At 43.7% G+C, this 249047-nt stretch overlaps 2 protein-coding genes across 7 annotated transcripts; one reads left to right on the top strand and one right to left on the bottom strand.

Annotated features, from left to right (window-relative positions):
• Positions 1-5588: 5588 nt before the first annotated feature.
• On the top strand, positions 5589-140340 carry KANK2 (KN motif and ankyrin repeat domains 2). 6 transcript variants are annotated; one of them, XM_077470289.1, is made up of 16 exons: positions 5589-5681; positions 78528-78594; positions 92567-92711; positions 97096-97163; positions 106074-106169; positions 106754-107003; positions 107582-108744; positions 109936-110037; positions 114619-114700; positions 114813-115025; positions 117480-117567; positions 118647-118866; positions 125465-125607; positions 131517-131717; positions 135887-135979; positions 137110-140340. In XM_077470289.1, exons 5-16 carry the CDS (start codon positions 106130-106132, stop codon positions 137164-137166), a joined length of 2652 nt encoding a protein of 883 aa, XP_077326415.1. In that variant the 5' UTR covers positions 5589-5681; positions 78528-78594; positions 92567-92711; positions 97096-97163; positions 106074-106129; the 3' UTR covers positions 137167-140340. The 6 variants fall into 6 exon arrangements, with proteins under 6 accessions (XP_077326415.1, XP_077326416.1, XP_077326414.1 ...); XM_077470290.1 differs by lacking the exon at positions 92567-92711; XM_077470288.1 differs by lacking the exon at positions 97096-97163.
• A 26739-nt stretch (positions 140341-167079) lies between these two features.
• LOC143961116 (low-density lipoprotein receptor 1-like) lies at positions 167080-197810 on the bottom strand. The gene is made up of 18 exons (XM_077470285.1): positions 197571-197810; positions 183499-183621; positions 183261-183383; positions 181739-182116; positions 181514-181636; positions 180083-180205; positions 179849-179968; positions 179261-179386; positions 178963-179134; positions 178625-178852; positions 177781-177899; positions 177528-177667; positions 176817-176958; positions 176052-176204; positions 175675-175944; positions 174642-174722; positions 173268-173431; positions 167080-171796 (listed from the first exon to the last, which is right to left on the bottom strand). The coding sequence occupies exons 1-18, from the start codon at positions 197635-197637 to the stop codon at positions 171761-171763; spliced, it is 2688 nt and encodes an 895-aa protein (XP_077326411.1). The 5' UTR covers positions 197638-197810; the 3' UTR covers positions 167080-171760.
• Positions 197811-249047: the final 51237 nt, after the last annotated feature.

Here is a 249047-nt window from a genome sequence, read left to right as displayed (position 1 = left end):
GGGTTAGGGTTAGGGTTAGGGTTAGGGGTTAGGGTTAGGGTTAGGGTTAGGGTTAGGGTTAGGGTTAGGGTTAGGGTTAGGGTTAGGGTTAGGGTTAGGGTTAGGGTTAGGGTTAGGGTTAGGGTTAGGGTTAGGGTTAGGGTTAGGGTTAGGGTTAGGGTTAGGGTTAGGGTTAGGGTTAGGGTTAGGGTTAGGGTTAGGGTTAGGGTTAGGGTTAGGGTTAGGGTTAGGGTTAGGGTGGTGGTTGGTGGGGAGATGTAGGGTGGTGGTTGGTGGGGAGATGTAGGGTGGTGGTTGGTGGGGAGATGTAGGGTGGTGGTTGGTGGGGAGATGTAGGGTGGTGGTTGGTGGGGAGATGTAGGGTGGTGGTTGGTGGGGAGATGTAGGGTGGTGGTTGGTGGGGAGATGTAGGGTGGCGGTTGGTGGGGAGATGTAGGGTGGCGGTTGGTGGGGAGATGTAGGGTGGCGGTTGGTGGGGAGATGTAGGGTGGCGGTTGGTGGGGAGATGTAGGGTGGCGGTTGGTGGGGAGATGTAGGGTGGCGGTTGGTGGGGAGATGTAGGGTGGCGGTTGGTGGGGAGATGTAGGGTGGTGGTTGGTGGGGAGATGTAGGGTGGTGGTTGGTGGGGAGATGTAGGGTGGTGGTTGGTGGGTTAGATGTAGGGTGGTGGTTGGTGGGGAGATGTAGGGTGGTGGTTGGTGGGAGATGTAGGGTGGGGTTGGTGGGGAGATGTAGGGTGGTGGTTGGTGGGGAGATGTAGGGGTGGTGGTTGGTGGGGAGATGTAGGGTGGTGGTTGGTGGGTAGATGTAGGGTGGTGGTTGGTGGGGAGATGTAGGGTGGTGGTTGGTGGGGAGATGTAGGGTGGCGGTTGGTGGGGAGATGTAGGGTGGTGGTTGGTGGGGTAGATGTAGGGTGGTGGTTGGTGGGTAGATGTAGGGTGGTGGTTGGTGGGGAGATGTAGGGTGGTGGTTGGTGGGGAGATGTAGGGTGGTGGGTTAATGGGGAGATGTAGGGTGGCGGTTGGTGGGGAGATGTAGGGTGGTGGTTAATGGGGAGATGTAGGGTGGTGGTTGGTGGGGAGATGTAGGGTGGTGGTTGGTGGGGAGATGTAGGTTGGTGGTTGGTGGGTTAGATGTAGGGTGGTGGTTGGTGGGAAGATGTAGGGTGGTGGTTGGTGGGGAGATGTAGGGTGGTGGTTGGTGGGGAGATGTAGGGTGGTGGTTGGTGGGGAGATGTAGGGTGGTGGTGGTGGGGAGATGTAGGGTGGTGGTTGGTGGGGAGATGTAGGGTGGTGGTTGGTGGGTTAGATGTAGGGTGGTGGTTGGTGGGGAGATGTAGGGTGGTGGTTGGTGGGGAGATGTAGGGTGGTGGTTGGTGGGGAGATGTAGGGTGGTGGTTAATGGGGAGATGTAGGGTGGTGGTTAATGGGGAGATGTAGGGTGGTGGTTAATGGGGAGATGTAGGGTGGTGGTTGGTGGGGAGATGTAGGGTGGTGGTTGGTGGGGAGATGTAGGGTGGTGGTTGGTGGGGAGATGTAGGGTGGTTGGTGGGGAGATGTAGGGTGGTGGTTGGTGGGGAGATGTAGGGTGGTGGTTGGTGGGGAGATGTAGGGTGGTGGTTGGTGGGGAGATGTAGGGTGGTGGTTGGTGGGGAGATGTAGGGTGGTTGATGGGGAGATGTAGGGTGGTGGTTGGTGGGGAGATGTAGGGTGGTGGTTGGTGGGGAGATGTAGGGTGGTGGTTGGTGGGGAGATGTAGGGTGGTGGTTGGTGGGGAGATGTAGGGTGGTTGGTGGGGAGATGTAGGGTGGTGGTTGGTGGGGAGATGTAGGGTGGTGGTTGGTGGGGAGATGTAGGGTGGTGGTTGGTGGGGAGATGTAGGGTGGTGGTTGGTGGGGAGATGTAGGGTGGTGGTTGGTGGGGAGATGTAGGGTGGTGGTTGGTGGGGAGATGTAGGGTGGTGGTTGGTGGGTTAGATGTAGGGTGGTGGTTGGTGGGGAGATGTAGGGTGGTGGTTGGTGGGGAGATGTAGGGTGGTGGTTGGTGGGGAGATGTAGGGTGGTGGTTGGTGGGTTAGATGTAGGGTGGTGGTTGGTGGGGAGATGTAGGGTGGTGGTTGGTGGGGAGATGTAGGGTGGTGGTTGGTGGGGAGATGTAGGGTGGTGGTTGGTGGGAGATGTAGGGTGGTGGTTAATGGGGAGATGTAGGGTGGTTGGTGGGGAGATGTAGGGTGGTGGTTGGTGGGGAGATGTAGGGTGGTGGTTGGTGGGGAGATGTAGGGTGGTGGTTGGTGGGGAGATGTAGGGTGGTGGTTGGTGGGTTAGATGTAGGGTGGTGGTTGGTGGGGAGATGTAGGGTGGTGGTTGGTGGGGAGATGTAGGGTGGTGGTTGGTGGGGAGATGTAGGGTGGTGGTTAATGGGGAGATGTAGGGTGGTGGTTAATGGGGAGATGTAGGGTGGTGGTTGGTGGGGAGATGTAGGGTAGTGGTTGATGGGGAGATGTAGGGTGGTGGTTGGTGGGGAGATGTAGGGTAGTGGTTGGTGGGGAGATGTAGGGTGGTGGTTGGTGGGGAGATGTAGGGTGGTGGTTGGTGGGTTAGATGTAGGGTGGTGGTTGGTGGGGAGATGTAGGGTGGTGGTTGGTGGGAGATGTAGGGTGGTGGTTGGTGGGGAGATGTAGGGTGGTGGTTAATGGGGAGATGTAGGGTGGTGGTTAATGGGGAGATGTAGGGTGGTGGTTGGTGGGGAGATGTAGGGTAGTGGTTGGTGGGGAGATGTAGGGTGGTGGTTGGTGGGGAGATGTAGGGTGGTGGTTGGTGGGGAGATGTAGGGTGGTGGTTGGTGGGTTAGATGTAGGGTGGTGGTTGGTGGGGAGATGTAGGGTGGTGGTTGGTGGGGAGATGTAGGGTGGTGGTTGGTGGGTTAGATGTAGGGTGGTGGTTGGTGGGGGAGATGTTAGGGTGGTGGTTGGTGGTTAGATGTAGGGTGGTGGTTGGTGGGGAGATGTAGGGTGGTGGTTGGTGGGGAGATGTAGGGTGGTGGTTGGTGGGTTAGATGTAGGGTGGTGGTTGGTGGGTTAGATGTAGGGTGGTGGTTGGTGGGTTAGATGTAGGGTGGTGGTTGGTGGGTTAGATGTAGGGTGGTGGTTGGTGGGGAGATGTAGGGTGGTGGTTGGTGGGGAGATGTAGGGTGGTGGTTGGTGGGGAGATGTAGGGTGGTGGTTGGTGGGGAGATGTAGGGTGGTGGTTGGTGGGGAGATGTAGGGTGGTGGTTGGTGGGGAGATGTAGGGTGGCGGTTGGTGGGGAGATGTAGGGTGGCGGTTGGTGGGGAGATGTAGGGTGGCGGTTGGTGGGGAGATGTAGGGTGGCGGTTGGTGGGGAGATGTAGGGTGGCGGTTGGTGGGGAGATGTAGGGTGGCGGTTGGTGGGGAGATGTAGGGTGGCGGTTGGTGGGGAGATGTAGGGTGGCGGTTGGTGGGGAGATGTAGGGTGGCGGTTGGTGGGGAGATGTAGGGTGGTGGTTGGTGGGGAGATGTAGGGTGGTGGTTGGTGGGTTAGATGTAGGGTGGTGGTTGGTGGGGAGATGTAGGGTGGTGGTTGGTGGGGAGATGTAGGGTGGCGGTTGGTGGGGAGATGTAGGGTGGTGGTTGGTGGGGAGATGTAGGGTGGTGGTTGGTGGGGAGATGTAGGGTGGTGGTTGGTGGGTTAGATGTAGGGTGGTGGTTGGTGGGGAGATGTAGGGTGGTGGTTGGTGGGGAGATGTAGGGTGGCGGTTGGTGGGGAGATGTAGGGTGGTGGTTGGTGGGGAGATGTAGGGTGGTGGTTGGTGGGTTAGATGTAGGGTGGTGGTTGGTGGGGAGATGTAGGGTGGTGGTTGGTGGGGAGATGTAGGGTGGTGGTTGGTGGGGAGATGTAGGGTGGTGGTTGGTGGGGAGATGTAGGGTGGTGGTTGGTGGGGAGATGTAGGGTGGTGGTTGGTGGGGAGATGTAGGGTGGTGGTTGGTGGGGAGATGTAGGGTGGTGGTTGGTGGGGAGATGTAGGGTGGTGGTTGGTGGGGAGATGTAGGGTGGCGGTTGGTGGGGAGATGTAGGGTGGCGGTTGGTGGGGAGATGTAGGGTGGCGGTTGGTGGGGAGATGTAGGGTGGCGGTTGGTGGGGAGATGTAGGGTGGCGGTTGGTGGGGAGATGTAGGGTGGCGGTTGGTGGGGAGATGTAGGGTGGCGGTTGGTGGGGAGATGTAGGGTGGCGGTTGGTGGGGAGATGTAGGGTGGCGGTTGGTGGGGAGATGTAGGGTGGCGGTTGGTGGGGAGATGTAGGGTGGTGGTTGGTGGGGAGATGTAGGGTGGTGGTTGGTGGGTTAGATGTAGGGTGGTGGTTGGTGGGGAGATGTAGGGTGGTGGTTGGTGGGGAGATGTAGGGTGGCGGTTGGTGGGGAGATGTAGGGTGGTGGTTGGTGGGGAGATGTAGGGTGGTGGTTGGTGGGGAGATGTAGGGTGGTGGTTGGTGGGTTAGATGTAGGGTGGTGGTTGGTGGGGAGATGTAGGGTGGTGGTTGGTGGGGAGATGTAGGGTGGCGGTTGGTGGGGAGATGTAGGGTGGTGGTTGGTGGGGAGATGTAGGGTGGTGGTTGGTGGGTTAGATGTAGGGTGGTGGTTGGTGGGGAGATGTAGGGTGGTGGTTGGTGGGGAGATGTAGGGTGGTGGTTGGTGGGGAGATGTAGGGTGGTGGTTGGTGGGGAGATGTAGGGTGGTGGTTGGTGGGTTAGATGTAGGGTGGTGGTTGGTGGGGAGATGTAGGGTGGCGGTTGGTGGGGAGATGTAGGGTGGTGGTTGGTGGGAAGATGTAGGGTGGTGGTTGGTGGGGAGATGCAGGTTGGTGGGAAGATGTAGGGTGGTGGTTGGTGGGGAGATGTAGGGTGGTGGTTGGTGGGGAGATGTAGGGTGGTGGTTGGTGGGGAGATGTAGGGTGGTGGTTGGTGGGTTAGATGTAGGGTGGTGGTTGGTGGGGAGATGTAGGGTGGCGGTTGGTGGGGAGATGTAGGGTGGTGGTTGGTGGGAAGATGTAGGGTGGTGGTTGGTGGGGAGATGCAGGTTGGTGGGAAGATGTAGGGTGGTGGTTGGTGGGGAGATGTAGGGTGGTGGTTGGTGGGGAGATGTAGGGTGGTGGTTGGTGGGTTAGATGTAGGGTGGTGGTTGGTGGGGAGATGTAGGGTGGTGATTGGTGGGGAGATGTAGGGTGGTGGTTGGTGGGGAGATGTAGGGTGGTGGTTGGTGGGTTAGATGTAGGGTGGTGGTTGGTGGGGAGATGTAGGGTGGTGGTTGGTGTTTTCAGTGGTTTAGTATCTCTATCATCCATACATCATATGACTTGTGGCTCATAGAGCCTCTCCTCCTCCTCCTCATCACACCATGTCCTCTGATAAGAGCTCTGCACATCTCTCATCTCACATCCAATCTATCATTACATAACATTGTATACAGAGCCCCCTCCTTCCCACCATAGGGATCCTCTATCCAGGAATAATGTTCTTTTTTCTATACGGTCCAGGCAGCTCTGTGACTTTAAGAGGGGGAGGGGTGGGTTTGGTGGAGGGGGGGTCTCGGTTAGAGGCTGACTTTTAGAAGAGGCTGAGAGAGGAGATAGACCGAGACACTGTGCTGGAATGCAGAGCTGACACTTTGGGGTGAGTTTCCAATGATGGGGAGTGAGCTCTGGATTATGGGGTGAGGGGTGGCATTGGTCCCTATGGGGGGTGGTGATGGGGGTGATATCTGCCAGCGTGGCTTTTCTTGCTCCCCACACCCCAGGACTGGATGGATATTCTGTACAACCGCTAACCAGATCCAGATGTGCAATAAGATCCCTGTGTGTGCCTGTAGCCTGCCACTACATAGCTGTGTATAGGAATATCATAGGACCCCATACTGTGCCATCATCCCATCCTCACTCCTCATTCATATGGTGAGGAGGATCGCAGCCCACATCTAAGGATACATCTGTATCATAAGGACAACTAGGGGGATGCTGATCGATTACAAGTCAGTCAAAAGTTTGATAACTAAATCCTCCTAACTTCTACTGCACACCCTGCACACTTACCACAATGCTGTATAGTACTTGTCTGTGTGTGTGTATGCATATAGATATATAGATATACATAGTATGTATCTGTGTGCATAAATATGTGTATGTGTACGTATACATAGTTATATAATACAGCTGATGCATTGATCTTTAAATCATTAAGTAAGTATATATATATATATATTTATATACACACAGTATTAAAAATATTATAAATACATTTTGGAAAAAAATATATATATATATAGTCAGAATTTGTATAATGCTAAATATAATATATAAATGTGTATATATTTATTTTATTATGTGTGTGTTTGTGTGTGTGTATATATATGTATATATATATATATATATATATATATATATATATATATATATTTTTTTTTTTTTTCCGTCTGTCAACTATCTTATTGATCATAATAAAGAATTTTATATATATATAAAAATTTCTTATTATTATCAATACAATAGTTAATGCATTGAATTTTATAAATATATATATTTTCCATATATATATATATATATATATATATATATATATATATACATTTATATATTTAGCATTATAAAAATTCTGAGTAATGCATTGAATTATTAAGTAAGCTAAAAATGTATTTTATTATGTGTGTATATATCTTTACATCTCTCTCTCTCTCTCTCTCTCTCTATATATATATATATATAAATATTTTTTTTTAATATATATGTTTTTATATACTTAATACAAGTGAACAACTGATGCATTGACTCATTAAGTAACATCATAAGTGTTTGTACCGTGTATACCTAATATTGATACGTTGTGTATATATACTTTATAAAAAAAAAAATCAGACTCTTATTCCTTCTAATTAGTAATGTTATATTGCCCATATAGAAGGTAGATTTCCATTTGGCTGGCAGCTTCTGCTGTTGGGTAACCAAGGAATTGAACATTTAAATGGCACTTGGCTGAAATCTTGTTTCCATCAGATGATTGTCAATGTTGATGAGATGTTTTTCCTGCTGTTGGGATATGGTTGCTGGTGATCAGCGATCAATAACTTACATATTGGGTGGTATGTGGCTTTAGATGGTCTCTCTCTGGCCATGTCCAGGGACTAGGCTACCTATGTGAGCCAGTGTAGCCTAGGAGCTGACAATTGATTGGCGGCCAGGCAGGAGGGGGCTGTAGAAGGAGTGTAGCTGGAATTCTCATTTAGGGAAAAGCTGCATTAGGGATTATGAATTCCAGATTTCAGCGCTGGGCTCAGACGGACCCACCCAGCCGGGGGTTACATGGACACGCCGACTTAGAGGGACATCTTGTGTATTCTGCTATGGAGCGCCCTGCCAATGGCTTGAGATGGAGAGTGCTGGGAGGGAACTTGGGAAGCGTCCAGGTCACATTTGGGTGTGCGTACAGATGTACAGCAATTATACAGTGATATCAGATACAGTGGGGTTGGCCAACGTCACACCCTCCAGCTGGTGTGGAACTAGAAGTCTCAGCATAAGGTGTAAGATTCTAGATAGAGAGAGTGAAAGTTCTGTCAGCAAGTTTCCGAAATCTGATTTTTGGTAACGCAACGTTGATATTGAAACCTTAAGCTAAACAATCTGATTGTACAATGTTTAGATTTACTGTGTAATGTGAGGGTCCATTGATTGGATTGTGTAGGCGTGTCCTCATATTACATCATTTTGGTTGTACAGGGATTGTAGTGTGTATAGGCACCTCTACATCGATTACTTCCTTGACATGATGGTTATTAGAGTATATATATATATATATATATATATATATATATATTTTTTTTTTTTTTTGTTAATTTACAAACCTTTCCTCATTCAATCAGCTTCATAGGCTGGTCCTATATTGCAAGGGCCGGTGCTACCACTAGGCAAACTAGGCAGCCGCTTAGGGTGTACTGCTGCCTAGGGGATGCCCGGCCACTGGCGTTTCTACTCTCTTCTCTTTGCAGCAAGCAACTAAGTCTCAGTATCAGAAGGCAGCCACCGATCCGTTCGCACATAGTGTCAGAGGCGCAGTGGCGGCGGAGGACTGGCCTTGTGTTCCGACTCCCGAATAAATAAAAGCAAGAAAACATTCATTGATGGGCACTGGTAGGCTGCATTTGATGGGCGCTGGTGAGGCTGCATTTGATGGGTGCTGGTGAGGCTGCATTTGATGGGTGCTGGTGAGGCTGCATTTGATGGGTGCTGGTGAGGCTGCATTTGATGGGTGCTGGTGAGGCTGCATTTGATGGGCACTTCATTAAAAATGTAGGGTATACATGGGCAGGGAAAAGGGGGTGGAGCCAGGTGGGATCAGAAAAATGAGGTTTCGCCAAGGGTTTCAAAAATCCTTGCACTAGCCCTGTATTTGGCTGAATATCGGTGAACAATGTCACAAGATCAAATATTACTTGCAGTGCCAAAATACTCTGATCCCAGGCCCATGACATACCTTTAGGGGGCAAGTCAACATGGGCTCACAGGAAGTGGGCTGAATAATGATGGTTGACATCTAGTGCCAGTGATAGAGCCAGGTTGAGGGTACTTCAGCAAAAACTGAATTTCTTTATTCTGCTGTTTTTTTATTTTCCTTTCTATTTTTTTTTTTTTATAAAGCTGAACGTCTGCTGTAACTTCTCCCATCCCTAGCAGCCATGGCCAGGGCAAGGGGTGGGCAGAAGGGATGGCTTCCCTGGGCGCAGCATGTTTTGTAGGGATGGGGGGGCACCGCAAATTCCTCCTACTATGAGGCTGACAGGAGTAGTGACAGCGGCATCACTACTTCTGTAAGCCCAGTGCTGGAAAGAGGCAGGTGGAGGTGCGGGCTGTGCTCTCTTGCCCCCTCCTCTTCATAAGCTCGCACATAATTAAGGGGGGGGCACAATTTGCCATTTTTGCCCTGGGCACTGGGTGATCTTGTCCTGGCATTGCTAGCAGCATTCACCCTTTTCTTACTGCCCTGTCACATCGCTCAGCCACTAGGAGCAAGGAGTGGTTTACCTGCAGACTTGAATTGTTTATAAATGAAAGCAGACCCAGGACAGGCTTATGTATATTTTGAGTGGGGGACCTCACATTAAAGCTGAACTCTAGGATTGGCAAATATCGTCCAACTACATTTGTCATGTATTTTTCCTTGAATCTCGGTGTACTTTGTGTATTTCTTACAGATCTGTGCAGTAATCCAGTGTAAGACTTTCCCTCTGTGTAGGGGCTTCCTGTAATAAAGACCGCTCACTGCTGCTCTCTCGCCTTTTGCAGGGGGACTGGTCTTGTCTCCACCCCCTCCTGTTGTTCTCTGCAGGCAGCCTGTAGAGGGTGGGGTCTATTGTGCCCCTCCCACAGCTCTGCTCTCTGCACAGGCTATTTACAGCACAGTAATGATGTCACTGCTTCCTTTACATGGTAATATCTGGGGTTTTTAAGGCATTTGGTGCACACTAAGCGGACTATTTTCTATTGTGGCTATTGAGAAATATATTTGTATCTACGTTTTTTGGGCCAGGAATTCAACTTTAAAGCGGAGTTCCAGGCTTTTTTTTCATTTATTAAAAGTCAGCAGCTACAAAAAGTGTAGCTCCTGACTTTTAATAAACATACACTCACCTGTCCCATGGTCCAGCCATTTGACCGCATGGAGCCTCGCTCCTCCTCCTCTCCGCAGCGCCTTCATTGAAACTGTGGGTACTCGGCCGTGACAGCTTCCGGCTGCGCTCTCCAAGTGGACAGGCAATCCTCTGGGACCTGTGATGTGTCCCAGAAGATTGCAGAGAGGGAGGAGCCGCCTAGGGGAAGAGGAGGAGTCGCCTAGGCAGCCCGTGGTTGGAAGTGGGACAGGAAGTCCCACTCAAAACTAGTCACCCACCCCCCCCCCCCCCCAAAAAAAATTACATGCTAATTATGGCATATAAGGGGGCGAGGAGTGCTTAAAGAGGAAGTTCCAATTTTGGGTGTAAATCCGCTTTAAACACTCCAATCACATTATTGCCATTCAGATAAATCCTCGTGTTGACCTGTCTGATCGAATATAGGATGTCATCATGCCGACAACAACCAAGGGACGTCTGCCAAATCGGGCGTGTATACTCGCCCAATAATGATGCACAGCTGCACACACCAAAGATTGCCGATCCAAGCATTAGCTCCAAGAATAAAGTTCGCCCTTTTATCTATGCATTGAGATACAAGGAGCGCAGGCTGTCATTATCCATTGCTGAGCCGGTTCTGCGGCCCACAGAGTTAGAAAATTGTTGTTCGATGTTTGTGTTGTGTTGTGGAACAACCACACTGTCGCAGTCTGTTGAACAGAATGGAACGCGAATGTCTAGAACTCTCAATACGTTCCTTTTGAACTGCCTTCCAGCATTCCGCGAGCTGTTTGCGGCCACCTAAAACGAGGCTCTCAGTGGCCCCTAAAACTTCACAGAGGTTAGATCTGGCTCTGCATGAAAGTTATTTAGACTGGGCCGGGCGAGTCCTCCTTATGACAATAAACACACAACGGCTGCTGCGGGGTCCTCGGCTCGTTTCCGCCACAGGAGGGAGAAAACTGAAATCTCTCCTCATTTTCCGCAAGGCTTGCAGAAGGCCTTTTTTCACACTCGGGGATATTTTTAACCGTCGCTTGTTATTACAAATTAAAAATCCGAGGATCTCTCAGCAACAACGGCGGTGAAAGTCTGCTCTTCTGATCGTAATTGTGCATGAGCAGATTCACGCCAGCTTTGGATCCTGGCATAGGTCTTGGTGGATATTCAGATTGCTTCTTTTGGAAATATAGAATTTTCATATGTCTCTGGGAGATTAGGATCAGAATTTGTATGGAGCATGCACCTGGGATTTGCAGCATCAGACAGAATGAAGAGTTTTACAGCAAAGTATTCTTCCAGATATAGTATTTATGGACTTATACTTTTGGTATGGTAATACCTGAAATGATCAATGTATAAGCAGGGGTTTGAAAATGGCGTACCTTTACCCTAAAATGATGGCATTAAAAGAAGTGGGCATATCATATAAGTACATGGTTTAGGCTAACTATAGACATGAGCACTGGTGAATCCTTACACACAATCAGGATATGACCCAGGACCTCTAAACCTCAATCCCATACCCATTGCTCTAGACTTGGTATAATACCCCAAACCCTTGAGCTTCCATCCTGTACCCATTGCTTTAGACTTGGAATATAATCCAGGATCTCTAAGCTTCAATCTCACTGATGTGGGACCCCTGAGCTTCATTGCCATATCCATTGCTCTAGACCTGGAAAATTACCCAAGATTACAAAGCTGCTATTCCAAACCCACATCTTCAGCCTTGGGACATGACCCAGGACGCCTGAGCTTCAATTCAATACACTCTTCTCTAGTCTTGGGAAATGACCCAAGAACTCTGAACTTCAATCCTGTACCCACTGTGCTTGGGATATGACCCAGGACCCCTGAGCTTTAATTCGATACCCACTGTTCCAGCCTTGGAATATACCCCAGGACCCATGAGCTTCAATCCTGTAGTCACTGCTCCAGAATGGAGATATGACCCAGGACCCCTGAGCTTCCATACCGTACTGACTGCTCCAAACTCAGAATAAGACTCAGAAACTATTGAGTTCCAATCAGATACAGACTGCTCCAGCCTTGGAATATGGCCCAGGACCCCTGAGCTTCAATTTTCTACCTGCTGATTGAGATACAGAATGTTACCTAGGATCCATTCCAACCCCACTTCTCCAGCCTTGGGTTATGACCCAGGACCTCTGAGCTTTAACCCCATTACCCACTGCTCCAGACTTCGGATACAACCCAGGACCCCTAAACTTCAATCCCATACCCACTGCTCCAGGCTTGGGATAAGACATCCAAACTTCAATTCTGTACCCACTGCTGCAAACTTCATATCCCCTCTATAACTCCCCATACAGCACATACCCACCTCAAGACCTCCTTTACCGAAACTTCACTATCCTTCATAACTCCTCCTCTATGAATGCCCCTTTCCAAGTCCTATAATCCCCTCCACCATGCAGTCCCCTCTCCTCCCGTAGAAGTGATTAAGTTGCATGTAAACTAAATGTAGAGTATATACAGTTGCAGAGGACAGCATTTATGTGGACCTGCTGCTTTGACCTGCATGTCAAGCGTTTATGTGGACCTGCACCAGCGTTTATGTGGACCTGCATTTAGATACCTACAAATTTAATTTGTTTGGTTATCAGATGGGTGGGATTTACTGTAAAAATAAAAATAAAACTTTCCGACATGTATCCCTAGGCCGCTGTGAGCTGCAGCATGCATGACCATCAGTTACAATCATGACGGGAAGATTTCAGCAGTCATTTTGTTTTGTAATTTGTAAAGCTAGTGATATATTTTCTGCTCCCAGTGATTTCTTACTCACGTGTTTTTGTATCCTGACAGTACATATACTGGTATGGATAAGATCTGGCATGCAGTTATGTTGTTCAGAATCACCCATATCTGGATAATGTTGGTGTCTGAGTTAATGTACAAATAATATATTGTTGTCTTTTATGATGTGACTTCTATGCGCTATATAAGGACTTTTTAGAAATGGGATTTGTAGCTGGCACAAGCAGGAAAATTCCTTTTGATTTGTCACATCATAGCACATGCCGTAGTACTGTACATATTTCTACTATATGTTATTACTGCAGAGTCTCAGCAGTACATTCCATATTACTCATACCTCCCAACTTTTTTAAATGGGAATGAGGGACACCTATCCGCAAAAGTATGCAGGTGTAGGACACACCCTTGCCACGCCCCCTTAAAGGAGAATTGTAGAAAAAAAAGATTGGTAAACCCCACAAGTGCTTTTTTTACCACTATTATTCCTTTATATTGGCGTTTGGAATTTACAAAGGCAGCAGTTTAGAAATCAGATGACAGGTTTAGCACTGGAAAACACTTTTGCGAGGAGGAAAGGGGGACAGAGGGACATTGCTCCAAATCAGGGACAGTCCCTCAAAATCTGGGACAGTTGGGAGCTATGCCATCATTGTGTGCTAATCATCGCATCTGGCCATGCCCCCTACAAGAACGCATGGCCAACAGCCTGTCAATGACTGCCCCACAACCAGCTATCCAACATCATGTGCTAATCATAGCATCTGGCCTTGCCCCTACAAGAACACAAGGCCAACAGCCTGTCAATCACTGCCCCACAACCAGCTACCCAACAATATGTGCTAATCATCGCATCTGGCCACATCCCTATAAGAAAGCATGGCCAACGGCCTGTCAATCACCGCCCTTGACTGCGCCCCTCAACCAGCTACCCAACAACATGTGCTGATCATCTCATCTGGCCACACCCCCTATAAAAACGTATGGCCAACAGCCTGTCAATCACCGTCCTTGACTCTGCCCCTCAACCAGCTACCCAACATCGTGTGCTAATCATCGTCTCTGGCCACACCCCCTATAAGAACGAATGGCCGACAGCCTGTCAATCACCGCCCTTGACTCTGCCCCACAACCAGCTACTCAGCATCGTGTGCTAAACACATACCTCCCAACTTTTTGATATGGGAATGAGGGACACCTATCAGCAAAAGTATGCAGGCATAGGACACACCCCTTGCCACGCCCCCTTAAAGGAGAATTGTACAAAAAAAACAAGATTGGTAAACCCACAAGTGCTTTTTTTTTACCACTACTATTCCTTTATATTGGCGTTTGGAATTTACAAATGCAGCAATTTAGAAATTAGATGAAAGGTTTAGTACTGGAAAAGTGCTTTTTATATACATCTATATAGATCAGACCAAAATGAGGAACAAATAAGGAGGAAAGAAGCAGTAGACATGTGCACTGACAAAAAATTTGTTTGTTTTCATTTCATTCGTTTTTTTGCTTTATTCAGAAATTTGATCATTCAGAATTCGGAAAAAAATAAATTTTAAAATTTTAAAATTTCTGAATTTTCAAATTTTCCATTTTTGAAGTTCCCAATTTTAAATTAGGGTTAGTCCCTCAAAATCAGGGACATTTGGGAGCTATGATAGTACTGTATATATTTCCATTAAACAATGTTACTAGTGCAGATACTACTCACTGTGGCCTTTGTGCAGGCCTGAAGGTATGGGCAGGCTATGTAGGCCTAAGCCTAGGAAGACAGATGCTTAGACTGTACTGGTGAGAACCCAGAATGTCTGACTTTAACCCTGAAGTCATATGTGTCTAATATGGATACCAGTCTAAAAATGCAGCAATCTAAAGACTACACAATGTACTGGTGCCCAGCCTGCAGCCCTGGGGCTCTATGCAGCCATATGGTACTTGTTGAGCAGCTCTCAGACACCAGAAGTTAGTAGTGGGAGTGGAATCACGGATTGGTAAAGGGCATGTAATGTCAATGATCTCTTCCAGTCTCATGTTACATGTTCTCAGTCTCTGACTGTCTCCGACAACATGCCTCCGGTCTCCAACCACCCCTATATCACAGGCCACAGTTAATAATAGTCATAATCTTGAAAGTTGAGGCCCCTTGTACCATATAGCTTCATAACTTGAGGCCACCTTATATCTCATAACCTCATAGGTTGAGGCCCTTTATATCTTATAACCTCATCAGCTGAGGCTCCCTATACTTCATAATCTCATAAAGTGAGGCCTCCTATACGCCGTAATCTCATAAGTCGAGGCCCTCAACATTTCATTACCTTATGAGATGAGGTCCTCTATATCTCATAGCCTCATAGGTTAAGGCCCCTAGTATCTCATAACCTCATAGGTTGAGGCCGCCTATACCTCATAACCTCCTAAATTGAGGCCTGGCCCACTATACATTGTAACCTCATAATTTTAAGCCGTTATACTTTACAACCTCATAAACTGAGGCCCCCCTATTCTTCATAACCTCGTAAGCTGAACCCCCTTATACTTCATTACCTCATAAATTTAGGCCCCTATACTTCATAACCTCAAAAATGAAGGCCCCCTATACTTCATAACCTCAAAAATTAAGGCCCAATACCTCATAAACTGAGGCCCGCCTATACCTTTTAACCTCATAAATTGAGGCCTTGTATATTTCATTACCTCCTAAAATGAGACACTCTATACTTCATAATTTGTGGTCTTCATAAATTGACTATCTCTGATAAAGAGTTTTTGTAAATAAAAAGTGATGCTGACCTACACACCTTGTTAAAGGGAGTTAGTTAGGATTCAAATATTACAGCTTCCATTACTGACTTGTTTTTATATGTGCCCATTTCAGGGCTGCCCTGGCTGTAAAATCACAATCTCAAGACATAAAATCTCAATAAAATACATTCATGTTTTTGGTTGTAACATGACAAAATGAGGACAATTTCAAGGTGTATGAATACATTTTCAAGGCACTGTAGACACATAAAACCAGACAGAATTGTTAATGTTCCCAACGATAGAAAAAAAAATTCTATAAACCACTCCAGGGATTTTTCCACCATTTTTGGACCTTGTGACACCTACAGTGCCTTGAAAAAGTATACACCTTGAAATTGTCAACATTTTGTCATGTTACAACCAAAAACATAAATGTATTTTATTGAGATTTTATGTCTTGAGATTGTATACAGCCAGGGCAGCCCTGGAACGGGCACATATAAAAACAAGTCAGTAATGGAAGCTACAATATTTTAATCCTGATAAACTCCATTTAACGAGGTGTATGAATACTTTTTCAAGGCACTGTAGGTGTGACAAGGACCAGAAATGGTGAAAAAAATCCCTGGAATGGTGGTTACAGACGCATAAAACCAGACAGAATTGTTGATGTTCCCCAAGATATAAAAAAAAAAAAAAAATATATATATATATATATATATATATATATATATTAAAACATTTTGGCTATTATTATGTTTTATGATTATGTTTTTATAGATTTTTTTATATATATATCTTGGGGAACATTAACAATTCTGTCTGGTTTTATGTGTCTGTAACCACCATTCCAGGGATTTTTTCTTAATTTCTGGTCCTTGTGACACCTACAGTGCCTTGAAAAAGCATTCATACACGTTGAAATTGTCAACATTTTGTCATGTTACAAGTAAAAACATAAATGTATTTTATTGAGATTTTATGCGAAAGACCAATTCAAAGTGACACATAATTGTGAAGTGGAAGGAAAATGGTTTTCAATTATTTTTACAAATAAATATCTGAAAAGTGTGGCGTGCATTTGTATTCAGTCCCCTTTACTTTGATACCCCTAACTAAAATCTAGTGGAACCAATTGCCTTCAGAAGTCACCTAATTAGTAAATAGTCCACCTGTGTGTAATTTAATCTCAGTATAAATACAGCTGTTCTGTGAAGGCCTCAGAGGTTTGTTAGAGGACCTTAGTGAACAAAGAGCAGTCAGGAATAAAGTTGTGGAGAAGTTTCAAGCAGAGTTAGATTATAAAAAAATATCCCAAGCTTTTAACATCTCAAGGAGCACTGTTCAATCCATCATCCAAAAATGGAAAGAGTATGGCACAACTGCAAACCTATCAAGATATCGCTGTCCACCTATAATGACAGGCCGGGCAAAGAGAACATTAATCAGAGAAGCAGCCAAGAGGCCCATGGTAACTCTGGAGGAACTGCAGAGATCCACAGCTCATGTGGGAGAATCTGTCCACAGGACAACTATTAGTCGTGCCCTCTACAAATCTGGCCTTTATGGAAGAGTGGCAAGAAGAAAGCCATTGTTGAAAGAAAGCCATAAGAAGTCCCATTTGTAGTTTGGGGAACACATCAAATGTGGAAGAAGGTGCCTCTGATCAGATGAGACCAAAATGGAGCTTTTTGGCCTAAAAGCAAAATGCTATGTGTGGCGGAAAACGAATACTGCACATCGCCCTGAACACCCCATCCCACTGTAAAACATGGTGGTGGCAGCATCATGTTGTGGGGATGCTTTTCTTCAGCAGGGACATGGAAGCCGGTCAGATTTGATCAGAAGATGGATGGAGCCAAATACAGGGTAATCTTAGAAGAAAACCTGTTAGAGTGTGAAAACGGCTTGAGACTGGTGCGGAGGTTCACCTTCCAGCAGGACAACGACCCTAAACATACAGCCAGAGCTACAATGGAATGGTTTAGATCAAAGCATATTCATGTGTTAGAATGGCGCAGTCAAAGTCCAGACCTAAATCCAATTGAGAATCTGTGGAAAGACTTGAAAATTTCTGTTCACAGATGCTCTCCATCCAATCTGAGAGAGCTTGAGCTATTTTGTAAAGAAGGATGGGCAAAAATGTCACTCTCTCACTTCACATTTATGTGCCGCTTTGTGTTGGTCTGTCACATAAAATCCCAATAAAATTAATTTACGTTTTTGGTTGTAACATGACAAAATGTGGAAAATTTCAAGGGGTATCAATACTTTTTCAAGGCACTTATATGAGAATTAGCATCAGCAAAATAGGAGTGCATTAGACAGCAATGAAACATTGTTAGAAGTCCCTAGGCTTACTTTAGCTTGTCATATACAGTGGTGTGAAAAAGTGTTTGCCCCCTTCCTCATTTGCTGTTCCTTTGCATGTTTGTCACACTTAAGTGTTTCGGAACATCAAACCAATTTAAACAATAGTCAAGGACAACACAAGTAAACACAAAATGCAATTTGTAAATGAAGGTGTTTATTATTAAAGGTGAAAAAAAATCCAAACCATCATGGCCCTGTGTGAAAAAGTGATTGCCCCCCTTGTTAAAACGTACTATAACTGTGGTTGTCCACACCTGAGTTCAATTTCTCTAGCCACACCCAGGCCTGATTATTGCCACACCTGTTCACAATCAAGGCATCACTTAAATAGGAGCTGCTTGACACAGTAAGGTCCACCAGAAGATCCTTAAAAGCTACACATCATGCCGAGACCCAAAGAAATTCAGGAACAATTGAGAAAGAAAGTAATTGAGATCTATCAGTCTGGAAAGGGTTATAAAGCCATTTCCAAAGCTTTGGGAATCCAGCGAACCACAGTGAGAGCCATTATCCACAAATGGCGAAGACATGGAACAGTGGTGAACCTTCCCAGGAGTGGCCGGCCGCCCAAAATTACCCCAAGAGCGCAGCGACGACTCATCCAAGAGGTCACAAAAGACCCCACAACAACGTCCAAGGAACTGCAGGCCTCACTTGCCTCAGTTAAGGTCAGCGTTCATGCCTCCACCATCAGGAAAAGACTGGGCAAAAATGGCCTGCATGGCAGAGTTCCAAGGAGAAAACCACTGCTGAGCAAAAAGAACATCAAAGCTCGTCTCAATTTCTCCACAACACATCTTGATGATCCCCAAGACTTTTGGGACAACATTCTGTGGACCGATGAGACAAAAGGGGAACTCTTTGGAAGGTGTGTGTCCAAGTATATCTGGCGTAGAAGGAACACTGCATTTCAGAAAAAGAACATTATACCAACAGTAAAATATGGTGGTGGTAGTGTGATGGTCTGGGGCTGTTTTGCTGCTTCAGGACCTGGAAGACTTGCCGTGATAAAAGGAACTATGAATTCTGCTGTCTACCAAGAGATCCTGAAGGAGAATGTCCGACCATCTGTTCGTGTACTCAAGCTGAAACGAACTTGGGTTCTGCAGCAGGACAATGATCCTAAACACACCAGCAAGTCCACCACCGAATGGCTGAAGAAAAACAAAATGAAGACTTTGGAGTGGCCTAGCCAAAGTCCTAAACTGAATCCTATTGAGATGTTGTGGTATGACCTTAAAAAGGCCGTTCATGCTCGAAAACCCTCTAATGTAACTGAATTAGGACAATTCTGCAAAGATGAGTGGGCCAAAATTCCTCCAGGACGCTGTAAAAGCCTCATTGCACGTTATCGCAAACGCTTGGTTGCAGTTGTTGCTGCCAAGGGTGGCCCAACCAGTTATTAGGTTTAGGGGGCAATCACTTTTTCACACAGGGCCATGATGGTTTGGATTTTTTTCACCTTTAATAATAAACACCTTCATTTACAAATTGCATTTTGTGTTTACTTGCGTTGTCCTTGACTATTGTTTAAATTGGTTTGATGTTCCGAAACACTTAAGTGTGACAAACATGCAAAGGAACAGGAAATGAGGAAGGGGGCAAACACTTTTTCACACCACTGTACTAGTAGATTCATATGGAACTTTTCAGTACATTCAATGACTGGACAAATTTTCAAAAGTACTTCAAACTTTTGCTTATTTTTAACGTTTTCTTTAGGAAAAAATGTAATTTCCCAAATGAAAACCACGTAGACTGTTAGAAATTTGACCGTCTAAGAAATATTTTCCATCCTGTTTCTTCTAATGTTCTCATCACTATAGTCGAAAATAATTGTCAATTTGATTTCACTAACCATTAAAAAATCGAAGAAACGGTATTGAAACTAAAAATTTGGATTGAAATCCTACTACTGTATGGCCAGCTTTACTAACTTACCAATATTGTGTTTCAGTTTTTATGTTTTGAGGAAATTTTCTTCCTGCCCTGAAAGTGGAACCTGCTTACAGATGGCAATAAAAAATAAAAAAAAAGAGGTTTGGGTGGAATTGGGCCTTTTGAGGGCAGTAGAATGGTGGGTTTCTTTCTGACAGCCCTCAGGCACTAGATTTGAGTAGACCAGTCATAGCAACAAATGTCCATGTCAGCCAGATTTTTGCATTTAAACGAAAAGAGGAATAGGGATGGGGGCAGGGGAAGCAAATTGGGCAGCAGCCATGTCAATGGGCAGCTCTAATGAGCTTCTGCCCTGGAGCAGATGTTACAGGTCAGGAATTCCATCTGGCTGTATATGTGTTACTGAAGAAGAATAAAGATGATGGCTCTGGATCATGTATCTTCACAACCTTGTAGGCTTTTGTCCCTTAATTTTTTGCAACCTTCCTGTCTGAAAACTCAAATGCCAGGATAAACATTAGGGCCATTCAGCAGGTAGGTGATAGAGAAGGACACTTGAGGACCGAATCCTGGGCCGCTCTGGCTTGAGAACTTCCCCCACACCTATGAAGTCTCACTGTTGACCATTAATTCGACCTATCACAGCAATGGACCTATAGTAAGACTAATAAGGTAGGGGGCATGGCCATTCACTCTCCCGGGAAATCTGGTCTGAGATTTACACACCAGAGCACCTTTGGCTTGCCTTCGATGTTAAACAGAACTATTGACTGGTGTGCAGGCTCCAGGAGGTGTTTTCTATGTGGTGCCACTGGTGGGTTTGGGACATTTTCCTCACTTCTTGTCCTAGAGTGACAATGCTCTTTCTGTATTTTTGGAAGACCAACTTTGGATTCCTAGGCTGCTCTCCTGATCTGGAATACAGACACCTCCTCCTCTTTACGCTTCCATTACTTTTGGAAGGGTCGTTGTGTAGTTCACAGGAGGAAGCTGATAATATTGGGTTGAGGTATCAGTTCAGTGCAAAGAAAATTATGAAATACACTGCAATCTGGCAAGATTGACAAGTACACTTCTGTACGAATGCAACCACCACATCTAAGGAATAGAAAGCTGCAATCTACTACATTTTTTTATTGGATTTAGATGTACTTTTAAAAGTCAAGTCCACCCCAACTGTTTAATTTTTGAGTGATTCAGCACATTTACCACACTAATGTTTACCTAGACTAAAATGTCTGTTTTGGGTGGAGCAAACTGATAAATGTATATATTGTCTACACCAGCCTTTCTCAACCTTTTCAACACAGAGGAACCCTTGAAATAGTTCTCCGGTCTCGAGGGAACCCACGCTAAAAATATGAAATCTACAACTCATGATACATTAGTGTGATGATCAGTGGGAAGAATGGTCCTTACACTTGTGGTCATTGGGAAGAATTACCTCCTTACAGATAGCTAAAAAGATCAATGATGTCGGTGGGAACTTATCTGAGAGGAAAAAATTGCCCAATGCTGAAGGAACCCCTAGAAACCTTTGGAGGAACCCTGGTTGCTACACACTGCACAGTGCAAATATGGAATCTTCATTTGTTCACCTCAGTCTTTGGACAGCTGTGAGTCATTTTCAAGTGCGAAACTTGTTGTTTTTGGCAGTGTTTAATGCAGAATACCCTTTAAAAAGGAGTTTCCCTTTATACTTTTGTCTTATTCTGTGGTAGCCCAGAGAGAATAAAAATATCAACAGTTGTTCTATAAATGGGGTGTACAATTAAACATAAAAAGTAGTTCAAGCCTAACAAAAGGCGCATAATGGTACATGACACATTATTAGTTTGTATGTGAACAGTATTTCATATACCTAGTTTGGAATTGGGAGATACACTACTGTAGTGCAGTTCAGTTTTGGCCACCAGTTCCCAAGAAGGATATCGGAGGAACGGTAGAAAGTGCAGAGAAAAGCAACCAAACTGATAAGAGGCATGGAGGAGCTCAGCTATGAGGAAAGATTAGAGGAACTGAAGCTATTCCCTTTTGAGAAAAGGAGATTAAGGGGGGATCTGCTCAACATGTACAACTACATAAGTGATCCATATCTTGAACTTGGTGTTGAGTTATCACAGAGGACAAGGGGGCACTCTTTATGTCTATAGAATACGGAAAGGTTTCTTCACAGTAAGAGCTTTAAAAATATTAAATAGACTCCCTCCAGAGGTGGTTCTGGCCAGCTCAGTGGATTGCTTTAAAAAAAAAGCATGGATTATTTCATAAATGTACACAATATAACTGGATATTAACATTTATAGGTAGAGTTGATCCAGGGAAAATCCAATTGCTTCTCGGGGGATCAGGAAGGAATTTTTTTCCGCTGTTGTAGCAAATTGGAGCATGCTTTGCTGGGTTTTTTTTGCCTTCCGCTGGATCAACTGTGGGTCCAAGTTTGTGTATATGAAATTGTATATTTTTTCTTTGGTTGAAGTTGATGGACTTTTTTGGTGTCTTTTTTCAACCCAACTATGTAATAAGATATTACAGGGGCAATAAGATACTCAGGAGCTGAGTTACTCTAATAAGATATTACAGGGGTAATATGACATTTGGGAGCTGGGTTATTGTAATAAGATATTACAGGGTTAATAAGACACTCAGGAGCTGGGTTCCTGTAATAAGATATTACAGGGGTAATAAGACACTCAGGAGCTGGGTTACTGTAATAAGATATTACAGGGGTAATAAGACACTCAGGAGCTGGGTTACTGTAATAAGATATTATGGGGGTAATAAGACACTCAGGAGCTGGGTTACTGTAATAAGATATTACAGGGGTAATAAAACACTCAGGAGCTGGGTTACTGTAATAAGATATTATGGGGGTAATAAGACATTTGGGAGCTGGGTTACTGTAATAAGATTTTTCAAGGGGTAATAAGACACTCAGGAGCTGGATTGCTGTAATAAAATATTACAGGGGTAATAACACTCAGGAGCTGGGTTGCTGTAATAAAATATTACAGGGGTAATAACACTCAGGAGCCGGGTTACTGTAGTAAGATATTATGGGGGGTAGATAGGATGTTCTGGGTTATGGAATGAGCATAGGTAGTAGATGGGTAGTACTCCAGATGTAATTGGGCGATTGAGGCAGATACACTGCCATTCGGGGGAAGCGGGATGATGGAGCACCGTCTGGCAGGTAGGGGGGCACAGCTGGGTGTTGGTACATCTGGAAAACAGATGTGGATTCTCTAATGCAGCCAGAAGTGTTTAGTTACTCTCCACCCTGTCCTGGTGTGAGATCTGAGGAGGGAGAGGGAAGTCTGGGAACCAAGGAAAAGCAGATTAGAAGAAACTGGCTGCAATCAGAAAAGAAAACAGAGAGAGGAAAAGGAAATATGATAGAAAGAAAGTGAGAAAGGAATTCAGAAAGAGAAGAAGGGAATGGTTCTGGAGAGAACGGTTGAAAGAAGGGAGGGGGATTAAAACAGACAATATGGAGAAGGAGAACCATACGTGATGAGGATTAGAACATTGTGCGAATATTTAAATAAACACAATTTTATCTATTTTTTTTATTGTTTAAAAAACATAATTTCTTTTTTATTTTATTTACATTCAACATACAATTGTATTAGAATCTGTAATGCGATTAGCTTCCTTTGTTTTCCTGCACTGTAGCATTACTGGGACTTTGAGGAGAGATTGCACAAAGCCCTTGGGACTACTAGTAGTAGGCCTGCAGTAGATATTATTGTCAGACTGCTCTGAACAGGCAATGGAGTTTGCTTACCCTAATCCACCTAACCTACCATTCAAGTGGAGAATCAAAGCAGCTTATCATGGCGGTGGGCCAAAGGGAATGCCAAAAAGAGAATCAGGGTCTCCAAAGAAGAGAATCAATACTTACCCATACAGATGATCTTCACTCTCTTGGAGAGATACGCTTGCTGCAGAATCTTCATCATCTGACACTTCCAGGAGTGTCAGATGCCTGGTCCCCCTCTGTCCTCTATGGTTCCTTCTGCCAGTCCCTACATCATTATTGTGTCATGTAGGTAGCCTGTGGGTAGAACCACAGCAAGCAGAGGGTCACTAGGCATCTGATAGTGTCAGATTCTGTAGATCTTGCATGGCCCCCCTAGAGCATGGGATCAGGTGACATGCTACATGCTATGATTGATCAGGGGGTCTACCTTTCCGGCCACATCCCACTTTGAATTGTGGCTAGTTCATCAGAAATTCAGCCAGTTGGTGGCCATCCCCGCCACCTCCTGCCTGACATTCCTTGACTGAAAAAGTGAAGGAATGGGCAACAAATTGTCAGGTACCAGGATGAATTAAAGTGGAATTTAGCCACAAACTGGAAAACTTGTATGCAGGAAGCATTTTTATTGCAGAAGAGACATACCGTATATACTCGAGTATAGGCCGACCCGAATATAAGCCGAGGCCCCCAATTTACCCCCAAAAAAACTGGCAAACTTATTGACTCGTGTATAAGCCGAGGGTGAGACATGCCTGTCCATCCCTGTGTGTGTGTCCGTCCATCCCTGTGTGTCCGTCCATCCCTGTGTGTCCGTCCATCCCTGTGTGTCCGTCCATCCATCCCTGTGTGTGTGTGTGTCCATCCATCCATCCATCCCTGTGTGTGTGTGTCTCCATCCATCCATCCATCCATCCCTGTGTGTGTGTGTCTCCATCCATCCATCCATCCCTGTGTGTGTGTGTCTCCATCCCTGTGTGTGTGTGTGTGTGTGTGTGTGTGTGTGTGTGTGTCCAGCCTACCTGTGTCCCGAGCCTTTGTCCCGAGCCTCCGTCCCTTGTCGTGCCTTGCCTTCGTCCCGTCCCGTCCCGTCCCGTGCCGTGCCTTGCCTTGCCTCCGTCCCGTGCCCTCTTCGTCGGCGGCCATTGTAAAATTCAAAAGCCGCGCCTCCTCCTTCGCCTGTGATAGGCGGAACACTGAATTTCCCAGCAGCCTGTGTTCCGCCTATCACGGACGTCGTATCATCCTCGTCCGTAGTACGAGGATGAGCGGATGCCCGTGATAGGCGGAACACAGGCTGCTGGGAAATTCAGTGTTCCGCCTATCACAGGCGAAGGCGGAGCCGGAGGCGCGGCTTTTGAATCATAGAATGGCCGCTGTCTGTCTGCTCGACACGCTGATCGAGCGGGCAGACAGCGATGACTCGAGTATAAGCCGAGGGGGGCACTTTCAGCCTCAAAAAAGAGGCTGAAAATCTCGGCTTATACTCGAGTATATACGGTACTTGGCTTCATAAAATATTGATGATGCTCGAAATACCTGTATATACGGATTTATGAAATGGGACAAATATTTGTTCAAGTTTGAAGGCTTTGATCAAAAAGATACAACTAGTTTGCCAAATGTTAAACAATTCTGAAGTGTGACATATCACATAACAGTATCAAGATCCATGACAAAATAATAATTGTTAAAAAAAATGGTGCCAAGATAATGAAGGCAGTCAAGCTCTAATGGTTAAACACGCTGTGCCAGAATAATTTATGAGAAATGCAATGTGCCACAATCGAATGCTGCCTACCTCTACAAATGCCAATCGTGGCTTTTTGGCCCCGCTAAGTGTCTTCTGAATTAAGGGCTTATTATCTTCCTCCCTACAATATGCTTTGCAACAGGGGTGGCCAACCAGTGGCCCGCGGAGCCCTTTGATGTGGCCCACGATCTCCTGCTCTGGAATGTCGGGTTAGCAAGCCCAGATCGCAGGTTTCAGACCCGGTTGCCGAAGCTGGTGGTAGAGGAAGAAAACTGATGCTTCCTGTACAGCGCTGGCTTTTGCCACAGGTAGAGTCTATGGTAAAAGTTCAGTTAACCCACAGCACTACCCTGCACCCACGGTGTGAGTAATCATCAGTGTGAAAGCAGTTTAGGCCTTTTCACATAATCGGCCCTACCCAATCAGACCCTCAATTCACCTCTACAGAGCAGCAGATGTAATCAGACTTTTGTGCATTTACTCCTGCCTGCCTCCAATCCGGTCCTAAAAATCTGCTAAAAAAATAGAAGGGAGTTCGCCCCCTTCCATCTGGGTGCATCGGATCGGAGGGCCTATAGAGTAGGCGTGACCTGTCATCCACCCGCTCTGCTCATTGTAGCCCGCGGCTGGTTACCAAGTTGCTTAAGTGGCCCTTGCTCTTAAAAAGGTTGGGCACCCCTGCTTTACACTGTACATTGAGTTGTGCGTTTGCAACTCAGTGCACAATCTCGGCACTCCTCGGTGCTGGGATGAATGGACTCCCATGTTCAGGAATTATGTCATACCAGCCCAGTCAATCAAGATGACCAAAGACCTGAACCCAGGAGAAGCTGGGGAGAAGATGATGGTGCTGTAGGGGATGTAAGTGTTAAAAGGTTTAGTTTGTTTTAACTCTCATGTGTAGGAATTACACTATTCTGGCCAGTCAAAATGTCTGAAGATCCCAAACCCAGAAAAAGCTGGTGATGTTGGTGTCAATGAGGGAGCTCACAGATGTTACATAGTTGGAGTAAAGGTAAGTATAGTTCCGCTTTAAAAAGACCGAAGCGCAGCAAAATAGGACAGGAAATAGTATCCTTAAGGTTAGTAAGTACGATCTGAGATATTTATGGGCACCTATAATGTCCTCTTTTATCGTTTCCATGTATGACTGAAATTGCAAGGTTCTGTAAGATTTAGTCCCACCTCGACCTAACGTTCTTCGCTTGTTATATTTTTTTTGTTATTTGTTAACATTAAAATGAGTAAGATTATGAAAAGACATTTTATTAGAAAAAAAAAAAAAAAAAAGACTATTGGCGTTCTGTGAGGCCACAGCCTCCCTGAGCATCTTATACAGTGCTGGAATGGAGAACATGGCTCTGAAGAATTCATGTATGGCTCAGCATGACATAATGCAGGCCATGGACAATGTTGCAGGATAAGGCGATGCAGGCCAGAGATCACAGTCCTGGTTAAAAGTCTGCAGAGGCAGGTGTATAACACACCACTGTTTACTCTCATTATCACACTCTGCAAGATAATTAGTGGAAGGCAGAAATGTGACACTTCCTCCCATGTGTTAAGGTGATGAGACCTCCTTGTCACATTCTAATTACTTGTAACAGCTCCAAATACCTCTCAGACTAGAGAAAGCACATGCCTGGAATTGTAAAGTGAATCTACTGTATCATTTCTGCTTTTTTAAGCTGAAATCTATACAAACATCTAAATATACTGACATTGACATGACTTTACATTTTTAGGGAACCCCTGCTAAAAATGTTATCTATATCTTATGCTACAAATGATGAATAGATTATTGTTATAATATTAAAGGGATAAGAAATGTGGTGTACGCATTTGTATTTGACAGGATTTTTAACAACCATCTACTTTATAAGCCAAGTAAATTGTATTTTCATCAATTATCTTGACATAATAGAAAGGTGGCATCTTACAGTGTTGATCGGTGTAGATGTGCCACCTTTACTTTGGGATCAGAGCAAAAGTACCATCTTACATTATTGGTCAGTATAGCAATGCCACCCTTACTTTGGGGTCAGTGAAAACATATCACCTTACATTGTTGATCATTGTGGAAGTATCACCCGTGGGGTCGGTGGAAGAATACCAGCTTAGTTTTTTTGTCAGTGTAATAGTACCACCCTTATTTTGAGGGTCCACTGAAAAGTACCACCTTACATTGTTTGTCAGTGTAGCAGTGCCACCCTTACTTTGGGATCAGTGAAAAAGTACCATCTCATATTGATGATCAATTTAAAAGTACCCCTTATGCAAAAGTAGTGACTTCTGACTGCTCAAGAAACTCCAAACAACCTCTGAAGCAGTGTTTCTCAAATCCAGTCCTCAGGCCCCCCCAACAGGTCATGTTTTCAGGATTTCCCTCAGATGAAACGGCTGTGGTAATTGCTAAGGCAGTGAAACTGATCAAATTACCTGTGAAAAATAATGGAAAACCTGAAAACATGACCTGTTGGGGGGGCCTGAGGACTGGATTTGAGAAACACTGCTCTGAAGGAACCCTAGGGTTCCACAAAACCCTGACTGAGAGGCTGCAAAACATACATATGAACAGTTGTAACTGCAAACGACGTTGCATGTACAAAAGACATCTAGATCAATAAAAACATATACAGTATATCCTCAAACAGGTTATGCATGGACTTCAACCAGAATTTGAGAGCATGGAGCATAAACTAGAAAAACACCTTAGACCCCCTAGACTGGAGCATGGTATCATGTGGCTACATACTAAGATTGGTTAGGGGCTCTATAACCCAGGCCTAGAAAGGATCCTGCATGAAGGACACTATGTTTCCAGCCAGACCCCACAAGTCCAACACTTTGAATTTCAACTGTTTCAGTCAAATGGTGGCCCTGTCGGCCACCTCCAGCCTCCCTTGAATTAAAAATGGAAGGAGCAGGCAGGAAATTGTTGGCCGATCTTTGGCTGCATCCTGCATGGATGGAGGAATCAGATATTTTTTCATTCCACCAGTAGGCTGTGCATCACCACCTTAAAGTAGAACTAAACCCAATGATTAAATTGTTTCTCAAAATGGTTACCATGAATGATAACCCTCACAGTTACCTTGTGCTTTCAACCAAACCGTTGAACCATCAAATGGCTGTTGCCATAATGACACATGTGCAGCACCAAGGCAGCTACAGATCAGTCAGAGGCTGAAGCCCCATACACACTATCAGTTTTTCTGCTGAGTTTTTCCTTCAGATTTACAAAAAACATATAATAAGAGGTCAAACCTTAGGAGTTTCAATTTGTATGCAATCAGGCAGGCCCTTGCACTACATGGTTTTGGTAAACCTGAAGGAAAAACTCAGCAGAAAAAAAACTGACTGGGGCTTAAGATGGCAGCTTCCTTGGCTGTAGACAATAGGAGGGTTTAGTTAAGCTTTAAAGAAAAGATGGGAACCCAAGCGTCAAAGGTAGAACACAAAGGCATTCAAGCTATTCAACCAATACAGGTATAAATGTGCAATAGGAGCTACAATAAATGGTTACGTTGATTTTAATGTAAGTAATCCTATCAGTGTGCCTTAGTATTTGGAAAACCTTGCTTCTCTGTAGAATTTGTACATGTACATAAGAGCAGCCACATTTTCCTATTATATATACAGGTTCCTCACTTGCCTACTAAAGTCTTCCATTCCAGCTCAACCAAAGGGTGCTCCATTAGACTCATCCTATCCTTAACCATCCAGTTTTATTGGTCTTGTGTCCTCTGTAGAGCTTATCACACAATCAATTTGTCTATCCCCCGTTGGATCTACCAACAATTGTGTAGTACAAGGCCTGACTGATTGGATGCAAAGTAATTTGATATGAAGTAGATACTCATATTAAATAGTTTTGGTAAATCCAATGTTGATTGTACAAAGATTTCTGGAAGTATAAAGAAACCTGTCATTACTGAATGGAAGCTGCCATTTGTGATCTCTTCTCTTCAAAATTGCTATATTCTAGCCCTCTGAATTCCATTTACTAACACAAAACAAGTACGCAGATGAAGACTCTCTTCAGATACTTGTTCCATTATAGAAGGTTATGGAGATAGTAAGCATAGAAGACAGGTAGCTAGCATTTTATGAAGGTAATCAATGGAAGTCTACCATGACAGGTTCACTTTAATAAGGTCTAGCTTTCCTTCTTTGACAAGATGCATCCTCCTCTTTCATTACAAGGCTTTACCCAAAGACCTGCCTCTCACCGTTATTTCTAAACTCCATAGAGTCGCCTCCATTCATTCAGACATTAGTATTTTTTTATCGGTGCTGGTTGAGCTATCTCATGATCACGTTCCCCTTGAAAATTCACAAAATACACATTGCATTAGTCGGGAATAATTTTTTTTTTCCCACATGAATGAACCTTTATTTGTTAAAAACGCTATTATCTCACAGAAGTGTTATTTTATCACCTCCTCATCCAGATCCTTCACAGCTATAACAATGTGTACGCAGCCCATTCATTAGATGCTCACAGTAATACTGCCTATAGTGAATTGAGCGACAAAAACGGAACATTAAAATTAGCAATTAACGAACAGGAATGTGTAATGCTTTGGCTATTTTGGTGCATGAGCATCCCAAGAGGACAGCAGATACTGAGATGCTGCCACCACACCTGGCACCAGCAATCATTCCACCATCAAAGTCTCTTAGATCACACATCCACCCTATTCTAGCGCTTGAGTGAGCAACAGCAGAACCTCATGACCTTGTTTGAATGCTTTATGTATTGTGTTGACTTTGTCTGGGATGTTTCTGACACATATAACCAGCTCTAACCAATAAAATGAATGCTTTCATTTGCTTAGCAATGTGCTGAAAACGCAGTGTAACAGCATGCTTGCGTCCATCACAAGGTCAGTTATTGGTCCAGTCCAGTCCAGTGGACTGAATTAGAAGCCATTTTTATCACGTGGTTACTCCAGTAATGTACTAAACCTTCCATAATTCCTTGGTATATCTTCCAGATCTGTGCAGTAACCCAGTGTACTCAGACTATGTATAGCACAGTGATGATGTCACTGCTACTTTTACAAGGTAATAGTTGAGCTTTAAACTCTGGTTCACGTTGCAGCGATTTGTCAAATCGCATGCCAAATCGGCAGAAGGCCACATATATGCTTTCAGCCGGCATGAAGAGGTTAAGGGATATATTTAAATTAAACTTTTTGAGCATGGAGTTCAACTTTAAAGAGCCCCCCACACCTTACCTTTACAGGACAAAGGGACAAGTTCTCTTCAAAGCCCACACCCAGACCCAGTTATAACAACCTTTATTGAGCTTCCTCGAGGCTCCGCGCTTTGCTTTGGCATTTGCGAAATACTTGGAGCTGCTAGGTATGGTTGGGTATGAGAGCTCCGGCTGTGATGCAGTGAACAGGCCTACTGGAAAACATACTAGGCCTGAACACTGTCACATGACAAAGGGGGTGACGTTATTACTCTTTATAACACCTGCTATATAGCAGGAAGAGGGAACACTGCCTGGGTGAGTATAAATGGGCCAGGGAGGTGACCCTGTCACTTTGCCATGAATGGGAAAGGTAATAGGGTCTTTTTAACTCAATTTGTCTACTGGGTGGACTGACCCTTTAACCACACCAGTGGTAAAATTCACCATAAAGTCTCTGCTACAGCAATGCATAAAGCCAGCTTCCAGAGCAAAGATCACTTTAGTACACCCTTGTACAGACATCTTTGTTTTAGAAAAAATATGCGGTTATCAAACATGTAAGATGTTTTGTTAGAAATATCTCGGCTTTTGAGGACTGCTGGTGGTCATTTCCTGTGAGTTCTGGGGTGAGACTGGACAGATCAGGGTTAAACATTGTACAGTGTGTACTGCATAATATAATCTGATCAAAGATATTAAAGAACACTTGAGCTGGTGAATGAAAAAAAAAAAGCTGTTAGATGAACAGATACAATATAGGCTCCCTCAGTCCAAGCACCATCACTTTCAAGTCTCATGGTGGTCTCCTGGGCCTTGGACAAATATATATATATATATATATATTTTTTTTTTAAATATCCTTTCTTTGGTATAAACAGCCAGTTTAAAAAACTGAAATATGGATGCCCCTATGCCATATATACAGGATATGATGCTCATTTAGTATAGGGGGTCTAAGGATCAAGGGGTTAAATGTGTTCCCTGGGTGGGTTTACTAACTGTATGGGGATGTGCTGCCTGGGACAACACACACATCCGTCTTCCTGCATAGCAGAAAGACAGAATCTTTGTCATCCCGACAGAACAGAGATCTGCCTTGTTTGCTTTGAGGAGTGATTGCGGGCGGCAGGTGGACATCAAATCCACTGGACCCGCTGATTGGCTCCCTCGCTGGCAAATCAGCACGTGCGTGCACCCACATAATACCGTGTACAAGCCCGACGTACACCTACGGCGATTCACGCAGCCAAGCCAACCTGCGGAAGTATAACTGCGGCGGATGGTCAGCCTTCCATTCCCCAACAGTAAAGAAAAGTTTTATACTTGTACAATAAAAGTATCAGAGTTCAAAACAATTGAAGACATGCTGGAAGGCTCTGGAAGGGGTTGGGTGTCACTGTGAGTGGTATGGGGGTTGTAAAGTGGGTTAGGGCACTCTGCGGAATACTTTGTGGCCCTGTAGGGGATGGGTTTTCTGGAGTAAGAGGGGGAGCACTGTAGGAGGTTGGCATACCAGGCTCTGTGGCACGTGGTTGAAGATTGGTGGGTACAGGGGAGAGTTGGAGGTTCTGCAGCAGGCTGGAGGGCATTGTGGGAGGCTGGGTGGCACTTTAAAACCTTGGGGGTACTGTGGGAGGTTGGAGGCTTTCTGGAGGCACTGCAAGAAACTAGGGGAGGTTAGGGGGCACTGTGGGAGGTTAAGGGATCTGTAGCTGGTTTCATTTGGTGACCTAAACCAAGCATGGAGATAAATAAGTGAAGTCATTAATGAAATCTGCTGACATGTTCCAGGTCTGTGGGGTTGATCTAGTAAAGAAGCAGAGGCTGTGAATAAGGGAAAAAAGTGTTCGCTTTGGATGTTAATGTACAATACAACTGTAAAGCGCTGCGTAAATTGACAGCGATATATAATTACCTGAAATAAATAATAGTTTGATAGAAAACTCCTTTTTTTTTCCAATTGTGCATGATTGGGTATTCCAAGTAAATACAAGTTCACCTTATTTGTTAACATTCACTTTCCCAGCTGAACAGCATTTACTCCTTTGGTAAATCAACCCCACAGACTCAGAATATATTGAAGCCTTTGGATCAGTATGATAGCCAGGCAAATAGACAATAGTCAGTAGTGGTAATCTGCAGTATATACTTCTTCGATGCTTGATCCCTTTAAGGACTTGTTCCCACTGGGGCCATTTGCACACGTTTTGAAACTTTTTGCAACAATAGCAAAATGAACATACAAGCAAAAATCCATTGTTTTCTGCACAGCTCATTCCCACTACTGTGTTGTGCTGCAGTATGTTGGGAGACGAATTTAAATGCTGCATTGCCAGCTGAGGTCCATCTCAAGTCTACACCATGGCCTTAGTGTGTTATAGCGTGCATAAGTCCTTAAGAGGAACTATAATCCTTAAAACCCAAATTTAGGACTAATTCTGAGATCATGTTCCCCGGTAGTAATAATAATAAAAAAAAAAAAAGCTGCTCTGGTTGCAATACTCACCACCTCTTTGGTGCTGTCCCTTGCAAGGGCTGTTCCCTGCCACAAAATGTCCTCGGTCTCCTAGGTTTAATAACGTCCAGTGGGAGCACTAGGGGGTCACCCTAGCCTGGATTAAGGCTTTTTTTTTAAAATGTAATGAAGGTACTCTTATGGATCTGTGTTAATTATGAAAATACTCGTTTCTGAATACTTGCACAGTTCTGCTTCCTTCTTAGCAATCTGCTAAGTCTTTGGGACTTGTCAGTCTTCTTATCTCGATATCTAGTACCCACGATCAGAAAAGCGGACATAAAAATACCGCTTTCGAAAGTGATTGTCAGATAATCTGATTGTTAGTACACAGCTTTCGAGAACTGATCACAACAGTTCATGCAAAATTGTCCGAAGGGACAAACACAAACAATTTTCTCATATGATACCAGAACTTTTCATTTAATCAGTACAGTATTTGTCTGAAAAAAAATTGGAAGACTAATGCCCTGTACACATGGTGGGACTTTCCGACAGAAAATGTGCAATCGGACTGTGTTGACGGAAATTCCGATCATGTGTGGACTCCATCTGACTTTTTCCGTCTGAATTTCCGACACACAAAGTTTGAGATCTGGATCTAAAATTTTCCGACAACAAAATCCGATCGTTTAAATTCCGATCGTGTGTAGACAATTCCGACGCACAAAGTGCCACGCATGCTCAGAATAAATTACGAGATGAAAGCTATTGGCTACTGGCCTCTTTATAGTCCCGTCGTATGTGTTTTACGTCACCTCGTTCTGAACGATTGGATTTTCCAACAACTTTGTGCGACAGTGTGTATGCAAGACAAGTTTGGGCCAAAATCAGTCTGAAAAAATCTGACGGATTTTGTCGTTGGAATGTCCGACTATGTGTACAAGGCATAGACCACACATGCTTGGAAATAAAAGAATACTACACATTGCATCTCTTCCGAATATGTATTCTGTCCCACAAGAATTTTTGCAACTTTAGTAATCTCTTAATTTTCGATATGAGACTAGCATGCAAAAAAACCCCAAAAACAGACGATCATTTGCCCAATATTTTCATTGTGTGTACGAGGCTTTACAGTGAGGCTGCCCCTGCACTGCAAAGGTTACATGCTTATTTATCTCCAGGGTACCAGAAAAGGTACTCTATAGACAATCTTTGCCCAATTCTGCCATCTATACTCAGAATGGCTTTTGTTTGTATATTTATAGGACCTTCCACGACCTATGCCCGACACGCCATGTCTGAGGCTATTCGGGGAAGATATTTGATCAGTTAGGTTGGAATGTTCCAGGTCAATTACAATTTTTTCCTCAAAACAGACATTTCCTCCCCTACTTCCTCCACAAATATCAAGGTTCATCAAATGATTATGTAGAACAAGCTTTCCTCATAAAGTCTTAGGTTGTACATGCATGTTTGCCACCCATCTAGTGTTTGTAGCTTTAGGTTGGCCATAAACAGCCTGATATTGTCACATTCTGATTGGACAATGCACTTGGGAAAAAAGTTAAACTGTTTAATGTCAACCTTAGGAGTCGATAATATGTAGTTTGACATCAGATGTACTTGTTATTACCTAGTTATGTACTGTTTCCAACCATCAGGCAGTTTGCCCAGCACCACCAAGAGGCAGGTAGATCTGAACCCCTTGGTCTTAGGAAGAGCTCTGCCCATCCAAGGCTAGGTTTATGTAGCAGTGCACCTGATAACAGTCTTAGCCCTTGTACACACGGTCGGAGATTCCGACTGAATTTGTCCTATCAGACCGTTTTGTCGGATAATCCGACTGTGTGTGGTCTCCATCGGACTGTTTCCGTCGGAGTATCCGACGGACCAAGTTTTCCAACTTGTCCATAAAATTTTCTGACAAAATGCTCTGATCAGACATACTCCGGTCATGTGTAGCCTAATCCGACGGACAAAGTGCCACGCATGCTCAGATCAAATTCCTAGACCAAAGATATTGGCTACTAGCCTGAACGTAGTCCCGTCATAATGAAATAACGTTATCACGTTATGTACAATCGGATTTTCCAACAACTTTGTCCGACCGTGTGTATGCAACAGTTTCGGACAAAATCCGTCGGACAAAATCCAACGGATTTGGTTGTCAGAATGTCCGACCGTGTGTACAAGGGCTTACACAGTCCATCTAAAAGTAACTGAGCACATATAGGTCTTTGTTGAGTGGTTAGCATGGAAAAGCAGGCCTCTTTTTTTTTTTTTTTTTAAGTGCTGAAGTTTAAAGGAGAAGTCCAGCCTGAGCTTGTTTGCCAGGGTTTCTCCAGGCACCGTTCATCACAACAAAAAAGTCTGGACCCACCAGGTGCTTGGAGGAATGCCTGTCTTAGCCTCTCAGCGAACCACTGAGAGCCTGAGACGGATGCTCCCTGCCCCTCCACAGCTCAGCGTTCCAATTTGCGTGGAGGAGCATAGAAGAGAGCTGCTGACTGCCAGGCAGCAGCTCTCTGCTCTAGGAGCTGACAGGACTGAGCCATCGTTGGTGTTCGATGACTCGGTTTTGGTGCAGAGACAGCTGGGGTCTGATGCTGCATCCACCTAGGTGAGTATGATGGGTTAAAAAAAAAATCATACTTTTCTTTTAAGAATTTGAGCAACTTTAACAAGGAGCAAATTGTAATGGCTAGATGACTGGTTCAGAGCAACTCCAAAACTGCAGCTCTTGTGTAATGTTCCTAGTCTGCAATGGTCAGGACCTACCAAAGGTGGTCCAAGGAAGGGAAACCAGTGAACCAGTGATAGGGAAATGGGTGGACAGGGCTCATTTATGTAGGTGGGGACCGAAGGCTGGTCCATGAAGAGAAGCTACTATAGCTTAAATTGCTGAATAAGTTAATGAAGTTTCTGATATAAAAGTGTCAGAACGCACAAGGCAGTGCGGTTTGTTGCGTATGTGGCCACAGACCTATCAGGGTGCCCATGCTGACCCGTATCCACAGCCAAAAGTGCCTACAGTGAGCATCAGAACTGGACCACAGAGAAATGGAAGAAGGTAGAAGGTTTAAAGAATTCAAGAATGGTTTGAGGAACACAATGGGTTTAAGATGTTGATAGGGCCTCCGAATTTTCCAAATCTCAATCCAATCGAGTGTCTGTGGGATGTGCTGGAAAAACAAGTGAAATCCATGGAAGCTCCACCATGCACACAGGATTCAAAGGATCTACTACTGACAGGTTGGTGCCAGATACCACAGAATACCTTCAGAGGTCTTGTTGAATCCATGGCTCCATGGGTTATGATGGGTGGTCACAATGCTATGGCTGATCAGTGTTGTACATTTGGCTGTTACTCATACATCTAGCTACATTCCTGAATCCTGCTTTAAATAAATTGTTCCACCCTAGCTTCACTAATAAAAAATAATAATAATAATGGGCTTGGTGAGGTTTTCGTCACTTTGACAAGGGGGTCTTAATTTTGGGGCGGAGGATACGGTAAATGGGGCTCGCAGGTTTCGGGAAGTAAGTTGAATTAGATAAGGTTACATGTGGTCAAATGTTTTTTTCTCAGAATTTCCCATGAGGGGTATGATATGGGGAAAACATGAGTCATTTCAGGAGGAGTTTTCTGGATGGGGAAAGTGCGCAGAAGAGAGCTGGAGAGATTTGGTGAAGGAATTGGGAGGGAGATGGGAAGAAATAGGAAACAGAAGGGATCTAATGAGTAGTGAGAACCATGCAGCATACATTCCGCCCATCTCTGTGAGCTGCTGCAGAGCAGGAATGTAAACTGAAATGAAACAGGGCGCCAATCTAAGTATAATAGCTCTCCGGAAGGCTGTTTTACATCTACTGAGCCTGATTCCAAACAATGCTATTACGCTTAAATGTTGCTGAACATAATAATATCATGACAAAGGTTCCAGTAAACATTCTCAGGTGTATTGAAAATCGTATTAAGTTTACGCTTTGAAATCCATTTGAACCATAAAAGCCCAAACACAAAGCCGTGCCATATACACAGTTTGTTTTTGGACTACGCGTCGCCTTCTTATCACTTTTATGAGATCTATCCATAATAAGAAGGCCCAAAGACAATACAGCACACGGGGCAAACATTAAAAATGGTCAACCTCATGTAAAACAGTGGTTCTCAACCCTGTCCTCAAGTACCCACAACAGACCACGTTTGCAGGTTTTCCTTTAAATCGGAGTCAATGGCTTGGTATTTTGGACAGCTATTTGATCTCATGCTGCGTACACACGATCGGAATTCCGGCCAGAAAAAGACAGATGAGAGCTTGTCATCGGAAAATACGACCGTGTGTATGCTCCATCGGAATTTAGCTGTCCGAATTTCAACCAGCCAAAATTTGATAGCATGTTCTCAATTTTCCCGATGGAAAAACTTTCTATCGGTAATTCCGATCATGTGTATGCAATTCCGACACGCCAAAAATCACGCATGCTCAGATTCAACTACGAGACAGAAGCTTCTGGCTATTGAACTTCCTTTTTCTAGTCCCGTCGTACGTGTTGTATGTCACCGCGTTATAAATGATCGGAATTTGATGTGACCGTGTGTAGGCAAGACAGCTTGAGCCGAATTTCGTCGGGAAAACCATCAGAGCTTTTTCCGACGAGAATTCCAATCGTGTGTGCGTGGCATAAGAGCAATTCCCAAAATATGACCTGTTGGGGGGTACTTGAGGACAAGGTTGAGAACCACTGATGTAAAAGATCCCCTTTGAAAGCCTGTTTGGCAAGGAAACTATGCTGTTGGATCCTAAGTAAATGTAAATGGAGTAATGAAGGGCAATTGGTCCACAGCTGTTTGCTTTCTTTTCTGCTGCCCTCACTGGAGGTCTCTCCTAAAGGTTTACAAATCTTCAGGAAGCCAGGGCACATTGCTCTACAGAGAGCCCTCCAGTGGTGGCAGCTTTGGCAAGTAAGAGCTACTGTTTTTGGGGATCCGGATACAAGGTCCATTACCATTGCTAGAGCTTGACAAGCCAGGATTTATTTTTTATGTGTTATGTTTTCTGGGTGTGGAAACATTGATTATTTATTGTTGCAGTCATTGATTAGGTTATCTGATGCTGCAAATGTAATAAAGCTGGTTGCAGCCAGTGTGACATTTGGAACGGCTGTCTGCCTTAAAGTGGTTGTACACGGTTTAGGAGATATTTACTAAGAGACAGTCACAACCAGCGGCGCACAGGCGCACTATTGCCATTAGTAGTATGCCGTTAGTGGCGGCTCCTGTGCGCATGCGCGGAGTGACGTCGTCGCTGCTCCGGCGCTGTGAGTGGCCAGAGCAGCGATACCCGGAAGATGGACGCTCCGGACTACAGGGGACAGCGGTGACAGCTGGCTCCTGTGTCAGGTAAGTGACACATAATGGGCTACTATGCGATGCATAGTAGCCCATTATGCTTTACCTTTGCAGGGAGACAAAGAGGAAGTAAACCCATCAGGGTTTACTTCCTCTTTAAGAAGAAGCATGTTTTCTGCCATCACAATTAACACAAAAAAAAACATAAACTGCTGATGAGAAAAAGTATTTATCGGTTTATATTTACTATAATGATTGCATTTCCATGTTCTGTGTACTGTGGGAGACCAGATATAGTGAATGCAGGGTCCTTGGTTTAGTAACACTTTAAGCTGGCCATAGACAGTTTGAATCTCGACTGCCAGTTCTGCAGGGAACAGACGAGATTCAAACCATGTATGGGCAGGCTGAATATACCCAAGTTGATCAATCGATCAACTTGGGAACAACCAGGCTGTCAGATTTTACATGGGTTTATTGCTAGCCGCTAGCAGGAATCATTGTGTTTTCCCCATGAGCAGAGCTCCACCGCCCCCCTCTGGGAGAACACAATGAGGGATTGCCCAATCAGCACTGACTGTGTTGATGGGGGAATCTAACGAATCGCTCCATCTATGGGCAGCTTTAGACCCAGTGCACTCAGTAATGGACCTGGTCCATTACTCTTGAAATAATGTATTAAGCAGAATGGTTTAACCTCTCGCCGCATACATAACGCATATGTGCGGTGGTGTCAAAGAGGCTTTAATGCCTATGTGCCATACATATGCATCCAAGGACAGATGAATTTTTCCACTGTGAATGTGCACTCAACAGCTCCCAGCCTCTAGTAATGATTGAGAGCCAGTGGGTTCAGCTGCGGGAACATGTGATCACTGTGAACGAATGAAAATGGTCATGTGATCAGGCAGTCCTTTCCAGCCCCTGAGCTTCAAAAGACCCAGTTTAATGGAACTCTGGGGGAGGGGTAAATGAATGCATGCAATCCACAGTGGCCTGCTTCGCAACGTGTTGCTCTCATTGGACACTGCAAGACCCTGTGCACAGGTGTATGACCCTTACCCCAGACATCTGTACACAAGTGTGTATTTGTGAAAAGTAATGGCATATAAAGTACCTATGTAAATATACGTATTTCTGTGGCAGCTGTACACAGCACCTGTGACTCCCAGATGGCAAAATATGCACACATTTTATGTAATACGGCCCCAGGCGCTCATGTTCATGAAGCTTAAATATGATTGTACAGTCCAATAGGCACCAGAGTGTTACTAAACCCACAACAGTAAAATCAGTCTGTATATGCAGCAAAGCATGCTTGTTATACTCACTGTGGGACCTAAGGGGTTAATCTTCTGCATTGTGTAAAAATGCTGTTTGATCCTGTATACACAGATCCACCCCTTCTTGCACTCTTACATTTCTAAAACAGGTCCGGATAGGACAGCGCTGGTGGAGTCAGGCTGCACATGCTCAGTTTGGTGTATATTGCTAGAGTTTTTTTTTCTCTTGGGAGAGTGCTTTGATCAGCACAGGGCCAATCAGCACTGTCCATACAGAGGGTCAAGGGCCCTGCATCCTGATAGGTTAGGCAGTGCAGTATAACTCCTCCTACAAGCTTTAACCAGGCACTGATATAGCAGTCTTGTGACTTCTATACTGCTGATGAGAAAAAGTATCAGTTTATATTTATAAAATGATTGCATTTCCATGTTCTATGTACTGTGGGAGACCAGATATAGTGAATGCAGGGTCCTGGGTTTAATAATGCTTTAAGCTAGCCATAGACGGTTCGAGTCTTGACCAGTTCAGCAGGGACCAGCTGAGATTCAAACCATTTATGGGCAGGCTGAATATACCCAAGTTGATCAATCGATCAACTTGGGTACAACCAGGCTGTCAGATTTTACATGTGATTATTGCTAGCCGCTAGCAGGAATCACTGTGTTCTCCCTGTGAGGACAGCTCCACCTCCCCCCTCTGGGAGAACACAATGGCTCCGCGAGAGGGATTGCCCAATCAGCACTGACTGTGTTGATGGGAGAATCGAGTGAATCGCTCCATCTATGGCCAGCTCTAGACCCAGTGCACTCAGTAATGGACCTGGTCAGGCATGCCCTCCTCCCCAATATTTTGCTACAATATAGGGCACTTGTGCAGAGGGGTGGGGCTGTTACTTAGCTCTGCCAGCGCAGAGCAATGTAGGGTCAGGTATTACCATTGAGAAAAAGAAAAGGATTTATTGGTCTATAAATCACCCCTAGCATGATGGTTTCCTATAAATACTTGTACATATAACATATAAATAACAATAATATGTGTAGAAAACGAATCTGTGATCGTATTCCCTGAAGAGGAGGCAAGTCTGACAATAAAGAAATGTGATCATAACTGAACATTCTGAGAATGTTATAAAACAAGAATACAAGGCTGGGCTCCATATAAAGTCAACATTGTAAGCTGAAAAACCTCATCAAAGAGCTTCCAAATGTAAGGTCTTTAAACAGTCAACGTCACCTTCCACCCGGCTGGTGGCCTCAATGTTTGTGGAATCGCAGACTTCAGTCACGGGCAATTTAAAGGGGTTTATAAGCTTGTGTTTTCCCATTTGCCATTTGTACAACATAAATATTTGGTTTAGTGTTCAGAAAGAAAACTTATTGGATTTTAATTAATTTCTAAAAAGACTTCGGGATGTTAAGTTCTTGACTTCACTGCATGTCTACGTTGTGAAGACTGAGCCTCTTGGACCTCCACCAATCAGATTAGCAGAAAGGCCACCAAAGAACTCGGTGACATAGCAACTCTCTCCATCCTCAGTGCTACTGACCTCCCGTAGCCTCTTTGCCGTCACTTCCTGTCTGCATGCGCTCAAGCAATGGCTGCATGGCATTTTTCAGGGCTGGTTTCCTGACGGGGACAACAATGGACCATGCCTGCATAAAGTGTGTTGAAGTGGTTGCTGGCTGTCTCCATTGGAAGCTTGTGTGATAGGAGGACAACGCAGAAGCACAATTGGGAGGCAGAGACAAAGTGTTGTCACCCTAAAACAGGAAGTGTCTGACAAAAACTTTCACGGCAGGATCACCAGAGATTGTTTTCGTGAAAGCTGTACACTGTAATTTAAAAGTATTGTAAATTACTTTTGAACATACATTGTTACATACATACATACATACATGTTAAAGCTTATATGTGATTTTAGTGGTTGGGTACGTATAGCTATCCTTTAAATTCAAATGGAATTTCCAGGGTTGACGTAATGCTGTATTAAGCCTTCAGTAAAACGTTTGTTTAGCGTCACAGTGCTCTAACAATAACCATTCCCACCACTTAGCATAAGTCCTCCACTGATTGAGGCTCTCACTGCCTTCATAGAAGTGGAAAATCCATTTAACAATAACTAATTGTATTTATTTATTTTTATTCTAAAGCCTTTCAGAGGTGTGACCATTTTCCTATACCAGTAATAGAATGGCATGAGCAACCGCATATGGAAGACAGCAGAGGAAAATACGAAAGGCACAGCCCCCAGAATTTTTTAGAAAGGATAAAGCTGGCCATAGATGGATCAAAATTTGAATGGTTCAGCAGGAACTGGCCAAACTGCAACCCAACTATGGCTTATCACGCTCAATAGAAGTCAATCTAACAATCGACCTCTGTCGAACAGGACTGTTGGAAAACTTTCAACCAGTCAGTGGCTGCAGCAATGATCAGCGTATTTTGACAGCACTGTCCCCACTTACATACAATGGCACAGCAGGGACAGTGCTGTCAAAATACGCTGATCATTGCTGCAGCCACTGACTGGTTGAAAGTTTTCCAACAGTCCTGTTCGACAGAGGTCGATTGTTAGATTGAATCTTTGGGTGAAATCTTTCTTTTTTTTCAATCAGACCCCTGGCTCAAAATGAAAAAGTATTATCTATGGCCAGCCTAATATAAAACTGTAAGGACTCATTCACTTGGGCGGCAGGCTCTACCACCGCTCTAAAAATAGGTCTGTGGTGGAACTTTTCTTCAGGGTGGTTTACAGGAATTCAGAAGGTGATACTGCCACCTCCTGCACACCCATTTTTTGATCCCCAGTGGGTTTTTTTCCTGTCCCAGTGGGAATAATACGTTGGCTTACCGAACCACAACCACCATAAGCCTTGTTTGCCACACAGTTGCTGCATGGTCAGATTGGCTGCAATGGGCAAGGTTGACAGGGACTGCCACCTGTCAGACTTAACATGCTTACATTTCTGCACTGTGAAGTGAAGCATACTCAAGCGGCTGCCATGCTTCACTTAGGTAGGTGATCAAGGGTCGGTAAAAACATGGATCAAAAGCTTCCTCCCCGACACTTAACGCTGGTTTAAAAAAGAAAATTAAATTCAAATATTTAATCTTTAGAATAGTACCATCCATTGCTTTCTTCCTCCAGCATCCTGGTCAAAGTAATGCACTGGGGACCCTACCAGGAAGATGGTGACCTGTGGCATGCAAACAGTGAATGTTGTTAAATTATGCTACATATTGGCTTTTTAGTCTGATTCGAAATTTTTGCATGATTTAAAAAAAAAAAAATTATTTTGTTTTACAATTTTTTTCATTTTTTTTTTTTTTAATACATTTTTATGTAATACCTTTTTTTCCATTTTTTTCACAACGCTGTTGGAGGGATCTTTGGTGAGATATCAATGCCCTAAACAGACCTCTGAAGTCTCACTTTTTAGACAGGGAAAAGGGACTGAGGAAACGCATTCACAAGTTCCTTTCTGCAGCCTCAGCTACACTCATTCATAAACTGAAGCATAGTAAACACAGTTCACTATGCTTCAGTTATAATTGAACACAGTGAGTGATTGATACCGATCACTCACTGTGTTCACTTAGAAAAGGAAAGAGCCAGTAAATTACATATTTACGGGTCCCTTTCCAGCTCTCCATCCTAAAGATCTCCCTGTGTGCTTGCAGCTGCTGCCTGCAGGAAAGGAGAGGAGGGAAGCCAGCAGCGCTGTGGTAGGCACACATGGGGGGGACCAGGCAGCGAGGGAAATACATTAGTGAGCAGTACAACTGGTTGGGGAAATAAGCGGAACTGGTCTTTTGTGGCTCATCCTGCTGCAGCTGAAAGTCAGTGGGACAAACGAGAAGTCTGCTTTCAGCTGCTGCAGGGTGAGCCACAAAAGACCGGTTCCAGTTATTTCTACAATCCGATGATTCCCCCTGCTAAGGGGGGGGGGGGGGACTGCAGGGGCCCCCATGCCCCTGGGCAGTGCCCATGCGAAAAAACAGCCTTGCCTTCCTCCTCCAAATCTCCAAATTCCTTTTTCTGCTGCTGTGTTCTGACTTACCATTAGAGGGTGGCTACATTCCTGATATGGGAGAGATATTCTCCATGTCACCTCCATATACAGAAGAGGAGTCAGTGTGTCTCCGGAGAACTCCGCCGGAGACTGCACTCTCATTTGCTGCCGCCAGCTCCCGCACCTCCTCCTAATCCCTGCTCCTCTACTCCTCCTCTTTGCTCCAAACACTGCCACACACATCACACAAGTGGGTGGGCTCAGGGCGCAGTGCTTTGTGCCCCGAGCCCACCCTTTTTTTGAAGCCAATTAGAGCCTCAGGCTCTAATCATGTGCTTAAAAAACAAAAAAAGACCCATTAAAAGCCATGGGTCCGGTGCCCTACATGTAGATTAGGGGCCAGGTGCATGGATAGGGAGGGCGGCACCCCTAATGAACTGGCCACCACTGACCACGACTAACGTATATTGCTCATTCCACACACATTTGAAGTACATTTTTGTGTCTTGAGTCCAGCTTTAAGCACATATAGAAAATATCAGTTGATCCTGCCAGAAATGCAGCTTCATTATCACTTCCTGTGAACTAAGCTGAAGGCGCAAACAGTCTTATCTTCCTTCCACACTATCTTCTGTTGATTTCAAGTCCCGCTTCCCCCAAGGTAATGGAATTGAAGAGAGGAGCAATGTTTGTAGTCCACAACAGGAGTCACATCATTACGGCACAGAGTGGTGCTATAAATGTACCCTGAGCTGCACATGCAGCGTTTGGTTGCCTATTATATACTGTAAATGAATTATTCCTATCAGTACAGATTGATCAGAAAAAAACACTGATAATTTAACGAAACGTGTATGGACACAGTATAGGCAGAACTTTGTCTCAAAATGGACTGTGCCTTTAAGAGAATCGGTGATGGCTTATTATTACTAATGATTATTCACCATTTGTCATACACGCTCCATAAACACAACATTCCAGCTCCATGACGGAAGTTTGGGTTATTTTAGGGACATCTGACGTCAGACTTTGTTTTTGTATTGAGTGACCCAGTGGGGACAGCTTGTGTTGATGGTGGCACACAGCGGGGAATTTCCCCTTGTTTGCACAGTGTTTTCAGTTGAGGGACGTCCAGGATGGGCGATCCTGTGACACCTTTATTCTACATGAGACATCCGGATCACTGCTGCAGTATACATTATAATTGTTGTTCATATTTGGGCACAACATCATTTCAGACATAATTTTTGTATATAATTACAGTTTGGATGGAGTCAGGGAAGGAGTGATGCAACTGTGTTCTATGCCAAATAGGCATAATAAGAAAAGTTTCACGGTTCATACTAGCAAAGTTGTCATAAAAACAGAGGAGGCACGAGGTACAAAAATACTGAAGGCAATGTTCTGCCCTTGGGGAAGGTGGTATGGTGGGTGCAGAAGGCTGGAACAGGCAATTAAGTTATGGCATTCCAAATGAAGGGGAATTATTTGTCTTAGTTGCACCATCTACAACGGCCATTCTCAACAAGGGTTTCTCCAGAAATTGTTGGGGTTCCTTGAGCTGTGGGCGATTGACCTCCCATTTATTGGTGCTTGCATAGTTCTAGAGCCAACACCATTTGGCAAAACTAGCTGCATGGCAATAGCTGTCTGTAAGGGTGGCATTCTCATCACCAGTGCAACAGAGGCATTCTTCTCACTGGCCACCAATGTAAGGGGCATTTCCCCCATTGACCTTAATGTAATTGGTTTTAGCAAGGGTTCCCCAAGACCTGTAAATTATTTCAAGGGTTCCTCTGGGGTAAAAAGATTACATACATTGGGGGTTATTTACGATAGGCAAGTCCACTTTGCACTGCACGTGCACTTGGAAGTGCTGTCCCTCCAAATCTAAGGGGTAGATCTGAAATGAGGGGAAGCACTGCTGATTTTATCATCCAATCATGTGCAAGCTAAAATGTTGTTTTTTATTTTCCCTACACATCCCCCTCAGATCTACAGCGACTTTACTTCCAAGTGCACTTGCAGTACAAAGTGGATTTTCCTTTAGTAAATAACCCCCATAGTCTGGTTGAAAAAAGACACAAGTCTAGTTGTTGCCTTGACTGCTGCCCTAGGTTCCCTGTTTCAGGGTGGCTCCTTTCTCTTGCAGCATCCTATGGAGTCACCCTTGCATGCAGGAGTCATGTCTCCCTACACTGTGTGCATCAATAGAAACACACATAACCTAGGCAAAGCACACCCCTGCTCCTCCCCCCTCTCCACTCCCTTCTCCAAACTAACATATTGGCTGCAGACTGTACTGTCCAACTGTTGAAGTAGAACTATAGGTTATACAGTAACCTCAGTAAAGTTTATTTTTGCCATCTTTGTACCATTGGGGAGATTTACCCTAACTTCCTGTCCTATAGCCAAAACAGGAAGTGAGAGGAAATCTCTGCAAAATAAGGTTGAGAAACTCTAATCTACAGCTTAGGTTCCAGAGACATTAACCCACAGGAGTTTTACTGCGGGCGAGCGACACATGCAGGCCCCAAAATTTACCTGTACGATGCCGCATGCCTTCTGTGTTCAAGGCATTCATGAGCAGTCCCCTGCCGACACGTGCTGTGCATGAGTTTGGCAGCCGATTTCAGCCCATGATTTAGGCCGAAATCAGTTCATTGCCTGTGTCCAATCACAGATAGAGTTCTCTGTTTACAAAAACACAGAACTCTGTGTGCATAGGAACAGCAAACTGGCAGTTTCTTCTTACTGCAAAGCAGGGAGAAAAAATAGCCAGATCAGAAAGTAAAACCAGCACATATTTCACACATTACACACTGTTAGGCACACAGTTAACCCCTTGATTGCCCCTAGATGTTAGCCCTGTACAGTGTTAGTGACTCTCCCAGATACTGTCTGTTAGCACCAGATTGCCTGCCACCCTATCACAATAACACTAAGTCACTGATCAGGCCATTACCAGAATAGCGTCTATAGCTGTGTAATTTTCAGTATATATACTATAGTTTGTAGGCTTTCACACAAACCAATCAATATACACTTATTCTGATTTTTTTTTTTTTTGCCAAAGACATGAAGCAGAATACATTTTGGTCTAAATGTATGAAGAAATTAGATTTTTTGATTGGATATGTTTTATAACAGAAATTAGAAAATATTGTTTGTTTTTATGTTTATATAATACATAATAAAAAACACAGCAGTGATCAAATACCACCAAAAGAAGTCTCTATTTCTGTGACAAAAAAAAAATGATATTAAAATGATATAAATTTCATTTCTGTACAGTGTTGCATGATAGCAATAGCCAGTTAAAAAAACATAGTGCTGAATACAAAAAATGCCCTGGTCGGGAAGGGGGTAAAACCTTCCAGAGGTCAAGTGGTCAATGGATTTCCATCAGGACCAGAACAAGGGTAGGCTTATGAGGCTGCTGCTTTGGGTTCTTTAGCAAAAGGAGGACACAAAAAGGGCAGGACCTGCAACCTATCCTGTTGAACTAGTTTACATCTCATGAAGGGGGTCACATCTAATGAAGGGGGCCTTTTTTTTTGTTTGCCTTCGATGCTAAATGAATTTGTCCCAACACTGGGTTCTATATACCTTTATATAAGATTACGCTACATGGATATGAGGATGCACCCACTCATACTTATCCCCTCTAAGTTATCCTATTCCAGCTCTGATGACTTGGCCTTTCTATAGTAGTCAACCAGTTATGGAACTCTAGGGTTCCTCCAGAGGTTTCTAGGGGTTTCTTGAGCTTCTTGAAAATGACCTCTCATCTAATGGATAGTTCTGGGTCCAATGCCACTTGGTAAAGCCAGCAGCTCAACCTTTTTAGCTGTTTTTAATGGAGGCATGCGAGGATGTGAAGATGCACCCAATCATACTTATCCCCTCTAAGTTATCCTATTCCAGCTCTGATGACTTGGCCTTTCTATAGTAGTCAACCAGTTATGGAACCCTAGGGTTCCTCCAGAGGTTTCTAGGGGTTTCTTGAGCTTCTGGAAAATGACCTCTCATCTAATGGATAGTTCTGGGTCCAATGCCACTTGGTAAAGCCAGCAGCTCAACCTTTTTAGCTGTTTTTAATGGAGGCATGCGAGGATGTGAAGATGCACCCAATCATACTTATCCCCTCTAAGTTATCCTATTCCAGCTCTGATGACTTGGCCTTTCTATAGTAGTCAACCAGTTATGGAACCCTAGGGTTCCTCCAGAGGTTTCTAGGGGTTTCTTGAGCTTCTGGAAAATGACCTCTCATCTAATGGATAGTTCTGGGTCCAATGCCACTCGGTAAAGCCAGCAACTCAACCTTTTTAGCTGTTTTTAAGGGAGGCATTCTGACCACCCATTTTAGGGGGACATTTTTTCCACTGAATACCAAGGGGCACCCTTCAGTGAGTCCTGAAGAATTAATTTTAGCAAGTGTTCACTGGGACCTAAAAACAATTTAAAGGGTTCCTGTGGGGTAAAAAGGTTGAGAAAAGCCATCTAGTGAAATCAATTGAGAATGCAGCGGAGGGATAAAGGCCACCAGGCGACAATTTCATATTTTGCGCCAGTTTCTGGATCTGTGCTTCCAATGTGGAATTCAGGTGTTGAGTTTCTACTGTCACTTCCGTTCTGGATCCTGTGCGCTCCTTTGCCTGGATTTCACCGATATACACAGCACTTAGTAATTGTTCTCTGTCATTGGATGGTGATCCTGCATGGCCTGGGAGCATTACACAATGCAACCTTCCTGTGAGCTTCTCTAATAAAGACCAAAAGCTCATAAAGCTTGTTATAGTCATAGATGGCCAAACAGTTGTTAACACAAGCATATTAAAATACATGCTTGATCTATGGAGCATAAATGTTAAAGTGGAGCTCCAGCAAAACAGTTCTAGTTTTTAACAGAATGTGGAAGGGTTAGAACTACTGAAAGGTATTTAAATAGCAATAAAAGGCAGACAGGGATCCTTACCCTTCCTTACGTTATCCAAACATAAAAAATAAAAATAAAATGTTTGGCTTTAGGTACATTTTTAATCTCCCCAACCTAAATCAACCATTCAGAGAACAGACAAACTTTGCAAGTGAAAATAATAAAGAGACCAAGAAAGTTGCTGAGTTTTATTAAACTTTTGGCATGATTTAAAGCTCCTTTTTTTTTTCCTGCCCAAATTCACTGGGCCAGTTGCCTGGGCTTGTCTCATAGCAGGCTCAGCCTTGAGGAATGAGACCCAGAATGCTTAAAATTGGCAGTTTGCAACTGATTTCTTGTGCTTTTCCATCATTTTTAAGTGTACGTGTCATACATATTTCAATGGGGGGGGAGTTGGGGGCAGACCATTTTTTTTTTAGCAATTCCTAAAATAATGGAAAAGAATGTAAACTTGTAAAATGTAAAAATAATGCCTAAACCGCTGGCAACAAAGGCGAGTACACCCCTAAGTGAAAATGTCCAAATTGGGCCCAATTAGCCATTTTCCCTCCCCGGTGTCATGTGACTCATCAGTGTTACAAGGTCTCAGGTGTGTTAAATTTGGTGTCATCACTCTCACTCTCTCATACTGGTCACTGGAAGTTCAACATGGCCCCTCATGGCAAAGAACTCTCTGAGAATCTGAAAAAAGAATTGTTGCTCTACATAAAGAAGGCCTAGGATATCAGAAGATTTCCAAGACCCTGAAACTGAGCTGCAGCACAGTCGCCAAGACCATACAGCGGTTTAAAAGGACAGGTTCAACCAAAGAATTTGAGAGCACATGCTCAGCATCATATCCAGAGGTTCTGTTTGTGAAATAGATGTATGAGTGCTGCCAGAATTGCTGCAGAGGTTGAAGGTGTGTGTGTGTGTGTGTGGGGGGGGGGGGGGGGGGTTGGGGTCAGTCCGTCAGTGCTCAGACCATACGCCGCACACTGCATCAAATTGGTCTACAGGTTTGACGCCCTCTGAGCTGTTTGCCCTGGATCCCCTTAGGGAAAAGGCCCTGGCTGGGTGTTTAGACGCAAGCTATTGTTGCTTGCCTTCTGGTAAGCGTGTATTTCTTATGGTGTTCAGCACTTATTGGTGATCATCTCAGTTGTTTGTTTAACTAACAAGTGATCATTTGGACATTATTTGACCTTTTATTAAGTCTCAAACTCACTTTTAGTACTTTGTCATCATATTTTTGGGACTTTTATTCATATAATCATTTATTGTGTGTTGTTATAAATTTTCTGTCACACCTGTGTATTCAATTCATTTAGCACTGGTTTATCACTGGTGGTTTCACTATTAGCGCAGCTATTTCTTCTTTTTTCTTTTTGATGCTATATGTGTGTATTTTTTATATATTAGTTGTTGCTTTACCATTCACTTTTAGTTTTAATTATAACTGTTAGGAGCGAGGTATTCCCCCCTTCTTCCATTATGGGTCACAATTCCTCCCAATGACACCAACAATGGACACAATTCCTCTCTAAGACACCAAAGATGGGTCACAATTCCTCCCAATGACACCAACAATGGACACAATTCCTCTCTAAGACACCAAAGATGGGTCACAATTCCTCCCAATGACACCAACAATGGACACAATCCTCTCTAAGACACCAATGATGGGTCACAATTCCTCCCAATGACACCAATGATGGGACACAATTCCTAAAAATGAGACACAATTTCTTCTAATGACATCAATGATGGGATACATTTTCTCCCAAAAACACCAGTAATGGGACATAATTCCTCCCAGTGACACCATGATGGGACACAATTTCTCCCAATGACACCAACAATGGGATACAATTCCTCCCAATGACACCAATGATGGGGCACATTTTCTCCCAATAATGGGGCACATTTTCTCCCAAAGACACCAGTGAGGGGACACAAATCCTCCAAATGACACCGATGATGGGTCACAATTCCTCTCAATGACACCAATGATGGATCCAAATTCCTCCCAATGACACAAAAATGGGAAACAATCAATGATGGGATACATTTTCTCCCAAAAACACCAGTGATGGGACATAATTCCTCCCAGTGACACCGTGATGGGACACAACTTCTCCCAATGACACCAACAATGGGATACAATTCCTCCCAATGATGGGGCACATTTTCCCCCAATAATGGGGCACATTTTCTCCCAAAGACACCAGTGAAAGGACACAAATCCTCCAAATGACACCAATGATGGGGCACATTTTCTCCCAAAGATAACAGTGATGGAATACAATTTCTCCCAATGACACCAATGATGGGGCACCATTTCTCCCACTGTCACCAACAATTGGGCACAATTCCTCGCACTGAATCCAAAGATGGTGCCTTGTTTTTTCCACTGACATTGGGACCTTTTCTACTCCCAATAGCCACAGTACAGCCATCCTAAATTCTGAAGAACAGTAAACTGGCCCTTTGTTAAGTTTGGAAGTTTGGAGGACCCTGTCCTAGAAGAAGCATGCAGCCATTGAGATCAGAACTCCAGATCTACATGCATGCCAGGTTATTAGCCTTTTCTGGAACAGTAAAACATGTCAGCCCATAGAGCCCCATCATTATGCCATATGTAATCTTATGGGGGAGACTCGTGTATAGGGGGGTCTCAGGTGTGTAAGAGTAATTCTAATCTTATGGGGGAGACTCGTGTATAGGGGGGTCTCAGATGTGTAAGGGTAATTCTAATCTTATGGGGGAGACTCGTGTATAGGGGGGTCTCAGATGTGTAAGAGTAATTCTAATCTTATGGGGGAGACTCGTGTATAGGGGGGTCTCGGATGTGTAAGGGTAATTCTAATCTTATGGGGGAGACTCGTGTATAGGGGGGTCTCAGATGTGTAAGGGTGATTCTAATCTTATGGGGGAAAATCGTGTATAGGGGGGTCTCAGATGCGTAAGAGTAATTTTAATCTTATGGGGGAAACTCGTGTATAGGGGGGTCTCCGATGCATAAGGGTAATTCTAATCTTATGGGGGAGACTCATGTATAGGGGGGTCTCGGATGTGTAAGGGTAATTCTAATCTTATGGGGGAGACTCGTGTATAGGGGGGTCACAGATGTGTAAGAGTAATTCTAATCTTATGGGGGAGACTCGTGTATAGGGGGGTCTCAGATGTGTAAGGGTAATTCTAATCTTATGGGGGAGACTCGTGTATAGGGGGGTCTCGGATGTGTAAGGGTAATTCTAATCTTATGGGGGAGACTCGTGTATAGGGGGGTCTCAGATGTGTAAGGGTGATTCTAATCTTATGGGGGAAAATCGTGTATAGGGGGGTCTCAGATGCGTAAGAGTAATTCTAATCTTATGGGGGAAACTCGTGTATAGGGGGGTCTCCGATGCATAAGGGTAATTCTAATCTTATGGGGGAGACTCATGTATAGGGGGGTCTCGGATGTGTAAGGGTAATTCTAATCTTATGGGGGAGACTCGTGTATAGGGGGGTCTCAGATGTGTAAGGGTGATTCTAATCTTATGGGGGAAAATCGTGTATAGGGGGGTCTCAGATGCGTAAGAGTAATTCTAATCTTATGGGGGAAACTCGTGTATAGGGGGGTCTCCGATGCATAAGGGTAATTCTAATCTTATGGGGGAGACTCATGTATAGGGGGGTCTCGGATGTGTAAGGGTAATTCTAATCTTATGGGGGAGACTCGTGTATAGGGGGGTCTCGGATGTGTAAGGGTGATTCTAATCTTATTGGGGAGTCTCGTGTATAGGGGGGTCTCGGATGTGTAAGGGTGATTCTAATCTTATTGGGGAGTCTCGTGTATAGGGGGGTCTCAGATGTGTAAGGGTAATTCTAATCTTATGGGGGAGACTCGTGTATAGGGGGGTCTCAGATGTGTAAGGGTGATTCTAATCTTATTGGGGAGTCTCGTGTATAGGGGGGTCTCAGATGTGTAAGGGTGATTCTAATGTGATGGGGGCTCTCAAGTATAGGGGGCCCCTGATGTATAGGGGAGACTTTGATGTGATGGGAGGAGCTCTGACATGATAAGGGACTCTGATGTAAAGGGGAGCTGTGATGTGAAGAGGGGGGGTTTCTTTTTCCGAATCAATAGAAATGCATCAAAACACATGTCATCATGTGCATTAAGATGCATTTCAGTGCTTTATAATGCACGTAAGTGCACTATAATGTTGATGTGTGCTATGATATGCATTGACATCTAATACAATGTAATTTGCTACACAAATTTGAAACACATGAAAAAGCATGAGGTGTGTTGACATGTGTTAAAGTGGTATTAAACTAAAAAAAATTTTTTTCTTAAAATAACACACAGGTCTAAACTTACCTGCTCTGTACAATGCTTTTTTCCATGAAGGCACCTGTGCGTGCTCACTCCCGAGCCCCACTGCTGCAGCCATTGACACAGACAGCAGGACATGGCCCTGCCCCACCCCCCCACTCTGGTGCCACAACAATTGATTGACAGCCCAATGAGGAGTGAGACACTTGTTCACATCGCTGGATCGGATCGGGCTCAGGTAAGAAAAAGGGGCAGTCTGGGGGGAATCTGCAGCATGGAAGGTTTTTCACCTTAATGCATAGAATGCGAAAAAAAACTTTAGAACCACGTTAACCCAAATGCGATACAAATCTGGGTTTAAATCTGCCAAGTCTCATTAAATAACACCTGGTGATCCTTCCAGGAAGATGGACATTTCCTATTACAGGCTCTGTCCCTGTCTCTCAATCACTTTCCTGCGTTGTCACTCTGTCAAATGCTCTCCTAATGCAGACTACAAGCAGCCATGCCAATGCACATTACTAAGACATGGTTCACCATCAGGAAACCTATGCTGAGAAATACCATGCAGCATTCACTGGAGTGCATGCAGACACGAAGGGGCTGCAAAGAGGCTGCAGAAGTTCAGTAGATGCAACAAAGAATGAGAAAAGGGTGAAAACAGTATTTTATAATAAAATAAAATAAAAAAGTCCCCCTGCATTCAATGTTTTAATTCACTGACCTTGAACAAGTTCTATGGCCACATGACTCAAAAATGTAGGGCTCTGTGAAGACGGGAAATATATGATTGGGGGGCTTTGCAATGGAGGGACTATGTGACTGGAGGAGCTTTGTGATTGAGAGGCCCTGATGTGATGGGGGGGACTTTGATATGACGGGGAGGCTCCTGTATAGGGGGACTGATGTATAGGAATGACTCTGTTGTGATGGGGGGCCTCTGAGATGATGGGCTGACTCTGACTTGAAGGGGGTCCTGATTGGATGATCAGATTCTGATGTGATAGAGAGACTCTGACTGATGGGGGGATTCTGATGTGAAGGGTGGGGGCTCTGGTGAGATAGGGGGACCTCTAATGTGAAGGGGGAATATGATGTGATAGAGGAACCTCCAATATCAAGGAGGGACCTCTGATGTGAAATGGGGGGGGGGCTCCTGATGTGAAGAGGGGGGGGACTTCTGATATTATGGGGGAGACCTCTGATGTGATAGCGGGCTCTCTGATGTGATAGGGGGACCTCTAATGTGAAGGGGGAATTTGATGTTCTAGAGGAACCTCTAATGTGAAGGGGGGCCTCTGATGTGATGGAGGGGGGGGGGGCTTCTGATATGATGGGAGAGACCTCTGATGTGATAGCGGGACCTCTGATCTGATAGGGGGACCTCTGATCGTTAGAGGAATCTCTGCTGTGAAGGGGGAACTCTGATCTGATATGGGGGCCACTGATGTGAAGGGGGGGAGGCTTCTGATGTGATAAGGGACCTCTGATGTGATGGGAGGGACCTCTGATGTGATAGAGGAATCTCTGATGTGGAGGGGGAACTCTGATGAGATGGAAGGACCTCTGATGTGAAGGGGGGGGGCTTCTGATGTGATGAGGGATCTCTGAAGTAAAGGAGGACTCTGATGTGATAGGGGCGCCTCTGATGTGAAGGGGGGGGCTTATGATATGATGGAGGATGTGTGATGTGATAGGGGGACCTCTGATGGCAAGGGGGGCTCTGATGTGATAGAGAGACATCTGATGTGATGAGAGACCTCTGATGAGATTGGGGGGGGGGGCTATGATGCATAGTTCCCAACTGTCCCTGATATGGAGCAATGTTCCTCTGTCCCTCTTTCCTCCTCATTTGTCCCTCATTTTGGTCTGATCTATATAGTTGTATATAAAATGCACTTTTTATCTTTCAAAAAGTGTTTCTTAGCGCTAAACCTTCTATCCACAATCTAAATTGCAGCATTTGTAAATTTCAGAAGCCAGTATAAAGGAATAGAAGTGGTAAAAAAAAGCTCTTGTGGGTTTAACTAATCTTTTTTTTTAGGTTAATTCTCCTTTAAGGGGGTGTGGCAGTGGGGCGTGTCCTATGCCCTTATACTTTTGCTAGTATGCCTCCCTCATTCCCATCTCAAAAAGTTGGGAGGTATGTGATGTGATTGGGGGGACCTCCGATGTGATGAGGGACCAATAATGTGATTTCATCCAGGGGGATGTATACTTTGTCCCAGACAAGTTTCCATTGATAAGTAACAGTGACCTTTTTCACATTTTAGACGGGGGTGCCTCGAGATTTGACATACTTATAAAGGGGGCCACAACTGAAAAAAGGTTGAGAAGCGTTCACCTAACAAAAATGCCCCATCCGATGATGAACCCGTTGGTGTGACTGTATGTGTTTCCCAGGATGAGCCGTGTCATTGGTGGAAATCTGCCATTTTCCTCCATACAGAGTGTTAGTGTTACTCTGGCAGTCTCCAGGGCTGCAGATTCCAGGCACTTGTTGATACCAGCTCTCAGATCCCAAATAAGGAGAGCCAGGCCCCTGACATTCTCTGCAAGACCCTGCTGCTTCTTATCTGTGCCGTCACTGCATTAACTCTGTGTGTGCGCACCAAGCTGGCCTCAACTGCAAGCCCTGGCATAGGGATAGGATACAGATCTGTCCTCCACCGAGGATTGCACATACATGGCGCCATAGCTCCCAACTGTCCCTGATTTCGAGGGACTGTCCCTGATTTGGAGCAATGTCCCTCATTCCTCCTCATTTGTCCCTCATTTTGATTTGATCTATATAGATGTAAATAAAATTCACTTTTTATCAAAAAGTGTTTCCCGGTGCTAAACCTTTCATCTGATTTCTAAATTGCGTACATTTTAAAAGCCAATATAAAGGAATAGTAGTGGTAAACAAAAAAAGTCCTTGTGGATTTATGTAACTTTTTTTTTTTTTTTTTTGGTTAATTCTCCTTTAAGGGGGTGTGGCAGGGGGGGCGTGTCCTATGCCTACATATGTATGCTAGTAGGTGTCCTTCATTCCCATCTGAAAATGTTGGGATGTACGCATGGTGCCCTCCACCCCCTGGGCAAGATCTACCAGACAAGTCCTCCTTTTGTGTCTTATATCATTGGCAACAAAGAAATGATAGCAAATTTTTAGTGGGCTCATTTTTCAAGGTATAATTTTAGTGTTCATAGTCATTACTGATATGAATTTAAAATTGGTGCAAGCTCTCACATATTTTTGATATGATAGCAATTTAGAAAGTTTAAAGCTGAAGTTTAATCTAATTAGATTTTGCTTCCCCTGGTTCCTCCATTGTCTTCCCATCAACAAAACTTACCTTATTAAACCTTAGTGACATCATCACCGGGTCTCTATGCTTCTCTATGCAATGCTGGCAGATCCTGGCTGGTGGGAGGGGCCAGTGGGGTGTCAAGTGGGCGTTTGAGTCTATAATTTTGGTCGACCGCTGAACAAATATCCCGCGCATGCCCTAATACAGCTTGAAGCCATGATTTTTCTTGACCAGTGAAGAAAATCTTGGGGTGGGCGGGGACGTTCTCACCATCTGTTCAGCTCCGCCCGCCCACCCGCAAGTCTCCGCCCACTCGAGGCTATAATTTTTCTCCACCGTGAAAATAAATCTACAGCGCATGCGCTGTTAATGGCAGGGGATTGGCGCATGCGCGGTACAGGCCCGCCGTCAGCTGTTTCAGTGACGGAGCCGCACCGGAAGTGAAGGGGGGGGGCGAATTTCATAAGTCGCAGGAAATTTTAGAACACCGGCCTCCGTACTCCCTGATGCAAGCTGTCGCCTGGCTTTTGGGAGGAGTTAAGTAAATATTGCTTCCAGTCCTGTAGATTCAACAGGAAGTGACGAGAAACCTCACCGGCCACTTTATAAGGTACACCTGTTCAATTGCTTGGTAATACAAATTGTTAATCAACCAATCACATAGCAGTAACTCAATGCATTTAGGCATCTAGACGTGGTGAAGACGACTTGCTGAAGTTCAAACTGAGCATCAGAATGGGGAAAAAAGGGGATTTAAGTGATTTTGAACGTGGCATGGTTGTTGGTGCCAGATGGGCTGGTCTGAGTATTTCAAAAACTGTTGATCTGCTGGGATTTTCACACACAACCATCTCTCAGAGAATGGTCTGAAAAAGAGAAAATATCCAGTGAGCAGCAGTTGTATGGAGGAAAATGCCTTGTAGATGTCAGAGGATAATGGACAGATTGGTTTGAGATGATAGAAAGGCAACAGTAACTCAAATAATCGCTTGTTACAACCAAGGTATGCAGAATACCATCTCTGAACGCCCCAACACATTGAACCTTGAAGTAGATGGGCTACAGCAGCAGAAGACCACACCGGGCGCCACTCCTGTCAGCTAAGAACGGGAAACGGAGGCTACAAGTCACACAGGCTCGCCAAAATTGGACAATAGAAGATTGGAAAAACGTTGCCTGGTTTGATGAGTCTCAATTTCGGCTGCGACATTCAGATGGTGGGGTCAGAATTAGGCTTGATTCGCACTAACGCGTTTTTTGATGCATTTTGCAGACATGCAGGGAAATCTTTTAACATGGGTTCCTATGGAACATATTCACATCAATGCATTTTTGTGCCTCTGCATTTTTGGAAAGGGTCGGGGACTTTTTTTCATGCAAAATGCAGCGTTTTGCATGTAATAGAAGTCAATCGACCCACATCCAAAAAGCAAGTACCGCGTTTTTGCCGTGATTTGCTTTTTGTGTTTTTGTTTTTTTTTAGTTTTTTTTTTCATTTTTTTACACTGTATATAGCTGGTTGCTAAGCAACCACACTGTAAAAAAAAAAAAAAAAAAAAACTTGGTAAAAACGTGTGTCCAAAAACGCAGCAAGCACCGCAAAAAGCACTGCGGAAACGCTCAAAAGCAACCTGCATAGATGTGAATCGAGCCTTAGGTGTAAACAACATGAAAGCATGGATCCATTCTGCCTTGTATCAACAGATCAGGCTGGTGGTGGTGATATAATGGTGCGGGGGATATTTTCTTGGCACACTTTGGGCCCCTTAGTACCAATTAAGTATTGTTTAAACCTCACGACCTACCTGAGTATTGTTGCTGACCATGTCCATCCCTTTATGACTACAGTGTCCCCATCTTCTGATGGCTCCTTCCAGCAGGATAATGCTCCATGTCACAAACATCAAATCATCTCACCACTGGACAATGAGGTCACTGGACTCCAATGGTCTCCACACTCACCGAATCTCATCCAACAGAGCACCATTGGGATGTGATGGAGCGGGAGATTCGCATTATAGATGTGCAGACGACAAATCTACAGCAACTGCATGATGCCATCATGTCAATATGGACCAAATCTCTGAGGAATGTTTCCGACACCTTGTTGAGTCTATGCCACGAATAATGAAGGCAGTTCTGAAGGAAAAAGGGGGTCCAACTCGGTATTAGCAGGGTGTACCTAATAAAGTGGCCGGTGAGTGTGTGTTCGAATGTGAGGGATATCCGCTCTGAGCTGTCACCAGAGCAAGTGTCCCCATTGGAAGATTTCCCCTCTGTTCCTGTTCTAGCAGCAACTCAAAATTTTGGAGTTTTCATTCCCAGTGACACTTGTTATCAGGACTATAAGCCCTTGTACACACGGTCGAAGAATCCGTCGGAATGTGTCCTATCAGACCGCGCTGTCGCATAATCCGACTGTGTGGTATGCATCGGACTGATTCCGTCGGACCAAGTTTTCTAACTTGTTGGAAATATTTCCCAACCAACTGGTTTGATCGGACATACTCCGATCATGTGTAGAGAATTTTGATCGGACCAAGTGCCACGCATGCTCAGATCAAATTCCTACATCAAAGCTATTGGGTACTAGCCTGAATCTAGTCTCATCGTAACGAAATTACGTCATCACGTTCTGAAAGATCTGATTTTTCAACAACTTAGTCCGACCGTGTGTATGCAACAGTTTGGGACAAGATCTGACGGACAAAATCCGATGGATTTGGTTGTCGAAATCTCCGACCGTGTGTACAAGGGCTTAGAGAGGATGAATCTCAATAAGGGCACAGGCAGCAGTAAAAACCTGACAGTGGTTCTAACCCCTCACCACTAGAAGTTTTGCCTTTAGTTATACCTTAAAATGGAACTCCTTGATAAGAAAACAATATCCAAGTCAATTTGTCATGTTTGTTCTTCCTTGAATCTCGGTGTGCTTTGTGTATTTCTTCCAGATCTGTGCAGTAATCCAGTGTGAGACTTCCCCTCTGTGCAGGAGCTTCCTGTAATAAAGACCGGTCTGTGCTGATTTCTCTCCTTGTGCAGGGTTACTGGTCTTGTCTCCGCCTACTCCTGTAAATTTCTGCAGGCAGCCTGTAGTGAGTGGAGCTTGCTGGGCCCCTCCCACAGCTCTGCTCTCTGGCCTTGTGCAGGGTGACTGGTCTTGTCTTCACCCCCTTCCTGTAGTTTTCTGCAGGAAGCCTGTGGTGGGTGGAGCTGCTGGGCCCCTCCCACAGCTCTGCCCTCCCTTCTTGTGCAGAGTGACTGGTCTTGTTTTCTGCAGGCAGCCTGTAGTGGGTGGAGCTTGCAAGACCCCTCCCACAGTTCTGCACTCTGTCCGTGTGCAGGGTGGCTGGTCCTGTCTCCGCCCCCCTCCTGTAGTTTTCTGCAGGAAGCCTGTGGTGGGTGGAGCTGCTGGGCCCCTCCCACAGCTCTGCCCTCCCTTCTTGTGCAGAGTGACTGGTCTTGTTTTTTGCAGGCAGCCTGTAGTGGGTGGAGCTTGCAGGACCCCTCCCACAGCTCTGCACTCTGGCCTTGTGCAGGGTGACTGGTCTTGTCTCCACCCCCTTCCTGTAGTTTTCTGCAGGAAGCCTGTAGTGGGTGGAGCTCCTGGGACCCTCCCACAGCTCTGCCCTCCCTTCTTGTGCAGATTGACTGGTCTTGTTTTCTGCAGGCAGCCTGTAGTGGGTGGAACCTGCTTGGCCCCTCTACACAGGCCGTGCACAGCACAGTGATGATGTCACTGCTACTTTTACAAGGTAATATCTGGGTTTGTAAAGGTATTTGGTGAGTTACATCTTTTGTGGCTATGATTGTTATTATTTAACCACTTGCTTACTGGACACCTAAACCCCCCTCCTACCCAGACCAATTTGCAGCTTTTAGCGCTGTCACTTTTTGAATGAAAATTGCGCAGTCACATAACACTGTACCAAATTAAATTTTTACGATTTTCTTTTTCCACAAATAGAGCTTTCTTTTGGTGGTATTTGATCACCTCCTGGGTTTTTCATTTTTTGTTAAAAAAATTAAAAAGACAGATTAAAAAAAAAATGCAAAACCGGTTTATATTTTGGTAATACATTTTGCAAACAGGTAACTTTTCTCCTTCATTGATGTACGCTGATGAGGCTACACTCATGGGCACTGATAGGCTGCACTGATGGTCACCAATAGGCTGCACTGATGGGCACTGATGGGCACTAATAGGCGGCACTGGTTGGCATTGATAGGTGGCATTTGTGGGCACTGATGGGCAGCACTGAAGGGCATTGATAGGTGGCACTGAAGGGCACTAATAGGTGGCACTGATAGGTGGCACTGATGGGCACTGATGGTTGGAAGTGATGGGCACTGGTAGGTGACACTGATAGGCAGCACTGCTAGGTGGCACTGATGAAGCACTGATTGGCACCACTGGTGGGCATTGATAGGTGGCACTTGTGGGCACTGATTCTTGGCAGTGATTGTTAGCCCTGGCAGGTGGTACTGGTAGGCATAGAGGCTCTTCCTCTTCGGGACCGATGTCCCTTCAAACAGAAGCCGCCGATCGGCTGCCAGCGTGAGAAAAAAATTTAAAAAAAGATTACCGATCTTCTGTTTACATCATGTGATCAGCTGTCATTGGCTGACAGCTGATCGCGTGGTAAGGGACTCGGATCGGCCCCTTACACGGATCTGTGATCACCCTAGTCTCATTGACTCGGGTGATGGCAGCGCGTGGCGCATGCCCCCTTCACGGGGGAGTGGCCAGCTTTGGAAGGGGAGGACATCAATAGACGTATTCCCCGTGCTGTAGCTGTCATTCGGCTATAGCTCGGATCTGAACAAGTTAAAGTGGAGGGCCACCCTGAAAAAAGAAAATACATTAAAAATTAGAAAAAAATCATTAAAAAAAAATGAAATTTTTTTTTTTTTTTTACTTACCAGAAATGCCTGTTGCTAGGCACATCATCCTAATCTGCCTCTTCCTCCTCCGCGGATATCTTCTGGTCTTCTCTCCTCCTTGCGGGTAATGGGTCGCGCTGTGTTCTGGGAACTGTGTGTCCCAGAACACAGCGCGTCCCATTCACAAAGCGTTGCGCGACTCGCGCATGCACAGTAGGAAATGGGCAGTGAAGCCGCAAGGCTCCACTGCCTGTTTCCCTTACCCAAAATGGCGGCGCCGGGGACGGGACCAAGGGACGGGTCAGCCTCGGGCGGCCGACGTCGCGGGCGCCCTGGACAGGTAAGTGTGCTTATTAAAAGTCAGCAACTACAGTGTTTGCAGCTGCTGACTTTTAAACATTTTTTTTTCAAAACCGGCCCTCCTCTTTAAAGTGTAGTAAACTCCGTTAGTCTCTGTTCACACTTGTGCATGATGCAAGATCGCATGTGCTTTGCACCACACTGCAGTGTAAATCACATGAGATGTCCGTGCAATGCGATTTCAGCCATACAGATAGTATGTCTGATATTGCATCGTATTCGGATCAAACTCGCACAGGACCCTTTTTTTGGTATGCACCAGAATCGAATCGCATGGCTGTTCACACCTATGCGATCCGATTCATGTCTGAACTGTCAGTTCACAGTGCGATATGCGAGCTGAAATGGGGGTGTCATTAACATTGTATTGACACTCCCAGCAGTTCGCATATGGCAGTGTGAACTGCCGTGCGAGTCGGGTGCGATGTGGGAACCCGCAGTGGATTCGCAAGGGTTCCCACATCGCACAAGTGTGAACCGAGTGAACTGAGCCTTACATCACTTGATATTCTGTGTCCCGTGATGTACTCCAAGAAAAGGACTTTACAGGTAAGCTGTAGAAAAAATCCTAATTTCTTACTTGAAAGCTTACCTGTAGGTACTGTGGGTATCTCCTAAACCTTTAACCTTAGTTTAAGAGATATTCAGAGAGCATGCACCCGGTGACATCACTGGCGCATGAGCTCTAAAGGTCCGTCTTACAATGCTGGACCCTCAGAGCCCCTGGCAAGAAACATCAGCTCCCGCATCGCATGTGCTGGAGTGACGTCATCGCGCTCCCCAGCCACTCATGTAGTCAGAGGCCGAGAACCCAGAAGGAAGACTGGGAGAAGATGTCATCCTTCTCAGCGATGACATTGCGGTGCTGGAGGGCTTCATTCTAAGGTAAGTCTATCATAATGTGCTAGTACACGATGCTTACTAGCACATTATGACATTGTTTTGCAGGGAATTTTTTTTTCCCCAGCAGCTGCTTGTTTACTACCGCTTTAAATAAAGTTTCTGAGGTCAGAGTTCAGTTTTAAGGTTTGACCATTCCGCTGCCCTCACTGGCTATCCTGACAATTGTTCTATATGGGCTCGTTACACAACACATGCAATGCAGTGTGAAGTGTGTACACACCCTGCCGCCCCATACATCTCCCATCTGTGTAATGATCTTATCTGCCATGGCTGGGGATGTTTGTGTGTTTGCTGTATCTCCTCTATCATGACGTGCGTCTTTCCGTTCTTTTGTACAGATCTGCTGAGTTCTGTGGATGGATGAATAGAGATATTGTACCCAGAAATATTACTCTATACGCCTCACACAGCAGTGTATTCATGCGAACGCTGTTAATGCGGCCACTGAGCGTGGTGTATTTATAGGGCATTGATGGGGGGGGGGGACTGTCAGATTGCTCCAGCATTATGTATAATATGTTCAGCACAGTATAGACGGTGTGCGTGCTGATGGTGTACCTGTGCTGAGCGTTATCATCCCATCTCTCCCCTATAATACCTGAAACTGCTCCAACAGGTTTATGTACCTTCCCTACCAGCACAGCCTTCCTCTGTGTAACAGCTATAAGGGCACCTTCACGCCATGGCACTGACGAAACGCATACGTTACCATGCGTGCTACCGCAAAGTAATGCAAGAATTTGCACACTGCGATACCTTTATTTTTTGAATGGCACACCAGCATATCTCCCAACTGTCCCTGATTTCGAGGGACTGCCCCTAATTTGGAATTTTCTTGCCCATTTTGGTCTGATCTATATAGTTACAAATACAGAGTTTTGCCCATTGGGACTTTAGATGAAGCGCCACACAGCCAGTAATAAAGACCATAGTACAGGTTAATTGAGTATGTGAGAACTGGGAAAAAGGTGTCCTAATGCCAAACAGATGGCCCAAATATAAAAATCCATTACAAGGTTACATACACTAATCAAATAGTCCATGGTAAATGTGCCATAGCAGCTATGGTGACTCAACGCGTTTCACTCTTCAGTGGGTGATGCATAGACATGATCTATAAAGTAAAATGGTTAAAAAATAACATAGTAATCAGTGGCGGCTGGTGGAATTATTTTTTTGGGGGGGGCGGCAACTTTATAGCACTACCCCCCGTTAGTCGGCCGGCACTTACCCCATCGCTGGTGGCTTCCCCTGCTCTGCGGCGAATTCCCCTGCTCGGTGGCCTCCCGTTCTCCTGCTGTTATCCTGCTCTCCACGGATCATCGTGGCAGCAGCTTCCATTTCCTCCTCCTCAGCGGCCAATCGGGAGTCTTCTCTTTTCTGCCAATCAGAAAACGGATCTCACACCCGGATTGACGATCATTGTTTCAACAGAAAATATTCATTCGCTGTTGTAACACAGCTAGGTGAGCTCTGGACGCATCCTCTGCCTTTGGCTCTAATCAGGTGCTTCAACAAAAAAAAAACTCAGCCGCTGTAATTCATGTACCCAGTGCCCTAAAAGGGGCCTAGCGCATGAATAGGGGGCAGTCACAGTGGCCATGGATAGATGCTATGCATGAATCTATCCATTGCATATAGGGGGTGGAGTGGAGAGAGGGGGCAGCACCCCTAATGGACGGGCCGCCACTGATAGTAATGAAGAGTTTTTCCCATTGGGTCTTTAGATGAAGCTCCACACAGCCAGTAATAAAAACCATAGTACAAGTTTATTGAGCATATGAGAACTGGGAAAAAGGTGTCACAATGCCCAAATAACAGATGGCCCAAATATAAAATCCATTACAAGGTTACATACACTAATCAAATAGTCTATGGTAAATGTGTCATAGCATGGTGACCCAACGCGTTTCGTGAGTTGGACGGGCCCACCACTGATAGTAATGAACATGGAAATTAATCAGGTAGATTGAAATGTGGGAATCAAACTAAAAGATCCATATTCACAAAAATGCAAGATGCTACATGCCAAAGTCACACCGGCAGCCACTGGAGATGTCTGACCCTGGAGCTGTGGGTAAAGGATCCACAATGGGCCAGCAGAACAAAACGGGACAGATGGAAGTATAGCCTACAAGGATGGTGGCTATAAAAAAAAAGAGTGTATATGGGTGATGATGTGCACAATAATAAAGACTAGACAATTACGAAAAAGATAAGAAAAATGGTGAAAAAATATTAAAATATTAAATATTAAAATATAATATTAAAATAATGATTAAATGGCCAAAAAAACAACCACATGGTGCAAGTGGGAATGATGAGAGTGATCTGTACAGCTGAATTGAATGAAAATCCACATGTGAAACTAATGCCGCGTTCACACGATCGGAATTTTGGTCGGAAAAAGCTCTGATGGTTTTTCCGATGGAATTCCGCTCAAGCTGTCTTGCATACACACGGTAACACAAAAGTTCTCTGAAATTTCAACCATCAAGAACGTGGTGACGTACAACACCACGACGAGCCGAGAAAATTAAGTTCAATGCTTCCGAGCATGCGTTGAATTGTTTCCGAGCATGCGTAGGAATTTTGTACAGACAATCAGAACTTTTTCCGACCGAAAAAATTGAGAACATGCTCTCAATTTTTTGCTGGCCGAAATTCCGCCAACAAAAGTCCGATGGAACATACACACGATCGCATTTTCCGACCAAAAGCTCTCATCAGACTTTTGCTGGTGGAATTTCCGATCGTGTGTACGAGGCATAAAACTATATGTGTTATAAAGTATAAAATGCGACTTGGTGAGGCAGTGACACCAGTGCATGGGAATACCCCAATGGTGCAAGGTCAAATCGGGTCAAAAAAGTCAATATGTGTGACAAATAGGGGTGGGGGAGTGTTTGTACCTACCAGGATCACAATAATGCTGACCAAAATAGTATCCAACCACCTGGGAGGCATTGCATAGACTGGTGTCTGAGTCCTCCTGTTTAGGGCCCCGCAGGCCCCTCACAGGATCCCTCCCAATACCTTGTAGACGGGAGGGCGGGGCAAACAAATGAACCCCACCATCCCTGGTCGTCGTAGGGGAAAGGCCAATGCAGGAGTGCGAGTCCCACCGCAGCATCACGTGACAGACGTCATGTGATCCGACACCATGACATGCCGGCTGGGCCGTTGCCATGCGCCAGACGCTATATCCAATGTCGATGCATCTCACTGGCGCTGCCCATCCAGGGCGGTAGGGTCTATATAGCTGATCTGTATAGTATATAAAATGTACTTTTTATCTTTCAAAAACTGTTTCCCAGAGCTAAACTTTTCATCCAATTTCTAAATTGCTGCATTTTGTAAATTTGTAAATGTCAAAGGCCAGTATAAAGGAATAGTAGCAGTTTAAAAAAAAAAAAAACACTTGTGGGTTTAACTAATCAATGTAAACAGACAGATCCCCGTTCTGACAGGAACAGCGATCCCTGTTCTGATTAGGAACAGCGATCTCTCTCCTCCTCCAGTCAGTCCCATCCCCCCACAGTTAGAAACACTCCCAGGGAACACATTTAACCCTTTGCCCCCTAGTGTTAACCCCTTCGCTGCCAGTGACATTTTATCAGTGCATTTTTATAGCACTGATCACTGTATAAATGTCAATGGTCCCAAAAATGTGTCAAAAGTGTCCGATCTGTCTGCCGCTATGTCGCAGTCCCACTAAAAATCGCAGATCGCCGCCATTACTAACAAAAAATAATAAAAATTCCATAAATCTATCCCCTATTTTATAGACGCTATAACTTTTGTGCAAACCAATCAATATACACTTATTTCCATTTTTTTTAAATCAAAAATATGTAAAAGAATACACATTGGTCTAAACTGATGAAGACTTTTTTTTTTGGGGGGGATATTTATTATAGCAAAAAGTCAAAAATATTGTTTTTTTTTCCAAAATTTTAGCTCTTTTTTGTTTCTAGTGCAAAAAATAAAAACTGCAGAGGTGATTAAATACCACCAAAAGAAAGCTCTATTTGTGGAAAAAAAAAGACATTTTTTCTCAATTTTGTTTGGGTACAATGTCCCACGACCGCGCAATTGCCAGTTAAAGTGGTGCAGTTTCGTATCGCAAAAAATGGCCTGGTCATTAGGGGGTACCGGTCTTAGGCTGCCTTGATTGCCAGATGTGGGATGACGTCACAGGCAACCCAGCACACAGGCACTGTACTGGAATGTAAACTGAGCTACACATGTGCAGCTTAGTGTATGTTTTAGCGACCGCAATATGTATATATATATATATATATATATATATATATATATATATGTGTGTGTGTGTGTGTATTGCAGTTTGCAAGTGGTTTTCCGGGATTATGAAGATAGCAGCCATAACCCCAATACCGTTTTTTTTCCAGCAGGCAGCTGTGAGCTGGTAGACCGCTTTCTGAAGCAGCGGGTGGAGACTAACAATAGGGTGTGCCGGGGTGCCTGGGCACACCCTGAACACCCCATTCACATTAGTGTTATCGGTCTGTGTGCTGGCAGGAATATGGCAAAGATCTCCCTCTCACCGTTTCTGCCATAAGAGAAGTTTTTATGCTCTTCAGTTTCACCTTACATTGGGTGATCAATGTGCCGGGGTCATATACTGTATATGTGCACACCCTAGTGCAATCGGCTGCCCACACCTATGACTCTTTGATTGACTCTATGGCTTTGGCTGACAAAAGCGACATCATGACGTCACTTCCATCAGCTTACCAGATCAATTTATTAAAACAAAGGGTGAACATCTTACTCACAAAATTAGTGCACTTCATCCAGTGCACATAGAAATGATTTCCTTTTTAAACAAGCATTTCCACCTTAAGGTTAGACTTTATCTTCAGATATCTTTCCAAGATAGCCAACTTCTGGTTCCTGTCAGCATAATGAAGTCATCCAGCCCTTGACACGTTTCGTCATCAAATGCATGGCTGCTTCATGCATTTGAAACTGATTTATATGTTATGTATATAGTTTATATTGTTTGATTGTGTGGCGTTTTATTCATTTTTATTGAATTTTTTTTGGTGTGGGAGCACATAGCAACAGCTGCAGCAATCATTTATATTATTTATTGATTATTTATTGATTATTGATTTTTTGGTTCACAATTTGCATGGTAGTGCAGGAGACTCTGAAAAAAAAAGGACTTTCCATTGTTGTCCGTTAGTAATTTCAGGATCCACCCCAATGCCTTATAGTACATGCACCCTCATAGAGCCTGAGCCAGCTGCTCTCACTCCCTCTGCTGCCCAGCGCACCAGTGCATGCTGGAGGGTCAGAGCACAGAGTAGTAGCTGACAGCGCATACCTCCCAACTTTTGATGGGAATGAATGAGGGACACTTATTAGGAAAAATATTTTGGCATAGGAGACACTCCCTGCCACGCCCTTTAAAGGATAAATATACAAAAAAATATTAAACCCAAAAGTGCTTTTTTTTTACCACTCCTAATCCTTTATATTGGCTTTTGAAATTTACAAAAGCAGCAATTTACACTTTTTGATAGATAAATAGTGCATTTTATATACAACTATAGAGATCAGACCAAAATGAGGGACAAATGAGGAGGAAAGAGGGGCAGAGGTACTTTGTTCCGAATGAGGGACAGTCCCTCGAAATCAGGGACAGTTGGGAGCTATGGACAGCGGACCAAGAATTTACAATCGGTGGTCATGTGATTGCTCAGTTCTTGGGCTTAGAGCCTGGGGCGGACAGGTAGGTAAGTATGCATGTTTATTTTCAAAATCCTGCACTTCTCCTTTAATGGTATAGTTTGCCGGTGTAGGGGTTCAGTGAAATGCAGCAACATTGGCTCACAGTGTAAAAGTTCCCCTTTATCCTGCCCCAGTTCACTTTATTGCCGCTCTCCTACAAGTACAGTCTGTCTGCCCCGATCTTCTTCCCTGTTCCATGGCTTTCTTGTGCTCCGTCTTCCTTTATTCATCAGGTCCCCCCCCCCCCCCATCATCACCCCTCCTCTGTTCTCTGCTCCATCCAGCTGCATGGGGTCCTTATGATATAAATGTGTCTTTGTGTTCTGGGACACATCCAGCCTGGAAACGGCTCTACACATGTCTCTAATAATAGCGCCAGGGTGGGGGCTGGAAGTAGGCTGAGACCATCCACATCTGTCTCACCATGAACTGGAACTGATCCGCATCTGTATACTGAGACCTAACAAAATTGTCTACTTTTGTGTCCACGCCTAGATCGGACATAATGCATACTCATTCTGTGTATTTAGAAACAGACTGAAAGGTGAGCTGGGGCTAACTGGGGGCAAAAATGTAAAGAGATCACGCGAGACGTCTTCTACAAACTTTCTGGTTTCTGTAATGAATGATAAACAGAACAACAAGTTAAAAGTAAGCAGGGTCCTGATTCGTGGTCAGGATCGCCCGTGCTAGCCAACTGCCCCTCCCATTGTCCTCCTGCTCACGGATGAGATAGGGTACACACACCTTTAACACGAAGAACTCTTGTCATCTTTGGTCACTTATATTCTCCAGGCCTGAGGCCCTACTCCAGAAATAAGGAATGTCCACATGAGTAGCCTTTCAACAATTTTACTGTAGCAGAAACACATTGAGCAGTTTTTTGACAACACACTCTTTACCTCCGCCCTGATGGTTCCCCACGTCAATAATTATGCCCAGTGCAAGTCCAATGTAAACACATGATGGCCACCAAACTTTTCCACTGTCCTCACTGTAGGTCCCCATATTGGTGGGTTCTCCAATGGAGCTTATTTCGGAACAACCCCGAAGCGTTCACTTCCTAAGGCTACAAGCTTACATGACAGTATGCTAGTGGTAGCCTCCTCCCATCAGCCTCTTCCACAAGCTCATCTAACTAAAAATGTTACAGGACTAGAGTAAACACACTCACCATACCCACCCAGGGGAGGTACTTCACTAAAAGGGGTACTTACCCTTGCTTACATGGCGGGAGCCCCAAAGTATCCATATAGACAGTATGGCACAGTTTCATAACAAGACCATTCAATATGCACTATTAATTTACAGAAGAAGTACTCTGTTAATGCGGTCTATTAGTAGGCCTCCTGGATCAGGTGCTGTGTGGCAACATAAGACACAACGATGTGCCAATCTAGATACAGGCTGGTGAAAGGGTCCTTCACAAAACCAAGGATTTTCTAGGTGTTACAGGACTAACCCTAAGCCGACCCTTCTCCACAGGAACCTTTCCCTATGCTGAGACTGGTTGTTTCTAGCCAGCAGGTCTCTGTCCCTATCTCGCACTGCAGGGTGTACCAGAATGACCCAGTAGGGTTACATATAGCCTCTCTGGGTCCAATTTGGCTGCACACATCTCAGGAGAGATCTGTGTCCAATCAGACACAGGCTCTCCCAAGATGGCCACCATAAGCCCAGTGGACAAATTGGTTCTCTCTAGGGTTCCCCTAGCACCAGAGGTATGCAGTGATCATGTGATCTCTGTGTTTACTTCTGGCAGCTAGCCAGGAATTCATTGGGAATTCTTTGGACCACTGGCTCTCCACCTACTCCAATGGTGATTCCTCTCATCAGGTTTGCGGTGGCTGCCAACACACCATCCCCTTACAGGCCTGTACTGCCTTGTATTCAGATAGGTGGCTGGGTTCCATATGAGTACATCCCAAAGGACAGTTCTGCCACATGATTGGTCATCTGTGAATTTAGGAACTGATTACTGTGTATCCAGAAGCAGAGGTGACAATAGTCGCCTAATAGGTGTAGCTCTACCCCCCATAGGAGCGGCTGGGCAGATGCCCAGGGTTCTTTTGCCAATTTTTTCCCAGTAGACGGGCACAAAATTCACTCTTCAGACTCATTAACCAGTCTAAGGGTATGCTTTTTGATGCTTTAATGAAAACTTGAACTTTGATAGGCAGTGTGTAATTGTAGGATACTCCAGTAACCTTTAGTAGTAATTGGAGGACACTAAACTTTACCTTTAGAACTGTGAGCCACGTCCATGGACAAGTAAATTATAGCCTAAGCTTTGCCTGAGATTTTTCTTCCTCTTGGACATTCAAGCAAAGTCCTTTCACTAGTAATTAAATATACTAAGCTCTTGTGGACACCAGACACCCTGTCCCCCTAGTGAAGTCTCTAGGATCTCTTATACCAGTCTGTACTCAGTACTAATGTCCTTGGATAATTGGTTGCCACCTTCCAATATCTTCCAGACACATAACTAGATCTAGGGTAGACACCAGACTAGACACACCATGATACCAGACTAGATCCTCAGATGACAGACCCTCAGTCAGCTTCAGTAAACTCTCAGGAAATTAGGCCTCCAACTAGCCCAACTGAGGCCTTAATGAACTGCAAGCACATGACAGAATTGCTTAGGGGCAAACTGCCCCCCAAGGCTGTGATCTCCTACTCAGGGAAAAAAGCCTCTGTGTCACGTATCTGGTGGAAATCGAACTGTAGAGGAGGCTTGTCTTGCACCTCCTGTCCAACACCCCTGGTAGTAATGACAGGGAGTGGAGGGAGTGGCACGAGGGCCGATGTAGCATATGACTCTGGCTGCACTTTGGCAGGAACCAGGTGATTTGAGAATGCTGGTCTGGAACTGAAAACAGGAGCTCCGTGACGCTGAATCAGCAGCTGGAAGCGTAGCCGAAATGTAAGCCAAGGGTTCACCAACAGCCAGGCAGAGCAGGTACCGAGACGTGAGGCAGAGGCAAAGATGGGACACAGACCTGGTTCGGTACACAGTCGGGCAATGAGGCACAGGAACATCAGGCAGAAGCGGAGTCTAACACAAGCAGGCAGGCAGAGGTCAAGAGGTGGGTCAGACAAGCCGGGTCAGGATACAGGAAACTGCTTCAGATCAGGTAAGCAGACACTAGCTGAAAAAAACACTCAGCAAGGCGTGCATGTTATTGGCAGGTTTAAATAGGCAGACTGGCGCCAATGCGTGCACGCACACCAACGCGCATCACCCGTGCGCGCACACGCACCAACGCGAACACTAGTGCCAGTACATATCTTTTCTTGTGCATCTTCGGGAGTGTCCACGCTTGCGCACCACTCTGCGCTTGTTGCCCGGGCTTTCCTTACACTCTGCTTCCAAACTCATTTATACAGACTCCCAGGTACCATGTGTGCACCTCTCCCCAGGGATTGGCCAGGGCTGCAAAAATATTTACCTGCCAAATAAGAGTTTACTTCCTCTTTAAGTACAAAATCAATTACAAAATCAAATACAAATGCGGTTCCTTACCTCTAAGCCCTTGTACACACGGTCGGACATTCCGACAACAAAATCCGCCGGATTTTTCTGACGCATTTTGTCAGAAATCCGATCGTTCGGAACATGATGACATTTGTATGTTACGACGGGACTACGTTCAGGCTAGTAGCCAATAGCTTTGGTCTTGTAATTTGATCTGAGCATGCGTGGCACTTTGTCCGATCGAAATTCTCTACAAACGATCGGACAAAGTCCTATTGGATCACGTTGTCGGAAAATTTTATATCCAGCTCTCAAACTTTGTTGGTCAGACATTCCGACGGAAAAAGTCAGATGGAGCCCACACACTGTCAGGTTATCCGACAACACAGTCTGATCGGACATTTTCCATCGGATTTCACTCTATTTATGGCTATTCTTATTTTAACCCTTGTAGAAGTCTCTCTCTCATCAATTGTTGCAGTGCGAGGGCCAGAATGTCCAACCACGGTTGCCACATTTTATTACATTTATTAGGCACATTTTCTGTGCTCCCACATTTTAATTTTTTTCTCTGTAGCCCCCTGCAAAGTTTTGTGTTGATTTTAACACTGATAAAAATGGATTTTCAATTTCAGACTTCATGTTATGAGTGATAATGCTTCACCTTCTGTTCTGAAAAGAGGACAGCATTGTCACTGTCGGCTGTGCCCTTGCAGACTATAGTGCACTTACCAATGCAATTTTTAATGCAAAAAAATGCTACTGCATTGAGTTACTGAAGTGTCATGTTGCAGTTCACAAATCAGATCCCCATTTTTGATGCATCAGTTTGAGGAATGCACCAGAAACAGCAAGTTCGTGAAATCTCCAGTTGGGAGTTGTGATCTTAAATTTCATCTCGCTGCTGTATATAAAACAACAGATGTTGTTATCTCTTGCTCGACTATAGCTAAAGGAAATTCAGAAGACTTGGCCCCATACATGATATATAGAAGGTAGTAAATGCCTTTCATAATGTCTCTGATAGACTACACATTACTCTATCCCATTCTCTCTGTGTGGTCCTCTCTATTTTTAATACTGAAGAGGCAAACAAGATGCTTTGCATCATGCTGTGTCCATTAGTGTACACTGGCAATCATCAGGAAGAGATAACTGGGGTTTGGGTGATCATTTTATTCCAATTTTCAGCAACTGCCTATGTAGAACCCTCCTAGATAGGTTCTAGGTTAGGTAAAATTAGTTCTAGTTCTGTATTCAGTGGAGCTGCATTTCATTGCTAGGTACATTTAGTTCTGGCACACTTTAACCAGTGTGGCTGGGTTTGATTGTTCTGGTCTGCTCCATGTTTCAGTGGCTGCAGAATTTTTTGCTTCCCCATGTTTTACCAGAAATGTTCTGGAAGATAGTGTGCAGGGAGAGTCTATTTCTTTATTGTACATCATGGGACACAGAGCAGCCATAATAACTAACTGGGTTATAAGCCACCTATCGTTGAACGAACACTGGCAAACCAAAAAGACAGGAAGTCCTCCCCTATATAACCCCTCCTACACAGAAAGTACCTCAGTTTTTTCACCAGTGTCTTGTAAGGTGATGGTCATGGCTGGAGAAGCTCTCCATGATCTAGCTAAAAGAATGGTCCTGGAACAGATCTTGAAGGATTTAACCACTTGCCGCCCGCCAATTGTCAAATGACGGCTGCAAAGTCGTTTCAAAATCCTGACCGAACGTCATAGGACATCCTCAGGATTTTGAGCCGCTGCGCGCCCCCGGGGGCGCGCATCACGGCGATCGTTGTTGCGGGGTGTCAGTCTGACACCCTGCAACTACGATCTCGGTAGAGTCTCCGACGGAGACTCTTTACCACGTGATCAGCCGTGTCCAATCACGGCTGATCACAGTGTGAATAGGAAGAGCCGGTGATCGGCTTTTCCTCACTCGCGTCTGTCAGACGTGAGTAGAGGAGAGCCTATCGGCTGCTCCTCTGACAGGGGGGGTCTGTGCTGATCGATTATCAGCACATCCCCCCCCCCCCCCCCCGAGGATGCCCACACTGGACCACCAGACCACCAGGGATGCCCAGCATCAGGTATGCCACCCTAGACCACCAGGGATGCCAGTCAGTGCCCACAATGGATGCCAATCAGTGCCCACAATGGGCATCACTGATTGGCATGCATTATTGTTTGGCACTGATTGGCATCCATCAGTACAAAACAATGCAATACAATGTCGTTTATCAGTGCCCATCCGTGCCACCTATTAGAGCCCATCCATGCCAACTATAAGTGCCCATCCATGCCAACTATCAGTGCCCATCTGTGCCACCTATCCATGCCCATCTTTGCCACCTATCCATGCCCATTCATGCCGCCTATCCATGGCAATTCGTGCCAGCTGTCAGTGCCAATTTGTGCCACCTATCAGTGTCCATCCGTGTAGCCCATCAGTGCCGCCTATCAGTGCCACATATCAATGCCACCTCATCAGTGCCACTTCATTGGTGCCAGCTCATCAGTGCCCATCAGTGAAGGAGAAAACATACGTTTTGTTTAGCAAAAAATAAAAACCGTAGAGGTGATCAAATACCACCAAAAGAAAGCTCTATTTGTGGGAAAAAAATGATAAAAATGTCATTTGGGTACAGTGTAGCATGACCGCGCAATTGTCATTCAAAGTGCGACATCGCTGAAAGCTCAAAATTGGTCTGGGCAGGAAGGTGTTTAAGTGCCCAGTATTGAAGTGGTTAAAGGGCTATATAATTGGATCCATCCAGACGGTGCTACATTAAAATGGATGGTACTCGGACCTTGTTTATGCAAGAAGATTACAAGGTATTGCCTGTAATGTGACCCTTTGGGTGCTGGACCCTGGGATCCGGGCCCTTGGTAAGAAAAAAGATCCTAAAGGAGTTTCGGCAGGGTGCTTTACAGGTCCAAGGGAGTGGCCCCATATTCAGAGGGACCCAGTCCTTGAAGGTCCAAGAGACAGAGACCCGCTGTGATTGGGAAGATTGGAATCTAGCTTTTTAGCAGAATCCTGCCATGGGTACTGGTAAATGTTTTAGAAAAAAACAACTCTTTTTGTACTTCTGTAAACTGAAAAATGTATTTGCAGTCTCTTACTTTTTTTATAGGAGCAGGTGTCATATTTTGGCGGTGCTTCTTTGTGGAGGCTTCCAACCGGGCTGATCCTAACAAGAGGCGGGCGGCTCTTCGGATCCCCCTGCCCCTGTACACCTATTTCCTATGCCGGTGCCTTTGGTTCAGGCGTATGGATTAAGGGGTAAGGCCCCGCCTTTTCCAGTAAGGGCACACTTTACCAGAAGAGTGAGTGCTTCATGGGCAGTTCATCATCAAGCATTGATGGCTGAGATTTGCAAGGCTGCTACTTGGTCTTCAGTGCATACATTCACTAGATTTTATCAAGTGAATGTTAGGACTTAGGAGGATGTTGCATTTGGACGCAGTGTACTGCAGGCAGCAATATAGATCCTGTTGTTCTGATGGTATTTCTTTGGTCGTAATGGGTTCCGTCCCCTCAAAAAGCATTGCTTGGGGATGTCCCAGTTAGTTATTATGGCTGCTCTGTGTCCTGTGATATATACGATAAAGAAATTAGGAATTTTTCTACAGCTTACCTGTAAAATCCTTTTCTTGGAGTACACCAAGGGACACAGAGATCCCTCCCCTCTTGTCTGGGAAGTTTATTGCTTGCTACAAAATTGAGGTACTTCCAGTGTAGCAGGGGTTATATAGGGGAGGACTTTCTTTTTGGTTTGCCAGTGTCCATTCACCTATAGGTGGCGTATAATCCAGTTAGTTATTAGGGTGCTCTGTGTCCCGTGATGTACTCCAAGAAAAGGATTTTACAGGTAAGCTGTAGAAAAAATCCTAATTCCTTACTGGTACCTACAGGTAAGCCTATAACAAGGTTTACCTGTAGGTACTGTGAATATCTCTTAAAGCGGAGGTCCACCCTAAAGTGGACCTTCCACTCATTGGAATCCTCCCCCCCTCCGGCACCACAATTGGCACCTTTCAGGGGGGAGGGGGGTGCAGGTACCTGTACAGTACAGGTATCTGCACCCACTTCCGGCATAGCTCTCTGCGGAAAGGGGCGTAGATCTACGCCACTTTCCGAAAGTCCCCCGCTGCCTGCTGGGAAACACACAGATCCCAGAGGCAGCGGGTCCATCCTTATTGCGCAGCGCGACTCGCGCATGCGCAGTAGGGAACCGGGAAATGAAGCCGAAAAGGCTCCACTTCCTGATTCCCATACCCAAGATGGCGGCGGCAGCACCCGAGAGACGATCGAGAGATCGGCTTCGGGTGCCGACATCGCGGGCGCGCTGGGCGGGTAAGTGTCCTTATTTTAAAAGTCAGCAGCTGCTGTATTTGTAGCTGCTGGCTTTTAAAAAAAAAAAACAAGCGGAACTCCCGGCGGACTCCCGCTTTAAACTTATACAGTTTAGGAGATATTCAGAGTGCATGCAGCCAATGCTGTCATCGGCACATGTGCTCTGAAGGTCCAGCTTACTGTGCCGGACCTTCAGTGTCTGTGCCGTAAACCAGGGCTCTTGCGCGCATGCTGTCATCATGGCTACAGCTACTCACAGCACAAGAGCCTGCGAACACTGAAGTAACACAGGGGAAGATGTTGGCCATCTTAGCAGTGTGTGATCGCCGCTGGAAGGCTTTGTTTTAAGGTAAGTATTTCATAATGAGCTAGTATGCGATGCATACTAGCTCATTATACCTTTGTCTTACAGGTTTTTGGTTTTTTTCCCCAGGGTTTACAACAACCTCTTTAAGACCATATATCTTAGAAAACCTTTTTTGATAAATTAGTAGCTTAGAGGTTTTCTTTGTGTTCTTTCCACAAAACAATTGTTTTGATTGCTCTGATATTGGGATTTGTCGTATGTGTGATTAATGAATCCTATATCTATTGCTGTATGTTGTTTTTCTATGTACAGTATTGTATCAGGGGGAAAAATTATATGATGAGATATGTTTAATTGGATGTTTGTTTACTTCCTTTTTTGTTTCAATAAAAAAAAAATATTCTTAATTTAAAAAAAAATGTTGTGGGACATAAGTATTGGTTAGGGTATGGTATATATTTTTTACTTTAGCTACTTGCTGACCAGCCACTGTCATTATACGGCGGCAGGTTGGCTGCACGAATCGCCGTAGCTGTACAGTGGCTGCTTCAGGCGGCGAGGAGACACCAGAGCCTATACGCGCGGCCGCGATGTCCGCTGACCACCCGTGATCGCTCCTCTGAGAGCTGGAATGGGGATCTGTGAATGTAAACAAACAGATCCACATTCTGTCAGGGAAGTAGAGAGTGATCTGCTGTTCCTAGTGATCAGGAACAGCGATCTCTTTACTCCCTGTCAGTCCAGCCCCCCCACAGTTAGAAACACCTCCCTAGGGAACACTTAACCCCTTGATAGCCCCTTAGTGTTAACCCCTTCCCTGCCAGTGACATTTATACATTAATACGTGGTTATTTTTAGCTCTGATCGCTGTATAAATGTCAATGGTCCCAAAAAAGTGTGAAAATTGTCCGATCAATCTGCCACAGTGTCACAGTCCTGCTAAAAATCACTGATCACCTCCATTACTAGTAAAAAATAAAAAATAAATGCCATAAATATATCCCCTATTTTGTAGAATCTATAATTTTTGCGTAAACCAATCAATATACACTTATTGTGATTTTTATTTACCAAAAATAAGTAGAAGAATACATATTAGCCTAAACTGATGAAGACATTTTTTCTTTATTTTAAATTTTTTTAGATATTTATTAAAGCGGGGGTCCTTTAAAAAAAATATTTTATCAAATACTGCAGCTGCTGACTTTTAATAAATGGACACTTACCTGTCCAAGATGTTGGCAGCCGAAGCCGAGCAATTGCTCGTCTCTTGGCTGCCCCTGCCGGCATCCTCGGTAAGGGAATCAGGAAGTGAAGCATTGCGGCCTTGCTTCCCCGTTACCTACTGTGTATGCACGAGTCGCGCTCTGCTTCCTCACTGGTCCCCGCTGTGTTCTGGGACCTGTGTGTTTCCCAGAACACAGCGAGGGGTGACGTGAAGGGGCGTGACTTCTGTGGGAGTCTATTCCCGGAAGTAGGTGCATATACCTGTATTATACAGGTATCTGTAACCCCCCTCCCCCCTGAAAGGTGGCAAATGTGACACCAGAGGGGGTTCTAAAAAGCGGAGGTTCCATTTTTGTGTGAACCACCGCTTTAAAGCAAAAAGTAAAAGAAAAATCGTTTTTTCCAAATAGTCGCTCTTTTTTGGTTTATAGCGCAAAAAATAAAAACCGCAAAGATGATGAAATACCACCAAAAGAAAGCTCTATTTGTGGGAAAAAAAGGACGTCAATTTAGTTTGGGTACAACTTCGCATGACCGCACAATTGTCAGTTAAAGCGAGTCAGCGACGCAGTTAAAACGCAAAAAATGGCCTGGTCATTAAGGGGGCAAATCTTCCGGTCCTTAATTGGTTAAAGGGTTTTTCAGGCATTACCTGTTTATTCCCATACCTCCCCCTCTATCTCTGAAGCATGTACAGGTTTTCCTCTATTTTTTCTTTTAACTTGTGCCTGTAGAGTGAAACAACTTTTATTATATTATGACATCATCACCAGGTTTGTAAAATTCTTAAAGGGGCAGCTGGAGAGGCATCAGTTCCTATTATTGTAGTCACACCCCCAGAACTACATCACCCAAGAGCCCTTTCAGTTTGTGGCCAGGCTATTGGAAGGCTGCAGCATTGTTTTACTGGAATAGGTGGGGATCTGTAAAGCAGGCAGGGCTGACAACACTGCTTGGGATTTCAGTTCAGCAAATTCCTGGTGTTGTCAGCCCAGACAGGAAGTTCGGAGCACACTGGATACTTGGCAGAACAACAGATTATTATTATTATACTTGATTTATATAGCACCAAAAGTTTTTGCAGCGCTTTACAACAGGCAGTACAGTTACAGTACAATTCAATACAGGAGGAATCAGAGGACCCTGCTCAATAGAGCTTACAATCTAGGAGATCATTTTCCTATTTTTGGAAGGATAAAACGTGAGGAAATGTATTGCAGAGATGTCATGAGTATATTTATTATTTTATTCTGCTTAGACAGACAGTACATTTTAAGATGTAAAATGTCAGTTTAAAAGCTAATAAATTAAAAAGTAATACAAAATTGACAAAAAAATAAAAATAAATGTAGTTTATTTCAAGTATTTAAAAGTATTTCAAACTGATCATGTTTTATTTTTCCCTCAGGAGCCTGAAAGATGACAACGTGATCACCACAGAGATACAAAGGAAGTTGAATATATACGTCTGTCAGGTCAGTCATGCTTAGTGGTATGAATTCTGCATAAAAAGAGTAATTTTTACATTGACACCTGTACCTCAAGGCCTTGCCTATATATATAAGCATTGCACCACCCTTTTATGATTCTGGACACCTGCCTATCATCCATGTTGTCAGGAATTTGGTCAGGGTTTCTGCAGGTCAGGTTGGATCACAGATGCAGGCCTCCGGTACTTCCCTCTGGGTCTGGAAGTTTGGAGAAACTTCTAGAAGTTAGTGGGGGTAGGCCAGGAGGGGTGTTTTGCATACTTAGGGGAACTTTTAGCCAGTCCCCGGGCAGAGGATCTGGCAGGATGGAATCAGCCCTTAAATATGTGAGAGCACATGGCAGCTTGCATTCACTACGCACACATTATGTGCACATTAAAACACACTGTGTGATGTGAATGAGCCCTAAAACACACTAATATACCTAAATAAATATACATGTATTTAATGATTGATTATACATGTTACAGTTAATTAGTGCCCATCTGCAGCATTGCTCGTCACTGCAGCCTGTTTAGTGCCCATCTGCAGCCTTGCTCCTCACTGCAGCCTGATTAGTGCCCATCTGCAGCATTGCTCCTCACTGCAGCCTGATTAGTGCCCATCTGCAGCCTGGTTAGTGCCCATCTGCAGCATTGCTCCTCACTGCAGCCTGATTAGTGCCCATCTGCAGCCTTACTCCTCACTGCAGCCTGGTTAGTGCCCATCTGCAGCATTGCTCCTTACTGCAGCCTGATTAGTGCCCATCTGCAGCCTTGCTAAAAAAGACAGAGCCGGATCTCCTGTGTACTCGGCTCGGTGTCCCGCCACCTTGGCCCGGATCCTATGACGGACATAACACTGGTCCAGTGCCGGGACATCAATGCTAGGAGCTGTCCAGGGGGCGGGACTGAGCGTGACTGTGAGCAGAGCCGAGTACACAGGAGATCCGGCTCTATTTCGGCAGCGCTCATCCCTTCCTTCCCCTCGGTGGCAGGCTATATTGGCATATAACATGCACACATGATTTGCCCTCTATTTTAAGGGGGAAAAGTGCGTGTTATACACTAATAAATACAGTAATTTAAAATGTTGTCAGTGAGGTTTCCCAGAAAAATACTTTTCTGGACTCCTAATTAGACAGAGGCATCACTTACAAGGAAATTTGTTTATATAAAAGGATAATTCTTACTATTACAAGGGAAGGCAAGCTTGTAAAAAAAAAATGCCATGTGTTTTTTATTTGCCGAGGAACATTATATCACCCTACTTGCACTTGAAGTGACTCTGTCATTAAAAAAAATACTATAAAAAGTTATAAAGTCAGGGAACCTAACAGGGACATATCATTAGCAGGGTGCAAGTCCCCACCATTACGCCACAACAGCTTACTGATCTCATGTCCAAAACTGTGAAGGTTCTCATTTATCCAGGCCATAGTGTAGCTAGTACTATTACGTTACGTTCAAGTGAACTTGTTCTGTAATGGAGAAGACGTTTCGTAGCTTATCCAACCCACATCTTGAGTTCTAATTTAGACTTGGAGAAACATCTTCAACATTACAGAACAAGTCCAGTTGAATGCCACTAACTACTATCAGCTACACTTTCTGATAGTGTTGGTGCTTGCTGTTCCCTTACGACTTCCACATTTACTATTGGCCCAATCATGTGAATGGTTTTCTCACTGGGCCATTCCGTTTTACGAAGCCTTTACACTTCCTGTTAATGTTAAAGCTTGTCATTCCCTTCCACCATACACATTTAAATTTTGGCTCATTGCAGTTATGTGTGGAGATAAGCACTAGGGTGATTGGTTTGAATTCCAACCACAGCACTACCTGCCTGGAGTTTGCATGTTCTCCCCGTGCCTGCGTGGGTTCCCTCTGGGTACTATGGTTTCCTCCCACACTCCAATGACATGGCGGTAGGTTAGTTGGTCGAAATTGGCCCTAGTATGTGTATGTATGCATTTAGGTTAGAGACTTATAGAGATTGTAAGCTCCTTGGGGCAGGGACTGCTGTGAATGTACAATATATATGTAAAGTGCTGCGTCAATTGATGCTGCAATATAAGTATCTGTAATAAATAAATTATAATGGCCAGGTAGCAGCACATAAATTTGCTGCTATAGACAGCATATGAAGCACACCCCAGTTTTCTTTGTCACGGGAAAGTGTCCTTCCAATTTTTGGGGGGATTGTTGGCCATTGAACTCTAAAGGAAGGGGATGGGGGAATAGCTACCCTACTGTTTGGGCTGCAGGGCCTGTACACTGTATAACAATAGGTGTACACAACAGGTGTACAAAACTCTAATGCCGCGTACACACGAATCAGACTATCCGGCAGACTTAGTCTGGCGGACAAACCGCTGGACTGTCCGAACGAGCGGACCTACCCACACATGGGACTTTTCCAGCGGACTAGGTCTGCCGGACTATCCGACGTATAGTCCGCCGGACTATCCGCCGTACTTTTGAAATGAACGGACTTGCGCACACACGGAGGAAAGTACGTTCATTTTGAACGCGGCTCCAGGTAGCCAGGACTAGCGAAGGAAGTCAATGTCGCCGCCTTCGGCGGCGAGAATGACACGTTGCTGGCCCCGTCACCTGGTATGGACTTAAAGGGGAAGCCCTACGCCGAAAAAACGGCGTGGGGGTCCCCCCCAGGTCCATATCAGATGCTACCCGGCCGGTCAGGAAAGGGGGTGGGGACAAGCGAGCGCCCCCGCCCCCTCCTGAGCCGTACCAGGCCGCGTGCCCTCAACATGGGGGGGTGCTTTGGGAAAGGGGGGCCGCACGGCCCCCCCACCCCAAAGCACCTTGTCCCCATGTTGATGAGGACAAGGGCCTCTTCCCGACAACCCTGGCCGTTGGTTGTCGGAGTCTGCTGGCGGGGGGCTTATCAGAATCCGGGAGCCCCCTTTAATAAGGGGGACCCCGGATACCGGCCCCCCACCCTATGTGAATGAGTATGTGAAAATTCACCTGTGAAAAAAATGTAAATAAACACAACACACAAGGGTTAAAAGCTCTTTTACTAGCTTTCTTCTTCGTCGCCGCCGCCGTCCGGGGGTCTTCTTCCGACTTTGGGGGTCTTGTCCCCCTCTTCGGTTCTTCTTGCCGGGCCTCTGTGCCTTCTTCCAGCTCTTTTACTGACGGTGGCCCGGTCTTCTGTCGCCGCTGTCTTCGCCGCCTTCTGTTCTTCTCTTCTTGAGATGTTGACTCGTCGCTGTCTCTGGCCGTAATGACAGGGACATGTCGCGCCGCGACTTATATAGGCGGCGACATTGACTTCCTTCGCTAGTCCCGGCTACCTGGAGCCGCGGGAAAATTCCGTTCATTTCAAAAGTACGGCGGACTAGCACACACACGTATTGTCCTCCGGACTACGAGTCCAGTGGACAAATTTTGAGTCAAAACTCCTTTCTAAGTCCGCCGGACTTTTGGGTGAAAAAAAGTCTGCCGGAGCCCACACACAGGCGGATTTTCCGCCGGACAATTCGATCGTGTGTACGCGGCATAAGATGACCTTCTTAAACAAGCATTGGTTTGCCCTTTTTAAACAGAAAGCATTTTAGATTTTCTGTCTGTGCTAGTAACAATGAGAAGATGATTGGTTAATATGAGTAGCACTGGCAGTTCTTCTTTCAGTCCTCACACTACTTGACTAAGAATTGGCCTGTGACATGTCTTTTTCCATGTCTCCCTGGCTTTGGCCTTTGTCTGGTGACCTGGAACCATGCCCTGTCTCTCCTGTGACTTTATGGTGTGGAAGAAGTCCTCCTCTGCTGCTCTCTGTGTATAGGGATTACAAGGAATCTGGCCAGGCTAGGAATGTGTCGGAGGGTAAGGGGCACTGGGAGAGAGGTCTGGCTGCTCTTCACTGTTGAAATAACCCATTTTGTGTCATTCCTCCCCAACTCCTAGCTTCCTCTTTAATCTCCAGCCAGGGGGAGGAGGATGTTGGGAGTCTGCATTCTGTCACTGGGGAGAGGAGAGGTACATTCTTAACCCATTAACCCCCATCACATCCTTATGTATACATTTCTTCCTATATATTCATTCCAAAGTCCATGGATATCTCCTGGATAAGACTTTAACTTATAAAGCCACTTTTTGGTCATTGTGTATTCTAAGATTACACATTTTAGGACTAATCTAAAAAAGTGTCCCGAGATTCCATGATAAAACATAATTTGCAGTGATTAATTGTGCGCATTTACCTTTATGGATTGTTAGATGTGTAGTCACAATTGTCTACAGTGTATCTCATATAGAAGTTTAATCAGATTTGTCCAAAGATTGGCAGTAATCAATCAATGGAGATTTTGGCATTATATTTGTCAAGTCTATTGGTTATTGATTATGTAGTTAGCAAAGAAGGGACACAAAGAGAGGTGGAAAGGTGCTGCTCACCCCAAAAGTACAAAAAAAAAAGGAAAAATTTCCCCAAAGTGGGGTTTTTAGGCAGCAAAGTAGAATAATTGATGCAATGTTAAATGAAAAAAATTGAATAAATAATTACTTTTTTCATTTAACATTGCATCAGTTATTCTACTTTGCTGCCTAAAAACCCCACTTTGGGGAAATTTTTCCTATTTTTTGATTATGTAGTTTTGCCATAAGCAACATGGTAACTCCTGTCAATGGTTGTTCAGATATGTTTGATGGACGAAGAGCTCATATCCATATTTAAAAACATGTGTTTCACTTTTTCTTTGCATACATTTTTCTTCCTTTTGCACGGGTTTTCTGGTTTTCTTCTGGTTTGGGTGTTTCTCAGTGGTGCAAAGGTTTTCTACCTGAGTAGACTTCCTGCCAATGGCCATTCAGTCCACACCCCCAGTCACAGTCAGCCACATTACCTCAAATTTCTTTGGTCAACAATCACAGCCAGCCACAGCGCCCCTGACTATTGCATCAGTTTACAATCCTAGCTGACCACAGTGTACAAGATCCATTCAGTCTCTGCCAGTAGCATCTAGAGCTCCTTCTCCATCACAGATGTCAATCCACCTGATTGATGTGGCCAGTCTCTGGGTGGAGACCAAACCTGATATAAGCCAGCCAAGCCAGCAGTCTCATGCTTGTGATATTGCATTTGTTACACGTGCTTCAAGTTCCCTATATGTCTTCCCTGCTCTGTTAGATTGGATTCCCTCATTGACAACCTCGGATCGGATGTAGACTACTCTCTGAACTCTGCCTGTCTTTTGACTATGGATTTGACCCTGACCACTCTGAACCTTGCCTGCTTTGTACCTGGACTGTCATTGAACCACTCTGTCTGTCTGCCAAACGCAATTACCTGTTTGCTGTGCTCAGTTTGCGCCAACCCCTCATTGTGGCCAGGCACTATAGCTGGCTTCTGTGTAATTGCCCTATAGCAGCCCCTTTTGCCATGAGGCAAGTGGGCCTACCACTACTCGGTTGCCCCCAGGACTTATACACAATGCTATAGTGCCTGTCCACCATGCCGGGGCAGGCTCGAACTGAGCACAGCAAACAGATACTTGCAGTTGGCAGACAGGGCAGATTGGTTCAATGACTGTCCAGGTACAAGGCAGGCAAAGTTCAGAGTAGTCATTGTCAAATCCGTAGTCAAAAGGCAGGCAGAGTTCAGAGAGTAGCCAATGAGGGAATCCAATCTTGCAGAGCAGCGAAGACAAACAGGCAGCTTGGAGCATCTGTAACAAACACAATATCACAAACATGACAATGCAGACTTGGCTGGCTTAAATCAGGTTTGGTCTCCACCCAGAGACTGGCCACATTAATCACCTTGCAGGTAGACCGACAGGGAGAATGTAACACAACCAAAACCAAGATGCTGGAATGAGACCAGCATCTCTATTGGAGCAGGAGCTCTAGAAGCTCCTGACAGTCTCCAATAACAGCCGCCACAATATCCTGGATTTCCTCGGGCCTCCGAATTACATTCATTCACAGCACCCCTAATCTTCTTGGTCTGCAATCAAAGCCTGTCGCAGTTCCTGGATCACCTCAGCCTCTGGACGTAGCTGACCACAGTGTCCAAGATCTTCTCAGTCTCCATTAACAGCCTGCCACAATATCCCGGGTCTTCTTGGGTTTCCAGTTACAGTCAGAAACAGCGCCCCTAATCTTCTCAGTCTTTAATCAAAGCCTGCCACAGTTTCCCTGATTTCCTTGGTCTCCAGTCACAACCAGCCACAGTGTCCAAGATCTCCTTCGTCTCCAGTAACAGCCTGCCACAATACTCTGGATCTCCTTGGGTCTCCAATTATAGTCAGAAACCATGCCCCTAATCTTCTTTGTCTTCAATCAAAGACTGCCACAGTGTCCCTAATCTCCTCGGTCTCTAGTCATAGCTTGCCATAGTATCTCTTTTGCCTTTAATCACAGTCAGCCACAGTGCCCCCCAATCTCTTCAGTCTCCAATCTATAGCCAGCAACAGTGCCCCCAATCTATTTGATCTTAAATAATTTTTTTTTTTTTTTTTCAATTTAAAAGAGTTTATTGAGTCAAGAAGCAGATACAATCACAAACAAAGATTACATCATCTCGCCATGTACAGTTATATATCAACAGATAAACAGTGAATCTGAACATATCCTCCAGAGAAAAGAAAATGTGAACTTGCACCAGGATAACATCTTCGGAGGGAAACAATTGCAATGCATAGTTTATACATAAGCAGGTTGAGAACATGTCTATTAATCAAACTTATGCTTAGAGATCAGTAACCGGGAATCTGAGGTCTTGACCATAAAATGCAAAGAAGGGAGTAGAAAAGGAGAGAAGAAGGGAACGATAAGAAAAAGAAAAAGGAGAAAAAAAGGAGAGAGTGCAAGTGTGAGTCATGTTAGAGAAAAGTGAGAGAGGGCCAAGCGGCCCCGGGGAGCAGCCCCCCTGGCCACAGAGGGTATCTCTCAGCGCCACCCCTCCGAGCCCGGAGGGGGGGGGGATGAGAACCGGAGAACCACAATCCGTCCAGTGAAAAAGTATCACAATCAGCCCCCAGTGGATCTAGAAAAGGCGTCCGAATACTTAAAAAGTACCCATGGGGCCCATGTGGTGTGAAATCTGTCAGCTGTTTCATCTGCAATAGCAGGCGTCTCCTCCATCGAGTAAATAAAATTAACCGCGCTCAACCATTCTTTCACCGACGGTGTCAGTTGAGATTTTCAGTATTTGGGGATCAATGATTTTGCTGCCATCAAAAGGTGTTTGGTTAGGGTTCTCTTATATCTCCCCTAAATAATTTCCATTCATAATGCCCTTGATCTCTTTTTTTTTTTTTTTTTTTTTTATCACAGCCAGCTACAGTGCCCCCAATGTCTTCAGTCTTTAAACGAAGCAAGTCACAGTACCCAAATCTCTTTACTCTCCAATCATATGGCAACCACAGGGTTTCTAAATTCTCTGGTCTCTAATCATAACCAGCCAAAGTGTCCTCAATCAATTAAATCTCAAATTAGAGCATATCGCCACCAATCTCTTCAACCTCCAACTAAAGCCGCATTGGGCCCAAGCTCTTTGGTCTCCGTTCATAGATGGCATTACAGTAAATCAAACACACAGAAAAAAATGGACCAGAGGGAGGCAGGGAGGCTGAGTTTATTGAAAGCTGAAGCTAAAGAAGAGGGCTAGATTGAATTGGGGAAGAAGCCTGATTACATCCCTTTTCCAATATACATCTCAAATGGCAGTAAACTGCCTATGCTGCTACTGACCAGGAAATGCTATCGGATCCCATTAATTTATATTTATGTCACAATATAAAGTCTTCTATTCACCTATGTTATGTTACTATCCCTTGCTGTCCTACCATGTAATAAGTCTCTGGGTTGTCTTTAGTCTCAGATACTGGAGCACTGCCCAAGATGCCGGATATCTGCCTTCTGTAAAGGAGCGCATAATGTTTAGGCAAAGGTTGTAATTGCCTGCCTGAGCCCCGTCTGCAGCCACCAGTGTGCTCTAGTGCTGGAAAGCATACAAAAATAAGTACAAACTGCCAGCACTTGAGTGATATAAGGATAAAATCCTGCTGTAGAGGACACCCATTTAAATCCATTCAAATTCCCCTTTGCACTGTAGTCAGCCCTGATATCCATGGCTTTGCAGCTCCCTGCGGACTGGGAATCTTTTCACTACTCTAAGGAAAAAATAGAACATGCACCACCATCATGTTATATCGTCAATGTAACTCTATTAAATAGCAATATACAAGGGCTATACTGAAAGTAATACAAAAGCGGGCATAACTTTTTTAGTACCTTACATAGGTTGTTCAAATTTCACATGTTGGTATAGTAACTCTTCTTCTTCTGCAGATAAGTAATGGATCCTAGGCAGAAGAAATATGACGTCATTGAGTTCTTGATGAAGGAGGAGTGTGCAGGTTGTCTGACATCCACAGAAAGCTACAGAATGTTTACAGAGATGGCACCAATACCATTGCTCTTCTCAATGGTGTCCATCTCCATAAACATTCTTTAGCCTTCTGTGGATGTCGGCATAGCCTACAGCCCTCCCGGGTTAACAACGCATAGATGGCATGTTGCTTCTGCTCAGAATCTATTACTTACCTGTGATGAAAAAGAATAAAAGTTACTATAGAGGAAGAGTTACTCCACCAGCATGTGAAATTTGAACGACTTATGTACGTTTAGTACAGCCCTTGTATTATACTCAAAGGAACTTCACAAATCAGCATATTTCATGAATCCACCCAAGCTGAGTTCTGCTTAGCCAACTAGATACAGGAGAACTTCAACCGTTATTTCTAATTAAGCAGCATACAATCACTGCTTGGAATGTATGTCCTAGCTGATGCGTTTCAAGGAGCAAACTGTCTTCTTCAGGGCCCTCTACCTCTGAGGAAAACAGTTAACCCTTAAAACATGTCAGCTAGGGCACACACTTCAAGCAGTGACTATATGCTGCTTAATGGAATCAAGAGTTGATGATCTCCTGCATCCAGTTGGTTGAGCATAGCTCACCTTGGTTGGAATTATGTGATTTGCTGATTTGTGAAGCTCAAATATGACTTTTATTATTTATATAATATAATAATAATCATATATTAAATATTTATTAAAGTTTGATTGAAGATATTACATGATACCAGTCCACGTTATATTTCTTCCTTAGGCTGGCCATAGTCTGAGGAAATTTCCTTTCTGCAACCACAAGTGTTGACAGGGGAATCCATCCTGCTGTGCCACTGTTTCCCTCCGACAGGGGGGCAAGGGAAGCCATCCCCGCCTGGAGAACATTGGCTATAACAATAATCGCATGTAAAATCTGGAAGGCTGGTTGTACCCAAGTCGATCGATCAACTCAGGCTGCACATACATGGTTTGAATCTTCCTGCTGAACCGGCCGAGATTCAAACTGTCATGGTGGGCTTGATGCTCCAGTGTTGTAGTTTAAAGAAAACTGCTTTTAGGAACTATTTGAGCTTTATACATTAAAGTATTACTAAAAACAAACCTTTTTTTGCAGTTTTGCGATAGAGTGGATAGGGATTATAACACCTGTCAGGTTTGTACTACTGACTGTGCCCTTGTTATAGGACAGTGATGGCAAACCTTGGCACCCCAGATGTTTTGGAACTACATTTCCCATGATGCTCTTGCACTCTGTAGTGTAGTTGAGCATCATGGGAAATGTAGTTCCAAAACATCTGGGGTGCCAAGGTTCGCCATCACTGTTATAGGAGGATTCACCCTCTGTATATGTTTTACAGATATCACTGCGGGTGAAAGTGAAAGAAAATCTCAAATGTTGGGTCGTACCCAGTATCTTCCAATTGGGACACCAGTTCTGGTGACAACCAGAGATTACCTCGCTTTGGAGGGATTTCCTCTCACTTCCTGTTTTGTCTATGTGACAGGAAGTAAAGGGAAATCTCCCTAATAGGGCACAGATGGCAAAAAATATGACCGACAGGGGTTACAACTCTCCTTTAATCTATTCAAAATGAACAACAACAAAAAACGTTTTGCCTTTAGCAATACTTAATTAGTGATCGGGAAGCAGAAAGGTTATAAAATAGCTTAGGTGTTCTAGAAACATTAACTTCACTTTCAATACTGTCATGAAATGATGGCATAACATCTGATATATGACTTTCAAATCGACGTCGATTGAAAATGTCACTTGTTGAAAATCTCATCTAGTTTCTCATCAAGTTTCATGAGATTTATTGCCCAGCAACATCTTCTTAAAAATCCTTAGTCTTAATAAGACAACAACAAAGACACCATTCACTTCAAAAATCGTATTCGTTACAGTCCAAATTTTTCTCTTGTGATTACAAGTAAAGCCTTGAATATGTTGTTGTTGAGGAGAATGCCAGCCACCCAGGAGATGTCCATGGTCCCTCCTGACCTCGGTACCGTCCTTCGGGGCTGGAAGGGGGAGCCGTTTTTTGGGAGGAGGCGCAGCGCTAACCAGAGTGGCTTACAAATGTTTATTTATAGAGAAAATGAATTCCATATATGGGGACGGGATGTACAGGAGAAGAGTGTAGAGGGAGAAGATGACAGCGAGCTTTTGGAAAGAGTGAGTCACGTGTCAGGAGGAAATGTGGATTTTGGAATAAGTGTGTAGAGTTGGAAAGGACTATAATCATGCTGCAATGGACAACGTGTATTTCTTAGCAAAACACATGTTCTGACTGTGCGACTTCAAGTGGCCATTTAACGTAAAAAATCCGTACATGTCAACATATGCAGAAACAGAATCATTTTTTTGGAAAAGCTTCCTATAACATTACTGACCTTAGTTTAGTTTTTTAAATGAGCACAAAGGATGGTATATAACTACATTCAATGTGAAGTGTCCCTTGTGCTGCTCAATGGTTTCCTGAAATCTGAAGTTGCGGGGATTAATACAACCCCTGGACCTGTCACAGGCCAACTATGCTCGCCCTCTCTGCCCCTCCATCATTCATATGTAGCGCTACCCCCGAAAGGAGACACTTGGTAATTTTGGGTTCTCTGTTCTGCTACTTGACTCCAAGAACAACCTCAGCCCCTCTGAGACAGCTGGTTGAATTAACAAAACCGATGCATGCACGTATAACCGCTTACGGACCGCTGCACGCCAATGTACGTCCTAACCTTGAAAGAGGAATATCGTTGTTATGGCAACAGCTAGCTGCCATAACCCCGGTATCTTCTTCTTCGGCCGTCGGCCCGCTTTCCGATAAGAGTGATCTCTGCAGTGGAATTGCCGCAAGATCACTTTTATCGGTGGCGGGAGAGGGCCCCCCCCCCTCCCGCCAAGCTCCGGTGCCCTCCGCCACTTACCGGGCCCATCGGCAGCAGAGGAGGAGATCGAATGTTTCCCCTTGCTGGGTATAAAAACAAGTGAGGGGAAGCTGCCATAACCCCGGTATCCTTTTCTTTGGCCGTTGTCCAGCTTTCCGATAAGAGTGGTCTCCGCGGCAGAGTCGCCACAAGATCACTTTTATCGGTGGCGGGAGAGGGCATCCCCCCTCCCGCCACGCTCCGGTGCCCTCTGCCACTTACGGGGCCCATCGGCAGCGGAGGAGGAGATCGAATGTTTTCCCTTGCTGGGTATGGAGACGAGTGAGGAGAAGATGGCCCCCACCCGTCTCCATAACATTGCAGGGCGGAAGCGACGTCAAAACGTCACTTCCGCCCATTGCTCTTAAAGGGACATTTTTTTACTTTTTTTTTTAAATGACAACGTTTTTTATTTTTTTTATTGCATTTTAGTGTAAATATGAGATCTGAGATTTTTTGACCCCAGATCTCATATTTAAGAGGTCCTGTCGTGCTTTTTTTTCTATTACAAGGGATGTTAGGGATTATATGATTTCTTGGCCATTTTTCAGAGAATATGAATGATAACACCAAAACATTTCTTTCAGTCATGGTTAGTGTTTGGCTGAAGCCATTTATTATCAACCAACTGTGTTTACTCTGTATAAATTTTAATGACAACAGAAAATTACCCAAATTACCCTGATCAAAAGTTTACATACCCCTAGTTCTTAAGACAAGGTACATTTATTGCATACCATAAAAATTCATAAAAATCAATAAGTAATGTCACAGTATAATTCATCTACATACAAAAAGGAACATGATTATACATGACAGTGAAGAGGGATTGAGCCTACACAACCTAAGAAATTCCTTTGCATCAAAATTATTTAAAACTCATGAACATATACAATTGTATATATGAATAATATTAATAACATAGTCGGTTTGAACATTGCATATACAAAGGCTCTACGCGTTTCATGAAGTATTTATAGCTACTTTTCAGGAATGTAAATATCTGAAATTAAACATATATGTTTCTGGGTCACTGCCTTGGAAAAAAGGAAAGGACAAACACAAAAAAAAGGGTAATGTAGATCGAGAATACACCCTTATCTAAGGAATACTCACAACCGCCATATGAAAGTACAAAATTGAGAGCTGGAAACTCCCCTAGGGGCATCTTTTCCGGGAGGTGTGGCAGCATAAGGCACAAATGGGGGCCCCCACATGGCCACACCAGGGGAGGACAATTATCAATGAAGTGGTGGTCCCTAATGCACAGTTGTAGGTAGTAACCAGAAACGTCTTGAAGGACTTCTATTAGGAATGTGAATATGTATAATTAGCATAATTAGCATTTATGCCAAGTATTCTGTGCTTGAATGATAGCAAAAACATGGAACTGTGATCATATAACTAGATATATTACCTAGTACTTGACCATGTGGGACCATGGTATGAGGTATAGAGTGTTTAGCCATGATGTCAGGGAAGACCAAGAAGATGGATAATCCGCTCCAAGTGAGACCTATAAGGGCCCGTACGCCAAAAACACTCCCAAACGTCACGTTAGCGTGCTCAGTTAGGGGGAGGCGCCAATACCAAAACGAAGAGCTGCCCGATGTTTGGCGCCAAAATAAACCACCACGAGCCGCAGATAGATAGCGCTAGAGGCGTGACGGCGCTCAGAATGATTCCGCACGCTGTGTATGACGTGTCGTCGATGCACAGCACGGAAATATCCACCTGCTCTTTTGGCTGGGCCAGTGGTTGGACAAGCAGCTCCAGCCCTTGGTAGAACAGCTTCCTGACTTGAAGGATACAAATCATCTTCTCGGTATCGTGAAAGATTTCATATGGGAGGATGATTTTTTTACACCGGCTCTGCAGCTTGGAAATTATTAGAAATGATTGTAAACAGGCTTGGGGTTTCTCTTTTAAATATCATCCACTATGCACCACCCGCCATCTTTAGACACAACCTCATTTACACATCATTATGTCCATTACGATTCCAGTATATGAAATCAGTGACATGATTTTATTCCTTCCCGCTGACATATTGGAATGTGTAAATAAAGGGGGATCTACAGTCTGATCCTATTTTTGTATATATGACACGGTGGTTACAGAGATAAGGAGAGTATATGGTGCCTAATAATAGCATTGCACTCTAAACACTGTGCAGAGTCTGTTTGCTGTCTGTTTGGAGTCATATAATAACAGAAGATAAAGAGTATAATTCAGAATAAAAATGATAAATTATGACGTTCAAAATCTATGTATGCCACAGAATTCAACCTTCTTATGTTCATGTATATTCAATGGGGAGAAAGGTACCCATAAAGGTGCTGTTCTCAGCTGCCGTACTCAACTCAAGAGAACATATAAACTACAATGGTGCCACGCTGCTAATACATGTAACAACTATAGCTTACCGGCCACTTAAATTGGTAACACAAATTGCTAATCAGCCAATCACATGGCAGAAACTCAAATGCATTTAGGCATCTAGACGTAGTGTAGACTTCAAACCAAGCATCAAAATGGGGAACAAAGGGTATTTACGGAAGTAACTTTGAACATGGCATGGTTGTTGGTGCCAGACGGGCTGGTCTGAGTATTTCAAAAACTGCTGATCTACTGGGATTTTCACACACAACCATCTCTTGGGTTTACAGAGAATGGGCCGACAAAGAGAAAATATCCAGTGAGCGGCAGTTGTGTGGAAGAAAATGCCTTGTTGATTTCAGAGGAGAATAAACAGAATGGTTCCAGATGATAGAAAGGCAACAATAACTCAAATAACCACTCATTACAACCAAGGTATGTAGAATACCATCTCTGAATGCACAACACAACGAACCTTGAAGCAGATGAGTACCACTCCTGTCAGCTAAGAACAGGAAACTGAGGCTACAATTCGCACAGGGTCAAAATTGGACAATAGAAGATTGGAAAGACGTTGCCTGGTCTGACGAGTCGCGATTTCAGCTGTAACATTCAGATGGTGGGGTCAGATATTGGCGTAAACAACATGAAAGCATGGATCCATCCTGCCTTGTATCACCAGTTCATGCTGGTGGTGGTGTAATGGTGCGGGGGATATTTTCTTGGCACACATTGGGCCCCTTAGTACCAATTGAGCATCATTTAAACCCCACGACCTACCTGAGTATTGTTGCTGACCATGTCCATCCCTTTATGACTACAGTGTACTCATTTTCTGATGTCTCCTTCCAGCAGGAGAATGCACCATGTCACAAACATCAAATCATCTAACACATAAAATCCCAATAAAATACATTTACGTTTTTGGTTGTAACATTAAAAAAATTGGGAAAATTTCAAGGGGTATGAATACTTTTTCAAGGCACCGTATGTGAAAGTTGCCCCTCAATTACAGTACTACAGCAATCATTAAACATAAAAGGGATGAACGCTCTCCTGTGGTGCTCTACTCAGTTATATATTCATATGAGTGCTGAAATAAAGTCCAACAATTATTGGATTATTCTCTTCTTGGTCAACTGTGTAACCGCAACTCCAGCGCTGCACTCCAATCACACATGCTCCACCCCAGTGGAAGTAGTTTCCGTACCTTCAATAGATGACCTACATCTCACAGGTTATAATGCACCTTGGAACACTTCCAGGGGATACCCAATAGGTCAGATGACACTTTCCCCTCTTTGGACACTTCACAGCTGCAAAAGGGGTGTGTTCCCCTTTAAGGGGTCGGGATCCCGCTTGCACACTATGGCAGGCTCAGAGATATGCAGAAGAAGTATATTTCATACTGCTGTGTAATTATAAAAAATTTCACCCACATAAAATTTAAATCCTACTCGCGTAGCAAAAAACTGAATGGGGATACTGCAATATACTATCAGTGGTCCACTTGTGGTTTCCGTATGTGACTCATAGGGTGGAGCCAGGTGACGTCATAACGTATGAAATCCGGAAATGGAACAAGGCATTCTCTGATTGGGCAAGGTGACATCATCCAGGCATCCTTTCCACCTCATCCAATCAGGAAACAGCTTGTATTCATTGAAAAAACATACAAGGAATTCTGTGAATGGTGGTGGTGCCAAATGACTGACCCCTTGTGTTTAGTGTGCAAAGAAGAAGCACCCAGAGATCATGGCTCTCACTGTATGGAGTGCAGACTACGGCAGTGATTTTAAGAATCCCCAGCAGCCCTATATCAGATATGGATACTAACACTGAGCCAAGATGAGCAAATGTAGGTTTGCAAAAAAGAAAATTCCACTTTAAAAATCTCCATGTTCCTTTTATAACAGTGGTCTCCAAATTGCAGCCCGGGGACCAGATACGGCCCTTAGCTTGCTTTTATCCAGCCCTTTGGGTACTATTTAATCCACTGATACCAACAATGGGGCATAAATCCCCCACTGATGCAAACAATGGGGCCCAAGGACATCAATGATGGGGCACAATTCCTCTCAATGACACCAACGATGGAGTCCAATGACATCAACGATGGGGCACAATTTCTCCCACTTACACCAATAATGGAACGCAATTACCCTCACGGAAACAGTTAATGGGGCATTATTTTTTCCCACTGACATCGGGGCATTTTCTACTCCCACTGGCCACAATCCGCCCTCCTAAAGTCTGAAAGACAGTAAACTGGACCTTTGTTTAGAAAATTTGGAGACCCTTGTGTTATGGAAATCAATCTAAATATGACCCCAATAGGTAGCAGTGTTTGACCACCCTGCTCAGTACACTCTCCAATCTAACAGACTTGGTAAGACACATGCCCCTTCTTTTCCTCAACACTACAAGTCAGGAGGCTTGTACTAAGGCAGGGGTATCAAACACGATTTAATACAGGGCCACATCAGCATTATGGTCGCCTTCAACCCTCCAACCTCCCTTACATCACAGTGCACCCCCTTACCTTGTCCTGCTGCCAGGATGAAGGTAGAGACGGAGCTGGGAAGTGTAAAGGACAGGGTCTGGAGGTGGACCACAGGAGGACTGGCATCAGCTGCAGTATCTGGAGGAGGAGTTCTGACCTCTTCTCTGCTGCCAACTGCTGAGACAAGGTGAGGGGTGGAGAGGAGGGGGTGCCGCAGCTGCAGGAGAGGTGCAAGGGTCACATAAATTGGCCTGGTGGGCTGGATTCGGCCCACAGGCCTGGACACGTGTACTAAGGGGTATGACTGTTACTTAGCTATACCAGCATAAAGCACTGGAGTGTGAAGGCAGGAATGTCATTTATAATATGAGAAGAAGCTATTTTCAGGGATTTCCAAGCAAAAATCTGTTCTTTACCTTATAGCAGTACAATACAATAAAAACGAAAAAAATTGAAAATGTCAATTGAGCTGAGTCTGGTGTTTACCACTTGTTGATTCTGCCAGTAGTTTAGCTATTTTTCCACTTCTTGTAACAGACCAAGCTGCCCAGAAAAAGTGGCAATTAGGCTTAGGAAAAACCATATAACACTGTATACAATGGTCAGCTTTTATTCAAATGGCTTACATTTTTTTTTACAAACTTAAAAAAGAGAAAAACATGACTGCTTAAAATAATTTTAGCTGGTGATGGGCTTTAATTTGTGTGTCTTTTATTTAAAGTGTATGTTTATTTTTACAGAAAGGCACACTGTGCTGTCCCATATGGCTATAGGTTAAGCTTTTTTCAAAAAAGAAAAAAAAACAAACATGTCATACTTACCCTGCTCTGTATAATGGTTTTGCACAGAGCAGCCCCAATCCTCCTCTTATCGGGTCCCCCCCGGCGCTGCTGGCTCCTCCCCCTTGACCGGTGTGCCCAATAACAACTGCTTGCTGTAGGGTTACTGGTGCATGCTCACTCCCAAGCCCTGCTCTATGCATCCATAAGACACATAGAGCTGCAGCTCTGCCCTGCCCCCTTGTTCTCTATTCATTATCTTACTGGCTGTGATTGACAGCAGTGGGAGCCAATGTCTCCTGCTGCTGTTTCAGCCAATGAGGAGAGGGAGCCCAGGTACAGTACTGTATATATGCTTTAGATACAGTATACTGTAGTACAAATCTGCAAAGTCACATTATCATAATCTAGCTCTGTAATGGAAAGGAAAGAGACACAGCTCTTGCCAAAATATGGGATTTTTATGGAGATAGTATGTCTGTAATAAAGGTGAGCACCAAAAACAACAATCCATTAAAAAGGTATACATTTATTTACTAATATCAAAAAATATAGAATAAAAACAGCCAGAATACATAATTTTGACTGCAAATTGTAGACATATGAAATCAAATCAGGTACGTAGATGTACAGAAGTAGCCAACATGTTTTGCAAAATGCTTCATCAGGGCACTATATACATCTATGATTTCATCTGTATTACATGAGACATAAACATGTCATTAATACATCATCATGTAACATATAATTCATAAAAAAGGGTTTTTACAATTCATAAATATACAATACCAATATAATCGGATAAGCTCACAGGTCATTTTTCAATAGAAAGTACGGCGCAACCTCAAAATGCACCCGTCGCAATACACACAGTTCGAACTTAATACCAATGGAAGCCAGATCCACCCGGTATAGCCAGTGGGAAAACTGGATCGTGATTATTATTGCTGGGATCAAATGTAACAAATAATCTAGAGTTTGAATTAAATTAAAGAATAATAATATAGTGCCCTGATGAAGCATTTTGAGAAACATGTTGGCTACTTCTGCACATCTACCTACCTGATTTGATTTCATATATCTACAATTTGCAGTCAAAATGATGTATTCTGGCTGTTTTTATTCTATATTTTTTGATACATTTATACATTTTTAATAGATTGTTGTTTTTGGTGCTCACCTTTATTAAACACATACTATCTCCATAGAAATCCCATATTTTGGCAAGAGCTGTGCCTCTTTCCTTTTCTATTTTCTAATTAGTTCCAGGGATTGTGAGAACCGTGTCTGTTTCCGGAAACTGTCCAAATACTATAATCATATATTCTAGCTCTGTAATGGTTATGATGGTGCTAGTGGAAACTGGGAGCTTGCGAGAGAAATGTAGTTCCCCTGCCCATCCATCCAATACATTTCAACATACTGGAGTTGGTAAAGCTATCACATGATTTTTCATTCTGCCCACCCAGTCCTTAAATTTGCAAATACCTGTCTGACAACACAGCTAGACTGGTGACCTGACTTTTCTCTGCTGCAGGCATTATAGTCTTGTCGCCTCCCTACCGCCACCCTGTGACTGGAAAGTGAAAGAGCAGCAGAATACTGGTGAGCCTTCCCTCTGCTCTCTCTGTGGGCATGTTTCTTGTCTGCAAATATGTATCTATTACGTTTGATTGGCTCATAGAGCTGCCCCTCTTTCTCCCAGTCTGACTGCAGCTGTACCAAGATAAATACTAGCGCTAATAAGGACAAATACTAGCCTATAGTAGTTGCATTTAAATTTGCATAAAATTATGTTTAAAAAAAAAAAACCTAACAGCAGTAGATGGTGTTCCTTTATGTTTGTCTTTATCTATCTTGATAAATCAGTTTTAACTTTTTGATTTCTGTAGCATCTATGCCAACAGGCACAATAATGGTGAAGTACTCCGTGATAACTAGCACACGTAATACATGGAGTAACAGTAAGGGGCCACAAAGCGTTCCATACGTGGTGGGGGATTGCTAATTCTTGTTCACAACTGACTGATTGTATAATAGGGAGGAAAACTTTTTCTAATATTTCCTATGTATGCAGAAATTAAATGTGGAAATTATGGTAAGTGTGCCATGCCCTAGAAATCTGCACAGGAGATAACGAAGACTGGGAGAGGCGGGGGAAAAGAAGGCATCTGGGTCGGAGATGTTCCAGTTTGCAGCAGTTCAGGCAGAAAAATTCCATCCATTTTGTTTGTGAAATAACCGGAGATGAGAAAGAGCAGTCAGGCAGAGTGTGTGAGAAAAGGGCACTTTCTATAAATACACTTCTCATTCTATCTCAGATGAGCTGTGCTGCAAGATACTCCATCATGGAATAGCAAGGCGGTGTAGAGGATGGAGGACAGATACATAGTAATGTCTGTGGAGGTATTGTAGGAATAAGTGAGGGGGGCAAACTTTAGAGGAGCGAGGACAGTCATATACTGTAGTAGTGAATATGAAGATATTATGGGGATAGTAGAGGGGCGCAGAGTGTAGAGGATGGAGAACAGTCATATAGTAGTGAATATGGAGATGTTATGGGAACATTAGAGGCGTGTAGAAGATGGAGGACAGCCATATAGTAGTGAAAATGGAGATATAGGAATAGTAGATGGGTGCAGCCATATAGTTGTGAATACAGAGATATTATTGGAATTGTAGAGGGGTGTATAGGATGGAGGAAAGTCATATAGTAGTGAATATGGAGATATTATTGGAATAGTAGAGGGGTGCAGAGTGTAAAAGATGGAGGACAGTCATATAGTAGTTCATATGGAGATATTACTGGAATGGTAGTGGGGTGCAGAGTGTAGAGGATGGAGGATAGATACATAGTAATGTCTCTGGAGGTATTGCATGAATAGTAGAGGGGACAGAGTGTAGAGGATAGAGGAAAGCTGTAAAGTAATGAATATAGAGATATTATGACAATATAAGAGGAGTGTAGAGGATAGGGACAATCACACAGTATTGGACACGGAGATATTACTGGAATAGTAGAGGGGTGCAGAGTGTAGAGGAGCGAGAACAGTCATATAGTAGTCAATATGGAGATATTATTGGAATAGTACAGGGGTGCAGATTGTACAGGATGGAGGACAGCTATATAGTAGCAAATATGAAGATATTACTGGAATAGTAGAGGGGTGCAGAGTGTAGAGGATGGAGGACAGTGATAAAGTAGTGAATATGGAGATATTACTGGAATAGTAGAGGGTTACAGAGTGTAGAGGATGGAGGACAGCCATGTAGTAGTGAATATGGCGATATTACTGGAATGGTAGAGGGATGCAGAGTGTAGAGGATGGAGGGCAGTCCAATAGTAGTGATAATGAAGATATTGTGGGAATAACAGAGAGGTGCAGAGTGTAGAGGATGGGGGACAGCCATATAGTAATGAATATTGAGATATTACTGAAATGGTATAGGGGTGTGGAATGTAGAGGATGGAGGACAGCCATACAGTAGTAAATATGGAGATATTATGGGAATAGTAGAGAGGTACAGAGCATAGAGGATGAGGGACAGTCCTATAGTATTGAATATGAAGATATTACTGGAATGGTAGTGGTGTGCAGAGTGTAAAGGATGGAGGACAAATTCATAGTGTAGTCTCTGGAGATATTGCAGGAATAGTTGAATGGGGGAGAGTGTAGAGGATAGAGGGCAGTTATATAGTAGTGAATACAGAGATATTAGTGGAATAGTAGAGGGGTGCAGAATGTAAATGGTGGTGGACAGCCATAAAGTCATGAATATTGAGATATTATGACAATATTAGAGTAGTGTAGAGGATGGGGTACAATCCATCTAGTATTAAATATGGAGCTATTACTAAAATAGTGGATGTGTGTGTCAGAAACCATGAATTGGACTGAGACAAAAGTACAGTTAAATCACACTTGTTTAATAATAATAAAAAAAAGGTAAACAGAGTAAAGGTAGTCAAAACATAGCCAGAGTTCAGGAACTGGAACAGATAGTCAGACAAGCCAAAACATCAGGGAGCCAGAGATGAGCGTAGTAGAACAGCAAGCAGGATCTGGAGCCAGAAGGAATGTCAGCCAAGCAAGTCTTTAACAGGAACACAGGAGAATATCTCTAGAGATGTGACCAAGGCAAAGGCAGAGATCATCTGGATGGATAGCTTAAGTAGGCAGGACTGACGAGCAGGATATCATCAACAGGTGAGTCACTGTGGAGAGATAGAAGCTGGCAATTAGCCGACAGCTGAGCAGTCAGCTTTGAGAAGGAAAGGCTAAGCCCAGCCCTGGCAGTGTGCAGAATGTAGAGGATGGAGGACAGCCATATAGTATTGAATATGGAGATATTACAGGAATAGTAGAGGGATGCAGACTGTAGAGGGTGGAGGGCAGTCATATAGTAGTAAATAGTAAAAGGGTGCAAAGTGTAGAGGATTGAGAACAGTTATACAGTAATGTATATGAGGGCTTGATAGTAGAGGGGTGCAGTGTGTACACTCGGATAGAGGAAAGATATACACTGATCACCCATAAATTTATGACCACCCAGTAATATTGAGTAGGTCCCCCTTTTCCCACTAAAACAGTCCAGACAAGTGGAACCATGGAGATATTACTAGAAAAGCACAGTATGGAGGACAGATAAACAGTAGTATCTATGGAGGTATTATGGGATAAATAGAAGGAAGCAGAGTGTGTAGAGAATGGAGGACAGTCATGTAATAGTGTATATGGACACATTATGGGAATAGTAGAGGGTTGGAGAGTGTGGGCTCTAGAGAATGGAGGATGATCACATAGCAATGTATATGGAGATATTACTAGAATAGCAGAGGATGGAGGTCAGATATATAGTAGTATATATTGAAGTATTATGAGAATAGTGCAGGGTGAGGAGTGTAGAGGCTAGAGGACAGATATATAGTATTATCTATAGAGGTATTATGGGAATAGTAGAAGGTAGCAGAGTGTGTAGAGGATGGAGGACAGATATTTAGTAGTGTATATAGAAATATTATGAGAATAGTAGAGGGGTGCAGAGTGTAAGCTCTGGAGGATGAAGGACAATCATATAGTATTGTACAGGGAGATATTACTGGAAAAGTAGAGTATGGAGGACCAATATATAGTAGTATCTACAGAGGTATTATGAGAATAATGGAGGGGAGAAGAATGTAGAGGATACAGTCATATAGAAGTGTAAATTAAGTATTTCTAGAATGGAAGAGGGAAATAGATGATGAAGGAGAGATATACAATAGTGTATATGGAGGTATTTTGGGAAGATTAGAGGGTTGTACAATACAAAAGATGGAGGACAGCCATACAGTAGTGATTGTGTGTTCATGATTTAACTACAATTGCATGAGCAGTAGATGATGTGTAGAATGGGTGAACAAAGAACATAATATCATTAGAAAATGCTATTCATATCATTTACTAGTCAGAACATGTAGTGTTCCCACTTCTATAATATAGTCACACCACAGTTATATTTAGTAGCCGAGCGAAGTCTAATGCCCCGTACACACGATTGGACTTTCCGACAACAAAACCATGGATTTTTGTTCAAAAGATGTTGGCTTCAACTTGTCTTGCATACACACGGTCACACAAATGTTGGCCAACATTTACGAACGTGAGAACGCGGTGACGTACAAGACGTACGACGAGCCGAGAAAAAGGAAGTTCAGTAGGCAGTGCAGCTCCTTCTGCTTGATTCTGAGCATGCGTGAACTTTTGTGCGTCGGGCTTGTGTACACACGATCAGAAATTCCAACAACAAAGTTTTGTTGACGGAAAGTCTGACAACAAATGTTTGATGGAACATACACACAGTCAGATTTTCAGCCAACAAGCTCACATCCAATATTTGTTGTCGGAAAGTCCGATCGTGTGTACAGGGCATAAGGTTGTATTAAGGCCCATACACACAATCGGACTTTTTGACAACAAACATGCAAATTAGCTGTTTTAAGGCAACATCCGACCGCATGTATGCTCCATCGGACAAACTTTTTCGGTTTTCATCGGACTTTTGTTTACTGTGAGAACGGACAAACTTTCCAGCAACAAAAGTCAGATGGAGCAAAGTCTGATCGTGTGTACAGAAAACCATAGGACTTTTGTACAAAGTACAAACACGCATGCCCAGAACCAATGCAAAAGATTAGACAACAATACAGAAGTTGACCAAAGGTGGTGGTAAAGAGCAGAAAAACCATGTGACTTGGTGAAAGTTGCCTGAAAAAGTCCTGCTGTGTGTATGCAATACAAGTTCACGGCCAACGACCCTTTGTACAAAAATCCACGGGAAAGTTTGTACAAAGTCCGATCGTGTGTATGAGGCTTTAGAAAATAATCCCCAGCACACTTTCATTCATATTATGTGCAGAGTTAATTTCTAAATGATAATCTGCATAACTTCTACAGCAATGTTATACTCTTAATACTGTATATATTTTTGTGTACTTTTTTGATTTTCTTGTTTTGAGAGAACTGATAATATTGCAGTTTTTCTGAATATGACAATGGTATGATGTAAGTTACTATTTTAATTATAACAGCCTATGTGTGCATGGACACATAGGATGATATGCTGGAGAGTTTATTGACTGTAGAAAAAGACATCTAAAGCCAAAAACAGCAGCTGTAAAAATGTCCAAAAATGTCCAGTGTGCATGAGGCCTAATATGCATTATACAGTCACACGGAGCAGGAAAATTCCATCTTTAGTCACTTAGGGTAGTTTAGAATAATGCTGAATATTGTTTGCTGACTGCTTGTATTAAGTTTCCCGGATCTGCATACTGATGTGTTGCTTTATTAAATAGGGATCATAAAGGGCGTCATACAGCGGCCCCAAGAGAACCTACCCTGGTCTCTTTAAAGGGTGGTAGGGGGGCCCTTGGTTCCAGCTGTACATGGAGGGGGATTGTTGTGGCTCGGAGCTAGTAAACAGAGAGCCTGCTGTCATTGCGATCTGGAAAACCTCTGTGACAGGGACAGGCAAGACACAATAAGTGTGTGTCTCAGGGAGCAGAACAGCATGAAGAACGCCTGGGGGTGGATGAGGGGGAGAGAGGAGGACAGGAAAGAAATAAAAATGAAGAGAAAGAAGGATGAAGAGCAAAAAACAGTAGTGAATAAGACATGTGAGCTACAGAGAGGAATGAGATGGAAGGAAAGAGAATATAAAACATAAAAACAAAAAACATAAACGCAAAGTACCTACTAGGGCGAGAACATTTGGAGGAATCAGGGATGGAGAAAGATCTGGTGGTCCTAGTACAAGACAGACAGCAATAGCATGCAAGCTACAGCTTGCAAAACCAGCAGACTATTAGCATGCATAACACAGGGAATTTACTCCAGAGACAAAATTTTAATCCTGCCACTTCATAAAACTCTGGTTAGGCCACATCTGGAGTATTCCGTCCAGTTCTGGTCACAAGTCCTCAGGAATGAAGTGCTGGAGCTGGAAAGAGTCCAGAAGAAGGCAACAAAATTAATAAGTGGACTGGAGGACTTCAATTACTAGGAACGACTACAGGCACTAGATTTATTCTCCCGGGAGAAGAGACGGTTGACGGAAGATATGATAGCAATATACAAATAACTCAATGGTGATCCCAGCATAGGAAATAAACGATTCAGTCTCAGGGAGTGTAAGAGGACACGGATCCACACAATGAGATTGGAGGAGAAGAGGTTTAACCTTATGCTGCATAGGAGGTTTTTCACTGTCAGGGCAATAAGGATGTGGAACTCTCTTCCACAATTGGTGGTGTCAGCAGGGAGTATTGCTATTTTTAAAAGACTCTTGGATGTGCATCTTAGCGAACACAACTTACAGGGATATGGAAAATGATTATCAACACTGACACACATACACCTACACACAGGGCTGGCCTAACACATTGTGCTGCCTGGGTCCAAGAATGACATTTTGCCCCCCCCCCCCAAAAAAAAAAAAAATCACACCCATCAAAATCCCCCCACATCCATTATTTTATATCATGATAATTAAAACTAAAATTATATTTATCCGGAAGTCAGATTTTGCACTAAACACAGAAGTATGAATCAAGGTTAAGGGCCAGTTCATACCAGGATCACATGGGAAAAACACACGCTTTCCCATGGAGAAAATTTTGACAGTCCGTTTATTTGAATGGGCTGAAAAAAGTAACAGACTGCGGAAAAAGTAGTGTTTGTACTACTTTAAAAAACACACTGCACCAAACCTCTTTTTTGTGCCTGTAAACACACTGCATTTGCGATCTGCATTTGGGGTGCCATTAACAATACATTGGCACCCACATGCAGCAGACCACAAGGGTAGTGTGTTCACCTGCTGCATGGGAAACGCACATAAACAGCGCAACTTAACCACACCGACTGTGTGCTGGTGTGAACCGGCCCTCAATCAACCTGGTATAATAGGGAGCCCCCACACATGACATGAGCATGACGTTTACAGTCAACTTTACAATAAATCCCCCATACTGCCCATCGATCTCCATGGCAGCATGTAGTCTCATCCTGGGAAGAAAGAGAGGACAGCGTGTGTGGACCAGGACTCACCTGTGACCTGCGGACAGTCTGACCGGGGCAATCACTCTCTGACTTTCCTGGCTGACTCTAATAAGGTGGTGGAGGCGTGGGCGTCCCTGTTGTCTGTCCACTCCAGCAGTCTGCCCAGCTAGTGGCAGGTGAGGTAACAGCTAAGTTCTGGTCATGGTGATGTGGTGGCTGTAGCTCTGCCTCCTTCCCTCACTTGCCCTCCTTGAAGCCTGACTGTAGCCCGTGCGGGCGGCAATCCCAGTTGAGCAATGCGGTCCCTCGTCTGGCTGGGTGGGTGAGGGAGGTGGTCAATCTCCGAAGCCCAGAGGGGATCTCTTAAGTTAGGCAAATTAGGCGGCTACGTGGTCTAAGGTGACCGTCTATTTTGCCACCCCTCTCAAAGTGATGCCTGGGTCCAATAAACCCAGTGTGAACCATGATAGGGCCGGCCCTGCCTACACAGTTTGAACTGGATGGACTATCGTCTTTATTCAACCTTACCAACTATGTAACTAAGAATAGAGGAACATGGAACAAGAAATATGAAGAGTAGATAATGAAGGATGATGGAAAAAAGACAAGCTGAAATAAAAGTATGAAATCAATTAAAACAGGAGAGGTTCAAGAGAAAGCTAAATAGAAATGAACCAGCCAACACCAGTGAACAAGGGGAGCCAGGACAGGAAAGAGTGATGGGAAAAGAGAGAGCTGGGTATAGGAGAAGGACTGAGGAGACAGGAGGAGAGCAAAGCGAAAAGAGAGGAAAAGAGTATAGAGAGAGAAGGGTGCAGGCAAAAGAGAAAAAGAGGGTGTCAGGAATCAATAGCAAGGATGGCCAGATCTGCTACACTTAGAAACTGAGACCAGACTACAAATAGTAAAGTAAATGTATTAATAATAAAAGAAAATACAACCACACACCAGCATCGGGAAACAACAAAACATGAAGATGCAAGTGAACAACAACCATATAACCAAAATACCTAAGTAACAGGAAGCCTAACTATAATACTATATGTTTATATATAGAAAAAAAATGTGCGCATATACTAGTGAAAAACAAATCCAACGCTTAGAAATAAACCAAATTTGTGACAAATATCTTCTAAATGAACACACATAAAATAACTATGCAGTGTCCATGTGTCCTGTAAATGTGCAACATATAAATCAAATAGTCCACAATAAGTGATCTGAAGTGCTTCCAAATGATCTTCAAAATCCCACACCTCACGGTATATCTAATAGTTCTGTGAATCCAACCTCCACGTGACACCACTGTGCTCACAGAAATCTCACCTTTGTACATCTATATGTGCTTTATTGGCAGTCAAAGCAGATATCCAGGTCTCCTATTTCTTTCCAACTCTGCTAGATGTCATCACAGATGTTATTATACAAATAGAGCACTGGTCCCTTTAAGGTGCAGAGTATCTCATGAGTTTGCCCACATGTTAAAATGAAATATATAAAGTGCGTCTCATGGTGTAGTATATTAAAATACCTTCTTTATTAATATTAAAATTGCACTTTCATCAAATATATTAAACACAGTAAAATTACCTCTCACATCACTTCTGGTCCACACCATGTCCAGAACGCCCTATGCGTAACGCGTTAAGTTACGTGACTTCTTCAGGGGTGATACTTGGGTTCCCCTGAAGAAGTCATGTGACATGACGTAACATGTAGGGCATCCTGGATGGAGTGGAGCTGGACTTTAAATATAAAATTAGGATGGTTATTGAAATCATGTCTTTGTATTATTTATTTACAGGGATATTGCAGATATGTTGATGTAGATGACATGTAGACAACACCAATAATTTAGCAGCTACCTTTTACTGTATTGGTTGTATCTATAAATGTATTATTTCAATATTTACATAATCATTATAAAAAAAAAGTGTCTGCATTCTAATATATGTCTTTAATTTATTTTCAGACTCAGTGATACAGTAAACTATTCCTTGTTTGTATTTGGCCAAGACAGTTGGAGACATGATGGCGCAGGTCCTTCATATGGAATCACATTTTCCAGGTACAGTAAAAGTGCGGTATTATGCATTATGGAGAAGCTGTAGGTGGTGCTGGCAATGATATATTTACTATCCCCATACATGGTAAAGAAGCTCTGTGCTTAGAATTGTCATTGTATGAAATAGCTGTAATACATGACCCCTTTTAGTTGAATTTTTGTTCCTGTGTGTGGCTACTTCAGGTCATAGCTGAATTGACCTTAGCTAGACAAAGAAAGGTCATCTTTCATGAAATGAGTCCCCCTCCGTGCTAATAGGGTGGATGGAGGCATCTCCACAGCCGGCTATTGTATTCAAGCAGCCGTGGCACCAACTGAACAGTCACTAATAAGATATAGTCACTTTTCAGGCGATAACAACAAACCAAAATAAAAAATTATTTTGCATGGGCCCAGTCATATAACTGTAAGGGTTATTACAGTTATTCTATCTCGAGAAGATATGTTTTCATGTTTACCGACCACCTTACTTTTACAGTATAAAAAGATATATTTTTTTTCAATAATACCCAGCCTACTAATGATTATCTTTCTTTTCCTTTCAATGAGACAGCAATCATATTTTCCTTTGCTGTTTGTCTGTCCAGGTAAATCTATCCCGCCTTCTTTATCGGCTATAAAAGACCCTGATGCGTCCTATTCTGTGGAGACACCTTATGGTTATCGTCTGGATTTGGATTTCCTGAAATATGTTGATGATATAGAGAAAGGACATACCATCAAACGAGTGCCTGTCAGCCGCAGGCCTCGATTTGGTTCATTACCCCGAGGCCCTGGATACACTGGATCTTGGTGGACATCTACAGAGTCCCTCTGCTCCAATGCAAGCAATGATAGGTAATTATGAGTGCATAAAACTTTAATGGTAAATATCATTGAACCCAAACCTTGGATCTGCAACTACTACAGATCCATCAAAGTTGTGATATAATGGAAGATCATATCTCAGTAATACCCAAAATTTCTTCTGTTTCTGTGTAGCTATATATAGCCATTAGAGTAAAGCTAGTAAGTATCTAGACCAATGATTTTCAACCAGGGTTCCGTGGAACCCTAGGGTTCCTCCAGAGGTTGCTAGGGGTTCCTTCAGCATTGGGCCATTTCTGCCTCTCAGATAAATTCCCACTGACACCATTGATCTTTTTAGCTATCTGTAAGGAGGTAATTCTTCCCATTGACCACAAGTGTAAGGACCATTCTTCCCACTGACCATCACACTAATGTATCATGGTTGAGAAAGGCTGATCTAGACCAATATTCACACCATATTACAATAATTTGGGGAAACATTTGAGAGAAATATTTCTTGAAAGATCATTTGGGGTTTTGGTTCTTCTTGTTTGGTCCCTGTTGCCCTACTCCTTTATCCATAAGAGATATATCCAGAAAGTCTAATTTACATTCTTTTATTTCAGTCGCCATTCATCTTATTCCTATTGTGGAAGAGGCTTTTACCCAACGTACGAAGTCAGGAGTGGTTCTCAAGCCTCGAACAGCTTCAATCCCAGAGTGGAGAGAACACTGCTGGATGCCAGCAAGAAGCTGGAGGCTGGCCAGTCTCGCCCACTTAGCCTGGGATGCAGGTCCACCACCTCTATCTCTACACCATCCCTCTCTCGCCTTCCATCTTCATCCTCATGCCAACAACTCTCTTCTTTCACTCCTCTAAGTTCTGGGATGTCCACTCCAGTATCTCCAACACCAGTCCATCTTCAACATGTAAGGGAGCAAATGGCTGTGGCACTAAAGAGGTTACGCCAACTGGAAGAGCAAGTGAAAATGATCCCTGTTCTTCAGGTAAAGATTTCAGTGCTCCAAGAGGAAAAACGTCAACTTAGCGTCCAACTTAAGAGCCAAAAATATCTAGGACACCCTGGGCTCAACACAAAAAGCAAGACTAGAGGAGAGCTTTACATAGAGATTCCAGAAGAAGAGATCAAAGATGGTAGAGTAGGAGGAAAACAAGCATATGTTGGAATGGAAGTAGAAGAAAGCAAAGAAATAGACGCCAGAGAAGATGTCAAGAAAGGAAGTCTTCTGTCTATTGAAAAACCGGCTAAAAAGTTATGCAGTGTTGGCGTTTGGGTGAGGGAAGTGGACTTCCTTCCAGTTCCAGGCAAACAGCTAGAGGCCGATAAACAGAAGTTTCTGGTTCAGGCACTCTCTGCCAAAATAGCGGTACTGGAGAGGCAGCTTGCACGAGCCTTAACCGAGGTTCAAAATGCCAACCAAAAACTAGAAGAAGCTGAGAAAATGACAAGAGCAGACGATACAATGAAGAATGAAAAGAAGGAGGAAATAAGGGCAGATGCAGTGAAGGTTGCTAGGGTGGAGAGAGGAAGTGAAGTGGTCTCCAGCACTGAAATAGGGCCTACACTTCAGCCACAGAGGGCGCGGAACTTGGCAGCTAGAGGTGGAGGAATAATTAAAGTGAGAGAGGGAGATGCAGATAGAGTCTTCAAAAGCAGAGAAGTGATGGAGAAACCACTCCTTACAACATCTGGGCCTGCTGTCCATGTACATTTGGTGAAGAAAATCAGCATTACTGGACAAAGCACCAAGGACACTGAAAGCAAAGGTAACACGTGAGATAATACAATTCCAGTTATGTGAAAAAATTATTAATGACCATCTCTGCCAAAAACTGATCAGGCTAAAATACAAGCTGTCTCCTTATATCTCATGGGGACTACACTGGCAAGAGATCCCCACCAGAAGTCCAATGTGAGCCTAACCTCCATGACTATTACTAAGCCAAAACATGGTGCCATGTTCCTTTGATGGCTTCCCCAAAATCTAACATAAAATTACCAATTGGAAAATCCAGTTTCCAAAGTTACACCTTTATTATATCACTAGAGACTTGGAGAGATATGAGAAGTCGACCAATGATTCAACCCACTTTTTCTTTCTTACAATGAGCAATCTATTGCTTTCTATTTTATTTTACTACCCTGTTTCCCCAAAAATAAGACCTAGCGTGATTGTCGGTGATGGCTGCAATATAAGTCCTACCCCCTAAATAAGCCCTACCCTGTTTCCCCTAAAATAAGTCCTACCCTGAAAATAAGACCTACAAGGACTTTAACTATGGCTTATTTGGGGGGTAGGGCAGCCATCACCGACAACCACACTAGGTCTTATTTTCGGGGAAACAGGGTATGTGCTACTACTGATCTGTGTTGCACTACTATGTGCTAATACTTCCCTATGTGTTGTACTATCGTGTGCTGCCACTGCCCTTTGTGTTGTGCAATTATGTGCCACTACAGTCTTCTGTGTTGTTGTTGTACTACTGTGTGCTCCTACTGCTCCCTGTATTGTACTACTATGCGCTATCTATTGCTGTCTGTTTATATAATTACAGTATGTATTGCCACTGCTCTCTGTGTTGTACAATTATATGCCACTACTGTTTTCTCTGTTGCACTACTGTGTACTACGGCTGTTCTCTGTGTTGTACTACTGTTTACCACTACCACCCTCTGTGTTGCTCTACTATGGGCTACTACTGCTCTGTGATGTACTACTATATGCTATTACTAGTCTCTGTGTTATACTATTATGCATTACCATTGCTCTATGTGTTGTACTTAAATGTGCTACTACTGTTCTTTGTGTTGTACTACTGTGTGCTACTACTGCTCCTGTTGTTGTAGTACTGTGTGCTTCTACTGTTAAATTATTTATATGCCATTTTTTCTACAAGAAGAATGGAAGCCTTTTAAGCTGCTAAAGTGGAGTAATGGCTTCTTTTTTTTATCCCCAGGGCCTGATACCAACAGTAAAACTGATGAGCAGCCACAAAACATTCCAAAGGGAGAAACCAACATGGAACCCGGCAGTGCCAGGAGAGAAGAAGACGACACAGGTAAGAATTGCATGGTAAGGAAGCACTGCTGTGGTCAGAATTCAAGCCAAATCATATATTGCTAGCACACCATGGATCTTCAAGACAATGTCCAAACATTTATTATCGTGTCCTGAGTGTTGACCACGTATAATATTCCCATCGCACATGTTCCTGGAAAGAAGTAAGTAGGTGCTGCAGCAACTACCACCTTGAGACTGGTAACATCACAGGCCAAAGCATTTGATGCCAGCACACCGTTTCAGGGCCATACAGGACCCCTTCTATAGGCATGTGATGTCATCACAACTGTGCAGACATTATCTTGAAGATCCATGGTGTTCTGCCAATATATATTCTTTGGCTTAAGATGTTAGCGGTCTCAGGCTGATAGTTGCTGCAGCAACTGCTTACTTCTTTCCAGGAACACGTGCGTTGGGAATACTCTATGTGGTCCACCACAAGGGATGCAATACTAACTTGGCGTTTGCTGTTCTGTTGGTTGGGGTTTCCCACAGTTGCAGTGGTTCCCACCCATAATCCAAAATGGAAATAGTAGGGTAATTGCCTTCCCCTCAAGCTGGCCGTAGAGTTGATGTGTGTGTGACTGTATCAGGGACATTAGATAGAGTCTGATAGAAATGGTTCTCTGTGCTCTGCAAAGTGTTACATGTTGTGCTGTTGCTATGTAAATGCAGGAAACAATAGATAAGTAAAAATAGGAAAGTACATGAATTTCACTTTTTCATGACATTTTTAGTCCCATCTACTTGAATGCTGGAGAGATTAAATAAAGCGTTGCTATTTTTAGCCTAGCACATTTGTTTTTTTGTCATTTAAAACCCAGCTTGGTTTTATCTCGGGTGTTTATCTGTGCAGATAACTTTTTATCCCATGCATCCGATACTTGTACCCAATGGATCAAAGCTCTACTCCTATCCTTGCCTTCAGTCTTGCACAGTTGTACTGAAAATGCTTATTCCGATTTTTACTGCACACTGCAAGCTTCTCACAGTGTGCATCGGAAACGACATAAAAGTCAGCCCGCCCCATTTTCACCCCAGGGGTAACTCCAGAAAAATGATCCAATTAAAAAGAAAATGAATATAGCGTATACAATTGTGAAACAAGTCATATTGCAATTTTATGTTATTTAACTACTTCAATATAGGGCACTTTTACCCCCTTTCTACCCAGGCCATTTTTCAGCTTTCAGCGCTGTCACGCTTTGAATGACAATTGCACGGTTACACTGTACTCATTTTTAATAATTGTCTTCACACAAATAAAGATTTCTTTTGGTGGTATTTAATTACTGCTGTTTTTTTTAATTTTTTTACTAAAAAAAATTAATAAAAAAAGACTGAAAAATAAGTTTTACTTAGTTTCTGTCAGTAAATTTTGTAAATAAGTAATTTTTCTCCTTCACTAATGTGCGCTGATGAGACGGGACTGGGCTTATGGGCACTGATAAGGTGGTACGAATGGGCATTGATGAGGTGGCACGGATAAGCACCGATGGAACTGATAGGTGGCACTGGTGGGCACTAATAGGCAGCACGGATAGGTGGCTCTGATGGACTGCACTGATGGACAGCACTGACAAGCAGGCACTGACAAGCAGGCACTGATGGGCAGCACTGATGAGCAGGCACTGATGAGCAGGCACTGATGAGCAGGAACTGATGGGCAGCACTGATGGGCAGGCACTGATGGGCAGCACTGATGAGCAGGCACTGATGGGCACTGAAAGGCAGCATTGACTGGCATCACTAATGGGCATTGATTTGTGTCACTGATGGGCACTGCTGGGGCTTTACTGTAATCAAAGAACTGATGATCAATGCCCTGATTACCTTCCCTGGTCTCCCTTGGGAGGTGATGCCGCTGATCGGCTCTCCTCGCCACACACTCTGTCAGTGTGAGGTGAGGAGAGCCAGTTACCAGCATCTCCGTGTTTACATGTGACCCGCTGTGATTGGACGCAGCTGATCACATGGTTAAAGAGCCACATCATCGGCTCTTTACAAAGATTGGGGTCGTGCCGTGTACTAGGAACACGGCACGGCCATGATCTCCACGCTGCGGGGCACACCAGAGCAGCCATTCTGGGGCACCGTCATATGATGTCGTCCCAGAATGTACCAGCTCCTCCGTCATTTGACGGTGGGCGAGTGGCAAGTGGTTAAAATGGCCTTTCCTTTTTAATCTGCAGCTCTGTGATTTTCTGTCAAATGCAATATGGCAACCGGAAGGTGTTCTGTACACAGAATGTCCACCAGACATTCTGTGTACAGAACACCTTCCGGTTGCCAGAAGTCTGCACTAAGATACAAGTCAGATTTTGAGCATCACCTGCAACAACATTTTTTGGTGAGATACGCTCAAAGGGAAATCACGTCTAAAAAGATGCAGACCCCGCCACTTTCTTCATTAGTGCCCTGCAGGTGCAGCAGCTGATTGATAATTATAAAACCACTCCCATAAAGATTCACTTATCACATGGACACCAGACAAGCAAACAACTATTTCTGCACAATAACAAAAGGTAGGAATCTGCAACAAAGTTTGTTAAAATACTTGCAATATACAGAGATCACCCAGAGGGGAATGTTTTTTTCTCTTTAAATGTTTTTCCAACTCCAGGAATTAGTCAAAAACTAGCCATGCTGTGGTGTGGCGGCTGCCATAGTTTTAATTTTTAGGCTAAAAACCGCAAATACAGAAAATACCTTTTAAGGCAGAGCTCAATTTGTTATAGTTGTGATCCCACCTTCTATATTAAAAAATAAATAAGTCAAGTTTTTTTAACCCTTACCATTCTCCAGTGATTACGCTGGTTTTCTCCCTCATCCAGCACTGCCGGTCCTCTTTAGCACAGTGACACGCACGTCTTTCTGCCCACTTCTTGTGAGCCCAGCCTTTCATTTACACACTCCCTGGGGGAGGTGGCAGGACATTTTGGCAGATCGACTTCTGATGAGCAGGATCGGGCACACATGGATCAAAACTTGTCAGGTTCCTGCCAATTTCATCTATGGCCAGCTTAAAGTGGAACTTCGTTCTCCCAATCAGCATTGATTATTTGTAATCCTCATTCTGTTAGCATTAGTAAATAGATACTTATTTGAAACCTTTTTTTAACATTTCTTCAGCTACTTCCTGGTTTCTTGCCTAGGCAAGTGATGTCATACATCCCAGGAGTGTTCAGGAGGAAAGGAGAGGAGGAGGGGTTTTCTCAGCTAAGTACACCTTCCGGTATTAATGCCTGAGCTAAGGGCAGATGGATTCCGGGAAGTATATGCTACATGAATTATCTGCCCTTACTCAAGATGGCCATAGCCAGAAGTGCTAGCGGGTTTGTTTTCAAAGTGAGTTCTCAACAAAATAAAGCATAGAGGTGTGGATGGATGGGGGAGTTTGCTTTTAATATTAAAAAGATCCGCTTTAACCACTTGCCAGCCAGCCACTGTATATATACTGTGGCAGGTTGGCTCGATAGCACAAACCACCGTACCCGTATGGCAGTGCGTTCATGTGACACTGTGGGCACCCGCTGCATGCCGGGGTCCCTAGACTCAATGTCCACTGGCGACCCGCGATCACGATACACAAAGTGCCGAACGGGGATCTGCCTAACTAAATAAGGCGGATCCCCGTTCTGACAGGAGACATCATGGAGATCTGCTGTTCCCAGTGATTGGGAACAGCGATCTCTGTGTTGTCCCAGTAAGCCCCATCCCCCACACAGTTAGAACACACCCAGGGAACACAGTTAACACCTTGATTGCCCCCTAGTGTTAACCCCTTCCCTGCCAGTGTCATTTATACATTGATCAGTGCATTATTTTAGCACTGATCATTGTAAAAATGTCACTGGTCCCCAAAGGTCTCACTTAGGGTCAGATTTGTCCGCCACAATGTCGCAGTCCCGATAAAAATCGCAGATCTCCGCCATTACCAGTAAAAACATTTTTTTAAAAAATCCATAAATCTTTCTCATAGTTTGTAGATGATAAAACTTTTGCGCAAACCAATCAATATACAAGTATTGCATTTTTTTTTGCCAAAAGTATGTAGAAGAATATATATTGACCCAAACTGATGAATACATTTTTTTTTTTTTTGGATATGTATTATAGCAGAAAGTAAAAAAAATATTTTTTTTCAAAATTGTCGCTCTTTTTTTTTAATGCGCAAAAAATAAAAAATGCAGAGATGATCAAATACTACCAAAAGAAAGCTCTATTTGTGTGAAAAAAATATTTTGTTTAGGTACAGCGCCCCACGAACGCGCAATTGTCAGTTAAATCGACACATCACAAGAAATGGCCTGGTCATTAAGGGGGCAAATTCTTCTGGGGCTGAAGCGGTTAAGCAGCACTTACATGTCATGTGAAAGCTGTACCGTCTAGGAGGAATACCCGTTATGAATGATAGCTGTGCTTCCCCTAGTGTTCCTAAGTGGTACTGCAGTGTTGATCCTTTTTGTTGCTTTTGTGTTTTTTTGCTTTGGGAACATTTGACCATATGTAATCAACCAATGAGTACTTTGTGATTTTGGTATCCATACTAATTTCCTGGTTTTCGTTGCTTTTACAGACTTGGTCGGGCAACCCAGTAATAGGCTGACACAGGATGAACAAGAAGCAAAATCATCGCTGTTTTCTGGAGTAAATGGAGAGTGAGTTTCTCTTCAATGAATGCACATTTTTGTGTTTTCAATTATACACCAGTTACCTTATTCCTGACATGACTGTGTACAATAACATGGCTACCTTCTCTTTACTGTGTAGAATGGACGCTGGCTCGTCAGAGGATTCTGGCACCATGGAGAACCCTTCAGATAGCGAGAGCACCGAGAGTGAATACCACGAGGCCAGCGAGGGCCTGGCAATGAGCCCATCGGATCTCAAGCCTGGCAGTAGCAGCCAACCGAGAGAGGCAGAGAGACAAAAAACTCCAGAGGCCGCTACTGCCAGCTCGCCCCCTACCAGCCCGACCCCCAGGTAACACCCAATGCCTACCTAAGACCCAAAACTGATATATATGTCCTATATACACTGGGAATAACTGAAAAGTTCTCTCCACAACCCCACCATACACTATAATGGCCTATTATCCTTCCTACCATACCTCGTACGGCCCTAATTTCTGAGATGAGAAAAAGGGACACACGAAGATGGGAGGGGTGGAAGCATTGCCCTACCTGTTATTTCAGGGTGTTTTTTATTTAGATGGCATGATCATTGTGGCATACCTCCCAATATATTGAGATGGGAATGAGGGGCACCTACTAACAAACGTATGTAGGCATAGGACACGCCCCCTGTCACACCCCTTTAAAGAAGAACTAACCCAAAAAAAAGTTAATTAAATCCACAAGGACTTCTTTTTTTTTTTTTTTACCACTACTATTTCTTTATATTGGCTTTTAAAAACGTGCAAATGCAGCAATTTAGAAATTGGATGAAAGGTTTAGCGCTGGGAAACACTTTTTGAAAGATAAAAAGTGCATTTTATATACAACTATATAGATCAGAGCAAAATGAGGAGTTTAGAGGAACAGAGGGACATTGCTCCAAATCAGGTACAGTCGCTCGAAATCAGGGACAGTTGGAACAAACGATCCATGTATTGAGGATTCTTATGACGCTCCGCATTTTCATTAGTACCCAATATACACGTTCAGAATATAGAAAGAAAGAAGCTTCCTATAGTGTGACGTCACCACGTGTTACGAGAGGAGGACGGGCTCTCGTTTTGCCGGCCGGCTTGTTTTTTATGTGCGATCATTCTTGGTTTTATGTAAGTGTATTTCTATTATAATTAAACAAGTACTGAAGTTTTTTACACTATGGGAAGCTTCTTTCTTTCTATATTCTGAACGTGTATATTGGGTACTAATGAAAATGCGGAGTGTCATAAGAATCCTCAATACATGGATCGTTTGTTCCTGATTGGCAAAGTGTTCGGTGGAGGCGAGGAGCTGTCAGTAGCTTGAGATCATAAACGCTCCTTATGCTTTACCGTCTGGTAAGCGCATTTATTTGTCGGTGGCTGGGCACAGTAGTGGTAAGGAAGTGTGGATTCACTGTGGTGCGATCGGCTTTTTTTCTTCAATAACACAAACTCTTCATGGACTTTTGCTTATAGTATTGGTTTATTGATTTGTTTTTTATTGGTGTAGTTTTTTGTTTGGCGCAGCTCTTTTCTCCTATTTTTTGTCTTGCTTTAATGAAATTCACAAGGACTTTTTTTTTACCATTACTATTCCTTTAAAATGTACAAATGCAGAAATTTAGAAACTGGAAAGTGTTTAGCACTGGGAAACACTTTTTCAAAGATAAAAAGCATTTTATATACAACTATATAGATCAGACCAAAATGAGGGACAAATGAGGTGGAAAGAGGGACATTGCTCCACATCAGGGACAGTCCCTTGAAATCAGGAACAGTTGGGAGTTATGGGTACAACTTCCGCGTTGGGGGCATACAACCACTTTAAGTTCCACTGACAAAGTTAGGGGCCAAAAAAAAAAACACGCCCACAGTGGAAATATAAAAATTGCTCTGGTCCAAAAGCTGTATACCGGTACAAGAACTGATGTGGTTAAATACTGATGTTGTGTCACTGACTAGGATCATTTGATCCACACGTGGCGATAGCTTTATGTGGTCAGACAAGGTCAAGGCCTCCCACTTCAACCCCTGAGGAACACAATCATCATACTGTTGAACAGTAATCCCTCTTGTCAGTATTATCCTTATCCCTTTTGCTGGTGTGGGTCTTCTACATCATTTTCTGATGTCATTTCAATACCAAAGTGACACTCTAAGCCCCTGTACACACAGTCGGAGATTCTGCCAACCAAATCCGTCGGATTTTGTCCGTCGGATTTAGTCCGACGGATTGTGTCCGAAACTGTTGCATACACACGGTCAGACTAAGTTGTCGAAAAATCAGATCTTTCAGAACGTGATGACGTAATTTCGTTACGATGGGATTACATTCAGGCTAGTAGCCAATAGCTTTGATGCAGGAATTTGAACTGAGCATGCGTGGCACTTGGTCCGATCAAAATTCGCTACACATGATCGGAGTATGTCCGATCGAACCAGTTGGTCGGGAAATATTTCCAACATGTTGGAAAATTGGGTCCGACGGATATTCGGACGGAATCAGTCCGATGCATACCACACACAGTCGGATTATCCGATGGCACGGTCCGATAGGACACATTCCGACGGATTCTCCGACCGTGTGTACAAGGGCTTAGTGAGTGTCTCTGTGGCTTCTGTATGATAGCTGCAAGCAAGAAGAGGACCTGTGCTGCTATCAGGTGTAACATATATATATATATATATATATATATATATATATATATATATATATATATATGTGTGTGTGATAATAACGATTCTGTGCTCTGATCGGTACTGTTTACGTTCTATACTTACAGAGTGGAGCTCAGTAACATTCTGATCTCTGGCTGCGTTGCTCTGCAGAAGTCCCTCGATGACCCCACAGCTCTCAATGAGGTCGAGAAGGTAAGGGGAGCTTTTCAGCCAAAAGGCCAATTAACCTGTGACACTGAAGTAGACATGTGCAATTCGTTTAGTTCTGAATTCGTTTTTTGACAGATTCGTTAATTCGGAAATATCAAAAAACCTGTTTAACTAGTTTTTCCGAATATTTTCGTAAATTCAAATATTCCAAAATTTGTAAATTCGTACATCCATAAATTCTTAAATTCATACATTCGTAAATTTGTAAATTCGTAAATCTGAAATCATAGTTGGCAGTAGTTAAGTTATTATTAGTTAACTATTAAATTTTAGGTATTGGAATTTCCTTTCAAATTTGGCTGTTAGTGAACGTAATGAATACAAATTTATCCGAAGTTACGAATTATCCGAAATAACGGATAATGTGTGTCTGTAGGTGGAGGCATCTTTTTCACCCTTTGCATTGTTTCCATGGGGTTTGGATGTTTGTCACCGTGATCAACTTTTTCACCTATTGTGCATGGAATTCTGGATCTGTTTCTTTAATTTCCAGACTTCACGTGTTTTATGGACTCGCTTTGTGTTTTGTTTTCTGTAAATCCGGATTCACTTGTTGGTTATCAAAATTCTGTCATATACATTAATATAATAATATACAGTCATTTTTTTGCTATCACTGCATCACTTTGTGATTGGGTTCTATGAATCCATATAGATACGTATTTGGTGTGTTTTTTGTATCTTTAATTGTTATTTTTATATTTATTGGTTTTCACCTGCCTTTGCATTAACAGTTTGCATTTATCCGTTTGCCATTGGTTAGCGCATTGGCTTATTTCCAATGATTTGACCCGTTTATAACCAATCCTTAGCGCAGCTTCACCTTGTTTTATTTCTGTCTGGCGTCTTATTACGCCTTCAGTTGCAGCTTGGTCCTTTTAGATAATAGCGCAGTTTTCTTTTTTAATATCCGTCTACATCCGCCTGCCCATAGCATAACATTAAGCTTCCCTTCAGACCCGCCTGGCAGATCTGATCAGAATGACCGCGTGAAATGGGCCTTAACATAATAGAGACGACACAGTGACATTCACCTCTGGTGACGGGCATTTTGTGTTTAGGCAGCGGCACACACGGCGGTTATGCAGGAATGGATGAAGATCTTGCGGCAGAAGGAAGTGGATCCAGCCATCATTCGCCATCACCTAAACGTTTTCCGTGCAATGTCACTGCGGCTACTTGAAGTCATCGTCAACGTGGCCGACCCCAAGGGGAACACAGCTGTTCACTACGCAGTGTCCCAGTCCAATTTTACTGTGGTCAGGCAGCTCCTGGAGACTGGTAAGATGAAAAATATATATATATGTATACATTTATAAACAATATGTATAAAATAAAATAAACTATATACAGGTGCATCTCAAAAATTAGAATATCATCAAAAGGTTAATTTATCTCAGTAATTCAATTCAAAACGTGAAACTCATACATATACAGTGTTTCAAAAAAGTGAGTACACCCCTCACATTTTTATAAATATTTCGTTCTTTTCATGTGACAACACTGAATAAATGACACTTTGATACAATGTAAAGTAGTGAGTGTACAGCTTGTATAACAGTGTCAATTTGCTGTCCCCTCAAAATAACTCAACACACAGCCATTAATGTCTAAACCGCTGGCAACAAAAGTGAGTACACCCCCAAGGGAAAATGTCCAAATTGGGCCCGAAGTGTCAATATTTTGTGTAGCCACCATTATTTTCCAGCACTGCCTTAATCCTCTTGGGCATGGAGGTCACCAGAGCTTCACAGGTTGCCATTGGAGTCCTCTTCCACCCCTCCATGACGACATCACAGAGGTGGTGGATGTTAGAGACCTTGCGCTCCTCCACCTTCTGTTTGAGGATGTCCCACAGATGCTCAATAGGGTTTAGGTCTGGAGACATGATTGGCCAGTCCACCACCTTTACCCTCAGCTTCTTTAGCAAGGCAGGGGTCATCTTGGAGGTTGGGTCGTTATCATGTTGGAATAATGCCCTGCGGCTCAGTCTCCGTAGGGAGGGGACCATACTCTGCTTCAGTATGCCACAGTACATGTTGGCATTCATAGTTCCCTCAATGAACAGTAGCTCCACAGTGTCGGCAGCACTCATGCAGCCCCAGACCATGACACTCCCACCACCATGCTTGACTGTAGGCAACACACACTTGTCTTTGTACTCCTCACCTGGTTGCCACCACACACGCTTGACACCATCTGAACCAAATAAGTTTATCTTGGTCTCATCTGACCAACGGACATGAGCCCAATTTGGACATTTTCACTTAGGGGTGTACTCACTATTAATGGCTGTGTGTTGAGTTATTTTGAGGGGACAGCAAATTTACACTGTTATACAAACTGTACACTCACTACTTTACATTGTAGCAAAGCAGAGTTTTAAGTAATTCCTAAACATAACCTTTTTACAATTTTCTCTCTGTAACGCAGAAGGATGGCTAACAGGCAAATTATCTATACTACTCACCTAAAAAAAATTTTGTCTCCACCCCACTTTGAAACCAGAAGGAGTCAACAGGGTTCATGCTGCCCCTACTCCTAGATTGTAAGCTCTAACGAGCAGGGCCCTCTGATCCCCCTTGTCATGAATTGTATTGTATTTTAATGTCTACCCCAATGTTGTAAAGCGCTGCGTAAACTGTCAGCGCTATATAAATCCTGTATAATAATAATAATAATGTCTGTCCCCTACTATAAACAGCTCCTCAGGGGTGTGGCCACATACAGCTCCTAATTTTTATTGTATTCTTCTCTGTAATTCCTGACTGTTAGAGCCATTAAACAGTGTTTGTTTTTTTCATATTGTTTTTTTTTTTTTTTAACAGAAAGTTGAAGTTTGTTTCTGAAGACACTGCTCCATGTTTAGCTGTAAATATGGCTTAGCAGAATTTGTCATCAAAATGATTCAGCACACAGGAATCTGCCTTTGGTTTATTAGCAGGGACAGACCCAAATGCAAAAAACATTTTTCAAAAACAGCGGAAAATACAGATGTTATTTTATTACGCTGCCTGGAAAATGTGATGACATTAGTCACTACACAGGGCCCTCTGGTGTTGTCTTTTACATATGCTGGTACATAACATTTTAAACTGAGCTGCATTAAGGCCAATCAGGGCCTGCGGCAGAATGAAATGGTTTGAGTTCTCTCCATCATCTCCATTTATCGTCATTAATGTTCATCTGTAAATTGTTTTTTTTTCTTTTTGTAAATGTCATAAAAATCTTTTATATTACCTATGTGACTTTTTTCGTGGTGAGCACGATGGATGGGCCTTACAATTCCAGGCTGCCACATTTATTGGGCTCCACTATTCTGTGTTGAGAGTGTGCGCTCCCTGCACTCTCCCAGCACACCGACCAAGGTGTCACCAGCAGCTCCTGCTCACCAGTGGGAAGGGTTCTCGATCATGTGACTGCCTTGACAGCCAATCTCAGCGATCACATGATCAGGAACGCTGCCTCCCGACATTAGGATCCACTTAAAGGGCCTCTGGGCAATGTCATCAGTTCTGATATCAATCCAGCTGCAGTTGACCTCCTTCTGACCTGCATTTCAGCTGCTTCAAGTTGGTTTTGCATACCCATAGATGTGTGAGGGAATGCAAAACCCATTTAACTGCTTGCCGCCCGACCACCCACCCGTCCACCGTTCCCATGCACCTGTGGCGATCTTGGCCGTGCCGTGTTGCTAGGACACGGCGCGACCCCGATCTCTGTAAAGAACCGTGGGTCTTTAACCATGTGATCGGCTGTGTCCAATCACAGCCGGCCACATGTAAACATGAAGATGCCGGTAATCGGCTCTCCTCGCCTCACACCGACAGAGTGTGTGGCGAGGAGAGCCGATCAGCGGCATCTCCACGCAGGGGGACATCTAGGAATGTATTCAGGGCACTGATCATCTATGCCCTGATTACAATATAACAATGCAGTGTCACTAATCAGTGCCCACCATTGCCCACCAATGCCATCAATCAGTGCCCACCAGTGGCAGCAATCATTGCCCATAAGTGCCACCAATCAGTGCCCATTAGCAATGCCAGTCAGTGCTGGCAATCAGTGCCGCCTATCAGTGCTACCCATCAATGCCCATCACTGCTGTTGATCAATGCCCATCAGTGTCGCCCATCAGTGCCACTCATCAATGCCCATCAGTGCCCGTCAGTACCGCCTATCCATGCTGCCTATTCGTGCCACCTATCAGTGCGCACCAGTGCCGCCTATCAGTGCCCACCAGTGCCGCCCATCAGTGACCAGTGCTGCCTATTAGTGCCCATCAGTGCCACCTAACAGTGCCCATCAGTGTCCCCTATCAGTGCTCATCAATGCCACATATCAGTGCCACCTATCAGTGCCCATAAATGCGGCATATTAGTGCCTCCTCATCAGTGTGGCTTCATCATTTTCCACAAGTGCCACCTCATCAATCCCCACCAGTTCAGTGCCGCCTCTTTAGCGCACATCAGTGAAGGAGAAAAATTACTTAGTTACAAAATTTACTGACAGAAAAAAAAAGTAAAAAACATACTTTTTTTCAAAAAAGTTGCTCTTTTTTTATAATAAAAAAAAACTAGCAGCGATTAACCACTTGCTTACTGGGCACTTAAACCCCCCTCATGCCCAGACCAATTTTCAGCTTTCAGCGCTGATGCACTTTGAATGACAATTGCGCGGGCATACAACACTGTACCCAAATGAAATTTTTATCATTTTTTTCCCACAAATAGAGCTTTCTTTTGGTGGTATTTAGTTACAGCTCGGAGTTTTATTTTTTGCTAAACAAACAAAAAAAGATGCAAAAAAATAAAAATAAAAAAATCATGTTTAATAGTTTGTTATAAAATTTTGCAAACAGGTCATTTTTCTCCTTCATTGAAGTGCGCTGATGAGGCGGCACTGATAGGCTGCACCGGTGGGCACTGATAGGCTGCATTGGTGGGCACTGATAGGCTGCATTGGTGGGCACTGATAGGCTGCACTGGTGGGCACTGATAGGCATAGTTAAGGCGGCACTAATAGGCACAGATAAGGCGGCACCGATGGGCACAGATAAGGCGGCACTGATGGGCAAAGATGGGCACAGATAAGATGGCATGGATGGGTGGCACAGATGGGTGGCACGGATGGGTGGCACTAAGGGGCACTGATAGGTACCACTGATAGATGGGACTGATGGGCACTGATAGGTGGCACTGCTGGGCACTGATGGGCGGCACTGCTGGGCACTGGTAGATGACACTGATGGGCACGGATATGTGGCACTGGGGTGCAGCACCTTTGTTGAGGCAGATTGTGGGCACTGCTGGGTGGCACTGTGGGCACTGCTGGGTGGCACTGTGGGCACTGCTGGGTGACACTGACGGGGGGCACTTATTTTTTAATGATGTTTAGTGATGAGGGGGCAGGTGGGCACTGGCAGGGGGCAGGTGGGCATTGGCAGGGCTGGCCGTGATCGGGACTGATGTCCCGATCGCGGCCGCCGGTGATCGGCTCTTTTTTAATAGCCGATTACCGGCTCCGTTATATCACATGATCAGCTGTCATTGGCTGACAGCTGATCACGTGATAAGGGATTGGGATCGACCCCTTGCTCGGATCGGTGATCAGGCGAGTCTCATAGACTCGCCGTTCACAGAGCGCGCCGCGCGTGCCCCCCAGGGGGCGCGCAGGCCGCTCGTGCACGGGACGACGTCAATAGACGTAGTCCCGGCAAAGGAGATCCGCGCTGTAGCCATCATTCGGCTATAGCGCGGGTCTCAAGTGGTTAAATACCAGTAAAAGAAAGCTCTATTTGTGTGAAGAAAATGATAAAAAATTTGGGTACAAATGTAGCACGACCGCGCAATTGTCATTCAAAGTGCGACAGCGATGAAAGCTGAAAAATGGCCTGAGCAGGAAGGGGGTGTAAGTGCCCGGTAGGCAAGTGGTTAAAGTGAGCAAAAGCCAGCCAATGCAGGCAAATCTGCTTTCCCTTAGCTGGCCTCCAGTGCAGAGAATCCTGGAAGGGTGGGTGGAATTGCTTAGATCATCATTTACAAGTGATCAGCCACTACTTGAGTCACATTTCCCAGCGCTGTGGACAACAGGTGCACTGTCACTCACACAGATTGTGGGAATTATGAGAATCCAAGGAATTAAAAGAGTAAGCTAGGAAGAATCAGGCTGGGGAGAAAAGATCTAGATGATGTTGGATATCCTACAGCTAAAAATAAATGCAATTTTACAACAGCAAATGAGTCTGTGCAACTGTGCAAGACTGAAGGTGAGGCCGGAGTTCAGTTTTAATAAATAAGATCTTTTAAAACTTAAAGCGGAACAAAAAGGCACAAATACCTTTGTTCCAAAGATCTGACACTCATGAGTTAGAACCCTAAGTGAACCATTCCTAACATGAAGCACAGTGAGAAGTTGGTGTCACATGGCGCCCTCTAGAGGCAGTTAGAGACTCTGTCCTAGCTTCTGGCTGCAGGCTGGCTCTAATTACTGGGAATAAATGGAGTGATTTGGGTGAAATTATCACCAAAACTGGCCTCTAGTTTTGTGGGTTGCTACATTTTGTCTATTTTATTATTATTTAATAAAAAGCCAATGAACAAGAGTAACATAAAAAATTAAGTGGCAGTACACAATAATGTATTTCTTTATCTTTTGTGTATGCTATTGCTGTTTATTGATGCGTGTTGAGTGTTAATCCAGCCTAATGCAGCTTTTGTACCCCTCTGAGCCATTTAAAGTTCTTAGCACCTTTAAAACTTACCAAAAGACACCCTAAATCCGCACTCCAGCCTCACCTTTAGTTGTACAGGCTCCTCTTCTGTACTGAAATTACTTACTCCGATTTTAATGCACACTGTGAGCTTCTCACAATGTGCATTAAAAGCTTCAGAAAGTCAGATTCAACCCCTTCAACCTCTGCAGCAATGCTGGCAGCACTCTTACGTATATTTCCCAAAGACAACCTCTGGATATGACACTGAGCACGTGCACTCAACTTCTTTGGTCGACCATGGTGAGGCCTGTTCTGAGTGGAACCTGTCCTGTTAAACTGCTGCATGGTCTTGGCCACCTTGATGCAGCTCAGTTTCAAGGTCTTGGCAATCTTCTTATAGCCTAGGTAATCTTTATGTAGAGCAAAAATAATTTTTTTCAGATCTTCAGAGAGTTCTTTGCCATGAGGTGCCATGTTGAACTTCCAGTGACCAGTATGAGGCGGGCGAGAGTGATAACACCAAATTTAACACACCTGCTCCCCATTCAAACCTGAGACCTTGTAACATTAACTAGTCACATGACACCGGGGAGGGAAAATGGCTAATTGGGCCCAATTTGGACATTTTCACTTAGGGGTGCACTCACTTATGTTGCCAGCGGTTTAGACATTAATGGCTGAGTGTGTTGAGTTCTTTTGAGGGGACGGAAAATGTACACTGTTATACAAGCTGTACACTCACTACTTTACTTTACATTGTAGCAAAGTGTCATTTCTTCAGTGTTGTCACATGAAAAGATAGAATGAAATAGTTACAAAAATGTGAGGGGTGTACTGACTTTTGTAAGATACTGTATATATATATAGTAGTAAATACTATATATAGTATATACTGTATATTGTCCTGTGTTCCTTCCACTTTATTTTTTTCTTTCTTTCTTTCTTTCTTTCTTTCTTTCTTTCTTTCTCTTCCAATTTCTTTTTGATTTTCTGTTCCTGACTTGCGTTGCATCCTCTATATATAACATGCTGGTATTTTAGGTTCTCCTTTCAGGCTCCATCTGTGTTCACTTTCCCTTATTCCTGAAGACGGGCCCCGTCGGCCCCCTCCTCTCCTCTGCACACCCTCCTCGCTGACCAGCTCCTCTTCTTTCCCCCCCCCAGGCCTGTGTGATGTGAACAGACAGAATAAGGCCGGATTTACTCCGCTCATGCTCACGGCGCTCGCAGCTTTCCGCTCCCACGAAGACATCGAAACTGTCACACAGATGCTGCGCTTGGGAGACGTCAACTGCCGGGCCAGCCAGGTGCTCATCTCCCTTCTGTCACTTTACACGCAAGGGTTAATAATAGCTAACATAATAATCCATGTGCATTAAAAGTCCATTGCATTAAAAAAAAAAAAAAAATATATATATATATATATATATATATAATGTGTGTGTGTGTGTATATATATATATATTGTTCTCACTTTTTCATTCTTTGTTGCATCTCAGTAATGCTGATCGCCTGCAAGCTCTTTGCAGCCACTTCTGCCTACATGCACCGAAATAATGGCTGCATGGTGTTTCTCCGAAATGTGACGCCATGCAGGATCACCAGGGAATTATTTTTAAATGAGAGCTGTAGAGCTAAAAAAAACAAAAAAATTAAAATGAATTAAAAGAGTTGCCTTTCTGGGTAAATGCAAGGTCTGTTTATTTTTTCTTCCCCTGTATAAATCAAAGGTTATAGTATGTCCAAAAATGTACCTATCAAAAAATAGGCAGATTTTATATTTACATTACCTCCCATGATGCCTAGACAAGAGTGTCTAAAAGACCCCCCATCCCTCCTTTACACTTCAATGTATTCAGATTGCCGAAAACGGCGATTATGAATACAGTATATCTTTTTAAAACCGGCGCCATTGGCAGCCGAGTAAACGGGAAGTGACGTCATGACGTCGCTTCCGTGTTTACTATTAGGATACTGGAACGAAGCTGATTACGGCTTCCTTCCAGTTCCTCCCCAGAAGCCGGAGGCCTCGGATGTGGAATCGGTGCTCCCGATCGAGCGGGAGCACCGGTAACAGCGGCGGGAGGCGGTGGGAGGCGGCGCTGGAAAGCCAATCGCCCGCTGAAAAAAACGGTACCGGGATGATGCCTGCAGGTGCGGGCATCATCCCGGTATACCCCCCGGAAGCCGAGTACGCACATCTGCGTACGCTCGGCGGGAAGGGGATAATTATATAGATCAGATCAAAATGAGGGACAAATGAGGAGGAATGAGGGACATTGCTCCAAATCAGGGACAGTTGGGATCTATGGAATGGGGCACGTTTTTTGTGAAATCCCTGGTGTTCAGCTTTAAAACTTATATAAGATTTTAGAGATTTGGGTTTATGTATATTTAAAATGAATGCCCCATACAAAAGGAAAAAAATGTAAGCACCCTTCTAAAAGTGCCAGTTGCTTGGTTGTCTCTGGTTTCAGTTCACGGAAGAAGAAGAATAATTAAAATAATAATATTAATAAATATTGATTCAAAATAATCATGATAATAATCATGGTAAAATATAACAATAAATATTGATAAAAAAAGATTTAAAAAAAATAATGATTAAAAAAATAATAATAAATAATGATTAAAAAATAATAATAAATAATGATTAAAAAAAAAAAAAAAAAAAATTATAAATAAAGTTTGGGATCCTTCCCATGCTTGCAGCAAGCAGACTCAAAGTTAAGTCAGAACTCCTGGTTTGTGTACTTCTTCCAGGTATGTCATTTAAAAAATATCAAAGTCACTAGATTTATGTGACAGCCAGGCAACTAGCATTTTCAAAGTATGAAGTCAGTGGCGACTGTCTCTGTGTATTGTGGTGACAGATCTCCTTTAACGGCAATACAAAAAAATTCCTGCATTTACATCTGAGCTCCCGGCACATGATAATTGGATATTTTCATGCATTCTTGCATATTTATGTTTTAGTTTGCCCTGGAGATAGGAGCGCTCAGTGTGCAGAGCACAGGATTGTGGGAGATCATTTAAAGGCAGAATTCAGGCCGTTCTGCTAGCAATATTTTAAAATAGGTTTAATTATTTTTTCAGTAGATGATATAACGGAAATTAAAGGGTCAGTCCATCCAAACCTGATCTTTTAGTTATAGGTGGAGCCTGGTGGTCAGATCCTGGCTTCATACACACTATATTACCAAAAGTATTGGGACACCTGCCTTTATACACACACACACATGAACCTTAATGGCATCCCAGTCTACACAATATAATGCCCTGTACACATGGTCGGACTTTCCGACGACAAAATCCGTCAGATTTTTTCCAACGGATTTTGGTTCAAACTTGTCTTGCATACACACGGTCGCACAAAGTCGCACAAAGTTTTTGGTAAAATCCTTTCGTTCAGAATGCGATAACGTACAACACGTACGACGGGCCAGTAGCCAATAGCTTTCGTCTCGTAATTTATTCTGAGCATGTGTGGCACTTTGTCTGTCGGAATTGTCTACACACGATCAGAATTGAAACAATCAGATTTTGTTGTTGGTAAATTTTAGATCCTGCTCTCAAACTTTGTGTGTCGGAAATTCCCACAGAAAAAGTCCAATGGAGCCCACACACACGATCGGATTTTCCGACAACACGATCCAATCGGACATTTTCCGTCGGAAAGCCTGACTGTGTGTGTGTACAGGGCATTAGAGTTTCTTCAGATTTACCAAAACCATATAATATGAGGTCAAATCTAAACACTTTCAATTTGTATGCAATCAGGCAGACCCTTGCACTACACAGTTGGTAAATCTAAAGGAAATTGAATAAGAAATTTGTATGGTGTATGGCCAGCTTTATAGTGTGTAGACTGGGAGGCCATTAAAGTTCATGTGCGTGTAAAGGCAGGCGTCCCAATACTTTTGATAATATAGTGTATATGAAGCCAGGATCTGAACACCAGGCTCCACCTATTACTAAAAGATCAGGTTTGGATGGACTGACCCTTTAATTCCGTTATGGTCCATAGGGTTCAATATTGAGTTGGCCCACCCTTTGCAGCTATAACAGCTTCAACTCTTTGGGAAGGCTGTCCACAAGGTTTAGGAGTGTGTCTATGGGAATGTTTGACCATTGTTCCAGAAGTGCATTTGTGAGGTCAGGCACTGATGTTGGATGAGAAGGCCTGGCTTGTAATCTGCACTTGAATTCATCCCAAAGGTGTTCTATCGGGTTGAGGTCAGGACCAGACCAGTAAAGTTCCTCCACCCCAAACTCACTCATCCATGTCTTTATGGACTTTGCTTTGTGCACTGGTCCAAATCATTTGATGGAGTGGGGATTATGGTGTGGGGTTGTTTTTCAGGGGTTGGACTTGGCCTTTTAGTTCCAGTGAAGGGAACTCTCAAGGCATCAGCATACTAAGACGTTTTGGACAATTTCATGCTCCCAATTTTGTGGGAACAGTTTGGGGGCGGCCCCTTCCTGTTCCAACGTGACTGCGCACCAATGCACAAAGCAAGGTCCATAAAGACATGGATGAGCGAGTTTGGGATGTAGGAACTTGACTGGCCTGCACAGAGTCCTGACCTCAACCCGAAAGAACACCTTTGGGATGGATTAGAGTGGAGACTGCAAGCCAGGCCTTCTCATCCAACATCAGTGCCTGACCTCACAAATGCGCTTCTGACATTGACAGTCAAACATTCCCATAGACACACTCCTAAACCTTGTGGACAGCCTTCCCAGAAGAGTTGAAACTGTTATAGCTGCAAAGGGTGGACCAACTCAATATTGAACCCTATGGACTAAGACTGGGATGTCATTAAAGTTCATGTGCGTGTAACGGCAGGCGTCCCAATACTTTTGCTAATATAGGGTATGTCTTGGACATTCAAACAGTGAGACCTCCTGCAATAATTCCCGACTCTGTTCCTGCCAAACGGGGACTTGTGGGTGTTCCCAGTCACCCCTGAGTGTTCCAGCTATACCTATTAAATTCTCCATAATATAAGGGCTCATTCACAATAGTGTTTGAGCGGTGGTAAAACCCAGTGGTTAAGCTGCATATTTACTGACCCCTTAACGCACCCCCCCCCCCCTTAGCAGCAGAGGCAGTGGCTGCAGAAACAATACCCCATGTCACTTTTGACAGGCGGTACGGCACCGGAGTGCGACCCATTCAAATTAATGTCACTGCTTTGCAAGCGCCCTGAAACTGCGTGTAATGTTTGTGATTGCAGTGCGTTAGTGTGGGGTCAAAGGGGTTAAAGCAGGCAGTGAGTATACAACGCCTCCATACTGCCTGTCAAATGCCCTCTGAAGAGCGATCCGCATTTGACCAAAGCTTGTTGTGTGAACAAGCCCACAAATAAACGATCCAGCAGAGAAAGTAAACATTCTTCATATTGGACACTGACCCTGGAACCCACCATTAGAGTTGGGGAGATGCGTATGTGCGTCTGCGGGGCAAGGAATGTCTCTGCTGCATATAATTGGCTGTCTGCCGTGAGGGCTTCTTTGCGAGATAACTCGGGTGGATTTGCATGGTGGATCGCACTTCAGAGGACGATTGACAGGCAGTGAGGAAGCATTATTTCACCTTCCACTGCCTTTTTTAATCACTAAATACATAAACCGCCGTGCTGCAACCACTTGCATTGCACGCGGCTACAGGGCAGGTGCAGCCTGGACCCGTCCAGGTTCATGGGTCGGATGGCAGTACATCTCCCGACAGCAGGTATTGACCAGGGTAAAAACATGTGCAATTCTTTAGTTCCAAATTAGTATTTTAATGAATTTTGGCAAATTAGTTAATTTCGAGTTTCCGAAATTTCGAGTTTCCGAAATTTAGATTTTCCGAATTTTCGAAATTTCAAGTTTCCGAATTTTCCGAATTTCAAGTTTCCGAAATTTTAGAAATTTCAAATTTCCGAATTTTTGAAATTTTGAATTTCCGAATTTTTAAAAATTCTAAATTTCAGAAATTAGAAATTTCGTATAAAAGAAGATTCAGAAATTTCGTAAATTCGAAAAGCCGAAAATAAGAATGAAAATCTGAAAATTCAAAAGGACGAAAATCCGAAATAATAATTAACTAATAATAACTTAACTATTACTAACTATTAAATTATAGGTATTGGAATTTCCTTTCAAATTTGGCTGTTAGTGAATGGAACTAATACAATCTGAAGTTACGAATTATCCGAAATAACGAATGCCGTATCTAAACAAATGGAATGTAACAAATTAATAATAAATACTAATAATACGTTTTTATTATTGTTATTTATTATTATTAATTTGTTACGTTACAATAATAATAATAAATAACAATAATAATAATAAAAACATATTATTAGTATTTATTAATTATTAATTTGTTACATTCCATTTGTTTAGATGCGGGATTCATTATTTTGCATAATTCGTAACTTCAGATAAATTTGTATTTGTTACGTTCACTAACAGCCAAATTTGAAAGGAAATTCCAATACCTATAATTTAATAGTTAGTTATTATTATTTAGTTTATTATTTCGAATTTTCGGAATTTCATTCTTTTGAATATTACAGATTTTGTTTCTTATTTTCAGGTCTTCGGATTTTTGAATTTTCAAATTTTCGTATTTTAGAATTTTGAGATTTTTTTCGGATTTTCTAATTGCGAAAATTCAAAAATTCTGACTTTCAATTTGGGGGGTTTATTTATAAAAAAAAGCCACTGGACAAATGACAGAAGCATTTGGCCAGCAGGAATTTTGCCCATATTTTATCTATTAGGTTTATTTTCTTATGATCTTCAGCTCCATCTAGTGGCCATAATGCCATATTTTCCAAAAATATCTTAATAAGGAAAATACCACCTTATGACCACTAGATGAGGCTGGCGATCAGAGGAAGTGCAGACAAAATACAGTGAAATTTTTTTTCCGGCTGGGGAAATGCTTGTGACATTTTTTATAAATAGGCTCCAACATGTTACTAATGAACCCAAGAGAAGCCACTTCTTCCGCTCCATTGAGTGTCCACCTGTAACCGCTCGGGGTATATCACCAACACGCACTGAAACTGAAGAAGTTACTTGGATGAGCTATTAAACATTCCAGAACAAGTCGAGTTGAATGTGATTACTATGAGATATATCATGGACCCATTAGAACCTTCACCGACATAGAATGCCTCAGAACTAATTCCTCTCTTTTTCTCTTTCATCCCAGGCCGGGCAGACCGCTCTTATGTTGGCAGTAAGTCATGGGCGTCTGGACGTGGTACGGGCTTTGCTGCAGTGTGGGGCAGATGTCAACGTGCAGGATCATGACGGGTCCACTGCGCTCATGTGTGCGTGTGAACATGGCCATGCCGACATAGTCAGCCTGCTTCTGGCAGAACCAACATGTGATGTGTCTCTTACAGACAATGTAAGTCATAGCGTGACACTAACTCTTCAAAACTCAAGAGGAGTCTGTAGTAATAGAGGAGCCGTATAATACAAAGATATTGCAAGGAACATTTGCTGTCTGTATATTGCAGTAGAGCAGTGCTCTCCAAACTGTGGCCCGGGGGCTGGAAGTGGTCCATTGCTTGCCTTGGGGCATTGTTCCCCACTGATATTAACAATGGGATATAATTCCTCCCACTGACACCAATGAATGAGGCACTATTCCTCCCACTGACACCAATGAATGGGGCACTATTCCTCCCACTGACACCAATGAATGGGGCACTATTCCTCCCACTGACACCAATGAATGGGCCACTATTCCTCCCACTGACACCAATGATGGGGCACTATTCCTCCCACTGACACCAATGAATGGGGCACTATTCCTCCCACTGACACCAATGAATGGGGCACTATTCCTCAAACTGACACCAATGATGGGGCACTATTCCTCCCACTGACACCAATGAATGGGGCACTATTCCTCCCACTGACACCAATGAATGGGGCACTATTCCTCCCACTGACACCAATGATGGGGCACTATTCCTCCCACTGACACCAACGATGGGGCACTATTCCTCCCACTGTCACCAAAGATGGGGCACTATGCTTCCCACTGACACCAATGATGGGTCACTATTGCTCTCACTGACACCAATGATGAGTCACTATTCCTCTCACTGACATTTATGATGGGGCACTATTCCTCCCACTGATACCAATGATGGGGCACTATTCCTCCCACTGACACCAATGATGGGTCACTATTTCTCCCACTGACACCAATGATGGGTCACTATTCCTCCCACTGAAACCAATGATGGGTCACTATTCCTCCCACTGAAACCAATGATGGGTCACTATTCCTCCCACTGACACCAATGATGGGTCACTATTCCTCTCACTGACATTAATGATGGGACAATATTCCTCCTGATGATACCAATGATGAGGCACTATTCCTCCCACTGACACCAATGATGGGTCACTATTCCTCCCACTGATACCAATGATGGGGTACTATTCCTCCCACTGACACCAATGATGGGTCACTATTCCTCCCACTGACACCAATGATGGGTCACTATTCCTCCCACTGACACTAATGATGGGTCACTATTCCTCTCACTGACATTAATGATGGCACAAAATTTCTCCCACTGACACCAATCATGGGTCACTATTCCTCTCACTGACATTAATGATGGGACAATATTCCTCCTGAAGATACCAATGAGGGGGCACTATTCCTCCCACTGACACCAATGATGGGTCACTATTCCTCTCAGTGACATTAATGATGGGACAATATTTCTCCCACTGACACCAATGATGGGGCACTATTCCTCCCACTGACACTAATGATGGGACAATATTTCTCCCACTGACACCAATGATGGGGCACTATTCCTCTCACTGACATTAATGATGGGACAATATTCCTCCTGATGATACCAATGAGGGGGCACTATTCCTCCCACTGATACCAATGATGGGTCACTATTCCTCCCACTGACACCAATGATGGGTCACTATTCCTCTCACTGACATTAATGATGGGACAATATTTCTCCTGATGATACCAATGAGGGGGCACTATTCCTCCCACTGATACCAATGATGGGTCACTATTCCTCCCACTGACACCAATGATGGGTCACTATTCCTCTCACTGACATTAATGATGGGACAATATTCCTCCTGATGATACCAATGATGGGGCACTATTCCTCCCACTGACACCAATGATGGGTCACTATTCCTCTCACTGACATTAATGATGGGACAATATTCCTCCTGATGATACCAATGATGGGGCACTATTCCTCCCACTGACACCAATGATGGGTCACTATTCCTCTCACTGACATTAATGATGGGACAATATTCCTCCTGATGATACCAATGATGGGGCACTATTCCTCCCACTGACACCAATGATGGGTCACTATTCCTCTCACTGACATTAATGATGGGACAATATTCCTCCTGATGATACCAATGATGGGGCACTATTCCTCCCACTGACACCAATGATGGGTCACTATTCCTCTCACTGACATTAATGATGGGACAATATTCCTCCTGATGATACCAATGATGGGGCACTATTCCTCCCACTGACACTAATAATGGGATTATTATTTCTTGAATATCAAAAATAGGGCATTGTTCACTCCCATGGATGCCTGGAAATTTTCTACTCCCACAGTGGTTTTCTATTCCCTACTGCTCACAGTCCAGTCCCTCCTAAGTCTGAAGGACAGTAATTGGCCCTTTGTTTATAACGTTAAAAAAAGTAAAATGAATAACATTGATTATCTCACTACAGTGGCATCTGAAAGAGGATGGGATATATTAGGGCAGCATGTAAACATGTTGTCCCTAATGTTGATGTGTGAAAGCAGAATAAAATGGGCATCACAGCTTGTTGTGCGTAGGGCTGTGTAACTGCAGACTGGTCAGGGTGCCCATGCTGATCCATGTCCTAAAGTGCCTTCAATGGGTATGTGAGTGTAGCGATGGCCCCGTGGGGTTGCTGCGTGTTCTATAATCCACACATTTTACCCTGCTGGTCAGACATCCATTTTGGCACACTTTCCCAGATAACGAACAGTCTCTTGATGGTTTTTGTTGTTTTTATTAGGGGATTCAACTTGGATGAGGAATAGGGACATGGAATGCCCAGATAATGAATAACTCTTAGTAGAAAAAAAGTAGTTTAGTCTAGATCTGACAGTCTCTTCCTCTGCACATCTCTTCCAGCACACTACTTGAGATCACTTGCTTCACTGTCCAGATCTAGATCTCCTGTCTCCATTAGCACATGGCTAGGCCTCACTCTGAATAAGTCCTAACGTTTTCCTGATGGCCCATTACAAGCAGGGGTCTGCAGTCCCCTTTGAGTTAGCAGCCATTTTAGATGAGAAGAATAAATGTGCTAACTGGCACTTGATGGACTTCTGCTCCCAGCACATCCGGTGAAAATCCTGCCAGCTTTCCTGGCTGCAGCGACTTGACTTCAATAGCAACCCCGCAGTCTCTCCCTCTGGCCCCACATCCAACTCCTGGCATGTCTCTTCCAGAGCGTTCCACTGCTTTTCACTCACCGACCCCAGCATGGATCCCTCCTGAGTGACTTGCCTGGCCTTGCCCGCCAACTGTCCTCTTCCTGCTCCTGTTCCAGGACACCTTTCAATGACTGTGCAATAAGAGGCTCCCTCCCAGCTCCCGAGCTCCAGGCCTGAGGTACAACCCCCCCCCCCCCCCCCAGAAAGGGGGTTCCCTCAAACCATGACAATCTAACATGCCATCACCTCAGTTCTTCCACCTGACAACTCCCCCCACAGCAGGCTGACCATGGGTATATATATAGGAGGCCTGCCCCTTCAATCCTAGTTGGGGGTTGGTCAGGGCTCCCACATGCACCCCATAGCTCCTGATTTCGAGGGACTGTCCCTGATTTGGAGCAATGTCCCTCTGTTCCTCATTTCTCCTCATTTGTCCCTCATTTTGGTCTGCTCTATATATTTGTATATAAAATGCACCTTTGGCCTCTTTCAGCAGGATACTGCTCCCTGCCACACTGCAAAAATGGTTCAAGAATGGTTTGAGGAACACAACAAAGTGTTTGAGGTATTGACTTGGCCTCCACATTCTTCAGATCTCAATACAATTGAACATCTGTGGGATGTGCTGGAAAAACAAGTCCGATCCATGGAGGCCCCACCTCACAATTTACAGGACTGAAATTATCTGCTACTGATGGCTTGGGGCCAGATACCAGAGCATACCTTCAGAGGTCTATTGCAGTCCATGTCACAATGGGTCAGGGCTGTTTTGCTGGCAAAAGATGTACCTACCCAATATTAGTGGTTTGTTCATCATTTTTTATGGCTGATCGGTGTATAGGACTAGGATCTCTCTCTAGATGGGTCTGCCATGTGTATAATGTAATAAAGGAGCAATATAATACACAGATGTGACTAGGATCTTTCTCCAGAAGAGTCTTTGCTGTACATTATGTAAAAAAATGTACTGTACAATACACATATATATTGGTAGGATTTTACCTACCTCAGTGTGCTGTGTGTATAAGAGAATAAACTCTGCTATATTTAATTCTATTTCTCTTTCTAATAGGATGGGAGTACTGCTCTGTCTATTGCGCTGGAAGCTGGGCAGAATGATATAGCAATGCTTCTATATGCTTATAATGCCAAAACATCTAGTTCAGTAAGTATATTCTCTCTGTCCCTCCCACCATAGGGTGACATTGACAGGGGGAACGATGTGACATGGGGTCTGCCCCAATTACCACAGGTGCTGGACACTGACTAAAGGAGTTATATGACATGAAGTCTATCCTTCCCAACACAGGGTGACACATAGGGGAAAATAGGTGACATGGAATCTGTCCCTCCCACTACTGGGTGACACCACCCAGAAGAAGCTGTTTAACACAAAGTCCGACCCTCCCACCACAAGGTGACACCACCCAGGGGGAGCTATATGACATAATGTCTGTCCCTTCCTCCACAGGTGGACAGCACCCAAGAGGAGCTTTATAACATGGTGTCTGTCCCTCCCACCACCAGATGACATAGACAAGAGGAGCTGTGTGACATGAAGTCTGTCCCTCCCACCACAGGGTGACACAGACAGGGGGGGAGCTATATGACATTAAGTCTGTCCCTCCCACCACAGGGTCACACAGACGGGGGGAGCTATATGACATGAAGTCCATCCCTTCCTTCTCAGGGTGACACCACCGAAGAGGAGCTATATAACATGGTGTCTGTCCCTCCCACCACCGGATGACATAGACAAGAGGAGCTATGTGACATTAAGTCTGTCCCTCCCACCACAGGGTGACACCACCCAGCAGGAGCTTTATGACATGAAGTCCGTCCCTCCCACCACAGTGTGACAGGAGGAGCTTTGTGACATTAAGTCTCTCTCTCCCACCACAAGATGACACAGACAGGGGCATACTGGGTGATTTTTTTTTTCCTATCACAAAGGTATTATTTAGGACAGGCCTTTCCATAGCACCACAGCTCTTACTACTGCAGGGATATGCAATTAGAGGACCTCCAGCTGTTGCAGAACTACAAGACCCATGAGGCACAGCAAAAGACTCTGATGGCCACAAGCATGACACCCAGAGGCAGAGGCATGATGGGACTTGTAGTTTTGCAACAGCTGGAGGTCCGCTAATTGCATATCCCTGTACTACTGTATAACCCTACTTATAGTAACCCGTGTAATACTGTTGTTTGATGTCATTTGATATACTATATCAGGATACTTGAGAAAAACTTTTTGACCAAGTACTGATGACACATTATATATTCTTTTTTCAGAGTGGTGGTGAACAAGTAAACACGCAGCATGTGAACCCAACAGATGAATCCCAATAAGAGGAGGATTTGGGGTTTGAAGGTTCCACCCATCATCATCTATGTCCTGTGTCTACCAAATCAAGGGGCTGTGGAGGATGGGTACCAATGTCTGCCGTCCATAGACACTGCACTGCAAGAACCACTATGCACCCAGCTTCAGCACCATGGAGAGAGGGAAACCAGGGGGTGGGACAGGTGGGTTGGGTTATCTACCGAAGGTGAGCAGTAATGGACAGGACAGGAGTCAGAGGTGGAGGAAGTATGTGTATCATTGGGGCACCCGAAGGAGAGGAACTGAAGACAAAAACAGAGACAGAGGGAGCAGAAGGAACATCAACCAATAAGATTCCAGCTTACATTTTTTGCTTCAGGCCAATAAATGACAACAAACTTCTAACTGACTGCTATAGGCAAGATTTCATATTTTCTGTGCTCAGTTCATGAAAGAAAAGCTGTACTGATAAAAAAAAAAAACTTAGACTGCCATTGCCGAACTCTTCATTTGGAAATCCTGGTTGAGTCACCAACCAGCAACAAGTTAGCAGAACAGGCCAGTGATCCAGTAAGTACTGGAGCCAGAGACAGTCAAGCAAGTAGCATTTTCAGATATTCACCAATAGCGGCCTTCGAGTTTCCCTCAAGACAGGTTTCCTTTAAGGACTGACCTCTTAAAATATCTGAAATAAGGCCTGTCTGGATTTCCTCACAACAGCCAAATCCAGACTTGCAGTTTCCAGGTGTCTTTTTCAGGTGTAGTTCTGAAACTGAAGAGCCCATTCACACTATTGTGCACCAGTACACCATGCTAACAGATGTACATTACAGTGCAGCACAACACACTTGCATACATTTTTTTGGTCCATTGTGGTGCATTGGGCATCCTGTTAAAATGAATAGGTTGTCCCAACACAATGCATGGTAATGCACATTCATCTAATGCAGTAAGTGATACCAGACAGGGCAAGAACGGAACAGCAATCTACTATACTGAACTACTCAAGGCAGGCACTGCTTGCAGGTTAATATTGCTATATCTTATATGGCCAAAATTAGTGAACACCCCTCAAAACCATCGAATTCATTTGCACTAAGCCTGGTCCAAGAAGACATGGTTTAAGACGTTTTGTGTTGAGAAACTGGAGTAGCCTGCACAGAGGCTACTGTGTCCTGACCTCAACTCTACTGAACACCTTTGGGTTAAAATATGAGCCAGGTCTGCCAGCCAACATCAGCACCTCACCTTACAAACATTCTTAAGGCGAATAGACAATAATTCCCACAGATACATTCAAAATTCTTGTGGAAAGCCTTCCTAGAATAGTGGAGGCTGTTATACAGGGAGGATATGACTCCATATTAATGTCCATGGTTTTGGAATGAAATATCCAACAAATTCATATAGGTGTGGTGGTCAAGTGTCCACAAACTATGACCAGATGATGCAAAATGGCTTTGTGGTGCCCAGAGAGTCACAAAACTTGGGCTCAAGCTTCTTGTAATCCTACCTTGGAGCTCTGTCTTTGCAATGTGGCCATCTTGGTCACCAACAGAGAAACACTGGATGTGCCTGGTGTCCTCCTGAGCTCCAAGTAGCAGCAAAGGGTTACAGGAAGCATTTGGCTTATGAGGTTTGTACAGTTTTTTTTAAGCACAATCTATCTGGAGCCCAGTTTTCTTGGATTAGGTTAGTTCAGTTCAATATGGTTGTGTAACATGTTCACATTCAAGTCTGTAACAGGGTGAAGATGGCTTTGCTAGGAGGAATGAAGGAAGTTCTAAAAATGTAGTTGTAGAACTGAGGTATGTTGGAGAGATGTGCCAACATGGACAATGTAGGGCTGATTCTCTTTCCTGTGGGAGGAGGTGGCTTCGAGATCTCGAGATCTTTTCTGGCAAATAAATTATATTAGAAGATGCAATTAACTTGACTGCTGAATGGCCTATTTTGGGAAGAAAGGGACTTATTGAAGTGATCAGCTACAGACTATGCAAAGAGGAAGAGGAAGAAGCAGGTGATAAGATGGAAACAGGAAGATGCAGGCAGAGTAAAGAAAATCTGTCAACTTTTTCGATTTAGGGCAAGATAAAAGGTTCTCTTGATAGGCCCTGCCCCATCACCTACCCCCTTTCCCTGTGCTCACCCATTACTCCTTTCACCTATTGGAGGCCTTGAAAATATGCAGTGCATTTAAATCTGGAGGAGTACATGACCATCTCGCCTTCCTCCCAGAATAGAGACAACCAGGCTTATGTAAGGATTGGTTTTAGCACTGGAGGCATACAGGGCAGCAGAGAAGTGTGGGGAAGATAGGTATCAGCTGGATGGAGGGTGGTATTTTAAGAGAACCTGTTACTTTGCCCTGAATGTACAAAGTGCCAAATTTTCTTTGATGCAGAGATTAGACCTTGAGATGGATACAACATGGTTTTGAGCAGGGTGACTGGAAAGTGATAGATTATGGACAAAACTGGACAAAAGGAATGTACAGTTTCAGTTTAAGTAAGGAGTACGGTATGTTAGAAAGTAGGTCCGCTCAAAGATGACATTTCAAGATATGGAGACACTTACTGGCTTCTTAAATCACCCCAGGATATACGGAGTCCCCATGCTTGTTACCAGGCCACTTGCCTCGACCATTATAATAGCATTTTCATTTTTCTACTGAAGATCCTAAGAAGTATAAGCCAATGGGAGATATAACCCAGCTGCATCTATACATTACTGGAATATCAGTTATTGGTGGACTGGCATGTTGATTAAGCAATAAGAATTATGGACAGAATGAATTCAGATACAAGATGGGCCCTCTCCCACAATGCTCCTCTCTCGTTTGCTTCCGTACACCAGCCAGTTAAGCTCATTCCATACAATTCAGCAATAATATTTCTGTGTATTGGTTGTAATAGAGGCACTGCAATATATATATATTTTTGTTATCCATACTTATATGTGAAATGGTTACGTTGACTACCTGTATTTTATGTATCACTATATAAATATATGTATATAATCAACAGATTTAAGTGTGTCTTGTGACTTTGGGAAAAACTTCCACTATTTCCCCATCAAGGGGTATACCAGCATCCCTGGAGCATACAAAAAATTCTAAATGGTACAAATAATGTTAACACAAATTTTGTTGTTAAAACATTACATCATTTTATTAAAGAATTGTTTAAAACCATATAAAAGGTTGATTTTATTTTGATTAGAATGGAATATTTATATATTAGATGATCCTTTGTGTTTATTCATTCTATAGCCAATGTAAAATATTTTTAATAATTTATACAATACACGACAATTAGACACATCGATAGGGAGAGGATGACTCAACACGTTTCATGAACTAAGAGTCAACTTCCTCAGGAGATTTTAGCAGGTAAGTGTATGCATTAAACACTACCCTATGTTACTTATGCTCCCTTACCTTTTTCGCTTTGTTAACCATAAAAAACATAATCACACACAACACGCACTCAGCAAATCCAGTGGTGTTCTGTAGTGATCCGCCACTGTCATGGTGCACACCCAATCCTTCACCACAATCTTCTCTAATTTCATTAAAAGCCAGCCGTCTCTTCCGGGTTCTTGCAGCCAGCTCCCTGGTGATGGAAGCCATGGTGCATGCAGTGTACTGTGCCTCTTAGCCCACGTACACACAGTCGGAGATTTTGCCAACCAAATCCGTCGGATTTTGCCCGTCGGATTTAGTGCGACGGATTGTGTCTGAAACTGTTGCATACACACGGTCGGGCCAAGTTGGCGAAAAATCCGATCTTTCAGAACGTGATGACGTAATTTCGTTACGATGGGACTACATTCAGGCTAGTAGCCAATAGCTTTGATGTAGGAATTTGATCTGAGCATGCGTGGCACTTGGTCCGATGAAAATGCTCTACACATGATCGGATTAGGTCCGTCCGGCCCAGTTGGTCGGGAAATATTTCCAACATGTTGGAAAATTGGGTCGGACGGAGATTCGGACGGAATCAGTCCGATGCATACCACACACAGACGGATTATCTGACGACACGGTCCGATAAGACTCATTCCGACAGATTCTCCGACCGTGTGTACAAGGGCTTAGGCCTCCTGGGATGCATGATGTGAGTATCCTTGGCGGCTGCGGGCAACTGAAGATGTAATTTTCACCTAGGAGAGAATCTCAGAAGTGCGGGATGATTTATAAAAAAAAGGTATAAAAAATGTCTAATTGTGAGAGGAGGGGGTAGGAGTGAAATGATGGAAGGTGGGTGGGGAAGCAAGTGAAACATGGCCAAGAGGGCGTTGAATTACGGTACTTACAAAGTTCTCCTTTTTAAATAAAAAAAAATATTAAATGCTGTATTAATGACTACAGAGTTGCATTCATTTGTGCTTTTTATATCTACCCAGCTTGAATGTGAACCTGTCAGCCATTTTAAATGCTTTAACATAGGTGCATGGAGCTACCTTTTTTAGGTAGAAAACTCCCCTCATACCTCTCTGGCATTGGTTTCACTTTGTTACTACTAGGAACCTGACTGAGCCCGAGCATCCATTCTGCATCCTTGTTCCAAGTCTGAATAAAAACCTCAAACTTTGCATCCATGTATCTGTCCTCACAGGTTTCTTCTAACTAAGCATTGTATGTCATAGCTGTAGAATGTCATGACAGATCCACACCGTTAGAGATGTCATACTGCCAGATTTACTATGGTGACAGTCTTTCTCAGTGGTCTGCTGCCTCGTGGCAGACCATCTAACCAGACCTCCATTACTATTGCTTTTTGTGGCTGTAATCTCTCTCTCTGAATCCTTGTCCTTCATTTTCATTACTGCTGCGCTCCATTCCTTCTACACACCTTTTTCTCCTTGCTGCATCCACACTCCAAATCTGCACCTCCAACCATGCAAAACTGCCTATGGACCCATCTCCCACTATGCAATCCTTCAACACTGTCCACCCTCTCCATCCCCCTACTGCCTGTGGACCCTTCTCCAACTATGCAACCCCTCACCACCTGTTCACCCCTCTTTAACTTTGCACCCCTCAGCAGTGTACAACACTCTCCAACTATGCAACTCCTCACCACTATGCATCCCTCTAAACTATGCACCCCCTTACTACTGTGCACCCCTCTCTCCGCCTGTGCAATATCTTACTACTGTGTACCCCTCTCTAAATTTTCACACCTCTCCTACCATGCGCATTTCATCATCCATGGACCAATCTACAATTATTAAACCCCTCGATGCCTTTACACCCCTCATTAACTATGCATACCCTCACCACCTGTGCACCTGTAGCACAACCCCCGTAGAAGACCCTGGTGTATGTGGTCATCTTCCACCCTGCACAGCCAGGCATACAAATTTTCCATTCACTTCAAAGCCAAGAAGCAGTCTTTGCAGCTTTGTTTGTTTGTTTTTTTATTAGGGGAATTGAACTTGGATAGGGAAGGGTTGATATGGTATGCCCATTTGATCAGTAGAACTCTTTAGGGACAGGAACTATATACACCCAGTATATACAAGCTTTCCTGTTCTACCTCCAGCACAGACTTGCTTGCAGAACAACTCCCAGGACCAGCTAGCACAAGTTTCAGGTTCAGCACAGTCTCAGCTGAATCTGGACGAATGCCCTTTGCAGTCAGGGAAAGAAGTCTTTGGTGCTAGCTGTCCTATCTGTGGCTACTGCTCAGAGCATCACCTCTTCTGGCACTGCCAGCCCTCCTGGCTGCAGCTCCCCCTTTCTTCTGCCCATGCCACCACATTTCTCCTGACTGGCTCTGCACCCATCCCAGTCCTCTCAGGCATGCCACCCAGTCCTCCTGACTGTATGTCCCTCACCCGCCCGCTTGGCTGAAGACTTGCCTGGCAGTGTTCTCCTGCTGTCCTCTCCTTGGTCCCGTGCCTCCTAGCCAGGACACTTCTGTGTGTCTTGAAGAGGTTCCTGTCCACACTTGAGCCCAGGCACAAGGTCACACCCCCTCCCCCAGACTGGGGAGCTCCCTCAAAACTCCATCTCTTGCTTCCACCTGAACTCTCCACACTGCCCCTGCTTGGCTGACTGTGGGTATTTGAGGGGGCCTGCCCCCTGCCAATCCTTCTGTTGGGGATTGGTCAGGGCTTCAAAATACTCCAGCTAGCTCCTCCTGGACTTCTCCTATCTGCTTTTGGAACCTTCTCCAAGTTTCCAACATACCCAATCACTCAAATTTGATGGCTGCACAAATATCGGTCGTTGCTGTGGCCCACTAATGGTGCAAAATCTGAACAAAAATTCTTAGTAAAGATTTTCGAAAGAAAATTCTTTTGGAATTCGACCAATGTATGGCTGACCTTAGACTCCAGGCCTCACCCAACGCAGCTGTTCCTCACATATTCACCCAGAGGGCCCCTGATCCACTGACTTCCTCCAAATATATACACTCTCCCAGCATGCTCAGTGAACACAAAAAATCCTACTGATTGGCTGAAAGAGATATGCATATTCATAACTAAGTCTCACTGCAGCTCATCATACTAATGCCAAAGGCATTAGTGTCACCTATAGATGGGAAGAACCACAGTTAAACCAGGCTTATGAGAAAACCTGAATATTCAAAAGACTACACATTAGCTAGGTTAGTTACCACCTAGCACAGCTAAATTTACTAGTAGCCCTTGTTTAAGGCAAGGGTGCTACAGATAGATAGAGAGTGATACCACAGTGACATCTGCTCCAAACGTGATGTAAGACTAGCTTGTGGTGACAATTGTCCTCTGTGCCCAGTGAACAAGACGTCTCTGATAGTCCCTACATGTGTATTTTTTGCAAACATATCTTTTAGGTTTTAGAACAAGGAAACATGCCTAAATCAATATAGTTTATTATTTACAGAAACTTGAAACTCATTTTGTAAGTGTATGTTAAGAAGTAAAAGTACCTCCTGAAGTTGTCAGAAGTGCTCATTAAACTACATGAGCTAAAGGTTGAGAGTCTATCCTCCTGGCCAAAATATTATATACTTTATCATTTCGCAAACTGACTATCCAGAACATTTAAGTGGTTTTTGATGATGAAATAAAAATTAGTGACTGCAACAAAGGGGTTCCTCTTTTGAAAAAAAAAAAAAAACATTCCTTTTGCAAAAGCCCATCTTACATTGTATTCTAAACCTCCCCAAAAATCAAAAGAAGGGATAAAAGAGCATTATATGATAGCCTGCTTCTAAAATAAGTTCAGTGGATGATCTTTTGGCTGGCTACACACCTTTGCGTTGCAGTCACCACACCATCCACACACACGCAATGGTGCCCCAAAGCTCCAAAAGCATTGCAATGCAAAGGTAACCAACTCCGCGTATTGTGATGTGCTGCCTGCATTGTTAAAAAAGGGTCAAGTTTGGTTTTAGGTGTGCTTGGGTGTGTCGGAAGCCCACTGAACATGGGCTGCCTTAGCCCAATGCAGGATGTAAAGCGCGTTAACATACTGCATCAACACACAGCAGATGTATAAGGCCTCATGCACACCAGCGTATCTAAGCGTACATGTATGTGAAAGCTGTTCTTGCCTCCCCGGGATTGAAAGGTGTTCCATGTATCCACATTCAAGCAGATCCATTCAGGTCTGTTGGGATGCAGTGGCTGCACAGATACAGCCGCTGGACCTAGTTTGACAGTCATGCATGGGCAGGGCAGGACTTACCATTGAGCTTGACTGGGCTCAAGCCCATGGGCCCCTCCCAATAGGGGGCCCCGCCGAGATACATAGCCGAGTGTACTCGGCTCGGCTCCACTCACAGTCACGCCCAGTCCCGCCCTATGATGGACATAACACAGGGACTGGGCGTGACTGTGAGCTGAACCGAGTACACTCGGCTACTCTCAGCTCCGCTCGGGACTGCAAGAGGACCCGAGAACCGCCAAGAGGACCCGAGAACCGCCAAGAAGACCCGAGAGCCTCCGAGATACAGAGGACTCTGTATCTCGGGGGCGCCATTTTTAAACTTCAAGACTGCAATAAAAAGGCTGCAAATGACACTAGGGCAAGGCTGCAAATGACAAGGCTGCAGATGGATGGGCAAGGCTGCAGATGGACACTGATAAGGCTGCATTGATGGGCATTTAAATGTAAGGTTTTTTTCCTTAAACTTCCCTCCTAAACTTGGGGTGCGTGTTATATGCCTATAAATACGGTAATGTATAGAAGGTAGGGCCCGAAAGTGACTCAAGCCCAGGGGCCCCTACCACCCTAAGTTCTGCCCTGTGCATGGGCATAATAGTTCTCGATTTTTACTGGGTTGCACACTTGCAAGCAGGTTGAAATAGCCAGTTAGGTGCTGTCCTATCAAGCAGGGTGGGAGTTAATGCATTTCCCGCTTCTTTGGTCTTTTTGGCAGGTTCTTCCTGGGCCTGGCCCACTAATCCCATGATATAAAAAACGGACAGTGGTCTGGAACTGGATAGGGGGTTTGGGTCGCTTTAGCTTGGGTTCCCTCTATCAGCATGTTCCCAAAAAAGGCCTACTGGAGAGCTAAGACCAATGCCCATAAGGGAGTGACCAGAGAATAACACCCGTGAGGAGCAGAAGGATGTCATTCACCACTACCTGGATGTAAGGCCATCAGAACCTGGGGTTCCCCCTGAAGACACCAGCACTCGAAGAATGCCTCTGATGGACTTTTGTATTACGCAATCACTTCCTTTGCAGGTATGCTGTGGCAGCACACAGCCTGTAGATAAAGTTAGGGAATTAGGGGAGAATTATTCCTTTAACCACTTGCCGCCCGCCAATAGTCAAATGACGGCTGCAAAGTGGTTTCAAAATCCTGGCTGGACGTCACAGGACGTCCTCAGGATTTTGAGCCGCTGCAGGCCCCCGGGGGCGCGCATCGCGGCGATCGTTGTTGCGGGGTGTCAGTCTGACACCCCGCAACTACGATCTCGGTAAAGAGTCTCCATCAGAGACTCTTTACCACGTGATCAGCCATGTCCAATCAAGGCTGATCACAGTGTAAATAGGAAGAGCCGGTGATCGGCTTTTCCTCACTCGCATCTGTCAGAGGCGAGTAGAGGAGAGACGATCGGCTGCTCCTCTGACGGGGGGGGTCTGTGCTGATCGATTATCAGCACAGCCCCCCGAGGATGCCGACACTGGACCACCAGGGATGCCACCAGACCACCAGGGATGCCCAGCACCAGGTATGCCACCCTAGACCATCAGGGATGCCAGTCAGTGCCCACGATGGATGCCAATCAGTGCCCACAATGGGCATCACTGATTGGCATGCATTATTGTTTGGCACTGATTGGCATCCATCAGTACAAAACAATACAATATCGCCTATCAGTGCCCATCCGTGCCACCTATCAGTGCCCATCCATGCCAACTATCAGTGCACATCCATGCCCATCTGTGCTGCCTATCCATGCCCATCTGTGCCGCCTATCCATGCCCATTCATGCTGCCTATCCATGCCAATTTGTGCCAACTATCAGTGCCAATTTGTGCCAGCTATCAGTGTCCATCCGTGTCGCCCATCAGTGCCACCTATCAGTGCCCATCAGTGCTGCCTATCAGTGCCCATCAATGCCACCTCATCAGTGCCACTTCATTGGTGCCACCTCATCAGTGCCGCCTTACCAGTGCCGTCAGTGCAGCTCCATCAGTGCCCATCAGTGAAGGAGAAAACTTACTTATTTACAAAGTTTTGAAACTGAAACAAAAAAAAAACTTTTTTTTTTTTCAAAATTTTCTGTCTTTTTTTATGTGTTTAGCAAAAAATAAAAACCATAGAAGTGATCAAATACAACCAAAAGAAAGCTCTATTTGTGAGGAAAAAATGATAAAAATGTAATTTGGGTACAGTGTAGCATGACCGCGCAATTGTCATTCAAATGCGACAGCGCTGAAAGCTCAAAATTGGTCTGGACAGGAAGGTGTTTAAGTGCCCTGTATTGAGGTGGTTTAATGTCGGACTCTGTAATTACCCTTTTACACTTTTCTTTCTGCACTTCTCTTTAGCATTTGAACCGTTGTCCTTGCCTGGTCTGATGCTACTGAAAGGGTTGTATTGCAAGTAACGACACACATAGTTCAACGAGTGGGTCTTAAACACATTAGAGTATGAAGACATTGGTGTGGAGTGGAGTAGTGTGAAGACACAAGTTAGGGTAACGTTAGTTTTACAGCTGCCTGTCGATAGCGTGTACCTGTTATAGGTGGAACGGCCTCTAGCAGTGAGGGAGATGTTGTCGGCAGTCCTTCTGTCAGTGGTCTGTCTCCCAGAACAAAGGCAGTGGATTCCACCGCAGAGATTCCCATCCTGTACAGAGGTACGGAGGTTCAAGTGTTAACTGTACATGTGGAACTTGTGCAAGGTGGACGGCGGGACCCACTCCACTACTAGGGAATGGTATGGAATGGTAGTGGTAAAGCTGGGCAGGTGGTTGTGGACAAGGCTCAGCATGCCCCTCCTAAAGGCAAGTTACTGAGAAGGTGTACATTGTCACGGGGACCCGAGTGTTCACTGGAGAACAGTTATGGTGCTAATGTACATGGTATATGTTCATCTATGAGAGAAGACACCCACTTTAAAGTTGAGTGTTCCCCCATGGTAGCCTCAGCTTTGCCCCAGGACATTGATGAAAACAGCACAAAGCAAAAGTACCCCATGTGTAGTACAGTGACCATGTACAAGGTGCCTAACGTGGCCAGAAGAACCCACCCCGGGGTAGGCCTCTCATGTGACTCTTGCTTGGCACTCATGAAGGGAATCACGGAGGATGTGATGACAACTCTGTCACCTTGAACCGCCCCTACACTGCATACTACTGTACATTTTTCTATACACTAAAAATATCTAAAGTGTAGATGCTGCAGTTTCTCCTAATACCCAGAAGGGGGCAGTGTTTACTTTGGGAAGAAAAAATAAAAGAGAATGGATTTAACTGAAATATATTGTACAACGTTTATCCTCCGTATTGTGTTCTGAAATCTATGTTATTACACTGAATTATATACTACCAGTATAATAAAATGATAATTCCAGAGCGGTCTGTCTATTAAGAGCGCATGGGTGCCGCCCAACCCCCGTCCATCCGTCCGGCCTCTTTCAGGACGCCGGATGCATGGATTTCAATGCAGTGTGGGTGGTTTCTTTTTATGCATCTGATTAGAGCCAGAGGCTCTAATAGGCTTCAAAATAGGGTCAGCTCGGGGCGCACAGAATGCGAATGGAGCCCACCCAGGTGTGTGTTACAACAACGAATAAATATTGTAACACCGATACTCCTCCCGGCCAATCAGGAAGCGGGTTTTGAGACATGACACCCGTACATGTTGGCTGAAAGGACAGGCGTTACTAAAGGATGCCTAGAAGGAAGCGAGGAGATGCGCGGCTGCTGAGATGGAGGAATGGAGGAGATGCCCGCTGCCCAATCACGATGCCTGATCCCGCTGCCGAAGCCCGCCACCTAGATGGGGTAAGAGAGCTGGGGTGTTTAAGGGTCCTGCAGGCCGCCGGGGGGGTGGTTCTTTGCTGCCCTCCCCCCCCCCCAAAAAAAAAAAAACAGCCACCACTGCTGAGAATATATACACTGATAATGATCACACCGCACCGTATAATGATACCGAGTATATATACACCGATAATGATCGCATTGCATCGTATAATGATACTGAGTATATATACACCGATAATGATCGCATTGCATCGTATAATGATACTGAGTATATATACACCGATAATGATCATACCACACCGTATAATGATATTGAGTATTTATGGTCAAAGCTCAACCAAAACAGGTATGGAACCACATAAAGATGCCACAAGACTTACAACTCAACATAGACTGGAGGTGTGCCCTAGTCAGCTGGTAGGTAGGCCAAGAAAGGGGGCATACCCAAGATAACTAATGGATAATTGTAGAAGAGGAATGTGCAAGGAGGTGCCCTGAAAAAGGGGAATAGGTGGGAGGATATCGTTCACGGGAACTGACAAGGGATACAGGTGAGTGTGCTGCCTAAATACCTCCCCAGACTCCTCCCATAAATTCAGGCCACCATTCTTATTTATGGTCGAAGTCCTTCAACCGAGACAGATATGGAACCACATAAAAACACCACAAGACTTACAACACATCATAGGCCTGAGGTGTGTCCTGGTCGGTATGCCAAGAAAGGGGGCAAAATTACTAGGATATTGATGTAATTCTTTATTAGTCCGGCGACATTTATTGAGCAAGCTTGGTGAAGGCTTGCGACATTTCTACCTGAAGGTTTGGGATGTACCGGGCAAGGCCAGAGGATTTCCCCCTGCCCGACTTCAGGATGCAGTGGTCTGGCAGCCCGTGCTGAGATGCGGCTGAAGCCGCTCCAATCCAAAAGGAGTGTCCGGAATAATGGCCGGGGTCGAGATCTAGGTTAACCAAAAGTGTTGGCAGGGAAAGTTAACAATGGGCTGGAGTCAGACTGGCTGGGTAGATGTGTCAATAACCAGTCAAAGGCCGCTACTGGGCACCAGACATTATAGGTCTGAAAGAGCTTGACATCGACCCCAGGGCCAGACTGTTGGCTTTGGACACTGCCAGGTGTAGGACGAGGTGGTCTTGAAAGTGAGCCAGGTGGCGTTTGCGTAGGACCTGGCAACCAGGGCCACTATAGGTGAACTCGTTGGGGCGTAGAAAACCATGGAAGGCTAGGTAGATAACTGCTTGGATAACCAGGCTGGGTAGCAACCCGAATGTGCAACGTGAAAGGATAGCTGACATGTGCCTGAACGTGACACTTGAAATGGGCAAGCGCTTGCTATTGGGTACTGGCTAATGCTTATGGATGCCACATAGGATGGCTATGACTGCATGTGCTGTGAACAAGGAAGGCTTTCCGGGGTCCTGCAACGACAGAAAATGATGGATGCCGGCCAAGTACAGCCTGATGGTGTTGTGGTACAAAGCCATATGTGTGTGACAAAACGACACGAGGGCTAGGACGTGCTTGATGTCTCATGTCGCGGACCTGGGGTACGAGGCTAGAAACCTGCAGTATGCGTTCCAGGCGGGTTTATAGGCCGTCAGTGTGTTGCGTGATAACGACTGGTTAATGAGATGGGTTGCATTGTGAAGGTGTTCATTTAGCCCATCGTCAGCTGCGAGCAAAGTGGGATAGGAGAAGTGGTCCGGTCGGCTCCGAGTTTCTGCAGTGGTCCGTCTACTATGACATTCCGAGATGTAGGTACAGTGCACATTGATATGCTGAAGGGAAAACTGCACCAGCCTGAGCAGGAAGGATAAGATGGCTAGAGACTTGGAACTGCCTTTGTTGACAGTTTCAGCCGTGACTAGGTTGTCTGTGGCAAAGACCACCGTCTGTCCTGGCTAGGTGTGGCCCCAGACCCGAGCTGCTGCCACGATGGGATAGGGTTAGGGGAGGACGACTGGCTAAACCCAGGGATCAGAAGGATCTCTTGTGGCCACAGCCCCATGAACCAATGAGAGCCAAAAATTGCAGCAAAGCCTGTGGTAGCTGTGGCGTCCGTGACTACATGAGGTGACGAAGCTGGTGCTTAATGGAATAAACATGGATATGCCTTCCAGTTTGCCTGGCACTAGTCCCACATTGCCAGATCAGCTATTGCTGTTTGGTCCAGCCTAGAGGGACAATGCTCATGGCAAAATTGAGCATCCCTAACAGGGACTGTAGCTGTGTCTGGGTACATCACAAAAGGGTGAAAGTGTGAATGACCGGCCTAATCCGGGCCAACTTGTTGGGCGGTAGGCTAGCCTGCCTGGAGCGAGTGTCAAGAGTGATGCCTAGGAAGGTGATGGACTTCAAAAGTCAGTTTTTGGTGAAATCAGATGAGCCTTTCCATTTGAAGTAATGCCACTGCCAGAGAGACGGCTCAATGGGTAGCAGTTTGAATGCTTGAGAACTTGCCCTTTGCAGATCTGCGCGCCCCCCCCCCCCCCCCCCCCCCCGTGACAGGACAGGCTTTCCCAACTTGTCCACCTGGGTTGACCGTGTGGGGGCCGGCATGCCCTGGACAGCACTAGAGGTGGAGGGGAGGGCCAGGTAATGTCTGGAATCTGCGTTGGAACATCAGTTCGCTGGCACCCAACTGACCTGAGAGAGGAAGACAGACATGCCAATGAGTGGCCGTGAATGTGTACCACTTGGTAGATGATGAGTGGCCGTGAATGTGTGCCCCTGGAAGACGAGTTGCAATAGCGCGATTGCAAAAAAGGAACTTCATGTGGGAGGCAGAAAACAAGAAAGCAGAGAAATCACACTCTGCGTGGGGAGGAACCATAGACATTATTGTTGCGATCGTACGTTTCTAAGATGAAAATGGAAAGTGCCGACTTGTGTCGGAACTGTGAACCAAAGCATTGTATGCGTTGCGAGTGAGCGAGAATGTACAAATGAGATGGTATGAGTAGCAACTAAGTGCTTTGGGAGGGGGGGGGGGGGGGGCGAACTGCAGAAGCTTGTGATGTGTGTGTAAGACAGGATGTGTTGTATCGTGTCAAGGATTCAAATCGGATCAGATATGACCAGGATTCAAATCAAGCCATGGTGGGTGAGCTGCCGATTGTGGCAAGGCCTTCTATGCAATAGTTCTGTGGCAAGTTTGGGGATGGCCCATCCCCTCAGGGTGTAAGTGCAGCCGTGCTCTGAACCTGTGGAGGGTGACAGAGGGGCGGAAGTATGTGTTTGAAGAGATTTGTCAAGATAGGAACGGAAGCAAAGAAGAGTTGCAAAACACAAAAAACAAGTAAGAAAGGAATGCGAAAGACAGAACAAGGAATGACAGGGGCAGTGAATAAGCCAATTTGCGCTGCGAATCGTTGAATGCTGTTGGTTGGAAATTTAGAAAACTCAAAAGAGTGCGTGGCAACCAAGGTGAGCCAGGAGGTGACTGGCCAGGTCACCGATAGCTCGGGTACTCGTCTGTGCTGAGCACAAATCTGTGGACCAGAGCCCCAGGGGAGAAGCTGAAGTCTGGTACGGCCTAAGTAGGAATGTTGTGTTGTGTAGTTCATGACGTGTGCTCGGCCTACTAACGCTTGCACTGCCAGCAAGCTCAACGTTTAGCGACCTTGTCTGCGTAGATTAAGGGTCGCCCTTTGAACAGAATGTAATGCAAAGAAACATGTAACAGTAACTAACGCCCAATGAGCATCCCAAATCGTGTATGTGAAGTGAACATAGTGAAAGGGTGCTGTAGGATGATGTGAGGGTGGAACCGTGTACTACACATTGGACTCAACGCCCTAGTTGCGAAGTCCTGGTTAAAGCCGAGAAACTTAGTCAACCGAGAACCTGTAGAAAAGGTGACATAAAAGTCAAGGTTTTAACCTGACATGGAATGAATCCTGACCCACCCCCTAACATGTGACTGACCCCCCTGGGTGATGATGCAGACCCTAATCTTGTTGTGTGTTTTTTTTTAATTAAAGTTTTTTGTTATTCTTTCTCTACCTGAGAAAATGACATCCAACCTGGTGCAGGATAGGATGCTTGTAGCAGGTGCCTCACGAGAGAGGCCGAGCTGCAGAAAGCTTGTGGTGTGTGTGATAGATGGAATTGACTTGTATTGTGCCAAGAATTTGAATCGTATTACCAGAGTGACCCGAATTTGAGTCGGCCTTTATGGTGTATGAATGGACCCGATTCTAATTGTTGTGCCGCCGAAGCGATTAGACCCGAATCAGGCTGTAGAGTGTATGAATGGACCGATTCCGATCATTGTGCCGCCAACGCGACTAGATTCAAATCGGGCTGTAGTGTATCAATGGACCCGATTCGAATTGTTATAACGATAGACCCCATAAAATCCTACAACCGGCAAAGCCTGTGCCGACTGATGTCGCACAACGGAGGCTTGCATCTACGAACAAATTGTATGTTTGTAAAAGGGATGACAAACACCTACTATGTACTATCTTCTATGCCTGTGCCGAATAATGTCGGGAAACAACCAACAACAACTCAGAGGCAGCTAACTACAAAAGGGATGCAGGATAGGAAACATAACAAATTACAGCATTGCGTATGATACGAAAGGTTTGAATCCTCCCTCCAACAGCGAGCAAGAACAGCCAATGAAGACCATGAACGGAGAAGCCGCAACACACTGAATTCGAATGCACAGACTCACAAAACACGAAGTGAACTGGGAAGAGGCAGCCTGGTGACGTGATGTATCGTGCACCAGAACCGACAAGGAATACAGGTGAATACCCGCCCCCGACTCCTCCCATAAATTCAGGCCATACTGGCCCACGTATATATACACCGATAATGATCACACTGCACTGTATAATGATACCGAGTATATACATTATCTCACAAAAGTGAGTACACCCCTCACATTTTTGTAAATATTTTATTATATCTTTTCATGTGACAACACTGAAGAAATTACACTTTGCTACAATGTAAAGTAGGGAGTGTACAGCTTGTATAACAGTGTAAATTTGCTGTCCCCTCAAAATATCTCAACACACAGCCATTAATGTCTAAATCACTGGCAACAAAATTAAGTACACACCTAAGTGAAAATGTCCAAATTGGGCCCAATTAGCCATTTTCCCTCCCGGTGTCAAGTAACCCATTAGTGTTACAAGGTCTCAGGTGTGAATGGGGAGCAGGTGTATTAAATTTGGTGTGATCGCTCTCACTCTCTCATACTGGCCATTGGAAGTTCAACATGGCACCTCATGGCAAAGAACTCTCTGAGGATCTGAAAAAAAGATTTGTTGCTATACATAAAGATGACTTAGGTTATAGAAAGATTGCCAAGACTCTGAAACTGAGCTTCAGCACGTTGGCCAAAACCATACAGCGGTTTAACAAGACAGGTTCCACTCAGAACAGGCCTCGCCATGGTCGACCAAAGAAGTTGAGTGCACATGCTCAGTGTCATATGCAGAGGTTGTTTGGGAAATAGATGTATGAGTGCTGCCAGCATTGCTGCAGAGGTTGAAGGGGTTGGGGTGTCAGCCTGTCAGTGCTCAGACCATACACCGCATACTGCATCAAATTGGTCTGCATGGCTGTCGTCCCAGAAGGAAGCCTCTTATAAAAATGATGCACAAGAAAGCTTGCAAATAGTCTTCTGAAGACAAGCAGATTAAAGACATGGATTACTGGAACCATGTCCTGTGGTGTGACAAGACCAAGATAAATAAATGTATTTGGTTCAGATGCTGTCAAGCGTGTGTGACGGAAAATAGGTGAGGAGGACAAAGACAAGTGTGTCTCGCCTACAGTCAAGCATGGTGGTGGGAGTGTCATGGTCTGGGGCTGCATGAATGCTGCCAGCACTGGGGAGCTACAGTTCATTGAGGGAACCATGAATGCCAACATGTACTGTGACATACTGAAGCAGAGCAGGATCCCCTCCCTTTGAAGACAGGGACACCGGGGCAGTATTCCAACATGATAATGACCCCAAACACACCTCCAAGATGACCACTACCTTGCTAAAGAAGCTGAGGGTAAAGGTGATGGACTGGCCAAGCATGTCTCCAGACCTAAACCCTATTGAACATTTTTTGCGGCATCCTCAAACAAAAAGTGGAGGAGCGCAAGGTCTCTAACATCCACCAGCTCAGTGATGTCATCATGGAGGAGTGGAAGAGGACTCCAGTAGCAACCTGCAAAGCTCTGGTGAACTACATGCACAAGAGGGTTGAGGCAGTGCTGAAAAATAATGGTGACCACACAAAATATTGACACTTTGGACCCAATTTGGACATTTTCACTTAGGGGTGTACTCACTTTTATTGCTAGTGGTTTAGACATTAATGGCTGTGTGTTGAGTTATTTTGAGGGGCAGAAAATTTACACTGTTATACAAGCTGTACACTCACTACTTTACATTATAGCAAAGTGTAATTTCTTCAGTGTTGTCACATGAAAAGATATAATAAAATACTTACAAAAAATGTGAGGGGTGTACTCACTTTTGCAAGATACTGTATACACCAATAATGATCACACTGCACTGTATAATTATACTGAGTATATATATATATATATATATATATATATATACACTGATAATGATCACAACGCACCGTATAATGATAAATGTGGAGTGTATAGTCAAATGCAAACTCTGTGGGGGTCATCTACAATTTCCAGAGAAAAATAAATCTGGAGCAAATGTGAATCATCAGCTTATGGCTCCCACTTATGTTTAAACTCATATTGATTGCTTGAGGCCATCTCTGTACTGTCTCAAGTGTGTGTGATTGGTATTGCATTCCTATGGTGGCTGAGCCGTGTGTAAAGTCATGATGCCCTGTGGCTGGCACACCTCTGCCAGGTAACATACACATGGGTGTCTATGGTGTGGTGTCTCCTCCTCTCCTTAGTGGTGTGATATGGAGCCCTCCTTCTGGCCTGTACCTCTCCCAGGTGACTCCCAGGATGGGGCAGGTGTGGATGTTGTGAGTCGTTGCCAGCTGGCACCGGTGTATAGTAGAACACAACCTGCGTGTACAGTATCACAGCGACCAAGACTAAACTAGTTATACTCTGCATAGGGGAGAGCCAGCTAAAGAGCAAGTACACACACCTTGTCTAACCTGATCCCATAATGAGCACTGCAGCCAGGAACAACACTAGAATTATACAGAGTTCAGTAATAATACACACAATAATATTCATCAGAGATTTGTAGACGGGTAACCGAAAACCCTTCATCATTGTAGTAAAGAGTCAGTCCACCCAGGACGTCATATTTTAATTAGAGGTGGACTGAGCCAACTCCTTGCTTATGACAAATCCTTCTCAATAGGTACTGACTCTTAGACCCCGTTCACTCTGAGGTAGTATTTAGGTGTTTTAGCGCTAAAAATAGCACCTAAAAACTGCCTCCCATTCATCGCAATTGGTGCTTTCACACCCGGGCGGTGTGCTTGCTGGATGTTAGAAAAATTCCTGAAAGCAGCATCTTTGCGGCGATTGGGGGCGCTGTATACATCACTCCCAAAACTCTCCTGCTCATTGCGCTGCAACATAGGAGTTTTTAACCCCTTTTTTGGGGTTAAAAGTGCCCCGCCAGCGGCCCAAAAAGCAGTGCAAAACTGCCAAAGGAAAAAGAAATGGCAAAACCACAAAAGTGTTAGTTCACCTTTACTAAAAAGCTGCCTATGCAGGTAAGGGGCACCTGTAGGTGAAAACAAACTGTGCAGCTTTGACTAAAATTGGAGGATGCCTTTGCTATAGATGTAGGCCATTTAACCGCTTAAGGACCGCCTCCTGCACATATATGTCAGCAGAATGGCACGGCTGGGCACAATCACGTACCTGTACGTGGCTCTTTAAGTGCCCAGCCGTGGGTCGTGGACCCGATCGCCGCTGGTGACCCGCGATCGGGTCACAGAGCTGAAGAACGAGGAGAAGTCTGTGTAAACAAACCTCTCCCCGTGCTTCCTACTGTGGCTGTCACCGATCGTCTGTCCCCTGTTATAGGGAAAGACGATCAGTGATGTCACATGCCAGGCCACACCCCCCTACAATAAAAAAAACCCCACATAGCGTCACACATAATCCCTCCCTGCCCCCTAGCGGTTAACTCCTTTACTGCCAGTGTCATTTACACAGGAAACAGTGCATTTAAATAGCACTGATTGCTGTATAAATGACAATGGCCCCAAAAATGTGTCAAAAATGTCCGATGTGTCCGCCATACTATCCCCTATTTTGTAAATGCTATAACTTTTGCGAAAAACAATCAATAATCGCTAGTTGTGATTTTTTTTTACCAAAAATATGTAGAAGAATACGTATCAGCCTAAACTGAGGAAAAACATTTTTTATATATATTTTTTGGGGATATTTATTATAGCAAAAAGCTCTATTTTTGTTTATAGCACACAAAAAAAACGCAGAGGTGATCAAATACCACCAAAAGATAGCTCTATTTATGGGGAAAAAAAAGGACGCCAATTTTGTTTGGGAGCCACGTCGCATGGCCGCGCAATTGTCAGTTAATGCGACATAGTGCCAAATCGCAAAAAGGGGCCTGCAAATTGGTCCGGGGCTTAAGTGGTTAAGTCATGAATCCTGGGCAAAACACTTCCAGAGATGACAACATCTTGTCCTGCAAGTATGTTGATAAGACACTCCCTGCTGTTACTCCTCACCCTCACCATCACAGGAGTTCTCAATCCCCACCACTATCTTCAGCATTGCTGAGCTCAGAGCTGCTGAAACAAGGGAGTATAACACGTGGAAAGGGGTTGGGAATAGTTGGGGGTGTCTTAGCAATGTCCTAGCAACAAGGCAGGGTGGGATAATGCCATCTTTGGGAGTTTTCTGGCCAGGCTTCGGGAGGTACATAAATGACCTGCACCTATAGATGGGGCATTATTTAAAGTGGAACTAAACTGCTGTTTTTTTTTAAACCTGGCAATGTCATAATGTGCTAGAATGCATTTCATATGAGATTGTGGGACCCACCTCTCCCCAAACCTACCTATACTACCGTAATTAAAATAAGACCACGAGACCATTTTTTTAAATTTTGGCAAAACTTGACCGCGGCACCTTTATTGGTTTTCAACAGTGTATTTATCATCACCATTTATTAAATCACATAGCCATAAATTCAACCAAACAGAACTCTATCTGCTCAGTTTTTAGAACTCGAGCAGTAGCACAATTTTAAATATAAATAACAGTCCCCCCCAGAATCCGGGGTGACCCTACCACATATAGGTGCTTGCGACAGGGGCGGGAGGGAGGGAGCTCCAATCTTCTTGGTGGTCCACAGGCAAAGAGGAATACCCCTTCACCTGTTAACCTTATATAACCTCAGGAAATCTTCCAGCAAATTCCCTTAAACCTGATTGGCCCTTCCCTAATCCCTTGCTTTCACCTTCTTAAAGGGTAACCTAATCTTTGCTGCCCTGCTAGCTGCACTAATCTATAATAGCTGACGGGGGGGATTTTGGAGAGTCCACAATCTCAAGAAAGTGGACCCATAATGTGTCCCCTTTTTTCATTACCACATTATGTGAAACTTACTGGAAAACAAAGCTTTCCAGCAGCACGTTTTCACCGCTGAAGGCGCTCCAATCTTAACCCAGTCTTCTGTCAGGGTTACAGTCTCCGGCTTTGTAAATGGCTAAAGGCACGATGATGTCATTTCCGCGCATGCAGGCAGGAGTCGCAATTTACGGCACAGGACTCTGAAGGAACTCCCTGGTTGACCGTTCCTTCAGAGCGTATGCGCTGTTGATGTGACTGGCTGCATGTATAGTAAATATCTTCTAAATGGTGCATGTTTAGGAGATATTTTCAGTACCAACAGGTAAGCTTTATTATAGGCTTACCTATAGAAAAAACTCATGCATGGGAGTTAACTTTCACACTGGGGCGGTGCGGGCGTCGGCGGTAAAGCAGCGCTATTTTTAGCGCTACTTTACCGTCATTTTAGCGCCGGTATTCAGCTGCTAGCGGGGTGGTTTTAACCCCCGCTAGCGGCCGAAAAAGGGTTAAACCTTTTGCTGCAGCGGCTCTTTGGTGGCAGTATAGTTGCGCTGCCCCATTGATTTCAATGGGTAGGAGCGGTTTAGGAGCGGTGAACACACCGCTCCTTCACCGCTCCAAAGATGCTGCTAGCAGGACTTTTTTTTACCGTCCTGCAGCTTTTTTCAGGCGCTATTTTTAGCGCTGTAGCGCCTGAAAAACGCCTCAGTGTGAAAGGGGCCTAAGCTTGGTCAAATATGCATTTTTTTTTTTTATTTTTTTTTTTTATTAGCTACAGATACCCCTTATCTGCAGATGCAACACTAGCAGCTATATGCTGTAAAAAGACTCCCTCTTTTTATCAATGTCACATTTTTTTGTTTGCATACTTTACATGGTCTACCTCTTAATTATTGTCTAATGTTGGCAAATATATACATACGCACAATGATATGATGAGGCCAATAGCAGCCAGTCATATGTTAACTTTCAGCAATTTAGTGAAGTTAAAATGATGAAAGCTGATTTTTTATTGGTTACTGCTGAAGATGAGGCCCCGCAGCTGTGACAAACAAGAAAAAAAGAAACAGAAGGTGGTTTATGAACTACATATCAGAATCGTCATGGTCCTCCTGTTATGTATTCTGGTCACTGGGGAGATATGTGAATGTTGATTTGTACCTTGGTGCTCAATGACATTGCAGATCTTATGTAATTGAGTAACCAGTAACCTGGTGTTCTTCTTGCAATAACACTGGTTGACTGTTTCATCGCTGGTTATTGACAAAGGCTGCATGAAGCCAGTTTAAGGTGGGCTAGCTTTAAAAATGTATATATATAATATAAGCAGATTTTTATTTTTTCAAAAATAAATGTGTACTTACTGGTGTATTTATCATATAGCTACAACACAATAGCTCAGTTCCAGATAGTTGCGCAGAGTCCATTGCTTATGTTTCCTAATGGCTGGTTCTCTTTACCTGCAATCTCCCTAGGGCTCCTCTTGTGCAGGAATCTGGCTGCTGCACTCAGAAATTCTGGATCCCTAACCTGTTCTAAGCTTGAGGGTTTGAGGCATCACAAATGGGTCTCTGTCTGATATACTCAGGCAGGGGTGGCCTGACAACACTCAGCGTCCCCGGACCAAATAAAGCAAGGGCCCCCTGTCAGTCCCCACCCCTTGCCCAACCCTTATATTTTGCACAAATAAATGAAAGCAAATACAATACAGTTTTATAATAGAATATATATATATATATATATATATATATATATATATATATATAGCTCTGGGCTCCTGAAGAGCACGCGCTATGTTTGTTTTTCAAAGTTAAAGCTTTACCCAAACTACAGTTTGGTTTGAGTCTATTTTGTCTAAATTTGACTTCTGTGTCAGTCTGACTGGACCATGAGATGTTCAGCCTGGCAACAGGGGGCACTGTCTCTGGTGGCAGGTGTGGAACGATGGTCTGGTCAGGCACTTAAGTTACGCTTTCTCTGAGTCAGGTCAGTGGGAGTGGTCCTCTCGCTGTGCCCTCTGGGAGAGGGTATTTAAGATACGGACGTCATGTGGTTCGGGGGTTCCGGTCCAGTATGAGGTGCTGATTACTTGGTCCTGGTCCTCCTGACCAGCCCCCAGGAAGGCTATGGCCTGGGGTGCGGTTCCACCTGACTTTGATGCCTCGGGCTGGCTAGCCCAAGCCATGGAAACTAGAGGAGGATTCTGAGGTGGATGGGTGCCGTCTCCGGTCCGGGAGAGACCCATTGATCTTCGAGAATTCCAGGGGAGGACTCTTTAGAAGAACACCACGTGTGAGTTTGGTTTTCTTAACAAGAGCCTGGAAGGGCTGAAGTAACTGAGAGAATCCGGTCTTGTAGATATCGCCAAGTGGGCCGAAAGATCCAGGTATCCTACAAGTGTTCTACAGCTTAGTTTCCTACGTGTTCTGCAACAATGTCAGTGACAAAAACTTTGTTCCTGAGTAAGCACCTTGTTGGCTGCTCGGCCTTGTGAGAGAGGGCTGTCCAACCTGAGTGTTCATCCAGTTGCAAATGGCTATTCTCTGGATGCATCCAAAGTAAGCAAGTTCCTTAATGTTTATAGACTTTGACATTGAGAGTACCTGAATTCCTTCCCAACCCTCTGATCCCAAGTTAAAAGACTGTTCAATGGTTGAAGTTTGCAAATAAAATCCATTCAATTGGATCTATTGTCAGTCTCAAGTTACTGGGTCACCTACCATGGGACATCCCCTAGACGTGCAACAAGGAGAAGCAGAAGGTAATGGTAAGCTCAAAAATAACCAGCAGCTCCTTCGGGGGTTAGTGCTACATTATATATATATATATATATATATATATATATATATATATATATATATATATATATATATATATATAGACACCTGGTACAGATCACAAAACCAGTGCATTTTGCATGCAAGTTGAATTTTACAGGAATCCACAGCACATTTCTTCGCAATTCAGATGCAGCCATGGTGTGAAGCGCTCCCTTAGACATATTACTTCTCATTAAAAGTTTAGAATTTTTTTTTTGACCACTTCAGCCCCGGAGGATTTTACCCCCTTCCTTACCAGAGCACTTTTTGCGATTCGGCACTGCGTCGCTTTAACTGACAATTGCGCGGTCGTGCGACGTTGCACCCAAACAAAATTGATGTCCTTTTTTTTCCCACAAATAGAGCTTTCTTTTGGTGGTATTTCATCACCTCTGCGGTTTTTATTTTTTGCGATATAAACAAAAAAAAAGCGACAATTTTGAAATAAAAACAATATTTTTTACTTTTTGCTATAATAAATATCCCATAAAAAAAACTACTTTTTTTCTCAGTTTAGGCCGATACGTATTCTTCTACATATTTTTGGTAAAAAAAATCGCAATAAGCGATTATTGATTGGTTTGGCCAAAAGTTATAGCATCTACAAAAAATTTTTTTTTCATGACTGCGACAATATGGCGGACACATCGGACACTTTTGGCACATTTTTGTGACCATTCACACTTACACAGCGATCGGTGCTATAAAATTACACTGATTACTGTGTAAAGGTGAATGGTAGGGAAGGGGTTAACACCAGGGGGCGCGGCAGGGGTTAATATGTTCCCTATGGGAGTGATTCTAACTGTGGGGGGAGGGGACTCACAAGGGGAGGAGACTGATCGGTGTTCCTCTGTACTGGGAACACACCATCGATCGCCTCTCCTCTGACAGGATGTGGATCTGTGTGTTTACATACACAGATCCACGGTCCTGCTGTGTTCCTGGGCAATCGCGGCCACCGGGTCCCGAGTGATGCCGCGGATGCGCACACTCGCCACCGGCGGCGCTCGTGCGCCCCCTAGACAGCCAGGAATCAGAGGACGTCATATAATGCCCACCCAGGATGGGAGATCCCATCTGTGGGCGTCATATGTCTATAGGCCGGGGCTAAAGTGGTTAAAATGGGCTTAGTTGACATGGCATCTTCTTCTTTTTCATGTAGAACTGTTTGACTGTGACAAATTGGACAGTGCAGTTATAAACGCAGCACAGTATCATCTGCATCCTACACACAGTCATCTTAGACTAACCACACCTAATAATTAAGCGTAATTTAAACCATGTCCATTTTCCAGCTCCGCGTAGCGCATATTTTTAAATTAGCCACGCCCACAATTTAGCCTTTATGTATACCCTAGCTTCTCTGTATAAGGGCGGGGCCAGGGGGTGGGGCTGAAGGGGGCCCCGTCAGGTAGGCTGAAGGGGCCCCATGATTTCTATCAGCGGCCCTGGATGTTCCGACCGGCCACGGATGCTTGTAAAGGAGAGGCAACACCTCTCTCTAGGTCCAGTCTCTTCCCCTGCCTCATGGTGACTGAAATTTATTCAGATAAAAAGATGGAGGAATTGGTTCTCTGTTTTCTGGAACAGTCTGGCTCTTGTAGTTCCTGCCTCCATACAAGGCTATGGGACCGTCTGGTATAGGCACTACATGTCCCAGAATCCCTTGCAGCCATTCTTCTCACTATTCATTGGCTCTTCCATTTGGCCCCTCTCATTGGTTCCCTCTCCCTGCCAATAGGAAAACAGGAGAGGGAGAGCAGAGAAGGAGGCCGTTGCTATGTGAGCACCACTCGCATTAACATACAGTCAATGGAGAGAAAAGGGAAGGGGGAATATCCCCCACAGAAGCTGACATGTGCACTCTCCCTTAGTGGGGAGCCTGTGTACTTGTGGCGACCAGCTTGGCAAGGCCATGGGAATTGCAGGGCACCCACTACACTTGCCTTTATCTGGCCCTTGGGGCTTTATTCCTCCCAATGACATTAACAATGGGGCACGATTCCTCCCACTGACACCAATGATGGGGCACTATTCCTCCAACTGACAACTATGATGGGACACAATATCTCCCACTGACTCCAACAATGGATCACTATTCTATCCACTGACACCAACAATAAGACACTATTCCTCCCACTGACACCAACAGTGGCACACTATTCTACACACTGACACCAACGATAGGGCACTATCATTATCAATCTGTCAAACACTTTGAGAACCCCAGATTGGTTAGCTTTTAGGAGCGGAGGATCCGTCATTTCCGGGTCCATATTTGATAACCCACACCAGGCTTTGCACCTTCAGAGTGAGACGTGGAACGCACGCTAGCCCCAGGGATCAGCTAACTCACACACGCTGTTTACACCTAGTGCCAGGCCAGGCACTATCACATGTGAGTGTAACTGCTATCATTGCTGCTGTTTTTACTTTATTAAAAATTACTACACAATGAGATTTTCATCCATGTCTCCTCTGAAATAATTTTTTACATTCTAGCTCCTTCCTGAGCTGCCATGGGAGTGGATTCATGCCATTAGTTGAACCAATCTGGAGTTCCCAAATTGTTTCATGACCATCTTGTAAAAAGGGGTCAAACAGCTCTGGTGAATGGTCATCTTCATCTTGTGGTGGAAGATCTAGAAGTTTTATCTCAGAGTATTCCATTTTGGTGTTGGGATTTATTCACTTATGGACTTTATGCTTGCTTTTTTTTCTCATTAATGTGCACGTTTGAGTTTAATGCAGTGTTTTTCTTTGTGACAGTTTTTTTTTATATAAACATGTATAGCGCCTTATTCTTTATTTTAAAATTTCGCATAGTTCCAGTTATTCATTCACTTTAAAAGGGGGCAGCTGTTTGTTTATATGTTCTCATCCCTACAAGGCGCCATTTTTTTGGTACACATTTTTTGCAGCCTAAATATTTACTGCTGCTCAGGGGCTTCAGCAAAATGGCAGCCTGCACCAAGAAGAAACAGGAGCAATACTGGAGGCAATTTACAGCACTTACTAATTTTGGTAGAATAACCATAACCCTGGGAGGCAGAAACAGGTCCCCTGGACACACATCCTCTTCAGACACAGACTGAGAGGTAGGAACCCTTCTAGAAGGGCTTTCCATATATTTGGAGTAACAACTGGAGAGAGGAGAGTACTTCTCCAGAAGGAACAGAGCTGGTACTAATTCAGGTTGTATATCTTTATTAGTTGCAAAGTTGTGCCTACTAAGTATGTGCCCTTAGCCTATGCTAAGTGAAATGAGACTATCTACGTAAACTTCCCAATTTCTGTTATAGACATTCAGGCTTAGGGGTGGCTGCACAGGGTTTGAACTGACTAAACTACCCAGTTGCAGCGCCCCATGGTCGCTACCTTTTTCTCCTTGTCCCCATAGGAGACTTTGCTACAGAGAAACTTTGGTTATGGGACTGGGCACTCCGAGTTTCCCAATGGATGTGCAGGGTGGGGGGTGTGGGGGTTGGGGGTTAGATATAGTTATTGTTTTTGTGTCGTGTTCTGTTTTTTACAGTGGTCTTCTCTGGTGGTCTAACCCGCTTCTGGCTCAGTCCAGAAAGTGGACTAATAATAACTCTGTAACAGGAGTATACCTGATATCTGTATCGTGCCTCCCTCTATAATCTATTGCAGATGTGCTCCCCTGGCATTCATATCTTGTGGCTCTTCCTATGGCCCATGTAAAACTGTTCCCTTGGAACGTCTGGGGACTCAGTGACAAGGTAAAATGCTCGTTAGTCCATATATGCATTACAAAATACTCCCCACACATTTGCATATTACAAGAGACCCACATAAAGTACTTGGTCTAAAGAAACCATGGGTGGGACACTACTACCATACAACACACTCCAGCTATGCCAGGGGTGTGAGTATTTTAATACATAAATCTCTTACATATGAGCTGCTGGAGGTTAAGGTGGACCCGGAGGGTAGGTACATGTTATTACATGTGGTTATTGATACTATTGAAATAGTTATTCTGGGAATATATATACCGCCACCGGCTACTGTTGCTCTTCTGAAGTGCTAGACTCCTCTCCTCTCTGCCTATCCCACCGATAATCTTATCTGTGGTGACTTCAACATGGCTCAGAATCCATCTCAAGATAGAATGTCCCAGGAGACCGTTGTGGACTCTGCCTTGTCTCAATGGGCATCCCTGTATGGCCTGACGGACGTCTGGCGGTGGAGGCACCCTGTGGATAGGGTCTACACCTGCCACTCCACATCTTACCATGCCATGTCGCGCATAGACCTGATCTATGTTAGTGGGGGCCTGCTCTTCTGGGTGCATGAGGTCGATGTGCTCCCTAGAGGCATATCGGATCATGCCCCTGTATTGTGCAGTTTTCAGACCCAAACACCCCCTTCTGAGAGACTGTGGCGACTTTCATGCTACTGGATCTCTGATCCCACAATTGAAGTAGAAATTCCTAAGAACACGACCGAATTTTGGTCAACTAACGGTGGAACTGCCTCTATAAGTAACACTTGGGAAGCTTTTAAGGCCTACATCAGGGGTTGCTACCAGTCCTCTATTTCACGAGATAGGAAAAACGCAGCTATCACCATAGCAGAAGCTGAGGCTAAAGCACATCCTCTCTCGCAATCTGATCACATACCTATACATGAAATCTGCATATCGGGAAGTGATGCTTCTCAGGGTGACAAAAGCGAAAAAACAACTACTGGCACAAACACAGCGGGATTGCATTGCAGGATCCTGGTGCAGTATACTTACCTTGTCCACAGGATCCTGCGATGTCCCCCCGCTATGTCCATGGGCTCTGTCCTCCACCGATGCCTCTGTGCCGGACTCCTATCCCTCCGAGCGTCGCGATGCACGGGGGCAGAGCCTGGTGGCAATTTCAAAAAATTAAAAAATCATTATACATACAGTACACTGTAATCTTACAGATTACATTACGGTATGAAATAATTTCACATCCCTTTTGTCCCCAGTGCTTTGTCCAATGCCCAGCATGCAGTTTTATATGATATATATACTGTTCTTTCTGCCTGGAAACTGGAGATTGTCCATAACAACCAAAAAGTGTCCCCTTCAAAAGTGGTTTTAGACCAGCTAGAAAACAGCGATAGTAAATTAGAACACTTGCAGAATTGAGCAATTGTGAATCGTAGGGAAATTAATTTTATTATTTTTATATTATTATTTTTTATAATTATTTAGATTTATTTATTATATTATAATTAATGATTTTGTGTTTCTGACTTCATTATACCCGGGATATCTACTAGACTCTTGTTTGGACAGATTTAAGTGTGTTATTGCTAAGAATTACAGGCCTACGATATAAAACGCCAAATTTCTATGCAAAATAATTGTACCGCTTTGAGACGCAAAAATCTGACATAATCATACCGCCAGGGAGGAGGATGACACCCCAAACAGATCACAAATGCAGTGTGTTTGCCTGCATCGGATCACATGGTACAGAAGCACCATGCAATCTGGTTGCAGTGCATTTTCAAAAGTAGCGCATGTGCTACTTTTGGTGCGGTGCAATTTGAGCTCAATTCATACTGCACTGAACTGCATGAGAATTCCTAATGTGAACCAGCCCTTATTCCTAAGGCCCCATTCACACTTGGTGATTTGGGATTTAAGGGCAGAGTAAGTGTGATTCTGCCCGTGATTCCAAAGTGCATGACGCACGTTTGGGTGCCATTCATTTCAAATGGCACCCTAAATGAGGTACGATTTTGCCACGCTTGTCGCGTGGCAATCAGCAGAACACGCCTTTTGTGAAACTTGTCACCCAAAAAAGGAGCAGGAGCTACTTTTGGGCAACAAACGTGCATAGGGCAACCCATTGAACTGAATCACCCTCCTTTATGTGCGACATGAAGATTTACGTGAAAATCATGAAGTTACATGAATGGGGCCTTACGTTCCTTTGGAGATACAAAGGGCAGTCAACACACCAACTTCTACTCTTACCGGAAATTACGTTTTTTTCTTTTCTTAGAAGGGATCCTTTAACAAGTCCACCTCCATGTTTTTGACTTAGTAATCTACTTTCTTAGTGATCTGATATTTACCGGAATATTATTTCAAGCTATAAAAAAAAATCACATTCAGGTTTGGATATGAATATATTGATATATTTATATAGCGTTTTTTGTAGTGATAACATTTTTGTGGTTCAAAAAATATTCTAGAGGACGAATAAAATATTGAAAATATACAGCGTGCTTAGGTAATAGACGCAACACTCAAAATGTGATGGGGTAACTAATACAGTAGCTCACTGACTGATTTCGGTAATACAATTTAAGTTTACATTCACAAAAAGTTCACAAAATACATTCAAAGCTGAACTCCAGTGGGGTATTAAAAAACCCAACTTAAAATAGTTATCTATTGATTCAAAATGTATTATATCTGTGACTAGGGCAGGCAGTCAAACTCAGCCTTGTGGAAAAGAGAGAGTGGAAGCACAAGGTGCTGCGCTCAGTTCTGTTGCAGAGCACACACATAGCTCCCAACTGTCCCTGATTTTGAGTGACTGTTCCTGATTTCGAGGGACTGTCCCTGATTTGGAGCAATGTCCCTCTGTCCCTCATTCCTCCTCATTTTGATCTGATCTATATAGTTGTATACAAAATGCACTTTTTATCTATCAAAAAGTGTTTCCCAGTGCTATAAACCTTTCATCCAATTTCTAAATTGCTGCATTTGTAAATAGAATATGTCTAGGAATAGTAGTGGAAAAAAAAGCACTTGTGTGTTTAACCAATCTTGTTTTTTTGTACAATTCTCCTTTAAGGGGGCGTAGCAAGGGGGTGTGTCCTATGCCTGCCTACTTTTGCTGATAGGTGTCCCTCATTCCCATTGCAAAAGGTTGGGAGGTATGCACACATGTGCTGACAGTAGAGAGCAGATTGAGGCACATTGATGACCTCATCAATGTGCTTCTTCTTCTCCATTGTCCAGTCAACCAGCTGGGGGCGTAGTTGGGACTAAGCTGTACTGCTATTGCAGTGGTAGTTGAGGACTTGGCGGTGCTGCCTCCAACTGACGCCTGGATCACAAGGCTGATACCACAGAATTATTGATAATCTGGGTATTTAATGGGTATTCTTGGCTTGCCTGAAGTTCAGCTTTAAACTGATTGTCATATAGATGTGGAGACATTTTGCAGTTCATGTTGATGATTCACATACAATATTACCACCAATTGCCAACTACAAACATTCGTTAGCTTAATTTTTTTTTATAAAGTTTAATACTATTAGCATAACAAAAATGTATAATTGTTAGATAACTTATATTCTATGCAAGTGTGGACCCATGGTGGCCTCCAGATATATATAGTTCATCCATTAATGCGGACCCTCACTCTCCCAATCAACATTTATTCTTTTCAATCCTCATTCTGCGAGATTTAGTAAATAGATAGGAAGGTATTTTATATTTACTTGTTTAAATTTTTTTATTTTTTTTATTTCTTCAGTTACTTCCTGCTTTCTTGGCTAGGCAAATTATATCATACATCCCAGCGGTCTTCAGGAGGAGAGAAGAGGTTTTCTCTCTCTAAGCACACTCTCCCTGCATGCATTCTTGAGCTAAGGGCAGATGGATTCCAGGAAGTAAATGCTAAATGAATCATTTGCCCTTACTCAAGATGGCTACAGCCAGAAATGCTAGGAAGGTGTTTTTCAAAGCAATTTCTCAACAAAATAAAGTGGGGCTGAAACAATTAATCGACAACTAATCGATTATGAAATGAATCGATTACTATTTTCATAATCAATTAATTGGTCCAATAATCGATTGTGAAAAAAATCGTTAGTTGCAGCCCTACAATAAAGCATGGAGACATGGATGTTTGCTTTGGATATTAAAAATGAATTAAATAGTGCTTATGGTTTGTGGTGCTCAGATGCAGTGAAGATCCACTTTTAAGCCCCATACACGCTATTAAATTTTCTGCATATTTTTCTTCAGAAAATCTAATAGTGTGTATGTGGCTCAAGTTGACCATACACTGAAATGAACTTTCTTCCATTCACGCTATACAGCTGGTTGGACAAATATCCTGCTGCAACCCCGCTGACAGTCAAAATACCTCAACAGTGACTGCATCTGATTGGAGACAGACGCAATTTGGCTGAAAAATTTACAGCAGGCTCTTTTGAAAAAATTTTGAACAATTGACTTTAGTCGAACAAAAGAAGGCCTGCAGACTGAGGTTCCTCTGGAACTAGCCAAAGTATACACAAAGTATCACCAGCTTTGGCCCTCATTCAAATAAGTGCCAAGGCCCATACATAGTGAATTGGCTGTTTGTTTATGTAGCTGGAGCCAGCAGGTGCCCACATAAAGACTCCTTTTACACTGAAGGTGTTTTTTGCTTCGAAAGCTGTATTTTTCGTCCAATTTTCCAATTGTATGTACGGGTCATTACATGGGCTGCCTGCGCATAGCACCTAGCAGCTCCAGCTGCAGAAACTTAAAGCTCCATTCACACTTGTAGGACTCCTAAGTCATGAAACTTTGAAGTGCAACTTTGGATGTGACCAATAATAATGGACAACAGTTGCACAAATGCCACATGTATATCATTCAGTTGCGACTTTCATGTGACTTTTGAGGGTTTACATTGCAGTCTGTGGCACTCAAGTCACATGAAAGTTGGACCAAAGAAGTGCAGGAACCTTTTTAGCCTGGGTTCACACATATGTATAGGCCTCAGCACCCTCTGCATATACTTAGCGGACACAGATGTATCATTTATCCACTCTGCTCCAATCAGCACTGTGAGTGGATCTCCTGATCAGGATGGAGTCTACCCCGTTTGAAAGGGGCCTAAGGCCCGGTTTACACTGATGCAGTGCAGGAACCGCAGCAATTCCTGTTCTGTTCCCACAACGCATCAGAATTGCAGGCAGTTCACACTGTGCTCTGCAAATCGCTGCGGGTGTCAATATAAAGTTAATGACACCCCAAATCTGTGCAAACTGCGTAATCGGATGGAATCGGATCACCCATGCGGTCCGATTCCAGTGCAAACCAAAAAAAAAAAAAAGGATCCTGTGCGTTTTTTTGGTGCCGATCCAGTGCAAATTGAGCCATACATAATGTAAGGCTCAATTCGCACCACACTGAATTTGCATGTCCTTTGTATAGGAATCCAGTGCAGTTCCTGTACAAATGACATGCGATGCAGCAGACCACGTCACGGCACATGATTTGTCCTCCAAGCTCAAATAGGTGTGATGGTTGTGGGTCCACAAACTTTTGACCACATAGTATATTTGCTCTTTGTTGCATATCAACGCTTCCAAGCCTATCCATAAAATAAAAACACAAGACTCAAAGCATTTGAACAAATAAATAAATTATATATTAAACTTCTTCTTTTTCCCAGTTGTGACATAATCAATACAGATATATACAGTACATCAAAACTGAAAACAATATGTACATAAATTAATATTTACACCCTTCACAAAAAGAAAAAAAAAATCTCTTTACAGGTTCAGGCAGATAGTTTTGATTTCAATACTGTAATAAAAGATTGGCTAATTTCTACAGACAGAGAGATAGAGAGAGGTAAGAGAATATAAGATAAGGCCTTGGTGTGGTGGCAATATCGCGTGCAGCCATGAAAGTGATTTCAAGTATAGAAGAAAAACATTTTTTGTGCCACTTGCAAATTAAGGCAGATTGGTCGCCAAGGAGCAGGCTGAACGTCTTGTTTCACAGTTCTCTTGTAGGTAGCACCACTTTCAGCAGTTCCTGTTTTCATGTAACCGGTACAAAAAATGATTATTAAAGCTTAAGAAACAGCCAAACTTTTCCAGGCTCCATACTACAAAACTTTTTCGTTTTCTTCGTCTGCCGTCATACCCTGTTGGATACAGGCAGTTTGCCAAGCGTGACGTTGTACAATATAAAGCTGTGCAAATAAAAGCTACAATATAAAATAAAAATGCTTCAAAATATTATACAGAACACTTGAGACGAAGAACAAAGAAAGTGCAAGCGGAGGTACGTGGACTTTTTTTTTTTTTTTTTTTAGAGAGAGAAACGGGATCAGAAGCAAAGAGTGGTGGTAGACGAGGCACTTTTGGGTGATTGGCGGCCTGATGCGGTTTGCTACATTGTAGCGGGAATGCTGAACCCGGATCAAAATGGCTTTACTCCGACCCCCAGAGTTAAACCTCAAGGCAGTAAACACGTCGACGCCCTGAGGAGATCTCCATAGACACTTTTCTCTACAAAGCTTTGTGCATTATTCCTCCTTTTCCCTCCAGTTTGAATTTTTTTTTTTTCCACGTTTTAGTGTTTTTTTTTTAAGAACGGTTTTGTGCTTTTAAAACAAAACAAACAAAAGTAAACCCCAGCAGGTAGGTCACATTCAGTCCTTCATAGTCCCCCAGTGCTTTTATTATTATTTTTTTAATGTAACTTCCAGTCTCTTCCCGTCCCTTCAGACACCTCGTCAAGTTTTCTCCTGCCTGGCTCGAAGAACTCTTCACATCGTAGAAAGAGGCACCAGGGTGGGACATAGTTGGCACGACTTGATAAATAACCCAAAAATATGTAACTAAAAAGTTTATGTACATAGTGGACCGTTTTGTTCATTAAAAAAAAATTTAATAAAAAAAAAATAATAATAATTCTGGAAAATCTCTGGGCTGTGCCAGCTGGCGCAGTGGTTTGGACGGGTATCTTTTGGTTGCTTAGCAGTCATTGCCCCTGATACATATTTGAGCAGCAAAGTTTTGGTGTTAGGCACAGTGGTTAAGGGTTGTTCAAGCAGCGTCATCTTCCAAACTCACCATCTGTTTCTAAAAAGGTAATGGGAATCACAGAATTAGCAGTTGGCAAAATACTCAGCATAGAATAAGTAACACATTATAGGAAAAAAAACTATTGATACTTTTCTTAGGGAGCTGAGCTCAAGAAACCTCAATGGGCATAAACAGTGGCCCTAGAAGTGGACTTGTCAGTTGTGAAAAACAAAAAAATTCTACAAAGAAAGGGGTAGGAAAGCTAAGCCAGTGGCCTTTTTTCAGTGATAAAGGTTTTAGTATGTTTTGGAAGGGTGAACAAACTTCCCATATTTTTTAGGGCAGGACATAGATTATGTGATTTTCTTTCCAGCAACCACAGTCAGGATGGGTTCACATTATTGCGAATCGGACGCGGGTTCTCTCTATGGAGCTGGTTCACATCCAGTGCAAATTTGGACAAGAGCCCTGTGCGTCTTTTGGTCCGTTTCAGATCCAAACTCAGCCCAAAAATTTGAATTGAATTCGGAACTGAAACGCTGAACGAGGACGCACCGGACCCCTGCTGTGAGCCGCATGCGAAGATAGTGTTAACCCAGACTGAGTGTTGATGGGCTATTGTGTTCTCCTGGCATGGGGGGGGGATGCTGCGAGGAGCCATCCCTGCCAAGAGAACAGAGTGATTATTGCTTGCAGCTATAGCCCCTGGCAATAATCGCATGCAAAAATCCGGCATGCTGATTGTCCCCGAGACGATCAATGGGTACAATCAGCCTGCCCATAGATGGTTCTAATCTCATCCGGTCCCTGTTGAACCAGCCGAGTCTCGAATCATCTATTGTCGGATTAACACCTGTCTGTCGTGCCATGTTATTCCACCCAGTTGTATATGGATGTCTATAGCTCTAGCATAGCTTTTATCAACGTTTTTACCCTGGAGAAACCCCTGCTAAAATTCTCATGGAACCCCAGCTAAAGTGAATTTGTCATTCAGGGGGAAGAATAACCCCTCTATAGTGGTGGTTATAATGCTAAAACAGATAAAAAAATATTTGATGTCATGCTGCTGGCCCTACCAAATGGCATAGGAGCCAGGTTTATGCAGGCACCATCAGATGGGAGGACAATCAGCCACAGGTGAGGAAACCCCTATTGACCTTTGGAGGAAGCCTAGTTAAGAATGGATTCTCTAGGACAGATATGCCCACCAGGGTTCCTCCAGAGGTTTCTAGGGGCTCCTTGAGCTGTGGCTGGCTGAATGACCTTCTATTCGATGATGCTTACATTTTTCTGGGACCAAGACCACTTGGCAAAGCAAGCAGCAGGACACTAATGTTTTTTTTTAGGTGTCTGTAAGGGTGGCATTCTGACCACCACTGTAAGGTTTGCATTTCTCCTACTTTCGACCAATGTTCTGCTCTAGAACATTAGGCTGTAGGATAATAGGTGCTATCTGCAGAAATATTTTAGGCTAACTGAACTGAACAAACTTCATACAGTAAGGAGAGACCAAAATCCAATATCTTACCGATGGGTATGTGTATCCCCCATCCTGACTTCTGCATATGTGGATCTCATCGTCTTCTGTGGTTTTCTGGTACACAGGATTGTCAAAGTGGATAGTATTGGTGTTCTTTAACCTCCAGTTTCTCCACAACAGGAAGCCCCCAAAAGCGACCAGGCAGAGTACGACTGGAAATAAAGGAGGAGGCGTTAGCTTGTTACAGACCGTAAGAACTACAATTCTAAAATATCAACAAACCAGATAGCTCTATTTACTCCAAGAGTCAATTACTATTGATAAGCATGTTAACCACATTAACAAATATGAGAAAAGCTTGTTACATAATGTAAGGACAATTGCAGAAGGTATGCTGATATTTAACACTGCAGGGGTGATTTATTAAAACTGGCAAAATCTAGTGCAGCTCTGCATTGTAGCCAATCAGCGTCTCACTTCAGCTTGTTTAATTAAGCTTTGGCAAAAATAAACCTGGAAGCTGATTGGTTTCTATGCAGAGCTGCACCAAATTGTGCATTCTCCAGTTTTAGTAAATCAACCCCTAAGACTAAATGGACACTAACTAAAGCCTGGTCTAACTTGGGCTCCAACAGACAGGCAAAAATCTGCCATACCTGGATGTTTGCTGATCAAGACATACATGCAGGCGGTGCAGGGAACAATGAATGCAGTTGACCGCATACATGGAACCTGTGGTCATGATATTATCATGTATCCATTCCGGATTGTTCTATATCCGATAATGAAGAAATATTTGTCATTGGCCAACATGCTGCTAGATTATAATATTAAAACAGCCTAACTTTGCTGATAATCAATCCACAAAATGGCACTTTAAGTAATCAAATGTCTTTGCTGATAAATATATTATTTTCACCACTGTCACTGCGAACTAAGTTACAATGCAGGTAATAGAAAAGACCAGAAACTTTGGGGTTGATTTACTAAAAGCAAATAGACTGTACACTTTGCAAAGTGCAGTTGCACTCTGCAAGTCAAGTTGCTCCAGAGCTTAGTAAATGAGGTAAAGTTTCACTTGACAAAGAATACCCAATCACATGCAAGGAAAGAAAAAAAAATTAATTTTTCCTTGCACATGATTGGATGATGGAAGTCAGCAGAGCATGTGTTAATTTACTTAGCTCTGAAACTGCTCTTGCAGAGTACAACTGCAGTTTGCAAAGTACACAGCCTATTTGCCTTTGGCTGAGAATGTACACAAATGAATTATGAGCACCCAGCAAGCAGGGCGGATCAGCTTTTCATTCACAGTGTGTGCTGCCCATCTGTTGGGTCAGTTCAATAAACAGCTTCGCTAATACAAACAGATCTTGTTGCTATATGAGAGTATTGAACCAAAAAAGGAGAGGGGAAACTTACCAACAGGAATTACAGCATAAATAGCATTGGAGCGGGTATGGGAATTTGCAGTGTTCATCTTAACATCAATGTTATTTTCAGCTGCAGGTAAAAACATGGCAGAGGTCAGTGATATGTCGTACATTTGCCTTCAGTGATGTGCAGCTTAGTGTCTATACCAGCCTTTCTCATTCTTTTCTACACAGAGGAACCCTTGGAATAACTTCCTGGTCTCAGGGAACCCCTGCTAAAAATTACTATATCTTCAACTCATTAGTGTGATGGTCGGTGGGACTGGGGAGAATGCTCCTTACACTTGTGATCATTGGGAAGAATTACCCCCTTACAGATAGATAAAAATATCAATGGTGTCAGTGGAAAATTATCTGAGAGGCAGAAATTGTTTATTGCTCAAGTAACCCCTAGAAACCTTTGTAGGAACCCCAGTATAGAAACCATGATCTATAATGTTTTATGTCCCACATATTGTTGCCTTTCATATGATGTTGGCCTAACATCTCTTCAAAATCCACTAACATTCCCAGCACATCACACAGATGTTGTCCAGCCCAAGATCCAAAAAAAGGTGACCTTTTAAGGGTTCTTTTGATAAGGATTCAGAACTGTAGTAGCCTTATTTATAATTGGACACAGGTATGAAATGTCATTGCAGCCTTCTGTGAGTAAGAGAATTGACTAATACACTTTTCCCAGAATTGCACTGGAAAAAAGGGGCTGCTATTAGTTGGAATAGACTGCGGCACTATTAGTCCAGCAAATCTATAAGATACATCGCTCCATATACTATGTGCAGTCAGTATCATGGATCTACAAAGCAACCAGTGCAACCAGAGAAGTTGCATAGGATAACTGAAATTAAGTTTTGAGCCAACCTATTCTCATCTGTGTCAGATCAGTCCTACGCATTTAACGTCCAATTCAAAAGACCCGACTATTTCATAGATGAGGGCCTGGCCTACAACCTGGTGTACATCTACTACTAAATGAGAAGCTTATGATTTCTACCACAAGAGACACAGGAGGAGTCTGGTACCTGGATGTGACACTGTAGAAAGTTCTGGGGTAGAGAGTTCAGGATTTGCTTTAGCAGCCTGAGGCCTTTCCGTTTTAATGACTGGTCGGCTTGTGGTAGTTGAAGCAGTGGTCTTAGGCCTTGTTGTTGGCTGTTCAGGCTTGACAGTAGTGGAACTCCTTGGTGTAGAGGTAATCTTGGCAAGGAGAGTACTTCTGGGTGTGATGACCGGGGAAGGCGTCGTCGTAACCGGAGGAGAGGTGACCTTAGTGGTATGTGGAGTAACGGGTTCTGAAGACACAACCAATACGCTTGTTACAATCCTGCACACATCTACAAAAGCATTCACATAGAAGGTTTTCACTAACTTATGTGCACATGTCATATTAATGACTTACCTTTCACGCAGCTCCTCATATCTGGCCCAAGGTGTTCTCCGTCAGGGCAAACACATGTGTACTTAGGTGGGTGTGAGCCAATTTGTGGAGCGGGCAGGCACAAGTATTCACAGCCTCCATTGTCAAGGTGATGAGAACCACACCAGTTATCACCTGAAGGTCACAGGAGAAAAAAAAAAAAAAAAAAAAAAAGAAACAATTTAACATTATTATTCTGTCCAAAGCATTAAACCACTTTCCCTTGTGTTTCTAAAGAAATAACTATATTATTTTTAGTTTTAGATAGGGTGTTAGAGATTAGACCCACTGTTGAGTTTTGATGGCTGTCTGTGGCTCCACTAAGGATCCTCCCCTCCATATGTCCTCACAGGACTTTATCTTTTTGACAACCTAGTCAGGGCACCCGATACCAATACAAAAAAAAGGATATGCCACCCATTTTTTCTTATGGTGCAATGTAAGTGTTGCAACATTATGGGGTTGATTTACTCAAACCCGACAGTGCAAAATCGAGTGCAGCTGTACATGGTAGCCAATCAGCTCCCTGTGCTCCTTCTGTGAGAAAACAATAGTTCCAGCGGAGGGATTGCAGGAAAGAAAAATTGATTGCTTCCCCCATCAGCACAGTCACCATTGATGGGGGCGGGGGGGATTGGGGGGATTACAAGCGATTTTCTTTCCTGCAACCCTATGTTGCAGGAAAGAAATTTGCATAATTTATGGCCAGCTTTACTGTCACAATTCAGAAGCTGAATTTCTTCTTACCATCAGGTTGTCCATGGTTGTGATAAAGAACAATGTCTTCTGGGGATAAAAGGTCTTCGGCCACCTTTCTTATCTGGGTTCCAGTCAGTCTGTTGGCACTGAATATAGCTTCATTGTCAGTATCAGTCCAGAACACAAGATCCTATAATAAATAAATATGATGCAAGTTATTAAGAAGTCAAACCACAGAAAATGACCAAAAATAGCTCATATCTGTTTGAGAACAGTGCAACCTGTGACCTAAGGTGATACCAGACAAAGATAAACATGCAAATATTGACAGAGACAGGAAAATGCTGAATAGTTATTTGGATTGGCTACAACCCGTCACTAATGTGATCAGTCTTCAATGTGAGATCCTTTTTTATACCTAGTGGTAGGCTGCTAATACACCTGTAGACCCATTTGCCTGAGACTCTACCTTTACGACATCTAACAGCCCAGGTTTGACTGTCCATACACTTCAACAAAGGTTAAGGAAAAGAAAGCCCACCAAACAAGTATTCTCAAAAGAGGACAAATGCAGTATAGCCCAAAAACTCACTCTATTAAAAATGTAATGATACAAAAAACAACGCAACAGAATCTTTCAACCATCCCAAAAGCTTTTTGACTTATGTCTGCTCCCATCTAACCAATTTGTTAGAGAAAAAAAAACGTCCTAAATCTGACGAGACAAGAAGCAAATTATTAATAGGGATTTAAACGCACCTCAAAGATGGTGAGACCGAATGGATGAGCTAAGTGTTTTTCATCGAATATGACTATCCTCCTATTTCCACCAGCAACATCGATGCTAGATAGAGTATGCAGCTTGGAATCTACCCAGTATAACCGCTGATTGATCATATCTAAAACGAAAACAGAAATATTGAAATATGTTTAAGTATCAGGGCACTATTAAGCACTCATTAAACATCCATGTATTATGTAACAAGCAGCTATAAACATATAGATTACTCACCCAGAGTAATGCCATTGGGCCACTCAACATTGTCGCTAACAAGAGTCTGCCTGGCAGCACCGTTCAGGCCTCCCTTCTCAATCTTTGCCGGAAAACCCCAGTCAGTCCAGTACATGAAGCTAAAATACATGAATACAAGAATGATTAGTGCTACAGCTAGTGTGCACATCAAAAGTATTACAGTGGCAGCACTTGTGTCAGGGCAGTTGACTGCATTAAACCTTCAAGTGTCCTTAACTTAAGTGACCTTCTTCAACTAGAACAGGGTTTCTCAACCAGGGTTCCATGGAAGGTCCTCCAGAGTGTGCTAGGGGTTTCTTGATCAATTTCTGCCTCTCAGATAGGTTTCCACTGACACCATTAATTTTTTTATCTATCTGTAAGGGGGTAATTCTTCCCAATAACCACAACTGTAAGGAGCATTCTTGCAAGTGACCATCATATCATACTAATGTATCATGATTTGTAGATATAGTAATTTTTAGCAGGGGTTTCCTAGGACCTGAAATTAATTGTAAGGGTTTCTCAGTGTTGAAAAGGTTGAGAAAGGCTGATCTGGAATGATACCTTCATATCAGGACTGGATAAATCACAGGTTACTATTGCTTTTTGGAAATAAAACATGTCTTCTTGGCTTTACACATGCCAGCAGGCCATATGGCTGCATTAGTTCCAGAATTGAATAGTGATTTTCAACCCTCAACTTCATATATGTGCAGTACTGTGACTATTCTACGGGTTCTGTCTATATCGACCAGTTTTCCAGCGTATGTCAGAAAATGTACTATGCAAACTAGAAGCTAGACCATTCTACAGAAGAAAAGGTTAAAAAAAAATGTCTCACCCTTTGGTGGGATCCACCACAATGTCACGTGGCTTAGCCAGACCTTCCCTGTGGAGAGTTTTACGCCTAGTTCCAAGTGTGTTGGCCACAGAAACGGTGCCATAGTTAGAGTCTGTCCAGTAGATGTTGGCATGTATCCAATCCACAGCAATACCGTCCGGGGAATGGATCTCGTTTCCAATCACAGTCTCATGGTGAGAAAAGTTATGAGCTTTGTCCATAAAGGCACTGCAGAGGAAGAGAAAGAGGAAATAAATAAATTCTAATCTTTGTTGTACAACTCTCTTTTTAATTACCATAAACATATTTCCCCTTAATATTGGCCCCTCCTGCCTTACCTGTAAATTTTCCTTTGTGTTGCGTCAGACCAGTAGATTCTTTTGTTGGCTATCTCCATATCTAAAGCCACCACATTCTTCAGACGAGGAATGAAACTGGTGTACTCGCTTTTGTCTAGTGTCATCTTCCTCACTTCATGACGGTTGGTGAAGAACAGGTATGCCACTGTACCTAGAAGAAAAAAAAAACAATACGGCATCCTCAGAAAGACATATTCACAATCTCATTTCTGTGCAGTCAGGGATTTAACCGCTCAGCAACTAAAAACAATGAATGGTGTCTTTTAAGGGTACTTACCGATGCCCTTGCAGGAGCCGGTTGCTGGATCTAGTTGGTAGCCTTCATTGCATTCACATTTGTAACTTCCTTCAAGGTTAGTGCAAATCTGACTACAAATGTCAGGTTGTTCACATTCATTGATATCTGTATGAAACAAAGCAAAATTATATTTTAGAAATATGCAAAATTTAAAGGACTATGCACAATAAACAGCCTGTTTTTGCTGTCCGAGTATCCATCACTTCCTATCCTGATGGCACCTTGTCATACGCTTACACCCCCCCCCCCCCTCCCCCTCAGAAGTTAGGAAATATCTCTATAAAAAGCAAGATATTTCCAAAGCCAAGTTGACTAAAGAACAATATGTAAAAGCTACAAATATAACAAGGAAGACTAGAAAGTCAGAGTGCAGGTCTAGGACAGTTGTAATAACTCAATAATAAAGGAGCTGGTTCCCCATTAAGGAATATGTTGTCTCTATAATCCAATGGACAGAGCTCTACTTTAACAAGTCACGCCTCTTTAGGTTCAGCTTATAAAAATGCTATTTTGAGTACAGGTGTAATGTAAGTATGACATCTAAAGGACATAAAAAGCTTAAATTACCTTCACATTTCTTTCCATCCAGGAGCCGATAGCCCTCTGGGCATAAACACTCATAACCGATCTTAAGGTCTTTGCAGATATCAGAACATCCGCCATTGTTTTTCATACACTCGTTTTCACCTTCAAGACAAAATGGAGATATTTGTGTCAGTGGGCCCAAATGAAAGTTTCTTAAGAAACTACAGAGAAGGAAGGTGTAATAACACCAATCTACTGTACAAATCAGAGACTTACCACACGCCTTCACGGGCTCATCGGTCCAGTCTCTGCAGTCTCGCACACCATTACACACTTGGTCCATGCTGATACACTCTCCGCTGTGACACTTGAACTTGTTTGGACCCTCACATTTTGTCACTTTAAGGATAAAGAAAACAGTTTATAGCCATATAGAATAAGTAGATTAAAAACAGATAAGCATGATCGATGCTATGAGGTCCTAGGGCTAGGATGAAGTTGACATTCACTGCAGATGAACCTTCCTGGTGCATGTGATTTAAATGAGAGTGATTGATTCATGAACAGTAAATGTTTGGTAAAAGTCATCTTCACTGCTTTATAAATAGGCCCTTATGTGTAATCTAGGAGCTATGGTCTTCTCTAAATATCCTGAACCATACAACTGGATCACACCTTCTATTGGCATCGATATGTGTCTATATGGCCCATTTCACAATCATGGGGTACTTTGTCGCAGTAAGTGGGCTTAAGCACCGTATAGCAAAATGGTGTGACTAAATCCCCATATTTTTTGAAAATGTCTAGGTGTTTTTAAAAAGCCTTGCTGGAGGTAAATGTTAGTTTTGCATGTGTGCGCTGTAATATTTTTGTTCTGTATGGTCTTATGGCAGCACCATCTTTATGCATTTTTTTTAGGGTGTGCCCCTCAAATATCTTGTCTGTCTATTGTATGGATTCTGACCAAATCCTGTTGGGTGGAGCACCCCACTCCCTCAGTAAGTACCTCTCATTAGTGACCACCTGTGTCATGGTGGAGACATCATGTTCTCCCATATAGAGGAGTATAGCTCCCATGGTTCAGAGAAGCAGGATCTCCTAGTCTATGGCTAGTGTAGGACCCACTAATCATGGGGTACTTTGTCACAGTAAGTGGGCATAAGCACCGTATAGCAATATGGTGTGACCAAATCCCCATATTTTTTTATAATGTTTTTTGAAAATGTCTAGGTGTTTTTAAAAAGCCTTGCTGGAGGTAAATGTTAGTTTTGCATGTGTGCGCTGTAATGGAGCAGTGGACAACCGCTGATATGCAATCCGATTTTGTGCACTAAAAACAGACAGATGGTTCCCCATCTGTCCAGCAAACTGGATAACAGTCGGATGGAAACCAACAGGTGATCCGTTTCTACCCGACAGCCCACAGAGCACAGCAGGCTGTGTCCTTGCCTGCTCTGCATCAGCAGAGCAGACACGGACCTGTCATCCGCCTGCTCAGCAGGGATCAGTGGAGCGATCCCCTGAAGAGCAAGCGGATCTGCTGGCTGACTCCGCCAGTGTGAAAGGGGCCTATGACCGTGGCAGGGACACTATACTGAGAACTCAATCAGTGACTGGGACTGAAGTGTGTTTATGTGGTAGGATCCTCTTTGGGAAGCACTGTGGACTAATTATTTAGGTAAAGTCAAAAAGAGATTGGATGCTTACCATTTATACATCCTAATTCGTCACTATGATCGTCACAGTCATATTCTCGGTTGCACTGCAGACTGCCATGAATACACTTGCCGTCATTGCACTGGAACTGATCTGGGCTGCAGGTTGGTTTTTCTGTAGGTACATAAGATGCATAAAATTAGTCAACCACACATCACTTTTTTGCACCTCAGCAGCATGTTGGCTAAAGTGGTCGTATCGACCTCCAGTACATACCACAGTCCTTTTCATCTGACTTGTCCTTGCAGTCAAACCCTCCATCGCACTTCCATCTCATGTGTATGCATTCTCCACTGCCGCAGTGGAACTCCAGGTTGGAGCAGGGTTTGTCAGTCTTAATCGGTTCTCTCCCTTCACAGTTCTCCTCATCAGAGCCATCTTCACAGTCTGGATCTCCATCACAGGTCCACAGCTTGGGGATACAGACGGTGGAGTTCTTGCAACTGAAGAAGTTTTCGTTACAGGTTGGGGCTGGGCAATCTTCTTCATCACTACCATCATCGCAGTCACGGTCATCATCACATACGTATTCCAGAGAGATACACATTCCGCTCTTGCATTGAAACTGCTCATCTGAGGCACAGGGCTTGAGAGCTACAATAAATGAGAGAGGCCAATAAGACACGCCGCACATAAACCATCACAAGACCTTGATTACTAATGTTAAAGGACCTAACATGTTCAGTGCTACTCTTTAACATGATACACATGAGTTTAACAGCATAGTATTTTATCAGTATTTTAGGCAGCAGATATTATTAAAGCTGAACTCTAGATAGGTATAGGAGACGCAAATGAATGCCACACTGTATATATTAATACATTATTTTTTTTAAATTCAAGCAGTGTGCATGCATGGATCTGACCTTCTATCAGCTTCTTGCAAGCCCCTGTACAGCCAAGAACTGAGTGGGAGAGCAAGAAGTAGCCAGACAGTTGTGCTTTAGTACTCATGTACTAACAAGGAGCATGCTGATAGGATAAGAGAGCAGAACGGCAGAGAAATCAGCTAATCAGACTGCTGCTTTTCTTTTCACTATCCAATTACAGGCTGGAGGAAAGACAAGACCTGTAAGTGGTATATAACTTTAGCAGAGAAAATTCATTTCTCCTGCTGTGCTAGATGGGGCAGTGCTGTGTGGCTGAGCTTTGTAAATCTCAAGACAGAAATACAAACCGTGTACCGGGTAAAACAATTCCCATATAAGTATTACAACTGTGATTTTATACAATCCATTTAGTTGTATTTAACTCTCTGCAATTCGATGGGCCACAATTATCAGCAATTATGCGGTGCTCCCTAAAATATATGATCCACGTCTATATTGAGACATTTATAGGAAATCACATTATATATTTATCATTTATTCATTTTACAAATAGGTAGTGTGGAAGTTTCACTGGTTTTCATAATTCTAAGGTCCAGCTTTCTGGGCACCAAGTGTGATATGCTTGAAAGCGTTTTTTTTTTGTTTTTATGAGGTAGGTCATCGGGTCTGTCCCCAAAGCTCCCCAATTGCTCAAGCTTGGGAATGGCATCCACAATGTGATAAAGATAGCACATGTGCATAGTCAATTTGTACACACATACTAGGGCCAATTTAGATAGGAGCCAAGATGTGTTGGAGTGTGGGAGAAAATTGGAGTACCAGGAAACCCATGTGAACACTGGGAGAATATGCAAACTCCATGCAGTAGCAGAGGTTAGCTATTCTTATTCATCATAAGAATTACATACCGCAGTCCTTCTCATCTGAGCCATTCTCACAGTCTTCCTGATGATCGCACTTCCATGACAGGGGGATACATCGATTCACCCTCCCACCGCAGGCGAACTGGTCAGTGCTGCAAGTTAAAGTTTCTGAGAAGAGACCCACAGGGTATAAGAAGTCAATTCATAATTATTTCAAGAAAATTCATGCCATCTTTCGCTACTGCCTTTATCCCACCCTCCATCGTAGTGTCCCAAAACTTACCACATGTCTTTGAGGACTCATCAGATCCGTCCCTGCACTCCTCATTGCCATCACAGACCCACTTATATGGAATGCATTTGCCATCTTCACACTGGAACTCATTTCTTTCACATTTTGAAACTTCTAAAATAGAAAAAAAAACAAATAAAAAATAAGCAACAAAGAGCTACAAATGAACGTTAAGAAGGCAAAAATGGCTATCAACCAAATCTACAAGATGTTGTCATCATGACTTCTTTTTGGTATACATCTCTCATTTAAAGACCCCAAAACCCCTTTTTGTGTTTGTTTATAGGGATGGAGTCGCATGGGTGCAGGCGTCTCATATAAAGTCCCAAACTGTTTGTAGTAGATCACAAAAGCTTTCTCAGCTATGACAGCTGGTTAAAACCGCTACTATCTACCCAAAATAAAACCTTTCACGCAATTCAGTTTATCATGGAACAATTCTTCTTTAATTTTTTTTTTAAAATGGCTTGTCATTTCGGATCGAAAGCTATTTTTCTACAAGGAAGTTGCAAAGGTAATCAGCCAGGTCAAACAAGTTGTAAAATAACAGCACATAACGCAATGCAGAAACGCAACTACAAGGAAGTCAGTGATGTTATATATCTTAGATACGAACTGTCCCCGATTACAAGGGGAAGTCCGAGGCTTTGAAGACCTGTCTTAGCAAACGTTCACTCCAGGGAATGTAACAATAGTAACCAATGGTACTGCTAAATGTTTGATCACCTATTCAAGTGAGCCCGTACTGAGAGAAATGTCTGAACTTCTGATGCTGCCTTTTTTCTGAAAATGCTAATTTTCTTGACTTTTATGCTGATCCTCCACCTTCAATGCCTCATCAATTATTGACCAGGAACAAATATGCATGCCTGTATCCACATACCTGTTCCAGAACTTAAAGCCCAATTGATTTCTCACTCCTTCTGTAGGCCCTTTTCACCAAGGTGCCATCAATTCTGTCTCGGCAGGGGATCCCAGACTGATCCCTGGCAAGTTGGGTCTGAATGGAGATATATGTGACATCCATGTCCGTTTCAATTTTTCTTTTTACTTGTGATGGAGCTAAAACAGACTCATCTGTTTCTCTAATGGGAAACAGTTGAGTTTGATATAGGCAGACCACTGTGTCCGCCTATACACATCCACATCTATTCAGGTTCGTAAAAGCAGATCTGGCCATAAACTATTTTGCACTCGGTCAAACATGGACAGGTATGCAACGCATACAGATGTGGACAGATGTAGGTGGATGCCAGTCCCCTCACATCTGGCCAGCCATAAGGATGCTTCGTGTAATCACAGATCAATAATGGCCTGACAGAACGCCCATGTGAAAATGGCTTTATAGTCCTGCCTTATGGATGCTTCTTGGATGCTTCTTGTAATCACAGATCAATAATAGCCTGACAGAACGCCCATGTGAAAATGGCTTTATAGTCTTGTTATGACTTGTGACTGATTTTTTTGGTTGGAAATGCTATAAAATACACTTTTCACCCAGGAAAAATGCAGTTTTCTGTTCTCACTCTGCAGTGGCGTGTGCCAGCAGAGCTGAGTAATAGCCACACCCATCAGCAAGTGTCCACAATCAAGTATTACAGAGGAGGGGGTTTATCTAGCTAGGTCTGCGTGAGTTATTGAGATCACCAAGTCTAAAGCTGTTAACACAAGTCTGAGCGTTTGAGCGTTGAGTAGCCCTGCCAACACCACCTAATTAAACAAACTTTGATAAAGAAATCAAAGGAAACGGGCATAAAAAAAGTCAGCCAAATAGTGACTGCAGCCAATTAGCTACAGTCACTGGATATACCGATAGCCATGGGTGCCGGCTGTCAGAATACATTAGCCAGAAGCAGTAGATTCCTTCATCTGCACTTTTTAGGGGGAATCTATGGATTTGTTCAATTGGACTTTACTGTATTGACCTAAGAAGATCAGCATGAGAGCAAGTCAATTGGCAGTTACCGTCTGGTGAAAGATCTCCTATAATATATTTATTGTGTTTGTTGTGTATATAGTAAGGGATCATGTCAAGGAGGAAAATAAAAAGTAAACTGCATCTGAAGGTTTCTAGCCAACCTCTTATCCAGGGGTCTCCAAACTTTCTAAACAAAAGGCTTCAGACTTTTGGGGGGCCGGACTGTGGCTAGAGGGAGTAATACCCTATCTTTGGTATTAGAGGGAGAAATAGTGCCCAGTCATTGGTATCAGTGGGTGGAATTAAGCCCCATCTTTGGTGTCAGTGGTTGAAATATTGCCCCATCACTGGTGTCAGTTGTAGAAATATTCCCCTGTTACTGGTGTCAGTGGTAGAAATATTGCCCCATCGCTGGTGTCAGTGGGAGGAATAGTGCCTAATTATTGGTGTGAGTGGCAGAAAAAATGCCCCATTGTTGGTGTCAGGAATAATGCCTAAACGGCCAGATAAAGGCAAGCAAAGGGCTGCATATAGGGCCACAGTTTGGAGACCACTGCTCTTACCCATGACTATAAGACACTGATACCTAAACATATAACATATGCTCACTGAACAGACACGTTTGTCTTTCAAAAAGGTGAATGAAATATGTTTCATGTCAGGACGTCAAGTGTAGATTACATTTCCTGAATATGAAACTGCCTGAGGGGTGTAGTTACGTGTCATTTCTGTACAGTTTCTCCACAGGAAGGAAAATGTAGTCTTCTGTAACATATTATACAAATTGTTTTCTTTTAGACATATTTCCAGTATGTAACACTCACTACATGTATCAGACCATGGAGGTGGAGAGTGCACCGAAAAGGAACAGGATGAATCATATTGATTACTTATTAACTGCTTCAGATTACTTTATCAGCAAAACGGAACACCTTTACAATTGTGATCCAGGTCAGCCAACATCAGTACCTGATCTCATAAATGTTCTTTTAGCTAAATAGGCACAGTGCGCTCAGACACACTCCAAAAACTTGTAGAAAGCCTTGGCAAAATAGATTGAAGGCCAATACAGCTACAAGCAATTGGGAACAGCTCTATCTTAATGCCCCTGTCCACAAAGCCAAGTCTATATAGACATGCTTTCATGAGTTTGCCATGGAGGAGCTTCAGTGTTCAGTGCCTGACCTCAACACTACTGAACAACTTTTTGGATGTGTCGGAACACTGATCAAGCAAGGTTTTCTGGTCTATCAAAAAATGAAACACCTTTACGATTAGGAGCCAGGTCTTCTCAGCCAACTTCAGTACCTGATCTCACAAATGCTCTTTTGGCTGATTAGGCACAGTTCTCTCAGACACACTCCAAAAACTTGTAGAAAGCCTTTACAAAAGAGTGGAGGCCAGTACAGCCACGAAGAATTGGGAACAGCTCCATCTTAATGCCCCTGTGCACCAAGCCAAGTCTTAAGACATGCTTTCATGAGTTTGGCATGGAGGAGTGTTAGTTGTCTCCCACGAGCCCTGACCTCAATACCACTGAACAACCCTTTGGATGAGTTGGAAGGCCAATTACGAGCCAGGTTTTCTGATTTATCATCAGTACCTGGCCTGATAAATGCTTCCTTGACTGAATGGGCACAAATTCCCACAAACACGCTCCAAGCTGCTGTGGTAAACCTTTCCAGAAGAGTGGAGGCTGTTTTAGCCACAAAAAGATAAGGGAAAAAACTTCATATTAATGGCCATGGTTTTGGAATAGGATGTCCAAAAGCTCCTATAGGTGTAATGGTCAGGCCATATAGTGTACTTAGCTTAGGAAATACCATCACGTTTATAGTAATTTTTTTTTTTTTTGTGAAAAATTCATGTTTCTTATTTTTTCCAATCAGAAAGTAGATATGGACAGGGAAAACTGAGCAGAATTGTACACTTGATTTTTTTAAAAAACAGGTGTGAAGTTGAACGTGCGGGAAGCAGGCGTAGCAAATATCTTCCATTCTGACATAAAGTCAGCCTGGTCTATATCCAGTCATTCATGCACTGAAGAATTGTCATGTGAGAACGAGATAGCAATTTGAGATGCTCAATATCTGCCTTGACTGAGAGAAGAACCAGCTCTTTATCTGCCTGCCCAACTACCTCTTCTTGTTTTCTTGGCTGACAGGGTGCATCGGCACCCAGTGGGACAAGTTGGCACAATTTGTGGCAGCATGAGTAAATTCACACATAATATTTTTCACCTACCAACAGGCTTAGTCATAAAATGTCCCTACGTTTTCAACTTTGACTAAATGCAATTTTCCACCTCGGTGTTTTCCCTTTTACATACCACTTTCATAATATGTCTTCTGCTGGTTAGGTCATTTGTTTTTATGCAATCCACCTGGTTGCTGAATTTGAATATTTCTGTATGGTTATTAGAAGATATATTCTATTACGGGGATGGGACAGTGTACTTTTTTTTTTATATTCATAAAAGTTCAATAAAACGAGATGTGATTTAAAAGAGCTTAAGACGAGAATCTGGTTAAATATATCTTTGTTTGGATAATTTTGTCCCCTTCTACCTTGTGGTCTCACCACCAACGCGAAAGGGATGCCAATTCGGTAGTGTTAGCCCTTGTACACACGGTTGGAGAATCCGTCGGAATGTGTCCTATCAGACAGTGTTGTCGGATAATCCGACTGTGTGTGGTATGCATCGGACTGATTTCGTCTGAATATCTATCGGACCCAATTTTCCAACTTGTTGGAAATATTTTCCGACAAACTGGTCCGATCGGACATAATCCGATCATGTGTAGAGAATTCAGATCGGACAAAGTGCCACGCATGCTCAGATCAAATTCCTACACCAAAGCTATTGGCTACTAGCCTGAACGTAGTCCCGTCGTAACGAAATAACATCATCACGTTCTGAACGATCGGATTTTCCGACAACTTGGTCCGACCGTTTGTATGCAACAGTTTCGGACACAATCCGTCGGACAAAATCCAATGGATTTGGTTGGCAGAATGTCCGACCGTGTGTACAGGGGCTTACTCACATCTGGATAAACAGATCTTTAAAGGACCTATTCACTTTATTGTGGCAAGTTAAAGTGAACCATTACAGCAACTTGCAGTAAAATACACATTTTATCGCAACACACATGCAAAAAGGCCCTGAAAAAGGCCAACTTCTGTTATTTCAACATAAAATCACCACATCACAGTCATATTATAACTGCATATTATATATTATACAATATTATATTATACAATACTGCATATTTCTCTGTTCGTATTTAAACCATTAATAAGTGTATCCACACAAAAAACACAAGGAAAATATGAGGAGGAAAAAAAAAGACACAACTGACAGCAATCTACGGTTATCAGGAAAAAGGAAACTTGGCAATGACTTTAGTGGATGAGTGACAGAACAGCCATGTCAGCGATGCCGAAGCCTTGCTATCTCTGAAGAAGCATTTGCTTCACGTTCACCAGGGTGTGGTTCCAGCTTTTAAGGCTTTTAAATTTTCAAAAACAAAATGGCATTCGTCACAGCACCCAAAACGGAAGAAAGCCACGATGACACTGACAAAATCTATAGCTGTCTCAATAAGCTAACTAAAGTAGATGTTTTCTCTTTAAGCTGATCAGTCAAATAATATAACTTGACTATGCCAGTAAAGGATGCTTTTACGGTATAAAGTTTCATCGTCTTCTTGGTAGCATGTGCTAAGAGTCACATTTGGCTTACACATTAACAGCGTGGTACATTAAACACCCACGCCTGAACTTTACCCTGATTTTATATCCACTACTAAGAAAGATATCATGTAACATTAAAAGCTGGCAAATGGATAAACCAGAGAGGTAAAATAAATAGTTATGGTTGCAGTAATTTGATATTTCGGGGTACTTTTATAGAACGAAAGTTAAAACATGGGTAACAATGTCTCGAAAATCAGTGGCCTATCTGATTTTAGATGGACGGCCATTGGACATTAGTAGGACACATGGACGGTCATTGTATATTTATAGTGGATTGGGGATTATTCAGTAAATTATCTCTCAAGTCAAGTTGAGGAGAAAAGTCCATGAAGCCTTACAAAAGGCTACAAATTTATGGGCGAATAGACATCTATCTAAAGCAGCCTTTAAAACCTTTTTACCCCAGAGGAACCCCTAAAATAATGTTTTAGGTCTTGGGGAACCCTTACTAAAACCAATTAATTGGGGTTCAATGGGAAATACATTCATTATATTTGTGGTAAGTAGAAAGGAATCCGTACAGTGGTGGTCAGAATGCCACCCTTAAATACAAATAAACAGATCATTGGTGTCTTGCTACTGGCTTTGCTGAGGCTGGTCCACACACGGTTAGAATCTCAGCCAGTTCACCGGATATTCAAACCATGTGTGGGCAGGTTGAATGTACCAAGTTGATCGATTGATCAACTTGGGTACAACCAGCCTGCCGGATTCACTTGCGATTATTACTAGTGGCTGCTGTAGCAATAATCACTGTCTTCTCCCAGCGGAAACAGCTTCCCCCACCCTGCCGGGAGCAGACAATTGCTTGACAAGAGGGATTATCCTGGCAGCGCTGTGCTGATGAGGGAATCGTGCAAACTTATTTCCTGCAACCCGTAGCTGCAGGAAAGAGGTTTGCACCGTCTATGGTCTGCCTAAGTGGTTTTGGTCTCAAAACTATGCAGGCTCCATCATGTTCAGGTTCAAGGAACCCCTAGCAACCTCTGGAGGAGAATGGCTTATCTAATGACTTGTCATAGAAGAGGCTAATCAAGACTTTTGGGACATTTTTGTATTCTGAATTTCTTTATTTTATTTATTTATTTATTTATTTAAATTTATCCTGTATTTTTGTATTCTGATATTCTGAAAGGAAAATACAATGTGATAATAAAAATATTATTGAATTTCTGATGAATGATAAAAAAAGAAAAAAACATTAATTAAATTAAATTTAAAAACCCTAAAAATGTCCTAAATTTTAGGGCTGTTTGGCCACATTGATCAGTTTCCTCACTCAAAGCACAGTTTTACCTCAACAAGTTAATCTGCAGCAACAAAAGGAAAAAAATAGGAAGAATATGTTTAATTATTATAACAAATGTAATATCTCTGAGAGCATTTCCCAACATACAATTACAACAATCAGTCCAGTCCCACAGAAAATGGAAGTTAAAAAATTAAACTAGTTGTGAGGAAGTGGAAAATTTAAAAAAATAAAATAAAATAGAGAGATGATCTGGGGTATTCCCTTCATTCACTGCCTTTTTATTCTGTTCATTATTAGCTTATGCCATTCTGTGAGCCAAAATGAAAGTTTGATAGAAATGTATAATAATTTATTGTTATACGCAAATAAAAAAGGCAGAACAGTTCAAATAATTAAAATTGAAATAAGCAATAAACTATTTTTGCTCAAAGGTGTCATGAGATTAAATATGGACTGTGCTTATATAACGGGGGCCTGGTTCACACGTATGTATTTTTTTAGTGCGTTTTTAGTTTTGCAGAAACACACTACAGTCCATTTAACATGGTTTCCTATGGGGCATGTTCACATCTGTGCATTCTATGGAATGGGTCGGGGACTTTTTTCAGTTTTTTTGATTCCATAAAATTCAATGGATCAAAAAAGTATATTGAAAAATGCTAAATGCACCTGGAATATGCAAACTGCAACCTGCATAGGTGTGAACCAGGCCTCGGCGGCCGATTTATAAGTGTTTTCACAAAGAATTCACACATTTTTATAATTGAATCCAATTAAAAATGTGTGAATCGTAGGTGAAAGTTGTGTGAACACATTTATAAATAGACCCCAAGTTATAGGCTTCTCAGTAAGTAAACACGGGAGCTCAAGCAACGCAGGGCGTGGCCCTCATGGGAGTCAGCCTGGCCTGCGCTTCTGGAGACGGTTGTCGCAGTGTTGGATGCCAGAACACAACTGTTCTGTATTACTAAATATGGTCGACACACAGGAATGTGAACGTAGAACAGCAAGGGGAACAATGCTCTCAGAATTTTTAAAATTGCTCCCAGCGCTCCGAGTTGCATTGGTATTGGAAAATTTTAAAAAAATGATATTTGATCCAACAAGAAAAAGACTGCTAGTGTAAATAAAAACACTGCAAATAAAGACACAAAATGGTGGGAAAAGAGAGAATTTTTTTTCTGCAAGTAGCTTTTTTCTGTAATATGGTTTGTAACAAAACTTGTTATAGAAAATTTTTAGAAATGTATTTTACACATAAAATGTTAAAGGGGGCCTCCCCAGTACAATATATGCATTATTGTTTGCTTGCTTGAAATTGCGAGTTTAGGGACCCACCTTGAGGCCTCGTTCAGGCATTTGCTTTGCATCTTTCAATTGCTTTGGATTTTCAAATGCTTTGGAATGGTCTAGTTAGTACACACATACAAATCATAGTTTGTTTGCATTGCTTTGTTTTGTTTTTGATCTTGCCTGCAATGTTTACCAGGAGTTGGAAACTTGCAATGCAAAGCTTACCAGGCACCTCAATTCAAGGCAATGACAGTGCACTCCAAACCCATTTTAGACCCCTGATGCCCAATCTGTGCTTACGGGCATTGTGGCCTTTTGGTAGTTGTTGTTTGGCCCTCAGACCCCCATCAGTTAGTAGTGGGAGCATAGTCTCTTGTAGCCTGCTGCCAGACTTCAACTGTGTCCTACACCATGTCTCCAGTCTCCAACCACACCTGTGGATGTCCACTGTCTATGACTATCTCCTGTAGTATGTCCACAGACAGTGTCCATAAACTAAACATTATGTGCAGCCCATTGGTGATGTTAAGGGCCACAGTTGGGCCCCTATACCTTGACAACCACTGCCTTAGATTACAAGGTTCTGGTGAAATATTTGCTTTGCATGAATTTCTTGAAACCAGCATTTTGGATCTGTAGGCCTGGGCTGCAGAGATAAGTGTAGATTACATCCTTGCACCTTCTACTACCAATCAAGGGATTAGTATTTTTCTATAGGTCTTTTAAATGCCACAATACAATTTTCAAATGACCTGCCAGTAAACGGGATTATTTCTGGCCCGGTAACATGACATATTCACATCACGTAGGCCAAAATAAACCAAGAGCCGTCAAGTTATTTAAAGACAAAGACGTTAGTAAATAAACATGTGCTATCTCTGAGAATAAACCAGGGCCTCTGAGAAAGGCATGGAATATTGGCATGTTAAGGCGCCATCAATGCCTTGAACTTTTGTTTTGCTCAGCAGACTTCTTCGCCTGCCCGACTGCAAAGTTATAGGCCAGATTTATTCCAGTTCTGAAAGCACATGCAGTTTTTGAGTGTTTTTTCCATGTCCTCAAGAGACCTGTTTTTGGTATAATCTGAGTAGTTCAAGCAAGGAATGGCTCTCAAGGAATCTGACCGCCCAAGCTCTCTAGCAGTCACTGTGGCAATTATTAGCATAATTCCTGTAGGCTGGATGCTAATACTGCCCATCAATGCAGCGGATGGCCTCTCTAACTGATATGGCCACTGATGGTGGGGCAGAGCAGAGAATTCTGGTCAGTTCTTTCAAGGGTGCCATTCAGGGGATTGGATGCAACCAGAAGGCATCTAGAGGTGCCTGCTGTTCTTAGTATGGGAGAGCACCCATAGGTACACTTTAAAGTAGAAGTCAAGACAATACAGTCATCCACCTCCTATCTCCTTCCTGATCTGGCATCCCTTTTAACTGGGCTTTTATACCCAGGGATGGAAAGGTCTGCCTGATCACATGGCCACTGCAATTGGCTGTCACTGTGGTCACATGATAAGCAGCTCGTCTCACCAGCTCCTGATTATTACCAGAACCCTGGAGTTGTCTTTGACTGCTCAGTAACTTTGCTGGGAGTGGGCATAGAGCACAATCTCAGCACAGAAACTCTGCCCGCCCATAGATACATATGTGCAGCACATGGGCATTAGAGCCCAGCCTCTTTGCCGTTGCACATATGCATTATGTGGGTGGCAACAGCTCACTGCGTGCTCCCAGCACAGAAACCCCAGCCGCCATATGGTCTGAATGTGGATGTTAAAGCTTACCCTCTTTGCCGCCATACATATGTGTTACAGCAAGAGATTAAATGTCATCTCCCCACTGATCCTAAATTTCCTTATACAGTTTCTAAAAAAAAAAAAAAAAAAAAAAAATGTAAACGTTTTCTATTTGGTCACATGACCGCAAAGTTTTAGCGGTGGACCGACATTCCAAATCTTTAGAGCAGTGGCGTCATCCCACTGGTGTCTAAGGCTATGTTGGCCTAGGGGGAAGTGACACCCACCAGCCACATGCACTAAAGCCTTGTGGTCATGTGATCATTAAAAAAAAAAAAGTATTTATACTGAGTTTATTAGTAACTATATGCAATGAATTAAAGAACGGTGGGAGTTAACATTTAGGCCTCATTGACATGGAATTTTTATCACAAAAATCCAGTGTATCCTGGATTCAAAGGTGGACGTGGATAGTTGCGGCAGCTCACCCTGTACAAAGCAAAGACAGATGACCACTTCTGGATGCAAACAGCTTGCGCCCAAAAGCGTGCGTCTGTCCCTAACTGAGCTGTGTGACTGAGGCCTTAAAATGGTGGGATATTGTACTGCCTTTCCTTTTATGTGAAGCACTATCCATTGACGATAACCCCCCCTCCATCTCCAGAAGATCAGCAGGTGTGACCGCACGTATGCAAAGAAACCAATGGGCGTCACAGGGCAGGGTATGACGTCCGAGCAGCGTTGCTAAGCGTTGGTAACCTCAGAGTTGCTTGGGAGAACTAGTAAAAAACAGCCAGGGGGTTTCCATGTGGACATCCCTGCAAAACAAGAATAGCGATATAATGCATAGATGTCCACCAATATGGTGGTAGGGTTGCCACCTCATCCCTTTAAACCCGAACACATAATAATTACACAGGTTCTGTGGCTGATTAAGGTGGTAATTAAACTCACTTGGTGCCTTATCTGCATTAAACTAGCCTCATTCACATTCATATGTGTTCGGGTTTAAAGTGATGAGGTGGCAACCCTATGTGGTGGAATGCACCACATTCCGATGCAGGAGTGCCCTGCATCCACGCACTTTAACAACACTGGTGCAAAATCTGTTGCCCATAGCAACTCCTTTGGCACACTTGCAGGTTGCTATTGGCAACAACTTCACTTTCGCTGCAGTTTTTACAGATCTGCACATCCGGGGAGTGCGTTTAACTCTTCCCTTTACACTTTCTTGGCAGGCTGAGGATAACAATGTCGTTTGGCTGATTCAAACACTTGTAGAGGTGAAATCCATCCAGGTCCTCCACTTATCCACCATCGACTTTTACTAATGTTCTATCACTAAGTTACAGATGTTCTTGGAAAAACTACAAAGCCATAAAGCAATCACGCCTGTATGACTACGCTGGTAAGCGGACGTTCTTATCGGCATGCCACACCCTGGATTTACTCGCTGCAGGAGTAATGACACACTTGTGAGGAGAGTGACGCACTCCTTAAAGAGGCCCTGTTTTTTATCGAAAAACCCTTGGAATGGGAAAAGTAGCCATTTTTTAAAGAGAACCTGTCACCACACTTCTGTTTTTTGTAAATAAAACCCTTGCAATGGGGAAAATTGGTCATTTTCTAAAGAGGACCTGTTGGCACCACACTTCCATTTTAATTAAAACCCTTGCAGTGAGGAGAGTGACGCGCTCCTTGAAGAGGCTCTGTTCAATATTGAAACCCTTGCCATGGAAAACTGAGCTATTTCTTAAAGTGGACCCTGTCATGGTTGTCGCCACACTTTTTTTTTTTTAAATAAAACCCTTGCAGTGAGGTGAGGGAGACATTTTTTAAAGAGACCCTGTCACCAGAGGATGTTAAATACATACAAACAGGCCCACTGTTTACAGTTTTATTTCCTGTCATGATATCAGATGCGTCTGTGTCCAGCCTCCCTTGCACCTCCTTGCTGTCGTGCGACATAGAATCAAGTAATGAAGCAGCAGCAGCCCCATTGCTTCATTCTATGTCGCAGGGCAGGCTCTCCCATGGATATCAGGGATACGTTTCATAGGACCATTGCTCAAGCAAAAAAAGAATAGTAACCTCTATCTTCTTTATTATTGTATCATAATTTATCCTTTCTTATACTGTCTCTTTTATTATACTATTTTAATTTCTATTTTATATTACGTCAGTATCATTTATTCTACTGCTGCAAGACCTCCCATTAAAAAGTGAAGTCGGGAACCCTTTAAGATCAAGGGCGGGAAATTCCTCACAGGAGACTGAGGCGGCCTAACCGAAACCACGCCCCTCAGTGTCCTCGCCGGGCTAGGGGCGGGAGCTCGCATCGGCAGATATGACGTCGCCCAATCAGAAGACGGGAGCGGCCAGCCCATTCATCCTGTGAGTATGGAGTTGGGGCGTGGCTGCACAGGGGATGCCGGTTGTTGTAACTGTCACTGACATGTCTCGATGTAAAGTGCCCCTCACTATAGAATCACCTAATGATAATGATGGCTATAATAGTACATATCAAGTCAGTTAATGTGTCCATAACGTGTGCTCCCTATATTACGTCACGGCCAAGCCTTCCTCTTTACCTCACACGCCTCAATTCTGCGGTTATCTGAGGTAAAGTCCCACCAGCAGCAGGGGACCCCCATTAATGGGTGACAGCATGGCAGTCCTTAAACAGCCACTGAATGCAAAGTGTGCTACTACAAGTCCCAGAGTGTGTATAAGGAAGCACCCCTTGCTTTATAACAATGCTAAAAATGAAATAAATATAATAATATCCTATATAAATCTATAATAATAAAGGCAACAGCAGAAGACCCACCCATGCCTGACACTGAGTTCTGTTCCCAGCAGCTACACCCATTGACCAGAATGGGCAGGAGTCCATATTTTGCAGCACTACAAATCCCAGAAGACCACCCTTGGTCCATAGTAGTAATACATGAAGAACCAGCATTGCCTGACACATTGGCTTCTGTCCCCAGCTACACCCAAAATAGCAAGAGGCCACCTCTGTAGCACTACAAATCCCAGAATGTCCTTGCAGGGAACCACCCTTGGTCCATAGTAATAATAAATAAAGAACCATAACTCCCATCACAGGTTTGTCTCCCTTCACCCCGGCCAGTGATATCTACATTGTAATAATACAAGGAGAAACTAGAAAGCCCCCCCCCCCCAACGTGTCATGTGTAGAACCACAAGGCCCAGCAAGCTCTTTAGCCTTCTAGATTCATAATAATAAAACAGGTTCAACTGCACCACATGTGGAAAAAGACAAGGTGCAAACGTAGGACTACAAGTCCCAGAGTGACACCTAGGAATGAGGGAGCCACCCCTGCCCCAAAGCAATGCACAGGTATGCTGCACCTCTCTGCTGTCCTGAGGAAGGACTGCAAGTCCCAGAATGCCCAGAGTGACACCTAGGAATGAAGGAGCCACCTCTGTCTTGTCTGCTGTCTTCAGGAAGGACAACAAGTCCCAGAATGACACCTAGGAATGAGGGAGCCACCTCTGTCCTGTATTCAGGTAGGACTACAAGTCCCTGAATGACAAGGGGGGCACCTAGGAATGAAGGAGCCATCTCTGTCCTGTCTGCTGTCTTCAGGTAGGACTACAAGTCCCAGAATGACAAGGGTGGCATGAATGGAATGATGGAGTCACCTCTGTCCTGAGGTAGGACTACAAGTCCCAGAATAGATCCCATAGAAGGCCCAGCCATAGCACTGCACAGGTATGCTGCACCTGTCACCTGCCTTCAAGGAAGGACTACAAGTTCCAGGGTGACACCTAGCAACGAAGGACTCAGGCTGAGCTATAGCACTGCACAGGGCTGCTGCCCTCAGGTAGGACTACACGTCCCAGCATGACACCTAGTAATGAAGGAGCCCCCCATATAAGGCTCCTCCATAGCTCTGCACCTGTCCCCTGCCCCCAGGTCATACATAACGGTCCCCTGTCATTCCACTAATCCCTACTTTGCAGAAACATCCAGAACTGCAAATCCACAGCCCAGCACTACACACACAACACACAGGTATCATAGATATAAAGAGCCAACCACTGGACACACCCAGATGTGCAGAGTGCAGACTTACCTGAGTTAGCAGATGTCAAATGGAATAAAAGCAGCATGAGTGCCAGAGATGACCTGTAAGTCTCCATTCCTTAGATCCTTATTCCTGATCCCTATGGGTAGAGAATTAAAGGTAGATCCCCCCTGTGTGTGTCAGTGTAATGTGGGCTTCCCTCTGTATGATGGAGGAGAAAAGCACAGCTCCTCTTCTGATTGCACTGTTTGGGGTAGTCTCCAGTCAATTGCAATTAATTTTTTTTTGCACACTAGTAGTAAAGGAGGAGGAGGGACAAAAAAGTGGTGTGATTTTTTAAAGATGGTATTGTTCCTACCCAGGAGGAGGAGCCAACAACACATGATGTGACATAGGCAGAGCACTCCTATGCTGGGCAATGAGGGAGGCACACACCCTGGGGCTGAGTCATTTCCTATAGGCAGCACAGAGCCTCCTTAATGCATACCTCAAATGCCTGTGTACCCTGAGAGGAGATCAGAATAATGGGGGTAGATCTGGGATAGATCTGGGCAATTGTACAGGGGATCGACAATTCTGTGCTACATATAGCAATTAATTCTTTTATATGAGCAAAGCGAGCCAATGTTATATTCCCAGCGCTAAACCCTACATGGTTACATTGCTGCCAGGGTAACCATAAACACAGAGGTTGCCCGTAGCAACCCAGAAGATGCCAAATACTTTACGCTGTATATACAGTATATATATATATATATATATTATTACTATATATATATATTTGTAATGTAAGTGTGTTGGGACGCAGCATGCCCTACCGAATATATATATATATTTTTATATATATATATATATAATATAGTGTATATATATATATATATATATATATATATATATATATATATATATTTAATATACAGAGTATATGTTTATATATAAAATATATATAAGATATAGATCTGGCCATCATGTGCATTTATATATATATATATATATATATATATATATACTTTGTACATTACTATATATAAGTGAAAATCCAGATCTATATGTTATACAATATATATATATATATATATATATATATACTGGTTGGCTCTGTATACATATAACATAGATCTGGCCATCATGTGCATTTAAGAAAAAGTGCATTTTTTCACACTTAAACGCACCACAAACACGTTACTGCACCTGAAAACAAAAAAGCTCAATAATGCACTGCAAACACACTACAAACACATTGCAAATGCATGTAAATATGCGCATGGGGAACTGCACACTGAATGCAAAAATTTTGCTGTAAACAATCCCTAAGCCTAGGTTCACACTAATGCTTCTACACAATCATGTGTTTTTCTGTGCATTTTTTGTTGTGCGATTTTACACACTTTTCTGAGGTGTTTTTGTGTACAGACTGGTAGTTCAGCACAATACCCTGCCAAAAGTGCACCAAAAATGTGCCACAAAAGGCAAGTGTGTTTTTCATGCTCACCCATCGAAGGCCACAAAGGCAGTATGTTGCACACAAAAAAACAAAAAAAAAAAATTTGCCTTTTCAAAAATTGCACGCCACCATATGGCGTTTATGTGAATGAGCAGCATAGAGAATAATGTGATTTCCAATGTCATGTATTGCAGAGCGAAAGCAGACGCAGAGGAAATCGCACCGGCGAGTAATGCTGTGTCTATTTGGACACCTGAACTGAAAAACGTCATTTGGAGAAAAAGTGGAAAAGTCATTGTTGCTATGAAGTGCCTGTAGACTTATGCCCCGTACACACAGTCGGAATTTTGGTCGGAAAAAGCTCTGATGGTTTTCCCGATGAAATTCCGACAGGATTTCGCTCAAACTGTCTTGCATACACACTTGCACACCAAATTCGGACCGCTAAGAACGTGGTGACGTACAACGCGTACGACGGGACTAGAAAAAGGAAGTTCAATAGCCAGTAGCCAATAGTTTCCGTCTCGTAGTTGAATCTGAGCATGCATGAGTTTTTGGGTGTCGGAATTTCATACACACAATCGCATTTTTGGATAGGAACTTTTTCCACCCGAGAAATTGAGAACATGCTCTCAATCGTCTACTGGCCGAAATGCGGCAAAGCAAAAGACCGATGGAGCATACACACGATCAAATTTTCTGACCAAAAGCACTCATCTGTCTTTTGCTGGCCGAATTTCTGATCGTGTGTATGCGGCATGAGATTCATGGAGAACATGAAAAAAGAAAATGGTCCCCATAATAAAAAGGACAGGAATATAGCAATTATATATATATATATATATATATATATATATATATATATATATATATGTATATATAAATGTAAAAAAATGGGGGGAGGGAGAGGGGGTTTTTGCCCTCCCTCCTCCAATTTTTCCATCCTGTTCTGCTACTCCTCTCCTTCCCATCCTCACCTTCTTCCACTTTCCCCTTCCTTTTTCCATCTGCCCCCCCCCCCACTCTTTTCCTCCTTTCTTCTCCCCTTTGCCCTTCTTCCCCCCCTTCTTTAACATCTTCAACCCTTCTCACCTCACCCCTTCTTTAACCCCCTACCTCCTTTCTTACCTCCTTCTCTCCCCCCTTTCCTTTCACTCTCCCTCCCTTTTTTCCTCCCACGGCAATTTTTTTTAACCCCCATCATCTTTTCCTCTCCCACTTTCCCTCACCCTTTCTTCCCCTCTTTCCCACCATCACTCCTTTATTCCCCTCTTCTTCTCCCCCCATTTCTCCTTCCTACTTCGCCATTTCTCCCCTTTGCCCATCTCCCCTTTTTTCTCCCGGCTTTCCCCCCTCATTTTTCTCCCCTCCCATCCATCTTCCCTCTATTACTGTATACCCAGCTTAACGATACATTTCTATTACTATTCGTTCACATGAGCTGTGCCCTCTGAAAAGTGCTCAGCATTGGATCGCGCTTCAGAGGGCATTTGATAAGCAGCGAGGAGGCAATATATGGCCTCCTGTGTGATCCTAACACACTACCTGCCTAAGGGTGACAATGCTGCTCAGTTGTCACCCTAGTAAAGGATGTGTGTTTGGCAATTATAATAAAGTATTACTTATTTAAAGTATTTTTTAATACTTTTATACCTTTTTAAAATAATTTTGTTAAATAAATACATTTTTTAATACATTTTTTAAATAAATACTTTAATAAATTTAATAAAAGTATTTAATAAAGTATTACTAAGTTATAATAAAGTGGGGGGGGGGGGGGACTGTGAAAAAATGAAAACAAATGCAGCCACCACATCTAAGGAGCGCTACGCTGCAATACTGATATTAGTGGACACAAACACAACATAACTCCTGCTAAATCTAAAAGATAAAACTGTATTGAGATAATAAATAAAGCTCTGTGTATGAAGGAGGTCTTGGGGCTCATTCACATGGACGCTGTGGCCTGTACAGTGTGAATCAGTGGTCTGTTTATATGGCTGGGGCTGTGTGCAGGCAGCCTATGTTACCCTATGGGGATGCAGCAGCTGTACACACACAGCCGCAGGCCCTAATTTGACAGGCGTGTGTATGCAGGTGTACGGCCCCGAACCCAGAAAGTTCATGGCTGACCCCTCTTCAGGGAGCAAAGCGCATGTGTACGAGCCCTTAATATTTTATTAATTTTTTTTTTTTTTAGAAATGTAACCACTTGCCGCTTGTATAATTTACTTACGGTGGCAAGGTGGCACTGCTGTGCCGAATCACGTACCTAGTACATGATCTGACATTTATGGGTCTGGGGCATGCCTGTATGCCGCCGCCGGCCTGCTCCCTCTGTGATTATACACAGCAGGAGCTGGTCTGAGGCTACCGCGGACTCGATGTCCGCCGGAACCCGATGATCGTTTGTTACACAGGCAGAATGGCAGTCTTCCTATGTAAACAAGGCAGATTGCCGTTCTGGCGGTACAGAAGGCATGCATCCTGTGTTCCTGCAAAGCAGAGACATAGATCCATGCCTTCCCCTGTAAAAGCACCTCCCACAGTAGACAATAACATTGGCTAGGCACACCATTAACCCTTTGATCACCACTGTTTAACCCCTTCCCAGCCAGTGTCATTAGTACAGTGACAGTGTATATTTTTAGCACAGATCACTGTATTAGTGTCACTGGTCCCCAAAAAGTATCAATTAGCCCTTGTTCACACTGAGGGCAGGTTTGAAATCATGCGAGTTCAGCTGAACACGCAATTTCTAACCCGCATTTCAGTGCAACTTCGGGCTGGATGATTTGAAAGACATCTGTGCGGGTTCATGAACAGAGGTCTATTGAAATCGCCCCCAAAGTCGCCAAAAGTAGTGCAGGAACTACCTTTGGGAATCAGTGCGGCGCTGCAAAGTCAGTGTCCCACCGATCTGGACGGTGCCATTGCTGGCAATAGTCTCCAACTTGGCATGCAATTGTATGTCAAATCTGGCCAATGTGAACGGGGCTTAGTGTCAATTAGGTGTCTGACTGTTAGCTGCAATATCGCAGAAGTCGCTGACCACTGTAATTACTAGTAAAAAAAATATATACATAGAAATATCCCATAGTTTGTAGACGCTATAACTTTTTGCAAAAACCAATCCATATACGCTTATTAGGATTTTTGTTTACCGAAAATATGTAGCAGAATACATATTTGCCGCTCTTAGCGAGTTTCCTGCAGTCTATCCTCACCTATTTCTTTTCTATACATTTATTAATTTTTTTTCTTAACTAGTTTCCTGCAGTCTATTAGCACCCATTTCTCATATATATATATATATATATATATATATATATATATATATATATATATATATATATATATATTTTTTTTTTTTTTTTACTTTCTTGCCATTCATTCAAGACTATGCACACACTTTGGGAATATGCCAGTATCGGCCCTCATGATGTTCTAACACTTTGCTTTTAAAATCATTTGTTCTCAACATCAACTTCATTGTGTGTATACATATATACATGTTTTCTATTATTTTGTGTATGTTGTATCTACACAATGATTTTGACTGATGTGTCAAGTTTGCTCCAAGTTCAATTGGTGTATCAGATTTTTACTTGCAGTGGATTTGGACCGAACTCTTTACATCAGATTTGAGTGTAAGTACTGTGTATTCTAGTAGTACTAATTTTAATTGGTTAGTTCACCTGTAACCTAATGATGACACATTAGAGCATTCCAATAGGTAATGACTAATCGCTAACATATGCTCGAAACCCGTCAACCTCTTTGTCCTCTGCTCCATCTGTCAACCACTTGTCACATGAAAGCTTCAATAAAAGGATTTTTGGAAGTGCAGCCATCCGGAATCATTTCCTTACACATTGGTCTAAATTGATGAAGAAATTTGATTTTTTTACATTTTTTTTAGGTATTATTTAAAGTAAAAAATATCAGTTTCTTTTCTAAATTGTCGGTCTTTTTTTGTTTATAGCACAAAAAATAAAAATCCCAGAGGTGATCAAATACCACCACAAGAAAGCTCTATTTGTGGGAAAAAAGGACATCAGTTTTATTTGGGTACAGCATTGCACAACCTCGCAATTGTCAGTTAAATTAACGCAGTGCTGTAAAGCAAAAAATGGCCTGGTTATGAAGGGGGGGGTAAATCTTCCAGAGGTCAAGTGGTTAAAGGATAAGTTCACTTTTTGAACATGTAACAGCTCCCGCCTCCCCCCCCCCCCCCCCGATCTCGGGGGTGGGTCACTTTATGAACATTCCTTGTAGCATGCCCGTAGTCTTTGACTATCTCCTGTGCAGGTCTCCACTCTCTTTTAGCATGTCCGTAGTCTTTGACCATCTCCTACACAGGTCTGCACTCTCTTGTAGCATGTTCGTAGTCTTTGACCATCTCTTGCGCAGGTCTGCATTCTCTTGTAGCATGCCCTTAGACTTTCACCACCTCCTGCGCAGATCTCCACTCTCTTTTAGCATGCCTGTAGTCTTTGGCCATCTCCTGCCGTAGTCTTTGGCCATCTCCTGCGTGGGTCTGCATTCTCTTGTAGCATGCTTGTAGTCTTTGACCATCTCCTGCCACAGGTCTGCACTCTCTTGTAGCATGCCCATAGTCTTTGACCATCTCCTGGGCAGGTCTGTAGTCAGGCTTTTTAAAGACACCTAGACATTTTAAAAAAACGTTATAAAAAAATATGGGGATTTGGTCACACCATATTGCTATATGGTGCTTAAGCCCACTTACTGCGACAAAGTACCCCATGATTAGTGGGTCCTACACTATCCATAGACTAGGAGATCCTGCTTCTCTAAACCATGGGAGCTACACTCCTCTATATGGGAGAACATGAGGTCTCCACCATGACACAGGTGGTCACTAATGAGAGGTACTTACTGAGGGAGTGGGGTGCTCCACTCAACAGGATTTGGTCAGAATCCATTCAATAGACAAACAAGATATTTGGAGGGCATACACTATAAAAATGCATAAAGATGGTGCTGCCATAAGACCATACAACAGAACAAAAATATTACAGCGCACACATGCAAAATTAACATTTACCTCCAGCAAGGCTTTTTAACCACTTAAGTCCCGGACCATTTTGCTGGCTTAAGACCAGACCACTTTTTGCGATTCGGCATTGCGTCGCTTTAACTGACAATTGCGCGATCGTGCGACGTGGCTCTCAAACAAAATTCACGTCCTTTTTTCCCCACAAATAGAGCTTTCTTTTGGTGGTATTTGATCACCCCTGCGGTTTTTATTTTTTGCGCTATAAACAAAAATAGAGTGACAATTTTGGAAAAAACGCATTATTTTTTACTTTTTGTTATAATAAATATCCCCCAAAAATATATTTAAAAAAAAATAATTTTTTCCCTCAGTTTAGGCCGATATGTATTCTTCTACATATTTTTGGTAAAAAAATCACAATAAGCGATTATTGATTGGTTTGCGCAAAAGTTATAGCGTTTTACAATATAGGGGTTAGTTTTATGACATTTTTATTAATATTTTTTTTTTTTACTAGTAATGGCGGCGATCAGCAATTTTTATTGTGACTGCGACATTATGGCGGACACATAAGAATTTTTTGACACATTTTTGGGACCATTGTCATTTATACAGCAATCACTGCTATACAATTGCAATGATTCCTCTGTAAATGACACTGGCAGTGAAGGGGTTAACCAGTGGGTGGCAGTGTAGGGGTTAAGTGTTCCTAGGGGCGTGTTACTAACTGTTGGGGGCTGGGCTTTCTTTTAGTGAACACTGATCTCTGCTCCAATCACATGGAGCAGAGATCAGCGTCACTTGTTGCTAGGCAGAACTGAAAGATGCTGTTTACAATGGCATCTCCTAGTTCAGCCGCCCCGTGAGACGATTGCGGGTATGCCCACGGCGATCGAGTCTGCGGGACCCGCGACCGGACTCACGGGGGTCCCGACCGACACGCGTATGTGCCGCTGGCGGCGCGCTCGCGATGGCAGGGTGGCAAATTTAAAGGGACGTCCAGGTACACCCATTTGCCTGCCCGTGCCATTCTGCCGACGTACATCGGCGTGCGCCAGTCGGGAAGTGGTTAAAAACACCTAGACATTTTCAAAAAACATTATCAAAAAATATGGGGATTTGGTCACACCATATTGCTATACGGTGCTTAAGCCATTAGTGACCACCTGTGTTCTCCCATATAGAGGAGTATAGCTCCCATGGTTCAGAGAAGCAGGATCTCCTAGTCTATGGCTAGTGTAGGATCCACTAATCATGGGGTACTTTTTCACAGTAAGTGGGCTTAAGCACCGTATAGCAATATGGTGTGACCAAATCCTCATATTTTTTTATGTTTTTTGAAAATGTCTAGGTGTTTTTAAAAAGCCTTGCTGGAGGTAAATCTTAGTTTTGCATGTGTGCGCTGTAATATTTTTGTTCTGACTGGAACAAGCATGCATTATGTGAAGTCAGCCCTCCCAATCTAGACACTTGTGCTGAGTCAGTGGAGCCATAGACAGCCAGGAAACTGGCATTTTCAGAAGCAGAGCTCATCAAAAGCAGTCTCTATAAATAACGCTATCTCATATAATACCTCACACCTTTCTTGTGATGATCATGTCACTTTTTCCAGAAGGTGCATCTTATCAGCAGTGTCACGGGGCTGCAATTATTCCCTCAAAGTATTCAGTTACTTCAGTTATCAAATCTCCATCTTTATTATTATTACTGAAACACAACAAGGACATGTGACTAATGTATTGCTTCAGGCCTCGGCCTTCCTTTCACACCACCTCCTCCCGCCACTCACAGGATTATAGAAAGTTCTCTGCGCTGACGTCTCCACAGCACGATTTCATAACTCCGAGTGTCTGTATCTGAGCGATGACCCCTTTTATCTGACTACTGGACTGTTTTCAAACACAAGATAGGACTTTGACATCTGGAACCTATATACATGCAGAGGTTCAGCAAGAGAGGCGCGCCGGGATTGGCTGCAATACCAAACCGCAAATGCCATGCCACATAATAAGTGTGGGGTTATTGTTATTAACATAATCCATTATTATTGTTCTCATATTATTATCATAATACAATTTTTTTTTCAAATGTGGTTAGGAAGAGGAAGGTAAGACTAGTGTTAATGGTAACAAATCATACTGCTATACATGAATTGACTTAAATCTCTGCTGTCCAATCTATGGCCTACAGGCCACATGTGGCCCTTTGGTGCTTTTTGTGCTGGCCCTGCAGACAGTAGTCTGTGTTTCTCTATTCCAAGTAGCTCTAGTAGCCTTATGTAATGTGCCTGTGACTGTCTCCTGAAGCATGTCTGTAGTATTTAGCTTATATGAGTCCATACCTCCCAACTGTCCCTGATATTGAGGGACTGTCCCTGATTTTGAACAAAGTCCCGATGTCCCTCTTTCCTCCTCATTTGTAACTCATTGTGGTCTGATCTATATAGTTATATATAAAATGCACGTTTTATCTTTCAAAAAGTGTTTCATGGCGCTAAACCTTTCATACAATTTCTAAACTGCTGCATTTGTAAACTTTAAAAGCCATTATAAAGGAATAGTAATGGTATAAGAAAAAAACACTTGTGGGTTTAACTAATTTATGTTTGCATAATTCTCCTTTAACCACTTAAGGACCGCCACGTGTAAATAGACGTTGGCACAATGGCACGGACAGGCACAAGCACATACCCGTACGTGCCTGCCTTCCAGCTGGTGGGGGGTCCGAACGGACCCCCTCCCGCTGGCTGTGGCGGTCTTTTTCGCTTCAGGAGCGATCCGGGATGAGGGGATGGCCGTTGGTTTCTGGCCATCCCCTCTCGATCGCTCCTGGCGAATGAGAAGCTTCCCCGGCCTGTGTAGTGTAAACACAGGCAGGAGGAAGTGATGCCACTCTCCTCGAGGCGGTCTTTTTGACCGGACGGCGAGGAGAGAAGACATCATAGTAAGTGCACCAACACTACACTGACACGTAGGTACACATAGGCACACTTTCACCCCCAGTCACCCCCCTGATCACCCCCCGCCCCCCCTCCCAGTCACAGTGTCACTGATTGCAGTGATCATTTATTTACTGATCACTGCATTTAGTGTCAGTTGTGACTGTAAAAAGTGTCAGGGAAGTTAGTGTTAGGTCCAGGGTAGCCCCCTACCCCCCCTAATAAAGGTTTAACCCCTTGATTGCCCCCCAGGTAACCCTTTCACCCCCTTTTGCCAGTGTCACTAAGCGATTCTTTTTCTGATCGCTGCATTAGTGTCACTGGTGCCGCTAGGTAGCTAGTTATTTTTTAGGTTCACCACCAGGTTTTTATAGTGTTAGGTACCCCCATATAATACCTAATAAAGGTTTTAACCCCCTGATTGTCCCTAGAGTTAACCCTTTCACCAGCGATCACCGTATAAGTGTCACTGGTGATGCTGGTTAGCCAGTTAGTTATTTAGGTTCCCCGTCAGGTTTTTATATAGCGTCAGGGACCCCCATATTCTACCTAATAAAGGTTTTAACACCCTGATTGCCCCAGGTAACCCTTTCACCCCCTTTTGCCAGTGTCACTAAGCGATAGTTTTTCTGATCGCTGCATTAGCGTCACTGGTGCCGCTAGGTAGCTAGTTATTTTTTAGGTTCACGCCAGGTTTTTATAGTGTTAGGTACCCCCATATACTACCTAATAAAGGTTTTAACCCCCTGATTGCCCCTAGAGTTAACCCTTTCACCAGCGATCACCGTATAAGTGTCACTGGTGATGCTGGTTAGCCAGTTAGTTATTTAGGTTCCCCGTCAGGTTTTTATATAGCGTCAGGGACCCCCAAATTCTACCTAATAAAGATTTTAACCCCCTGATTGCCCCCAGGTAACCCTTTCACCCCCTTTTGCCAGTGTCACTAAGCGATCGTTTTTCTGATTGCTGCATTAGTGTCACTGGTGCCGCTAGGTAGCTAGTTATTTTTTATGTTCACCGCCAGGTTTTTATAGTGTTAGGTACCCCCATATACTACCTAATAAAGGTTTTAACCCCCTGATTGCCCCTAGAGTTAACCCTTTCACCAGCGATCACCGTATAAGTGTCACTGGTGACGCTGGTTAGCCAGTTAGTTATTTAGTTATTTAGGTTCCCCGTCAGGTTTTTATATAGCATCAGGGACCCCCATATACTACCTAATAAAGATTTTAACCCCCTGATTGCCCCTAGTTAACCCTTTCACCAGTGATCACCATATAAGTGTTACGGGTGACGCTGGTTAGTTAGTTTGCTTTTTATAGCATCAGGGCACCCACCATTTATTACCCAATAAAGGTTTACCCCCTGATCACCCGGCGGGTGATATCAATTAGGTTGCAGGGTCAGATAGAGTCTGCGTCGCCCCAGGCAGCGCTAGGTTAGTGCCAGTACCGCTAACACCCACGTGCAAAGCATAAACCTCCCGTAGTGTTATAGTATCTGAACAGATCAATATCTGATCTGATCAGATCTATACTAGCGTCCCCAGCAGTTTAGGGTTCCAAAAAAACGCATTGGTAGCAGGATCAGCCCAGATACCTGCTAGCACCTGCGTTTTGCCCCTCTGCCCAGCCCACCCAAGTGCAGTATCGATCGATCACTGTCACTTACAAAACACTAAACACATAACTGCAGCGTTCGCAGAGTCAGGCCTGATCCCTGCGATCGCTAACAGTTTTTTTTTATAGCGTTTTATGTTTAAATCCTGAAGGCGGTGCTTGGTTTTCAAGGTCCCGTACGCAACTAGGCTCCCAAAAAGTCCCACACATGTGGTATCCCCGTACTCGGGAGAAGCAGCAGAATGTATTTTGGGATATAATTTCACATATGCCCATAGCATGTGTGAGCAATATATCATTTAGTGACAACTTTGTGCAAAAAAAAAAAGTTTGTAATATTCCCGCAACTTGTGGCAAAATATAAAATATTCCATGGACTCAACATGCCTCTCAGTAAATAGCTAGGGGTGTCTACTTTCCAAAATGGGGTCATTTGGGGGGGGGTTTTGTGTTATTTTGGTATTTTATGGCCTTCGAAAGTGTGATAGGTAGTGAGGAGTGGGCTGAACACCCTCCGGTTCGGGTTCACACCAGAACATGCAAACAGGCAAAAAATTTGTGCGAACATGCGAACCCTATTAAAGTTTGTGGGACATGAACATAAAAAATGCTAATTTTAAAGGCTTATATGCAAGTCATTGCCATAAAAAGTGTATGGGGACCTGGGTCCTGCCCCAGGGGACATGTATCAATGAAAAAAAAAGTTTTTAAAACAACCATTTTTTTTTCAGGAGCAGCAATTTTAATAATGCTTAAAGTGAAACAATAAAAATTTAATATTCCTTTAAATATCGTGCCTGGGGGTCCCCTTGTTCTGCCTATAAAGTGGCACCTCTGTGTGATGCGTTTTACAGTGCAGCAGCAAAATGACATTTCTAAAGGAAAAAATGTCATTTAAAATTGCTTGCGGCTGTAATGTATTGCTGGCTCCTGGCAATATAGATAAGAATTAAAGAAAAAATTGGCATAGGTCCCCCCCACCCTCCCAGTCCTATGGATTTTAAGAGGAACTCCACACTAAAATGTAAAAAAAAACTGGTGTGGGGTCCCCCCCAAAATCCATACCAAACCCTTATCCGAGCATGCAGCCTAGAGGACAGGATGGGAGGGATGAGTGAGTGCCCACCCTCTGAACCATACCAAGGCCACATGCCCTCAACATGCGTGTGGAGGGTGCTTTGGGGTCCCATGGGGTCTCAAGGGCCTCATCCCCACAACTCTGACTTGGTGGTTTTGTGGGTTAAAAATAAAAAAAAAACATTAAAAGTCAGCAGCTACAAATACTGTAGCTGCTGACTTTTAAATAAAGGACACTCACCTGTGCAGGGATACAGCGCCATCCTCACCCAAACCAGTTCTTCACCAGTCTTCTGGTCCCCAGTGCCAGCATGATTACTGTGGGCAGCCATGTGCGAGCCGCACGGCGCTCTGTGAATAGTCCCTCACCCCCCTGGGACATAAGGTTGCAGGTAAGTGGGAGGAGGAGATGTGCCGTGGCAATTCAAGTGGGTGTTTGCCAAAACCATGTACCCATACCCCCTCCTAATAAAAACTTCCAAAAATAGTAGAGGAGGGAAGAAGGCATACAGCAAATCATCCCTTTTAACCAGTGCTTGATGAAGGGGCCATGTGTGTCTCTGAAACGTTGCTGTATGTTTATCATGTGACCACAAAAATAAATCTTTGGACCCTTTCAAGGAATTCTTGGTGTGCTGATGACATTTCTTCACTTTGATCATCCATGGTTTCCAGCCTATGGTCATTACAGCACCCAGCACTATTCAACAGCCAGTTTCTTGAACGTGTGCATGGGGAATATTGCCTTTGGACTTGACAGTTCAAAATTGCATGGCAACTCGCACCCCATTATTTGCAATGGAAAAATTCAAATCATTGCAAATTCTGTTAAATTAAGTTGCAAGCCGCAATGAAATCGGAGGTCCGAATCGCACTGATCTGTGGCTTTGAAATCACGCTAAAGTAGCACAATTTCAAAGCGGCACTGGTGTGAACCAGGGCTTACGGTGAAGTTCCGTTTTAAGCATGATTTTAATAAAGAGGTTGTATACCTGCAAAAAATAAATAAAAAAATAAATAAAGAAAACCTGTAAGGCAAAGGCACAATGAGAAAGTATGCACCGCATTTGGACCATGCACAAAGCAAGGTCCATAAAGACATGGAGGAGTGAGTCTGGGGTGGAGGAACTTGACTGGCCTGCACAGTCCTGACCTCGACCCAACAGAACATCTTTGGGATGAATTAGAGCGGAGATGTGCCAGGCCTTCTCGTCCAACGTCAGTTCCTGACCTCACAAATGCGCTTCTGGAAGAATGGCCAAACATTCCCATAGACACACTCCTAAACCTTGTGGATGGCCTCCCTAGAAGTGATGAAGCTGTTATAGCTGCAAAGGGTGGGCCAACTCAATATTGAACCCTACGGACTAAGACTGGGATGCCATTAAAGTTTGTGTTCGTGTAAAGGCAGGTGGCACAATACTTTTGGTAATATAGTGTATGTGCCACAGCTTTGTATTTAGCTATTAGTCTGATACTGGACGCCAATTACATAGTTAATATCTAAAAATGCATAATACCTCAACTAAAATATTTCAATTTCTGCTATTTAGCACACAACACACGTTGGCGGTATTCCCAATAACGGTGAAGACGGAAGTGATAAATTATGTAGTAGGAGTTATATATCTCCTATATCTCCTGTATTGATAAGAATATAGACTACACGGCTATAAAGAAGAAAGCTGGAGGTAACATCTAGTAAAATATATAGATAATATAACATGCAGAGACACAAGGCCATGCAGTATATGTGATCTTGAACTTGACACAGTTCTAGGTATCTGATACCTTTTATCTCATGCCGGTGTACTGTTTGCAAACAGAAAACTGGAATTTGACATCTAGACTTGTTTGATAGAATCCTATGTGTCAACAAAACACAGCATTGGTAAAACTAATTTTAAGAATTTACATATTATATATATATATATATATATATATATATATATATATATATATATATATATATATATATATATACACACACACACACACACATATTAAGCCTTAACAGTGGGAGCAGTATTAGATTGTAGAAGGCTCTCCTAAGGTGGACACCCGTGCAGGCGCGCTCCCGAGTCCTGCTTCTGTGTACATCCACAGAGAATGCAGGACTCGCCCCCACTCTCCCCAGCGCCCATATCATTGTATTTCATTGATCATTCATCAGCGCCTAGAGGCGATTCACTTCGCATTGTGCGCTATACAAGTATTTCATTCATTCATTGACAGCATTGGGAGCCAATGGCTGCGTTGCTATCAATCTATCCAATCAAGAGCTGAGACAACAGGGCAGAGAGGTAGGGCGCGTCTGCGCCGAGGGAACGAACGAGTTCAGGTGAGTAAAACGGGGGGGGGGGCTGGTCAGTGTCAGAAGTTTTTTCACCTTTATGCATAGAATGCATTAAGGTTAAAAAACACGAGGGGTTTAGAACCCCTTTAAATGATTGTAAAGGCTCGTTTTCTTTTTTTTTTTAAATAGCAAACATGTTATACTAAGGGCCGGTTCACACAGCGAGGCGCGGCGAGGCGTCTCCGACTTGCCTCGCCGCGACCTGCGGGGACCTCAGCGGCGACTTGCAGAGGACTTCTGTATAGAAGTCAATGCAAGTCGCCCCCGAAGTCGCCCAGAAGTAGTACAGGAACCTTTTTTCTGAGTCGGAGCGACTCGAGTCGCTCCTCTCAGAACGGTTCCATTGTACATAACGGGGGCGACTTGCGGGAGCGAGGCGAGGCGAGCCGTGTCGCCTCGCATCGCCTCGCTGTGTGAACCGGCCCTTACCTCAACGCTGTACCTAAACTAAATAATGATAACTAAATTTTTATCATTTTATTCCCACAAATAGAGCTTTTTTTTGGTGGTATTTGATCACCTCTGGGGTTTTTATTTTTTGCTAAACAAATAAAAAAAGACCACAAATTTTGAAGAAAATAACTTTTTTTTCCTTTCTGTTATAAAATTTTCTGAATAAGTACGTTTTCACCTTCACTGACAGGCACTGATAAGGTGGCACTGATGGACACTGATGAGGTGGCACTTATGGGCACTGATGATGGGCACTCATATGCAGCACTGATGAACACTGATAGGTGGCACTGATGAGCATTGATAGACGGCACTGATGGGCACTCATAGGTGGCAATAATGGGCACTGATAGGTGACACTGATGGGCACTGAAAGGATGCACTAATGGGTATGTATTGGTGGCACTGATGGGCACTGATAGGTGGCACTGATGGACATTGATGGATGTTACTGATGGGCATCACTGTAAAGGAGGCACTGCCAGGCACTACTGATGGGCACTGATTGCCACCATTTTTGGGCACAGATTGGCATCCCTTGTGGCTATGGATGGCATACCTTATGGTCATCAGTGGTGGGCATCCCTGGAGATCCTGGTGGTCCTGGATGGGCATCCTCGGGGGGGGGGGGGGGGGGGGCTGCGCTGATAATCAATCAGCACAGACCCTCCCTGTCAGGAGAGTAGCCGATCGGCTCTCATCTACTCACGTCTGTCAGACGTGAGTGAGGAAAAGCTGTTTACACCACGATCAGCTGTGATTGAACACGGCTGATCACGTGGTAAAGAGTCTCCGTCAGAGACTCTTTACCGAGATCGGTGTTGCGCTGTGTCAGACTGACATGCCGCTCCACCGATCACCACACACGGCTGTTATCCTGAAAGACGTCATTGTGCTTTAGGCCAGATGGGAAGTGGTTAGGTTAAATAATATGTAAGATTCATATTCCTGATATGTGGCTGGTGTACCATGTACTTGTATGAGGAAGTATCCTGTTCTCTGTATTGCTTCCTTTGTGTGTGAACTCCCTGGTGTTCCTGCCAGTCCCTCTGCTTTCCTATCAAAAACTGACCACAGTAACCATGAGAGGCCAGCATGGTCAGTTCTCTGACTTATAAAAAAAAGGGCAAAAAAGGTATTTATAATGTTTTTCATTTGTATACACAAATATTTTACCTTATACTTCTATTTTAAACCTAATGGGTTACATAGTAGGTGAGGTTGAAAAAAGACACAAGTCCATCGAGTCTAACTTATGTGTGTGATTATATGTCAGTATTACATTGTATATCCCTGTATGTTGTGGTCGTTCAGGTGCCTATCTAATAGGTTTTTGAAACCTATTCAAAATCTATCGATGCTCCCCGCTAAGAAGGGAATTCCACATCCTTGCTGCTCTTACAGTAAAGAACCCTCTACCTAGTTTAAGGTTAAACCTCTTTTCTTCTCATTTTAATGAGTGGCCACGTGTCTTGTTAAACTTCCTTCCGCGAAAAAGTTTTATCCCTATTGTGGGGTCACCAGTACAGTATTTTTAAATTGAAATCATATCCCCTCTCAAGCGTCTCTTCTCCAGAGAGAATAAGTTCAGTGCTCGCAATCTTTCCTCATAATAACTAATATCCCCCAGACCCTTTATTAGCTTTGTTGCCCTTCTTTGTACATCGCTCCATTTCCAGTACATCCTTCCTGAGGACTGGTACCCAGAACTGGACAGCATACTCCAGGTGCGGCCGGACCAGAGTCTTGTAGAGCGGGAGAATTATCGCTTTATCCCTGGAGTTAATCCCCGTTTTTAATGCATGTCAATAATTTGTTTGATTTGTTACCAGCAGCTTGCATGCCATTGCTGAGCCTATCATCTACTAGGACCCCCAGGTCCTTTTCCATCCTAGATTCCCCCAGAGGTTCTCCCCCCAGTGTATAGATTGCATTCATATTTTTGCCACCCAAATGCATTATTTTACATTTTTCTACATTAAACCTCATTTGCCATGTAGTTGCCCACCCCATTAATTTGTTCAGATCTTCTTGCAAGGTTTCCACATCCTGCGGAGAAGTTCTTGCCCTGCTTAGCTTAGTATCAGCCGCAAATACAGAGATTGATCTGTTTACCCCATCCTCCAGGTCGTTTATGAACAAATTAAATAGGATTGGTCCCAGCACCGAACCCTGGGGGACCCCACTACCCACCCCTGACCATTCTGAGTACTCCCCATTTATCACCACCCTCTGAACTCGCCCTTGTAGCCAGTTTTCAATCCATTAACTCTATGGTCCATGCCAACGGACCTTATTTTGTACAGTAAAAGTTTATGGGGAATTGTGTCAGATACTTTTGTAAAATCCAGATATACCACGTCTACGGGCCTTCCTTTATCTAGATGGCAGCTCACCTCCTCATAGAAGATTAATAGATTGGTATGGCAAGAACGATTCTTCATGAATCCATGCTGATTACTGCTAATGATACCGTTTTCATTACTAAAATCTTGTGTATAGTCCCTTATCATCCCCTCCAAGAGCTTGCATACTATTGATGTTAGGCTAACTTGTCTGTAATTCCCAGAGATGTATTTTGGGACCTTTTTAAATATTGGTTCTGCATTGACTTTTCTCCAATCAGCTGGTATCATTCCAGTCAGTAGACTGTCAGTAAAAATTAGGAACAATGGTCTGGCAATTACTTGATTTAGTTCCCTAAGTACCCTTGGGTTCAAGCCATCTGGCCCCAGTTATTTATTAATGTTCAGTTTCTCGAGTCTAATTCAAATTCTGTCCTCTGTTAACTACGGAGGAGCTTCTTGTGATGTGTTACAAGGATAAACAATGCAGTTTTGGTTACTGAAGCCCCCCAATTCCCTCGTGAGGACTGAAGAGTAGAATAAATTCAATACCTTCGCCACCTCCCCATCGTTTGTAACCAGATGTCCTTCCTCATTCTTTATGGGGCCGATATGGTCTGCCCTCCCTTTTTTACTGTTTATATGCTTAAAGAATTTCTTTAATACGCCATAGACAGTGATGCCTGTCTTTTTGTAAATACCTCCTAAACCGTGTAGGTTTAGGAGATATTTCTTGTACCTACAGGTAAGCCTTAATCTAAGCTTACCTGTAGGTCAAAGTGGTTTGTGAGGGTTTACAACCACTTTAAGGAAGTGAGTCTGCTATAATGCACATATTTGCGGTACATACACTAGTACAATATGACTAACACCTGCCGGGCATCCATTTATAAAAAAAAAAAATTTGTGGTGTTTAATTCCGATCTAATGCTCTCACAGGGGTCACGTGACCAGGAGTGTGCCGTGCTAACTCCCAATAAAAAGCATTGACTGAGAGCCCTTTGTGAGTGTGCAGGGAACGTGCTTTCAGCACACATCCCTATGCCGCCATGAAGACTGACATGAGGCTGCTGGGCATTAAAGACAAAAGCATATATGCATTACCCGGTCAGCAATTGATTAAAGATTTTATGAAAGAAACCAACAACTGGCGAAATGTTTGTTGTTTTCACCAACAATAGTGGGAACAATACAGTTGTACAGCTGATATTTGTATAGGGGCGGTGGGCAGGGTGTGGGCAGGGTACAGCACGGGCAAATGTGGAAAAGCATTTTTATCAAAAACAGACTTTTCGGCCAATTGCAGCACATTCCCTACACTCCTTCATATCCTGGAAGACAAAGGAAGGAGTGTGCTAGAAGAAATTCCATCTGTGAGCCAAAAAAGCCATGCTTCCCCCAGAATGTACAACACTTGGGATTCAAAATACATCCCTCCGTGTGTTTTCTAGGAAAAAAATTCACAACGCTTAGCCAACCTCATCATATCTTCTCTCCGCCTATTGAAGGCAGATTTACTGCTTCCGACATTCCATTCTTTCCACTTTCCTAGTTTGTCGGCCTCCAGGCTGTTAGGAGACATTTGCAAAAAACGAGTTTGAAGTTTAAAGCCCATCTATGGGGAAAGGAACAGTCCTCCCTTGCGGTGGGGATACCTTCACACTTGAAGGGTTAAATGTTTGTTTAGGTCTAGGGAGCTACAAAAAGCAGTTTAAAGGGTTAGTCCACCTTTATCAAAAAAACTGCCTAAACTGTACGTGTAGGCCATTTACATACCTCCTGAAGCCTATCCAAAAAACTCAGAGATGGTATTATCATCATGCTTTGTTGCTGGGATGTTGCTAAGACACTCCCAGCTGGTTCATACCCCTTTACTTGTGCTCTCTCTCCTTTGTTGCAGTAGCTCTGATCTGAGATGTTGTGACAGAAGAGATAGTGGACCACACCAGAGCCAGTACAAGGAGTGGGCAGGAGGGATGGTTGCCTTGGCGCAATGGTTTATTGCAGGGATGAGGGCGTCCTGTACCAGTTGCTTCTGTTGCAAGGCTGACAGGAGTAGTGACAGCGACATCACTACTGACCCAGAAACGGAAAGAAGGGTGGGGGGATGGGCGCAGTTTGGCATGTTTGACCTGGGCACTGAATTACCTTTTTTCCGGCACTGGACCACACATATCCAGGGGCTTGTGCAGGGTTCTCAAACTCAAATTACCTGAGGGCCACAGGACAAGCTTTCACATCCAATGGGGGCTGCATGCAAACTTTCCTTTCCCCCAGTATTAGTGTCAGCGGACGCATTATTAACCCCCAACACTGGTGTCAGCAGATGCAATATTAACCCCCAGCATTGGCATCAGCAGACGCACTATTAACCCCCGGCACTGGTGTCAGCGGGCACAATATTAACCCCCAGCATTGGTGTCAGCAGACGCACTATTAATCCCCAGCACTGGTGTCAGTGGACGCAATATTAATCCCCAGCATTGGTGTCAGCGGACGCACTATAAACCCCCAGCACTGGTGTCAGCGGACACAATATTAACCCCCAGCATTGGTGTCAGCGGAGCCACCAAGAAGATGGAGGCTTCGGACTACAGAGGACAGCGGTGACTTTGCTGGCTCCTGTATCAGGTAAGTGACACATAATGGACTACTATGCGATGCATAATGCGATGCATAGTAGTCCATTATGCTTTACCTTTGCAGAGAATCAAAGAGGAAGTAACCCCCATCAGGGTTTACTTCCTCTTTAAAAATTGGCAATAAGCTGCAACGCATGCAGGGAATCCAGGAACTTGTAGAAAGAGACGGCCAGCAGACAGGCAAAACTCACAACACGGTAGAAACCTGTATTGGATTGGCAAAACAACTTTGTTTGTATTGTCAATACTATGCTAATATTATAAAATTAAAGTGTATGCTGTGATCATAGATCTCCTTTAAAAACAAAGTATTGGTTTATTTTTTTTCCCCATCATACTTACCTAGGTGGATGCAGCATCGGTCTGATGCTGCATCTGCCCCTTGGCGTCTGGCGAATCTGTCCCCTGGTGAGAACCGAGCGATCGAACACCGCTGATGGCTCGGTTCCCACAGATTCTCGAGCAGAGAGTTCCTGACTGTCAATCAGCTGCTCTCCACTCTGCCTCCCTGCGCTCTCTGGAGCGCTGAGCTGTGGAGGGTCCGGAAGCGGCCAGATGGGTATCAGTCCAAGCACCTGGTGGATCCAGACTTTATTGTCGTGATGATGTGGTGCCTGGACTGATTCCAATGATGTCAACAGAGAGCGGACTTCAGCCCTCTCTCTGCTGAAAACAGTTCACAGAAGTGCAAAACAAATTGCACTCCTGCGGCCCATAGGTTCCTATGTGAACAGGGGGTTTAGAGTGGCTTTTTTCCTTTGCAAGGTGCAATGGAGCTCTACCACAGCCACCCCATTCCTGCTCACTCCTGTGAGAGTTATTCTAAGGTAATGAGAGCTTGTAACGAGTAATAAAAGTGGCTTGTAACAAGTATAAAGGAGGTGTCATCTCAATTTGGCTAAAAAAGTGGAAATACATTTTATAATAGCGCTCTTTTCTTTTTCTTTTTTTATTCTTTATTTAGGTATCAAGGAAATTGGTACAGCATTAAGTGTAGCACTAAGTAACATCCAAACACAAGCTGAAAAAACATGCATAGCTCATCTAATCGAGCTGTAAAACTCAGCTATTTTGTGGTTCCCAATTTTACCACAAAATAGGATGTTCTTATGTAGCCAGTAACCAATTCCCCAAAATGACGTTTATATAATTTTATGTATGAGACCGAATCATCGGTCCCAGAAAGCACAGTATAGTATAGATGTGCTGCCCCAACAGGGCATAGAATTTATATAGATTGTTTCTTAACCCTTTTCTATGGACTTTTATATTTAGTTCACATGCTGCCATCAAGTGACCTTTTGTGGTAATGCACTTGTTTCTTATGTTCTTTTCCCCTTATGCTATGACACACTTCCTTTGTATGTAATGCTCCACCCTTTTTCCTGTGATTGTACTTCCTGTGTCATGGATGCAGCTACAAGCCACATGTAGCAGGGCACATGTGTAGCGCCGTCTCCTGAAGAGCACGCGCTATGTTTTTGAAAGTTAAAGGTTACACCTGAACTGAAGTTTGGTTTGGGTACAATTGTTCTAAATTTGGACCTCAGCATCAGTCTGACTGGACTATGGGATGTTCGGCCTGGCCACAAGGGGCACTGTCTCTTCTGGCAGGCATGGAACTACAGTCTAGTTGGGTGCTTTAAGTTTACTCTCTCTCAGAGCCCGCCCAGCGGGAGTGTCACTCTTGCTGTGCTTTCTGGCAGAGGGTACTTAAGATACGGATGTCACAGGGTTCCGGTCCAGAAGTATGTTCTGACTCCATGGTCCTGGTCCTCCTGACCAGCCCCCAGGAAAGCTATGGCCTTGGGTGCGGATCCACCCACTTATTGTCTCGGGGCTGGCTAGCCCGAGGCAAGGAAACGAAATAAGGATTCCGAGGTGGGCCGGTGCCGTTTCCGGTAGTTGGAGAGACCCAATAATTTCATAGCTATCCAGGGGAGGACTCTTCAGAAGGCCACGCACGGGTTGGCTTCTTAGCAAGAGCCTGGAAGGGCTGAAGTACCTAAGTGTATCCAGTCTTGTGGGTATCGCCAAGCTGGCTGAAAGATCCAGGTATCACACAAGTGTTCCACAAGTTTTAGTTTCCTGTATGCTCTACAACGTCTGTGGCAGAGACTATTCCTGTATGTTCTACAACAACGTCTGTGGCAGAGACTTATTTCTGTGTGTACTACAACAAGGACTGTGGCAGAGACTTGTTCCTGAGTTAAGCACCTTGTTGGCTGCTAGGCCTTGTGAGAGAGGGACTGTCCAACTGGAGTGATCATCCAGCTGTGAATGGCTATTCTCTGGATTTAGTCAAAGTAAGCAAGTCCTTCATTATTGACTTTGACACTAATGCCCCGTACACACGAGAGGGATTAAGTCTGACAGACCTCCAAAGGAGTTCCGCCGGAGTTCCGACGGAGTTCTGGCGGACTTTTCGACTGAACGGACTTGACCACACACCATCACACCAAACTCCGACGGAGTCGAACGTGATGACGTACGACTGGATTCGACGTAGGAAGTTCATAGCCAGTAGCCAATAGCTGCCCTAGCGTCGGTTTTAGTCCGTCGGAGTAGCACACACACGAGCGAATTTTTCGAAGGGGACCGGGTCCGGCGGAGTTCCGTCGGGAAAATTTGAAGCATGCTTCATTTCTAAAGTCCGTCAGACTTTTGCGAAGCTAAAGTCCGTTGCAGCCCACACACGATCGGATAGTCTGACGGACTCGGTCTGACGGACTTTGGATGTTGAAAAGTCCGCTCGTGTGTACGGGGCTTAAGAGTACCTGAACTTCCTTCCTAACCCTCTGATCCTATTTTAAGAGACTGTTCGTTGTCTACGTTTTGCAAATAAAAATCCCTTTGTGCGAATCTGTCGTCAGGCTCTGAGTTTACTGGGCCATCTACCATGGGAATCCCTAGACACAAATCGAGGAGAAGAAGGTAACGGTAAGCTCAATCAAACCAGCAGCTCCTTCAGGGGTCAGTGCTACACATGTATTCTGCATTGTAAGCTACAGACAATATCATCTTTTGACCACATAAATACTACAACCTATTCATCTGTTTGTATCCTGTCATCTGCTGTAACCCGATGTTCAGAATAAAAGCACCTCTATGGATGGATTCAGTATTTGGTGAGTTCAAACTATCTGATGAGGATTGTCCTCAGTGATTATATCTTATACAGGCCAGGCATAGGGGTCTCACAAGGGATAGTCGCTTCACAACAATCGGAGTCAGAATAATAGAATATGGAGCATAGACAATTAAGAAAGAATAGAAGCGAATGTTGGACAAGAAGGAGAAATTAAACACAAAAGAGAGAAGATGAATGTGGGGGGAGGGCGTGAGTTCCCTCTAGCAAAGACCACCCTTCATGACCCAGTACACTCACTGGCATATTGAAAACCTATGAAGACTGAGACATAAGCGGTGTCTGATCCCTGTAATAGAAGTAAGGAGTCCAAATCTTCCAATACCTCTCCTCCTATTCCTTCAATGCCATGGTGAGATTTTCCATAACCTGAATTTCTGCCAGTCTTGTCCGCCAATGAGCTATTGTGGGAGTACATGTACTTTTGCATAATAGCTCTCTTTTCTACCACAATATCTTCATTCTAACCAGAGTAATTTGTCCCTTTAAATTTTACATTTAGGCTCGGTTTCCACTCGTGCGACTTGTCATGCGACTTTGGACTGCAAAGTCACATGACAAGTCATACCCCATGATTTCCAATGAGTACTGTTCATATCTGTGCGACTTCAAGTCGCAGCAACTTAAAAGTAGTCCCTGCGCTACTTTGGTCCCACTTTGATGTGACTTGAAGTCCATAGCCCTCAAGAATATACAGGCTCTGTTTGAAGTCTCATCAAAATCGCAGCAAAAAATCGCGCACTTTAGGGTTGCAATCGTGGAAACAGCGCCTTACAGAGAATCGACACTTCCTGGAGTGTCGGATCCTCCTATTCCCAGGCCAGCTTCATCTCTATATTTCAGCTGCAAGTGGGAAAATCACAAAAGACGAACACTGAAAGCAGTTGCATAGTAAACACAGACCCAAAGACTGGGACCTACGATGTTTTGTAGTTTTTTTTTGTTTACGTGAGCAATCTTTTCTTGTCTTTGGGAGGGGAAATATTCCTTTCTGACCCCAGAAGGACAGTTAGATTAGCTGCCTGAATCCCAATATTACCATATTATTATTTTAGATTATATTATGTTTTTAAAAGAAAGCAGTGTAAGTACCTGATCGTGGCTTGGTATTAGCCTCTTGCGATCCTTGTACAGCAAAGCTCAGAATGAGAATGGGAGAAGCAAAACAAGGAGTGTCCTCTGTGATGTCATTGTGAGGTGGCTGTCTCTTCTGAGTTTGAAAAACCGCCTCCTGATGACACACCACCAGGCTCTTTTCATGAATGGGAGCCAATGCTGCCTAGGACATGTGATGTGCATATCCAAAGAGGCTTTGGGAACACAGCATGTAATTCTAGCCTAGACTAAAATGGTAAAATGGAGTACAGGGGTAGACTGGAACATGGAATTTTTTTAAAAAAAGGTAAAAAACAGGTAAAAAAATAAAAACAGAAAAGTTACATTTTAGTGTAAAGCCAGCCATAGATGGTTCAACTATGGGTAGTTCGATTGTACCCAAGTCGATCTACTGATCAACTTAGGTACAGCCAGCATGTTGGATTTCTACATGTGATTATAGGAAATTAATAGCCTCCCATAGGTTGGTGTGTAAATTGCCATTATCCCTGAAGGAATTTGAAAATAGAAAACCTCAAAGATGGGATTTTAAAGGCAATTTTAGAGAAAATATGAATAAAGAAAATTGTACATAAAAATATATACAAAAAATGAATCATAAAAAAACAGAATAATTCTGTTTTTATTATTCATTTTTTGTATTAATAAATGCATTTTTTTATATATAATTTTCTTTTTTTTTTTTTTATCTAAAATAGCTTTTAAAATCCCATCTTTGAGGTTTTCTATTTTCAAAAATCTACATGTGATTATTGCCAGCAGCTATAGCCGCTAGCAATAATCATTGTGTGTTCTCCAGGGAGGGATGGTTCCGGACCACCCACTGCATATATGCTGCGGCAGTTTGGCCCGGCTGCGCAAAATCACGTACCTGTACTTTTTTTTTTTTTTTACCACTGATCACTGTATTGGTGTCACTTGTCCCTAAAAAGTGTCACTTAATATCCAATTTGTCTGCCGAAATGTCACAGTCCCGCAAAAAATTGCTGATTGCCGCTATTACTACTAAAAACTCTAAGGCGGCGTACACACGTGGGGACTGTCTGCCGAAACTAAGTTCGTCAAACAGTCCGCTCAAACTTTTGAATGAACGAACACGCCCACACACGGCACTTTTTGAGCGGACAAATACGGCAAACTTTGTTCGTCGTACTAAGTCCGCGCAACTTTTGAAATGAGCGGACTCGCCCACACACGAGGCAACAGTCCGCTCATTTCGAGCGCGTGTGCAGGTAGGCGGGGCCCGCGACGGAGACGTCGCGGGCTCCGCCGCCTGGAATGGACTTAAAGGGGAACCCCAACGCTGAAAAAAATCGGCGTGGGGGTCCCCCCAAAGTCCACAACAGACCCTTGTCCGAGCACGCTACCCGGAAGGTGGGGCGAGCGAGCGCGCCCCCCCTCCCGAGCCGTACCAGGCCGCGTGCCCTCAACATGGGGGGGTGCCTTGGGGAAGGGGGGGCCGCGCGGCCCCCCCACCCCAAAGCACCTTGTCCCCATGTTGATGAGGACAAGGGCCTCTTCCCGACAACCCTGGCCGTTGGTTGTCGGGGTCTGCGGGCGGGGGGCTTATCGGAATCCGGGAGCCCCCTTTAATAAGGGGGCCCCCGGATACCGGCCCCCCACCCTATGTGAATGAGTATGGGGTACAATGTACCCCTACCCATTCACCTGTAAAATAAAAGTACCCCAAAAAAAAACACAACACACGAGATAAAATATTTTATTGCACAGCTCCGGGGGTCTTCCGTCTTCGGGGGTCTTCTCGCCGGACTCCTCCGCTATCTTCTTGTAGCTCTTTTGCTAGCGGAGGAGTCCGGCTTTCTTCCTCCCCGCCGCCGGCCTCTTCTCCCGACTTCGGGGGTCTTGTCCCCCTCTTCGGTTCTTCTGCCGGGCCACCGCGCCTTAATATAGCTCTTTTGCAGGCGGTGGCCCGGTCTTCTGTCGCCGCTGTCGCCGTCGCCTTCCGTTCTTCTTGTTCTTCTTGTTCTTCTTGTTCTTCTCCAACATGGGTTGATGTCACATGGGGACTATGACATCGTAAGGGGGCGGGGTCACCATGTGACCAACCCATGTGACATATACCATGTGACACCGCCCCATTGTCACTATATAAGTGGCCGCTCAGCACGGCTCTGGCATTCCGGCCGGAGAGAGCGACGTGTCAACATCTCCTGGAGAAGAACAAGAAGAAGAAGAAGAACGGAAGGCGGCCCCCCCTTCCCCAAGGCACCCCCCATGTTGAGGGCACGCGGCCTGGTACGGCTCAGGAGGGGGGGCGCGCTCGCTCGCCCCCCTTTCCTGGCCGGCCGGGTAGCGTGCTCGGACAAGGGTCTGTTGTGGACTTTGGGGGGACCCCCACGCCGATTTTTTTCAGCGTTAGGGTTCCCCTTTAAGTCCATTCCAGGCGGCGGAGCCCGCGACGTCTCCGTCGCGGGCCCCGCCTACCTGCACACGCGCTCGAAATGAGCAGACTTCCCTCCGAGCGGGAACAGTTTGCTCATTTTGAAAGTGGCCTACACACGGGCAGACTGTTCGCTCAAACCAAGTTTCAGCGGACAGTTTTTCGGAATTTCCGAAAAACTTTGTTCGTCAAACTGTCCGCTGAAACTGTCCGCTGAAGCCCCACACACGAGCGGACTGTCCGCTGAAACACTGTTCAGCGGACAAAGTTGAGCCAACAGTCCGCCCGTGTGTACACGGCCTAAGAAAAAATTAAAAAGTCCCTAAATCTGTCCCATAGTTTGTAGACGCTATAACTTTTGCTCAAACCAATCAATATTCGCTTGTTGTTTTTTTTTTACCAAAAATATGTAGCAGAATTGTCTAAACTGATGAAGAAATTAGATTTTTTACATTGTTTTATTAATGTTTTATAGCAGAAAGTAAAAAATATTGTTTTTTATTCTTTTTTTGTTTATAGCGCAAAAAAAAACAAAAAAACACAGAGGTGATCAAATACCAGCAAAAGAAAGCTCTATTTGTGAGAGCAAAAGGGACATCAATTTTATTTGGGTTCAGCATCACACGACTACGCAATTGTCATTTAAAGTAAAGCAGTGCCATATCTCAAAACATGGCCTGTTTAGGAAGAGGGTAAAACCTTCCGGAGCTGAAGTGGTTAAAGTGTTACTAAACTCACAACAGTTAAATCAGTGTGTATATGCAGTAAGGCATTCTTGTTATACTGACTGTTGAACTTAAGGGGTTAATCATCTGCATTGTGTAAAAAGGCTGTTTGATCGTATCTTCTCGGATTCTCCCCTTCTTCCACCGTCCCCTGATGATTTCCTGAAAACATAGAATCTCTGGAGTCAGGCTGCACATGCTCAGTTTGGTGTGTATTGCTAGAAAGGATTTTTTTTTCTTGGGAGAATGCATGTGATCAGCACTGTCCAGACAGAGGGTCAGGGGTCTTGGAGCCTCATAGGACAGTCAGAAAACTCCTACAAGCTTTAACCAGTGTTTGGCTGGTGGACACTGATAAAAGTCACAAGCTATATACTGCTGATGAGAAACGGTATTTAGCAGTTTATATTTACTAAAATAATTGCATTTCCATGTTCTGTGTACTGTGGGAGTCCAGATATAGCATACCTGTCAACTTTTTGAGATGGTAATGAGGAACACCTATCAGCAAAAGTATGCAGGCATAGGACACACCCCTTGCCACGCCCCCTTAAAGGAGAATTGTACAAAAAAACAAGATTGGTTAAACCCATAGGTGCTTTTTTTTTTTTTTTACCACTACTATTCCTTTACATTGGCTTTTAGAATTTACAAATGCAGCAATTTAGAAATCAGGTGAAAGATTAAGTGCTGGAAAACACTTAAAAAAGTGCATTTTATATACATCTATATACAAGGCGGGTGCAAGGATTTTTGACACCCTAGGCCAGTAGTGGCGAACCTTAGCACCCCAGATGTTTTGGAACTACATTTCCCACGAAGCTCAACTGCACTGCAGAGTGCCTGAGCATCATGGGAAATGTAGTTCCAAAATATCTGGGGTGCCAAGGTTTGCCATTACTGCCCTAGGCGAAACCTCATTTCTCTGCCCCCCTTCTGCTCCACCCCTGACTTCACCTTCTTTGCCCTGCCCATGTTGCCCATGACCTGACCTTTTTAATGAAGCGCCCATCAAATGCAGCCTCACCAGCGCCCATCAAATGCAGCCTACCAGTGCCCATTGCTTCCATTCATTTGGGAGTCGGGACACAGACCTCTGACACTATGTGTGCCTGCTATTGCTGAGACTTTGTTGTTTGCCTAGTGGTAGCACCGGCCCTGTCTATATAGATCACACCAAAATGAGGGACAAATGAGGAGGACTGAGGGACATTGCTCCAAGTCAGGGACAGTCCCTCGAAATCAGGGACAGTTGGGAGCTATGGATATAGTGAATGCAGGGTGTTGGGTTTAGTAATGCTTTAAGTTCTGCATTAACTGCTCTTACTGTAAGGAATCCTTTCCTAAACTAAGTAAAATCTCCTTGAACAGTTACTGCCTCTGTTCTGTATTATTGTGATTCACTAGCTGGTTCCGTGTTCCTTTCAGCCCACATGTACCCTTGCAGGACTGTTTATTTTGCCTCTCTTGTGATGTTCATAAAACAATTGATTTTCTGAACACAGAGGCCTCCCCGCCAAGGGCATGGCCAGAATCCACATTTGAGCCAACCTTTAGAATGATGCTGCAGCCTTGCCCCGAAGGTCATTGACTGACTGTAGAGACAACTGTGAAGATTAATCTGATGGCATTTAACTAATCAGTAGCGGGACTTGGCTGAGACAAAGTCTCTTACATCAGAACACTGAACATGTAAAGTTATTGTCTGCTCTGGGGCCCATAGACAATGCTTTTCTGACTCTACTGTGATATCACATTTTATATGCTGCGCTTTAAAAACCGTAAAAGCAGTGCAAAACTTTTTTTTTCTATTCTTATTCTGAATGCTCAGTTTTGTGTTTGAAATAAAAAATTTCTGATCAGGGCTTCTTACCCGTAAGTTTCTTACCCAGAGATCCTGCCAGTAACAGCACTTCCTATTGCAGGGTGATAAGGCTAAACCTTGTTTCAGTCAGGGCACCCTTTAAAATTATGGACAGTAGACATGTGCAGAACGGAAAAATGTGTTTGGTTTAGTTTCCGATAAATTCGTTATATTACTAATTTCGTTTAGTTATGGAATTCATTTAGTTTGGTTTTGGAATTCGTTTAGTTTAGTTTGCAAGAAATTTTTGTTTTTGTTAAAATTAGTTACATGTATAAATTTTTTAATGAATTCCAAGTTTTCAGACAGATTAGAATTGGGATTGGTCGAAAAACGATCGACCGATTAAAATTCTGTGTGTAGAAATAGCTGCTTGCTAAGCAGCAGACCAGGAAGCTGGCTGTCCGCATCCTTAACCCATGAGTTATCATCTGTCAGCGGGCTTCCCTACTGTCAGATGAATGTAAAGAAAACAATGCCGGCAATTGAAAAATGTACAAAAATAGGCCCTTTAGGTCTGGTATGGATTTTAAGGGGAACCCCACGCCAAAATGCAGAAAAAAAAAAACGGCGTGCCCCCCCCTCCCAATCCATACAAGACCCTTATCTAAACATGCAGTCCGCAGGGTCAGGAAAGAGGGAGGATGAAGAGCGAGCACCCCCCCCATCCTGAACAATACCAGGCCACATGCACTCAACATAGGGAGTGTGGGTGTTTTGATGTGGGGGATTCTGCCCCCCCCCGCCCCAAAGCATCTTGTCCCCATGTCTTCCCAACAACCCTGGGCTGTGGCTGTCGGGGTCTGCAGGTGGGAGGCTTATCTGAATCTGGAAGACCCCTTCAACAAGGGGGCCCCCAGATCCCGCCCCCCCATGTGAATGGGTATCAGGTACTCAGGTACACCTACCCATTCACCAAAAAAGCATCAAAAAGTCCTTTATTAAAAAATAAAAAAATAGTGTTCCTCGAGTGTAAATCCATCGTCAATCACAACGCCCACCGGACCTGAAAAATTTAAAGAAATAAAGACGCTCCACCACTTTGGAGGCCTCCCACCATTTGTCCACTCTACGCTTTGACAGTTCTTATATAGGCAAGGGGCGGGGTCACTCAGTCACTCCTCTGGTGGGAACCGCCCCCTTCGGGTGTGATATGGATTTTAACGGGAACCCCAAGCCAAAATAAAAAGACAAACTGCGGATATAAAATATTTTCTAGATGGTACCGCACACCAGACAAAATTCATAAAATTTTTCCGCAAATCCCTTCGGTATGCTGGCGATGTGATTCAGCTGAAGGCACTTTCTTACATATTTGGTGGGAATGCCCCCTAATTGCACCTTTCTGGCGTGAGGTACACGATCTAATCGTTAAAATTACTACTTATACTCCTGATTTCTCACCAGCGCAATTTCTGTTGCACCACACGTCCATCTCGAAGCGGTCATATCATAAATCGCTTGTAATGCATTTAATCAATGCAGCCACTCAATGCCTCCCCAGGCATTGGAGGTCGGCTCAGCCCCCTACTGTAAACGAATGGATGAAGCAAGTAGACCGCATTGCGGAAATGGAAAAACTTATCCACCAAGCTCAAGATAGATATGACAAATTTAGTACTATCTGGTCTTGCTGGTTACATTTTCGGTCCAATAGCTCTGATCATTCGGTACCAGTTCAATAACCCTAAGAGTGAATTGCACTAATAGGAATAGATTTTCCTTACGAAACTTTCCCCCCCCCCCTTTTTTTTTTTTTTTTTTTTTTTTTTTTTCCTTTCCTCTCCCCCCTCCCTTTCCCCTCCTTCTCCCGTCCACAGCAAGTTCCCTGTAGGGGTGGACGTACGTTCGGTTTCAGATATAACGGATTGTGACATATTATTAATACGATTTTTCATGTTCGCTTGATCTATTAATGTTTACAATGGTATCCTATTTATGTGTGCTTTATACCGGTGACGCTCACTGTTTGGCAATAATTGACCACTATAAAGCTTTGTTTGTGCATATAGATACCAGGCGAATGAGTTTATACCTCTAGACCTTTTGCTTGTGTTTTTATGCCTTGCTGGAACCGTTTGTATTTGTATTTTACATTTGTATTCTGTAAAACTCAATAAAAATTTCTGGAAAAAAAAAAAAGACAAACTGCGTGGCCCTGCCCCACGCACTGTGAATGGTCAGGCAGTCTTCTGGGACCTGTGACATGTCCCAGAAGATTGCAGGGAGGGAGGGGGGAGAAGGGATCTTTCTTTCTGACGCCAGGGAGGAAGCGGGAGCTGGGTGCTAAATGTGGCATGTCAGGGGGCCACCTACACTTAAAACGGAAGTTCCAGAGATGAGATGACATGGCCCTCTCCGGGGCAGTGCAGGATCTGTTCCTCCTCTCTGTCCTGTTGCCTGCTAAGGTGGTGGTGGAGATTTGGGAGTGCCGCAGCTGCAGGAGAGGTGCCAGGACCACATGAAATGGCCTGGTGTGCCAGATTAAGCTTGTGGGTCTTGTGTTTGACACATGTGCGACTTTTCATGAGATTTGGGACTGGAACGTCACATGACAAGTTGTACCCCATGATTTCCAATGAGTACCGTTCATATCTGTGCGACTTCAAGATGCAGCGACTTCAAAGTAGTCCCTGCGCTACTCTGGTCCCACTTTGATGCGACTTGAGGTCCATAGACCTCAAGAATACACAGGCATTGCTTCAAGTCACAGCAAAAAATCGTGCCGCGACTTTTGGAACGCAATAGTGGAAACATAGCCTTAAAGTGGTATTAAACCCTCAGTTTTAAAAGCACTTTCAGCAGCTGATTTCATCACTAATAGCATTAATACACGATAAGAATATCGGACAAAAATTTCTGTTCTGCAAACGATCGGCCGTTTTTCTACTCGTTGATGCCCAACAAGTAACACCCGATATCCATATTGTGAATGAAAAAGTTTGATTGAAAAAATTGAAAAATTGTGTCGTATCATTTGACAAGGAACAATATTCTATTTGTTGGTGTGACGGTTGTCAGTAAATAAATCTCTTGAACATTAGAAGCCATGAGCGGAAGGCTACAAAGGACTGATGTGAGTGTGCAATGTACAGGGATAGGGACAATTGTAGACACTCAGGTTGAACTTGATGGACTGGTGTCTTTATTCAAACTTACTAACTATGTAACTATGTAAGGTCACACATACACTACATCACTTCCACTTGTGCGTGAAACAGCAACACTAAGTATTAAATCGATTTCTCTTTTAAAGTTTTTTTCGATGGGTTAATGTTTCGTTGGTGAGCTGTCGGAGCGATCGGCTGATTTTTTAACTGTGCATTCCAGCCATTAGGCTCCATTCACATACAGGTGCAACTGTGCGTATGTATTTTTGCACATTGTGTTTTACGGCAGCATATTTAATTCAAAGGGCTTTTCTATAAGCAAAAATCACTGCACGAGTTTAACCTCTTGCCGACTGCCCCATGTACATTTACTACGGGGAACCGCTCCCGCTGTGTTTGGACACAGCAGGAACCAATCATGACCTGACAATCATTCCCAACAGAGGCAGAACGGCAGTCTACCTATGTAAACAAGCCAGATCGACGTTCTGTTAGTAGGGAAGACAGAAATCCTCTGTTTCTGCTAAGCAGGAACACAAATCTCTGTCTTCCCCACAGTTAAAGCACACCCCCATACAGTTAGCAAGCACCACCTAGGGACACATTTAACCCTTTGATAGCTCCTGATGTTAACCCCTTCCCTGCCAGCGTCAGTATACAGACAGTGCATATTTTTAGCACTGATCACAGTATTAGTGTCACTGGTCCCCGAAAAAGTATCAAAAGTGTCACTTAGTGTCTGATTTGTCCGCCGCAATGTCACAGTCCCGCTATAAGTCGCTGATTTACGCTATTCCAAGTAAAAATAAATAAATAAAAATATCCTATAGTTTGTAGCCACTATTACTTTGGTGCAAACGAATCAGTATACACTTGTTGGGATTTTTTTTCCCAAAAACACATAGCAGAATACACATTGGCCTAAATTAATGATGAAATTTGATTATTTTTAATTGTTTTATTGTGTATGTTTTATGGCAGAAAGAAAAAATATATAGATTTAAAAAAAAAAACATTTATGATCTTTTTCTGTTTACAGCGCAAAAAATAAAAAACGCAGAGGTGATCAAATACCACCAAAAGAAAGCTCTATTTGTGGGAAAAAAAGGACATAAATTTTATTTGGGTACAGGGTTGCACGACTGCGCAATTGTCAGTTAAATTAACGCATTGACCGTATCGCAAATAATGGCCTGGTCATGAAGGGGGAGGGGTAAACCTTCCGGATCTGAAGTGGCTAAATCACGCTGCAAAAAACATAGCGTACTTTGTCACCATGCGCTTTAGCAAGGTATGTTGGGATGCAATTAGAAATCCATGGCACAACCCTCACACGTGCTAAAGAAATGCACGATTTTTGTGCGTTGTGGGAATGGGAATGCGCATGCTCCCACATCAAATGAAGGTGAATCCAGCTTTACCGAGCATGCAGCTTCTTTTATTTTGACCATAGATACGCTTTAATAGCAACGATAAGGCCCCTTTCACACTGGGGCGGTGCGGCCGTCGGCGGTAAAGTGCCGCTATTTTTAGCGGCGCTTTACCGTCGTTTTAGCGGCGGTCTGCGGGCGCTAGCGGGGTGGTTTTAACCCCCGCTAGCGGCCGAAAAAGGGTTAAAACCGCCCGCTATGCCGGCGGTATTGCCGCGCTGTCCCATTGATTTCAATGGGTAGGAGCGGTTTAGGAGCGGTGAATACACCGCTCCTTCACCGCTCCAAAGATGCGGCTAGCAGGACTTTTTTCACTGTCCTGCCAGCGCACCGCTCCAGTGTGAAAGCCCTCCGGCTTTCACACTGGAGTGAAAGGGGCCGGTTTTTTTCAGGCGCTACACAGGCGCTATTTTTAGCGCTGTAACGCCTGAATACCGCCCCAGTGTGAAAGCAGCCTTAAACATTGTAAACTTGGCAAGCTGTTCTTGTGATAGTCACACCTGTGCTAAATCACTCTGACACCTGAAGAATCTGTTCACACTTTATTAGGGCCCAAGAAAATCATTCAAGCGTACGTATTGTGCAAATGTAAAATCATATATTCATTTCCACATTGTAATTCAGTTATTTCTATCCTACTACTATTAATCTGAATGATCCTGATGTTTGTAAACGTACTTTGTGAAGATCCGCACACATTTCCTTCCTTGAATTTCCTGCCTTCTGATCTACAGAGGTGCTGAGAGGAGGAGTTTTAGGAGGTGGAATAAGTACAGGAATCACTGCTTGCAGGCAGCAAGGGACCATGGGATATGTAGTCCTTGGAAGTTCAGGAGATGCTGCAAAGCATGCTGGGAATCCAGGAAGTTGTGGAAAGAAACCACCAGCAGACAGGCAGAACTCACAATATTAATGGAAAGCTTATATTGGATTATCAAATATAACTATTTGTCAGGAACTTTAGGTCAACTGGGCTTATGTTTGTGTGCATGCTTATACTTGTGAGCATAGATGTGCACGGGCGCGCCCACAGATTCAGTGGCCTATTTAAACCAGTGGCCTACCTAGCATCATTGCTGGATGGTCTTCAGCTGTACCTTGTGACTGAAAGCCTACTGACCTTGCTCTTTCTGACTATTCTTCAGATTCCCCTTGCTTGCATATGTCTGCTACGGATCCCTGTTACCGACCTTGGCCTGGACTTTTGATTAAGATTCTGCTAGCATGTCGCCGACCCCCTGCCTGTCTCTGACCTGGATTCTGATCGTGATTCTGTACCTATCTGCCTGGCTGTGACCGAAATTGCTTCGTGACCTGACTCCTGTTCATCCAACTTCAAGCGGAAGTAAACCCATCAATTTAACAGTTTCAAAAAACATGTATATTCCTGGCATCCCGGGAATGTTAACTGTCACATTGGTTGTGCTGTCAACCAAACTGTCAAACCATCCAATGGCTGGTGTCATAACTGGTCATATGTGCAGCATTATGGCAGTTGAAAATTAAACAGAGGCCAAGATGGCAGCTTCTTTGGATGAAAATACACATGATTGGACATTGACCGGACATTCTGACAACAAAATCCATGGATTTTTTCAGACGGATATTGGCTCAAACTTGTCTTGCATACACGCGGTCACAGAAGATTGGTTGGAAATTGCGAATGTCAAGAACGCGGTGACGTACAACACATAGGACAAGCCAAGAAAAATAAAGTTCAATAGCCAGTGCAGCTCTTCTGCTTGATTCCGAGCATGCGTGGAACTTGTGCGTCAGAATTATGTACACGCGATCGGAATTTCCGACAATGGATTTTGTTGTTGGAAAATTCGAGAACCAGATCTCAAATTCCGATGGAAAACGTCTGATGGAGCCTACACATGGTCGGAATTTGCGACAAAAAGCTCTCATCGAATATTTTCCGTTGTAAAACTAGACCGTGTGTACAAGGTATAAAAGGGACATTATACTATTGTTTGTATTTTTAATACAATGCTGATGCTATAAAATGAAGACGTTTGAATTTTTTACTGAAAATTGTGCTGATATTTCGATACGATATTTTTAGCCACCCATGGGGTTATACATGTTTACTTTTTTACTTTACGCTTAGTATAATCCCTAACGCTCAAAAAAGCCCCATAGTAATGTGTAGGCAGGTGCCTACAAAAGGGTTAACATGTCTTCCTGTGAAAGTTCTTGTGCTTCCTATCTGTGCTTGTGCCCTCATATTAAATGAGCCAGCAGGGGCAAAATATTACAATGTCTTGATGTTTCACTGGGTCCTCGGGTTGACATTGGAGCTGGAGGTAACCAGGCTGTAAGGGTTACCATTTTCCACCATTTTCAGTAGGGTTACTGCCCTACAGGTCAATCCTTATAAAAGGGGCTGCCTCCAAGTTCCTGGGTTGAACCCTGGGTAAATACTGCCAAGATGTAGCTGGTTACTCTACTGGAGTGATCATCCCCTTTGGGAGGGTGATGGGAGCCTAATTGGGGCTCCTGGTGGGAGGTCCCAAGCCTTGTAGCTGCTAATCATGGACTTGCTGCCTTCATGGATTACTGCCAATCATGGACTTACCTATCAGGTTTTTATTGCTGTCTGTCCGCTAGGGAGATTCACCCTCTCCCCTCACACTTGGTCTTGGGGATCGTTATCACAGAGAGTGAAAGAGAATATCAATCTCATAAAGCTCTGTTGTACGACGACTACTAATACCAGGTGACACTTAGCAACGTACACTGCTTGCATATGAAAATGTAATGTATTTGTTATATGTGCGTTATTGTGTCTTTTATATTTGCCTATAGTTACATAGTTAGTCTGGCTGAAAAAAGACACAAGCCCATCTAATTCAACCAATAGAGTTCATCTTTAAGGATTTCGACTTTTAAGACTGTCCCTCTGCAGCTATGTCTTGATGAGTCTGCACCTCTCTGTACAAATTTATTTATATTTTTTATGATCCGTACAATACGATGGCGCGCCTCTGGCGTTATTTCGAGATGGTAACATGGAATGCGGCCAGTCATCTCAGTTTCATAATTAGAGGTAATCCTCGGCTTTTCCCAGTAATCAGGGTAAGCCAGTTTAGGTTTGTAATATATACTATGATGGAATTTCTCAGTCATTTCTGGTATTTGCAGAGTCCAGCCAGCAACCAGTGGTCGTTTGTGGCCTGTAAATCACAGAGCAAAAATCACAAAAATAAATATATAAAAAGCACCGCAGACAGAGGCTCTGCATTCCAGAACATAAAATGACCGTAAAGGGAAAATATGCCAAAAATATTGGTGATGGGACCATGCACCACAGCTGTAATAATATAATATTAGGAAGGTGCTTAGTTCTTTTTACCAAGGTTTGTTTATAAATAAATATTAATATATATATATATATATATATATATATATATATATATATATATATATATATATATATTGTTTATATATAAATTATATATACCCTTTCACAGCCAACTCTCAGGTAAGTGATCCAGGCAGCTCTAAAGCCGCCTGTTCACTTTTACAGGGCTCCAAAGTTGACGCCTCCCACGCCACCAACCACCCCTTTTCACCAGTGCCCATGGTTGTTCCCACATTTCCTGTTCTTCCAGAGAGCCCAGGGCCACTGTAAAATTCCTGAACACAATGTACAGGAGGAGATGGAGAAACTCCCATTCCACAATTTCCCCTGTGACTAATTAACCTAGAAGCAACGTGTATTACGTCATTTCTGGGTTCGGAGCTGTCATTCTCTGGCTCCTGTAGACAGAAAAGCAGCTAAACAAGCACAATCTGTGCTTGATCAGCTGCAATGGAGGGCAGAGGAAATAAAAAAAGAAGACCCCATGGCAGTTGTTTGATACACAGTGATTTAGAAAATGAATGTTGTCCAGTAACGGTTTATATCTATTTTAACCGGTTCCCAACCAGCGCACGCCGATGTACGTTGGCAGAATGGCATGGGCAGGCATATTGGCGTACAGGTACATCCAATCTTTATTGCCGACGTGCCATCGCGAGCGCGTCGCTGGCGGCGAGCTCGCGTGCTGGTCGGGACCCCCGTGGGTCTGGTCGCGGGTCCCGCGGACTCGATCGCCGTGGGCATACCCGCGATCATCTCACGGGGCGGCTGAACGAGGAAATGCCATTGTAAACAGCAGTTCCCCATTCTACCTAGCAACTAGTGATGCTGATCTCTGCTCCATGGGATTGGAGCAGAGATCAGTGTTCACTAAATTAAAGCCCAGCCCCCAACAGTTAGTAACACACCCCTAGGAACACTTAACCCCTACACTGCCACCCACTGGTTAACCCCTTCACTGCCAGTGTCATTTACACAGGAATCACTGCATTTATATAGCAGTGATTGCTCTATAAATGACAATGGTCCCAAAAATGTCACAATAAAAATCACTGATCGCCGCCATTACTAGTAAAAAAAAATATTAATAAAAATGCCACAAAACTATCCCCTATTTTGTAAACACTATAACTTTTGCGCAAACCAATCAATAATCGCTTATTGCGATTTTTTTTACCAAAAATATGTAGAAGAATACGTATCGGCCTAAACTGAGGGAAAAAAATTTTTTTTCGATATTTTTGGGGGATATTTATTATAACAAAAAGTAAAAAATAATGCTTTTTTTTCAAAATTGTCGCTCTATTTTTGTTTATAGCGCAAAAAATAAAAACCACAGGGGTGATCAAATACCACCAAAAGAAAGCTCTATTTGTGGGAAAAAAAGGACGTCAATTTTGTTTGGGAGCCACGTGGCACGACCGCGCAATTGTCAGTTAAAGCGACGCAGTGCCAAATTGCAAAAAGTGGTCTGGTCTTTGACCAGCTAAATGGTCCGGGGCTGAAGTGGTTAATGATACAGCTAGCCAGGCTACTGCTGCCTATCCTCTCTGTCGTTCCCTTTGTAGCTCAGAGTTGTAGCAAATGGCAGGTGCACTTTAAAACTCAGGACTCAGTCCACAGCAGGGACTTTTGCTTGTTAGGATGCAGGAAGGTCGTAATCACCTGGTGAAGCAGATTTCAGACCATCAAAATTGCATTTGAACACAAGAAAAAAACATTTCCCAATAAACTATTTCTTAAAATTCTTACCTCAATACTTACAGTTAAAATGTTTGAAGTGGTTGGCTCCTGCTCTCAGTGTTGCTCTCCTGATCTTCTGGTCTTCACAGGAAAGCATTAAAGTGGTTCCTTTAAATGTACAAGGTTTTTTTTTTTCCCTTAAAGTGATACTAAACACACACTTTAATTTACATTATCCATTCTATTTTTGTACATGGATGATGGCACTGTAAATATTTTAATAAAAAAAACATCTATGTACCTTTTTCCTAATCGATATACTGCTGTCACATGACCCAGCTCTTTCCCACCCTGTCTGCAGGAAAACATAAGCAGGAGGAGCTGCTAGCTTTTTGCTGCTGGTCACATGTTAAAAAAAAAACACATTGGGAGTACAGAGTAAAAATAAATAATTATTATAAATTGTCATACAAATATACAGTATATTTGAAATCAAATCATATTATTTTTTGGCAATAACATGGCATGGGCAGATTTCTGCCAGTCACAGGCTGTGTCACGCCCCTCCAGCCTGTGTCTTAGAATAACAGGGAGGTGAAGCCTCCGTCAATCTACTGCCCCCATTGTGTTTAGCTGGTTAGTGGGAAGGGAGAAGGAGGGATTGGGATTTACCACTGTGTATACGCCCACATGTGTGACTCTATAGTCACAAGATCTGATCAGATGTAATAGGGAGGAAAAGCTCAGCATAGAAAATCACTGATAACTGAGCATGTGCAGAGCTGTCAACACTGCTCTGCAAAATGTCCAACTGCAGTGGGGACGTGGACAGAAGGTGGAGACAGAGAACAGTGACATCAACCAGATTTGTTGCAGAATATAGGAAACAAATCTCATAGGGACTGAGTGAGTGAGTGCATTCTACAGCCAGTCTGTTAGATTGGAGAAGGGAGAGGGGATGAGGAAGAAGGGGCAGGGGAGTGCCTTGCCATCCTAGGCTATGGGACTGTGTGTTTCTATTGATGCACGCAGTGTAGGGAGAGCAGCTCTAGTCCCTGTATGTGAAGGTGGCTCCATAGGATGCTGCAAAATGAAGGAGCCACTCTGAAACAGGAAACCTGGGTCTGGGGTAATGGCACCAGCTTAAACTGGAACATACTGTAGGCAAGGATGAAAAGATAAAGATTCTGCATACTCAGTCAGGGATGACATGGGCTGCTGAACGTGCCTAAAAAAATATGAGTTTAAATATCACTTTAGGGCGTTGCAGCAAAAAAAAAAAAAAAAAATTCAACAAAGTTATTATCAAGATCAAGTAAATAACAAAACTGCAAAGAAAAATGTGCAATATGCTGGGAAAAGGACACATGTTAACCTTGATCATTCGTTCTGCCAAATTTTCGCCTCTTAATGATAATCTCAGGAACACATCCAAGTATATTCCATGTATGAATATTATCACAGAATTCAGAATCCCAACAGACATGAACTGAAGTGGCAATATGCCAGCTGGGTAAACTTTGAGCCATTATTAAACACATACCTCCCAACTCTCCCTGAGTTGGAGGGACTGTCCCTGCTTTGGAGCAATGTCCCTCTGTCCCTCATTCCTCCTCATTTTGGTCTGATCTATATAGTGTTATATAAAATGCACTTTTTATCTATCTTAAAGTGTTTCCTAGTGCTAAACCTTCCATCTGATTTCTAAATTGCTGCATTTGTAAATTCCAAAAGCCAATATAAAAAAAATAGTAGTGATAAAAAAAAGCCCTTGTGGGTTTAACCAATCTTGATTTTTTTTTGTACAATTCTCCTTTAAGGGGGCGTGGCAAGGGGGTGTGTCCTATGCCTGTATACTTTTGCTGATAGGTGTCCCTCATTCCCATCTCAAAAAATTGGGAGGTATGATTAAACATCTGGCACTGGTGAGTACCAGTGTTAATTTTGGCAGCAAATTTCGATTTAAGCCCCATACACACTATCAGATTTTCTGCTGATTTTTTCCTTCAGATTTACCAAAACCATGTAGTACAAGGGCCTGCCTGATTGCATACACATTGAAACTCCTAAGGTTTGACCTCATATTATATGGTTTTGGTAAATCTGAAGGAAAAAATCAGCAGAAAATCTGATAGTGTGTATGGGGCTTTAGTTTTAGTCTTTTGGCTAAAATTGAATTTTAGTTTTATTCCCATTTTATTCTTCTGCAAATGTTTTAGTTTTAGTCGTATATAGTTGACTAAATCTCCAGTACATTTTAGTCAACTAAAATCTCCAGTACACTTTAGTCGACTAAGCTCAGGTTCACACTGACAGTGGGATTGAAATTGTGCGAGTTGAACTCGCACAATTTCATTCCCGCATGTCAGTCTGACTTCAGGGGGCGATTTCAGAGATATCTATGTGGGTTCCTGTACAGATGTCTATACAAATCTCACCCCGAAGTCACCAAAAGTAGTACAGAAACTATTTTTGGGAATCGGTGCGGCGCTGCATGCCAAAATCAACAACATGTCAAATCGCATGCCAAATCGCATCAATGTGAACCTAGGCTAAAACAAGTTTTAGTCGTCGAAAATCGAATGGGTGTAGTTAAATTGTAATGCATTATGTAAGCATTTCTCTACAATTTCCAAACTCATTATATACTCCTGGAGTGAAAAATCAAATATGTTATTATTTAGGGTATTTAGGTTTGAACATGCACTACAGACCAGTGTTAATTTTGACGTCAAATTTCGCTTTAGTTTTAGTCATACTCTTTTGACTAAAATGCCATTTTAGTTTTAGTTATCTCAATTGTTTTAGTTTTAGCCATACTTTACTGGACTAAACTAGTTCTAATTTAGTCGATGAAAATGTTTGTTGACGAAATTATCACTGGTGAGTACCGATAAGCTTGAAATGGGTGTAAGCAATCTGTGTATATACAAGTCAACAAACATCCATCACCAAAGACTTAGGCCAGCCATAGATGGTTCAAATCTCAGTCAGTTCAGCAGGAAGCTGCCGGGATTCGAACCATGTATGGGTAGGCTGAATGTACCCAAGTTGATTGACCGATCAACTTGGGTACAACCAGCCTGTAGGATTTTACATGTGATTATTGTTAGCGGACGTTATAGCCACTAGCAATAATGGCTGTGTTCTGAATGCGATTTCTCCATGGGAGGGATTCCCCCCATCAACACTTGATGGAGGAATTGATTGATTTTCTGTCCTGCAACCCATGGTCACAGGAAAGAAAATCGCTCTGTCTATGGACAGCTTTAGGTTGGTTATATATATTATTCTTTTGATTTCTCTTTTTTTCGATCAGCCTAAAAAACAAAAGCAAACGATTCTCCCATCCACACAAGTGAGGCAGATAGAGGAATCCTCCCCACTCAGTTACTGTATTTTTTGCCGATTGTTAGGGCCCTTTCACATTGACTTTCCGATCAGGTCCGCCTGTCAGTTTTTCAGGCAGTCCTGATCGGACGCTCTATTCACCTCTATGGAGGGACAGATGTCAGCGGTGACATGTTCGCTGACACCTGCTGATATCCAATCTGATCCTCTCTGCAAAATCCAGACGGATGGAGACCCTGTTTTCCATCTGTCTGGTGGATCAGATAGGATCGGATGAAAACGGACAGGCAGGAACACTCATAATGTGACTGAGAGAACCCATCGCTGATGTGTGAATGTGACCCCCTCTGTATGTCTTCTCCCGTTCTCTGCCAATGCAAATACAGATTACCATAAACGCAATACAGGAGAGCCCCCCTGGCACCCCATGTTTGAGGGACCCAACACCTCACCTCCCTACCCCCCCCCCCCCCCAACCCTCTGTCCACTTCTTCTTTCCCCTCTCTCTAATTTCAATCTTACCACTCATTCCAACTTTCCTTACCCCCACGTGTGGGGACCTTCTTTAACCACTTCCCGACCAGCGCACGACGATGTACGTCGACAGAATGGCACGGGCAGGCATATTGGCGTACATGTACGTCCAATATTCGTTGCCGCCGTGCCATCGGGAGCGCGCCGGCGGCGGCGCGCTCCCGCGCTGGTCGGGACCCCCGTGAGTCCGGTCGCGGGACCCGCGGACTCGATCGCCGCGGGCATCCCCGCGATCGTCTCACGGAGCGGCCCGAATGGAGGAAATGCTGTATAAACAACATTTTTCCATTCTGCCTAGCAACTAGTGACGCTGATCTCTGCTCCATGTGATTGGAGCAGAGATCAGTGTACACTAAATGAAAGCCCAACCCCCCCACAGTTAGTAACACACCCCTAGGAACACTTAACCCCTACACTGCCACCCACTGGTTAACCCTTTCACTGCCAGTGTCATTTACACAGGAATCACTGCATTTATATAGCAGTGATTACTGTATAAATGACAATGGTCCCAAAAATGTGTCAAAAATGTCCGATGGGTCCCCCACAATGTCGCAGTCACAATAAAAATCGCAGATCTCCGCCATTACTAGTAAAAAAAAAAATAATAAAAAATTATTATTAAAAATGCTATAAAACTATCCCTATTTTGTAAACGCTATAACTTTTGCGCAAACCAATCAATAATCGCTTATTGCGATTTTTTTACCAAAAATATGTAGAAGAATACGTATCGGCCTAAACTAAGGGAAAAAAATGTTTTTTTATATATTTTTGGGGGATATTTATTATTACAAAAAGTAAAAAATAATGCGTTTTTTTCAAAATTATCGCTCTATTTTTGTTTATAGCGCAAAAAATAAAAACCGCAGGGGTGATCAAATACCACCAAAAGAAAGCTCTATTTGTGGGAAAAAAAGGACGTTAATTTTGTTTGGGAGCCACGTCGCACGACCGCACAATTGTCAGTTAAAGCGACGCAGTGCCGAATCGCAAAAAGTGGTCTGGTCTTTGACCAGCAAATTGGTCCGGTCTGAAAGTGGTTAAATAAAGAGAAAATGAAGGGATAGGGTGCATGGGCTCCGACACCACACTTCACTATAAAATTGGCACACATGTACCTTCCCTTAGGAAATAGGCTCAGTAGTTAATAAACGCCAAGATGCCCGGGTAACCACCAGGGGCACAAGAGATGCCTCGCAGACACGTTATAATGTTCATGCCCACCACGTGGTATCTTGCTGTTAGAAATTATGTTCTGTTTGATATGATATAATATTATAGATCTTGATCTCTAAATGTGATATTATCTTAGTTCATGTATTACCCTGTAACATGTTGGCTCATGTGGGCCTTGTCCCTGTTATAATAAATAAATAAATAATAATAAAAAAAAAGAAAACGGACAGGCAGTCCATTTTCATCCGATCTCCCCATAGAGGAGAGCGGGGCTCTGACAGGTCTGGCCTCTGCACAGTGAGCACAGACGGACCTGTCATCCTCCTGCTCAGAGGGGATCAGCGGCTCGATCCCCCACTGAGCAAATCGGAGTTCGTCGGGCAGACCGCCCGTGTGAATTAGCCCTTTAGATCAACTTACATATATGGCCAGCTTTGCACTATAGTGGTTTTAAAAAGTGTAGGAAAAGGATTTTAGAAAATCATTTTAAAAGTTTTTTCATTAAGAATAAAAATAAAATAGATGCGAAAGTGTAAAGAATAAGCAAAAGCCAGAAAATAAAAAACAGAAATATAAATTATTTGTTTAACTTTGCAGGGCAGCTGCCATTTAACCACTAGGCGTCCGCGCTATAGCCGAAAGACGGATGCAGAGTGGACGCCAATTCCCGGGAGGCCGTCCCTGGACGTCCTCCTGTTTACTTCTGCAATGCGTGCTCCTGCGAGCACGCATCGGGGAAGTTCTGTACTGGCCCTTGGACACAGCCAGTCACAGATCGCTGTAAATGGGCAATCACAGGGGCCGTTTACAGCGCGATCGGCGTGTCCCATGAGAGATGATCTCATTTGTAAACATATGAGATCATCTCTCATCGCCAGCTCTCCCTCCTCACACAGAGGCAGTATGTGAGGAGGGAGAGATGAAGCACTGCAGTGGTTAGTAAAAAATAAATAAATAAAGTGCCATCTGCCCCCACTGCCACCTATCCCCACTGCCACCTGTCCCCACCTGTCCTCACTGCCACCTATCCCCACTGCCACCTGTCCCCACCTGTCCTCACTGCCACCTGTCCCCACTGCCACCTGTCCTCACTGTCACCTGTCCCCAGTGCCACCTGTCAGTGCTACCTGTCCCCAGTACCACTGTGCCATCTGTCATCAGTGCTACGTGTCGTCAGTGCCACATAGTGCCATCTGTCATCAGTGCCACATCAGTGCCATTTGTCTCCAGTGCCACGTATAAGTGCCATCTGTCATCAGTGCCAAGTATAAGTGCCATCTGTCATCAGTGCTACGTGTTGTCAGTGCCACATAGTGCCATCTGTCATCAGTGCCACATCAGTGCCATCTGCCATCAGTGCCTCATCAGTGTCACGTGTCATCAGTGCCACATATCAGTGCCATCTGTTATCAGTGTCATATGTCATCAGTGCCATGTATTAGTGCCATCAGCCATCAGTGCCACGTGTCATCAGTGCCACGTATAAGTGCCATTTGTCATCAGTGCCACGTGTCATCAGTGCCATCTGTCATCAGTGTCACGTGTCATCAGTGCCAGGTATCAGTGCCATCTGTCATCAGTGCCACATGAGTGTCACATGTCATTGTCCTGGTGCTCCAGGGCCTTCAAAAGTGTAATAGGTAGTCAACAAGTTAGATGTGTAATTTATGCTCCTAGAACATGTGACGGTGCTCCCTGCATGTTGGGCCTCTCTATGTGGCTAGGCTGTGGAAAAGTCCCACACATGTGGTATCGTTATACTCAGGAGGAGTAGCAGAATTTATTTTGGGGCATTATTTGTGGTATACCATGTGAGAGAAATAACCTATTACAATGACAATTTTGTGGGGGAAAAAAATCTTAATTTTGCAAAGAATTGTGGGAAAAAATGACAACATCAAAAACCTCACCATGCCTCGTATTAAATACCTTGGAATGTCTACTTTCAAAAAAAACTTTCTAAAAACTGAAAGCAGATCAAAGAAGTCTTTGGGAACAGCTGTGTGATTATTTGTAAAATAATCCTAATAAAGTGAAACTCAGCTTACCAAACTGTTTTTAGACAAGATGAGGCACAAAATCTACAGTTTTTTAAATATAAATGAAAGATTCTGTCACTTTCCCTCATCAGAGTTCATACTAGCCCACCCACTGAACCACATATACTCACCTTTGTTACACTCTACTGCCATTCCACAGTACTGTCAGAGCCACTTGGTATAGGGGATCATGTGACCACTGGGTATAGGGGATCATGTGACCACTGGATATAGGGGATCATGTGACCACTGGGTATAGGGGATCATGTGACCACTGGATATAGGGGATCATGTGACCACTGGGTATAGGGGATCATGTGATGTCCCCCATAATACAGTGAGGAGGCCAGAGTGGTCAGTCACCTGGCCTGAACACTATTAGGTGAGGGTTGGTTTGACATCATCAACCCCCCAAGAAAGGTCCAACACCATCCGACATAGAGCTAACAAATATTCATCACATGCCTGACGAAGGGGTCCTGCATGGCTCCGAAATATTGCACTTTGTTCTCTTTGAATGATGTGACCATTCTTCCATAAATCTTTTGAACGATGTTAGATGATCTGTGGTGTGATAGCAAATATGTGCATATATGCATTGACTAGTAAATGCTTCGGTCACTTCGTCATAAAAAAGGGGAAGGGGATTAAAGGAGAAGTCCAGCCTGAGCATTTTAGGCTGGGCTTCTTCTATGGGTCAGAGTGCAATTTGTTTTGCACCCCTGTGATTTTGTTGTCGGAATGTCCGACCGTGTGCACAGGGCATAATTGTCTGATAGATCAAAAACTTGTGTAAGCTAAAAGTCCTGAAATATTGAGCCTCAGTTTTCAATTTAGTCCCAAGTACCTATATAGAAATGAATTTCAAGTGTTAGAAAGAGGTTATCGGGTCTTTTAAGGTGCTTGCATTATTACTAAAGACTCAAAAAGATACAATTGTCTGATATTTCTTCAAAATTGTGTTAAAATGTGGATCCTGAATGTCTATCCTACTCCAGCCATAGGAATACTCTAGTCTGATTTTGATTGATTACCAATGGTCCCTTCTTTCTTCCCATTGGGAGCCACAGCTTGGAAGTGAAATGGGAGAGGAGGGGGTTTCGTTTGGTTGTTTTACTGTATATGGTTTTGTCTTTAGTTTAATGGGGTTTTATTTTTGATGATGCACTATTTGCACTATTGTGCTATGTCTGCACTCACCTTGCCGAGGCCCTGCGAGTGTACCTACCATGAAGAACTTTTATTTCATGATCCTGCGTAGTCAACTTAGAAACCAAGTTTTTATTTTACTTTTTATTGCTTCTCAACTATTATTTTTATTATTGTAATCTCAGGGTTTCTTATGCCGCGTACACACAATCGAATTGTATGACGTACTTAGTCCGTTGAAACGCATTTCAACGGACAATCCGATCGTGTGTGGGCTTCAGCTGACTTTTTCAGCGTGAAGTCCGGAGTACTAAGAAGGCCGGTTTGCACACCAATCTTCCCGTCGTACTTTGGTTTCAGCGCACAATACGTTCGTCAGTATGCTAGTCCGACGGACTAAGAATGGCGCATGCCCAGAATGGATTTACAGGGCGGAAGCGTTCTGTCTTGTAAAACTAGTGTTCGTATTGAAGCTAGCATATTCGTCATGCTGCTAATTTTGTGATCTTTTAACATAGCACATTCTTTTCTTCTTCATAATGCAAGAAAAGTGAAGTTGCTTTGCTGCTTATATTCACACAGAGTTATCACAAATGTCTTTATTCATCCTCATCTTATGATTAATATTCCAATTCGAGAATAAATAAATAACAAAATAACGGACGAATTAAGCTGAAGTCTGAAAAGCGCGAATCGTCTCTAACCAAACTTCCACTAACGCAAAGTCAGCAGAAGGAGCCCAAAGGGTGCTTTGCTGTGTCTTGGACTTCCTATTTCTAGTCCCGTCGTACGTGCTGTACACGTCATCGCGCAAGCTTTCGTCGGACTGTTTGTGTATCCGTGTGTGGCCAAATCCGTTCGGTAGAAAGTCCGCCTGATTGTCCGCCGGATTGTATGACGGACTAAGTACGTCATACAATTCGATCGTGTGTACGCGGCATTAGCCAACTATTGTACCTTGTCTAGGTCTTTGTGTCATTTTTGTGTATTTCTTTTTATATGTTTTTTTACAAAAGCAATAAAAATAAATTTATTAAAAAAAACTTTTTATTAAAATATACACATATTCACTATCCTAGCAGACAAATATCACAAATTAAAATGGAAACAATTCCCTTCTTGTCTTGGAAAGACTACCCCATATATATCCAGCCCAGCACATTACTATATGCAAAACATGTGTCAAATAGTCAGGAGGAACATTTTGCTTGGCTTCAATGGAAGTCTTTTTTTTCTCAATGCATTTCACATAATAAGCCTTATCAGGCGATTAACCACTTCAATACAGGGCACTTAAACACCTTCCTGCCCAGACCAATTTTGAGCTTTCAGCGCTGTCGCACTTTGAATGACAATTGCGCGGTCATGCTACACTGTACCCAAATGAAATTTTTATCATTTTTTTCCCACAAATAGAGCTTTCTTTTGGTGGTATTTGATCACCTCTACGGTTTTTATTTTTTGCGCTACAAATAAAAAAATACCGAAAATTTTGAAAAAAAAAATGTTTTTTTTTGTTTCAGTTTCAAAACTTTGTAAATAAGTACGTTTTCTCCTTCACTGATGGGCACTGATGGGGCTACACTGATGGGCACTGATAAGGTGGCACTGATGGGCACCAATGTGGCACCAATGAAGTGGCACTGATAGGCGGCACTGATGGGCGACACGGATGGGCAACACGGATGGGCAACACGGACGGACACTGATAGGTGGCACAAATTGGCACTGATAGCTGGCACGGATGGGCGGCACGGATGGGCATGGATAGGCGGCACAGGTGGGCATGGATAGGCGGCACAGGTGGGCATGGATAGGCGGCACAGGTGGGCATAGATAGGCGGCACAGGTGGGCATGGATAGGCGGCACAGGTGGGCACTCATAGGCGGCACAGGTGGGCACTTATAGGCGGCACAGGTGGGCACTCAGGCGGCACAGGTGGGCACTCATAGGCGGCACAGGTGGGCACTCATAGGCGGCATCGGTGTTATAGTAATGAATGCCAATCAGTGCCAAACAATAATGCATGCCAATCAGTGATGCCCATTGTGGGCACTGATTGGCATCCATTATGGGCACTGATTGGCACCCATTGTGCTGACTGGCATCCCTGGTGGTCTAGGGAGGATTATGGATTTTATTACCTTTTCCCTGGTGGTCTAGTGGTGTCCCTGGTGGTCCAGTGTGGGCATCCTCGGGGGGGCTGTGCTGATAATCGATCAGCACAGACCCCCCCTGTCAGAGGAGCAGCCGATCGGCTCTCCTCTACTCGCGTCTGACAGACGCGAGTGAGGGAAAGCCGATCACTGGCTCTTCCCATTTACACTGTGATCAGCCGTGATTGGACACGGCTGATCACATGGTAAAGAGTCTCCGTCGGAGACTCTTTACCGAGATCGTAGTTGCCGGGTGTCAGACTGACACCCCGCAACAACGATCGCCGCGATGCGTGCCCCCGGGGGCGCGCAGCGGCTCATAATCCTAATCACGTCATATGACGTCCGGTTAGGATTATGAAACCACTTTGCCGCCGTCACTTCCCTATAGGGCGGGCGGCAAGTGGTTAAAGAGAGAAACTTTGTCAGTATTCCTGCCGTCCATCAAAAAACAAAAACGAAATAGATAGATCTGAGTATCCCTTGTATCCCAAACATGTCCCCATGCAGGAGGGGAGAAAGCAAACCCTCTGAGATAACTTATGCAGGCCATACACGGTCGAATTTCGAACAAATTTTCTTTTCAAAATCAGAAAATTCGTTTTTTTTTGTGATCCGATGATGCCACCATTGATTTTCGAAATTCGGCCGACCAAGCCTTCAATTTCACCTCATGTTGCTACAGTCTCTCCGTAAATTTTCTTTTATCTCCGTACATTTTCTTTTATCTCCGTACATTTTCTTTTCTTATTACGTTTCTCGCACGATTCTCCCATCATTGATTAGAAAATCGTTTGTTTTTCTAAAAATTTCCAACATGTCCGATTCCTCAAATTTTATTTCCGCACGAAAATCGGCTGTTGCTGCAGCCCACTAATGGTGCGAAATTCATACGAAAATTCTTAGATATGCCGGCCATAGGCATATGCCGGCCATACACGGTTCGAATTTCGAAAGAATTTTCTTTCGAAAATCCTATCTAAGAATTTTTGTATGAATTTCGCACCATTAGTGGGCTGCAGTGGGAAGTAGTTTTACAATGTTCTCAATTAATTTATGAAAATAACTTCTGGCATCCTTCTTGCTCAGAACTACTAGTTAAAGTGTTCCATGATGGATATTCACAGTGGTCAGTCATTCTCCTCAGTGGTTTTATGAAGATAAGTTGTAATTTATTCTGATTTGTATCTGACCCCTAAGTAACCCCTCAAAAATTTGTGAAAGTATGTTTTTAAAATTCAGTCTCAAAATGGTTGACTTAAAACCATTCTAAATCATCAACCTGCTTCTTAGGGTCCTCTAAAGGAGATTTTTCTGTAGTGAATTGTCCTGATTTGTGACCTAGATTCACCTTTTGGATAACATTTTTTATGTGTTCAGCAATGTTCAGTTGTTTCCTAGGGTCTCTAGTTAATTATCATAAACTCTATCAAATTACGTTAAACCTCGGTGACTGAGTTACTTAATCACTAAAGTCCCTGAGTCAAACTCAAGAACACCACATACAAGGAATGATTTATTCAACTGTGTCCATAATTTAACATCGCCAGAAAGTTTTTTTCCATAGTCATAACATTATATGAAAATATAGAAGCTTCAGTATAAAACCTTCTTGGTGTTTGCTCTGCCTCTACTGCTGGACACTGAAAACCTACAGCTGACTACGGGGATCACTTTGCATTGGCTGTACAGGCATGATCCATATTGGAGCATGGTCTTTCACAAGACAGATTTTCCTGAAAACATGCACATTTGTTCCAGGTGTATATGCTTGTATGGATTCCGAAGGAGGTAGGATTAAATCTTGAGCTCTGGATTATCTTGGTGGAAAACAACAGTAGAGCTCTGTAAATTCTAACCTACGTTGTACCACCACCAACAACAAACAACTTTATTTGAAAAGTGACACAACCAATGAGTAATATAGTGACGGCCCTGATCTACTAGAGTGCTGACTGTAGCCTGCCACCTGGTGCTTCCGAAGGCTGGGAAAAAGGACAGCAGTACAGTGGAAATATACAGTATGTACAGTATAAGTGCGCAACCAAGTTTTGTTAAGCAGACTGTGCTCAATTGTTTAACTTTTGAACTCCCTCTAGGTGCTCCATGTATTGGTTGGCATGAGGTGTCAGCCCAAGAACATTTGGTCCTCAAAAAAAGAGCTGTCCAAGGCCAGGACAAGAGCAACAGTAGTAGCGTGGACGAAAAAACAATATATAAGCAGGACTGTGATTCTGATAATGTCAACTCTTTAAAAGAGTTTGGCTTATTTCTGTATCAGTGGAAAGAGTAGAATTACTGGGAAGTGCATTAAAATTGTTAGGCATAGCACCTTTAGGTTGGACGTGAGGACCCAGTGGTGGAGCCAAAGAGCAAAG

The sequence above is a fragment of the Lithobates pipiens genome, unplaced genomic scaffold (genome assembly GCF_037356315.1).
Source record: "Lithobates pipiens isolate NorthernLeopardFrog02 unplaced genomic scaffold, aLitPip1_a1.2 Scaffold_8, whole genome shotgun sequence".
NCBI lineage: Eukaryota > Metazoa > Chordata > Amphibia > Anura > Ranidae > Lithobates > Lithobates pipiens.
This window is presented reverse-complemented; position numbering and strand designations above follow the sequence as displayed.

Bases quoted from the DNA above. Each gene is read 5' to 3' on its own strand.
- LOC143961116 (XM_077470285.1), bottom strand. From the start codon at position 197,637: ATGGAGACTTACAGGTCATCTCTGGCACTCATGCTGCTTTTATTCCAT. The intron at 182,117-183,260 runs GTATGTAATTCT...CATTTATTGTAG, and splicing joins CTCAGATGAGAAGGACTGCG to CTCTCAAGCCCTGTGCCTCA. The intron at 179,135-179,260 runs GTAAGTACCCTT...TTTTTCTTCTAG, and splicing joins CGGCTCCTGCAAGGGCATCG to GTACAGTGGCATACCTGTTC.
- KANK2 (XM_077470286.1), top strand. From the start codon at position 106,130: ATGATGGCGCAGGTCCTTCATATGGAATCACATTTTCCAG. The intron at 114,701-114,812 runs GTGAGTTTCTCT...TTTACTGTGTAG, and splicing joins TTTTCTGGAGTAAATGGAGA to AATGGACGCTGGCTCGTCAG. The intron at 117,568-118,646 runs GTAAGGGGAGCT...TTTTGTGTTTAG, and splicing joins CTCTCAATGAGGTCGAGAAG to GCAGCGGCACACACGGCGGT.